The following is a 288358-nucleotide window of genomic DNA, read 5'->3' on the forward strand; positions in this document are numbered from 1 at the left end:
CAGTCCATCCTAAAGAAAATCAGTCCTGAATATTCATTTGAAGCAGTGATGTTGAAGCTCCAATACTTTGGCCAGCTGATAGGAAGAACTGACTCATTTGAAAAGACCCTGATGCTGGGAAAGGTTGAAGGCAGGAGGAGGAGAAGGGGATGACAGAGGATGAGATGGTTGGATGGCATCACCAACTCGATGGACATGAGTTTGAGCAAGCTCAGGGAGTTGGTGATGGACAGGAAAGCCTGGAGGCTGCTGTCCATGGGGTCGTAAAGGATCGGAAACGGCTGAGCGACTGAACTGAACGAAGGAAAAAGTATATTCTGCGTTTGCATTGTTTGACTTTATGATTGTTTAAATCTGACATATGAAAATCTAACATATCAAAAGTTCATGTATCTGGAAAGCGTACGAATACTGGCATGATTGAGGATGGATTTTTTTTGTTAAGAACAATTGTGCAAATCCCCAATCGGCTATATAATCCGATGGAGTTGAAGGGAGCTGCTCGCGTAAAACTTTGTGGAGCAGAAAAAGAGGGCGTGGGAACACCCTGGTATTTTCCCCATGAACTTGCGGGTACGCCCAGGTTGCGCATTGGTTCCCGCACACACCGCTCTACACCGGCGTCTGCGTGGTGGAGGCGTGTAGCCACGGGCGCACCGAGCGTGGCTCCGCCCCGGGCGCGCGCGGCTCCAAACTACTGCTCCCAGAAGGCTGTGCGAGTCCGAGAGGGAAGCGGGGGCGGCGGCCGCAGGAAGGGCGAGAGCGCAGTCCTCGTCGGCGGGTGTCTCCTCAGTCGTCGGACCGACAGCCCCCGGACGGAGGACGCGGCCCGAGCTTTCCCCGCAGCCCCGGGAGTTAGTCCGGGCGAGCCGGCACCACCGCCCGCGGGACGGGCGCGGGGCGGGATGTAGGGCTCCGACCGCGGAGGCCGCGGGCGGGCTGGGGGAGCGCGGAGGGCGCGCCGAGGATGGAGAGAGCGATGGAGCAGCTCAATCGCCTGACGCGCTCGCTGCGCCGCGCGCGCACCGTGGAGCTGCCCGATGGTGAGCCGGCCGCGGGGCTGGGGCCGTCGGGGGCTGGGCTCGGGGAGCTGCGGGGGGTGGGGGAGACTAACTGCAAGCTGAACAAACGCCCACATTTACTTTCCTTGGCAGGGAGGGGCCGGTCTGGGACCCCTGGCTACCTCTCGGCCGCACTCCCGCCCCGGGCAGGTGGAGTTTGTGGGAGGGGCCCGGGCCGTGGGTGTCCCGCAGCTGGAAGAAGCAGGACTTGAAGGAAGTCTCTCCGGACTGTCGGTTAGGGGTTTCGGAGAAGGAGCAGAAATATCGCCCGGATGGCGGAGACCCGGATTCAGAAGACAGCATAGTTGTTGGCCTTATTCCATTTGCTGCCTGGAAATGCTGGGGCGGGGGGCGGGGGGCGGGGGGGAGGGTAGGATAGAGAGATCCCCCCCGCCCCAACCCAAGTAGTATCGTTTACTTTAAGCTGCTGAGGGTAATTAAGCGGTCTTTTCTTTTTCAACATGTAGAGCGCCATTTTTTACAATAAGCAGATAAATAAAAGGAGATCAAATGTCAAACGTGTACTTGAAGTGCTTGTTTGTTTACATGTATACACTTTAATATGCATATCCACTTCAGACAGTGTGGGGCTATGGTGCTTCTACAAAGGAGTAAGGCATGATCCTTGTAGTTTAGTAATTTTTAGTTAAGTGTGTAAGAGTTCCTTCAGGATAGGTAACACACAAGTAATAAAAGAGGTGAGAAAGCCATTTTGTTTGCAGCCTCATGAATGGTTTAGTGGTAGTGGGTGAGAGCCGTGCTGCCTCTTAGAGGCTTTTGATTGTGTACACGCAACTGAGAGAAAGGGTGCAGTTATGGCTGGTGATTTGTTTTTCTTTTTAATGCATTGTATTAGTTTATATCCGCCCCCGCCCCCGCCCGGAAACTTTCTTTGAATTGCTGCTGGAGCAGTTTTAAGTTAGGGAAGGAGACCTTGGCACAGAGTCATCAAAGAAATGTGGACTGGAAACCTAGGGATGATTTTCCTGAAAAGATTTTCCCTTGTTTCCACCTATGATTGAGAACAGCATAATTTGAGTTGACTGTTTCTGAAAAGTACGTTTGTACTTGGTACTTTGCTAGTATAAAGTAACAGACTGAAAATAATCCTGCTGTTAGGAACAAGACTTTTGCCTTCAGCTTACTCTTTCTCTGTTTTGTTTCCACGTTGAGTTCATTTTTTAAGTGCTTACTCATTTCTCACAGATTTTCTGGTGTATGCTGCTGCGTGTGTAGTTTCATTGACAGCAATTTGTATTGCTCAGCTTAAATCTCAATTATTATTATTATTTTTAACATAAATGTGACTTAGAATACTTGGATAATATTTCCTGATTTTAAAGGTAGTATGTTTTCATTGTAGAAAATCTTGAAAGAAAAAAAAAATCTATTATTTCTCACCCAGTAATAAACAATGCCTAGTATTTTCTTGAGTTCTTTCTATTATTATTTCTTTCTCTACCAAATTAAGATCATACTGCATATAGTCTTTTGTTCTGCTTTTGGAAAGCACAATGCTTTTTATATCTTTAAACATGCTTAATGATTTTTCAGGCTTTCATATGATATGTAACAAACATTGAATCTAATTTTTTATAATAGATTTTATGAGGAACGTCTTTGATTTTTAAATCTTAGTCTGCCTTTATAATTATTTCTTTAGGATTATTACATAGAAGAATATAGATCTAATTATATCAAGATTTTAAAGACTAAGTATCAGCCTCTCAAGTTACTCTCTGGAACAGAAAGTTCCACTGACAGTCTGAGAGTCCCTGGACACTAGAGTAATGAAAAATCAAACTTTTCTGCAAGTTGCTTACATTTTTCTTTGATTATAATGAGTTTCCTCATCTTGTTGTAATTTATCCCCAAATTCTGATGACTCTTTTTGAATTCTTTGAAATCAGCTCTTTCAAGTACGCTCGCGCATGCGTGTGTGTGTGTGTGTGTGTGTTACATTCCAGTTACAAAAATCCAGATTGTTTTGCTTACATTTTAAGGGCTGAACAGAATTTATGAGACTAAATTCTAGCTAAATTTAGGAAATAATCAAATATTTACCTTGCTTTGTTAGAATTCGGTTATTAATCATTTGATTGGAATAAATTATTAAGGTTGGCGTTTTTAATCAGACTTCACTCTAAAGTTAACTTTGTTACATAGGATTAAACTGCAGATATTTACTGAATTGGATACTGGGAGGACATATTTATGTTCCCTTGAGATGATGAAAACCTGAGTGTTCCCACTAAATAATGGAGTGCTGATTATTAGGACTAACAGGAATCTTGTAAGGGAAAACAATGATTTTAGGGATATAGATTCTCAGTGCACTTTAAAAAGTTGGCTTATATTGTTTGTTTAATGTGGGAAAAAAATCTTAAACTACTGCATTTACATTGAATGTAATTTGTTTAATAAAATAATAGAACTTGAGCCCATTGGAATATATGCTTGAATGATGATTAGGATAATTCAGTTCAGTTCAGTTCAGTTCAGTCGCTCAGTCGTGTCTGACTCTTTGCGACCCCACGAATTGCAGCACGCCAGGCCTCCCTGTCCTTCACCAACTCCTGGAGTTCACTCAAACCCATGTCCATTGAGTCAGTGATGCCATCCAGCCGTCTCATACTCTCCCCTTCTCCTCCTGCCCCCAATCCCTCCCAGCATCAGAGTCTTTTCCAGTGAGTCAACTCTTTGCATGAGGTGGCCAAAGTACTGGAGTTTCAGCTTTAGCATCATTCCTTCCAAAGAAATCCCAGGGCTGATCTCCTTCAGAATGGACTGGTTGGATCTCCTTGCAGTCCAAGGGACTCTCAAGAGTCTTCTCCAGCACCACAGTTCAAAAGCATCAATTTTTCAGCACTCAGCTTTCTTCACAGTCCAACTCTCACATCCATACATGACCACTGGAAAAACCATAGCCTTGACTAGCAGACCTTTGTTGGCAAAGTAATGTCTCTGCTTTTGAATATGCTATCTAGGTTGGTCATAACTTTCCTTCCAAGGAGTAAGCGTCGTCTAATATCATGGCTGCAGTCACCATCTACAGTGATTTTGGAGCCCCCAAAAATAAAGTCTGACACTATTTCCACTGTTTCCCCATCTATTTCCCATGAAGTGATGGGACCAGATGCCATGATCTTAGTTTTCTGAATGTTGAGCTTTAAGCCAATTTTTTCACTCTCCACTTTCACTTTCATCGAGAGGCTTTTTAGTTCCTCTTCACTTTCTGCCATAAGGGTGGTGTCATCTGCATATCCGAGGTAATTGATATTTCTCCCGGCAATCTTGATTCCAGCTTGTGCTTCTTCCAACCCAGCGTTTTTCATGATGTACCCTGCATATAAGTTAAATAAGCAGGGTGACAATATGCAGCCTTGACGTACTCCTTTTCCTATTTGGAACCAGTCTGTTGTTCCATGTCCAGTTCTAACTGTTGCTTCCTGACCTGCATATGGGTTTCTCGAGGCAGGTCAGGTGGTCTGGTATTCCCATCTCTTTCAGAATTTTCCACAGTTGATTGTGATCCACACAGTCAAAGGCTTTGGCATAGTCAATAAAGCAGAGATAGATGTTTTTCTGGAACTCTCTTGCTTTTTCCATGATCCAGCGGATGTTGGCAATTTGATCTCTGGTTCTTTCTCTCTTTTCTAAAACCAGCTTGAACATCTGGAAGTTCACGGTTCACGTATTGCAGAAGCCTGGCTTGGAGAATTTTGAGCATTACTTTACTAGTGTGTGAGATGAGTGCAATTACCAATTAAAAAAATCCTCCATTTTATGGTTTGAGGAGAAATTGAATAATACATAATGAATCTGAGCTTTCTGGTCTTTGAGGTTTTCCTTTAAACAGTTTTCTGAAACCATTAATAAAAATGGCCAGTGTATCTAATAAAGTGAGAGAAAGTTTAGTCTTACCACTCTTAAGTGAGAGAAAGTTTAATCTTATCACTCTGAACTTTCATTATATACCTAATTCTCAAGATTTCTTCATGAGTGTGGAGAAGGAAGCACCTGACAGCAAATTTTATTCAGTATTTTCTTAGTATTTGCTGGAGAGTCTCCTCCTAGCATCAGAGTTGTGGTTATATTTGTGTCTTCATACCTTTTAGTGTATGTAAGCTATATTTTTTTGACTTAAAAATAAGATCTATCTATAAATTTTATCTGAATAAACACTGTAAATAAACCCATGTGAACTTATGATGTTCACTTAAAATTGTGTACTATCTTGTTATATAAGTTTAAATTCACAAATAACGGTATTTCCTGTTTATGACTTTATCATGGAGTGGCTTAATTGAAATTGTCTTGAATTTTGGGGGCAAGTGTTTTATAAGAGAGAAAGAGTGTTGCCATGCTGAGGGAGGCTTAGTCCAGTGTTTTTTCAACTCCTGTTGGTGATTCCCTGATAGGTAATGAGAATGATTTAGTGATTGCAGATAACATTTTGAAAAAATCGAAATAGAAGAGAATAAAACAGACTGTGTTGTACATGTCGAGAATAAGTACTGTATTGTAGACCTTTTGGTTATTTACATGTAGTGTATACTGTGTGCACTGTAAAATTTTTATAATGGGGGCTTTGGAATCAGCCAGCTTTGAATTCCAGTTTAGCCACTTAACGTCACCGTCACATACTTATTGCTTAACTAGTGCTTCAATTTTCTAATTTGCAAAATGGGGATAATACTAGTACCTACTTCATAAGGTGCCCATGAGGATAAGAGATATGATGTATTTGTATGTGAAGTGTTTATAACAGTACCTTGAAGATAATGGTTTAAAACATGTTGGCTGTTAGTTATTAATAGGATTCCTTGGTTATTAACTTTATTTTTATAGTGAAAGAACTGTTGCATTTGCACACTGGACTTGTGAAGTTTCCTGGGACTAAATTCTTCTTCATGTCCATACTCAAAAATAGTTAAAATAATGAATAAAAATGTACAGAAATGGTTAGTTCTGTTCTATAAATACTTCAAGATATATTTCTAAATATTTTTTCAAGCATAATCACAATACCATTATTAGAGCCAACACAACAGTAATTTTTAATTCTCATCAGATACCTAGTTCATCATATTCAGTTTTCTCCTCTCAAAAATACCATCTTACAGTTGGTTTGTTTGAGTCAGCATCCAGTCATAGTCCACAGCTTAATTACATTTGGTTGACTCATCTCTTAGGAATCTTTTAGTAACTTTTCCTTCTCCTTTTTTTTTTTTAACTTTCCATTTTTAAGTAATTTTAGACTTAAAGAAAAGTTGCATAAATACTGCTCAGTTCTTGTATACCCTTCAGCCAGTTTCCCCTCATGTTTACATCTTATACAACCAAAGTACAAGTATCAAAACTAAGGAGTTAATATTGGTGTATTGCTATTAGCGTTTAAGACATTTATTAGAGACATTACAGATGTTTATTAGAATGTCAGGAGTTTTCCTGCTAATACTTTTTTTCTATTTTGGGATCCAATCCAGGGTACGACATTGCATTTAGTTGTCATGTTTCCTTAGCCTCCCTTGAACTGTGATAATTCTAATTTTTCCTCGTCTTTCATGGTCTTGAGACTTTTTTAAGAGGACTAATCACGTATTTTGTGGAATTCTCCTTAATTTGGATTTGTCTTATTTTTCCCATGAGTAAATTAAAGATTTTTGGCAAGAATACTGTGAAAGTGGTATGCTTTTCTCAGTGGAAACTCAAGCGCTGTGAAATATTGATATGTATTATTTCTGGTGATGTTACCCTTTTTGAGTTGATTAAGGTGATATCTGCTGTGTTCTCCACTGTAAATTCACTATTTTTCCTTTGTAGTTAGCATTTGGGGGAGATGTTTTGATATGCAAATACTCTTTTTCTCAAACTTTAACTCATTAATTTTAGCACCACTATTAACTTTTTAAGGACTAAATGGGATGTATTGCTGCTGCTGCTAAGTCGCTTCAGTCGTGTCCGACCCTGTGCGACCCCAGAGACGGAAGCCCACCAGGCTCCCCCGTCCCTGGGATTCTCCAGGCAAGAACACTGGAGTGGGTTGCTATTTCCTTCTCCAATGCATGGAAGGGAAAAGTGAAAGTGAAGTCGCTCAGTCGTGTCCGACTCTTAGCAACCCCATGGACTGCAGCCTACCAGGCTCCTCCGTCCTTGGGATTTTCCAAGCAGGAGTACTGGAGTGGGGTGCCATTGCCTTCTCCGATGGGATGTATTAGAGTATTCATTTTAAATAACTTATTAAAAAACATGAAGCTCTAAAATGCATTGAATTGAGGAATGACCACTAGTAATATATAAAAGTAAATGCAAACACTGGCTGAAATTTACATAAATATCACATGAGATCATAGGTATTACTGACTTTTAACTTCTTTTGAATCATTTCTGTGAATTCTATAAAAAATGAAAACGTAAATTAAGTAATAAATAAAAGTAAGACTTTAATGCTGTTTTATAAAAACTTCTAAAAATTTCTTTTGTTACAGTATTGACATGAAGCAACCGTTATGTATATTTAATGTTTTAAATTTAATTTAGCGTGTATATCTTTGATATTCATATATACTTAAAATTCCTCCAAAATACTAGTAGGTATGATGAAACATTCTACATTTTTGCAAATAGTATGTGTAATACTTCTGGTGTTTGGCACTGTTCATAATTATCTTCCACCCCTTCTCCTAGGGTTTTATTTAGAGTTAAGAAAACTTTAAAAAAGTCGTTAAGTTTCACCCTTTGGAAAAAACAGGAGATAAATTAATTCCTTTTTCTGTTTTTTTTTTAATACTTAGATAATGAAACTGCTGTTTATACATTAATGCCAATGGTTATGGCTGATCAACACAGGTGAGTGCATATTTCAGAAATTTATATTTTTTAAGAATATGAATTTACCTAGAGGTTGTGTATATAAACATGGACACAAAGTTTGGACATAATGACCTGGGGCAAGTTATTTAACTCTGTTATAATTTTCTGTCTGTGAAATAAGAAACAGGATTTTCCAAGTTCTTTATCAACTATAATAATCTATGGTTAGAGATTTTCTTTAATTTTTTAAAAAATTTACATATTTTTTGAAGTATAGTTGATTTACAGTGTTGTGAAGAGATTTTCTAAATGAATAGTCAGAAATTAAAATAACTTGCTTGATTACTTATAGTGAAAAAAATATGGTTTCTGTTAGAGGTTACTGACCTTTGTAGCAGAAAGTTAGGCCTGATGGACAACTTATTCTTTAATATTCTACTATTTGGAAGTTCTTTTCTTTAAATATTCTTTTTATTAATATAGCATTGACACTTTTCTCTTATAGGGCTTGTGCGAGATACAGTTGTCTGGCTGTGTGATGAGGTGTAACTTGTAACAGACAACTCTGCTATGGTTAGCCATTAGGTAGTTTGGTATTATGAGGAGAAAGAGACACTGTATTTTGAAACAAGTTTAAAATATAAATGATTTTTTTTTTTGCTTTGAAATTCCTGTCTGATATAATTAAAATATGTTTGTCTGATTTTTCTTATTTGGCCAAAATTAATACAGATAGGCTCAACTTTGTGCAAAGGGAGCAGCCAGCCCTACTGTCTTTGTTTCTCAAGAATCTAGTGGGAGCTGAAGCCAACTTAGGTGTCCTCAGACAGGTGACATAGTCAGAGCTGCAGATGAGGAACCCTTCAGCACCAGTTTATAGGTGAGGGCAGTTGAATTTTGGATGATGCTGCAGTGGCTGCTGTGCTCTGCGTAGAGAGTAGTGCCTTGTTTTTTGGCTGATGTGAGACATAACCTTTTGAGTAATTGGTAAGGGTAACACTAAAGAGCTATTAACTTGAGTTATTATGTTTTTAAACACTTTTTTAAAAAAATATTCTTTTTGCATAGGTCCGTTTCTGAACTACTATCAAATTCAAAGTTTGATGTCAATTATGCATTTGGACGTGTGAAAAGAAGCTTGCTTCACATTGCAGCAAAGTAAGACTAAATATTTTGGATTAAGCTCTGGTCTAAAGTGATGATCAGTAAGCTTTGAAGCAATGTGATTCCATAGTAGTTATGGAGACAGATGAGAACAGGTAGCTGAGTGGTTCTTTGTCTTATTGAGGCCATAGTGTGCCACCCTTGCATCATTTCTCTAGATGGTTTTTTAATTTTGGGATTGGACTCAAGTCATATCTTATGTTTTTGCTTGTCCTAGATCAGATTAGAGGAGGTTAGGTATGGGGTTTATCTTTCCTGGATATATTTAAGAGGGTACATTAATCAAAATTTTACTTTTATACCACCAATGTAAGATTTTATATGCTAATTGAATGTGAAGCTGTTGGCTTTATACTTTTTTCTTAGGTGTGAGAATGATTTTTATTCATAATGTTCCAGTGTGTAATTAATCAGTTTATTGATATCACCTTTTAAGATTTAGGTAGTGCTAACTCTCCCTAAATAAAATTGATTTTTCAATATAAATTTGGCTTCTGGAAGGCCAAAAGTTCAGAGTATTACATGTTTTCTTTTATGTGCTAAAGCCAAATTTTGTTTCATATGAATTTCTCAAATACTATAGAGATTTTGTAGTAGAATGTACCATCTTGAAAATAGAGGTTATTTACTCTTTGTGATAGGAGTTAAATTGTTGGTCAATATGGACCCCCTAAATAATGTGTTTAATAGAGTTTTTCATTTTTTAATTAAGCTTTGTCTCTGTGGCTGTATGTTAAATGCATCTGAACTGTTTTTAATGTTGTTTTAGTTGTGGATCAGTGGAATGCTTGGTTCTGCTTTTAAAGAAAGGAGCAAATCCTAACTATCAAGATATTTCGGGCTGTACACCTCTTCACTTGGCAGCTAGAAATGGGTAAATATTTTTTCTTGAGTAGCTTAAGTTGGATTATCAGTTATGACATAGGAAAGCACTCTGCCTTCATTTAGTAATTTTTCCCCCCCAATATTTGCCTTGGGAAGAGGGTCTTGGATTATTATGTTATCCTTTTAAATAACTATAATAATATAAATAATTTATTAAGTAGTTCACTAATATTTTTCTTCTTAAATATATGTTTGTCTGAGAGTTTACTTATAATGACATTTTTTGAAAAGCACAGTTTTCACCTCTTTGTTTCAGTGTCCTTTTTCCTGCTAGTCTTTTGCCACATCTAACTCCATGACTTATTTTCCAAATTTTTTGGTTAATTTTATTAATGCAATTAAAGACAGAGTAAATATATTTTATTTAGTTTATAATTATTTGTGAATGAGTGTACTAACTCATTGTGTGCTGTTTTAAACCGTATTGTACTTTTTATGGATTTCTCCTTTTTTGTTGAGAATTTCACAGTCACATCTGTATCTGCCTCTACAATATTTTTCACTTCTTAAAATTCTCTTGGACTGAGAAACCAGACCAAAATGGTTGGAATTATGTTTATAATTAAAATAAGTAGTTTTTGATTCAGGGCTTGAGGAACTTTAAGAAAACTTCTCTTTGAAAAATATTTCTACGTGTTTATTCTTTTGATTACTCTGGAAAGTATTTTTGTTGCCTGTTTTGAACTGAAATTCTGCATAGTTAAGGTGGCTGCCTAAGTGAGATAGATATGGGGCTAAAATTGTCAACTTCATCAATGTGAGACCAAATTTTTTCAGATAAGGGTTAAAGTGGAACCAGTAAAATAAGAATGATAGTGATATCTAGGTTGGACGTGGGAGAGGCATAGTCTTTGACCCTGTCAGGTTTAGATCCATTATCCCATGTATTGGTAGGTTAGCGACAAAGCTCTTTTTAGAAGTTACATATAAAAAATTGTCTCAACAACTGTAAATGGAAGGACAGGTTGGTGCACAGCAGGGATAAAACGCCTACTCCTGCTGTAGTAGGGGACTTTGTCATTTAGGAGACCATTGCTTCCCCCACTCCCGCAGGCTTTGTTGAAGTATAATTGGCAAGTAAAATTATAAATATAGTTATACTGTACATCATGATTTTATCTATACATTGTGAAGGGATTTCTCTCATCCATCACCTCAAATATTTATCTTTTTTTTTTTTTGGTGAGACATTCAATTTGGAGACCATTACATTTTAAAGATGAAAACATATGACATATTATTTCATAATTCATATGGCAAATCAGTCAAGAGAAAAGGAATAAGAAGAGTCCAGAACCCTTACATAGCATCTAACTTGGATGCATTTCATTCCTATAAAGATTACTTTTGATATTCAGTACATAACTATTTTGTTTTTTATTTACTAAATGGGTGCCTTATACAGCTTAGGGACAGCTTGTTCAACTTAAAGCTACTTGTTCCTGTAGCTTTTGATGGTTTCAGAAAATGTTTTTTGGTGTGATTTCTCTACAAGTTCAAATTTGTCTAGACTGAAGCAGCAGTCATAGGTGAATTCTGCCCCTTTGGCTGGTCCATCTGATTTGTGGGATTTTTTGTTTTGTTCCCTCGTCTGTTATTGTCAGAAAGGTAGACTATTTCTCTTGGCCAGCTTTAGAGTTTTTATCTTCAGCCATCAGTGCTGTGTATGTTAGTACTAAATTGCCTTCCTTTCTAGTGGAAGACCCCTTAGGTTGCCTCAGAGCACTTGGATGACTGGTCCCTCTGTCCTTTGGGTTACCATACACTTATAATTGTTGCAGTATCAAGCCAGGAAAGTTGTTGCTTCCTGTACAAAAGGATCCAGCATTGCTCATGATTATATGAGAATTTTAAAAGAGAAGACTTAAAAATTATTGTGTTATCTTTAGGTTGCATATTGGTCAGATTTGAAACATTTTTTCACTATTTTTTTTGAGCTAGACTGTGAGCTCATAAAGGGTAGAGCTCATGTATTAGTTAATATTTTAGCTCCATTCTAAGCAAAAGAGGTGAGCACTTAATGGGTCTTTTTGATTTACTCAAGGTTATGGAAAATAGCAGTGATGATTGTTAAGTAAGAAAAAGGATATAATTCTCTCATAGTGCCCTGTACCTTTTGCAGTTCATTTTTGGGAGGGGGAGCATTATGTTTTGCGGCTTCTCTTCAACAAACCTCTGCCCTAAACACTTCTTTGGAACCCTTTCCCTGGCACAGTCCTACCTAAGTGTTTATTTTGACAATAGGCCAATGGTCCACATCAGGCTTCTGAATAGGATTTTAGAAGTCCCACATTATGGGTGCCATCACACACACACAGAGGCATAATTTAAACAATGTAATATTAATTTTAATAGGATTTTGTAGTCTGTTTCCTCACAGTAATGAAGATTTATTTCCTAAGGTTTTCATAACTGTATTCGATGAAGAAACTTTGTAAATGTTTGAACTTTTAAGTTTACTCAGAGCTTTATTTTCTTCAATTTCTTTGATTAAAATGCTGATTTTAGTTGAATTTAACTTCATTTTAGAAAGAAAGAGTCATAGCAAGAAAAGTAATTTGTTTTCTTTTAAAAGGTTTATTCAGTTAATAACAATTATAACTATTATATATACAGAGGATGAGATGGTTGAATGACATCTCTGGCTCGATGGACATGAGTTTGATCAAGCTCCAGGAGTTGGTGATGGACAGGGAAGCCTGGCGTTGCTGCAGTCCATGGGGTTACAGATCGGACACGACTGATCGACTGAACCGATAGCTATTATTAGATTGAATAATTAGTAATTAGTTAGCTATGCTTAGTACTGAGTTGATTAAAGAAATGTGATAGGGTATGAAGAAATTTATTATCAGAGTAAATAGTTATTATATTACATGTATTATGTATATTCTCTGTATACCATATATTATATATGTGTAGCTTATTTGCAAAGGGTTCCTGGACCCAATTCCAGTGTGTGTATGTGTGTGTGTACGTTGGCGGGGCAGTTGTAGGCTTCGTCAAACCAACAAGCAAGTCTCAAATGACAGCAGTTTCCTAAAAGTCAGATCAATTCTGACACTATGATGTACCTTCAGTTAGAAGCAGATTCTGTTGGTCAAGGCTCAGTCCTATAGACCACCCTTCACTTCAGATGCCAGTTGCCAGGTCAGTTTCAAGTAGTTTTCTGACTGACTGGCTACAGATTGGAGGTTCTGCCATCCCCTTCCAACTCAGGATTCCTGTCAAGAGTCCCGGTTGTAACTAGTACTTTTGACTAACTGGCTAGAAATCAGTTTGCCGTGATCCCTTTCTTGGGCTTGATTAATTTGCTAGAAGGGCTCACTGAACTCAGGAAAATGTGTTTGTTTACTCACTAGAGTACCATTTTTTTTTTTTTATAAGAGAGTATTAAAGGATATGAGTCAGTAACCAGATGAAGAGATAGATACACTGGGTGAGGTCCTGAACAAAGAGATTTGGGCATGGTCGCAGGTAGAAGCATTTTGGTTCCCCTCCATGGAAGCTCTTCCTGAAAGGGACAAAAAATTGTCCTTTTGGGTCTATGTAGACATCATTACCGGAGAAGGCGATGGCACCCCACTCCAGTACTCTTGCCTGGAAAATCCCATGGATGGAGGAGCCTCATAGGCTGCAGTCCATGGGGTCGCTAAGAGTCGGGCACAACTGAGCGACTTCACTTTCACTTTTCACTTTCATGCATTGGAGAAGGAAATGGCAACCCACTCCAGTGTTCTTGCCTGGAGAATCCCAGGGACGGGGGAGCCTGGTGGGCTGCCGTCTATGGGGTCGCACAGAGTCAGACACAACTGAAGCGACTTAGCAGCAGCAGCAGCAGACATCATTACATAGTTATTATTGACTTAAATCATTGGCTGTTAGCAGCTGATTCAACCTCTGGTTGCTATCCCCTCCCTGGAAATAGGAGTGGGACTGAAAGTGCCCTCTAATATGTGGTTGATTCTCCTGGCAACTAGCCCCCACCGTTGGGTGGAACCCAAAAGTCACCTTCACCTCTTTTCAGGAAAAGAGGCCCATTGCTTTTAATTGTTCAGGGTTTAGAACTGTGAGCCAAGAAGTGTGGATTAAGACCAAATATATAAAAATACATTCTTACTGTAAATCACAGTATCTCAGTATTCACATTAATACGATATATACTATGTTGTATAACATTATACATAATATGCTATTATGTATACCCCATTTTATATTTTTTAATGTATGTATATAATCATTTACTTAACTAGATCATTAACTTTTTCGTGCCACAGATTAAATCATATTTTCTTAATTCATTACTGAGCATAGTTAAGCATATACATAAATTGTATATTTTATATATATATATACACACACATATACATATGTGTGTATACATATAGGTGTGTGTGTATCACTTTGTTTCCAAAGCATGAGTTTTCATTTAATTATTAATGAAGGAGAAATTGAGATAAACACTGAAGAGTGAGGAAGAATGGATCAGGCTAGGAGCAAGCATTGTGAGCAAAATGACATGGGTAGGCAGTTCAAAAGACAGCAACATGCTTTTGTAGATATGTCTCCAAGTAAGATATACAGATGTCCAGATCAAGAAAAGATGCTTAATATCCCTAATCAGGGAAATGCCAGTTAAAACTACCATGAGATACCAACTAAGATTCATTAGTATGGCTATCAAAAAAAACATGACAAGTGTTGATGAGGGTGTGGAGAAATTGGACCCCTTGTGCTCTGTTGGTGGGAAAGGGAAATGGTACAGATGCTCTGGAAACTAGTTCATTGCTTCCTCAAAAATAAAAATAGAATTATATTATGATCCAGCAGTTCCACTTCTGGGTATATACCCCCCACAATTTCATGCAGAGTCTTGCAGAAATATTTGTATACTTGAATTCATAGCAGTATTATTCACAATAGCTAAAATAAAGGAATCTAAGCATCCATTTGCACATGAATGGATAAACTAAATGTGGTATATACATACAGTGGAATATTATTCAGCCTATGTGAGTGCTAAGTTGCTTCAGCTGAGTTCAACTCTGAGCGACCCTGTGGATTGTAGCCTACCAGGCCCCTCTATCCATCAGATTCTCCAGGCAAGAATACTGGAGTGGGTTGCCATGCCCTTCTCCAGGGGATCTTCCCAACCCAAGGATTGAACCCTCGTTTCTTTTTTTTTTTTTTTGAACCCTCGTTTCTTACGTCTCCTGCATTGGCAGGCAGGTTCTTTATTGCTAGCACCACCTGGGAAGCCCCTTAAAAGGTAGGAAATTCTGTATCCATGTTGTATGCTGCAACATGGATGAGCCTTGAGGAGATTATACTAAGTGAAATAAGCCAGTCACAAAAAGACAAACTGTATGATTCTACTTCTGTGAGACATTTCAGTTCAGTTCAGTTCAGTCGCTCAGTCATGTCCGACTCTTTGCGACCCCATGAATTGCAGCACGTCAGGCCTCCCTGTCCATCACAAACTCCTGGAGTTTACTCAGACTCACATCCATCGAGACAGTGATGGTATCCAGCCATCTCATCCTCTGTCGTCCCCTTCTCCTCCTGCCCCCAATCCCTCCCACCATCAGAGTCTTTTCCAATGAGTCAACTCTTCGCATAAGGTGGCCAAAGTACTGGAGTTTCAGCTTCAGCATCTTTCCCTCCAAAGAAATCCCAGGGCTGATCTCCTTCAGAATGGACTGGTTGGATCTCCTTGCAGTCCAAGGGACTCTCAAGAGTCTTCTCCAACACCACAGTTCAAAAGCATCAATTCTTCGGCACTCAGTCTTCTTCACAGTCCAACTCTCACATCCATACATGACCACAGGAAAAACCATAGCCTTGACTAGACGGACCTTTGTTGGCAAAGTAATGTCTCTGCTTTTGAATATGCTATCTAGGTTGGACTGTGAAGAAGGCTGAGCGCCAAAGAATTGATGGTTTTGAACTGTGGTGTTGGAGAAGACTCTAGAGAGTCCCTTGGACTGCAAGGAGATCCAACCAGTCCATTCTGAAGATCAGCCCTGGGATTTCTTTGGAAGGAATGATGCTAAAGCTGAAACTCCAGTACTTTGGCCACCTCATGCTAAGGACTGACTCATTGGAAAAGACTGTGATGCTGGGAGGGATTAGGGGCAGGAGGAGAAGGGGATGACAGGATGAGATGGCTGGATGGCATCACTGACTCGATGGACGTGAGTCTGAGTGAACTTCGGGAGTTGGTGATGGACAGGGAGGCCTGGCGTGCTGCAATTAATGGGGTCGCAAAGAGTCGGACAGGACTGAAAGACTGATCTGATCTGATCTGATCTAGGTTGGTCATAACTTTCCTTCCAAGGAGTAAGCGTCTTTTAATTTCATGGCTGCAGTCACCATCTGCAGTGATTTTGGAGCCCCAAAAATAAAGTCTGACACTGTTTCCACTGTTTCCCCATCTATTTCCCATGAAGTGATGGGACCGGATGCCATGATCTTAGTTTTCTGAATGTTGAGCTTTAAGCCAACTTTTTCACTCCCCACTTTCACTTTCATCAAGAGGCTTTTTAGTTCCTCTTCACTTTCTGCCATAAGGGTGGTGTCATCTGCATATCTGAGGTTATTGATTTAGATAAGGGCAAATTGTAGAGATAAAATGTAGAATAGTGGTTGGCCAGGGACTAGCAGGAGAGGGAATGGGGAGTTCTGTTTAATGGATGCAGAGTTTCAGAAAGCTGAAAAGTGTTCTTGAGATGGATGGTGATGGTGGTTGCACAACAATATGAATATACTTAATATTGGTGGTCAAGTGATCAAATGTTAGTCGCTCAGTCGTATCTGACTCTTTGCGACCCCATGGACCGTAGCCTGCCAGGCTTCTCTGTCCATGGAATTCTCCAGGCAAGAATACTGGAGTGGGTGGTCATTCCTTTCTCCAGGGGATCTTCCTGACCCAGGGATTGAACCCAGGCCTCCTGCATTGCAGGCAGATTCTTTACTGTCTGAGCCACCAGGGAACCCTGAGATTACTGCACTGTACACTTAAAAACGGTTAAGATGATAAATTTATGTTATGTGTATTTTACTACAGTAAAAAAGCTGAAAAAAAATTAAGTGGGTAAGGGTATGAATAGATGGCCATTTTATTAATTTATTTTTTACAACTCATCTTAGTATTTTAAATACTATACAATCAAGAATATAGGATACAGCGTTCATTGAGATGTCATTTTACTCTATCCATTCCTCTTCCATTAGACTTATGAATGTCTTATATTTTTAATGAAGATTACTATTTCACATATTCTGTCAACACTAGAAATTTCATAGCATTTTCAGTGATGAATTTGTCCCAATGGCATTAAAACCTCATTGTGCCTTTTTAAAATCCTATTATCTTTGAGTCATAGAAACAATTCTGTTTCATATGCTACGTTTATTTATTGAAGTATTTATTTAAATATTGCAGATACAGGTTATTTGCTATCAGTCAATATTGAGTGTAGTTAATATTTCAGTAAAATAATTTTCATTTGTTTATTTTCCTAGTAACAGTTGTCTTTACTGTCTCTTTTTCTTTTCAGGCAAAAGAAATGCATGAGTAAATTATTAGAATACAGTGCTGATGTCAACATTTGTAATAATGAAGGTCTTACTGCAGTAAGTGCTGAGTTTTTGTCTGAGATTTTAGAAATACTTTTAAAAAATAATATCAAAAGTAATAGTAATGCAAAGTGTAGTACAAATATTTCTGCAGTTATTTCTTTGTAGTAATTGGGAAGATACAGAATGATTTCAGGTACACTTCTCAGCTAATGTATACATATTGATGTTAAGGGTGAAATATTTAGACTTGATTTGTTCTGAACTCAGCAGAATTATAAAAGTGAGGCAATAAAAATGATGTGATGTTTGTTTTGTTATGATGCCTATACTGTCTCCCGACTACTGTCAGAATTCATTGCCTCTAAGAGTCCTATGAGAAAAAAGCAGAAGAGTATCAGTAAGAAAAACTGAAGGCAGTGGATGAGTTTCTTCATCCAGGTGGCAGAGTCAGAGTGAGACATGTATCTTCTGTATCCATCTCAGGAAATGGGAGTGCTAATGGGTACAGGGCTTCTTTGGGGGAAATGAAAATGTTCTAAAATTGACTATAGTGATGATTGCACAACTCTGAATATACTAAAACCCAGTAAGCCGTATGCTTTAAATAGATGAATTGTAAGACTGTGAATTGTATGGCATTTTATGTCAAATAAATATACATCTACTTTATGACACTCTTAGCCTGAAAAAAAATAAACATTCTCTTTTTTTTTTTCTTTTGAACTTTTTATTTTGTATTGGGGTGTAGCCAATTAACAGGGCTTCCCAGGTGGCACAGTGGTAAAGAATCCACCTGCCAGTGCAAGTGATGCAAGAGATGCGGGTTTAGTCCCTGGGTCAGGAAGCTCCCCTAGAGTAGGAAATGGTAACCCACTCCAGTATGCCTGAAAGATTCTATGGACAGAGGAGCCTGGTAGACTACAGTCCATGGGGCTGCAAAAAGTTGAACATGACTGAGCAACTGAGCATACATACACACATAGATGGTTAACAAAGCTGTGATAGTTTCAGGTGAACAGCAGAGGGACTCAGCTATATATATATACATGCACCCTTTCTTCCCTAAACCTCCCTCCCACTCATGCTGCCACATAACATTGATCAGAGTTCCAAGTGCTATATGGTAAGCCCTTGTTGGTTATCCATTTAAATATAGCATGTATATATGACCATCTCAGACTCCCTAAGTGTCCCTTCCCCTGGCAACCATAAGTTCATTTTGTAAGTCTGAGTCTCGTTCTGTTTTGTAAATAAGTTCATTTGTATCATTTCTTTCTTAAGTTTCATATATAAGGGATGTCATATGACATTTCTTTATCTGACTTACTTCACTCAGTATGACAGTCTCTAGGCCCATCCATGTTGCTATAAGTGGCATTATTTCATTCATTTTAATGGCTGAGTAATATTCCATTATATATATTTACCACATCTTCTTTATCCATTCCTCTGTCAGTGGACATTTAGGTTGCTTCCTCTCTTAGCTGTTGTAAACAGCGCTGCAGTGAACATTGGGGTGCATGTATCCTTTCAAATCATGCTTTTCTCTGGATATATGCCCAGGAGTGGGATTGCAGGGTCATATGGTAGCTCTATTTTTAGTTTTTAAAGGAACCTCCATACTCTTCTCCATAGTGGCTGTACCAATTTATATTCCCTCTAACAGTGTAGGTGGGTTCCTTTCTCTCCATACCCTCTCCAGCATTTATTGTTTGTGATTTTTTTGATGATAGTTGTAGTTTTGATTTGCAATTCTCTAATAATTAGCGGTGTTGAACATCTTTTCATGTGATTATTGGCCATCTGTATGTCTTTGTTGGAGAAATGTCTATTTAGGTCTTCTGTGTATTTTTTGAGTGGGTTGTTTTGATGCTGTTAAATGTCATAAGCTGTTTGTAAATTTTGGAGACTAATCCCTTATCAGTCACAAATATTTGCAAATATTTTCTCCCAATTTGTTGGCTGTCTTTTCATTTGTATTTTTTGTTTCCTTTGCTGTGCAAAAGCTTTTGAGTTTAAGTAGGCACCATTTATTTATTTTTTATTTCCATTATTCTGGGAGGTAGATCAAAAAGATGTTGCTGTGATTTATATCAGAGAGTGTTCTGCCTTTGTTTTCCTCTAGGAGTTTTATAGTGTCTGGTTTCACATCTAGGTCTTTAGTAACATTCTTTTGACCTTCCTCCTCAGCTTCCAAATTTCTCACTCCACAGTCAACTTTTCTCAATTATTTTAATAGATTTAAAAATTTTGTTTCCCTAATTCTAAATAACAGGCTAGTATAACTGCTTTTTAACTTTTCAATTTTAGGCATCACCTATTGACTTGCTGGAATATAAAGTTAAGTGTTTCTTTTTTAGCCTCACCTCCTCTTATCCCATCATGTACAAGCACATTTCCCTCACACCCATCCAGTAGAATTGTAATTTTTGTTAGGTCATTTTTCACTGTTTTAATTTTTTGGCTAAATAAAAACTGTTCATAGTTAAGCCAAAAAATTTACTACAGTTGCTTTTTGGGGGTGGGGAGAACGCTGTGTTTTGTGGCATGTGGGTTCTTAGTCCTATGACCAGGCATCATACCCATGTCCCCTGCCCTTGGAGTGCAGAGTCTTAACCACTGGACTGCCAGGGAAGTCCCTATAGTTGCTTTTCTTTCTCTTACAGCATTTTGTTTTTCATGTGATTAATAATTGTATTTTCAAAAATGAGATATTTGTAGATTCATATGCACTTGTAAGAAATAATACAAAGAAATCCTATGTATATTTTGCACAGTTTTCCTCAATGGTAGCATTTTATAAAACCATAGTATAATGTTATGACCAGGATATTGACAATGATATAGTTTATGTTATTCAGATTTCTCCAGTTTAATTTCTCTCCACTTTTACCTGTTTATGTATGTTAAGTTTTAGACAGATTGACTACCTTTATAGGTCTATGTGTCCACTAACCACAGTCAATATTAGTATTTCCAACTCCAAAAAGATGTTTTTTATTTTCTTTTATAATCACACCTTTCCTTTCCTTCATCCCATGCCTAACCCTGGCAATCAGTAATCAGTACTTCATTTCTAAAATTTTGTCGTTTCAAGAGTATAATATAAATGGAATCATACTAGGAATGGGCTTTTGTGTGCTGATCATATTCTATGGGGATGGATCTTGGTTGTGTGTATTAATGATTCATTCCTCTACATTGCTGACAAGTATTTCTTGGTGTAGATGTACCACTGATTGTTTAACCATTCATCTGTTGAAAGACATCTGGGTTGTTTCCCGTTTGGGCCTATTGTGAATAAAACTGCCATGAACATAGTGTACAGGTTTTTGTGTGAACATAAAGGTTTCACGTTTTAGGGAATATAATGCCCAGGAATACAGTTGCTAGGTTGTATGGTAGTTTCATGTTTAGTTTTAAGGTGCACTGGAAAGCTTTTCCAGGCTCACTGTATCATTTTATACTCCCACCTGCAACATATGAATGATCTAGTTTTCATTCTCGCCAGCATTTGGTGTTGTAACTGTATTTTATTTTAGTCATCTTGTTAGGTATGTATGTAGTGATATCTCATTGTGGTTTTAATTTGCATTTACTTAATTGCCAGTGTTGAACAGCTTTTCGTGTGTTTTATTTGCCATCTATATATCCTATTTTGTGAAATGAGTTCAAGTCATTTGCCCATTTTCTGTTTTTTTTTTTTTTTTTTTAATTGAGTTGTTAGAATTCTTTGTATTTTGGAGATACCAAACCTTTGTCAGGTATGTGACTTACAAATATTTTCTCCTCATCTTTACTTTGCCTTTTAAAACTCTAAACTGGGTCTTTTGTACTGTGAAAGTTTTAAATTTTGATGAAGTTCAGTATATCAGTTTTTACATTTATGGATTGTGTTTTTGGTATCTAGTTTAGGAACTGTTTACCTTGCCGTGGAGCCTGAAGATTTTCTCTTAGCTTTTTCAAAAAGTTCTTTAATTTTACATTTTATATCTAAGCCTATGATCTGTTTTGAGCTAATATTTGTCTGTGATGCTCAAGTCAAGGCTTATTTTTTTACCTATGGATTCCACTTACTCTCACACTATTTGTTGTAAAGACTATATACTTCCTGTGTGAAATTAGCTTTGTATCTCTCTCAAAAATGTTTTAGGCATACCTGTATGGGGTTATTTCGGGGTCCTCAGTTCTGTTCCAGTATCTGTGTGCATTTGCCATTATCACACTGTCTTGATTATTCTAGCTATATAGTAAGCCTTAATATCAGGTAGAGTAATTCCTCCCACTTCATTTTTGTCAAGATTGTGTTAGCTACTTCGGTTCTTTCACGCATCCATATAAATTTTAGAATAAACTTGTCTATGATGAAAAACCCTGCTGAGATTATTTTAATTGGAATTGCATTAAGCCTATAGATCAATTTGGGGAGAATTGATATCTTTACTATGTTGAGTCTTCCAATCTGTAAACACAGTATGTCTTTCCATTTATTTAAGTCTTTGATTTCTTTCATTAGAATTTTATGTTGCTCAGCATACAGATCTTGTGCAAGGTTTAAGTGTATAGCTAGATATTTTATTTTCTTTGTAGCAATTGTAAGTAACATTATTTTTAATTTTGATTTCTGCATGTTCATTGATAGTACATAGAGATACAATTGCTTTTTATGTGTTGATCACATATCTTGTGACCTTGCTGAACTCACTTGATTAATTCAGGAGTTTCAGGTAGACTCCTTAGGATTTTCCACATAGATAATTATATCATCTGCAAATTAAGATATTTATAGCTTTTCCTTTTCAATCCATATGTCTTTTCTGTTTCTCTCTTCATTGCAGCTCAGAATTTTGTTTTCTAAATGTGTATTGCCAATTCTTTGCTAGAGTTTCCCTGAACTTTGTAAATATCCTCATAACATATGTTCACTACCTTTCATCTTGAATAGTTTTGAGGGAGTCTGTTATGGAGACTGCTGATTGATTTCTTGGCTTGGTGTACAGTGTTATTTGGAATATCTCTTCACCATCATCCTGGAGATGCCTTTGCCTTTCTCTTGTTTTGGGTTTTTATTTATATACATACCTCGGAGATACTGCAGGTTCTGTTTCTGACCATGTTAATAAAATGAATACTGAAGTAAAGCGAGTCACACAGATCTTTTGGTTTCTTAGTTCATATAAAAGTTATATGTAACCAAGAAACACTGTAGGGTGCTTACTACCTATTCTTGAGCTTTTGGGGAGTTATGTGATCTCAATTTTCCTTCTTAGAGTTCTCTTTTACTGGCTTAGGGGTCATCTTTCTGTTCTGACAAAATAGACAAAAGCTTCCAAAATGTGTTGTTATTGTGTTGTCTCCTGTTCTTTATCTTAATGTGCATATTCAGTTGCTCAGTAGTGTCCGACTCTTTGCAACCCTTTGGACTGTTGTCTGGGAGGCTGCTCTGTCCAAGGGATTTTCCCAGCCAGAATACTGGAGTGGGTTGCCATTTCCTCCTCCATTATCTTAATAGATCTGTTGTTTAAGAAAAAGTACCCTTTATTGTCATTTCAGTGGTTTGGGAAGAAGTAGGAGCTGGTTCTTGGGTTCAAAGCTACCATTTTAAAACAAGTTGCATGATATATTTTTTTTAATGGAAAAAAGGCAGATGAAAAATGCATGGACAGCATAGACCAAAGTTACAGCATTATCTTTGAGTTGTAGACTTCTAGACGTTTTATATTTTTTATCCTCCCCATGTGTGTTATTTATGTATGTTTTATGCATTACATGTAAAATATAGGAAATAAAGACTATGACCCCTACTGTGTTGATTACTTTTTAACTTATGTTTGTTTCTGGGGAAGGGAAAATGTTCAGTACCTCTTCTCGAGAGATAAGCTATACATACAGTCCATGGTCATCTAAGAAGCAGAGTATTAGTGATCCTCAGTTTAGGATTTTTAATTACTTTGAACATTGAAAAGCTTGATTTTGAAGCACGTGACTGTGTAACCTATATCCTGATACATATTTTCCCCCATTTAAAATATAGGAAAAAATTATATTGGTTTAAATTTTAATTTTAATCTTTGGTATGCATGTAGTGCTCACAGTTGAGAAATAATTGCATTATTTATTTGCTGTTTTTATATGAAATACTCCTGCATAAATGTTAAGTAACTAAATGGCTGTACAGATACACTGGCTGGCTGTGAATGGGCGGACAGAACTACTCCATGACCTTGTACAACACGTCAGTGACGTCGATGTTGAGGATGCGATGGGGCAGACAGCGCTGCATGTGGCCTGCCAGAATGGTCACAAGACGGTAAATTAAGCCTCAAGGACTTTAAGTTGCATGTTTTTTTTTTTTTTTTTTTTTGTAAACTTTGAATTGATGAAAAACTTTTCACTGTGCATAATTGGAAACATAAAGCAAAATCATAAAACATTTTCTTGCATCATGTGCACTTCTGATTAGTATATTCTATGTGGATAAAAGGAACAGAAAATAGTGCTTTAAATATGTTTAATGTAATTTGGATTTCAATTTTATTTTTGATTCATAAATTTATTAGCTGTATGTTTTAAATTTTAAATATTAACAAATAATTTAAGTTTATAATGTTTATTCTGTTGTCAGTTTTATCAAACAACTATTTTATTTTATTTTTTTTACCATTTTCATATTTTTACCATTAAGTCTCAAGTTTTGGAATTAGACCATGAAGAGAGTAAACTCCGACTTTGCTTAAATAGTTCAACTTGGGTTATCATATTTTTCTACTCCCTTGGCATATAAGTACTATATATAAGTACTAGAATCACAGCTGTTTTCTTTCTTACTTTTGATTTCTAAAATTATGCATTTGTTTTATGGCAGTACTTTATTGTTATCCCTATGTATAAACATTTGGCTTTTAAAATTGCTAATAGTTTTCTTTCTCATTAGGAGACTGCTACCTTATTTAAAGATTGTTAGCTTAAGATTTTAGATTGACTTTCTGCCTTTTATAATTTCATATCCTGGTTACTTTCAGTTTTTTCCCACATTTAACATTATGGATAATAGAATATTATTTATTTGCTAACTAAAATAAAAAACCAACTGAAAACAAAAAAACACTGCCGGCATCTACAAAGATAAAAAGTTTATGTTTATTATTTTGTACACATTCTGAGTCTAATATTTTTGTTGGGAAAATTCTTAGTGGAATCTGGATTTCTGTTTTTGCAAACACTTTTTTTGTAACCTGGGTTCAGGATGTTGGCTCCTACATACTTAGATGCTTTATGTATGACCTCAATTCACAAAATATTGCACTTCTTTAAGGTAGTGAGCTCAAAGTTTACATTGTCATATGTTTAATAAGAGTTGGATAAAAGAGATATATGAATATTTTTTTCTTTCCTGGCATTTCTTCTGAACACCAGTGTTCATTATTATTCTTTTGTCTTTTATCATCTGACAACTAATTCAGTGTTTTTAGAATTATTCCTTTTCATTACTTTTTACTTTCTGCAAGTCAGTATTACTAAATTTAAGAAGTATTCTGGGTGGGGGGAAAATCATCTAAAATCTTCTAATCTTGACAGATCCCAGTAAGCAACTGTTGCCTGTTAGAGTCCTGCTGGTAGCTCTTACTCAACAGAAAAGCACCTGCTTTAATATTAAACACTCTGCTGGAACAAATGAGTGGCATATCATTTACTAAGATTGCAAACTGTATCTGTTGCCCAGTAATGTGTGTAGTAAAAAACTAAATTCAGATTAGGAATTATCTACAAAAGCTAATTTTAGGTGCCTTGAGCCAGTGAAGAAGCAAAAATTACTCAGAAAACCTTGGTTCAAAACATGTGCATTACAGGGTGCATTGAAAATTTAGAATTGCCTACTGAAGTTATTGAAGAGTAGTTAGTATAATACACTCCATATGGTTTACAACCTAAAGCAGGTGTGGTAAAGTAAGGGAGAATTGCTCATAGTCAGATGGCCTTTGAAGAACTGTATTTTTCAGATTTATAGGTGGCCTGACTTCATGGTGGTGATGGGTTTCACAGGGTGAGATTTTGCAGATATAGTACAGGAGGACGAGTGTAAAAAGCCACGTTGACTTGTGGTTGATTGTATTAGTAAGGTTCCTTTATATTTGGTCCATTATAGTTACCTGCGAGGATCATACACAAAGGTAATGCTTAGCACTATTTTCCAATTCATTGTATATATTTTTAGTCCTTCGATTAGGGCAAGAAGGAATCTTGAAAAATTAGTCCATTTCATAGCCTCCAGACGGCATTCCGCCTCTAAAAATCTGTGTTGATAGTTGTGTTAATTGTCATAATGTACTTCTGGGACCTGTTCAAATCTTAGTGGATGAGCATATTCTTTTATCTTAAGTTGAATTTGATTTAAGGGCTCTGAGATGTAAGTTACTACAGAGTGTAGGGATTATTAATTTTGCTTTTAACTGTATATCTTTCCATAAGTTGAACAAAGTCTAAAATGCTTTGTCAGGTATCAGCAAATGAAAATGGCCTTTGTGTTGTCTCCAAGTAGTTAACTTTTGGTAAACTCATTAAAAGGTCTTCAAAACTTATGTCCATGTAGACATATACCAATCCACATAGGTTTTAAGATTCTATTTTTAAGTTTAGAATCAATACTATATATCGATTATGTATTTTATGGGGCTTCCCAGGAGGCTCAGTGGTAGAGAATCCACCTGCCAGTGCAGGAGACACAGGAGATGTGGGTTGGATCCCTGGGTTGGTAAGATCCCCTGGAGTAGCAAATGGCAACTCACTCCAGTATTCCTGCTTGGAAAATTCCATGGACAGAGGAGCCTGGTGGACTGCAGTGCATGAGTCGCAGAGTCGGACAGGACTGAGCATGCACACATATTTTATAGGATAAAATGTAAAACTTTAGAGAGGGAAAGAAGCTCCATTAAAAATATTTTTAAAAGCATATCAGCTCTTTTCAAATTAAAGAGGATTGATATGATAAAGAAATGCTCTGAAATTTACCTTTTAATCTCATTTTAGGGAAAATCTCAAGAGTGCATGAAAAGATTTTGAACTGGCTAAGAGCTCTAAAGCTTTGTAGAATTTATAATTGAATACTTTATTCTCGCTTTGATGACACATAAATTATATATTTACATTACTTTTTTTACAGATAAAAGATTTGGAGGAAAGATTGATTTTGTCATAATTAAGAAATCAAGTAATTTTTGACATGATTTCATATAGATACATCTATTTTGTTAGAGGTAAATCAAGATAAGGATGTTTTCATCCTCTTGCTGGAAGGAAGTGGTTTGGTCAGTTGAAGAGTACAGTATGATCATTTTTGTCTTTGTGACAATAGCATTATGATTTTAAACTACTTCAGTTCTGACTCTTGCGACCCCCTGGAGTGCACCAGGCTTCCCAGTTGTTCACTATCTGCTGGAGTTTGCTCAAATTCATGTCCATTGAATCAATGATGCCATCTAACCATCTCATCCTCTGCTACCCTCTTTTCCTTTTGCCTTCAGTCTTACCCAGCATCAGGATCTTTTCCAATGAGTTGGCTTTTCTCATCAGGTGATCAAAGTATTAGAATATCAGCTCTAGCATCAATCCTTCCAGTGAATGTTCGGGATTGATTTCCTTTAGGACTGACTGATTTCATCTCCTTGCATTCCAAGGAACTCTCAATATTCTCCAGCACTGCAATTCAAAAGCATCAAGTCTTGGGCACTCAGCCTTCTTTATGGTCCAACTCTCACATCCATACATGACCACTGAAAAAACCATAGCTTTGACTATATGGACCTTTGTTGTCAAAGTGACATCTCTGCTTTTTAATATGTTGTCTAGGTTTGTCATGGTTTTTCTTCCAGGGAGCAAGTGTCTTTTAATTTCATGGCTGCAGTCAACATCTGCAGTGATTTTGGAGCCCAAGAAAAGAAAATCTATCATTGCTTCCACTTTTCCCCCTTCTGTTTGCCATGAAGTGATGGGACCAGATGCCATGATCTTAGTTTTCTGAATGTTGACTTTAAGCCAGCTTTTTTCTCTCCTCTTTCACCCTCATCAAAAATCTCTCTAGTTCCTCTTTACTTTCTGCCGTTAGAATGGTATCATCTGCATATCTGAGATTGTTGATATTTTTCCCTGCAATCTTGATTCCAGCCTGTGATTCATTCAGCTCAACATATCGAATAATGTACTCTGCATAGATGTTAAATAAGCAGGGTGACAGTATACAGCCTTGTCTTACGCCTTTCTCAATTTTGAACCAGTCTGTTGTTCCATGTCTGGTTCTGTTGCTTCTTTACCTGCATACAGGTTTCTCAGGAGACAGGTAGGGTGGTTTGATATTCCCATCTTTTTAAGAATTTTCCACAGTGTGATCCACAATGTCAAAGGCTTTAGCGTAGTCAATGAAGCAGAAATAGATGTTTTTCTGGAATTACCTTGCTTTCTCTATGATCCAACAGATGTTGGCAATTTGATTTCTGGTTCCTCTACCTTTTCTAAATCCAGCCTATACATCTGGAAGTTCTCAGTTCATATACTGCTGAAGCCTAGCTTAAAAGATTTTGAACGTTACCTTACTAGCATGCGAAACAAATGCAATTGTACAGTAGTTTGAACATTCTTTGGCATTGCAATGAAAACTGACATTTTCCAGTCCTGTGACCACTGCTGAGTTTTCCAAATTTGCTGACACACTGAGTACAGCACTTTAACAGCATCATCTTTTAGGATTTGAAATAGCTTATCTGGAATTCCATCACCTCCACTAGCTTTGTTTATAATAATGCTTCCTAAGGCCCATTTGTCTTTACACTCCAGGATGTCTGCCTCTAGATGAGTGACCACAGCATTGTGGTTACCCAGATCATTAAGACCTTTTTTGTGCAGTTCTTCTGTGTATTCTTGCCACCTCTTCATCTCTCCTGATTCTGTTAGGTCTTTACTGTTTCTGTCCTTTATCCTGCCCATTCTTCATTCTTGCATGAAATGTTCCCTTTCCCCAATTTTTTGAAGAGATCTCAAGTCTTATCCATTCTATTGTTTTCCTCTATTTCTCAGCATTGTTCATTTAAGGCCTTCTTACCTCTCCTTGCTATACTCTGGAACTCTGCATTCAGTTTGGTATACCTTTCCCTTTCTTCCTAGCTTTTCACTTCTCTTCTTTCCTCAGCTATTGGCAGCCTCCTCAGACAATCATTTTGCCTTAAATTTCTTTTTCTTTGGGATGATTTTGATTACTGCCTCCTGTACATTGTTCCAGTCTTCTGTCCATAGTTCTTCAGGCACTCTGTCTGCCGGATGTAATCCCTTGAATCTATTTGTCATCTCCACTGTATAGTCATAAGGGAGATGATTATATCTGAATGGCCTAGTGGTTTTCCCTACTTTCTTCAATTTTAGCCTGAATTTTGCAATAAGGTGCTGATAATCTGAGCCACAGTCAGCTCCAGATCTTGTTTTTACTGAGTTTATAGAGCTTTTCCATCTTTGGCTGCAAAGAATATAGTCAGTCTGATTTTAATATTGACCATTTGGTGATGTCCATGTGTAGAGTTGTCTCTTGTGTTGTTGGAAAAGGGTGGTTCCTGTGACCAGTGTATTCTCTTGACCAAACTCTCTTAATATTTGCCCTGCTTCATTTTGTACTCTAAGACCAAACTTGCCAGGTATCTCTTGACTTTCTGCCTTTTCATTCCAATCCCCTCTGATGAAAAGCACATCTTTTTGTGGTGTTAGTTCTAGAAGGTCTTGTAGATTTTAATAGAACCAGTCTATTTCAACTTCTTTGGCATCAGTGGTTGAGGCATAGACTTGAAGTACTGTGATGTTGAATTGTTTGCCTTAGAAATGAACGGAGACCATTCTGTCATTTTTTAGATTGCACCCAAGTACTGTATTTTGGACTCTTTTGTTGACTATAAGGGCTACTCCATTTCTTCTAAGGGATTCTTGCCCACAGTAGTAGATATAATGGTCATCTGAATTAAATTTGTCCATTCCTGTCCATTTTAGTTCACTGATTCCTAAGATGTAGATGTCCACTCTTGTCATCTCCTGCTTGACCACATCTAATTTATTCAGTTGCTAATTCATGTCTGACTCTTTGCAACCCCATGAACTGCAGCATGCTAGGCTTCCCTGTTCTTCACTATCTCCCTGAGTTTGCTCAAACTGATGTTCATTGAGTCAGTGATGCCATCAACCATCTCGTCCTCTGGTGTCCCCTTCTCCTTCTGCCGTCAATCTTTCCCAGCATCAGGGTCTTTTCCAATGTGTCAGCTCTTTGCCTTGATTCATAAACCTATCATTCTGTGTTCCTATGCAATAGTCTTCTTTACAGTATGAGACTTCACTTTCAACACATCTACAACTGAGCATCATTTCCACCTTGGCCCAACTACTTCATTCTTTCTGGAGCTATTAGTAATTGCCCTCTACTTTTCCCTAGTAGCATATTAGACACCTCTTGACCTGGGTAACTCATCTTCTGGTGTCGTATCTTTTTGCCTTTTCATACTGTTCATGTGGTTCTTGAGGCTAAAATACTGGAATGGTTTGCCATTCCCTGCTCCAGTAGAACACATTTTGTCAGAACTCTTCACTATGACCCGTCTGTCTGGTGGCCCTGCATGGCATAGTTCTTCACTTTATTAAGTTACACCAGCCCCTTCATCAAGACAGGCTGTGATCCATGAAGGGGAGCTATACAATACCAGAATTATTGTATTGTCTGTGGATATTGATTTCAAATAGAAAATTGTTTGAGAATTTGATTATTCATCTGGCTTACTATATAGTCTGGCAACTTTTTTCTTCTTCTATCCTTATCTATCTCCTAAGGTATATTCTGTCTACTGATTACATAATTAAAGAAAGTGTTGTGAACACTTTGGAAGACACTTAAGAGTAATGATACTATTGGTACTATTATTGCCATTATTAATATTGATGATATGAATCTGTAAAAACAGTACAGGGATCACTACCTGAACTCTTTAATTCATTTACTCTTGTGCAGTAAGCAAGGCCCAGTGTGTTGTTTGATTTTTAATCTCATTTTTAGAAGTATAGTAAAAAAAAACTTATATTGTTGTGAAGGTGTAGTTGCTGAGTCGTGTCTTACTCTGTGACCCCATGGACTGTAGCCCGCCAGGCTCCTCTGTCCATGGGCAAGATACATGTATAATTGACTCCAATTTTTTTGACAATGAGTTGAACTTAACTTTTTGATAACTTTTTTCATTGTCTTTAGGTCTTTAAGATTTATTGACGCGTTTAATTACCACAAATGGTTGACTACTGTTTTCCTGGAATAACTTGGATTTAGAAACTCGGGAGAACTGTCAGTTGGTTCAGTCTCAATTTTATGTAAGTCAGAGTATATAGCAGTATTAGTTTTTGGACTAATTTCAGTTCACTTAAAAAAGAAATTTTATTTTTATCAGAATAAACTTTATAGTGCTAAATTTATACAGTGATATGAAGGTTCACAAGCAATATGAAATGATAGTTGAACTATGCTTAGAGTAGATGATCTTTGATAGAACTGACTGCATTTTTTTCCCCTAAAATTGTAGGCTTGTTAAGGAACAGTTCACTTATGTTCAGTCAGCTCTCTCGAAATTTTTAGCCAGCTTCCAGGCTTTTCATCCAGAGAATTATAGGACAGCCATGCAAACTTAATTGAAAGCTTTTGCAAAAACATTAACTGAATTCAGCCTTGAGGCACAATGGTAGATGTACTTAACATTTCAGAGTGTGTTTTTAGGTTCAGAGTAATTTTATTTATTCTGATGTTAGAATTTTCCTTTCATCACTTCTGAGAAATGTGAGCATATAATAGAAAGTTCTGTTACTGTGGTGTTTTTCTAACACAACTGGATAATATTGATTTTTGCTTGATATTACATATGGATTCAGTCTCAATAGGCTTAGGTGGACAGGTTTCTAGAGAAGACCTGTGTAAACCAGTCACTGATTAGTGAGTTGGCCATTTTATTTAGTATATAAGTTGTTTGTGCTTTGCTGTCCTGTCATCAGAATTACTTTTAATAAGAGATGAAAGATGCTTTTTTTGTTTTTTGATTATGCTTTCTTTAGTAATGATAATACAGCAACTCAGATTTTTACTTATGGTTTAATATTGAATATCTGTTCCTTTTTACTTTGATCATTGTTGTTCAGAGAGTTGACATTGATAAAGTAGAGCTGCCTTGGATTTCTTGCTTTGTAATTTATCAGCTTATTGGGCACAGGTGGTCTTGGTTAGTCGCTGCCTTCAATTAAATGACTTTTGAGATTGACCCAAACATTAGGTTTGCACATTAGTTTTCCACTCAGGATGTTGTTTTATCACTTGAAAGGTCATGAAGTCTGTTGAAAGTGTAGTTTCTTTTTATGGATTTCTTGAAGGCCATATGCAAATCCCCTTTCAATGCTTTTCTTTCAGGATTCCTTCCCAGCAGTTTCTTACTCTGTAAGGAGGAAGACTCCCATTGTAGATTACCTAGGAATAGGAGAATAGTGTGATGTTGTTGTTTTAAAGGGAAGCGGGCTGGACAGGGAATTTGAAGTTCTGAATTATTTAAAAAGCATGTTTTCCTGACCGATATTAGATACATAAAATAATTTCAGTTCAGTGTAGTTCTTAAAATTGTTATGTTAACTTGAAAGATATAGGTAATCAGCTGTCAGTCACATATTTATGTTACTATACCTTTACATGTTTACCTTTACTAAATTGTAAGCTGCTAAACTTAATTTTTGCAAGTAAATGAGAAGCCATGAAATTTTGAAAACGGGACTTATGACAATTGTAACTTACAATGATTTCTTTTTTTTTTTTTGGACTTAACGGCTTGTAGTCTTTTAAACACATTCAGTGCAGTTTTCACAGAAGTATTTGTGTGTAGGGGCTTAGGGGTGAGAAATTTGCTAAAACAAATTGAATCCAGATCTGCCATAGAGAATCCTATCAGTTTTTCTGATAGCACTAAATCATGGTCTAGCACACTACATATTTTATTTCTTTTATCCCTTTGTTTTCCTTTTCCATGAGAATGTAAACTTTATGAAGGCAGATGTTTGTCCATTTTTGTTCAGTGCTGGGACTCTTGGCATCTAAAGTGGTCCCCCCCTACTGGCACATACAAACTTTGAAATTTTTGATATAAGGGATAATGGACTATTCAAATGCAAAATCTTTCCAACCAGTATTCTTCTGCCATTTCCTTTCCATTTCTGAATGTTTGTATTTTTTTTTCTTTTATAACTTTAAGAGAAGTGTATGTTGATAGTGCTCATTCTTATAAAGGATTGTATCTGATTTGTTTGTCTGTTCCTGAAAACTTCTTGGGGATTTTAGTAGCTGAATCCAGAATTCTCTTCAATTATGTTTTGCCTTGTGCTTCTATATAATTTAAAATCCTTAGGTAGTATTGTTTGTTCAAGACCTTTTATATTTTTAATTTAATAAATACTCAAGAGTTTCCTCCAACTGAATTTTCCTTGTTTCAGAGTTATTATACATATGGGTAGTTGAACATAGACTGGAAATTTAAAAAAAAAACCAAACTTTTAAGTTATGTGACTTTCTTGCTCATTTTATTATGTAATTTAATCAATAATTGAACTCTGCACTATCCTTTCTCCTTCTGTTACAGAGCTTTTACAAAAAGAAATCTGCGAACTTTTTTTTTTTAAATCACGAAGATTGATGACTTTTCACTCATTTCAGTGCTGCAAGGCAATTTTTTTTCCTTTACCTTCAAATCCCTTTATGTATTTTTTTATTCTTACATTGAGAGAAGTGGGTTTTTCTCCTTGTTTGTCTTCAGGCAACATTTCATCTGCATGGGATCTATTGAAGCTTTTAGAAAATATTTTTTTCTTTTAATGGTTGTATATTTTGAGGCTCTTAATTGGGATAATTTTGTTAGAAAAGCAGAAAGATTTATGAATATAAAAGAAAATGCTGGATGAGTTTTTTCTTCTTTCTTAATCAAGTGTTTTCCTTTCTTAAGAACAGAATTTTGAATGTATTTGTAGAATATTTACTATGTACAAGGATACGATAGAAACGTATTACAATTCATCTTGTGCATCTTACTTTCTTGCTATGATTTGCCTGAAGTTTGTCTTACTACTTTGTAGAGGAATATGTTAGTTTAATGGCTAGTTTATTTTACTGTGAACTCTACAGTATAAATTTTAAAAATGCAGAAATAATGTGAAAACTATGTGGATTTAGAAATGGCATTATTTAAAAGCTAAACACAAATAACTTATGTTGGTCCTTGAGCTTGACTCTTAAGTAGGTATTTATAGGGAACTATTAGATCATCTACAATTGTGTAATTTAAGAAGATATTCCAGATTAACCATAATTCTATTTACTATTCTGAATTTATAAAAATTAGAATTTTTGTTTTTTTGGTAAATTGTCTGGTGGTTATGACCATGGACTTAGGTTTTAATCCCTGCTCCCCTGTTTATTTGTGTATTGGGGTGCATATTACTTGACCCCTTTGAGACCGAGTTTCCTACTTGTAAAACTGGAGAGAAGAATATTAACTTCCCCATAGGATGCAATAAATGAAATGATAAATGCTTATTAGCACAGTGTCCAAGCACATGCTAAGGTTATTTGTATTATTATATCATTATATACTTTTAGTTGTTATATAATTTTTATGAATGCATAATATGTTTTGTTAATTACTTTATTTCAACTCCTCTCTGGTTGCTGTATCTCAATTGAATATTAATATGTGTTTTTGATGTAATTGACTTCATCTCTTCTGTGCCTTTTGAGAGATGGCTTATTGTCTATGTACTTTCTGTAACAGTCAGTGAACATTATTGCTGCTATCCGTCTCACTTCGGATTTGGATCACACAAACACAGCTTCTAGGTCAGAGGTCAAAAAGGCAAAAACCATGATCAAAAGGTTCAAGTGGGCCTTGCCTTATAAAATAATAACCTGAGTGCTTATTTTCTTATATTTGGGAGTTGTTCTTGACCACTCCTCCTGAATTTCACAATTGTATAGCTGATAATAAAGTTTAATATAATTATGTTGCTATTATGTAGATTTTTGAATTCCTCCTGAAATAGAAGTAAATTCAAATAGCAATAATATATGAATAACTCATCTCTTAAAATATTTTTTATCAAAATCTTTGTAATAAAAAATTATACTCCCTTAAATACCCTTCTTTCTCAGTTCATGATCATTAGGTGACAATTTTCGATTCTTTTAGCTTCTCTTCTTGTATCTATTTCCACATAATATTCTTCTATTGTTCTTTCTTAATTTATGACTTTTAGATATCACTGAATCATTTCTTGTTATAGTGAGTGAGGATTTAACTAATTTAAATCCTCTTCCCATGCAGTATCTTCCTGTTTCTAAAATTAATTATATCACATTTTTGTGAGACAATATTCAGTTCAGTCGCTCAGTTGTGTCCGACTCTTTGCAACCCCATGAACTGCAGCACACCAGGCCTCCCTGTCCATCACCAACTCCTGGAGTCCACCCAAACCCATGTCCATTAAGTCGGTGATGCCATCTGGACCATCTCATCCTCTGTCGTCCCCATCTTTCCCAGCATCAGAGTCTTTTCAAATGAGTCAGCTCTTTGCATCAGGTGGCCAAAGTATTGGAGTTTCAGCTTCAACATTAGTCCTTCCAATGAACACCCAGGGCTGATCTCCTTTGTTGTATATAGTTCAGTAAATATTGTTTACTGCTGAGTCAAGTAGTATAATACAAGAACATTTTCTCTAGGATAACTATTAACTTTGCTCATTTTTGTTTTTGTTTTTGGTGTGTGAATCAGTTGTTGTTTAGTCACTAAGTCATGTCCAACTCTTTGCTACCCTGTGGACTGCAACATGCCAGGCTTCTTTGTCCTTCACCATCTCCTGGAGTTTGCTCAAACTCATGTCCTTTGAGTCGGTGATACCATCTAACCATCTCATCCTATGTTGCCCCCTTCTCCTCCTGCTTTCAATCTTTCTCAGCATCAGTGTTTTCCAGTGAGTTGGCTCTTTGCATCAGGTGGTCAAAGTATTGGAGCTTTAGCATTAGTCCTCCCAATGAATACTCAGGATTGATTTCCTTTAGAATTGACTGATTTGATCTTACTGTCCAGGGGACTCTCAAGAGTCTTCTCCAGCACCGCAGTTCAAAAGCATTGATTCTTCAGTGCTCAGCCTTCTTTATGGTTCAGTTCTAGCATCTCTATGTGACTACTGGAAAATCCATTGCTTTGACTATATGGACCTTTGTTGGCAAAGTGTTGTCTCTGCTATTTAATACACTGTCTAGGTTTGTCATAGCTTTTCTTCCAAGGAGCAAATGTCTTTTAATTTTGTGGCCGTGGTCACTGTTTGCAGTGGTTTTGGAGCCCAGGAAAATAGTCTGCCATTGTTTGTACTTTTTCCCCATCTATTTGACGTGAAGTGATGGGAACAGATGTCATGATCTTAGTTTTCTGAATGTTGAGTTTTAAGCCAATGTTTTTATCTTTAGTTCCTCTTCCCTTTCTTCCATTAGAGTGGTATCAATGCATATATGAGGTTGTTAATATTTTCCCCTGCAATTTTGATTCTAGCCTGTGATTCATCAAGCCCAGCATTTCACATGATGTACTGTGCATATACATTAAATAAGCAAAGTGACAATGTACAGCCTTGACGTACTCCTTTCCCAGTTTTGAGCCAGTCCATTGTTCTGTGTCCGGTTCTAACTGTTGCTTCTTGACCTGCACACAGGTTTCTCAGGAGACAGGTAAGGTGGCCTGGTTATTCCTGTCTCTTTAATAATTTTCCACAGTTTATTGTGATCCACACAGTCAAAGGCTTTAGAGTAGTCAATGAAGCAATTCAGTTCAGTTCAGTTGCTCAGTCGTGTCCGACTCTTTGCGACCCCATGAATCACAGCACGCCAGGCCTCCCTGTCCATCACCAACACCCAGAGTTCACTCAGACTACGTCAATCGAGTCAGTGATGCCATTCAGCCATCTCATCCTCTGTTGTCCCCTTCTCCTCCTGCCCCCAATCCCTCTCAGCATCAAAGTCTTTTCCAGTGAGTCTACTCTTCACATGAGGTGGCCAAAGTACTGGAGTTTCAGCTTTAGCATCATTCCTTCCAAAGAAATCCCAGGGCCGATCTCCTTTAGAATGGACTGGTTGGATCTCCTTGCAGTCCAAGGGACTCTCAAGAGTCTTCTCCAACACCACAGTTCAAAAGCATCAATTCTTCAGCGCTCAGCTTTCTTCACAGTCCAATTCTCACATCCATACATGACCACAAGAAAAGCCATAGCCTTGACTAGATGGACCTTTGTTGGCAAAGTAATGTCTCTGCTTTTGAATATGCTATCTAGGTTGGTCATAACTTTTCTTCCAAGGAGTAAGTGTCTTCTAATTTCATGGCTGCAGTCACCATCTGCAGTGATTTTGCAGCCCAACAATAAAGTCTGACACTGTTTCCACTGTTTCCCCATGTATTTCCCATGAAGTGATGGGACCAGATGCCATGATCTTCATTTTCTGAATGTTGAGCTTTAAGCCAACTCTTTCTCTTTCATCAAGAGGCTTTTTAGTTCCTCTTCACTTTCTGCCATAAGGGTGGTGTCATCTGCATATCTGAGGTTATTGATATTTCTCCCGGCAGTCTTGATTCCAGCTTGTGCTTCTTCCAGCCCAGCATTTCTCATGATGTACTCTGCGTAGAAGTTAAATAAGTGACAATATACAGCCTTGACATACTCCTTTTCCTATTTGGAACCAGTCTGTTGTTCCAGTCCATTTCTAACTGTTGCTTCCTGACCTGCATATAGGTTTCTCAAGAGGCAGGTCAGGTGGTCTGGTATTCCCATCTCTTTCAGAATTTTCCACAGTTTATTGTGATCCACACAGTCAAAGGCTTTGGCATAGTCAATAAAGAAGAGACAGATGTTTTTCTGGAACTCTCTTGCTTTCTCTATGATCCAGCAGATGTTGGCAATTTGATCTCTGATTCCTCTGCCTTTTCTAAAACCAGCTTGAACATCTGGAAGTTCACGGTTCACGTATTGCTGAAGCCTGGCTTGGAGAATTTTGAGCATTACTTTACTAGCGTGTGAGATGAGTGCAATTGTGCGGTAGGTTGAGCATTTTTGGCATTTCCTTTCTTTGGGATTGTAATGCAAACTGAGCTTTTCCAGTCCTGTGGCCACTGCTGAGTTTTCCAAATTTGCTGGCATATTGAGTGCAGCACTTTCACAACATCATCTTTCAGATGTTTTTTTGGGATTTTCCTTGCTTTTTCTATGATCCAATAGATGTAAATCAGTAATTCTTCCTATAAGCTGCCACAAAATCTTTCTCAGTACTGGTTTCTTCGAAGACAAAATCATTAGATAATGTCCATTGTTTTTCTCTAAACCTGAGTATTTCTTAATCTCATCTATGTTTGATCTTCAGTATTCTCGATTCCGCATCTTCTATTTTGATATATTGTATTCCCTTATTTTGGAGGAGAGTATCCTTCAGTAGCTTCTTGAGAACAGATATGTTGAAGTTAAATTTTTTGATATCTTACATAGCTAAGCATGTTTTTTTATTTAAAGGCTTATATTTGAATGATAGTGTGGCTGGCTGTGGAATTTTACATTGAAAGTCATTCAGTTAACACTTTTGGGGATGTTTCATCGTTTACGTTTCCATGTTGCTCTTGAAAAGTTTAATGGCAATCTGAATTCTGTTTATCTCTGGAATCTTAGTATCCCCAGTATTATGAAATTTTACTTTGATATGCCTTGTTGTAGGTCTTTTAATGTATTAAGCTGTGCACTGGTGAGCCTTTTCAATCTAGTAACTTATGTTCTTCCGTTCTTGGAGATTTTTTGGGTATTATTTCTTAATTACTTCCTTTTGGTCTCTTGTCTCCTTTATTTCCCTTATTCTCAGTTTCTATAACATGCCTCCTTGGATTGATTGGCTAGTTTTCTCTATATGTTTTTCTACTAGTTTTCCTGTTTTCTTTGTCTTTTTGATTCTTGTAGAATTTTTCAACACTGTATTTCTAAACTTCTATTGAATTTTTGAGCTTCTCAGGTGGTGCTAGTGGTACAGAACCCACATGCCACTGCAGGAGACACAGGAGACCCAAGTTCCGTCTCTGGGTTGGGAAGATCCTCTGGAGAAGGAAATGGCAACCCACTTCAGTATTCGTGCCTAGAGAACCCCATGGACAGAGGAACCTGGTGGGCTATTTATAGTGAGTGCATGGGGTCTCAGAGTCAGACAGGACTGAAGTGGCTTCGCATGCATATATACATTGAATTTTTACTCTTCCATCAAATTTTTAATGTCTTATTCTCTGAATATTTTCCCCCCAGAATCTTGTTTGTGTCCCATGGATAGTATCTAGTCTGTCTTAAGAGTATTAGTTACTTTTTAAATTTTTTTTGCTATTATCTTTGGTTCCCTTTATTTCTTTATTTTTCTTCCTTTTTCTGTTTGTTTTTCAGGTTAGAGGCCTGCTTCAGTTCTGTCTTAAATGTTATCTGTCCATTCATGTTTATTTATCCTAAGACATGTGATAACGTGTACGCTAGTACACCTCAGATGATTGCAGAAGTGGAGCTTAGGGGACAAGATTGTATGTGAACGACTATCAGAGAAACTGAGTTGGCATTGGCTCCTGTGAACAGTAAAGGACTTCTTAGCTTTTTAGTATTTTGTATTTTAATTATTATGCTCTTTGAATTTTGAGAAGGTTAGAGCTCTGCTATCTACTATTTATTTTCAGAGGCAAAAAATTCAGATATCTAGAGCAGCACTGTCCAGTTTACTAGCCGTATGTGGCTATTTAAACTTAATTATAATAAAATAAAATTTAAAATTCCATTCCTCAGTTGTACTGGCCACATTTCAAGTCTTTGGTACCTACTTCATGTGTCAGTGATTTTCTGGAACCTTCCCAGGTTAACACAATTTACATTACATTGATAATTCCACAAATACTGTGCAGTGCCTGAGGCTTGGAGCTTACCAAAAAGTGTAATTTATTCAACCTCATAATTGTCATGTTGCTACTCTTCTTTAAAGCTTCAGGTTGTGGTAAGAACTTTCCTTATTAAATGGATTAAAATTGTTGTAATTGTCTTTGTTTGACTTCTCTGGCTTTAGTTTTGTTTCTTTTCTTCCCAGACAGTGCAGTGCTTGCTGGACAGTGGTGCTGATATTAACAGACCGAATGTATCAGGAGCCACTCCACTGTACTTTGCTTGCAGGTATGATATTTTATATTGCCTGATGCTCTCATTAAAGAAAGTTGCATCTGCTGTATTTCCAAACACAAACATAGTTTTATATTTTCTAAAACTCTTGTTTTCCCAGAAATACTGTGCTCCCTTTTAAGATGACATATATAGCATTATGTTTCTTTTATGTAACTGCATGATGAAAACTGTTTTATACTGCTAGTGTTTTCATATGTTGTAAGTGGAAGCTTTTGATTTACTTGATTGCTTAAATTTTAGGCTAATTACTTGGTAAGTAATAAGAAAGGTATATCAATAATCCAGTAATTTCCATCATTTTCTTTTTCAAGTACCAACTTAGTTTCAATAGGATAAGCTATTAAAGTATGTCTTAGTTCAGAGCCGTGTCTTTGCTTTTTCTGGATTTGTAACTTAAAAAAAATTCTTTAATCATTCTTATTAAATATTAAGTTATGCATTAAGTTGTTTTTACACTTTTGTCTTAGTTCATTTTCTTTAAGCATACTTTTTATTCATTGATTCATTCATGTAATAAGCAAACATTTATTTAGCACTCACTGTGTAAAGTGATAAAAGTGATAAAATAAAGCCCAGTCCTTTAAGGAGCTGACAGTGTAATAATTATACACATACCTCCCCCCAACCCCATACAATATGTTCAATTAGTTGCAGTTAGGAGCAGTTCATAGTACACTTGATTTTTCTTTTTGGTTTAGATTTTAAGAATTGTAGTATTTATTTAGGCTCCCTATTTTAGCTATAATGCTCTCCAGAAAGCTCTTTTCTTTTTCATGTCATTTTACCGGAGGTTTAAAAAATTTTTTTTGTTGCACTATGTTGCTTGCAGGATCTTATTTCCTTCACCAGGGATTGAACCTGAGACCTGGCAGTAAAAGAGCTGAGTCCTAACCACTGGACCCCCCAGGAATTCCCTGGAGATTTGTTTTAGATGAAACATCTGCTTTTCTCCCTGTTTAACTTCTCTTTTAGGGTCTCTAATGTTGCTTTGATCTGACTAATTCAAATCATTAAGCTTTCAATTAGAACACAAAGACTTCTGAATCTCTAGACCTCTAGATCTTCCCTGAATCCAGGTTTTTTCTCATGTTATACTTAAAATTTGATTGCTTGGCTAGAACATCTGTTCCTTTTTTAGTGTCCTGAATTTATGAATAATATCATTGATTTCCTGAAATCATATCCTATCTTGAGGGCTTATCTCTAGATCAGACCTTTCTTTGAAACTTCAGATTTGAATGTCCAGTTCTTGATTTACATCATCCCTTGGAAGTCTCAGAGAATCTCAACTGTTGACATATCCAAAATATTGCTTCTGATTTCCTTTTCAAGCCTTTTCTCCAGTTTTTCTCATCTTAGTCATTGGAACCCGTATCTTCTCAGTTGTGTAAGCCAGAAACTAGTCATTATTTTTTATTTCTCTTTATCTCTCTCTCTGACCCTCAACTTGGAGTATATTAGTAAGTAATTTCCACTTTGAGAATACATTCTGAATCTCATCACTTCTCTCCACCTTGCTAAACCACTTTAGTTAAAGTTGTAACCTCTTGTTTAGAATACTGCAATAGCCTGTTAACTGGTCTTCCTGATTCCTCTGTTGTTTCCCTACCTTCTGTTCTTTCCTCAGAAGCCATGGTGACCTTCTAAAAAATGATTTGGCTGTTATCTTTTTGTTTAAACCTTGTATTTAAACTTTTCAGTGCCTCTTTATTGAATTTCCATTAAAATCCAAACCCTGCCTTCTTTCCTGGAGGAGAAATTGGCAACCCACTCTAGTACTCTTGCCTGAAAAATCCCATGAACAGAGGAGCCTGGCAGGGTACATTTCATGGGGTCACAAAGAGTTGGACATGAGCAACTGAGCAACTGAGCATGCATGTATGCCTTCTTTCATGAGACCTGCGTGGTCTGACCCTGCTTAGCTCACTGTGGTTCAGCCACATTGGTTCTCTTTGAGTTCCTCAAATGCAGTGGATTCTTTCCAGCAGGCTTTTTCTACATGGTTTTTGTTTTGCCTGAAATGTTCTTCCGTAGACTTTCTATGTGGCTGACTCCATGTGCTTCATTGTTAATTTTTAGGAAGGAATTCCTGACCAATCTAAGTAGGCCTCTCTGCATATTTCCTGTCACAGCATCATGATCATTTCCTTCATAGCACTTTGTATTTTATAGTGTTTATTTACTGGTTTATAATGTGTCTCCCCTGTTGGACTGAAAGCCCGATGAAAGAAAGAATTTTGTCTTATTCATCACTTTATATTCCTTGTGTGGTACAGTGCTTTGTGTTTAGATGCTTTGGAAAGGTTTTTGAATGAGTGAATCACTGTAATTACATTTTTGAAAACTATCTTATGTAAAACAATGCCATGTGTACTGGTAAAATATAGGTATATTAGTGTTGTACTTAACTGTCATATTCGTATAGTTAGTCTGAGCATAGGGATGTGTAAAAGAACTTTTTAGAAGTGCTTTCTGCTAGTTTTATATACCCGTCATTAAGTTTTAACTAGGCAAACATATCTCATTGAACAAAGATGGTTAAGCAAATGCAATTAAAATTGAAACTAGAAAATAAATTCTTTTTGTAGCAGGATGATAAATATGGAACATGGAAGATGATTCATTTTGTAGGTGGACTACTGATTGTATTCATGATATCTAAAGGTATACATTAAAAATTATAAATTATTCCCAATGTATTGTTTCTCAAAAAAGGGAAAGGAAAGTGAGAAATAGAACAAGTTGATCTTATAGACAGGTTACAGGGCTCTAAGATAAAAAAGCTGAACTTAATGTAAGTTTTTATTGTTGAGAGATGTTAGTAGGTATATCACCACGTGTCTCATTCAAGGATCAGCTGAAACAAGTGTTTTTTGTTTTTTTTTAATTAAATTGAGAAGGTATTGAACTGTATAGGAGGTGGGGTTCAAATCACAGCCCCCAAACTGTGTAACTTCTTGACCTCTGAAGCTTTGTTTCCTTGTGAAATGGAAATACTGATATATACCTTGTGGAACCATAGTGCTAATTAAATGAGATGGCTTATTTAAAGCATCCTGCAGAGGATTTTACACTTAGTAGTTGGTAGATGCTCATTAACCCCTAGCACACTTTTCCACACTTAGTGAGCACAGAGTTGTTTTGTCCTCATTCAGTTTCATTGCTCTGCAGGTTTTTCTAACAAATTTGACTCTTATCCCATAGTACAGGCAAGCCTTTTCTTTCTTCCTTTGTATTCTATTCTAATTCTGAACACTATTTAATAAAATAATAGTTCTGTGAGTGAGTCATTTCAGATTGCTTTTGAACTAAAACTATGACAGGAAGTATCTCCTGGCTGCTTTTCTTCTCTAGGTAGTTTGTATGAGAATTAGGATAATTCACTAGATTTTTTTCATGTGAACTATAAGCACACACTGATTTTCTCCTTCTGCCCAAATCTTCAGGTGCCTTTGTTTTCAAGACGTTTATATGGTATCTGCAAATGCTTCAGATCCTTAAATGATTAGGTTGGTTTTGCATTCAGTCATAATACTTCCCATTCCCTTAACTTGGTTCTTTTAATAAAGGTTTGGATGTGTAGTGATTTTCGAATAGTTTCTGTAACTGCAGATAACTTTTATTCTGTTAAGGAAAGCAAGGTTTAGCTGGGGTTATATAAATTCAGTAAATTAGATTTTTATGGCATTTTGGAGTTCTGTAATAAAAGTGAGAGAGGTAAGATTCTGAACCTGGTTTACAGCTACTACCAGGCAACTCCTTTCAGTTAGGAAGTCCACTACAAAGTAGCTATGTAAAACAGTCCATAGACTCAAAATTGCAAACTTTTAGAATAGGAAAGAACCATTATTAGAAAATATAGAAAATACAGCCTCTTTATTTCATCAGCAGTTCCAAAAAATGTTGTGATATGTGTACTATATGCACATTAGCCAAGTTTTCAAATTGTATCACTTCAAGAGCCTAAAGTTAGAGACCTGAAAGTTCTTGAGAAATCAATTTTAAGTGCTTTAGAAATACTACAGGTTTCTTATTAGTTAAATCTTTGCCAACTTCCTGCTGCTGCTATTAAGTCACTTCAGGCGTGTCCGACTCTGTGCGACCCCATAGATGGCAGCCCACCAGGCTCCCCCGTCCCTGGGATTCTCCAGGCAAGAACACTGGAGTGGGTTGCCATTTCCTTCTCCATTGCATGCAAGTGAAAAGTGAAAGTGAAGTCGCTCAGTCGTGTCCGACTCTTAGCGACCTCATGGACTGCAGCCTACCAGGCTCCTCCGTCCATGGGATTTTCCAGGCAATAGTACTGGAGTGGGTTGCCATTGCCTTCTCCTGCCAGCTTCCTAGTTTCCATAAAATACATTGGCACTTCCTTGAAGGGAGTTATCTCAATCAGTATAAAAAAATAAGTTGAATTGTAAAGAATAGTTATTGAGCACATGTTTGTAGTTATTTGAACTGAAAAATCTTTCATGCAGCATTTTGAGAAGTCTGTAACAGGATAATCTTCTTTGCAATTTTTCACATGAGTCACTTGTGACCCTAATGAGGTTATGCAGATTTTATGTATTATAGCAATTGTTTCTTTTAACTTAACTTTTGAAATGAAATGCCACCTGGTTACAGATGAGATTTTAATGTAGTTTTGGAAATTACTCCAGCTTCATAAGAATGTCATAGTGATATTTTTTCCTTGATATTAATTATTTTTGTTGCTATATGTGGTAAGAAATTAATCCTAAATAAATTATTATTCAAGGTTTTTTGTTGTTATTTTTGGTAGCTCAGTACCTTATTTAATGCTCACTTGTCAAATGAATGGTAATCTAAAATTAGAGCCCGTCATATAACTCAACAGATACATTGAGTACATGTTATAAGCCAATTGCCCTGCTTGGTGCTATGGAACAAATTATTGTCAAGAATTTTACACTTTAGTTGGGAAGATTGGTCATCTGACCCAGGTAGTGAATAATTGTAAAAGAAATGTCACTAAAGTCGAACAGAACAGCTTTGTAAATCTGGGGTTTTCATACCCTTAGTATTGGTACTAGTGCTAAGTGACTTCATTCCTGTCTGACTCTTAAGAAAATCATTGTTTCCTTAAGTTAAGTAAGCTCCAGTTAGTTTCTTTTCTCATAGTCCTTATTTTTAGGTATTATACAGAATAGGACAGTGTTATTTGTAAAATAATTACTGTTAACTATATAATACATAATGTGTTGGCCAGCACTTCCACCTGAAATGATGCTTGATGAAGACTTTTCTTAATGTAGACTAGTAAAATTAGTTTCTGTTGCTTTTGGAGGGATTGCTGATTTACTTGGTTTCTTGATTTTTCTGCTTTTTTAGAGTAAATTAGATACTATTCTTAAGTTATTTTTCATCTGCTGATATTTGTTTTAAGGAAGGTAATCAGTATTATAAAGTTTCAAGAGAGTGATACACCTAATATCTGCCACCAGGTTAATACTAGGATGCTGTTTTTGAAATTAATCTCAGTTATACTTTATGCAGTGTCATTTTGTGGAAAAGAATGAGTAGGTTGTTTTTATCTATTTAAGTTTCTAATAATCTGTATAGTCTTTATCTCTGTGAAATAACATACCTTTTTAGATAACGGTACTGTGGGAAGAGTATCGGTATAGAAAACCAGAGATATGAGTTCCAGTTTCACTTGTGCTTGAGTAGTAGTTTGTTTCATCCACAAAATAAAATTCTTTGATCAGATACTCTTTGAAACTGTATCACTTCCTTGGGCATTTTGTAAAAGTAGCTTTAAATAAAGAAACCTAGAGGCTTTGCTGGTGGCTCAGTGTTAAAGAATCTACCTTCCAGTGCAGGAAGCATGGGTTTAATCCCTGGATTGGGAAGATCCCTTGGAGAAGGGAATAGCTACCCACTCTGCTATGTTTGCCTGGAGAATTCCATGGACAGAGGAGCCTGGTGGGCTATGATCCATGGGGTCACAAAGAGTCAGACACAACTGAGTGACGAACACTTCCACTTTCAGGGGTTTCCCTGGTGGGTCAGTGGTAAAGAATCTGCCTGCCAGTGCAGGAGACATGGGTTCGATCCCTGGTCCAGGAAGATCCCGCATGCCTTGGAGCAACTAAGTCCGTGTGCCACAGCTACTGAGCCTGTGCTCTAAAGCCAGGGGGCTGCAATTATTGAGCCCATGTGCAGCAAACTGTTGAAGCCCAAGTGCTCTAGAACCTATGCTCCACAACAGGGGAAGCCACTGCAAGGAGAAGCCCATGCACCACAACTAGAGAAAAGCCCAAGCAGCAACTAAGACCTAGCACAGCCAAAAACATTAAATTAAAAAAAAAAAGTTTAAAAAATCTTATTAAAAAATAATGAAATCTAGAGTCTAGTGGTTGTAACTCCCCAAACAACTTCTTTCTGGCTTAGAGTGGTTGCTACACCTACTTGAAAGAGCAAATAGAGTGAATAGGGCATGTGGGTAAGAATTTTTCATTGTAGGTCAGATTGAATAGCTGTCAGCAGAAACCAGAGTGAGTGGGCTGATAAAATGAAGGTTGGAAATTAGATAGTATTTTTGGCTAACTAATCTCCCCCCATTTATTTATTTTGATTTTTGTCTGTTCTCCTTCTTTTGTTTTTTTTTTTTTTTTCCACCAAGTATTGAAGTGTCATAAAATGTACACTTGTTTTTTGTATTGAGATTCTTTTGGACTAAGAAATCTGGAGACTTGGACCTTTGTGGTGGAAAGCAGGTCAGGCTAGAATTGAGAAGAAAGTGATTGAAAGAAAAAAACAGCATAAGCCCGAGTAACAGCAACTTATCTCAAAATGTTATGTGTTATTGTAGTAATATGTCCCAAGTTCAATTCTAAGATTCACTAGGTCAGTTTCTTATCTACATTATTAAAGTATGACTTAATATTGGTAAGTTTTTCTAACTGTTGAGGTTGTAGTTCAAATCTTCCTTTCAGTGTGTCAAAATTGTCATCCTGTGTTGATTGATACTAATTGTCCATAATTTATTGCGAAAGACATTTTTATGTCTTATTAAAAAGATTATATGTTAACTTGGTTCTGTTTCTATACAGTCATGGTCAGAGAGACACAGCACAGATTCTTCTATTACGAGGCGCCAAGTATCTGTCAGATAAAAATGGAGTAACCCCTCTGGATTTATGTGTACAGGTATGTTGTTAGTGTATATTCCTACTGTAGGCTACCCATTCCAGTATTCTTGGACTTCCCTGGTGGCTCAGTTGGTAAAGAATCTGCCTGCAATGCGGGAGACCTGAATTCGACCCCTGGGTTGGGAAGTCCCCCTGGAGAAGAAAATGGCTACCCACTCCAGTATTCTGGCCTGGAGAATTCCATGGACTGCATAGTCCGTGGGGTCACAAAGAGTTGGCCACGACTGAGCGACTTTCACTTCACTTCACTTTGTAATAGAAACTGAGACAGGTAAGATCGTTTTTTTTTTTTTTTCCCTCAAGTGAGAGGATGGGTGCAAAGATTCTTATTCTGTTGAGAATATGATCTTTAAAAGAAACTGTGATAGTATAAGAAATATATATTTGCCTATATCCCAGTTACTAACACAAGAGGTTCTAAGACCCTTGGAATCTCCAGAGTAATAAGAATGTCTTCTTGTGTATTAATGAGATGACTGGTGACTGAAAGACCCTTGGTAGCTTCAGGAAAGGGACTGGTTGACAGATGAGCCATCCATGTTGTTAGAGGCAGCCTCCTCTCCCATTCCTGGGGAGGGAGTTGAGCTAGAGACTGAGTTTAGTTACTGCTGCTGCTGCTGCTAAGTTGCTCCAGTCATGTCCAACTCTCACGACCCCATAGATGGCAGCCCACCAGGCTCCACCGTCCCTGGGATTCTCCAGGCAGGAACACTGGAGTGGGTTGCCATTTCCTTCTCCAATGCATGAAAGTGAAAAGTGAAAGTGAAGTCTCTCAGTCGTGTCTGACTCTTAGCGACCCCATGGATTGCAGCTCACCAGGCTCCTGCGTCAATGGGATTTTCCAGGCAAGAGTACTGGAGTGGGGTGCCATTGCCTTCTCCGGGGTTTAGTTACTAGTGACTGATAATTTAATCATTCATGCCTCTGTAATGGAACTTTCATAAAAACCCTAAACAGTGTGGTTCTCCGAGAGCTTCTAGGTTGGTGAACACATCAAATTGCTGAGAGGGTGGGTCACCCAGAGAGGGCACAGAAGCTCTGTGCCCCTTCCTTCATACTTTGCCCTATGCATCTCTTCTATTTGCCTGTTCCTGAGTTGTAGCCTTTATAGTAAACACATAAGTAAAGTGTTTCCCTGAGTTCTATGAACAGTTCTTGCAAATTATTAAACCCGAGGAGTAGGTCTTGGGAGCACCTTACTTACAGTCAGTCAAAAGAATGGGTGATGTGGACTTGTGATTGGTTTTTGAATTGGGGGCACTCTTGCAGGACTGACTCCCTACTGTGTAGTATGCCCTAACTCCAGGCAGTTAGCATCATAACTGAATTAAACGGTGGGACACCCAGTCAGTGTCCACAGAGAACTGGACAGTTGCTTGGTGTGGAAGACTCACATATTTGGTACCAAACTTATATGTAGAAGAAACAGGTTTTCCTTTAGGAATTTTGTATTTAAACTTAGATAATCTTAACTCTTGTTTTTAGGGTGGATATGGAGAGACCTGTGAAGTATTAATTCAGTATCACCCTAGGCTTTTCCAGACAATTATTCAAATGACACAGAATGAAGATCTCCGAGAAAACATGGTAATATAATTGTGCTAATAGCATGTAAATGAACAAGCTTTGTTCATATGTGGGGCATGTGGCATTTTACAAATGTGTTTAGTAATTTTATTATGTAAATATTTAAATAATTTGAATTGGCTTATCTGCTTATAGGGTGAGTATGAATTGCATAATAATTAATAAACTTTGTGCTATTATTTGGCCCTGTGAGTCTTCTGTCCTCTGCACCTTTGATCTCTTAAGATAATATTTCCCATAGGTAGAGAAAAAGAACCTAAGAAGGAATATCATGTTATGATTAGTAATCACCAGTTTACTGAGCTCTGTATTTGTAATACTCTACTCTTTGAATAATTATAGAGTTTAAGTTTTTTTTACATTTTAGAAGTTTGGCATTAATTTCCATAAAAAAACTTGGTGACTTCTGTTCTATCTATTTATACTTTTTCACTGGGTGAGTTTGAATAAAAATTTTATGTCATCTTATCTCTGTATAAGCTTTTGATTTTATACAAGGCCAGATAATTGTAAAGGACTCGATTCAGCTGATTGAGCTTTGGGATACTTACCAAGCTAATAAGTACTTCATTTCTTGACAAAGTTTATTGGATTATTATATAATTATATTTTTTTATTTGTAAAAAATTTAGTTACGGCAAGTTCTGGAGCATTTGTCTCAGCAAAGTGAAAGCCAGTATTTAAAGATTCTAACAAGCCTTGCTGAAGTTGCCACAACAAATGGTCATAAATTGCTTAGGTAAGTGTTTAAAAATACACACAAATCAATAGGGAGCAATATCTGTCAGCTTTGTCTCTTTTTAGGCTTTCCTGGGAATAGTTTATTTTGTTGATGCCTTTTGTCAGTGTTAAGATGTTCTAAAATTTTTCTGAGTTATTGTTTGTTTTGTTTTAAAGGACTAGGGCAATTAACTGAGGAGACTTTAATCTGTCTAAGGAGACTAAAATAGAGACTGACTTAAGTGGATTTGGGGTTATGTGTCTAGAATTTTATAAAATGATTGCTTAGACTAGTCATATGTGTAAAGTGTTCATAAAAAAGTGTCAAGAATGTAGTTTAGGAAGCTTTAATTTACAAAACTGAGTATAGACTACTTTTCAACCGGGCAGTATGAAAAATCAACTTTATAAAGAATCAACCCTCATGATTCTTTATAAAGTTTTCTCCCTGAACTGTCCCCCTCAGTTCAGTTCTTTGTTCTTTCCAATTCTGTGGTTTTAGTGGCTCATAACTAAGTCCATGAAGTTAATGCCTTTATAATATTTTTCTGCACCTCCACTTATTTGTATATGGTTGGCCACCCCAGTTAGGACTAAACAGCCATTTAAAAATAGTTAATGTGTTATTTCTTAGCTTACAGATTTGGCCCACTTCTAGTTTGGATACTTTCTTCCTTTGTAGCTTTCTTTTTACTTCAACTTTTAATACATTGATGGTCTTAGAATAGATAATGATCTTCTCTCACCTCTGTGTGCAACTGGGTTTTGTTCCTCCCAGCTTGATGCTGCTTCTGTAAATCAGCTACATTGTCAAATCCATTATGTCAGCCCTTTATTCCTGTCTTCCTTCGTACTTTTCATTCAGACCAGAATCATACTCTGTACTATTTGCTTAAAGCGTTCCTTACATTCATGGTCCAAGATTGCTTTCTTGGATTTATTTATTATCTGTTAAGTATTTCGTATACAGTCCTACTCGGTATACCATTTGCTGATTTTCCTATTATTCTCTTTTACCTTTGATACTACTTTAGATGCTGTCTTTAAGATTCATTGAATTCCAGCTTAACGTAATGCTCTCCTTTTATTAGTCATTTCTGTTAATCCATTTATATGATGAGTCCCTTCTAAGACATGCTAAGTATAAGTGTGGGCTCTGGAGTTAGCTGGACTCAGGTTTAAATTCAGACATCACCATTGACTGTGTGTCTCCAGCAGGTAACTTTTTGGAGTTTCTCTTCATCATCCGTCCATCTGGCCAATACATATTTTTGAGTGCCTGCTATCCACTAGGCCATCTGCTACAAAATGATGATTCAGTTCAGTTCAGTTGCTCAGTCGTGTCTGACTCTTTGCAACTCCATGAACCACAGCACCCAAGGCCTCCCTGTCCATCACCAATTCCCGGAGTCCACCCAAACCCATGTCCTTTGAGTCGGTGATACCATCCAACCATCTCATCCTCTGTCGTCCCCTTCTCCTCCTGCCTTCAATCTTTCCCAGCATCAGGGTCTTTTCAAATGAGTCAGCTCTTCACATTAAGTGGCCAAAGTACTGGAGCTTCAGCTTCAACATCAATCCTTCCAATGAACACCCAGGACTGATCTCCCTTAGGATAGACTGGTTGGATCTCCTTGCAGTCCAAGGGACTCTCAAGAGTCTTCTCCAACACCACAGTTCAAAAGCATCAATTCTTTGGCACTCAGCTTTCTTTATAGTCCAGCTCTCACATCCATACATGACCACTGAAAAAACCATAGCCTTGGCTAGATGACCTTTGTTGGCAAAGTAATGTCTCTGCTTTTTAATATGCTGTCTAGGTTGGTCATAACTTTCCTTCCAAGGAGTAAGCTTCTTTTAATTTCATGGCTGCAGTCACCATCTGCAGTGATTTTGGAGCCCAAAACAATGAAGTCTGACACTGTTTCCACTGTTTCCCCATCTATTTCCCGTGAAGGGATGGGACCGGATGCCATGATCTTAGTTTTCTGAATGTTGAGCTTTAAGCCAACTTTTTCACTCTCCTCTTTCACTTTCATCAAGAGGCTCTTTAGTTCTTCACTTTCTGCCATAAGGGTGGTGTCATCTGCATATCTGAGGTTATTGATATTTCTCCCGGCAATCTTGATTCCATCTTGTGCTTCTTCCCGCCCAGCGTTCCTCATGATTAACACAGACAAAATCTCATCCTGTGTTTAATTTATAGTCTAGTCAACTTTTAATTTCCTTGTTGAAGAATGATAGTAAATATCTTAATGAATTGTTGTGAGAATGAAATGTTAAGATGTTGTAAGCATGCTACCAACCATTGTGTCTGGCACATAGTAGAGATGATGATGGTGATAATGATAGTTCTTTTTAAAATTCCTCATAATATCTTTATCCTGTTTTCCTACATTAGAAAGCTTATTTGTTTTTTCTGCTTAAATATTTGCCCTATTTTCCACTCTTCGTAGTAATCAGAAGCTTTTATATTTTTATGTTTCTCTGTTTTTGTTTTATGTTCACCTTTAATACATATCTAAGAAACTTCTAATAAGCTATGAAATATTCAAATACATTATTTCCCTTAAACCTCACAGTAGCTTTGCAATGTAGGTATTATTTCCATATTATATATAAGAAAATTGAAGTTCAGTGATTTGCTAGCTAAAAGAACCAGGACTTATATCCTTACTAATTAATGAAGAGCAGATCCTGGGCTCCAATTTAGCTCTTAAAAATGATAGGGTTATTAGTGGAACAGGGGAAACAGGGTAAGAAAAAGGGTTCCATGGCCAGAACAAGTTCTAAAACTGCTTTGCTGAACTGTACTGCCTCACCACTTACAAAGATACCTTTCAGATATCTTATGGAATCCATTATTTTGGCCAGTTTGGTCTGTAAACATCTCTGTTAGAATTGATTAGTACTATGTTAGAATTTGTTGTATTGGTGCTGTCTTGGCAAAACTAGTCCTCCTCCTGTGTTTCTCCTTTACTTTGACAGACTACCACTTTTCACAACATTTCAGAAACCAAGTGTATGAATTTTTATTTCTGACACCAAGCAATTCTATGGTAGGACACTTAGGACACCACCTGGTGTCCTACAGTTTAACTCAATTCTGACACTGTCTATCTGGAGAAAGCATCAGATCCCATAGGTTAAAGACTCAGTCCTAGGAGACTGCCCCCCCACCTCAGATATCAGTTGCAAATAGTAGATCCCCAGACTACCCACAACTTCTGTTACCTGACTACACACATCAGAGGTTTTTATGATCACCTGCCACTTGGATTTCTAGAACAGCTCACAGAATTTAGGGAAACACTTACTTTTTTTTAAACTAGTTCCCTTGTGGCTCAGCTCATAAGGAATCCGCCTGTGATGCAGGAGACTTGGGTTGGGAAGATCCCCTGGAGAAGGGAATGGCTACCCACTCCAGTATTCTGGCCTGGAGAATTCCATGGATAGTACAGTCCATGGGGTTGCAAAGAGTCGGACATGGCTGAGCAACTTTCACTTTTTTCATTTTATTAAAGGATGCTGTGACCATCTCCAGGGGATCTTCCCAACCCAGAGATCAAATCCATGTCTCCTGCGTTGGCAGGAAGGTTCTTTATCACTAGCGCCACCTGGGAAGCCCATAATAAAGGACACAGATGAACAACTGGATGAATAGATACATAGAATGAAGTCTGAAAGGGTCCAGAGTACAGGAGTTGCCATAGAGTTGGGGTGCATCACCCTTATATTACGTGTATGTGTGTGCATGCTTGGAAGCTTGCTGAACCCCCCATATTTTTGTTTTTTATATGGAAGTTTCATCACATAGATGTGTTAATCATTAATTCCATTTGCAGCCCCTACCCTCCTCTGGAGAATAGAGATTGAAGCTGAAAATTCCAAGCTTCTAATCATTACTTGGTGGTTCTAGTGACCAGCCCCCATCCCAAAACCCAGTAATAGTTGCCTAATTACAGCAAAAGATACTGGTTTCACCCAAGAAGTTCCATGGGATTTAGGAACTCTGTTTCAGGAACTGGGGTCAAAGACCCAATGTGAGAATGAAAGATGCTCCTAGTGTACTAATCAGTTTGGAAATTGTAAGGGTTTTAGGAGCTTCATACCAGGAAAGTTGGGAGAGGGGCAGAAGACAATACTTATTTTTTTCTACTATTTCAACAGCTACCAGGTTAGTTTCTTAAGAAGACCTCAAATACAAATCATCCCTCTCTGCCAGTTTAGTTTAATGGTACTTTTTGCAGATTGTCTTTATTTTGTTCATTTATTTGTGAATCATTTTATGTTTCTTAACTCACAATGTGATATAATTTTGGCCATTTAAAATGAAATTTTATTTAAAATAATTCAAATATGTAGTATTAATTAGCAATGATTGAGATGTTCTTTAGCATAATTTGGGAAAAATGGATAGCCTTTTGTCTAACCGATATTAGGAATATTTGTTAAAGATAAATATTTAATGAGGGCCCTTTTGCACATAGTGTTGTATTTCACTAAATAAGTGAGTTATCTTGCTTCCTATATATTTATGATTGAAGGTGAAGATAGTTATCAGTGTGCTATCTTTGTAAAAGAGAAATGTAAAAGAGAAATCACAGCTATTTGCTAAATAAGACATTGACTTAAAGTGTACTCTTATATTAACCAAAAGTAAGTAAGTTGACAGGGCTTTGAATTAGGAAGTTTACAATATAAAAGTTAAATTAACTTTTTAAAAAATAAAGTAAACTTTTTAACTCATATTGAGAACTGGTGGCTTGTGAAGGAATTATTTTATGATGAGCTGGAGCAGTTTGTGATGAAGTTTGGATTCTATGATCTTTCTGTATAATATGAAGGATATTTCACAGGTTGGAAAGTGAAAAATGACATTGTTTAGATCAGTGACTTAACTTGGAAGAAGTTTAAACTGGGTAAAGTAATACTCATATAGTCTAATAATCTTAGAGTGTTTCTTGTCGTTGTTCAGTCACTAAGTCATGTCCGACTCTTTGTAACCCCATGAATTACAGCATGCCAGGCGTCCTTGTCTTTCGCTATCTCCCTTAGTTTGCTCAGACTCATGTCCATTGAGTCAGTGATGCCATCCAAACATCTCATCCTCTGTCACCTACTTCTCTTGCCCTCACTCTTCCCAGCAAGTCTTTCCCAAGCAAGGTCTTTTCCAGTAAGTCAGCTCTTCCCATCATGAGGCCACTGTATTGGAGATTCAGCTTCAGAACCAGCCCTTCCAGTGAATATTCTTGCTTTATTTCCTTTAGGATTGACTGGTTGGATCTCCTTGCTTTCCAAGGGACTTCCAAGAGTCTTCTTCAGCACCACAGTTCGAAAGCATCAATTCTTTGGTGCCCAGCCTTCTTTACGGTCCAACTCTCACATCTATACATTACTTATGGAAAAACCATAGCTTTGACTATATGGACCTTTGTCAGCAAAGTGATATCTCTGCCTTTTAATACACTGTCTAGATTTGTCATAGTTATTCTTCCAAGGAGCAAGTGTCTTTTAATTTTGTGGCTGCAGTCACCATCTGCATTGATTTTGGAGCCCAAGAGAATGAAATCTGACAGTTTCCACATTTTCCCCGTCTATTTGCCATGAAGTGATGGGACCAGATGCCATAATCTGCATCTTTTGAATATTGAGTTTTAAGCCAGCTTTTTCATTCTTCTCTTTCACCTTCATCAAGAGGCTCTTTAGTTCCTCTTCACTTTCTGCCATTAAAGTGGTATCATCTGCATATTTGAGGTTGTTGGTATTTCTCCCAGCAATCTTGATTCCAACTTGTGATTCATCCAGCCTGACATTTTTCATGATGTACTCTGCATGTAAGTTAAATAAACAGGGTGACAATGTACAGCCTTGGTGTACTCCTTTCCCAATTTAGAATCAGTCTTTTGTTCCATATCCAGTTTTAACAGTTCCTTCTTGTCCTTCATATAGGTTTCTCAGGAAGCAGGTAATATGGTCTCATATTCCCATCTCATTAAGAATATTCCTGCGATCCACACAGTCAAAGGCTTTAGCATAGTCAGTGAAGCAGAAGTAGAAGTAGTTTTTTTGGAATTCCCTTGCGTTTTCTATGATCCAGTGGATGTTGGCAATTTGATCTCTGGTTCCTCTGCCTTTTTAAAATCCAGCTTGTACATCTGGAAATGCTTGGTTCACATACCGCTGAAGCCCAGCTTGAAGGATTTTGAGCATTACCTTCCTAGCATGTGAAATGAGTGTAATTGTATGGTAATTTAAACATTCTTTTGCATTGCCTTTCTTTGGGATTAAAATAAAACTGACCTTTTCCAGTCCTGTGGCTACTACTGAGTTTTACTCCAAGGCGAAAGTTGCCTGGTATTCTGCTAAGTCACTTCAGTCGTGTCCGACTCTGTGCGACCCCATAGACGGCAGCCCACCAGGCTCCCCCGTCCCTGGGATTCTCCAGGCAAGAACGCTGGAGTGGGTTGCCACTTCCTTCTCCAGTGCATGAAAGTGAAAAGTAAAAGTGAAGTCGCTCAGTTGTGTCCGACTCTTAGCGACCCCATGGACTGCAGCCCACCAGGCTCCTCCATCCATGGGATTTTCCAGGCAAGAGTACTGGAGTGAGTGCCATTACCTTCTCCAGCCTGTTATTCTAGGTATCTCTTAACTTCCTACTTTTGCTTTCCAGTTCCCTATGATGTGAAGGACATCTTTGGGTGTTCTAGAAAATCTTGTAGGTCTTCATAGAATATTTCAGCTTTATCTTCTTTAGCTTCTTCTTCAGTGGTTGGGGCATAGACTTCGGTTACTGTGAGGTTGAATAATTTGCCTTGGAAATGAACCGAGATAATTCTGTCATTTTTGAGAGTGCAACCAAGTACTGCATTTCAGACTCTTTTGTTGACTATGAGGACTACTCCATTTTTATAAGGGATTCTTGCTCACAGTAGTAGATATAATGGTTATTTGAATAAAATCTGCCCATTCTCATCCATTTTAGTTCACTGATTCATAAGATGTCAGTGTTTGCTCCTGCTATCTCCTGTTTGACCACATCCAATTTACCTTGATTCATGGACCTAATGTTCCAGGTTCCTTTGCAGTATTGTTCTTTATGGCATTGGACTTTACTTTCACTACCAGATAGAACCACAGTTGGGTGTCATTTCCGCTGTAGCTCAGCTTCCTCATTCTTTCTGTAGCTACTTCTCTTCTCTTCCCCGTAGTATATTGGATACCTACTGACCTGGGGAGTTCATCTTTCAGTGTCACATCTTTTTGCCTTTTCATATTGTTGATGAGTTTCTCAAGGCAAGAATACTGACATGGTTTGCCATTGTCTTCTCCAGTGGACTACGTTTTGTCAGGCCCTAACTAGCAGGGATGTGCCTTTAGTCACTCAGTGTAGCTGGATGGCATGCCCAGTACCCTAGTTGTCCCACTGCTGGTCCTCACTGTGTGTATAATGACTATTATTGAACTACGTTAATAATTGATGATATTCATACTCCATTGTTTAAGAAAATACTTACCTTAAAATTAACTCATGAAGTTCTCTAGATCAAGTACTTAAAGCGAATATTTATATATATGGTAATTTCACTGAGGAAAATTAAATTCAGATCTTTCTCATAGAAAAATTTGAGAGTCATTGGAGCTCACGTTGCAATAGCTGCAACACAATAGAAGAAAGAAATATTAGTTTAAACCAAATTCCTTTTTTCTTTTTTCAGTCTCAAGAGCCTTACGTTGTAAAATTAAAAGCAACTTTGTAAAGGCAAATATGTAAAAATCCATGCAAGTTAAACTAACGATTCTATGCACATTAGATCCACAGTTACTAAAACAAAAAGTTTTGCTAATGTATTGTAGCTATCCTAGTCAAATACAGTATGGATGGCAATAGCTGTTATATTTTACTAACACTTGTAACTGATAGTTAATTTTTATTTATTATTTTTAATAATTTTTAGAATGAGGAAACAGCGTGAATGTTGAAATTAAAATGTCGTGAAATTTTGGTTCAGTTGTCATTAGAATAGAGAATAGCTTCTGATTTTTCACTTATCAAATCATAATACTTAGAATAGGGATTTACTATTTCTTCATTCCACGGTTTCTCCATCTGTTTCCCATGAAGTGGTGGGACTGGATGCCATGATCTTCGTTTTCTGAATGTTGAGCTTTAAGCCAACTTTTTCACCCTCCACTTTCACTTTCATCAACAGGCTTTTTACTTCCTCTTCACTTTCTGCCATAAGGGTGGTGTCATCTGCATATCTGAGGTTATTGATATTTCTCCCGGCAATCTTGATTCCAGTTTGTGTTTCTTCCAGCCCAGCGTTTCTCATGATGTACTCTGCATATAAGTTAAATAAACAGGGTGACAATATACAGCCTTGACGAACTCCTTTTCCTATTTGGAACCAATCTGTTGTTCCATGTCCAGTTCTAACTGGTGCTTCCTGACCTGCATATGGGTTTCTCAAGAGGCAGGTCAGGTGGTCTGGTATTCCCATCTCTTTCAGAATTTTCCACAGTTTCTTGTGATCCACACAGTCAAAGGCTTTGGCATAGTCAATAAAGCAGAAATAGATGTTTTTCTGGAACTCGCTTGCTTTTTCCATGATCCAGCGGATGTTGGCAATTTGATCTCTGGTTCCTCTGCCTTTTCTAAAACCAGCTTGAACATCAGGAAGTTCACAGTTCACATATTGTTGAAGCCTGGCTTGGAGAATTTTGAGCATTACTTTACTAGCTTGTGAGATGAGTGCAATTGTGTGGTAGTTTGAGCATTCTTTGGCATTGCGTTTCTTTGGGATTGGAATGAAAACTGACCCTTTCCAGCCCTGTGGCCACTGCTGAGTTTTCCAAATTTGCTGGCATATTGAGTGCAGCACTTTCACAGCATCATCTTTCAGGATTTGGAATAGCTCAACTGGAATTCCACCACCTCCACTAGCTTTGTTCATAGTGATGCTTTCTAAGGCCCACTTGACTTCACATTCCAGGATGTCTGGCTCTAGGTCAGTGATCACACCATCGTGATTATCTGGGTCGTGAAGATCTTTTTTGTACAGTTCTTCTGTGTATTCTTGCCACTTCTTCTTAATATCTTCTGCTTCTGTTAGGTCCATACCATTTCTGTCTTTTATCGAGCTCATCTTTGCATGAAATGTTCCTTTGGTATCTCTGATTTTCTTGAAGAGATCTCTAATCTTTCCCATTCTGTTGTTTTCCTCTATTTCTTTGCATTGATCACGGAAGAAGGCTTTCTTATCTCTTCTTGCTATTCTTTGAAACTCTGCATTCAGATGCTTATATCTTTCCTTTTCTCCTTTACTTTTCACTTCTCTTCTTTTCACAGCTATTTGTAAGGCCTCCCCAGACAGCCATTTTACTTTTTTGCATTTCTTTTCCATGGGGATGGTCTTGATCCCTGTCTCCTGTACAATGTCACGAACCTCATTCCATAGTTCATCAGGCACTCTATCAGATCTAGGCCCTTAAATCTATTTCTCACTTCCACTGTATAATCATAAGGAATTTGATTTAGGTCATACCTGTATGGTCTAATGGTTTTCCCTACTTTCTTCAATTTAAGTCTGAATTTGGCAATAAGGAGTTCATGATCTGAGCCACAGTCAGCTCCTGGTCTTGTTTTTGCTGACTGTATAGAGCTTCTCCATCTTTGGCTGCAAAGAATATAATCAATCTGATTTTGGTGTTGACCATCTGGTGATGTCCATGTGTAGAGTCTTCTCTTGTGTTGTTGGAAGAGGGTGTTTGTTATGACCAGTGCATTTTCTTGGCAAAACTCTATTAGTCTTTGCCAAGATCATGGCATCCGGTCCCACCACTTCATGGGAAATAGATGGAGAAACAGTGGAAACAGTGTCAGACTTTATTTTTCTGGGCTCCAAAATCACTGCAGATGGTGACTGCAGCCATGAAATTAAAAGACGCTTACTCCTTGGAAGGAAAGTTATGACCAACCTAGGTGGCATATTCAAAAGCAGAGACATTACTTTGCCAACAAAGGTCCGTCTAGTCAAGGCTATGGTTTTTCCAGTGGTCATGTATGGATGTGAGAGTTGGACTGTGAAGAAGGCTGAGTGCCGAAGAATTGATGCTTTTGAACTGTGGTGTTGGAGAAGACTCTTGAGAGTCCCTTGGACTGCAAGGAGATCCAACCAGTCCATTCTGAAGGAGATCAGCCCTGGGATTTCCTTGGAAGGAATGATGCTAAAGCTGAAACTCCAGTACTTTGGCCACCTCATGCGAAGAGTTGACTTATTGGAAAAGACTCTGATGCTGGGAGGGATTGGGGGCAGGAGGAGAAGGGGACGACAGGGGATGAGATGGCTGGATGGCATCACTGACTCGATGGACATGAGTCTGAGTGAACTCCGGGAGTTGGTGATGGACAGGGAGGCCTGGCGTGCTGCGATTCATGGGGTCGCAAAGAGTCGGACAGGATTGAGCAACTGATGTGATCTGATCTGATCTGCTTTCTTCATTACTAATCATTATTGTTTTCAGTGTTAGAGGATACCCAAAAATATCATAACGGAAGATTTTAATGAACTGAGGAAGGTAGCGTAAGCTTTGATGATTAAATTTATACAAAGGCAGTCATACCATTCTGCCCAAATTTTTATGCAGCTTTTTATTGTGCTTTTGTGTACCATTATAATACAAGATAACTTATGTTGAAGGTTTCAAAATAAAACCACCCCCTGAACAACAATGACAACTTTTTTTTTTTAAGATCAGTTGTTAGATTCCATACACTTTTAGTCGAACTTCCTCATTTTATCAGTGGAAGAGTAATGATTGATATCCCTAATGATGATGAATAATTTCCAGGCACTATGGAATTTTAGAGGGCTTTTTGATTTGTCAAAGAAAAGTTACATTATACTTAATATGGTTTAGAATTGCTTTTATCAGCCTTTTTCATAGTAGGATATATTTCTTTTATGTATAGTCATTAGACAACCCATTATATAGAGAACCACCCTGACACAGATAGTAAGTTTAAGATTATTTAATTTGTATATGTTCTGTTTGTGAACATTTGGTTTCTATTCTGGGATGAGCTAGGGAAAATGGGGTTATGGATAGAATAACAAAGTTCAACCTCTACCATTGACTTGTAGGTTGGCCTAATATTATAATCAACATTTCTACTATTGGTTCTCACTGAAATGTTCCTAAGAGTTCTAAAGAATCAGCTTAATTTATAAATTAAGTGGTGATTTTCTTCATATTTTATACTTTGATCATTGGTATAGTCTAGTTGCTAAAAGCTAATAACTCATTCATATACAATCCAAATAATGTGTATTTGCTAACTTTCAGGTAAACAAAACATTCCATCCCATATCATGATAGGAAAGAAATTTTACTTATTAAATTATCAAACGGATGGTAAGCGTAGTAAAAATGTTTTAAAATAAGTATTTTTAAGATGAATTTGTTTTACTCCACCTAATCTGTTCATATTTTAATTTTTATTTTCAGCATATCTAGTAATTACGATGCTCAAATGAAGAGCCTTTTAAGGATTGTGAGGATATTTTGTCATGTCTTTCGAATTGGTCCATCCTCTCCCAGTAATGGAATTGATATGGGCTACAATGGGAATAAAACTCCAAGGAGCCAGGTGTTCAAGGTCAGAAAAGTATATGATGTTGTTAGGAAGATAGATGTAAAAGAGATGAATTTGACAAAGCGAACATTCATTAATCAGAAACCTCTTGAACAGGATGTAACTTTGGTTTATACCTGTGACTGACACTTTGTAAACTAAGACCTTTCTCCTTTCTTCTGTCTAATCAGCAGCAAGTCAGTTGGTGAGCTCTCTATGTTTCTCTTACAAGTGAAATTTTAATTCCACTGGTCTTTTATTCTAAGAGTAATGATATTTAATGTTTAAATCTAATTAAATCTACTTAAAAAAAACTCCGGGAGTTGGTGATGGACAGGGAGGCCTGGCATGCTGCAATTCATGGGGTCGCAAAGAGTCGGACATGACTGAGCGACTGAACTGAACTGAACTGAAAAAAATCGGATTATAGGTCTTAACTGTAGCCATCACAATTTTTAAAAAAATATTTCTTATTCAGGAAGAGAGAAAACATCCAGTTTTTATTTAGGTTTTATTATCTTGTGTGTTGTGTGTGTGTGTATGTTTTTTAAAGTAAGTTTACTTTAATTTATTGGGTTTACTAGCAATTCCTGGGATAACTTCAAGTTAAGAAACATTGAGATATTTTCTTAATGTATTTTGTATTGCGTCAGCTCTGTCTGTGTCTTTTTCCCCTTCCTTTTTTTCCCTCATTGTGCCATCTCCTGGAAGAAGGAAGTTGTGCATCTTGTAATTCAGATTTTAGCTTTTCAGTGTACCACTTTCTTTAATACTGGTTAGAAGTGATAATTTCCTGTCTTTGTAAAATTTGAATCTGAATTATTGATCTGTTTTGTTAGTGCTGTTTTAAGTGAGTTTTACTGCTCAGACATTCACATTACAAGAAGTTGTTCTTAATGTGTTTCTAATATGACTCATGCTGTTAGTTACTGAATCTACCCCTGATTGATTTTTCTACTTGTTCTTCTATTCATCTGTAATGATGGGTAAACAATCAAACCAAATATAGATACAGTCACTTTAGACAAACTGAGTATAGATTATATTTATTATTGTCTTTGTTTTGTTATGATTTCAATTTGCCACCTTTTGCTCATGATATCGGAAAATAATTGTGTGCTAATAAGTAACCTCTTTATAGGCATTTAGTACTTGATTTAAATATTATTTTTCTACCCAGCCAGTCAGTACGGATAAAACATAGTAGAAAAAGATATCATTGTTTATTTTAGCGTTTCTCTTTTGGAATCCAGACTCTTTGTTTTCATTGTTATATATCAATGAAGTATATAATATATTAGTTTGGTGCAAAAGTAATTGTGGTTTTAAATGGTTGCATTTTGCCATATGGTACTGGAATAGTTTCTTAAATAAATGTGGTTATGTTATAGATGATTTTAATGCACATTTCTCGCTTTATTTTTTTTGCTAATGACATTACTTGCTGTTTATTTTAGACTATAGAAATTATGTTAAACAAAAAGTAAATTCAAGCAATTTTTAAAATTTGAGTTCAAAATGGGTTACAAAGCAGCAGAGACAACTTGTAACATCAATCATACATTTAGCCCAGGAACTGCTAATGAATGTACAGTGCAGTGGTGGTTCAAGAAGTTTTGCAAAGGAAATGAGAGTCTTGAAGATGAGGAGTGTAGTGATTGGTCATCAGAAGTTGACAATGACCAACTGAGAGCAGTCATCAAAGCTGATCCACTTAAAACTACACAAAGAATTGCCAAAGGACTCAATGTCAGCCATTCTATAGTCATTCGGCATTTGAAGCAAATTGTAAAGATGAAAGAGCTCAATAAGTGGGTGCCTTATGAGCTGACCAAAAATCCAAAAAATCGTCATTTTGAAGTGTTGTCTTCTTTTATTCTATGCAATAGCAATGAACCATTTCTTGATCTAATTATGACATGTGATGAAAAATGGATTTTATATGGCAACTCACGATGATCAGCTCAGTGGTTGGACCGAGAAGAAGCTCCAAAGTACTTCCCGAGAGAAATTTGCACCAAAAAAAAGTCATGGTCACTGTTTGGTAGTCTGCTGCTGGTCTGATCCACTACAGCTTTATGAATACTGGTGAAACCATTACATCTGAGAAATATGCTCAGCAAATCGACGAGATCCACCAAAAGCTGCAATGCCTGCAACCGGTATTGGTCAATAGAATGGTTCCAGTTCTCTCCATGACAGTGCCGGACCACACATTGCACAGCCAACACTTTTGGGCTATGAAGTTTTACCTCATCTGCTGTGTTCACCTGACCTCTCGCCAGCCAACTGCCACTTGAAGCATCTCAACAACTTTTTAGGGAAAACACTTCCACAACCAGCTGGAGACAGAAAATACTTTTCAAGAGTTCATCCAAACCTGAAGCATGGGTTTTTACACTACAGGAATAAAAAAACTTATTTCTCGTTGGCAAAAATGTGCTGATTGTAGTGGTTCATATTTTGATGAATAAAGATGTGTTTGAGCCTAGTAGGAAAAGGAGTTCATCAAGGCTGTATATTGTCACCCTGTTTATTTAACTTATGTGCAGAGTACATCATGAGAAACGCTGAACTGGAAGAAACACAAGCTGGAATCAAGATTGCCTGGAGAAATATCAATAACCTCAGATATGCAGATGACACCACCCTTACGGCAGAAAGTGAAGAGGAACTCAAAAGCCTCTTGATGAAAGTGAAAGTGGAGAGTGAAAAAGTTGGCTTAAAGCTCAACATTCAGAAAACGATCATGGCATCCGGTCCCACCACTTCATGGGAAATAGATGGAGAAACAGCGGAAACAGTGTCAGACTTTATTTTTCTGGGCTCCAAAATCACTGCAGATGGTGACTGCAGCCATGAAATTAAAAGACGCTTACTCCTTGGAAGGAAAGTTATGACCAACCTAGATGGCATATTCAAAAGCAGAGACATTACTTTGCCAACAAAGGTCCGTCTAGTCAAGGCTATGGTTTTTCCAGTGGTCATGTATGGATGTGAGAGTTGGACTGTGAAGAAGGCTGAGCGCTGAAGAATTGATGCTTTTGAACTGTGGTGTTGGAGAAGACTCTTAAGAGTCTCTTGGACTGCAAGGAGATCCAACCAGTCCATTCTGAAGGAGATCAGCCCTGGGATTTCCTTGGAAGGAATGATGCTAAAGCTGGAAACTCCAGTACTTTGGCCACCTCATGCGAAGAGTTGACTCATTGGAAAAGACTCTGATGCTGGGAGGGATTGGGGGCAGGAGGAGAAGGGGACGACAGAGGATGAGATGGCTGGATGGCATCACTGACTCGATGGACATGAGTCTGAGTGAACTCCGGGAGTTGGTGATGGACAGGGAGGCCTGGCGTGCTGCAATTCATGGGGTCGCAAAGAGTCGGACACAACTGAGCGACTGATCTGATCTAATCTGATCTGATAATGATTTAAAATTCATGGTCCAAAATCACAATTACATTTTCATCAACCTAATATAAAGTTCTTTACTTATATTTTATTTCATTTGTTAGTGTCTTTATTTCTCTTCTTGAGGAATTTTTTTTCTGTGTCATTGACAATTGCTTTTCTTTCTGACCACTTATTTTCTCTTAAATTTTGACCTTTCACTTTGGTAAAACATTTTTGTTACAAAACTCAGTTTTTTTTTTTAAACATTAGCAAGTGTTGCTCTTAAGGAATTAATTTCTTTCTATCTAATTATATGAATTAATTGTGTGGAGTCTTTGGAGGATGGCAAAATGATCTTCCCTCCCACTTATAAAGATAAAAAATAAAAACTACATTGTGATCCATGTATTTAATGTCTTCGGTTAGTTGTGGGGTGATTGAAGTTATAAAAATCTGAACCATCTGCTGAGTTGCTACAATGTAAGATTGGAAATACCATTTTAATTTTTACCACATTTTGTCTAAGGTAGCAGTTGCTCCCTATTTTCTGTTTCATTAACTAGGTACTCTAACATGTCACTTTATTGCTGGGATTAGCTAATGGGTTTTCCATTAAGAATGAGTGGGTTTATAGGCCATGTGTTTTTAGTAGGTGAAATTGCTTAACATCCTGTTACTAGTTTTCTGATTTATCTTAGAAGTACTTTAAGTTAATCTTAACACTTAGCCATTCTTTCAGTGTTAAGAGATTTTTATCTAGAGCCTTGCAAACTTTGAATCATCTGAAGGAGAAGGTAGTTCTGGTTATCGAAGCAGAGTGAGCATGAGGAAGACAGTTTAGGCTTCTTGAATCCTGAAACGGTCTTTTTTTGTGAGTAGTGAACTGTGACTATTAATGATTTCATAGAATTATAATTGGAGAAATTTGGAAGCCAAGAAAGATTGAGAAACTTGTAAGATCTTACCTTTCGGATTATGGCATTTGACATTATGAAGTGAGAATAGACTAATTAACAGAATTTCAAAATACTGTTGATGAATTTAAGTTAATAATGCTTCCCTGTCAAACTTGTATCTAATTTGGCACATGGATAGTGAACATTTTTAAATTGTCCAACAAGTTTGGGATTTTTATGTTACAGCTTTGACTTGTTAATTTGAAGTGTTTTGAAAATCATGTATGATTGTCAAATTATTGATGTTATAGGTAGAATATAGTTCTGTGGTGAAAATCAACTCAGTAATAAGAAATGAAGTATTATTTTCATAGTGCCAAGAAGCCTAATATTTTCCATAGCCATTACTCATTTTTCTGTAACATTGGATATGTATGGTTCTATGTATCTAGTGTTTTTATCAGTATTATTTATGAATAGATATGGTTTGCAATTATTTATTTTTAATTTTTAAAATTTATTTTAATCTTTTTTGTCTGTGACTGCTACTCCAGTTTTAAAGTTATTTTCGCAGCATTCTTTTTGTTACTGAGGAATGAATCTTCTGAAGAAGTTTTCAAAGGGACAACTCCCTAGGTAAAAATGCTTTAAGGTTGAGTTTTCTTTTTAGTGTACATATGAAGGAGGAAATATACAGTGAGAAAAAGAGAAAATAAAGAAAGACCTAAGATAACTGACTACTTCTCTGCTTTTTTTCCTCATTCTCTTTTAATTCTTAGCTGTGCTACTTTATTGAAAACTCTTTCTAGCTTTTCTCAGTATCGTTCTTGTCACTGTCATTTTTACACAGATCAGCTTTTTTGGATATTATTTCTGGAATTATTCAGACTTCACCTTTAATTTTTGCAGGTTGTCAGCTTTTGGGAATAGGATGGTTGCAGTTCAGGCTCAGTGCTCTCATCTGCATGTGAGCAGTAGGTACTGCTTCCTGCCTTAGCCTTCATCTCCATCCAATGTGGGGATTTTCTGAATTTTGTCAACTCTCACTTAGAGACCATTTATTCCTTTTGTTTGAAGCAATTTTTCATCACCACCTGTTCTTTCTTTGGAGGGCGTTTATTTTTTTGATGTAAAGCTAAAATAGTTTTGCTGACATAAAAAATTCTTTTTCATGTTTTATAGCAGGGCTAACGTTTTTCTCATAAAGAGAAACTATAGACCCAAACCTGGATCATGATTAAAATTAAGACATTTTCATGAAGGTATCGTGTCAGTGTTGATGACTGCTGGTGCTTCTTGTCCTTCTTTTAAGCAGTTCAGCCATCCTTTAAGAAGTTAGGCACCCAACTCCTGTGCCTAACCTTGGAAAAGCCTTGTTTGTGGGAGAGAAGCGAGCTCATTTCAACTTCAGAAAATGTTTCTCAGAAATTAGCTTCTCACTTTGTGAACCTGTTTACCTAGGCTGTATTAGTTAAATATATGTTGAATGAGTGAACTGTTTTTTTGTTGATGGTGGAAGGGTTTTTTCCTTCTTACTTTTTGGTTTAATATTTAAGTGAAAACTTAGGGGTCATTTAAGTGTTTGCAGATTCAATAAGTAGAATAGTCTCAAAAAGAGAATGTTCTGGAAATCTGAAGATAGGCTGAAGGTAATAGTAGTGGGATTTATTAGATAATAACTAGAAAGAATTTCTTGGCAGAATAGAACTTTAGAAAGTTCGAAATATGGCTGTGTAACCTCTTTACAATACTGGCCTTTAAAAAATAAGAATCTTTTACTTGAAATAGTTAAGGGTGGGTCTTTCAGAAGCAGATGTCTAGTTTGTAGCATTCTGTGATCATATAAGAATCAAAAAGTAAGATTAATTTTTATATTCATTTGTAGAAAGACAGTTTATCACTCTCATTAGGAATATTGAGAATCGTGTGGGAATGGAAGACCAACTGCTATCTCCTCTGCCCTCTTGTGCCTTCACTGTTCATTTTTATTTGGGTATTAAAGTGTTCTAGCAGGTCTTTTTTTCCTCTGAGCTTTATTGAGCTATAATTGTTATATAAAATGTTGAGCAACTTCAAGGTACAGTGTGATGATATGATACAAGTATGTATTGCAAAATCTTTACTCCAGTAAGGTTAGTTAACACATCCTTCACCTCACATAATGTTGTGCTGAGAACATTAAAGCTTTACTCTCATAGCAACTTTTAATTGTACAATACAGTGTTGATAACTATAGTGACCATGCCGTACATTAGATCCCTAGTAGCATGTCTTTTAATAGTAGTTGGGCATTTATATTTCTCCTTCTGTTAAAAACAACTGTTTACTGGAGATGATATATGTATTTCATCTTCTCCAGTCCTTAGTCCTGTTGTAGCATTTGTGATCACGTGGTATTTTAAAGATAAATTTTCATTTGCTGTTAATTTACAAAAAACATTTCATTATTCTCAAAAGGAATATTTTATATAGTGTAGAAATAATAAACTGTTTATTCCCATTTTCTTTTTTATTAAGCTGTTAATCTTTACTTTGAATTATGGATTTGCTAGCCAATATTTGATAATTACTAATATTAGAGATGAGTTGTGTGTGATTGGGTATGCCCCTGTGTGTATGTGTACCTGTAAATGCCGTGATATCTAAAATTTCTTGTCATAAATTTTCAAAATCTCAGAGATTACGTGTAAAGAAAAAGGCAGTAAACCAAGTTGTTTATTAAGTTCTTTATGAATACTTATTTTTTAAATTGAAAAGCAGCATAATTAAAAACAGTCAACACATTAATACAGTAAAGATTTTAGGGAATTGTACTCATAAAAGTAATTATGGTTTTGAAACTAAATAATAGAAAATTTTTAAAAGAAGGAAGATTGCTTATAAATTTTTTTGCTAGAGTTTAGTTTTCTTTTTTTTTATTCCAAGGAATAAATAAATGCAAAATAAGCTTTTGCCATAAATGATGTAATTATATGACATTTATATTTTTGTTACTTATCTTTAGGCATTGCAGTCACATAAACTTGAGAAAATAGAAGTATCTAGAGTAAATATTCTCTCTTATAATATTTGTCTGAGTGGGTTTCTTTTTTTTCCTGCAGTTTAAGAATGATGATTTAAAAAAAAAAATACTTTTCTTTTTTTCTTAGCCTCTTGAATTGCTTTGGCACTCATTAGATGAATGGCTAGTTTTAATAGCTACAGAATTGATGAAAAACAAAAAGGACTCAACGGATATCACTTCTATTTTGCTGAAACAAAAAGGCCAAGATCAAGATGGTACTTCCATTCCTCCATTTGAACCTCCAGGACCTGGGAGCTATGAAAATCTGTCCACTGGCACAGGGGAATCTAAACCAGATGCTCTTGGAGGGAAACAGGAAGCCAGTGCAGACTGTCAGGATGTTATTTCTATGACAGCTAACCGGCTAAGTGCTGTCATTCAAGCTTTTTACATGTGCTGTTCTTGTCAGATGCCTCCAGGGTAAGAAAGTTTCTGCTTATTTTGTGTGCAGATCTCTGCCTGTCAGTAACCAGTGTTGTGGCTGGAGCAGCCCTTGTGGTTCTTATTATGATTGCAAGACACCCTTCAGCAATAACTATCAGGAAACTTTGGGGAAAAAAAAAAAAAAAAAAGGTTTATTACTTACAGGACCTGGAAATTACATGACACACCTGGGGCCACACAGCAAGGTTGCCAGTAGAAAAAAAGCTTGAGGGCTTGGGGTTCTGTTTTTATTGGAGTTTAAGATAGAGGCCTGGGGTTTCAAAAGCTCACTCTTTATTGCTGAATTTGAAACATTGAGAGTGGGAATTTAAAGCATGAGAAAACACAAGTGGCTCAAACCGTCAGTTATCAAAATCAATCAAGATCTCTGAAACAAAGGAGCTTGGAGATGAGAGGTGGCTTTATCTAGTTGTGGATCTGGCATTGTGTTTATTGGAGATAGTCATCTATGAAGTGGACAAAGTGGAGGCCATCTGATAGATTTTCCTGGTTTGTAGTTTGAATGTGTCTGGTGGTTTTTCTGAGTGGCCCATCTAGCAATAGGCATGAAGTTTATCCATATATGAGCTGTTGTGGTTATTTCTCTGAATTTTACATCAAGTTGTCCTAATCTGTCTTATATGAATTTGGAAAAGGAGCAGTTTTAGTTCTCAGTGATTCTAAGTAAGAAGGGTGGGAGAAAAATTGGAAACATTAATTTGGAGAATTTTAGCTAGATGTTGGAGGAAATGAAAATTCAGTATCCAGTCCAGTTTACAGGTAGGGAAAAAACCTCAAAGACAGTTAAGAGGACTAGAATCTGATATCTACAAGGGTGTACTGTAATTTTCCATTGAAATGTAATTTTTCTCTTTACTGTTGCCCTCATTCCTATCAGAGGTAATCAAAGTAAGACTAGTATGTTTGCACAGTAAATCGAGTTTTGTTAAACTTGACCTGGTTATTTATATAGTGGAGGAAGAATAGTGATTGGTCATTTAGGCTCCTTTTTGTCTGTTTTGCCAGAACTTTTCATAAGGAATCTCAGATTGAACGTTTAAAAGCCTCTAGAGGCTAAGAAGCCAAGCCAAGGACTCACAATCACATTTTGCCTGCAGTGCCTATAGATTTGGGTGAATTCCTCTCTTCTTGAGGTCCCCAAAATATCTTGAAGTTTCTGGGCCTGCCAGGAAGTGACCTTCCTTACTTACCTGGTAACTCGGCCAGGAACCCTGTAAGCAAGGTACCAGGTTGATTTTTCCACAGTTTTATTGGCTTCATAAAATTAACACCCTTAGTTCCCTAAAGTTGTCTGGTCATATCAGAGTCTATACATTCTTCTGTCAAAGGGAGACATTCCAGTCAAAGCTTTGGCAGTATAACTGGTGTTTTCGATTGTGTCGTGTTACAAGGAGAACAGATTTTTACTGAACTTATGCAAGTAACTATATTGCCGTGAAAATAAGGATACCCAGAGAGTTTCCAAAATCTGGAGCGATCAGGTTAGGAGAAAAAGTAGTTGTTTCATGTTTGTTCACAGAGGTATGCTTTACCAAATTGTTGAGTTATTGCTAGTGTAGAAGGAGAACTTTCTGTAAGTCTGAAAAGCAAAATATTGAAGAAGTAGCAGTGTTTCAAACAAAAATTCATAAAAATTGTGATCATCCTTCATGAATTCATTAAGTCTTACATAATTCTTGATATTGATCTTAGGTTAACAGTGTTATGAATCTGTTTTTCCCTTAGAGTTCTATAAATGCTTACCCTGTTCAGTGGTAGGATGTGAAAATTATCAGAAACTTGTATTTGTCAGAGTCCTTTCCATGAATCTCCTTATAGATGAAGCACCTTTGCAAAAGCATCAGAGTAAAATAATAACTGGCTGTAATTGGGAAAAGACTTGAAAAATGCCAGTGGTTGAAGATATGATGAGAGTTCATTGTAATGCAGTTGACAGGGGAATTTGGTTATTTCTGTGACACACAACATTTTAAGATGATAGCTGGAATTATGATGAATAATATTACATATCAGAGTTTTAGGAAATTTCGTATTATTTCTGGAAACCTTAGATTAATAATACATATCCAAATAAGGATATTGATAAAGAAGGTTTAGCATTATTTCTTATCTGACAGTCCTAATTAGTTTAATGTCTCTCTTTTTATAAGGAGAGAAAACATATCTTTTGAGATGTTCCAGGGGCCTTTTGAAAAATCCAAAAGTTACTTCTAGGTCAAAAAGACTTTGTTTAGAATTTGATTTGGGGAAGTTTGTTTAAAAATATTAAAAATATTTTAGACACTTGACTAAATAGGATCACAGATCATTATGAAATAATACTTAATTATCTACCTAACCAAAGTGACAGATGATTTTAAAGGCAAATGCATATACTTACGTTGTTGTGAGCAAATCTTAACTCTTCCTATTGAGAAGACTCATTTTTCTTAAGTAATCAAGTACCTGATTAAGATAGCATGGGACTTCCCTGGTGACTCAGATGGTAGAGTCCACCTGCACTGCAGGAGACCTGGGTTCAAACCCTGGGTCAGAAAGATCCCCTGGAGAAGGAAGTAGCACCCATTCCAGTATTCTTGCCTGGAGAATTCCATGGACAGAGGGGCCTGTGGGCTACAGTCGATGGGGTCACAAAGAGTTGGATATGACTGAGCGAGTTTCACTTAATCACTTAAAGACAGCATGAAATACAGGAAATTATTTTGATAAAATACAAAATCTTTGCTTTTCTAGCCAGATTACTTAGAGGGTAAAGGAAAACTTTTTACAGTTTCTTTGTCTATCAGCAGCAGACAAACACTGCAGGAAAACTGTCCTTTTAGCAGATGAAAAAAATTGCATAAACATATCATTGATAATAAAGCTTGTTGGGGAAAAAAGACCCTTAGGATAACAGTTGAATTTTAGCCAGCCTGCCAGTACAGGTAAAATCCTCTCATTCTGTATCTTTCCACCTTGCTGTCTTTCCTATATCATTTGTTCTTTATTTCCTTCTTTCCTCTTCCGAAATAACCAGCTTTACTTTAGGACAAAATTACTTAAAATTTTCTTAACAAGGGGGTGACAGGATGAGATGGTTGGATGACATCACCGACTCAATGGACATGAGTTTGAGCAAACTTCCCTTCCCTGTGAAGGACAGGGAAACATGGCATGCTGCATTCCATGGGGTTGCAAAGAGTTGGACAGGACTTAGCGACTGAATATCAACACCTTTCTTATTCCAAAACATGTCCTACTTTCCTTGCATTCAGAGACAGTTCCTCTGTTATTTTCACTAGTTTAAATTGAATATATTAATCAGAATTCTTAACCCTTAGAAACTTAACTTTCTAGTGAAAACTGAGAAGCAAGCAACTGTAAACTGCCTGCTATATCAGAATTCTTTGTATTGACAAATTTATGAATAAGTTTATAATTTCTAGAAGCACATGCTTCCTTATAGTATAATTTTTCAGTGTGGTACAAGACATGTTTACCAAGGAGAACCAAATTTATCATTAGCCCCTCTGTAATGAAAAGCTCAAAGTGGATAAACTGATATTCAGTATTAGTGTTTTACCTTATTTGGAAATGACCCAGATAGTCAGTAAATTTTCCATCATTTGACTTAGCAGAACTCTGAAGTTTCAAGTCACCAAAGAGATTTGGGAAACTATTTTTAAGAAGACATTCCATAAAATACATATGGGTGTGAGAGTTGGACCATAAAGAAGGCTGAGTGCTGAAGAATTGATGCTTTTGATCTGTAGTGTTGGAAAAGACTCTTGAGAGTCCCTTGGACTGCAAGGAGATCAAACCAGTCAACTGTAAAAGAACTCAATCCTGAATATTCATTGGAAGGACTGATGCTGAAGCTCCAATACTTTGACCACCTGATGTGAAGAATGGAATCATTGGAAAAGACCCTGATGCTGGGAAAGATTGAAGGCAGGAGGAGAAGGGGACCACAGAGGATGAGATGGTTGGATGGCATCACCGGCTTGATGGACATGAGTTTGAGCAGGCTCCGGAAGATGGTGAAGGACAGGGAGGCCTGGTGTGCTGCAGTCCATGGGGTTGCAAAGAGGTGGACATGACTGAGCAACTGAACAACAACAACAACAACAAAACTATTGCTGAAAATTCACCTAAACTCTTATTCTACTTACATCTCTTTAAATCACTTGTTCTTAACAATTATGTTTCGATTACTCATGAAAGTCTCAAGAGACATTAGGCAAAATTGGTCATCATCCCAAGTAATTTTTCTTACAAATTTTGTAACCTAGATAACATGAACTTATTTGAATAGTAGACCCAAGTAGAATAAAAGCTGCATGTCTGTATTATATCTGATACTGATAAATTTGAGACATGACTTTTAATTGAACTAACAAACTTAAACTACCTTTTATTTGTAGAAGATTATCCCAGATCACATGGAATTGAAAAATGTTGGATTCGTTCATGTATTTCTGAGTTTCAGGATACTTAATTCATAGTATTTATTTTTAAGCCAATTAAATACGGCTTTTTTTTTTACAAATTAATTTTGTCAATACTATCCAGAGATAGAGAAAAAAAGTCACTTGCATGTAATGTATATCCATAGGCATACAGAAACATGCAGCCAGACAGAACCACCCTATAGTTTCCATTCCAAAATTTTCCCTGTAAATCAGGTGCAACAGTATACAACTTACTATTTTATAGTTTACCTTTGAGTCCAGATTGTGTCTGGCAGATGAAACAAGTTAAGTTTACCTGCTCCTGTGACTAGAGCTTTTTACTAGGATTTGTGGAGACTTCTAAGATTTGTATTTGTCTTTGGCAAGTTATCTTCAGGAGGATGTGGACTAGATTTTCAGTAAGAGAGATTTTACAACAGTTTATATTTTAAAAAGGCCTCTTTCCCTCCCACTTTTTCCTTCAGTCTCTGGTGATTGTGGGCAGAGTTTTAGTTACCTTCTTGGATATTTATGTTTCAAAGACATGATGAGACTTACATCTTCAGGGACAGAGGAAGAATGTAAGTTTCCTCCTAGGATTTTTAGTGCCTTTTGGATGGTTTTTGTATCCCAACAAAAGGTAGTAGGGCTACCTTTTACTTAGGGTGAGTGTCCTGTAAAAATAATTCTCTGGACTCAGGGTCAAATGGGGCTCTTCCAGGGTTAAAAATGAAGAGGCAATTTGGTCACTTTGGTCATGGACATGATGAATCCATTGGATCATGCCAATTTTGTGCAGCAGGGGATGGACCTCATCTTAATATTTTCCATTCACAGTGAGCCTTAGCAGTGATCACTATGATGGAAAAGTTGGCATGGGGTCAGGCATTAAATACCCAAGTGAGGGGAGGCAGTGCCCTGGTAATGAATATTGGTGGGTCCAGGGGCCTTCTGCCTTCTCATGTCCCTTTCTTTCCTCACTCACAGCCTTGATAACCCTATCAGCTTTTGATTTGGCAGCAGGGAAGCCTCATGAGGCATGTTTCCTAGTTCTGCCTTGTGCAGGAGAAAGTGGAAAGTGGGTTAGGATCTGTATTAGACTATTGTTGTTCTTGTTCAGTCACTCAGTCTTGTCCAGCTCTTTGCCACCGCATGGACTGCAACATGCCAGGCTTCCCTGTCCTTCACTATTTCCCAGACTTTGCTCAGACTCATGTCTGTTGTGTCAATGATGCCATCCAACCATCTTATCTTATGTCAGTTAAGGAGTAGTTTTTGATCTCCGTTTCTACTTCTTGTTTTTTTTTTTTCTTTTACCTTAATCTTATGTGTTGTTACTGGAAAATTTTAGATGACAACACTGTGAGCCCCTTTGTAGGTGGCTGCTTTCCTTTCCAGGGTGTCCCAAGGGAGCATTCTAGAATGGTGGTCTGCCTATATTAGCATCATATGCTCAGGCTCTTGGGAAAAGCTCCCAGGCATCTGAAATGTAATATACAATTTTAGCATATTAGCATGCATGACATTGAATAATGCCCAGGAAGCAGCCAGGAGGTTTTGTGTTTATCAAAGAGCTAGTGTACCTCCTCAGGGTTCCTAGGAGGCACTGGCACCAGAGGTTTAGAAGTTTTTTATGTGTCCATTCATTTTTTCGAAGAAAGCAATGGCAACCCACTCCAGTGTTCTTGCCTGGAGAATCCCAGGGACGGGGGAGTCTGGTGGGCTGCCGTCTGTGGGGTCGCAGAGTCGGACACGACTGAAGCAACTTAGCAGCAGCAGCAGCACACACATTAATAGTCAATTAAGGTCTTTATCATTAGTGGTCTCATCATCTCATTAGACCATATGGCCTTGATCACACTTCTCTGAGATTGTTGGATTATGGCATCCATGACCTTTTGGGTTGGATGCCTTAGGCAACACATGATAGGCACTATGTAAAAGCACATCGCAGCAAGTCAGACCCTCAGCAAGTGGTACTCTTTTCCCAGATGGTGTTACTCACCTGAGTTAAGTGGTAGTAAACAGGCTGCAGCTAACAGGCATTCCCCTTGATTTACTGCAATGGTAATCATGCAGTCCTGCTGATTATGCCAACTGTTTTATGTGCCAGTCTCCACCTATCAATAATCAGTGTTGTGGCTGGACTAATCCTTGATTCTTACTATGATTACAGATGTCCTTCAGCAATCCATTGGAAACCTTTGAGGGGAGAAAAATTTATTACTTCTAGGACCTGGAAATTACATGGCACACGTGGGGTCACACAGCGAGGTTATTGTAGAGGGAGCGAGAAAATATGCATATAACCCTGGGGTTGAGGGTGGAGGGGCACTCGGGTTTTGAAAAGTGAAAGTCACTCAGTCATGTCCGACTCTTTGTGACCCCATGGATTATATAGTTTTCTTCAGGCCAGAAGACTGGGGTGGGTAGCCATTCCCTTCTCCAGGGGATCTTCCCAACCCAGGGATTGAACTTGGGTCTCCCATATTGCAGGTGGATTCTTTACCAGCTGAGCCACCAGAATACTGGAATGGGTAGCCTATCCCTTCTCCAGTGGATCTTCCCAACCTAGGAATCAAGCCATGGTCTCCTGCATTGCATGCGGATTCTTTACCAGCTGAGCTATCAGGCCCTATCATGACATGAATGAATTACATCCCAAGACACTCTGTTTCTCTTTAATTATATGGTCATCATGTAATATTCTGATTATTTTTTATTTTTCAAATCTTTGTCCAGGGAATCCCAAGAATAATGGAGTGGGTTGCCATGCCCTTCTCCAGGGGATCTTCCAACCCAGGGATCAAACCCACGTCTCTTCTATCTCCTGCATTGGCAGGCGGGTTCTTTACCACTACCACCACCTGGGAAAGGTTTTGAGGACTCACTTTTTATTGATGAATTTAAAACATAAGAGTGGGAATATAAAGTACAAGAAGAGTAAAAGTCAGGTGATCCAAATGGTCAGTTATCAAAGTTAACCAAAATCTCTAAACACAGGAGCCTCAGTGGGAGGCATTCTGGCTCTTTATCTAGTTGTGGGGCTGGCATTGTGTTTATTCAAGATAGCCGTCTTTGAAGTGGATGCCTCACCAACCAAGCCTTAAGTCAGGCACTTGCATTACAAAGTAGAGAAAACCCAGTTTCTGGTGAAGAAAAGCTATAATTTTTTTGTAATTGCAGAAATAAATAATACATTGCTGTTTTGGTTCTATTCTAATCTTCAAGGTACTCATTGAAGTGATCTGGAATTAATACAGAATATTTGAGTTTTAAACATCCATATGTGTTATTAACATGTAGGATGGTGAATGTTACTTTGTATAGGATCATTTAATTATATGTTGGAAACAGAGATACTTAAAACTTCAAGGTTTTTAAAAAGTCACTTTATATCATCTGTTAATGAAAAATTATTTTATTATCTATATGAGTGTGTGTGTATAGTTATATATTTCACATTTTATATTGACTAGGCATGCCTCAGAGTCTATAAAGAAAATCCAAACCCCATTTTCTTTTTTGATTAGAAGCCAGTCGAATTCAATACATAGTCAAATTTACCATATCACCAACTTTTGTCTATGTGTTCTGATTGTTTTTTACCCTTCACAGAATGACTTCGCCCCGTTTCATTGAATTTGTCTGCAAACATGATGAAGTTTTAAAATGCTTTGTTAACAGGTAAAACTTTCTTGGTTTAATGGACTGCTTTTGTAACTTTTTCTTTCTTACAGTTTTTATCTCAACAGAAAAAATATTACTTCTATTATTATCTAAAAAATGTTCATTGACAAGTATGAGTATAGTAGGTGTGGGTTAATATGTATTTTTATTCTATTTCAATATCTGTGTATCTAAATTTATATGTCACTTAATGCTACTCATCCTTCCCATTTATACAAGCAGTGCATGTTTTTCTTTTAGGAATCCCAAGATTATATTTGACCACTTTCACTTCCTTCTTGAATGTCCTGAATTGATGTCAAGATTCATGCATATCATAAAGGCACAGGTAGTGCTTTTTAAAATCTCTCTTTAGCCTGTTTAAGGAAAATTAAGTTTTTAATTTGAATACTATTCAGTAGAGTAATTACTAGAGACTACCTACTGTAAGTGAAGTGATATTACCTTATTCTTTAGTATATGGCATTACCCTAGTGTGTTACTTTTGTATGAGGTGTAAATTTAAGAAATGTGTATTGAGTGCCTACTGTGTGCAAAGATAGCACCTTGTCACATTCCTGAAATGGAACACTAATCCTGTAAGGCCAGTGGTTCTTGGGGATTTTATCCCCCAATACATTTGGGAAATATAACAAATGCCTTGTTGGGGATTTATAAAGCATATCAGCAGTTTACTAAAGGCTTTGGAAGCCCTTTGGTAAATACAGTGGTTTAACTTTGTTAATCCTCCAAACTTATTTGACCTGAGAGCTTTCCTTCCCAAGGGTTCATTCCGTATATCTCATTTTTTATGAGACATGCTTGGGAAAAGCTCATTTTGCTACTTACCAGCTATGTGACTTTGGGCATCTTTCTAATATTCTTGAGCCTTGAGATCTTCATTTACAAAAACAGAGATAATGATTCTTTAACTTCATAAAACTGCTGTTGTGAAGAATATGTTTTAAATAGTGACTGGTATATATATTCAATAAGTGGTAATTGTTTTGGAGATCAAAAGCATATGTTCTATCTCCAAAGGGATCTTAATTCAGCCTAGCAGGGGAGATAATAAATGTACCTGTAAAATACTGTAGTTGTAGTTTCACAGTTTTACCTAGTTCTTCAGGAGTTTGAGGGAGGGAGGGCTTATGTTTGGCTGCTGTAGTCAAGGGAGATTTTAAAGAGGAGGTGGATTTTAATCTAGACTTTGAAAAACATGAAAATTTTTGATAGGAATAAAAGGGGAAGATGAACATTCTAGCCAAGATATGGGTCAGGGCATGTAGATGGAAAAGTTGGTTAAAGCAGGAATTTTGTGTAGGTGAGGAATGAGATATAATTCTGGGAAGGTAGATTAGGGTTATACTACATGGAATCGTGATTGCCAGATTGAAGAATTTTCATTTGCTAGACTGTCAGGAGCCACTCGGAGAAGGCAATGGCACCCCGCTCCAGTACTCTTGTCTGGAAAATCCCATGGATGGAGGAGCCTGGTAGGCTGCAGTCCATGGGGTCGCTAAGAGTCGGACACGACTGAACGACTTCACTTTCACGCGTTAGAGAAGGAAATGGCAACCCACTCCAGTGTTCTTGCCTGGCAAATCCCAGGGACTGGGGAGCCTGGTGGGCTGCCGTCTATGGGGTCACCCAGAGTTGGACACGACTGAAGTGACTTAGCAGCAGCAGCAGGAGCCACTGATAACTTTATTTCAGGAGAATAACATGATCCTGCCAAAGTTTTAGGAAATAATTTGTCTGAAATGTAGGCTAGACTGGAGGCAAAGGTTTGGTTATTAGTCATAAGGTAAATGCTATAGGTGTTTTAAAATGTCTTCAGGGACAGTGATCCTTTCAATAATTAAAAAAAAAGGCTAAGAACTAAGCCTTATAAAATTATACACATGTATATAGGTCTTTGGCATCTGTTTAATAATGATGATATAAAAGAGAAAGTAGTGGTAATAACTTATATTTATTGAATGCTAACTTTAGGTCAGGTTCCATACATTTGTTTTATATAGATTATTTTATTTTCATACCAATCATATGATATAGCTACTTATTTACTGAAGAGGTTAAATAACTTGTTTAAGTCATTCAGCTGCTTAGTGGGGGAACTAGAATCTAAAAAATTTTCTCTGGTTCTTAAATTCATTTTCTTAATCTACACTATTATCCATTCTAGGGTAAATGCGATTATAGGTAAAAGAAACTTACAGTTTTTGAAAGAGGTAGTTTGTTATTTTTAATACTGTCTCTGTTTTTCACTTCCTTTTCCCTCTTCCCTTCCTGAGTGATTCATTCAAAAACCATCTGGATTAGCTATCCACCTTCTTGACTCACAGAAGGGGTTTTGTCACCTAACCAATACAGGTGTCCACATGGCATGGTGGTGGCCCAGTGAGAGGTTTTGGAACTTGGATTTGCTAAAGGAGTGTGTATGTGTGGAAGAGGAGCTCAACATAGAGTGTGTGAGTTGGAGCAGTATATGGAGGATGTCCATTGTGCAAGCTGGTGATAGTTGCTCAGAGTAGTTTGACAGAACTTGAGTGGAGTAACAGCTTGAGTGGGGTATAGGGTGTCTATGCAATGTATGGTCCACATCAGTGACAGAAGATTGATTATGTATGAGGTAGGGCAGTTGACTGAATTAGTAAAGATAATGGAAGCCTAGTGTCTTACTGTTGGAGAAAGGAGTTAAAAGATGGAGGAAGACAATGAATCATGTACTGTTGAATTAGAATTGGAGATACCAGTGTGAACTTAAGAGTTTCCAATGTCGGTAGATAGATATAGCAAATCTGGGACCCACTTCTTGGCCTCTGAATACCATTCTCAGTAGACTAGGGCCTGTTGGAGAAATGGCTAATTTAGGGAAAGTGTGAGATGAACCTGCATCATCTTATCGTGCAAGAAAGTTGTTCAAAGAATGATGAGATTGTGTCAAAATGATTCAGAAGCAGCTTGAATAGGCTCTAGTGGCCAAATTTGGAATAATTTGAACATCAAAATAAATACTGATGGCAAAATACTGCAAATAAAATTGAAGCTTGTAAGTCTATAGTGAAAGAATTAATGAATAAATGGAAACTATGATGAAGGGTGGTATATTTTTATAATCTCAAAGTATCTCCTTTTAGAATACTAATTATAAAGATTAAAAAGGAACTTTACAGTGGAAAAGTTTGGCAATGGTCCCAGCAGACATACCAGTGTGCCAGGACTGAGAATATGGCATCACTTCTTAGATAGGACTGAGAATATGGCATCACTTCTTAGATACTGTTGACAAAGATAGACACCCTGAATTTAATCATGGGAAATCATGGTTGTTGTTATTCTGTCACTAAATTGTGTCCCATTCTCTGTGACACCATAATAATCAGACTAACTCTAATTGAGAGACATTCTACAATATAACTTACAATATAAGCAGTCTTTAAAAGTAGGTCCTGAAAATTAAGAAAGCACAGAACAACTGTGCCAAATGAAAGAGACAGATACTAATAAATACAGTTCATGAGTCATTATGCTATACAGGATATTATTTGGAACCTGGCAAAACTTGAAATGGGGGTCTGAAGATGAGATATATCAGTGTTAATTTCCTGATTTTGATGATTGTGAACTGCTTATGTAGATGAATTCTCTTGTTTGTAGGATATATACATTAAAGTATTTTCTAGGACTGTCTGGACATCATGTTAGCAACTTAGTCACATTAGGGGGAAGAAGACACCATTGTACTGTACTAAGAAACTGGAGGCTATGACAGAAAAAAGTAAAAACAACTACCTCTGCTAAGATTGACTTCTTCTTCTGTTGGTGGTTTTCAGGTGGCCTGGTAGTTAAAGGGAGAGACATTTTGTATTGCTGTACAAATACTGTTAAGAGGAGCCTCTGTTATCAGTCCTGTTTTGTGAATTATTTTATGGAAATACAGGTACTCAGAAAGTTTACATACAGAAATGTGTCCTTTGGTTTTGTAGGCATATGTACATATATGCGTTGGGGAGATATTTTGATCTTAACAGGTAACTTACTAGCTTTTTGTACCTTTTAATGTTACATTTGAATTACTTTTTTTAAAAAGTTGCCATATGTGTTTTTTTTTAAAACTGGTTCTCATTTTCTAGATAAAGGATAGAGTTTAATATTTAATCTCTTATAATGGCAAATAGGTTTATTGTCATTTAAAATACTTATTTGCAGTCATTTTAACATTGGTGTGAGTGATAAGAGCAGTATCTGTTAGCATCCTCAGTTCAGTTCAGTTGCTCAGTCGTGTTCGACTTTTCGACCCCATGGTCTGCAGCACACCAGGCTTCCCTGTCTGTCACCAACTCCCAGAGCCTGCTCAAGTTCACATTCATTGAGTTGGTGACGCCATCCAACCATCTGGTCCCCTGTTGTCCCCTTCTCCTCCTACCTTCAGTCTTTCCCAGCATCAGGGTCTTTTCCAATGAGTCAGTTCTTCATATCAGGTGGCCAAAGTTAGGATTCTGGGAGTTGAATATGTGCACAAATTACCTAACCTCTTGGTTCTACATTTTTCCCTTCTGTAAAATGGGGATAATAATAATGAGTATTATTATTAATAATAATAATGAGTTTCTCAGAGTGTTGTAAAGGTTATATGTGAAAATGCATGTTAAATGCTTAAAATAGTACCTGGCTTATAGGTGCTTTAATAAACGTTAGCTAATTTATGATTATAATAATAACTGTCTTTATTTAATCCTCAGAATTAGCCCTTCCAAGTAGGTATGATTTCCCCCACTTTACAGGTAGGAAGACTGAGAGGATTACATGTAGGAAGTTCTGAGAGGATTGGTAATCCCCTTCAGGTCACAAACCTAGTAGTGATAGATCTGGGATTTCAAAACATTGTTCATCAAAATTCAAAGCCTGTATTTAAATACATTACTTCTGTGTAATGTTTTCTCCTCGTTTACCTAGATTTTAGGAATAATCAGCATTAAAATGTCAAGCACTTACATTCTGGTCTGTGTACTAAAAATGAAATATACCCAGTAATGAATATAACAATAGCAACATTTTATTCAAGATGTGGAAAACTTCTAGAAGTATGGATAAAATTATACATTTAGTTTTGGAAAGGGAACATTTTTTCTTATTGGAAGAACAGATATTAAAAGGCAAAAATTAATCTTGCACAAGTTATTTTCATAAAAATATTTTATTAAGAATTGGTTGAAAGTGGTATTTAAGTCTTTTGAAGCAAAACTAATATTTAGCTCAGATAAAGAAATTTACTGGTGTCCTAAAAATTGCATGAGAGAGAACCTCTTTGTGGTGTTGGATATTGATCATATTTATCTCTTTAAACTGTTGGCTTTTCTGGTTTTGCAGCACCCTGATTCTCCTTTAACTTTCCTAGCTGTGTGTATCATTTGGTAATAAGCAAATTCTCAGTATTGACCTGTGATCATAAACTTCTCCATTCTTGGTGTATGTCCCTGTATCTTTAATATCTTGAACATGAGATATTACCTTGTCTCCTATATTATCTTCATTCATGACTCTTGCCAGTGTCTCACCTGCAGAACATTCTAGTATTTATTTCCAAGCTCTTAGTAGTTATATCCCTATTAACCTTAAATTCATAATTTATAAGATCTCATTTGTTATCTTCACCAGTACCTTCTAGGAATTGGGGTAGATAGTGGTGGGGCAGGGGATTCCCCCTCTAAGCTATTTCTGATGTAAATTTCTGTCCTTAGAGTCCTTCTCTTAAAGGAGTAATGTCTTTCAGATTTTCTTTATTGTTCTTTCCTACCATGACCAGGACCATATCACTCAATTACTAGCATTTCAGCTGCTATGTAGATGGCCTCCATTTATCTTGGTACTACTCTCATTTTAATTACTGCATTTACCATGCTATTTCTCTGACCAGGTACCTTCAGTGGCCATTGTGTCTTGACTCAAAGGATCCATAATTATGTCCTTGATTTACTTACAAAAACTTATTTCCTTCAATGTATATAGGGTTATGCTGGCACCTTCACTGCATCTTCCAGGGGATGTGGTTTCTTTTGTGCCTTTTTTCTTGTCTCCCTTAGCCTGGTGTGCTTTCTTTCCTCCTGCTTGAGCAGATCCTACCCACCTATAAGTCCTGGTTCAGACCAGGATCCATGAAGCCTTTGTACTCCACTCATCTGCACAGTCTCAAAATTCTTGGTGCACTGTGATCTGTACATTACTGTTTAGAACTTGGTATCATTATATGTGTTGTATTGTTTCAGTGTTAGTCTCATCTCTTTATACTGAACAGTTTCTAGCAGTGAAATTTTTACAGCTCTTATGTTACCTGGAGTATCCGCACATTCTAGGTACTTGGTAATACTTTCAGATTAATAAAATTACAAATCACTTACAGTTTGCATATCTGGCAAATGAACGAAAGGTAGAGATTATCTTAACTGTTCACAAGATCTTATTTTTCAGTTTTTAGGGTAGAGGAAGGAAAGAAAAACAGTTTAACAAATTCCATTTTAGTTGCTGCATATGTTCGAAGGATAGAAGTTAGAATTAGGTGTAAAGATTGTTTTCATGGAAAATTAAATGGAATATGCAACATAATTTTTCTGGATATGGAAATTCATTTTTACAAACCTTTTGGGGTTTAAAAGAAATTGAGTGTTCAATTGTGTGTCTGATATTAAATTCTTCTTATTTATCAAGTCTTCTCTGTAGATAATGCAGGGAATTAAAAGAAATACACTATCTAGGTAGCAAAGTATTTCAACTTAGATTGGCCTTTTTGTGAATAGTAAATAAAATGTCGGAACATTATTTAGAACTAATTATAAATGTATAAGAATGATTATTTGTAGAAAGGACATTTAGAATGCTAGTTAAGTAAATCTGATAGTTAAGTGACTGCAATCCTGCTAACATATTTCACTGTTATTTGTTGGGGTAGCCATTTAAAGATCGCTGTGAATGGTTCTATGAACATTTGCATTCAGGACAGCCAGATTCAGACATGGTGCACAGGCCAGTGAATGAAAATGATATCCTGCTGGTTCATAGAGGTATGTTTAGAAATGATGTGTGTATAAGACACAAAATCCTAGTTTTTGTAAATTTTAGTATGTAAAATTAACCACTGCTACATATTTAGATTCTATTTTTAGGAGTAGCTGTGAAGTTGTGTCAAAAGCAAATTGTGCAAAGCTAAAGCAAGGAATTGCTGTACGGTTCCATGGAGAAGAAGGCATGGTGGGTATACAAATAAGTGTTGTTAAGATCACTGTCTATAAAAGATTGAAAAGCCTTTGCATAAAGTTTAATATTTAATTGATAATGGAAGAAATTTAATGTTATTATAATTTAGAAAAAATTTCACCATTATATTTCTATTGATACTTAATCTTATTTTCTTGAACTCAGGGTCAAGGTGTTGTCCGTGAGTGGTTTGATATTCTGTCTAATGAGATAGTCAATCCTGATTATGCATTGTTTACCCAGTCAGCTGATGGTAAGTTGTACAGTTGAGATGACTTTTTCTGTGATTTGTCACATTTTCAGACTGCACTACTTCAGTGCCTTTTATCCTTTGATTTCTACAGTAGCCTGTGAGCTAGGGTGACTGTTCCCTTTTCATAGATGAGGAAATTGAAATTCAGAGTTTTTGTCTATGGTAGCCATTCACAAGTGGTAGGATCATGAATAGAACCTGACTCAGCATAGCATTCTTTCCTCTATAAGCAGTTGGTTCTCAAATGCTTATCTCACGTACTGTTGCTGGCCTCAAGGAAGTTTTCATCAGTTATTTGTAAAATAAAGCTAAATTTATTCAATTTAAGGCTTGCCCTTTAGTCTACTTTTCTTGAATTAAAATTTCCTTTTATAAAATGGTACTAGTAGATGAACTTTTAAAAAATATAAGTCCTTGTTTGGAAAAATTAAAATTTGCTAACCCTATATGAGTTTCCAACTCTTGGAAGTTTTTTGATCATTAAAAGCAAGTCTAGAAGTCATGGTATTAAATCTTAACTTATAGTATGTTTACATTATTATAGTAACTTTGTTTTCAGTCCTTTTAAAAGATTGACGTGGTAACTAAAAAGCTTTTATTTAATCATGTAATACAGATAAAAGACTCTTCCTTATTAAATGTTGTTTGCTGCCTACAGACTTACAATTTGATATTGTAGGCTAAAGGGCTTCCCTGGTGGCTCAGACGGTATAGAAATCTGCCTGCATTGTGGGAGACCTGGGTTCAATTCCTGGGTGGGGAAGATCCCCTGGAGAAGGGAATGGCAACCCACTCCAGTATTCTTGCCTGAGGGATTTCATGGACAGAGGAAACTGCTGAACTGCATCTATGGATTCCTAAGAGTCGGACACAACTAAGTGACTAACACACATACATTGTAGACTAAATGGAAGTGGTTACCACCTCATGTGTATAAGATATACCTGAGAGTTTTCTAACTTAAGAAGACTTACATCCAAGTGAAGGTGGGATTTCAGTTTTTAAATGCTTTGTACAGTTGCTTTTGTTTTCTGAAAAATTTTTTTTCTCAGTGTTTAAATTTTTCTGTAAGAAGAGAGTGTCTCATTAATTATAGTTTCTGATTTCATTCAACCAAGCCACCAGAAATCTCCACTGAATAAGAAGGATGACTATAAGAGAAGCAAGTGGGGCTGGGCTTCATGATGCTAGGCAAATGCAGGAATTCACCTGTTTGATGGGCTCCTCAAATACACTTGGTCTATTTGAAATTATTTAGGAATGTGGGACTTGCTGCTTTAATTCTGTAACCTTTTGATTATTTTTCTCTGAGATAAATTGGCATCTTTGTGATTTTTATGACAAATTTGATGAAGCCCTGGTTTAGCTATTTAGACCTAATCTCTGAAGCAGGATTTAGCATTCAGTTCAGTTCAGTCGCTCAGTTGTGTCCAACTCTTTGCGACCCCATGAATCCCAGCACGCCAGGCCTCTGTGTCCATCACCAACTCCCGGAGTTCACTCAAACTCACGTCCATCGAGTCGGTGATGTCATCCAGTCATCTCATCCTCTGTCGTTCCCTTCTCCTCCTGCCCCCAGTCCCTCCCAGCATCATGATCTTTTCCAATGAGTCAACTCTTTGCATGAGGTGGCCAAAGTATTGGAGTTTCAGCTTCAGCATCAGTCCTTCCAATGAACACCCAGGACTGATCTCTCTTAGGATAGACTGGTTGGACCTCCTTGCAGTCCAAGGGACTCTCAAGAGTCTTCTCCAACACCACAGTTCAAAAGCATCAATTCTTTGGCACTCAGCTTTCTTCACAGTCCAACTCTCACATCCATACATGACCACTGGAACAACCATAGCCTTGACTAGATGGACCTTTTTTGGCAAAGTTATATCTCTGCTTTTTAATATTAAGACATTGTATTTTAGATTTATGTCTTTTCTTTATAGTCCCTTATTCTGAGCTGTCTCTTTAGTTTCATATCTGAGAAATATATTTGGTGTGAAATCATTAGATTTCACAACAGATGTACTTACTCATTCCTGCTGGCTCAGTTGCTAAAGAATCCGCCTGTAATGCAGAAGACAGCCTGCAGTGCAGAATATCTGGGTTTGATCCCTGGGTCAGGAAGATCGCCTGGAGAAGGAATGGCACCCTACTCCAGTATTCTTGCCTGGGAAATTTCAGGGACAGAGGAGCCTGGCAGGCTACAGTCCATGGGGTTGCAAGAGTTAGACACAGCTTAGATATTAAACCATCACCACCACTTACTCTACAGATTTATAGCAGATAATATGTTGAAGCATATAGACCATAAAGTTTGTGACTCGTCCTTTTCATAAGCCATATAAGTTTTCTCTTTGGGGTTATATTATTAATAAATTAAAAAGTAGATGAAAACATTTTCTTGTTCTAGAAAGTTACATTTAGGATTCCCAAATATGGGAGATGCTTGGGTAGACCTAATGTATACAGTAATTTCTTTAAAACGTGCTTTCTAATTAAATTAAGATGCTTATTATAGAGCAGTAGTCATGGAGGGGAGGGACCAGTGCCTTTGGTGTGTTCTACTGAATGTCAGTCCTTGTGCTGTCCTTTTTGCTGTGATCTTGGGCTTATAAATACAATATTTCTGCAGCTCAATTCCCTTATTTGAAAATGGCGAGTACCTGTGGTTTGTAATATAGAGGGAAATCAGCTGATGTCTAAAAATGCTTAGTCCAATGCCTGGCACATAGAAATCAGAAATAAATATTAGGGGGCTATTATTACTCTTCTGTGAAAATGATATTTTCTTTTTGAATATGTTTTTTCTGAGATGATGAAATGTCACAGCTTACGGATTTGAACTTAAAGCATGACATAAACTTTATATTCTGTCTTAATTCATTTTCAAGTTAAAAACTTATGCATTTCCTGAAGACTTTTCCCCTTATTTCCTTTTTGTTCTTTTGATTTCTCTATATCTATTCTTTTTGATAATTCACATTTCCTGGTAAGTACTTAAAGAAGTTATGTACAGACTTATGAGGGGAAATAGGTAAAATTGTGATTATTCTCAGAATGTTGTTATTTTTGAAATTATATTTTTTTGTCTTTGAAGTGTTTCTTCATCTCACAAAACTTTGCTTTGACTTTTAATACCCAGTCTTACATTGTGACTGGGAATGATTCTCAAAAGATACTTTACAGGGGCCCTTTTAAGTCATTCAGCTGTAAGTATCCATATATGTACCTTACATTTAAGTAAACTTACTGGTTATGGTGATTTAGTCCAGTGCCAGCACTGATAAAGACCAGCGAAGCACAAAGAGTTTATGGATGCTCCTGTTGAATAGTTTCTTGTGTATCTGTCATGTCATCCAGCAAGTGAGACAGAGACTGCCCTTGTCTTGGTCGCTTTCATGTCTTTAGTTCCCAGCACTGTGCAGGGGTTAGAGGTGATGCTCATCGATGGGTATTGAATAAATTTGGCCAACAAACAAAATATGCTCAATAACCAAACATTTTACTTTCCAATACTTTGCTTTTCCTTTACTTATTTTTTGATGTTATTTCATTAGATTTATCAGTTCTTCTTTCTTTTTGCCCAAGTTGCCTAGAAGAGAAATATATAGGATGATCTTAATAAATATTTGTTGAGTGAATGAGAGAATTTGTAATTTGAGGTAGTGATCACATGAAAAGATAAGAAAAGAGAATTGAAATCTTGCTGTTCAGGTTTTTCCATTGCACTGTTTTTTTTTGAGACTGTTTCATTGTGGTAAAATATACATAACATAAAATTTACCATTTTAACCATTTAGAAGTGTATACTTCACTGGCCTTAAGTATATTCATCACTATCTGTTTCCAGGTTTTTTTTTCCCCACATAAATGGAATTGCACTCCATTGCACTAGAGTTTGGCAGTAGTAACTATTACTGATACTGTTTTAACTTTTATACCTCAGTGGTACCTATTCAAACTTGTTTATTTGTTACGATGAAAACAGTTGTACATTTAGAAATTTTAGTTATTCTCTTACAGTGCTCTATTCTCTGAGGAACAAAATGAGGTGAATACCTGCTACACTGGGCACGTATAGATGAATGAGACAATGTCTGCCCTAATTCACAGCCTAAATAGTTATTTCCACATTGCTTGGGAAAATGTGAACATGTGTGCACGTGTGTTTGTTTATGTGTTTCTAGGATCTCTCTGACACATCTTCCAGCTACCTTCAGTGAAAAGTATTCTAAAATTTTCTCTCTGCACAGGCTTCCTTTAATAAGTATATGAAAATTAATGATTATCTTTAGTATTTTCAATTCCACTGTTAAATATCCCACACAGAACCTTCTTACAGAAGTTTATGCACAATGTAACCTTAGCTTTGCTGAAGTTGTCTGTGAACTAATAATTTACCTGCATTGAAATGATCTCTCTTATACATAATCTTAAAAATAAATTATTTTATCTTGATTTTAATAGGAACAACTTTTCAACCCAATAGCAACTCCTCTGTAAATCCTGATCACTTGAATTATTTCCGGTTTGCTGGACAGATCTTGGGATTAGCTCTGAACCATAGGCAACTGGTGAACATTTACTTCACGAGATCATTCTATAAGCACATTCTTGGTATGGCTCTATTGTTATTTCCATAGACATAAATTTAAAGTGTTTTTTAATAGTCAGGGAAAGCTAAGTAAGCCGTAGCAGTTGAGTGAATAATTTTTATTTTGATTGGAGATTTATTTGATTAATGTTATTTTGCTCTGCTATTTTGCTGTCTGCATATGTAAGGCATTTGAGGGCCTGACAGAGAGGAAAAAATAATCTACATTTTTGATAAAAATTTTTTCCCATTTTAGTGTATATATGTTTATGCTAAAAATGCGTTTTAATATGAATATACTTAAGAGAATTGGCACTTTTAAAAGTTTATAATAATTTCCTGAAGAGCTGTTTCAAAGAAAGGCTAATTGTAGAAATGTGGCAGTAACATAAGCTTAAATTTACAGACTTCCAAATTTAGGAATTAGCGTTCATTTAAATCATGCTCTGAATTGGATTGTAATATTTTGCAGTTTTACAGAGTATCTGTAGAGGGCAGTGTTTCACCATTAAACAGATAAGGAAAGGCAGAAACATTTAGAATATAACTGCTGTACGTTTGCATTTTTAGGTATTCCTGTGAATTACCAAGATGTGGCATCCATTGATCCAGAATATGCCAAAAACTTGCAATGGATTTTAGATAATGATATTAGTGATTTGGGTCTAGAATTAACTTTTTCTGTTGAAACTGATGTGTTTGGAGCAATGGAAGAGGTGCCCTTGAAACCCGGGGGTGGAAGTATTCTTGTAACACAAAATAACAAAGTAAGTATTCAAATTTTTACCTTAGCCATTGTTTGCAACTTAGCCCTGATATTTTGCTAATTGCTCTAAAGTCTTGGCACTAGCTAGAAAAACTTTTACTGTTAGAGTTTTGTAACATTTATAGCAGATAAAATATTTAAACTGAGTAAACCATCAAATAAACTTCAAATTGTAAAGGATCATTTCCATGCTGTGTTAGATATCCTGAGGCAGTTTCTTAAGCAGCCTAGAGCACAGTTCAGTTGATTGTGTAAGTTGGGCATGTGCATATCAAACATGCGATTAGAAATACAAACTCAAATCAATATCATATTTGCACTAAATCAGTGTTTCATCTTTTAAAAGTAAAATATTGAGTTCTAACACAGAAAAAATTCCAGTGTTTAAACTTTGTACACACTTTTGGGATCCACTATATTCTGTTAGACCTGTGAATTTGATTTTTTTTTAACTTTATAACTTGATTATTTTTATTTATTATTATATCTCCTGTTTGTATATATATTTTTAAAAACTTGGTGCATGTTTTAAATTACACTGTTAAAAGTTATATTACTTTAATATATAATATGGGCTTCCCTTGTGGCTCAACTGGTAAAGAATCCGCCTGCAATGTGGAAAGCCTGGGTTCAGTCTCTGAGTTGGGAAGACCCCCTGGAGAAGGGAAAGGCTACTTACTCCAATATTCTGGCCTGGAGAATTCCATGGACTGTATAGTCCATGGGATCACAAAGAGTCAGACACGACTGAGTGACTTTCACTTCTTTTTTTCAATATATGTTTTATGTTTTGATAAATTAGGAAATTGAGAGTCAGAAAATCTGATTTTGGAATTCCAGTTTGGTTACTTAGCAGCAGCAGCAGCACTTACCAGCAGCAACTTATGGTAAAACAGAACTAAAACCTTTTTCCTTTCTTTTCATTGGATTTTAGTTCCAAGACTGCTTCAGGATCAGCTAACTATAAAAGTAATAATCATTGAATCATTTTGTAGATTAAGACTTAATGTAATTTTTGTTTGTTTGTTTTTTTAAAGGCCAAAAGACTTGGCCATATTTTAACCTCTTTGAGCTTCAGTTTTCTATTCTGTATAACTGGAATAATAACACCTTCCATGCAGAATTGGTACCAGCATTTTGTAAACTGAAAAACACAACTCAAACATTAGTTGTTATTGAATAGTTTTCTATAAAAATAGATTATTGGGTTTCACATATCTATAGGAATGAAGACCTAAGTTAAGCTATGTAATTTTACTTTTTGAAACTTAGATACTATACATATTAAAAAAAATACATGAAATTTAGTTTTGGAAAATAAAATTAGGAGCTGAGTTTTTGCACATTTATACTTACTAATTTGGTCTACCCTCTCAATTTACACATGAAGACTCTGAAGTCTGAAGAGTTAATGGTAAAGCTGGAGCCAAAACCCAGGTCTCCTAGTTTCAAGTCTAATGTTCTTCATCCTGTTAGCAAAATTAATCACATTGAGGAAGATTTTTAATATATTTTTAATATAATGAATATGTTTAGCTCTAGAAGATTAAAATGCTTTTAAAATAGCAAAATTAGATTGATGAATTTGTCAGTGAATGGAAGTATTTTAAAAAATCTAATTATTAGATTGTCTGTCTCATAGTACTTTCCAAGTGGCACTAGTGCTAAAGAACCCACATGCCAGTGCAGGCGAAATAAGAGATGTAGGTTTGATCCCTGAGTTGGGGAGATAACCCTGGAGGAGGGCATGGCAACCCACTCCAGTGTTCTTGCCTGGAAAAAGCCCATGGACAGAGGAACCTGGTGGGCTGCAGTCCATTGGGTTGCAAAGAGTCAGACATGACTGAAGCAACTCAGCACGCACACACTAATAGTGCATTTATTATTTTATTTTACACTGGATACTTCCTCTCAGTTAGGGGTATAAAGTCATAGAATAGAATCTTCATTATAACCAAGAGATTGCTTTTCATGAGAGACCCTCATACATGACTCCTGTCTGTGAATATACTGTTTGGTAGGTGGATCTGTCATTCCTCTCAGATACATTTTATATGAGGAAGTATAAAGGCTTATTAGCAATTGCATTGGTAAGTAGCTATATTTATACTCGTATCTCCTAACAGCGTCCCTCCCACTTTGATGTGATTTTTGTTTAGATTTTAAAAATATGTTTTTTTATTAATTCTTTTGCTTTGTATCTTTCTGTTGAAATATAGAACAAAGGAACATTTTTAATAATAACAAATACAAATACACTTATATTAGGTTTATACTCTTGATCATGGTCTAGCCTGACGCTAGAATAATCCTGTAACATTAAAAAGCTTGGAAGTTTTGTTTCTAAGTTTAACGCTATACTATTGACATTGTTTTGTTAATGACAGGCTAACTGCTTTTTTGTTTTTAATTGGAGAATAATTGGTTTACAATGTTGTATTGGTTTCTGCCATACAACAGGGTGAATCAGTCATAACTACATGTATATCCCCTTCCTCTTGAGCCTTCCTCTCACCCTGCCCACCCCTGTAGGTCATCACAGAATGCCAGGCTGGGCTCCCTGTCTTATATAGCAGCTTCCCACTAGCTGTCTGATTTACACGTGGTGGTGTATATATGTCAGTGTTACTTTCTCATGATGAGCTTCTGTAACAGAGGATCTCAATCACTAATATGTTAGTTCTCAGCTTTTGTATTTCTAATATAAACAATTGCCACAATAAATTGAGCCTTTTCATTTTCTAATATTACCAGTAAGCAATAAGCAAGCTGATTTTTTAAATTAAAAATCTTTGGAAATATCTTAAATTGATCACTTGATTTAGAATTCAGTTTACAAATAAAATTTTCAAATTGTCTTCTTTAGACATGTTATTTTTAACATATACTTCTGTCATGAATTTTTGTTATTCTAGGGCCAGCCTTTTACTTATTTATAGATGAAAAGTTATAATTGTCACGTTTGGAGTCAACTTCAGAATTTGTAAGCATATTGAATCTTAAATGACTTGCCAAGCTTGTTAGTAAGAAAAGTCTATGTAAGCTGATCTCCACATGGGGGAGTCATTTATTCCTGTTTTATTGAAAGGCTTTGGTAATTATAGACTGAAACCAAACAGGCAAAATACATTTGTTTAAAAAAAGTACATGAATAAATACAGGTAATATAGGGAGAACAATATATATCAGTTCCACATTTGAAATAAAATGCTCTTCTAAATTTAACTTTGTATCTGTGATTTGTTTTAAAATCTAGAAGAAAAAAGCCCCCTTTCGTTTCACTTTAGAAAATGACTGAATTACCAGGGGATGAACATTTACATTTAAATGGTATTTTCAGCTTTTTAAAGAAGAGCTTTTTTCTTTCACTTTTCATTTTCAGTTTTAAATTCTTGACCAAATGGTGTTAGGAATGAAATATTTTTGTTAGACCTTGAGTTATAGTTCTTAGAACTGAAGAGTAAGCTTTGTGGCTTTTAAGCGTTAATACCTTTACCCTACTGATCATAAAGTTCATTCAGGCTAGGAGGGGAAATAAGTGAGGTGAGATGGGACAGGATATCAGGGAGTGTAAGAAATAGCATGGAAGTTGAGTTGCAGAGGAAAAGCATTAAGTGATCAGATAGGAGTAATGAAAGGGAGAAAGAAACGTTCTGGGCATATAGGAAAGCACAGAGATGATAGAGCATGATGTTTCGGTAAGCACGGGTAGGTCAGAGTTGTAGATGTTAGCTTAGACTGCACAGTAAGTGAATAGGAGAAGATGAGGTGAAGGAAGTAGACAGGGGCCAAATCCTGAAAGACATTGCATCCACCATTAGAAATCTGAAAGTTACTCTGAGGGCTAGGGGATGATTGCAGATGCTATAGAGGGCAATATGATTGAATTTCTGTTTTTAAAAACTTTTTTTTTTTTTTTTTTAAAGAAAAACAGCACCAGTCTCAGCTTGGATTGTGAAGAATGAGTTGAAATGGGGCAATGTTGGAGTTGGGACAGCTGATAGGTGATGGTGGAATTGGTGTTGGGGAGCATGCATAAGGGATTTTATAAGACAGTGGGAACAAGGATAGAGAAAATGAGATAGCTTTTTAGGATGTAGAATTTATGGAACATGGTATCCATACTAGCTGTTTGGGAAGGTGAAAAAGAAGAACTGGAGGATGAGCTGCTTAGGTGGATGGGCTCCAGAATGACAAGTGGTATCATTATCCTCCTAGCCATTAACCTCATCATAGCATTTGTATTTTCTAGTGATAGTAATAACCACTGCCTATTGAATACTTTGTGTATATTTTATGTATTTGAGTTGTGTTCTTTGTGCGTTTCTCATTTACTGTAACAACCTTTTGAGGTAATTATTTCTATTCCTTCAGTGTGGAAACAGCTTTAATAATAAAAGCATGTGATATTTATTATGTGCTTATAATGTGCTAGGCACTGGTAAAGGTGTTTTATTTGTATTAACTTAAACAATCATATGAGGTCTAGATACCCATTTCTGCAGGTGAGGAAATAAGCATGGTGAGGTTATAAATTGCTTTCCTCCAAATCGCAGGGTAGTAAATGGTGGATGTGAATCCAGACAGTTTATAAATTTCAAGCCAGAGCTTGTAACTATGACACTGTATTTCTTTAGAAATTAAATAACTGTCTAAGGGCTTAAAATTGGTAACTGGTAGACCCTCAGTTTAAATTGAGTTCTGTATGGTTGTGTAACTGCTGGGTCTTTTATCTACTAAGGCAGTGAATATGAACAAGGTAACAAATACAAATTTAGTATGCTTTCCAAATTTATGGTTAGCAAAGGGTAAGGGTGGGGAAGGAAGGAGGGATAAATTAGGAGTCTGGGATTAGCAGTTACATACTACTATATATAAAACAGATAAACAACAAGGACCTACCCATGGAGCACAGGGAACTATACTCAATATACTGTAGTAACCTATGATGGAAAATAATACAAAAAAGAATACACACACATACACGTATGTAACTGAATCATTTTGCTGCACATCTGAAACTAACACCATTTTGTACTTCAATTTGAAAAACTTGGTATAGTTTCCTCCATTTCATTTTTATTTGGTTGTTCTCAGTGTGTATGTTAACTGTGCTGTGCTCAGTCGCATCTGACTTTTTGTGACCCCATGGACTGTAGTCTGCCTTTTTGTGACCCCATGGACTGTAGTCTGCCAGGCTCCTCTGTCCATGGGGATTCTCCAGGCAGAGATAGCAGAGTGGGTTGCCATGCCTTCCTCCAGGGGATCTTCCCAACCCAGGAATCGAACCCAGCTCTCCCACATTGCAGGCGGATTCTTTACTCTCTGAGTCATCGGAGAAGCCCAGTGTGTGTGTACTTATTATTATATTTTATTGCCGGTTTCATTTAATTTATTTCATATACAGACACATATGATGCCTGTACTAGTAAAAAATTGAAACCTCTCTATATAGATTATTGACTTAAAGTGGATTGCTTATGTGTGTTTTCAGAAAAGTATACTATGAAAGATCTTTTAGTACTCTGAAAACTTAAAACAGTTTAGGTCTAAGGTTCTCAATGTTGAGTGTATTTTTCGATTTGGGTTTTAAATTATCTTTAGTATCTTTTTGTCAACAATGGAGAATATATTTTTCTTTGCATTTTAGTTCATATATTCTAAAAGTTCACTTCAAAGATCACCAAATCTATATAATGGTAATCTGAAGAATCACTGTTTTCAATGACTGAATTTGTTCCAAGGAAACTGAAGTAATAGGATATTTATCATACTATCAATCTTTATAGCTTAATTTGTGACCTTAAAAATAATATACTGGTAAAGGATAAATTATTGTAAAAGGTTACATTGTTTAAATGTGCCTCTCTTTTCTTATACCTACTTATTCATGCAGAAGAAACCTGGTGTCCTTTGAGTTTTCCCTGAAGAAATTTTCAGTAAGAATTCTTACATATGATAGCAATAGTAATCAAGTGGATAAGCCCAGGAAAGAAGCTTTTATTGTTAAAGGATTTATATTCAAACAGTGAATTGCATTGTGCCAGTTATAATGCCATTTAAACTGTTCATTTAAAACTAAAAATAATTATTTCAAACAATTTTACGGATGTGTCCAAGATTATCAGTTTACTTCGAGGGGGATAAGAACATCTTGCTTTCACTATTAAAAGTTAACTATTGGTTAAGTAAGTATATCTTTTAAGAAATAGTGAAAAAAATTTTAAAGAGGAAAAATAGCTTTAAAAAAAGGTGTCAGTTTTCAGCATTACCACTACTCCTCATAAAAGACATAATTTAGACTCAAAGCCTGAAAATAAGTTAAAATTTTAAGGAAGATTTCAAGGTATGATATTGTTCATTCCATAGATTTAAAAGACTAGGAGATTTTAAAACAAAATGTTTCTGTAACTACCTATGTAATTTAACTAGAATATTATATCTGAAAACTGAATCTCAATCTTACTGTTTTTATTTTTTCCCCTTTGCAGTTATTTTTTGCTTACCTATCTTATATGAGGCTCGGGGTTGAGCTTGAAAGAATTTGCTAAGGCTCTTTTTTATTTTTATGATAGCTTATGGTGAACGATGTCAGATTCGTGATCTCTGAAGATTTAGCTTCGGGACCAGGGACCAGGCTTGATCATTCAAGAGCTTTTGCATAGCAGAGTTTTATTAAAGTATGAAAAGGGACAGAGAAGGCATCTGACATAAACATCAGAAGGGGGACGGAAGAGTGCCCTACTGGCTAGTCTTAGAAAAGGGAGTTACATACTTTTAAAATTGCTTATTACAATAAATCAAACGAATGTCTCAAGGTTGTAAAGATCTTACTAGACCCACTCCCGTAATTTACATTTTAAGATAACAGGATTAGCCAGAAGGTTTTCAGGAAGGAGAAACTGTCCTCAAGGAGGATACATTGTTGTTATATAATCCTTAGCACAGAGTTTAAGCTGAGTTGTTTGTTGTCTCATCATCAGTTCCAGGCTTAAAGAAAAAAACATTTTATGTGACTAAGACTAAGAATGTAGAGAAAAGATGTTTGTCCTTTCTTCCTCCTTGAGAATCCCAGACCCCATCTCCACTTCAAGAGCCCCAGACCCCTTTCTCCTCTTTGAGGACCTCGGACTTGTTATCAACCTGCCTAGGAATTGACTCAGGTGCCTGTGCTGAGACTTTCTAAGTTGAAAACTTTGTATAATCACAACTATTTCACCAGAGCAGGTACTCACTCAGATTCTTTAGTGTAGTTAATTCTCCAGTTTAATTCTGTGATATCTGGTATTATTTTATGCCCTCAAAGGATTAACAAAACTCAGGTAGGAGCAAATATGACTCCTAGGATGTGCTATCTGTTGGCGATAAAATATCCTTCACCCCTGAGTTATGTCATCTCTTTAAATACCTTAGAATTAAGTGAGATTTTAGGTTTCACTTATATTTCATGTTTATTTGAGCAACTCTTTATGCCAGTGTTTTGTGGACTGATGGTCATCTACATGTTGACTGTTTCCTTAGAGCATTTAAGATATTTGATGTAGTTACTCAGAAGCATGAAATGTAGGGGTGAGTCACTTGGCCTTTGTAGGGACTGTAGCCAGTGTAGTATTTCTGCACAGTATGAATAGTAAAAATATTAGTGTATAATGATAGTTGATGTTCATACTAATAATTGTATTATCAAGAACATGTTAATATGTGTTACTGTCTTTGAGGATGTGTTCTGTAAGGAAGCAGGGAAACATTTTAGAAACAGTTGGATTAGATTTTTTTCTATTAAACACATTTATCTTTCAGCTGTCTGAAAACTTACTTTACTAAACAACTCAGAAGAATTTGTGCTGGCTAGGATTTTATTATTTTACTGCGAAATAACTTAGACCAAGATTTTTCCATATTTAAATTAATATGGAGACTGGTATTTGAAGGAACTGATTTTTCACAAATTGATATCCAATAACTATGGACCAGAGCTACAAAAATAAGTGTGGGAAATAGTATATTTGTGAAAATTAATTTTTTAAAACGGAATGTATGTGGAAATAATAGGAGTTAATTGATAGAAAAGTGTGTACTATTCAGATAAATATGGGATGCAGTGGCAAATTAAAATAGATAAAACTATACTTGAGCAGTTCATGCTTCATAATTTGAGGTGTTGATTAATGACTCAAGTGAATAGTACCTTAAGATAATAAAAGCAAGATCTCTTGAGAGAAATATATAATTAATGAATGGAGCAGAAAAAATTTTAGTATTTTCATGAAGCAGTTTAGTTTGAGCAGACATCAATTAAAAGATAATCATGTGTTAGTGCAAAAATCATTGGTAGCTATTATGTGTATATTTTATTTCTTAGATTGGATCCTGAAGATTCAGTTTGTGTTTCTGTTTGATTGGCACACGTTTCTGTGTCCCCCTCTCTCTAAATAACTGGATGTAACTTGTAGAATCTGATTAATTCCTATTCAGTGGAGAAAAACCTTTGGGTGGTTGGGAGTGGGATTTGGAGTGAGAGTAGATTGAATAGCATGGTGATAGATGGTAATAGATGGTAGCTTTCCTCATGCCAGATTGCAGAAAGAGCCATGCAGGGTTGGGGAAAGCTGTGAGCAATCCACTGTGACATTTCTGTAGCTCTGAGATGTATGGAGAATTCATAGCTGGAGTCATGTACAACGTGTTGGCTCAGTGCCTGTGGGTATTTTTTAGGGGTTGAGGGGAACAGTGTCAGATTAATAACCCCCCAAAAAAAGATGAAAAGAAGGAACCTAAAATAGGCTTTCTCTCTCTGCGCTTAGAGCATTCATTCCTGGGAGGTGAGAACTATATACAGATTGCTTTTAATTCTTGAAGTTTCACTTAGATGGGTAATTTAAAACGTAAGAATAATAATGGGAATTGGCAACCCCCTCCAGTATTCTTGCCTGGAGAATCCTGTGGACAGAGGAGCCTGGTGGGCTGCAGTCCATGGAGTCACAAAGAGTCGGACATGACTGAGCGACTAACACACACACACACACACACACACACACACACACGAATAATAACAATGATAGGGTTTATATACAGAAAGATATGGTCATTCACTTTGATTTGAGCCAAAATACATTTTTTTACTGCTGGTTAAATTTTAAGTGGCACTATTCTTGATGATGTAGATTTTAAATGTGTCAAGATAGCTTACCATAACTCAGAATGTTGTTGTTTAACGAAGAATAGGCTGCACTTAATTGAGTCATTTGATCAAGTTCAAAGTATGTTTTAAATGAATTTATTGAATGTATACTCATCAAGTTATTTGTTGAACAGAAAGCAGCAGCCACATTTTTAAGAGGATCAGTTCAGTTCAGTTGCTAAGTCCTGTCTGACTGTTTGCGACCCCATGGACTGCAGCACACCAGGCCTCCCTTGTCCATCACCAACTCCTGGAGTTTATTCAAACTCATGTCCATTGAGTCAGTGATTCCATCCAACCATCTCATCCTCTGTCATCCCCTTATCCTCCTGCCTTCAGTCTTTCCCAGCATCAGATCTTTTCAAATGAGTCAGCTCTTCACATCAGGTGGCCAAAGTATTGGAGTTTCAGCTTCCACATCAGTCCTTCAAATGAATATCCAGGAGTGATTTCCTTTAGGATGGACTGGTTGGATCTCCTTGCAGTCCAAGGAACTCTCAAGAGTCTTCAACACCACAGTTCAAAAGCATCAATTCTTTGGCACTTAGCTTTCTTTAAGGTCTAACTCTCACATCCATACATGACTACTGGAAAAACCATAGCCTTGACTAGATGGACCTTTGTTGGCAAAGTAATGTCTCTGCTTTTTAATATACTGTCTAAGTTCATCATAACTTTCCTTCCAAGGAGTAAGCAGCTTTTAATTTCATGGCTGCAGTCACCATCTGCAGTGATTTTGGAGCCCCCAGAAATCAAGTCAACCACTATTTCCACTGGTTCCCCATCTCTTTGCCATGAAGTGATGGGACCGGATGCCATGATCTTCATTTTCTGAATACTGAGCTTTAAGCCAACTTTTTCACTCTCCTCTTTCACTTTCGTCAAGAGGCTCTTTAGTTCTTTTCTGTTTTCTGCCATAAGGGTGGTGTCATCTGCATATCTGAGGTTATTGATATTTCTCCCGTCAGTCTTGATTCCAGCCTGTGCTTTATCCAGCCCAGTGTTTCTCATGATGTACTCCGCATATAAGTTAAATAAGAAGGGTGACAATATACAGCCTTGACATACTCCTTTTCCTATTTGGAACCAGTCTGTTGTTCCATGTCCAGTTCTAACTGTTGCTTCCTGACCTGCATATGGGTTTCTCAAGAGGCAGGTCAGGTGGTCTGGTATTCCCATCCCTTTCAGAATTTCCCACAGTTTATTGTGATCCACACAGTCAAAGGCTTTGGTTTAGTCAATAAAGCAGAAATAGATGTTTTCTGGAACTCTCTTTTTTTTCAATGATCCAGCAGATGTTGGCAATTTGATCTCTGGTGCCTCTGCCTTTTCTAAAACCAGCTTGAACATCTGGAAGTTCATGGTTCACGTATTGCTGAAGCCTGGCTTGGAGAATTTTGAGCATTACTTTGCTAATGTGTGAGATGAGTGTAATTGTGTGGTAGTTTGAGCATTCTTTGGCATTGCCTTTCTTTGAGATTGGAATGCAAACTGAGCTTTTCCAGTCCTGTGGCCACTGCTGAGTTTTCCAAATGTGCTGGCATATTGAGTGCAGCACTTTCACAGCATCATCTTTTAGGATTTGAAATAGCTCAACTGGGATTCCATCACGTCTACTAGCTTTGTTTGTAGTGATGCTTCCTAAGGCCCACTTGACGTCACATTCCAGAATGTCTGGCTCTCGGTGAGTGATCATACCATCGTGATTATCTGGGTCATGAAGATCTTTTTTGTACAATTCTTCTTTGTATTCTTGCCACCTCTTCTTAATATCTTCTGCTTCTGTTAGGTCCATACCATTTCTGTCTTTTATTGTGTCCATCTTTACATGAAATGTTCCCTTGGTATCCCTTTTCTTGAAGAGATCTCTAGTCTTTTCCATTCTATTGTTTTCCTCTATTTCTTTACATTGATCACTGAGGAAGAGCTGAGGATATATACTGGTAAACAAACAGAACCTCTTCTTGCAGAGAGATTGCAGTCTAATGAGACATTTAAGAGAGAAAAAAAAAGCAGTAAGTATACAGACGATGAGACCTGAACAAGCTGTGTTTGGGGGATAGAGTGAGGGAACAAAGGGGAAAGTGGGAGGAAATGAGATGAGAGGGTAAGGCAGAGGTTGGGTCGTTTGGGGCCTTATGGACTAGGGAAGGAATTTGGACTTTACTCCAAGTGTCATGGGAAGTCATTGTAGGGTTTTTGAAAGGAGGGTTATGTGATCTGAATTATATATAAAATATATATATATACACACACAGTTTAAAAAGTTGCCCTAATGTGGAGAAGAAGAAATACAGAGGCAAACATGGCAGCAGTGACACCAGATAGTCTAATATCCAGATGAGAGATGGTGATGGCTTGAACCAAGGTGCCACTGGTGGAGGTGATGCCACAAGATCTGACTGAAAATATTTTTGAAGATAGAGTTGATAGTACTCGCTGATAGAAGGTGTGAGAGAAACCTGGATGATTGACTCCTAGGATTTGGCCTAAACAGCTTAGTGAATGATAGATTACTCTTTTGCTGAGATGTGTGAACATTGGTGCCAAATTAATTCTAAACCTTTATTTCTAAAATGAGAAATGGTCAGTAGTATCTTAAGTATGTGAATTAAAAAAAATAATCACAGAAACTTTTTTTTTAATAGGCGGAGTACGTCCAGCTTGTCACTGAACTGCGAATGACAAGAGCCATTCAGCCTCAGATCAATGCTTTTTTACAGGGCTTTCATATGTTCATTCCACCATCCCTCATACAACTTTTTGATGAATACGAATTGGTAAGGAAAAGCATCAGTTCTTTTGCTGTTAAAACACAACACAAAACTCCATATGATGTAATTTAGAAACAATTTTAGTATACAATAATGAATGGAATAATGTAGAAAATATGGTAAACCATTAAAATGTTCATGTTTAGGGAGTTGTAAGATTTGTGATTGTGCTTCTGTAAGGGTTAATAACTAGGTTAGCAGTTCTTTTTTTTTTTTTTTTTTTTCTCTTTTTTTTTTTTAAATTTTATTTTATTTTTAAACTTTACATAATTGTATTAGTTTTGCCAAATATCAAAATGAATCCACCACAGGTATACATGTGTTCCCCATCCTGAAACCTCCTCCCTCCTCCCTCCCCATTCCATCCCTCCGGGTCGTCCCAGTGCACCAGCCCCAAGCATCCAGTATCGTGCATCGAACCTGGACTGGCAACTCGTTTCATACATGATATTTTACATGTTTCAATGCCATTCTCCCAAATCTTCCCACCTTCTCCCTCTCTCACCGAGTCCATAAGACTGTTCTATACATCAGTGTCTCTTTTGCTGTCTCGTACACAGGTTTATTGTTACCATCTTTCTAAATTCCATATATATGCGTTAGTATACTGTATTGGTGTTTTTCTTTCTGGCTTACTTCACTCTGTATAATAGGCTCCAGTTTCATCCACCTCATTAGAACTGATTCAAATGTATTCTTTTTAATGGCTGAGTAGTACTCCATTGCGTATATGTACCACCGCTTTCTTATCCATTCATCTGCTGATGGGCATCTAGGTTGCTTCCATGTCCTGGCTATTATAAACAGTGCTGCGATGAACATTGGGGTACACGTGTCTCTTTCCCTTCTGGTTTCCTCAGTGTGTATGCCCAGCAGTGGGATTGCTGGATCATAAGGCAGTTCTATTTCCATTTTTTTAAGGAATCGCCACACTGTTCTCCATAGTGGCTGTACTAGTTTGCATTCCCACCAACAGTGTAAGAGGGTTCCCTTTTCTCCACACCCTCTCCAGCATTTATTACTTGTAGACTTTTGGATCGCAGCCATTCTGACTGGTGTGAAATGGTACCTCATTGTGGTTTTGATTTGCATTTCTCTGATAATGAGTGATGTTGAGCATCTTTTCATGTGTTTGTTAGCCATCTGTATGTCTTCTTTGGCGAAATGTCTATTTAGTTCTTTGGCCCATTTTTTGATTGGGTCATTTATTTTTCTGGAGTTGAGCTGTAGGAGTTGCTTGTATATTCTCGAGATTAGTTGTTTGTCAGTTGCTTCATTTGCTATTATCTTCTCCCATTCTGAAGGCTGTCTTTTCACCTTGCTAATAGTTTCCTTTGATGTGCAGAAGCTTTTAAGGTTAATTAGGTCCCATTTGTTTATTTTTGCTTTTATTTCCAATATTCTGGGAGGTGGGTCCTAGAGGATCCTGCTGTGATGAATGTCAGAGAGTGTTTTGCCTATGTTCTTCTCTAGGAGTTTTATAGTTTCTGGTCTTACGTTTAGATCTTTAATCCATTTTGAGTTTATTTTTGTGTATGGTGTTAGAAAGTGTTCTAGTTTCATTCTTTTATAAGTGGTTGACCAGATTTCCCAGCACCACTTGTTAAAGAGATTGTCTTTAATCCATTGTATATTCTTGCCTCCTTTGTCAAAGATAAGGTGTCCATATGTGCGTGGATTTATCTCTGGGCTTTCTATTTTGTTCCATTGATCTATATTTCTGTCTTTGTGCCAGTACCATACTGTCTTGATAACTGTGGCTTTGTAGTAGAGCCTGAAGTCAGGTAGGTTGATTCCTCCAGTTCCATTCTTCTTTCTCAAGATTGCTTTGGCTATTTGAGGTTTTTTGTATTTCCATACAAATTGTGAAATTATTTGTTCTAGCTCTGTGAAGAATGCTGTTGGTAGCTTGATAGGGATTGCATTGAATCTATAGATTGCTTTGGGTAGTATACTCATTTTCACTATATTGATTCTTCCAATCCATGAACATGGTATATTTCTCCATCTGTTAGTGTCCTCTTTGATTTCTTTCACCAGTGTTTTATAGTTTGCTATATATAGGTCTTTAGTTTCTTTAGGTAGATACATTCCTAAGTATTTTATTCTTTCCGTTGCAATGGTGAATGGAATTGTTTCCTTAATTTCTCTTTCTGTTTTCTCATTATTAGTGTATAGGAATGCAAGTGATTTCTGTGTGTTGATTTTATATCCTGCAACTTTACTATAGTCATTGATTAGTTCTAGTAATTTTCTGGTGGAGTCTTTAGGGTTTTCTATGTAGAGGATCATGTCATCTGCAAACACTGAGAGCTTTACTTCTTCTTTTCCAATTTGGATTCCTTTGATTTCTTTTTCTGCTCTGATTGCTGTGGCCAAAACTTCCAAAACTATGTTGAATAGTAATGGTGAAAGTGGGCACCCTTGTCTTGTTCCTGACTTTAGAGGAAATGCTTTTAATTTTTCACCATTGAGGATAATGTTTGCTGTGGGTTTGTCATATATAGCTTTGATTATGTTGAGGTATGTTCCTTCTATTCCTGCTTTCTGGAGAGTTTTTATCATAAATGGATGTTGAATTTTGTCAAAGGCTTTCTCTGCATCTATTGAGATAATCATATGGTTTTTATTTTTCAATTTGTTAATGTGGTGTATTACATTGATTGATTTGCGGATATTGAAGAATCCTTGCATCCCTGGGATGAAGCCCACTTGGTCATGGTGTATGATCTTTTTAATGTGTTGTTGGATTCTGATTGCTAGAATTTTGTTAAGGATTTTTGCATCTATGTTCATCAGTGAATTGGCCTGTAGTTTTCTTTTTTTGTGGCATCTTTGTCAAGTTTTGGTATTAGGGTGATGGTGGCCTCATAGAATGAGTTTGGAAGTTTACCATCCTCTGCAATTTTCTGGAAGAGTTTGAGCAGGATAGGTGTTAGCTCTTCTCTAAATTTTTGGTAGAATTCAGCTGTGAAGCCGTCTGGACCTGGGCTTTTGTTTGCTGGAAGATTTTTGATTACAGTTTCAATTTCCGTGCTTGTGATGGGTCTGTTAAGATTTTCTATTTCTTCCTGGTCGAGTTGTGGAAAGTTGTACTTTTCTAGGAATTTGTCCATTTCTTCCATGTTGTCCATTTTATTGGCATATAATTGTTGATAGTACTCTCTTATGATCCTTTGTATTTCTGTGTTGTCTGTTGTGATCTCTCCATTTTCATTTCTAATTTTATTGATTTGATTTTTCTCCCTTTGTTTCTTGATGAGTCTGGCTAATGGTTTGTCAATTTTATTTATCCTTTCAAAAAACCAGCTTTTGGTTTTGTTGATTTTTGCTATGATCTCTTTTGTTTCTTTTGCATTTACTTCTGCTCTAAGTTTTAAGATTTCTTTCCTTCTACTAACCCTGGGGTTCTTCATTTCTTCCTTTTCTAGTTGCTTTAGGTGTAGAGTTAGGTTATTTATTTGACTTTTTTCTTGTTTCTTGAGGTGTGCCTGTATTGCTATGAACTTTCCCCTTAGGACTGCTTTTACCGTGTCCCACAGGTTTTGGGTTGTTGTGTTTTCATTTTCATTCGTTTCTATGCAAATTTTGATTTCTTTTTTGATTTCTTCTGTGATTTGTTGGTTATTCAGCAGCGTGTTGTTCAGCCTCCATATGTTGGAATTTTTAATAGTTTTTCTCTTGTAATTGAGATCTAATCTTACTGCATTGTGGTCAGAAAAGATGCTTGGAATGATTTCTATTTTTTTGAATTTACCAAGGCTAGCTTTATGGCCCAGGATGTGATCTATCCTGGAGAAGGTTCCATGTGCGCTTGAGAAAAAGGTGAAATTCATTGTTTTGGGATGAAATGTCCTATAGATATCAATTAGGTCTAACTGGTCTATTGTATCGTTTAAAGTTTGTGTTTCCTTGTTAATTTTCTGTTTAGTTGATCTATCCATAGGTGTGAGTGGGGTATTAAAGTCTCCCACTATTATTGTGTTATTGTTAATTTCTCCTTTCATACTTGTCAGCATTTGTCTTACATACTGCGGTGCTCCCGTGTTGGGTGCATATACATTTATAATTGTTATATCTTCTTCTTGGATTGATCCTTTGATCATTATGTAGTGACCATCTTTGTCTCTTTTCACAGCCTTTGTTTTAAAGTCTATTTTATCTGATATGAGTATTGCTACTCCTGCTTTCTTTTGGTCCCTATTTGCATGGAAAATCTTTTTCCAGCCCTTCACTTTCAGTCTGTATGTGTCCCCTGTTTTGAGGTGGGTCTCTTGTAGACAACATATGTAGGGCTCTAGGTTGTTCCGCCGGGAACAATCAGAGGCCGGCCCTGGGCTGAGCTCCCAGGTCCAAGCCACTCAGGTTCAGGCACTCGGGTAGTCCTCAGAGGTGCAGACTCGGTTGGGCCTGCGTTTTGTGCTCTTCCCAGATCCGAGCAGCTCAGGTGATGTGTTTGGCGGGCGCCAATGCTGCGACCTATCCCCTCCCCGCCACTGGGTTATCTGGGTGTAAAACCAGCGCACCTTCTCAGGCAGATGTTGACCGTCCAGACCCCCAAGAAGTTTTAGTTAGCAAAGAAGCCGGCTTACAGTTTTATAGATGGTGTCTCTCTTGGGCTGCGATTGCCCCCTTACAGCTCTGGCTGCCTGTCACCGGAGGGGGAAGGTCTGCAACCGGCTATCTCTGTTCAGTCCTTTGTTCCGTGCGCGGGCCTGGCAGTGTCTTAGGTTAGGGCTGGCTTTTCGCGTGGTAGATATCCCACAGTCTGGTTTGCTAGCCCAAATTATTTCGCTCAGATAGCGCTCAGGACATTCCGGCCGATTCTTACTCTAAGGGACACAGCCCGCGCCGTGCTTCCCTGCCCAGCCCCCGCTTGCTAATGCCGTGTGCAGGCGTCTGCGCTGCTTCTCCGCTGGGGGAGTTACCGTAGGGCTCACAATCTGCGATTTTTAATTGTTTATTTTTTTTTCCTCCCTTTTATGTTGCCCTCTGTGCTTCCAAAGCTCAGCACAGATTCGGCAGTGAGAAGGTTTCCTGGTGTTTGGAAACTTCTCTCTTTTTAAGACTCCCTTCCTCCCTCTTTTGTCTCTTTTTTTGTCTTTTATATTTTTTCCTACCTCCTTTCGAAGAGTTGGGTTGCTTTTCTGGGTGCCTGATGTCCTCTGCCGGCATTCAGAAGTTGTTTTGTGGAATTTACTTGACGTTTAAATGCTCTTTTGATGAATTTGTGGGGGAGAAAGTGTTCTCCCCGTCCTACTCCTCCGCCATCTTGGCTCCTCCCCCCTAGGTTAGCAGTTCTTAATGAGAAGTAGAGTATAGGTGGTGATTAACAAAAATGGAATGTATTTCCAAAGTGTTCCACATGGGAGATGATGAAGGCCAATCTTCCGAAAGGCATTATTTACATTATTTCTGAATTTTTTTATTTGGTAAAGGAAACTTCTTGTACTTCCAAAAGGAAAAATTGATAGAAGAATTTTCTTGTTATATTTATGTCATCTTCTCTAGCTTATTTCATCATATATTTGTTACTAATTTTCCATCTTGAGCCTGTATGGAGTCCACTGTCTTTGCTTGCCTCTAGTCTCTCATGAATGTTTGTTTTGCTTCTTTAATTTGCCTGCTTTTTACTGTGATCTAATAGTTTCTGTTTTTATGTGATTTATGTTTGCATTTTCCCCCATTTCTTTTCCTCTCTTTTATTTTTGGTATTAAATTATTTTCAAACTCTTGGGTTGTCTAACGTCATAATGAAACCATACAGTGTTTTAAATAGAGTATAGCTGTTTTCTTAGTTTAAGATGTATAATTTGGAATAATAAATTTTTGGTCGTTGGAAAAGAATTCATTGGTTTTTATTCTGTCTCATGAGTTAGTTTCACCCTGGGCCTTTCATTTTAATACATGAATAAATACATTGGTGTATTTACATATAGCAGTATTTTCAATATATCACTCATAGTATATCATAATACAGTAGTGGAGAAAATTTAATAAGTAATGTGGAAGGCCAGGCCATGGTGACATTAGTTTCACTAAATGTCAGCTTTGAGTTTTTTGTCCCTGTTTTTAGATTTAAGATGAATGGTTTTCTTTAGCATAGGAGCATATAGTTTTTGCATATCCATAAGAGTTACTATTTTTAGCATTCAAAAATGGAGGTGTACTTAAGAGTTATTAAACGGAAAATTATATTCTTTTTCTGGACCAGTGTATAAAAAACAAATAGCAATAATACAGATAATTGACAAAACTTTTGCCTCATAATTTGTTGATGCTGATAAGTTTTATGAAACTTCTTATTGAGTTACAGTATACATGAGAAAAGTATAACCTAATCCTAACATGCATCATAAATGTATAGCTTGATGAATTTTCACACTGTGTACACCCATGAAACAATGTTTAGAACATCTGATCAGATTAGAAATCCTAATACCCTAGATCCTTGTCATGTTCCCTCCCAGTCACTTTCCCCTCATGGGTATCCACTCTCCTGATTGTAATGATATAGGTTAGGTTACCTGTTTTTGAACTTAATGTAAATGGAATAGTCACCTAGAATATGTCTGACTTCTTTAGCACTTCTTTGGTTTGTGAGAATCATTTGTATTGTTGCATGCAGTTGTAATGTGTTCATTTTCATTGCTCTATAGTACTTCATTGTGTCAGTCTACTTTTTTTTTTTTTTTCTGTCCTTTCTACTCTTGGTGAACATTTGTTGGGCACTTTTCAGTTTCAGGCTGTTCAAACTGGTGCTGCTACAAACACTAGTACATGTCTTTAGGAGAACATACATATGCGTTCTGTAGATTATATGTCTTGGAGTGGAATTGCTGGGATTTCGGCTATGCATTTATTCCATTAGAGTAGATACTAGCAAGTAGTTTTCCAAAGTAATGTGTCAGTTTACACTCCCACCAACAGGTATGAGAGTTCTGGGTATTCTGTATCCTAGCCAGCTTTTGTTATTTTTCTGTCTTTTTTATTTTTACTATTCTGGTGTAGAGTATTGGTATTTCCTTATGATTTTAATTTTCATTTCCCTGATGATCAGTGAGATTGAGTGTATTTTATATGTTTATTGGCTATTTGTATACTCTGTTTTTGAAGTGTTAATTGAAGTAATTTGTTTTTCTATTGCATTCTTTGTTTTTTTTTTAACACTGATTTGTAGAAGTCTTTAGGAGAAGGAAATGGCAACCCACTCCAGTATTCTTCCCTAGAGAATCCGGTGGGCAGAGGAGCTTGGTGGGCTGCTGTCCATGGCATCACACAGAGTCAGTCACAACTGAAGTGACTTAGCATGCCTGCATTGCATTGGAGAAGGAAATGGCAACCTACTCTAGTATTCTTGCTTGGAGAATCCCATGGACAGAGGAGCCTGCTGGGCTGCCGTCTACAGGGTTGCACAGAGTCAGACACGACTGAAAGGACTTAGAAGCAGCAGCAGTAGTAGTCTTTATATAATACCTTACAGGAGTCTTTGTTAGATATATGTATTGTGAATATCTTCTTTTCTGGTGTCTTACAGTTTTTAGATTTAACACAATTCAGTTTATTACTTGTTCTATCTTTTTTTGTTTTAAATGAATGGAACTTTTGTGTCCTATTTAAGAAATTGTTTCTTATTCCAAGGTCATGAAAGTATTTTCCTTTGTTTCCTTCTGAATATTTAATTCCTTTGTCTTTCACTTTTGAGTCTGTTACTGGTAAGTTTTTAATTGTGGTTCATATATTAGAAGGTAGGTCAGGATTCCTAGTCTGTCTTAGACTCCGGCTATACTAAGTGAGCTGATTCAGATGGTGGGATTGTTTGGGAAGAGCACTGTTGTTGGCATGACACTGACTTATGCAGTAATGATTATTGTTATTAAACACTTAGTATTTGCCAGGTACTTCATGTGTATTAACTTTTAAAACCTTCACATCATGTGTTATTCTCATTTTATAGATGAGGAAAACTAGGCCAAAGAAGGTATGGGACTTGCCCACATTCACAGAGTATGTGTTACAGCCAGACTGTGAACCATGTTCTCTGACCCATAGCCCAGCCTCTCCATCAGTATTGCCTCTTAGTGGTGTGAGTTATAAATGGGACTTGGATTTGGAACCTTTTTTGTGACTTGTGTGTCTTTCACAGGAAAGGGCTCTGCTACACTGGGATAGGAAACTTTTTTTAAAAAGTTGGCTTAAATATCTAAGTTCATTTCATCTAAGTTCATGGCATAAACATGTTCATCAGAGTTAAAGATACAGATTAGATTCTAGAGTGTTCATGAAAAGAAAGTATCTAGTAGCATCAGTGTCCTTGCAGTCTCAAGTTAAGAGATGATCATCAGGTTCAAAAATGGTGACAACATTGTTGTGATTACTATATCTATAGTATTATTTCAGTTGAAGGGTTCCTCAGATGTCTGAGGGACTGTCCTGCCATACTGTGCTGCTTATGAGTTTATCCATGGTGGTACCAGGATATTAACACACTGAGCCATGTGAATGCTAGGTAAGCTAACAGCTGTGAACACTTGCATGACTCAGTTTCTGACTGTTTTGGGGATATATATTTTGTATCCAATTCCAAAAGATCAATTATTTTGTCATATTTTAAAAAATAATAAATTGTTGATTTGGACTAAAATCTTTTACTATATGTATTGATATTTTTTATTGTATACTTCCAGTTTCATCTTCTTTTAGTCAACTTAATAACTTTTCCCTCCAAGTGTTAAATGAGCTAATAAGGATATTTTGTTCCCATCACAAAATCATAACATATGATGTTCATGAAATACTTCAGATTCCTTGAGAGAATATAGTCTCATTTTTATTCACAATTATTAACAATGAAAGCATACTCAATATTATTAAAAGCTTATCTTCAGCCTAGAAGGGAAGAGGATTAAACTCATGGATTGTGAGAAATATGTAACAATCATCCATATTCCTTTTTTGGCAGATCTGTATCTAGTGCCAGGGAACAGAATTTCCCTAGATGGTTCAAATAAAGAAACTTTAATGAAGGAACTTACAGAAGCATGGGTAGGTTAAGAATAAACAAGATATGGTTGAGGCAGCCAGAGAATAGCAACAGGAGAAAGCCTTTATCATCCCTAAAATTGAAGACACGTGGAGGAATTATTGTGAGGCGCCCCATGAGAGTCTGAATCACCAGGTGGTAGCTACAGTTGAGGAGGCATAGCTACTGAAAAGATGTACTGGAGGATGGAAGGAGCAGAATATACTCTTGCCTTCAGACTCCTGCCTGTTTCCCAGTGATGGAACCCAATCTGAGGCCAACAGGCAAGAGAGCCAGTCTGCAAGGATCAGCCACTCGGGGCACAGAATGTGCAAAGGAAGATGGGAAATGTATTTGGGGGTGGTAAATGGACCCTACCAGAATGCCTTCATCAGTTAAAGTATTTTATAATACTATGGTCAGTCGGTTCAGTTGCTCAGTTGTGTCCAACTCTTTGTGACTCCATGGACTGCAACACGCCAGGCTTCCTTGTCCATTACCAACTCCTGGAGCTTGCTCAAACTCATGTCCATCGGGTCGGTGATGCCATCCAAACATCTCGTCCTGTGTTGTCCCCTTCTCCTCCTGCCTTCAATCTTTTCCAGCATCAGGCTCTTTTTCTAATGGGTCAGTTCTTCGCATCAGGTGGCTAAAGTATTGACCATAGCCAAATACTTAGTAAGGAGGACTAAAAGACACCCTAGACAGGAATTATTAAATTATTTGGTCTTAAGACCCTTTACAAGAAAAGAGTTTATGTTGGTTATAGTAGTTGATACTCACTGTATTTTAAATTTGAACAGAAATGTGAAATATTTTATCAGCTCATATAAGAATAGCAATTCATTACATATTAACATAAATAAGATTTAAAAAATTAAATCTAAAGATAAAGAAATTAATAAATAAAATTATTTATTTTCCAGAATAAAACAAAAATAGTGGGAAAGTATTATTGTTTTATATCTTTCCAAATTTAATGTCTGGCTTCATAGAAGAAACTGGGTTCTCATATCTGTTTCTGCTTATAATCTGTTGTGATATGTTGTTTGACTGAAATATATAGAGAAAATTCAGCCTCAGTTGGAAAAGGGAGAACCTTGCAGACTTCTTGAATAGATCTCAAACACCCAAGATTTCTCAGACACCACCTTATATTGATCTTTGTTAATCTTTTCCAGAGCACACTCTATACTATATATACCTTATATATTTTTGAGGAGTTGCTGTAGGAGAAGTGACTTTGAACCACATTGTATCTTTCTCTGCAATAACAAAATCTGCTGTTCTGACTTGTCAGTTTTGAGCATAGACTAGTTATTGCCTTGCTTTACTGAGTAAACACATCCAACTGTGAGATATGGTCTGATTCAGAGATGTGGACAAGCTTTTTTCATGTTCTGTTTTCACTTGAGGAATACTGTGGTAAAATACTCTTGCCATTCTTAATTTCATTCTTAGTTATTTGATTGATATTTTGTTTGTTTGATCATCTTCCTGAAAAAATGGATACCAAAAGTCATTAGTAGGAAAATTGCGTTTTTTTTCACCTTATGGAAATTTGACTTTAAAGGATTGGAATTATTTCAGAATAGAGTTCTTCTAAGGCCTAAATCTGTTTTGATTTTTAAAAATAACTTTTTATTATAACTTCTTTTTTCTAGTGATTAGAGTTTCTTGATCTTTTCTCTGCTTAACTCAGATTTATTTAGGTCTCTGTTGTTATTTCTATATTGAGAGTATAGTATCTTTATAAAATTTAACAAATTCATAAAATATATATAAACCAAGGAGAATAATGTTCATAAAATTATTGCACATATAAACTTGTGGTATATGTGTTTCTATATAAACATGAAGGATTATCGCTTATGTTTTAATTAAATTGTATTAGTGTAGCAACATCTCCACATCTCACAGTATTTGTGATTATCAGTATCAAGGGTTCTCTACCATGTAGTACTTGTTATTGATAACATGCAGACACTGTCACAGAAATAAATCAGTTTTACATGGGATTAGTTTCTAATTAAGACAAATTTGCTATTTAAATGTAATCTCTTTTTTCCCCCAAAGAAGATTAATGAAATATTTTTCTTCTTTCCCAAAGGAGCTACTGCTTTCTGGCATGCCAGAAATTGATGTGAGTGATTGGATAAAAAATACAGAATACACAAGTGGCTATGAAAGAGAAGATCCAGTTATTCAGGTAAAATCGCTCTAGAGCTTAGAATGAAGTTAAGTTTTGCCATTTAATCTTGTAAGCTTTTCAGCACTATTGAATGAAAACCTATGTTAATTAACAAAGTAAAGTTTTTCTCTAAATTCTTCTCATGGGAATTCCATATGAAAGCTTTGTATGAAACCTTGTTTGATAAGTGAGTTTCATAGAATAAAATATGCTTTATGAATATTGCACATTGCTCTGGTACTAAGAAGCCTACAATTGCTCTGAAATGTGAGTTTAGTTTTTTATTGTTGTTTTTAGTGGTTCTGGGAAGTTGTGGAAGATATTACTCCAGAGGAGAGAGTTCTTCTCTTGCAGTTTGTTACTGGCAGGTAAGAAGTGTTTTTATGATAATGTAGAAAGAATTTAATATATTCCATTTCTAATTGATTAGAGATAAGCAACTCAAAGTGAATTATTACTCTGAATTGTCTGTTTCTCACCTCCTTTTCTATATTTTTAGACATTAAACAAAGGTTTATTTAGGCATTAATGTTAAAATATATAGTAGTACCCAAAATATGTTTATTTAAGGTATAAAAAATTGTTCCTGTCAGAACTGTCAACATATATATTATTTTGTAACTTGGTAGTCTTTTCAATCTGTAGGTCAATAATAGTAGCCAATAGTTGTTGCTGCGACAACACACACACACACAAAATACATATAATACCCATACACAGCATTTTTTATTCAATTTTTGTCAGATTTTAATGTTTTAAGATTTGTGGCCTAAAAACTAATTTGTGATACCATACATTGAAAAGTGTACATTTGGAAACAAACATTATCAGTGTTAGAAAACTAAATGATTTAAATCTCTCTTAACTTATAGTTCTGAAAGATGTAAAAGAAAGGTGTGATTTTCATTCTTGATAACTTAGAATTTCATCTGTATCCTTCTATTTATCAAAATATAGTTCAGTTGTTTCATTATAAATTTGCATGTTTCTTCTAAGAAAATTGGAACATAGAAAACCAAAAGAAATAAGAAAAACCATCACTTGCCATCAATAACCATTATAAATAATTTTATATATTTATTTTTTACTACCTGTTTTAAAAACATAGTGTGAATGTATATCTATATTACATATATGTAACTTAAAGTCCATTGTTTTATTTTTTTAATTTTATTTATTTGTCTGCACTGCATTTTGGTTTTGGCATGCAGGCTGTTTGATTTTTGTTACAGCATGTGGGATCTAGTTCCCCAACCAGGAATCGAACCCAGGCCCCCTGATTGAGAGCACAGAGTCTTTGCCATTGGACCACCAGTGAAGTTCCCACTGTTTTATTTTTAAAGTAGTTTGTAACCATTGTAGAAACTTTGGAAAATGGAGAAAATAGATAGGAGAAAATGAAAATCCCATTAAGTAATTACACTGTTCATAGATAACACTATTAATATTTTGCTGTATTTTTTAGTTTTTTAAGTATATAGTTAGAAAAATGGAGTTACAATGTATACCTAATTTTAAAGAATAAATAAAACATGAATTAGTCACAGATTATAGACTAAAAATATGAAATAAAATCTTGTCAGTTTTTTGTTTACTTCTCAGTGCCAAGAAATACCTAGAGATTTCAGTAATTTAATAAAAAGAGTTTAAAATTATTTTTTATATATAGGAAGATTAGACTAAAATTTTATAAAATCATGTCTCATCTCAGTCTCTGAATGTAATCTATTTTGGTTATTCTTCCAGAGTTTTTCTGACATATACAAATTTTTATTTTTTAAAAACATTGTTCCTCTTTTATAACTTTTGAATTTAACAATATATTGTTTAAAATGGATTCATTTATAGATCTAATTTTTTAAATGGCTATCTATTCTTAAATCTCTTGACCTGTCAGCCATGAAGAGATACCTCATGTCCAAGGTAAGAGAAACCCAAGTAAGACGGTAGGCGCTAAGAGAGGGCATCAGAGGGCAGACAGACTAAAATCACAATCACAGAAAACTAGCCACTCTGATCACATGGACCACAGCCTTGTCTAACTCAATGTGAGACATGCCATGTGGGGCCACCCAAGATGGACGGGTCATGGTGAAAAGGTCTGACAGAATGTGGTCCGCTGGAGAAGGGAATGGCAAACCATTTCAGTATTCTTGCCTAGAGAACCCCATGAATAGTATGAAAAGGCAAAATGATAGGATACTGAAAGATGAACTCCCCAGGTTGGTAGGTACCCGATATGCTACCAGAGATCAATGGAGAAATAACTCCAGAAAGATTGAAGGGATGGAGCCAAAGCAAAAACAACACCCAGCTGTGGATGTGACTGGTGATAGAAGCAAGGTCCAGTGCTGTAAAGAGCAACATTGCATAGGAACCTGGAATGTTAGGTCCATGAATCAAGGCAAATTGGAAGTGGTCAAACAGGAGATGGAAAGAGTGAACATTTTAGGGATCAGTGAACTAAAATGGACTGGAATGGGTGAATTTAACTCAGATGGCCGTTATATCTACTACTGTGGGCAGGAATCCCTAAGAAGAAATGGAGTAGCCATCAAGTCACAAAGAGTCCGAAATGCAGTACTTGGATGCAATCTCCAAAATGATAGAATGATCTCTTATTTGTTTCCAAGGCAAACCATTCAATATCATGGTAATCCAAGTCTATACTTCGATGAGTAACACTGGAGAAGCTGAAGTTGAACGGTTCTATGAAGACCTACAAGACCTTTTAGAACTAACATGGAAAAAAGATATCCTTTTCATCATAGGGAACTGGAATGCAAAAGTAGGAAGTCAAGAAACACCTGGAGTAACAGGCAGTTTGTCCTTGGAGTACAGAATGAAGCAGGGCAAAGGCAAATAGAGTTTTGCCAAGAGAATGCACTGGTCATAGCAAACGCCCTCTTCCAACAACACAAGAGAAGACTCTTCCAACAACACAAGAGAAGACATCACCAGATGGTCAACACCGAAATCAGATTGATATTCTTTGCAGCCAAAGATGGAGAAGCTCTATACAGTCAGCAAAAACAAGACCAGGAGCTGACTGTGGCTCTGATCATGAACTCCTTATTGCCAAATTCAGACTTAAATGGAAGAAAGTGGGGAAAACCACTGGACCATTCAGGTATGACCTAAATCAAATCCCTTATTATACAGTAGAAGTGAGAAATAGATTTAAGGGACTAGATCTGATAGACAGAGTGCCTGATGAACTATGGACGGAGGTTTGTGACATTGTACAGGAAACAGGGATCAAGACCATCCCCAAGAAAAAGAAATGCAAAAAAGCAAAATGGCTGTCTGGGGAGGCCTTACAAATAGCTGTAATAAGAAGAGATGTGAAAAGCAAAGGAGAAAAGGAAAGATATACCCATTTGAATGCAGAGTTCCAAAGAATAGCAAGGAGAGATAAGAAAGCCTTCCTCAGGGATCAATGCAAAGAAATAGAGGAAAACAATAGAATGGGAAAGAGTAGAGATCTCTTCAAGAAAATTAGAGATACCAGGGGAACATTTCATGCAAAGATGGGCTTGATAAAGGATAGAAATGGTATGGACCTAACAGAAGCAGAAGATATTAAGAAGAGGTTGCAAGAATACACAGGTTCAGTTCAGTTGCTCAGTCATGTCTGACTCTTTGCGACCCCATGAATCGCAGCACGCCAGGCCTCCCTGTCCATCACCAACTCCCGGAGTTCACTCAGACTCATGTCCATCGAGTCAGTGATGCCATCCAGCCATCACATCCTCTGAGAACTATACAAAAAAGAGCTTCACGATGCAGATAATAATGATGGTGTGATCACTCATCTAGAGCCAGACATCCTGGAATGTGAAGTCAGGTGGGCCTTAGGAAGTACCACTACGAACAAAGCTAGTGGAGGTGATGGAATTCCAGTTGAGCTATTTAAAATACTGAAAGATGATGCTGTGAAAGTGCTGCACTCAATATGCCAGCAAATTTGGAAAATGCAGCAGTGGCCACAGGACTGGAAAAGGTCAGTTTTCATTCCAGTCCCAAAGAAAGGCAATGACAAAGAATACTCAAACTACTGCACAACCAACCTAGACAGCATATTAAAAAGCAGAGACATTACTTTGCCAACAAAGATCCATCTAGTCAAGGCTATGGTTTTTCCAGTAGTCATGTATGGATGTGAGAGTTGGACTGTAAAGAAAGCTGAGCACTGAAGAATTGATGCTTTTGAACTGTGGTGTTGGAAAAGACTCTTGAGAGTCCCTTGGATTGCAAGAAGATCCTACCAGTCCATCCTAAAGGACATCAGTCCTGGATATTCATTGGAAGGATTGATGTTGTAGCGGAAAGTCCAATACTTTAGCCACCTGATGTAAAGAGCTGACTCATTTGAAAAGACCCTTGATGCTGGGAAAGATTGAGGGCAGGAGGAGAAAGGGATGAGAGAGGATGAGATGGTTGGATGGAATCACCGACTCAATGGACATGAGTTTGGGTAAACTCCCGGAGCTGGTGATTGACAGGGAGGCCTGGCTTGCTGTGCTTCATGGGGTCACAAAGAGTTGGACAGGACTGAGCGACTAAACTGAACTGAATGGATAATGTCCTTTATTGCTAAATTTTCCTGTTTATGAATAATGCTGAACAAATAAGGAATTTGTATGCTTTTTATACTGGCAGATAAGTTTGATTATTATTTTTTTCAGTTCTTGCCTGGAGAATCCCAGGGACGGTGGATGGGCTGCCATCTTTGGGGTCGCACAGAGTTGGACATGACTGAAGCGACTTAGCAGCAGCAGCAGCAGCAGTTTGATTATTTATAAATGTAGGATAAATAGGATAAGCATATAGGGAAAATTCTTAAAAGGGAAAATTTTGCATGCACATTATATACATTTTTATAACTTTGAGACATTGCTCACTTAAACTTCAGAAAGATACCATTATTGACATCAGCAGGGAATGAGAGGCCCTGTTTCTTTCATTCTGTCAATGTAAGATATAATCATTTTTATTTCCATGGTTTCTTATATGTTTACTTTGTGTTGGAATAGATTTCCTGTCTTTATTTTTGAACATTATTCTGCTGCTGCTGCTGCTGCTAAGTCACGTCAGTCGTGTCCGACTCTGTGCGACCCCATAGATGGCAGCCCACCAGGCTCCCCCGTCCCTGGGATTCTCCAGGCAAGAACACTGGAGTCGGTTGCCATTTCCTTCTCCAATGCATGAAAGTGAAAAGTGAAAGTGAAGTCACTCAGTCGTGTCCAACTCTTAGCAACCCCATGGACTGCAGCCCACCAGGCTCCTCCATCCATGCGATTTTCCAGGCAAGAGTACTGGAGTGGGGTGCCATTGCCTTCTCTGGTACATTATTTTACCATCATTTAAAAAAATTTGTTTTTTAATGTCCCTAGATATTACAGATAGGGACATTTATAACTCTGCAAATATTTTTCCCAGGTTATCATTTGCCTTTTAATTTTATTAAGTTAGACATATAGATTTCCATATAGATTATAAATTTAATTTATAAAAATTCTATAATGAAGATTCTAAATTAGGTTTGCAAGTTGATTATTGCTTTCCTACAGTTTTTTTTTTTTTAAATATATTCTTCCCTACTCCCAAGATTTTGTATACTTACATGTTTTTCTACATTTTGGGGTAACATTTTTGTTTCTGTTTTTACATACCAGTTTTTAAGCCATCTGGACATTATTTTGGTTTATGTTATAAGCCAGGGCTCTTTAGTTTTTTTCTAAGTGGTTTATATTTAAACACAATTTAATAAATTGCTATATTTTCCTTCATGATTTGGTGGGTATGAGCCTTTAAAATTCAGGAAATAATTATTCAAGTTCTTTAGTACTAAAATTGTTAGTGTGCTACTTTTATAGAATAAAAAACAGTTGGATTAGTGATACACAATATGTCTCCTGGTTCTATAGTCATAGTTAGCAATGCTGAAAAGAACTGCACGGTTTGCTATTTAACTGATAGAGAAGTATAGTGGCAAATCCATTTAAACTGAGGTGAAGGATTTGGGTAAAGAGTAGAAGCCAAGGAGGCTGAGGGGAAACTACATGGACCTAAGCTTTACCTTCAAGTTGAAAAGTCCACTTTTCAGCACTTGGTCAAAATGGAGTCCTTGCTTTGAATTTAAACAGAGTAAATCTTAAGGTTTTTTTAAACCATAACTTTCCTTTTACACTAGACCCAGTTATCAATAGGTACAGTGTTTGCCCTTCTAGACAAAAACTATGTACTTTGCTTTTTTGCACTTCCTGGAAAATTCTGTTTATCCTTTATATTTAGATTGCAAAATGTCTTCCTCCATATCCATTATTAATCTAGAACAATCTTACTAAAGAGTTGTAGGAGACTAGAGTTGTGTTCTAGTTGTAGGAGCAAGAATCTGTATCATCAGTAACTTTAAAGTATTTTTATGGTGATGACAGTATTTTGTTTATCTACAAGACAGTCTTAAATTTCTAACTTTTGTTTCATTACCTGTTAGTAATGAATCTCAGACTATATGACTACTTTGTATAAAATAGAAATATGTCATTTTTATTAACTGTAATTTTACATTGTATAATTCAGGTGTCATAATACTCAACCAAAGACAATTTCATTTATTTTTCTCATATATGCTTAAGCTTGATGAGCCATAATCTTAGCTTAAGATCCATTGGTTATTCAGGTAGGGGGCCCAGTCATTGTTTATAGTTTAAAAGAGGAGTAAGATTTCAGGTATTGTTTGTGAATATCAGTTTACAGAATATTTTCAGTTTAGATATTAAAATTGGAGGCTCAACTAATTTTTCAAAATTTATTTATATGAATTGTGATATTGAAATTCTGTGTTATAATTTGTGTAAGAATCTGTGTCAAGGCTCATTTTCTCACCTGTCCTGATGAAGTGGTATATTTGTATTTAAAATCTGCCTCTAATATCTTTCATCCCTTTTTATTTTTGGTCACCTTTGTTAATTTTTTAGGCAAAGGTTAATATGCATAGATAAACTAATCTTGAATTTTATTTCACTTTATAGACATATATATTCAGGTCTTTAGATATTCTCTTGCCCTAAGTAGGAATTCCTCATATGTTAGGGTTTTGTTAGGAAGATTCAGGCATCCTTTTAGCATTCACTTGAATTTCTAAGGTAAGTTTAGGCATTTCATCAATAAAGTTTTTAATAGTAACCAAACTACTTCCTAGCCAGAAAAGAAAACTGCTAGTTTTAGAGATCTATTTCTATTGGATTGTTTTTTTTCTCTGTGAATATGTGCATATCATCTGTGATTTAAATATTAATAGAAAATCTTGGTGCTTTATTCTACAGTTTTTTTAGTGTATGTGGTAAGACATATATAATGTTTAACATTTTAATCATTTTTAAATGTACAGTTCTGTGTACATTCACATTGTCATACAGCCATCACTTCCATTCATCTCCTGAGCTTTTTTATTTTCCTCAGTTGAAATTGTACCCATTAAACACTTAACTTTCCATTTCCCATACCCCCAGTCTCTGGCAACCACCATTCTACTTTCTGTCTAAATGAGTTTGATTACTTTAGGTCCGTTGCAGGTAGAATCATATGGTGCCTTTTTGTGACAGGCTTATTTCACTTTGCACAATGTCCTCAAGATTCATCCATAGTATAGCGTATGTCAGAACTCCCTTCCTTTTTAAGGATGAATAGTATTCTGTTGTATGTGTTTACCACATTGTGCTTATCCTTCCATCCGTGGATGGTTACTTATGTTGCATCCACAATTTGGCTATTGCGAGTAATGCTGTTATGAACATGGCATGTACAAATATCTCTAAGTCTCTACTTTCTGTTCTATTGGATATATACTATAATTCTATGATTAATTTTTTTAGAAACTGTCATAATGTTTTCCATACTTGGCTGCACCATTTTATATTACCTTCAGCAGTTGCATAAGGGTTTCAATTTCTGCATGACCTTTCCAAAACTGTATTTTTTCTGATGCCTTTTAAAAAAAATAACTGTCATCTTAATATCTCTGAGGTAGTTATCTCAGTGTAGGTTATTTTTTTAACATTTTTAAAAAATTGCGTATTTTGGCTGTGCTGAGTCTTTATTGCTGCACCGGCTTTTCTCTGGTTGCAGGGATCAGGGGTTACTTGCTAGTTGTGGTGTGCAGGCTTCTCATTGCCGTGGCTTGTCTTGTGGTGGAGCACGAGGTCTCAGGCATGCAGGCTTCAGCAGTTGTGGTGCCTGTGCTCAGCAGTTGCAGGTCACAGGCTCTAGAGGACAGACTCAGTAATTGTAGCACACAGTCTTAGTTTAAGCTCCTCAGCATGTGGGATCTTCCTGGACCAGGGATCGAACCCATTGGAAGGTGGACTCTTTACCATTGAACCACCAGGGAAGCCCTCAGCCCTCACTGTGGTTTTGATTTGCATTTCCCTAATGACAAGTGATTTTGATTGAACATCTTTTGAATGCTTATAAGCCATTTGTGTATTTTCTTTGGAAAAATGTCTGTTTGAACCCTGTCCCTATTTTTTATTTTTTATTTATTTATTTTTTTTCGTTTTCTGAATGTTGAGCTTTATTTTTTTATTTATTTTTTTTTTAATTTTATTTTATTTTTAAACTTAACATAACTGTATTAGATTTGCCAAATATCAAAATGAATCCGCCACAGGTATACATGTGTTCCCCATCCTGAACCCTCCTCCCTCCTCCCTCCCCATTCCATCCCTCTGGGTCGTTGTTAAGTTGTAGGAACTCTATATATTGGGTTGGGCAAAAAGTTCATTTGGGTTTTCCCGTAAGATGTTGCAGAAGAAACCGAACGTATGTTTTGGCCAATGTGGTATTTTCTCAATATTGATTCCTTGTCATATTTATGATTTAAAAATATTTTCTCCTGTGGCTCACATTTTCATTCAGTTCATGGTATCCTTTGGCACCCAAGTTTTAATCTTATGTCCAATTTATCTATTTTTCTTTTGTTGCCTGTGTTTTTGGTATCCTAGAAATCATTACCAAATCCAGTGTCATAAAGCTTTTCCCCTGGATTTTCTTCTAAGAATTTTATAGGTTTACCTCTTCATTTAGTTCTCTGATTCACTTTGAGTTAACTGTATATGGTGTTAGGTTAAGGTCTAACTTCATTTTTTTGTAGTGAATATTCAGTTTTCTCAGCACAGTTTGTTGAAAGGACTGTCCTTTCCAGGAGTGTTCCTAACACTCCTGTCAAAAAATCATTTGGCTGTATATTTGAGGGTTTATTTTGAGGTTCTTCATTCTATTTCTATCTGTCTTTATGTCGGTACACACTGTTTTGATTACTGTAGTTTTGTAGTTTAAATTTCAAAATTAGAAACTGTGAGACTTCTGACTTTGTTCACCTTTCTGTAGTCTCATTATACTCAGTTCAGTTCAGTCAGTCATGTCCGATTCTTTGTGACCCCATAGACTGCAGCACACCAGGCTTCCCTGTGCATCAACAACTCCAGGAGCTTACTGCAACCCATGTCCATAGAGTTGGTGATGCCATTCAACTATCTCATCCTCTCTTGTCCCCTTCTCCTCCCTTTTTCCCAGCATCAGGATCTTTTCAAATGAGTCAGCTCTTCACATCAGGTGGCCAAAGTATTGGAGCTTCAGCTCCAGCATCAGTTCTTCCAGTGAATATTCAGGACTGATTTCCTTTAGGATGGACTGGTTGGATCTCCTTGCAGTCCAAGGGACTCTCAAGAGTCTTCTCCAACACCACAGTTCAAAAGCATCAATTCTTCAGTGCTCAGCTTTCTTTATAGTCCAACTCTCATATCCATATATGACTCCTGGAAAACCATAGCTTTGACTAGATGGATCTTTGTTGGCCAAGTCATGTCTCTGCTTTTTAATATGCTGTCTAGGTTGGTCATAACTTTCCTTCCAAGGAGTAAGCCTCTTTTAATTTCATGGCTGCATGCTCCATCTGCACTGATTTTGGAGCCCAAGAAAATAAAGTCTGATACTGTTTCCCCATCTATTTCCCATGAAGTGATGGGACCAGATGCCATGATCTTAGTTTTCTGAATGTTGAGCTTTAAGCCAACTTTTTCACTCTCCTCTTTCACTTTCATCAAGAGGCTCTTTAGTTCTTCACTTTCTGCCATAAGGGTGGTGTCATCTGCATATCTGAGGTTATTGATATTTCTCCCAGCAATCGTGATTCCAGCTTGTGCTTCATCCAGCCCAGCATTTCTCATAATGTACTCTGCATATAAGTTAAATAAGCAGGGTGACGGTATACAGCCTTGACATACTCCTTTCCTGATTTGGAACCAGTCTGTTGTTCCATGTCCAGTTCTAACTGTTGCTTCTTGACCTGCATACAGGTTTCTCAAGAGGCAGGTCAGGTGGTCTGGTATTCCCACCTCTTTCGGAATTTTCCACAGTTTGTTGTGATCCACACAGTCAAAGGCTTTGGCATAGTCAGTAAAGCAGAAGTAGATGTTTTTCTGGAACTCGCTTGCTTTTTCAATGATCCAGCAGATGTTGGGAATTTGATCTCTGGTTCCTCTGCCTTTTCTAAAACCAGCTTGAACATATGGAAGTTCACAGTTCACATATTGTTGAAGCCTGGCTTGGAGAATTTTGAGCATTACTTTGCTAATGTATGAGATAAGTGTAATTTTGTGGTAGGTTGAGCATTCTTTGGCATTGCCTTTCTTTGGGATTGGAATAAAAACTGAGCTTTTCTAGTCCTGTGGCCATTGCTGAGTTTTCCAAATTTGCTGGCATATTGAGCGCAGCACTTTCACAGCATCATCTTTTAGGATTTGAAATAGTTCAACTGGAATTCCATCACCTCCACTAGTTTTGTCTGTAGTAATGCTTCCTAAGGCCCACTTGATTTCACGTTCCACGACATCTGGCTCCAAGTAAGTGATCACACCATCGTGGTTATCTGGGTCATGAAGATCTTTTTTTGTGTAGTTCTCCTGTGTATTCTTGCCACCTCTTCTTAATATGTTCTGCTTCTGTTAGGTCCATACCATTTCTGTCCTTTATCGAGCCCATCTTTGCATGAAATGTTCCCTTGGTATCTCTAATTTTCTTGAAGAGATCTCTACTCTTTCCCATTCTATTGTTTTCCTCTATTTCTTTGCACTGATCACTGAGGAAGGCTTTCTTATCTCTCCTTGCTATTCTTTGGAACTCTGCATTCAAATGCATTTTCATTATGTCAGGTAACATTTTAAAAAAATGCATCCAATGTAAATCTCTGGAAAGATAAGTGTAAAGAATTTTCTAGTTTCCCACTGTGTAAAAGAATACAAAACAAAAACCTTTGAGCCTAGATATTTTTCACAGACAGGGAGATCATTTTGGATTACATATAAAAGCCTCTGTTGCTTGAATTAATCAAGTAAACCATTTATTTATTCAGCAAATATTTAATGAATGTCTGCTAGATACTATTCATTTTTATAATTCAAATTATATCTATTTCAAAGATTTTTATTGCATGGGTACAACTTACTAGATATGAACTCTTAGTTCCAGGGTCCCACATGGTGGATTTGCTAATATCATGGGTGGAAGTGGATTGCAAAACTTCACGATTGCTGCTGTGCCATATACTCCAAATCTTCTACCTACTTCAAGCACATGGTATGTTAAATTGGTTTATTTAAATGCACTGTGAATTTCTGATTAATTTAAATGATCAAAGGTCTGACTGCTTATTGCTTCATTGAGAGGAAAATCTCAGCAGTGATCTCTGTTCATTTTGTAATCACTGATAAATAAAGAACTATATAGTAATAGTTTCTTGCCTTCCGCTTTGTAGGTAGGAAAATGTTTGAGGAAACTACCTACTTATATTCTGTGTGTGCATGAGTGCTAAGTTGCTTCAGTTGTGTCTGACTCTTCGCGACCATGTGGACTGTAGCCTGCCAGGCTTCTTTGTCCATAGATTCTCCAGGCAAGAATACTGGAGTCAGTTGGCTTGCTCTCCTCCAGGGGATCTTCCCAACCCAGGGACCAAACCCATGTCTCTTATGTCGCCTGCATTGGCAGGTGGGTTCTTTACCACTAGCGTGACCTGGGAAGCCCCACCTATACTCTAATTGAATACGTATAGTTCAGATATCACTAAAGTTACACTGTCATAATTATCACTGAGTTACACTATCATTTCAAACTTAATTGCCCTATTGCTTATTTATTTTAGACTAGAGGGAACTTATTTTGGTCTGGTAATTTGCATACTAAAGGAAACTGCAGTGCAGCAGGGTTTGGTGGTTTTTTTTTCCTTTTTAAATACTACTTCAGGGTTTTCCAATTTGAATGCAAATTTGAGAGGGTGGTTTTATGTTAATTTTGAGTAGTGTTTTTACTTCTAGACAAAACAATAAAATATTTCAGAGCTTTCCTATTTAATAGTGGTATATTTTTCTTTTAAAGCATCAACATGCTCAAGTTACCTGAATACCCAAGCAAAGAAATACTCAAGGACAGGCTTCTTGTGGCACTACACTGTGGCAGCTATGGTTACACAATGGCATAATGAAGTCTGGAAAATTCATCTGACTGCTGATGAGCAATTCAGAGTGGCAGAAGTAATTTAGGAAACTGTCAACAGAAAAGCAGCCCAAATGCAGCCCATAGGCGGGGCTGATGTTTAAAATTCATAAAGGATCAGGTTTTCTTTTTTTCTCTCTCACTTTCCCTTTTATATTTTCTCAGTTTATGATACAATTAGAAAATATAAAATCACAGTAGTCTTCATTTCAAAAATGGTAATTGAAAATAATATAAACTGTCCTTTTTCGCATTTCTTTAATCTTATCCAAGAGTGTGTTAAGGCAGTATCCTATTCTACATTCCACATCTCCTATGTAACTATGTTAAAAAGGTGTTGTCTCTTTATTTTTCTATATAATAAATTGTATTAGGATATCCAGCCTGGTATGTCCTATTGCATGTAAAGTGCCGTTTATATATTGGAAAACTACTGTATAGAATGGGTTAATTTACATTGTATATAAAGCCACAAATATGTATTTTCCCATATTGAATCTATATTGCAATGATGTTTTTTTAGCTTTTCAGTATTTTAATATGTAAAGTTTAGACTGATGTGATAATAAACAGCTGATGAAATGACATCTGATTTATATATTAAAGCTTTTTCTGTATTGTATGAATTATTGTCGCAAAGTTATTCTTATGTTTTAATTATATTTAGATAAAACATGATATTTTACCCTGTTTCTTTTCATTACTATGGTTTTATCTGTGAACTCTAATGTCACATTTGAAAACATAATCCAGTGTGCAGATTACAATTTAAGTACATAATTCTTCCTTAAATTTGCTTTTTATGATTAAAATGTTGAATTCAAGTGATATATACCTAATATAGAGCATTGGATTTTTAAATTTTAGGGTGGGCTAATCAGTTTTCTTTTGAAAAGACACATTTGAATCGTTACAGCATACCTTTTAGGGGGGAAGCAGGCACACTCCAACATTCAAAAATATTAATGGAGGAATTTGTAATGTTTGGGGGCAGGAGGAGAAGGGGACGACAGAGGATGAGATGGCTGGATGGCATCACCGACTCGATGGACGTGAGTTTGAGTGGACTCTGGGAGTTGGTGATGGACAGGGAGGCCTGGCGTGCTGCAATTCATGGGGTCGCAAAGAGTCGGACACAACTGAGCGACTGAACTGAACTGAACTGATGGCCTTGCCTCTGGAAACTAAAAATAGACTATCCGGTGGCATCATTATTGGTAAAATGACTCTTATATGCATATTTTCTCATATATATGCAAATACAGCAGCCACTGTAGTTGTCAGTGACAAATATAGACAATGTATATATCAATATAGACAAAATGTATATATGTGTATATAGGCTTATATGTTGAAAGCTTTGCTTTGCTAAGTTATAAAACTTCTTTAATACATGTTTTTGGTCCTCTTCCATTATTGTTGGTTTTTTTAATGTTAAGAAAACATCTTTCAACAGATTACATTAGAAACAAGGAAATCTCTTAAAATTACTAGTAGCTGTAAAATTAGGATTCAGATGCTTTATTTACAGTAAATGAAGCTAGTAGTTTTTAAAACGTTGGGTTTTGAAAATTTTGTACAAGAGGTCATTGCCTTCTAACTTCAAATAGGTTATTTAATATTATGTTGCTTATATTTTTAGTATTTATAAGCATTTATTTCTATTTTTTATAGTCATACATTGGCTTTGTCAGGCTGGTCCTTTTTATGGAGAGGAGATAATAGAACATTTAAAATCTCATGGTTTTATATCCATGAATTTGAATATTTTTATATAGAGCTAGCAATTTTAGGGTTTGTTCTTTAACATTATCTTTAGTTTCTAAACTTTAAGAATTTAGTTAATACAAAAAGGTTTTATATGGATTAAAATTCCTATTTAAACTAGAGGCAGCAGGTCTCTATTCTGTTCCCACAATTTCTTCTGTAAGTAGATGAATATGTTGAATGCAAGTATAAAAAAGTGATTAGAGATTTTCTTCCCCTTTGGGTAAAAGATTACACTAATAGGAAAATAACTCTTACAACATGTGGGAGTTTCATATAAGGAAGAAAACAGAGAAATACAGCATTTTACAGAAATGAAACTAGAAGGCAAAGGAGCATATTGTAGGAAACTGACTAATGAAAATATCTGGGTAAGATTAATATTATTGATATTACTATAATCATTATATCTATAATATTAACTTAAAATAAGTCTAATTAAAGTTATTTGAGAGGATAGTGACCACATAGTTAATAAAAACCATCTTCTAATTCATCTAAAAACAAAAGGTAATATAATCTAATGAAATCTATGCTAAGCACAGCCAGTTGTGGTGATGTCTTTGTTGGCTTTGGTGGCAGAATGATAGCTTTAAACATAGGTTATGTGTTGGAGGCTCACAGATAATTCCCACTCACACATGTGTTTTGTTTGTCAAAATAAATATTGAATTAGTTGTCAACATTTTAAAGAATCAGGAGATTTCACTTAGAAGTCAATATTTTTGACTTTTGAGAAATTAGATAATTTAACGTTGGGCAGAGATTCCCTAGAAGGTGTAGATAATTTAACGTTGGGCAGAGATTCCCTAGAAGGTGTTAGTAGTAGGCTGGAATTGAGTAAAAGTCACTTCTTGGAATGCTGAACATGGTCTCCAGTTTGCCATTTTCTTACCCTAACCTGCTTCACTATTTTCCTGGACATTGATGGCATTGGAGTTTGCTTTAAAAAAAAAAAAAAAAATTGTGTTGATTAGAAATGTTCTCTTGGAGTATAAAGTGAAACAAATTCTTTGGAAGGCAATTTGGCAGTATCAGACTTTTAAAATGTACACAAGTCTGACTCAACAATTCTACATCTAAGACTTAATCTGTGGAGATACTTGTACACATATATAACATATTTGTACAAGAATGTTCACTGAAGACTTGTTCATTATAGAGAAAAATGGAAATCAATATCAGTAAGGGGTTGCTAATTGTGTTATATCTATACCAATAGAATATTAATTCACATTTACAAAGATTGAAATGGATGTGTACATCTGATACGTAAATGTTTCTTAAGTTCATTAAATGAAATAAGATGTATCAAAGTGCTGTTAATATTAGTATGTAAATACTGTATATATATATATAGGGTTATAGGCAAGAAAAGTTTCTGGGCCAGAGACATGCTATATCTGGTAAAGCATAAGATGGGATGAAGACTTTTTCACTATATAAATTTTTTATCCTGTTTGTCTAAATCACAGTTCAGTTCAGCTGCTCAGTTGTGTCTGACTCTGCGACCCCATGGACTATAGCACACCAGGCCTCCCTGTCCATCACCGACTCCTGGAGCTTACTCAACTCATGTTCATAGAGTCGATGCCATCCAACCATCTCATCCTCTGTTGTCCGCTTCTCCTCCTGCCTTCAGTCTTTGCCAGCATCAGGGTCTTTTCAAATGAGTCAGTTCTTTGCATCAGGTGGCCAAAGTATTGGAGTTTCAGCTTCAGCATTAGTCCTTCCAATGAATATTCAGGACTGATTTCCTTTAGGATGGACTGGTTGGATCTTGCAGTCCAAGGGACTCTTAAGAGACCTCCAACACCACAGTTCAAAAGTGTCAATTCTTCGGTGCTCAGCTTTCTTTATAGTCCAACTCTCACATCCATACATGACTATTGGAAAAACCATAGCTTTGACTAAATGGACCTTTGTTGGTAAAATAATGTCTCTGCTTTTTAATATGCTGTCTAGGTTGGTCATAGCTTTTCTTCCAAGGAGCAAGCATCTAAATCACAAGCCTGTGTTATTTTCTATATGATAACATGTATTACATGTTCAGTATCCTAAATCAAGAGAAATCTCAGTAGTAGGTTTTATTGAATTTATAAAATGCCACAGCAGTAGTGATAAGTACTATTTTAATAATCACAAAACATTTTATAAAAGATTAAAATATCCTAATTAAATTCTTTTCCTAACAAAGTCTAAGAAAGGAATGCCTCCTTGCCCACAAAGCTCTGTTTCCATGTTGCCTGATAAAAGCACTATTTATAGCTCTCTTAAATTCTATTAATTAAAAATGAATTTACACCTCCCCACCCCAATTTTTGTTTTTTTTTTAAATAACAGAAGTGGTACTTATTTATTATGGTAAAATATAGAAAGTATGGATTCTTGTAGACAGGAAAAAACACTAAATTATACTGCCCAATAATTTGTATTTTCTTCTAATCTTTCTCAATGCATTTTTCCCATAGTTGAGTTCATAAAGGACATAGCATTTAGTATCTTTTTTATTTATTCATCATTTATATTAAGTTTTTCCTATGTTATTGCAGCTTATTTGTAAACTTTTTAAAAATGATGGCACAATGTTCTGTCATATAGATGTTTCATAATTTACTTGGCCAGATCTGTAAAAAAATTAACACTTAGATTTCTAATATTTTTTGCTTTTATAAATAAATAATAGGTGGCTTCTTTTAGCAGTAGTTATATTCCAGGAGTAAGTAACATTTTCTGGGTTATTTGTTGAAATGTTTAAGTAGAAATGTTCATCAGTTGCTCCGTAGTTGTGGAATTTCTGTTGGAAGGCTCAGGAAGGGGCTTTTGGAACAGAGAATCCTTAAGTAGGACTGATAGGATTGTCCTAAAAGCACAATTAGGGCTGTGTACCCTCCCAGAGTGTGAAAGGGTTAGAAAGAGCTAGAAGGCTGTGACAAAGGTAAATTAGTTTTAATAATTGCTTCCTTCCGGTCTTCTCCCCAAGAATAGGGAAGGAAATTCATCTTGTATGTGACACAAGACCCAGTCTCAGGATCTGAAACTTAAGCATTTAATGTTATATAGTTCAGCTACATCAAGGGTCACTTACGTGCTTATGTGTTAAACTAGAAACCTAGCTTCCATTTATAAGACTTCCCAGACATGGACTCATGGTTTTTTTGGAGTGCAACCCTTTGGTCAATTGGAGAATGTGTCATAGCTGTCTTTGTGAGTGGGCATTTGCTAATATCAAAATTTTGGTTATTTTCAACACAAAATTTAGGCATATCCATCACTGCAGATGGTGACTGCAGCCATGAAATTAAAAGATGCTTACTCCTTGGAAGGAAAGTTATGACCAACCTAGATAGAATATTCAAAAGCAGAGACATTACTTTGCCAACAAAGGTTTGTCTAGTCAAGGCTATGGTTTTTCCTGTGGTCATGTATGGATGTGAGAGTTGGACTGTGAAGAAGGCTGAACGCCAAAGAATTGATGCTTTTGAACTGTGGTGTTGGAGAAGACTCTTGAGAGTCCCTTGGACTGCAAGGAGATCCAACCAGTCCATTCTGAAGGAGATCAGTCCTGGGCTTTCTTTGGAAGGAATGATGCTAAAGCTGAAACTCCAGTACTTTGGCCAACTCATGCGAAGAGTTGACTCATTGGAAAAGACTCTGATGGTGGGAGGGATTGGGGGCAGGAGGAGAAGGGGACGACAGAGGATGAGATGGCTGGATGGCATCACTGACTCGATGGACGTGAGTCTGAGTGAACTCCGGGAGTTGGTGATGGACAGGGAGGTCTGGTGTGCTGCGATTCATGGGGCCACAGAGTTGGACACGACTGAGCAACTGAACTGAACTAAACTGATGTGTACTTATAGTCACAATTGCTTTTTCATGTGAAACATGCTCTGTTTCCTATATACTTCCACACTTGTTAGGCAATAAAACATACTTTTAAGGTTAACACTAGTAAAATAAATCCCAACTTTGCAGTTTGATTTAAGATAGTTTAATGTGAACAAGATTTCTGTTAGAATGTCTGTTGTGAAATTCTTAGGTCTTGGGTTATGGTTACCTGACTATTGGTCTGGTGTAAATTGGCATCTATTTGTTTATTTAATTTATAAACAGTCCTTTCATTTTGGAGAAGGCAATGGCACCCCACTCCAGTGCTCTTGCCTGGAAAATCCTATGGATGGAGGAGCCTGGAAAGCTGCAGTCCGTGGGGTCACTAAGAGTCGGACACGACTGAGCGACTTCACTTTCACTTTTCACTTTCATGCATTGGAGAAGGAAATGGCAACCCACTCCAGTGTTCTTGCCTGGAGAATCCCAGGGACGGGGGATCCTGGTGGGCTGCCGTCTATGGGGTCGCACAGAGTCAGACACGACTGAAGAGACTCAGCAGCAGCAGCAGTCCTTTCATTATACAGATGAGAAAATTAGAGACTGGAGAGGTGATGACTTCCTTAAGCCTTCATGGCTACTTAATCAAGCTAGAATTTAGAACTTAGATTTTCTGATTTTTAGTCCAGTAGGTTTTCTTTTACTCCATGCTGTCTCTTTATGACAGAACTGCATTATAAAAAGACTCTTAGAAAAACACCTGCAGCCTACTAATAGTCATGTAAGACAAGCCTGTTGGGAAACTATAACTTAATAAGCTGATACTTAAGAGTGATTAATTGGACTATATTTCTTCTCTCCTACTGTGCCACAATAAGCGAGGGTGGATATTTTACCATCTCAAGATGAAAAAGAACAGATGTATTGTCAGATCGTAGATCATGGGTAGTCATTAACTTTTATTATCTTTATAAAAGTGTTCAATTTCAAGCATACTTGGTGCTTGGAAAGACATTGTGCATCTAATGTTGCAAAACCATTAAAACCATAAACTGAGAATATAATGACTATAATGGTATATTCGTGTGAGTGAATCGAGTCTAGCTGAGTGAAATGGAGGGGAAGAAGTCCTAGGTGGGTGCTGGTTATATGGTTAGTGGAGAAAACTTTTCAAAACAATTCAACAAATTCCCTTAAATGCCTTCTATGTATTCAGTACTGGTTTAGGGACAGTGACCAGGTCACTCCCCTCAAAGAAAATAAAATGAAGTTGGGTAGATGGAAGGCCTACTTGGCGAGGGGTTTTAAAACTGTGGCATGTGGCATATGATAAGGGTGAAAACCAGTTACAGAAAGTATTAGGAGAAGAAGAGATTCATATAGACTTGAGTGTCCAAGACAGCTTTAAGCATCCAGTCTAATTGAATTGTCAAATTGCCCTCTAGATTTGGAGACAAATGATTAGCCTGTTGATTGAGCAAATAGGTGAAAATGTTAAACATGATAAACTTAGAGTGAAATAAAACTAATGTGTGCTAGTCAGTGAGTTTAATTTCTAAAGTTTTTCATTACTGTATTATTGGCTTGCTCAGTTCTGTGTTCTGATTATTCATTGAGAATTCTGATCTGGTGGCTTCATGATTTGAAGGCTATTGTGTCTGACTGTCTATGTTTTTCTGAGAAGAATGGCAATATCTGACTTTTTGAAAAGCTTATTGTAAAAGTGGGAAAGAGTTCTTAAAGTGGTGTATTTGGCTGTATATGTATTGGCTGTATATGGCCATACATATATTGGCTGTGTATGTATATGTATTGGCTGTATATGGCCATATTTGGCTGTATTGGTGTATATGGCTATAGAGTATTCAAGTAAAATTAATATTGTCATTCAAATTCCAAATTTCTAAAACAGTATGGAGGTTCCTCAGAAAATTAAACATAGAGTTACCATATGATCCACCAGTTCCAGTTCTGAATAGTTATCTGAAGGAAATGAAAATACTTGAAATCTGCACCTCCATGTTCTTCTGCAGCATTATTTACAATAGCCATGATATGGTTGCATACGTGTCATAGATGGATAAATAGATAAGGAAAATATGGTACATGTATGAATGGAATATTCTTCAGCCATAAAAAGGAAATCTTGCCATTTGTGACAACATGGATGGACCTTGAAGGTGCTGTGCTAAGTGAAGTAAGTCAGAAAGATGAACACCATATGATCTCAATTACGTGTGGAATCTTGAGAAACAAAAAGAACAAGTTCTCAGAACAGATTGGTGGTTGCAAGAGGTAGGAGGGTAGAGGGTGGATGAAATGGGTAAAAAGAGTCAAGAAGTATAAACCTAAAGTAAATAAATTATGGAAATGTAAGCCATTATATTTATCACATTTAAGTATTAAGTATTACATTAATCACAACTTGGTGATTACAGTTCATAATTACTGCATATTTGAAAGTTGCTAAAAGAATCAATCTTAAGAAAAGTTTTTGTAGTTATGTTACAAAAATATGACAGATGTTGACTTGCTGTGGTGATCATTTTGCAATATATACAAATATTGAATCAATATGTTTTACACCTGAAACTAATATGTCAATTACATCTCAGTTTTTAAAAAGATAGCTATGGACTAGAAAAATGGGAATTAATAACATGAAACAGTTAAATATAAAATTTCATATCTTGCTTTAAAAAAAAAAAGTTGAAAATATAGGGAACATGTGGCTTGAAAGTAATTAATGAGGGGGAAACTACCCTGAGAATTTTCGGTGACTACTAGCTAGCTTCATAGAAGCCAATACTGTAACATGAATGAATGAATACATAGTAAGGTATTACTGCATTACTGCTACTGCTGCTAAGTCTCTTCAGTTGTGTTTGACTCTCTGAGACCCCATAGACGGCAGCCTACCAGGCTCCCCGATCCCTAGGATTCTCCAGGCAAGAACACTGGGGTGGGTTGCCATTTCCTTCTCCAATGCAGGAAAGTGAAAGTGAAGTCGCTCAGTCGTGTCGGACTGTTAGCGACCCCATGGACTTCAGCCTACCAGGCTCCTCTGCCCATGGGATTTTCCAGGCAAGAGTACTGGAGTGGGGTGCCACTGCCTTCTCTGATCAATGCATCAATAACCATATTTATTTCTTGCCAAAGAGAGGTAGTAGGCATATTGTTTTCAGGCCATATATGGAGTGTATGTCTAGGGTTTCTCAACCTTGATACTACTGATATTGTGTATACTTCTTGTTGTAGGGGGCTGTCTTGTGCACTGTAGGATGTTTAGCAGCATTCCCGGCCTCTACCTGTGGGCTTCCCTGATGGCTCAGTGGTAAAGAGTCAGCCTGCAATGTGGGAGACACAGGTTCAATCCTTGGATCAGGAAGATACCCTGGAGAAGGAAATAGCAACCCACTCCAGTATTCTTTCCTGGAAAATCCTATGGACAGAGGAGACTGGCAGGCCACAGTCCATGGGGTGGCAAAAGAGTCAGACATGATATAGCAACTAAACAAAACTGGCCTCTACCCACTTTGTTGTGGTTCAGTCGCTCAGTTGTGTCTGACTCTTTGCAATCCCTTGGACTCAGCATGCCAGGTTTCCCTGTCTCTCATCATCGCCAGGAGTTTGCTCAAACTCATGTCCATTGAGTTGGTGATGCCATCCAACCATCGCTTCCTCTGTTGTCCCCTTCTCCTCCTGCCTTCAGTCTTTCCCAGCATCAGGGTCTTTTCTAGTGAGTCGACTCTTTGCATCAGATGGTCAAAGTATTGGAGCTTCAGCTTCAGCATCAGTCCTTTGCATGAATATTCAGGGTTGATTTCCTTTAGGACAGATCATACATTAGGTAGTCCAAGGGACTCTAAAGAGTCTTCTCCAACACCACAGTTTGAAAGCATCAATTCTTTTTTATTTCTTTCACTCAGCTTTCTTTATGGTCCAACTCTCACATCCACACATGACTACTGGAAAAACCATAGCTTTGACTATACAGACCTTTGTTGGCAAACTAATGTCTCTGGCTTTTTAATATGCTGTCTAGGTTTGTCATAGCTTTTCTTCCAAGGAACAAGCATCTCTACCCACTAGATGTCAGTAGTATCTGTCCCTGGGTCATGACATTCAAAAATGCCTGCAGATGTTGCCAATTGTCCCATGAGAGGCAAAATTGCCTCTAGTTGAGAACCACTGAGCTGGAGATGCCTCTGCAGACAGCTACTTTCACTTTCAAGGGGCACTTGGATGTGGTGACATCTGACTCTAAGGTTGGCTCCTTTAGGGTGGGACTGCTTTGATTCTGCTAGGCATCTGGGTGCACCATCAACCCAGGATCATTCTAAACCCTAGTCCTACCTTGGGTGATTTCTTCACCCTACTCAGGAATAGGACCCTCAACACTGCTATCCCCCCTTAACCCAGCTAGTCTAGACTGACACTAGAACCAAAGCTCCAGTAACAAGATTTCCAGCATTGGGAAGACCTCAGAACTCGAGGTCGTCAGATCTAGGTTTGAGTTTCAGCCCTGGGAGTTTACTAATGATGTAAATGATGCTGCCATCTCTGCCGACCTCTCAGTGCTGTGATAATTAAACAAGAAAAAGTACTTAAAGATCTTGATAACTGTAAAGCCCTAAATTGGTACGAGCATTATTAAGAGTTTGGGAACCCTTTTTTAAAAGATAGGGAGTCATTAAAAGCACCAATGCAAACATCTTGAGGAATGGAGCACACCGTTGGTAGGTGCTTGTGAGGAGAGTGGGTTATATGACATGAAGCCTGGTGGATGTTACATCATTAAGCATGAATTGACATCACCACACACAGGAGTGTACTCCTCCACCAGACCCAAAGCAGTGATCATTAACCTATGCACAAGAAGCTAGAGTTTGTGTGTCAACACAGAGTTCTGCTGTATGTGCTTATTCCTCTAAGTACTTGTGACATACTATGTCAAGGGTTCAGCAGCTGAGTTTCACATAGGGCAGTGTGATTCATCGAGATTATCAGGATCCTCCAGGAATAACTTCCCTGAGTTGATTGCCTTTGACAGATCAGTTTGCTTAGATTAAAAAGCAATTGCTGCTGTCTAGTCAAATTTAAACACTTTGGCTAGACGTAGCTGAACTCTAACTGTGTCCAGTCTATAGAAACACCTTGATGTGAAAATTGCATCCACTGTAGTGAAGAGAAAACTGAGTTAGCAAATACTCTGGGGTCTGGTTTTGTAATAATGTGAAGGAGTGTAAATGCCAAACAAAAGTGACCCTAGGCATATGCAAGGGAGGGAAGGGTACATTGCTTTTAATAGCAACTTTATCCGTGCCCAATGTACTGTGAAGGTGGTGACAGATGTGTGAGGTACTACTCTGATCACATTTGCACAACACTGACCACTGTTAGAACTGGAGGAGGAAGGACTCACGTTCTGGCTGAACAACGGAAAGTATTTTGAGATATACACAGGTGTCTCACAATTCCCCCTTTCTGAACATACCCCAGAATTTAATAGAAGAAACAATACTATCAAGAAGAAGAAACAGTAGTATGCTAAGATTTACATCATCTTTTAAAAAGTGAGTGGAATATCTGACTTGTGAAATTTAAGCCTGATGTCTGAAATTACATCCCCAGCCTGCCTTAGCTGTAGATAAAACAAGAGGTTGAGATGACATTAAGCTGACATCCACTCTATCTCTGGTGAATCAGCAAAACAGTCCTGAAACAAGTGTGAGTAAGAGGAAAGTTTCATACACACCATCCCTTTTATCACAGCTCTCTTATATTTGGGCTCCTTGATCTCTTTGAATATGGAAGGTGATGGAGAGGAGGAGGAGATGAGAAACCAGTGGATGGGCTCCTGTCTACTCTCTCAGCAGTTGAAGTCCCCTGAGAGTATAATCCTCACTTGGACCTAGGCTACAGAAAGCCTTGGTTGTACAGTTTTAATTTTAGTGCATTTGTAGTGAATTTTTGTCAACAAATAGCATCATTACCATGTTCATCTATTAGTATCTTTTGTCGACTTGCCTGACCATCATGATGACCTGAGTTTAGATCATTTTCATCATCCCAAAGAAACCCAAGTATCAGGAATCAATGACTCCACCTGCATGGAGGATAGGAAAGATCATCACAGTGCCAGTCACCAGGAAGATAAATCTAAACACTCTGCCCACTGCATCTTGGTATCCCAGTTACCAAGGGAAATACAACACAGTCAAGTACTGGATGGAGCAACAATGTCACTCACACAGAGAAGAGAGGGAGCAAAATGAGCTCTTACTGGTCACTTCTGGCTAGTGCTTCCCCAGCGGAACCTGACACCCGGTAATCGGCCTACACACAGCCATCTCCAGCCACATCAGAACCTCAATCCTTCCCCTGTGGGATCTGAAATACTTAAAACTGGGGGTGCACTGAGTAGAACAAAGGACATTCACTGAGTCTGGGGAGGAGGTGGCCACGTGTTGGACGACAAGGACCAAGTAACAGAGCAGTTCTGGACACACTGGTCCGCCTGCAGCAGCGGCAGGCCCAGCCCTGTGCGTCCAGTCCGTCTGCCACCTGTACTCCTCCAGCTCCGGATACGCAGGCGCCCTGCGGGGAGGAGCCCAGGGAGGCCTAGTAAGTCCTGGTGTTAGCGTGGGGCCGAAGGCTTCTGGCAGCCGCGGAAAGCCCAGGGGTGGGCGACCCTCTCCTCACTGCTACTGCTGGTGCTGCAGGGCTGTAGCAGGTGCTCGGGGGGCTGCTCAGCAGCTCCTTTGCCCCCGGTCCTCTGTGCGCTGTGCTCGGGGCATCACGGGCGTCCAAGGGGCCGTGAGCTTCATTCCTTCACAACCGGCCAGGTGCACCTCTTACTCTGAGGGGCTCCCGCGAGAGGGCGCTGCGCAGCTCCACGGCCGGCGGTCACATGCAGGTGGGCGGCCAGTCTGCCAGCGCTGGCCCCGCACCCCAGCTGCTTGCCTAGTGCTCGGCACTCGCTGCGTCGTCAGGTGCCAGTGGCCCGCCACCTTGTGCTCTTGTACCGTCGCCGCCTCCACCTCCTGGCTCTGGCCGGCTCCGCACCTTATGGGCCATGGCTACCCATGCCTGGTAGTCCCTCTGGAGGGTGCTCTGTGCCCATGGCCTGGGCTTCTCGGCCTGGGCTTTTCTCCTCTGGACTCGAAGAGGAAGCAGGTCCAGGAATGGATGACTGTGGCTTTTTATGGTCCAGTCAGAGCCGCCACCGCTATCTCTGTGGCAGGGAGGAGACCTCCAGACTGTTGGGCCCTGGCTCCCGGACCCTCAGTCTCTGGAGGGGGCCACGGCCAGCCTGGCCCTCCTTGGCACAGGTGTGCTCCATCATGGGCAAGTTCCGGAACTGGAAGGTGTAGACCGCGATGAATACCGGTGTCATGTAGGCTCCTCCAGTTCCCAGAACGCTTTGAGCAGCTTTCACCACAGGTGTGTAGTAGATCTGGAAGAGCGAGAGGCAGAGCCTTGCTGTGACTTTCTGTGACCAAATGGCTGCGAGCCGCTCCCCCTAGGCTCTGGAGAATCATCTATGACTTCGTAGGCTCTCTGTCTGCTGCGATGACCTCAGCCGCTGCATTGACAGCCTTCACCTTCTTCAGCAGCTGTTCTTGGACTAAACCAGCACAGCAGGAGCTAGAAGGTCAGAGTATGCAGCCTCGGTGCCTAGGTCCAGGCAGAGGCAGTGGGTGAGCTCCAGCCCCGCCCTAGTTGCACAGGCTGAGGGGCTGAGGGGTGGGGAGGTGGGGCGGAGGGTGGGGCAGGTACATGGCCCAGTAGCACAAGCCCATAAAACAGGCTGAAGGGGAAGCAGAATATGCCTGTTGATAGGAACTGCAGCCCTATCTGGATGCGGCAGGCCCAGAGCAGCAGCACAAAGGTCACCCAGCCCTGGTGGGTGAAGCTCCACACCATCATGGCGATAAGGGCACACATATGCCACATGAGCAGACTCAGGTGGTGCAGTGGAGGTGTCTCTCTAGGTTCAGCCAGCCTGGGGCTGCTGGATGGGATGTGGCCAGACTGGTCATGCACAGTGCAGTGTGGTCCTCTGTATCAGGTCCCATAGGAATGGGCATCCTGTTCTGGGTGGCCTTCTCCTCTTTGGCAGCATCAGTCCTGGCCTGGTCCATTTCCATCACCTCCTCTTTCCCCTCCTCACCACTGGCCATGAATTTCCTCTAGTCCAAGGAGCTTCAGGAAGAGGTTCAGAAGCTCAACTGTAAGACCTACTGGGCCCTGAAAGAGATCTTCAAGAGACTACAGTTCAAGGTCATGGGTCTGGAGTAGATGAGCCTGGATGAAGATGATGCCTCAGCTCTCTTAGACATGATCAAGTAACTAGGACTGAATTCCCACCACACAACATCTCTTTCAACAAGCGCATAGGTGCCGGGGCCAGCAGGCTGCTCAGGACTGGGGCAGTAGACCTTTTAAATAGTACGCAGATATCCTAAGGTGAGCTTGGCATGCGTGCATGTTCAGTCGCTTCAGTTGAGTCCAACTCTTTGCAACCCTATGGACTGGAGCCAGCTAGGCTCTTCTGGGAGGACCAAAACCTTCTGTAGGGAAGACAGACAAAACCTCCCTTGATCTTGATATTCCATATGAATACAGACCATGAAAGTGGAGCCTCGTGATCCTGCTGACCTTTTGTATTTTAAGTAGGAGATGTCAGAAGAGTTAACAGAGGCATAACTGACTTGTGGCAGCCAAGTATTCATAGCGATGCTGCTCTTCCATCCTTCGATTTTGGCTCTTCTTATCATTGTGAAGCACAATTCATCAACGGTCAGATTTTTCACCCTAATAGAGAATGTGAGCTGGAATTTCACTGTGGAAAGACAGGTTAGTTTCACCCTACCGTTGATATGTTGTTGCCATGGTAATGCTGATTAGTTTAAGAGGAACCACCCAGTTATTTTAAATAAACAATTCTGGAATTCATTTTAAGTTCAAAGATGTGTACTGAGTTTCACACTTTTAAATTCTATTTTGCTAATGCAATCTGAATGGAAAAATTTAATAAAATTTCTGCAGTCATATTTTAGACACTCAGAATTTTGTTCCTGGAAAGGTTTTGGAGATTATCTGGCCCAAGAATTACACAGCAGCCACTTAATGCCAGTCAGTGCCAGTCAATTATCACTAGACTGGATTGAGGGCCTAGTGATGCTGGATCTTCCAATTAAAAAAAATAACGGAAATCTGGAAATTTATGGGAAATCTTCAAATTTTTAAATAGCAGCAATGAATTAAAAACTCTTAAAACCCTGCTGTTTTAGTTTATTTGTATCCTGCTTTGTCCTCAGCTTGCTATGAATTGGTGATGGATGTAGCTAAAGACTATAATCGAAGGAGTTCTAGAAGATGGTCTTGCTAGACCTTAACACTGACACACACAAGAAAAATATTATCAGCTGTAGCCTTTTAGTATAAATTTTGGCTATTTGGAGCCAGATAGATATTAAGGAGCTATGTCAGTGAACTTTCTTCCCTCTTTAAGCTTTCACACTCGATGAGCCAGTTGCTTATGAAGTTGGATCTTCAAAGACACTTTATGTTAGCCCTGGGAATTGTCCCCTTTACTCAGCTAAAACTTGACAAAATGCTTAAAATCAAGCATCTCTTCTCCTACTCAGTTCAAGTTTTAAGGATTGGCATCTTCTGGAAGAGAAGCTCTCATAAAGAAGCGTCCTGGGCACTTTGACATTCAAGGTACATGGCCTAGGACACATGACCATAGAAAATCCAGAACCGTTATGCAAAGCAGTACATTTAAAACTCTCAATATATTTAATGCTATATTTGCAAGTGACTAAAGATGCACTTTAAAAACTGAGAATGGGTGCTTTTTTTTTGGAGCTGGAGATAGAATATCCCTTGTGATCTTTTTCTTCTTGCTGATAATGGGATTTGATTTTTTTGTTCAGAAAAAGAGCTGGCTTGAGCATTTTGTGCTCAAAAGTGTTTTGAGCTCTTTACAGATGAATGCCATAGTCCTTGGTTTCCCGATTCCTTTCTTACTTGAGATTTCCTTCCTGGGGACTTTGTCTCACAGCAGAAGAATGAAGCCTCTGGCCACATCTTGTCGTTCTGGTATGTGGTCAGCCTTTTACAAATTTCAGGGAAAGGCAAGGTGAAGTAGGCTCCTAACTTTTCTCTTTTCTACCTATAAACATTTAGAACTAGAAGCCTTTGAACCAACATGACTGGGTGTCTAAATATGTTTTGCCAAATAAGGCAAAACATATTTTGCCTTTTATTTTTTTTTAATTAAATAATTTATTTTAATTGTAATATAATTACAATCTTGTGGTGGTTTTTGCCATACATTGACATGAATCAGCCATGGGTGCACATGTTTCCCCCTATCCTGAACCCTCCTCCCACCTCCCTCCCCACCCCATCCCTCTGGGTTGTCCCAGAGCACCGGCCTTGAGTGCCCTACTTCATGCATCGAACTTGCACTGGTTATCTATTTTACATATGGCAATATATATGTTTCAGTGCTGCTAAGTCGCTTCGGTCGTGTCTGACTCTGTGCGACCCCATAGACAGAAGCCCACCAGGCTCCCCCGTCCCTGGGATTCTCCCCAGGCAAGAACACTGGAGTGGGTTGCCATTTCCTTCTCCAATGCATGAAAGTGAAAAGTGAAAGTGAAGTCGCTCAGTCGTGTCCGACTCTTTGCGACCCCATGGACTGCAGCCTACCAGGCTCCTCTGTCCATGGGATTTTCCAGGCAAGAATACTGGAGTGGGGTGCTATTCTTTCAAATAATCCCACCCTCACTTTCTCCCAAAGAGTTCAAAAGTCTGTTCTTTACATATGTGTCTCTTTTGCTGCCTTGCATATAGAATCATGGAACCATTTAATGGTGAAAATGAAAATCTTAAACAGTCAGCCCAGGAGCATGCTTGATGCTAGAAAATTTCAAAAAATGTGATGAGACCCTCTTACTGAAAGACTGAAGTGCTTTTTCTCCCTTGTGTGTGTTGTACTCCGTTTAGGCACTATTGATTTTCCCCCTTAATGACTAAGCAATTGAAGTATACATTTTAAGTGCCATTGGGTGACTATGAAATGCTTCTGAAAATTAGTCACTAGCAAGTACACTTCATGTGTGAAGCAACCTTTTTGTGGCAGCTGGACTTAGCTTAAAATTGAGAATGTCCTAAACTGGCTTTCAGGATCATAAATTAATTCCATGTGGAACCCCCCACCAAACCTTTTGGCATTAAATGGAGCATGATATTAATGTTTGAAATGTATATCACACTTGATGAGATGGCTGGCCTTTCTGATAAAAAGTGAGTCCAGAGGCTAGACATCTGGTGTTGTTGTTTATGCAAAATATATTGTCAAATTTCAGCATATAAAAAAGTAATGATTGTTGTTCTCTTTTGTTGCCATTCCTCCCAGGAGCATGTTATTGTCTGCTTGCTGTTCAAAATTATGTTAAATGACAATAATAATAATAATAGTAGATAAGCTTCACAGGGTTTCAGACTTACCATTACCAGTTGGCTGTTCTTAGGGAATGTGACTTATGATCTCTGCTTTGTGATGCTGGAATTTCTTTTTCACACATATAAGTGAGAGCCACTCAAAGGATAAAGGAGGAGGATGTATGTTTTTCAAATGCTGGCTTCCCCTTTACCACCTGCTTTTATTTAAGTAAAAAAAGAACACATTTTATTTCTTTTTCTTCTGAAAGTAATTTATTCCATTTCAGTTAGCTTTCCAGTTCTAGTTAATACTTATTTTGAAGGTATGCTTTATAATTTTCATCAGATTCTTAGTTTTACTTTTGTAAAATTTAAGACCTGTAACTTCAAATTATTATTATTTCTTTACCCATTAGAAGTCACCTTTATGTGTTTAATCTAAAGGAGCTTCAAAATACTTAAGGTGATGAAGATAGTATGTGTTTCAGTGGTTTAAGTCTACCTTGACAATTGTTTGAGATATTCTGAATTTGAATATAAAGAATGTAGATGTGATTTTATCTGAATATCTTATCTATTTCCCACACTTCAGAGTAGGAAAGAGGTGTTGGTATCCATTCATTTTGGTATAGGTAGCATTCATTATTTGTTCCACAAGCTCCTTACACTGATGCCCAAGGAAAACCTTCTTTCATGCAAGTGAAAGGTGAGAGTGTCAGTTGCTCAGTCATGTCGACTCTTTGCGACCCTGTGGACTGTAGCCCGCCAGGCTCCTCTGTCCATGGGATTCTCCAGGCAAGAGTACTAGAGTGGGTAGCTATTCCCTTTTCCAAGGGATCAAACCCGGGTTTCCTGCTTTGCAGGCAGATTCTTTACCATCTAAACCATGAAGGAAGCCCCTCTTTCGTGCAGTGTTCCTTTAAATATGGGAAGTTTTAAATGGGCCACCTTGGGACTATCCTTTCAATAGCATCTTGAAGAGACTTTCCTCATATTGTTACTGTCAAGGAGAACCTAGACCTGTGTTAAAGCAAGCAATACAAAGTAATTTATATTGATTAAAAAAAAATCTAAACTATAGTGGAATCACTGTATTGTTCACCAACAAAAAATGAGACTGTAATTTTGAAGACCTTTTCCAGTGACTGAACTGCCATTTGACTGAATTGTCCTGGCCTCCTGTGAGTGGATCCCAACTAATAAAATGAAATCTCTTTGTTGCTTGAGGTTATAAGTTTTTGTTCTTTGATAATAAAGTTAGTCCAGAGATATTTCTTTACTGTAAATTTGTCTCCACTGAAGTGCTCATAAACAGTATCTGCTTCCATTATGGGTGGAAGAACCAAGTTCTAGCATCTTGTAGAGTAAGCATATGCACTAAGAATCAATATGTGTTTTATTAGCACTGAGAGACTCATTGGATTGATTTTTTTTTCTTCTTTTTACCTTTATGGGCAATTGCTATAAAAAGGTAAATTAAAAAGTTAACCATCTACTACCTCACTTTTCATTTAAAATCTTTTATTTGATTACTCTTTCCAGGTAATCAATGCTTTCTATTTTGCTATTATGCCGGTTAGTGAATGAAGGTGGTTTTAATTTATAGCTTTTATTTGTCTAACAGTATTGTCAGAGTCACAATCTTTATGCATCCTATTAGTAGTCTGGAAAATATTTCTTACTACATCGAAACAGAGCAAAATTCAATTTAGAAATATAATTTCCTGCCATGGAGACACTTGATAACAGGGTGGAGATTAATGGAGCCCAGTGACAGAAACTTGATTTAAAGCAGGAGATTAATACTGCTTTATCAGCCTACACTGCAAGTGAATTGGCTCTGAAAGAAAAAAAATCTGTTTGAAGTTGCTGAGTTGTCGGCTTGGTTGGTTGGGAAAAGGTCTCTGGACATTTATTTTGTTATTGCTGAGTATTTGCGTGCTTGTCTATTTGACAACATAGGAAGAAACCTGCATACAATGCCAGCCTTGCTTATTTTACAGTAGTAACATGTTTCTTATTATTCCTTTTGATCCCACAGGAAGTTTGAATGCTGTGGAGGTCAGCTTCTGACTTAAGGGGATTATACTCAGTAAATCATGTCAAAATTAACAAATAGAATTGCGCTGACACTCTAGTTTGGTTGGATTTAAGTAAAATGTTTAAATGGTATTTTTAATTGCAAAGCTCCTGCCCCTAAATCCCATTATAAATACTTTCCCCCCCAATCCTTTATAAAAGTCATTAATTTCCTTTCCCAACTATAAAAGTATGAATCTTCCAAAAGAATTAAGTCAAATCTGAAGATTACCCAAGGGGGTGGAATGCCCACTAGAATTGTTTTGAAACAAAATTTGGAGCTTTGTGAACTGAGTACTAAAGGACTTGGGTCCAAATTTTGATTTTTTTAAAAATGTTCTTCCCAGGAAATTTTAAGTATTTGTATTGCTGGGATTAAATCTTTTGAATTTATGCTTGAGCTATATGAATTTTTAAACTTGGTATTTGTCTAACAAATCCCTCCTGAAAAATAGAAAAGAAATAGAGTAAGTTCCTTTCCCAGTAGCTTCACAGAAATGGCTGCATGTTTTTCAAAAGCTTGACTCTTTACATAATTACTTAGAGATGAATTACTTAGTTACTTTATTACTGAGGGAGAGAGATATGTTTAACAACTTTTGTTTTAACTGACTGAAAACTTGAAGAAATGAACTCATAAAAATTTTTCATTAATTTTTATTAAGCTCTCTAATAGAGCATTTTGCTAGAGGTCAGAATATCTAGGCTGTAGTTTAAGGTCATTTAACAACATTGTGTTCTAATGGACATTTTAAAACCACTTTTCTTAACAAGAGAGGTGAGTAGTGATAATATCAGCTTTAGTATATCACAGGTTATTGAGAATATCAAATGCGATGATTTATGCAAAATGTTTAGATATTAAAGGACTATAGGAATATAAGCAGTTTTACTTAAAATAGTATTCGTATATGTAGACTGCTTTAAATATATTGCATTTAGGATTTTGGTGGAGAAAAATGCTTTTTCTCATAGAGTCTACCTTAGTATTATGTTGATGTAACTAAAGCTATCAGTATTTTTTGGAATTGACCTACTGAAGGTGGTTTAGATATTTGTAAATATGTGGAGAGTAATTGCCTATAGTTTGCTTCTCTTTGGAACTAAACACTTGAAATAAATGAGGTAAAAGAAATTTAAGGCCATTTAGATTTGCTCATGGTGGGCTCTCAATACAAGTTAAAAAATATGGTAATGAATGAAGGATAGTGAAGATGGTCAGTTTAGTGAATGTGAGTTCTGAGGATGAGCTTGGTGCTTTGAGTCGTGGTCTGTCTGATGTCACCCCTTGTGGCCTTTTAGATCTTATTAGCTTGTGGACCCTGTTTGTTTGGTGCTTGACAAAATTGCATATGTCCAAAGGGAGTAGTAGACCCTGTTAAAACTTTTCCTGGCTGAAGGCACGTATGAAACTCCCAGGCTAAGCATCTTAAAGTGGCTACACATTCACTCAGAGGGGAAGGAGTTTCAGGAAGGAATTTAAACCATTTTCAAGCCATAAGAATTTAACAGAGAGGACAACCTAAAAGGGTCTTTAACTTCAGGGAACATGCCTGTGCTTTTATTCCATCTTGTTTCACTGATCCGGAGAGACCTTCAGTGAATATGCCCCTTTGACCTTTACCTAGTCATCAAATTACCCTCATCCTGCTTTTTCTCTTTTTCACTTCCTTTTCCAAATGGCCTTTCTTTGGTGATGCAGTTTAAATTGTGCAGTGCCTCCTTCAGACATTGCCACTTGGATTAATTTTTATCCCCTCCATTCTGGTCTTGCTGGGACATGACCATCAAGTGTGCTGACTCCTTGGGAGCCAGTTGGGGTTCTGCCTGGGATTCACAGCAACCCCAGATATATACAAACATTTTATTTTCCATAGTATTGAAGATTTTGCTTCTCTTTTGTTTTTCCTTTTACATCGCCTCTTCTCTGTGTTTAGAGTGATATTTGGGAACAGGAGAGCAGGTATGAAGGTTATTGACTATGACAACTGTGTGGCCCTTGAGTCTGAGTTGGCAAATAAGATTCTGGAGACAGAGACAGGCTTTAATCTAACACTGCTCTTACTGAGCTTTCTGGAAGGGAAGATGACAAGAGACCCAACAAGGAAATACAGCATCATCAACTCATGGGGAGGCCTGGCAGGTACCCTAGTAGCAGCCTTTTTTTTTTTGCCCCCCCTCACCCATGCAAGGCCAAAGTGTGAGAGCCAAGGTGTGTGGGGTCACCTTGTTACAAAGAGTCCACGGTCTCCTTCCCCCATCAGTCTTGTATATGGTTTTCATCAAGCCTGAGATCTGCATGCCAGCTCGCAGATCCCCAACCCAGGTTTTTGTTTCACACAGTACAGAGGGAGAGACAACTGTTCTCTATTTATCTTAACTCTACTGTTTCCAAGGAAACAGGGCCTTGGAGACCGAGGTCATTCTCAGGCAGGCCTGCCTCAGCCAGGCCTGGTGTTAACCCTTTGCTCGCACTATACATGCTGCTATAGAAATGATAGCATCACTAGAAGCAAATGCTAATGCCAAGCTTCAGTGTGCCAATAGAGTGTCTTTAGTACAAACATTTACCATTGTATAGTTTCCGGGGCACTAAATTAGATACTCCACACTCACTGAGTGTACACTGCATGTCTCACCTGATTTTAGGTACTGGGGATGCAAAAATGGACAGGACAGAGACTTGGCCTCTTAACACTTCAGAATCCGGAGGGTAGTTCTCTATGCATTTGAGTTACTACAAACCTCCAAATTCCACGTGGAACTGAGTGCTCTTTATGGGAGTGTGAAGAAAGCAATGTACTCTTCTGCCATTATTTTGTGTCTTATAGACCTTATTCATTATTCAGCCTTTCCTTACAAGCATGATCATATAGAAGAGTAACTGATGTTCATCATGATGATTCTGGGATGTTTTAAGGTCATAAAATACCCTCTGAATCACTGAAAATAGAGTTTGAAATTATCTGTAATTTATTATATTCTAGACCACAAATATTCACATTGTCTTTGTATTTCTCCCTCTATATGAAGACAGTATTGTGTGTCTAAGAAGCAAGGGAGAAAGACTTGTTAAATTAAGTCTAGATAATATCACTAGGAGCATTTCACGATATTTAAGACATTAAGTTATAGAAAAATAAACAAGAGTACTCCAAATCCAAACTTATGGAGCTTATGCCTTCCAAGACTTCATATGTGCTGAAAAAGCAGAATTATTGAAAACACATTAGATAAGTCCATTAGCTGTAGTTCCATAATGGATTATTGACATGGAGAGTGTTAAGGGATGTTATATCCCTACTCTTGAAACAGATGTCAAGGTACATGGGTGTGGATATCACCAGCAGATGCAGTTATAAGTAGGAGAAGCCAGGGATCTAACCCAGTCATTCTGGTTTCTTTACCTAGGATACTATATTCATTTATTTTCCTTATTATCTGAGTAGAAAATTAATTCATGAGTCTTTTGCCAGTGAGAATCCAGGCTTAATGTTAGCTAAGGACATGTTCAATATTCAGATTTTGTCTCAACAAACAGTTTCTGAGTTTCTACTGAATGCCAGGCACTTCCACATGAATTATCTAATTTGATTCTTACTAGAAATAAACCTTTTATAATGTTTCATTTTTCAACTGAGGACATTAAGTTAGAAAAGTTGAATAACTTGAGTCACACAACTGGAAAATGGGAGAGCTGAAATTTGAACCCCTGTCTTTTGAGTCAAAAGATGTCCTATTTATTATGCCACCACCAACTGTAAATTGGGAGGAAAAAACAAGAAAAGCTTTATGGGACTATTTAGAGGTCACTAGGTAAGAAGTGCCAGACTTTATTTTTGGGGCTCCAAAATCAATGCAGATGGTGACTGCAGCCATGAAATTAAAAGACGCTTACTCCTTGGAAGGAAAGTTAAGACCAACCTAGATAGCATATTCAAAAGCAGAGACATTACTTTGCCAACAAAGATCCGTCTAGTCAAGGCTATGGTTTTTCCAGTGGTCATGTATGGATGTGAGAGTTGGACTGTGAAGAAAGCTGAGCGCCAAAGAATTGATACTTTTGAACTGTGGTGTTGGAGAAGACTCTTGAGAGTCCCTTGGACTGTAAGGAGATCTAACCAGTCCATTCTAAAGGAGATCAGCCCTGGGTGTTTTTTGGAAGGAATGATACTAAAGCTGAAACTCCAGTACTTTGGCCACCTGATGCCAAGAGTTGACTCATTGGAAAAGACTCTGATGCTGGGAGGAATTGGAGGCAGGAGGAAAAGGGGACGACAGAGGATGAGATGGCTGGATGGCATCACCGACTTGATGGACGTGAGTTTGAGCGAACTCCGGGAGTTGGTGATGGACAGGGAGGCCTGGTGTGCTGCGATTCATGGGGTCGCAGAGAGTCGGACACGACTGAGTGACTGAATTGAACTGACCTGAACTGAGGTAAGAAGTTGTAAAGAAACCATTAAAACATAGTATCTTTTTATCTCCTCAAACAAAGCAAATTTAGCACATGTTCCTTGCTTTGGTAACTTCTAGGTTTTTTGCAAGTCTCAACTCAAATGTGACCACTTCAGAGACCTTCTCTTTGTTTTCTGTCTCAGTGTAATGTTTGTTTTCTTTATTGTATATTTCTTAATTTTTACTTCATGCTTACCTTCTAAAAATCTACTTATCTGTTTTTGCCTTGGGCTATGAGGTTGATAAAGGCATTGTCTTTCCAGTGTTTAGCACGATGACTGCCATATGGCAGACCCTTAATTGGTGTTTGTGGAAATAATTAATGACTATATGAAATATGACCAATGAACAGGCCCAAAATAGATGTCTGTCACCTTTCATCCTGATTAAAAATTAAAATTGGTAAAATCAGAATTGTTCAAAATTGGCTGATTGAGCACACATATTTAACCACCATTCTCTCCCATAATCCCACTAAAATACGAGTAAAAAGTTTTATTAAACAAGGAATACATCTTCAAGGAAAAGGAGATCAGGAGACGACAACAGCCATGAAATTTCGGATGCTGTAGAACAGATGGATTCTTTGCAAATGCTGAAGCAGATTCAAGAAGTCTGAACCCTGGCCCAAAGTTGGGAAAGTTAAAAAAGCATCCTGAGTAGCACTGCAAAACTCTGATGAAGCCCCCCATTGGTGTCAAATGTTCTAGAGGGAGACGTGGAGGTGGGCCAAGGACAGGGGCACTGATTGAAAAATATGTCTGGTAAGTGTTAAAGCTTCTGTCCCCAGATCCAGTCTTCCTTGCTTCCTTTTGGAACAAAACCCCCTCATCACCGAGTTTTAGGTGAGAATGTGCTGCCCAGAAAGCAACGGCATTTCTTGGACTGATTTTGCAGGGAGAGATGGCTACATGAATCAGTTTTAGCTAATGGGATGTGATGGGTCAGGCTTTTGGAAAAGAAATTAATTGCCCTTCAGTTTCTCTCTCCTCTCTTCCTGTGGGCTGGAATGTAGATATCATGCTGAGTTAACCTTTACCATGCCCATACTGATGAAGAGGACCTCCTAGGAGAAGGTGGAGCAACAGTTAGAACGCACCTGGATTTTTCTTTTTCTATTTTTTTTATTTTTTTCTCCTCATGAAGCATAGCCCACCCACCCATCACCATCTGTCAACTTCTGAACTAATTTTTGAGATAAAAATTAAGTATCTTCCTAATTAACAAAAAAACAGATCTTAGGACCTTCTCTCTAACTGCACAGCCAGGTGATTATTTCTTGCCTATGTGGCAGAATACTGGAGGTTTATTTATCCAGGACCATACCCAGGTGGTATAGTAGTAAAAAATCCACCTGCCAATGCAGGAGATGCAAAAGATGCAGATTTGATCCCTGAGTCAGGAAGATCCCTTAAATGGCAACCTACTCTAGTACTCTTGTCTGGAAAATTCCATGGCCAGAAGAGCCAGGCAGGCTTCAGTACATGGGGATTGCAGAGTTGGACACGACTGAGCGACTGAGCATGTCCACATGCATACTAAAAATAGACAGATTAAGTGAATGTTTACATACTGGTAGTGTGGTTTCAATTCCCCTTTCACATCTCCTGTCAGTTCCCAGGTTAGAGAGTCAGGCTTTACCTATATGCAGGAAACTTGAAAGAGTCTGAAAAATCTGATCAACCCAAGAGAAAGACCTTCATCTTCTGACATTGAGTGAATGGACCTTGGCAGGTGACTATACAGAAAAACAAAGTTGCCAAACCTCATCCAAGTATGTAGAGCTTCAATAAACTTATTAGTGAAAGATTTCTAAAGAGAGGTGGACAACCAGAGATCTTCATGCCTTTTAGGAAAATGTCCATTAAGACAAACAGAGATGAAAACAACCTAAAAAAAAGCATCTTGGAGGGAATAAGCACTAGGAAAGCAATAGAAGAAGAAAATAGAACCAGAAGAAATTACTAATATAATCAGGGATGGAAGAACACACTGCAGCCATGGACCAAAAAAAATAGTGGCTATAAAAATGACATTCAGAAAACAATAAGTGATCCCAAAAGTTTAAACTATGAGAGAAGAAATGAAAAGTCAGTGGAAGGGCATGAAGGTAAAGTTGAAGAAATAAGCCAGAAGATAGACCAAAAAAAAATATTTAAAACATTGCAGTACTGAAGGACAAGAGTTTCCAGAATCAAAGAGCCCATGGACTGGTGGGAATATCAGTGTATCACACCACTTTGGTTTTACATGTGGAGGGGAAAGTAGGCATAAGGTGAGAGATGGTGTTTTATAAGAAGACTGTTTGTCCCATTTGACCATTTAAAATATTAACATGTGTAACTTGGTTAAAAGTAACATTTTAAAGAAAGCTATTATGTTAAATTCTTTTCATAACTATAATAGCTACTGTTTACTGAGGACATTCTGTTAGTCATGAAAGTAAGTTTTTTGAGACATTTTTCCTTTTTTTAAAGTTTTTTTTTGACTGGACCACTTTTTTAGTCTTTATTGAGTTTGTTACAATATTGCTTTCATTTTCTGTTTTGTTTGTTTTTATTTTAGCCAGGAGGCATGTGGATCTTAGCTCCCTGACAAGGGATCTAACCCATATCCCCTGCATTGAAAGGCAGAGTCTTAACCACTGGACCACCAGGGAAGTCCCAGAGACTTTATTTCTAGTTTTTATATGAACCCTGAATTAGCGTCACCATGTATAGAGAAGAAAACTACCCCTCAAGAGCAGTTAAATGACTTTTTAACACCACATCTGTGGCCCCAAAGCCCACCCTCTGCCCTCTAGACCTGCCTTTACTTACCTGCAGTAGTTCCCCAGGACTTGCCTGGAGATAACTGTATTCCTGGCTTTATGGGAGTCCTGGGACTCAGCCTCATGTGGCTTTTCTGTGTAACATACATTCATGATGGTGGCAGAAGAACAGGAAGTGCTGAATTTGATCACAAGAAGTGACAACTTTGTTCTCTTCTAGCTATGGAGGCTTTTAGAAGGCTTTTCTGCTGGCCACTGCTGAGGGAGAGAGAGCCACTGGATGCCAGAGGCCTTTCTGGTAGCATTATGTTGAGTAGAAGCGGGAGGGTGGATGACAAATGCCAATATGTGAATGAAATCTGGCTTTTGATTCTCTTATTTTGTGAGCTGGTTTTAGACTGTTAAGTTCTGTCGAGGTAACTTCCGTGTAAACTAGAACTGACAGATAATAAACATATAGCTAGGGCTGTAGCAACAGAAATCGATGTACTTCAAGTTCCACATAGGAGAAAACAGCCAAGATGTCTCAAGTCTTTTTAGAGTGATAAATGCAATTTACACAATAAGTAAGAAGCAATGATTGGGAATAGATGGTGTAAGATCCCGTCTAGGAGATGGCCAAGAGGTGTCTGATGGGGGTGATGTTGCTAACCTTAGAAACTGTCAACAAATTGGCTCTGAAAGTTATAAAACACTTGTAAATATAAACCAAAAAGACAGAAAAAACTTAGGTTCTGTGTGGCTCCCCATCACCCACATAATGGTGACAAGGCCCGGCCTGGATGGTATAGCCAGTTGTTGTTGTAAGCAGTACTGCCTTGCTGGTCTGAGAGAAGTGGAACCAAACAACAGCTGTGTATGAACATAGAAAACATTTCAGGCCAAATACAGGCAAGAGGAGCCTGTATTTCCAGAGCACTTTCCCCAGGCTAAATTGAGTACTATACCATTTGCCATACATAATCTGAAGCAAGATGCACTCACTGAAGTTTTATGGTGATATCTGTTATAAAATAGGCCTTGTGAATCTCCCAATCTGTAAAGATTGTGTATTTCAGTAGTCTCATTACAGGACCTTGGGAGTGGGGACATATCCCCATTCCTTCTCCAAAGATTATACTGTTTATGCTGATCCCTCTTTCTGAATAGGGAGTCTTGCTAGGAGGCAGGGAGATGTCTCATGGGCTGAGTCTGGTCTGTGGGACCAGTTACCAGAGCAGAGAGGCCCTGAGCAAGGTTTCAAACTGCTTTCTAAAGGCCACCCTTGACTCTGACCAAGTTTCCTAACCTCTCTGGAACTGGGTATCTTCTGTTGGAAACAGGGATGATGCTAGTCCCTACTTTAGAGCACAGCTGTGAGCAGTCAGTGGGATAATGCACATGGAGGAGGCAGCAGGGCGTGCATGCCGTCAGCACTCAAGAGACATGAGTTTTCAACTCTAAGCTCTGTTTCCTAAATCCTTGACTGGGGATGATAAAACCCTCTCCATGGAGTTTGTGGAATTAGAGCTGGTGTAGGTGGAGAGTCTGACTCATGCTGAATCCTTGAAGATTGGTCACTGTTCTCCCTGAGCCCTGCAAACCCCATCAGAGGTTGGAGTTGTAGAAGGATTCAGCAGTATGATAGTTGATGCCATGAGACACACAAACCTCTTGGAGATTAGTTAGGTTAATGAGATATGGTCTCTTTTTACTCTCTTTACCTCATTCAGTTAGGCTCATGGAGTTGATACACCCCTGGCTTCTGAGGTTCCGGGTCAAGGCACCAACCCAGACAGTGACTGGATGGATGTGCCTTGTTTCCTGCATCCCCGGCCCAGTTGTTCCCCTAGACTGTCTCCCTTTCTTGTTTAATGCCTAGTAGCTAGAGAAAGGAGAAGGGAATGGCACCCCACTCCAGTACTCTTGCCTGAAGAATCCCATGGACAGAGGAGCCTGGTAGGCTGCAGCCCATGGGGTTGCGAAGAGTCGGACACAACTGAGCAATTTCACTTTCACTTTTTACTTTCATGCATTGGAGAAGGAAATGGCAACCCACTCCAGTGTTCTTGCCTGGAGAATCCCAGGGATGGGGAACCTGGTGGGCTGCCGTCTATGGGGCTGCACAGAGTTGGACACGACTGAAGTGACTTAGCAGCAGCAGCAGCTAGAGAAAAGGCTTCCCTGGTGGCTCTGATGGTAAAGAATATGCCTGCAATGCAGGAGACCTGGTTTTGATCCTTGGGTTGGGAAGATCCCCTGGAGAAAGGAATGGCAAACCTGTCCAGTATTCTTGCCTGGAAAATCCCATCGCCAGAGGAGCTTGGCAGGTCTACAGCCCATGGGGTCACAAAGAGTCAGACACGATTGAGAGACTTTCACTCACTCACTGACTCAGAGAAAAGGTCTAAAGAAAGTGTTTCTACTCTTTCTTACCTGCTCCTCTCTTCTTTGCTGCATACAAAAAGATTAAGAAGGTATGATTTAAGAAAGTAAATCTAGTCTGGCATATTCCAGTGTTCCAGTTAACTTTTTTTTTTTTTAATAGCCTAAATCATAAAGACTTAGAACATCAACAACCATTTATCATCTCTGACAATTTCCAGTAAGGAATTTGGGGAGGGCTCAGCTGGACAGTTCTGACTCTGGGTCTCTCATGTGTTTACATCAGACAGTGGCTGGAAATGGAACTAAGGGGCCTTGAGTAGCTGGGTGCTACCTGGCACTGTTCTCTTCATGTATTCTCAGCACTCGCATTCCCCTTGGTTGGGATAGTTTGGTTCCTCATAGCATAGTGACCTCAGGGTAATTCAGACTGCTTATGTGGTAGCTTAGGGCTCAGGCATGTATGTTTTAGAATACCAAGTGAAAGCTGTATTGCCTTTATGACCCAAATTCAGAAGCAGGACTGGCTCTATAATTTGTGGGGCTTGGTGCAAAAGGAGAATGTGGGTCCTTTGTTCAAAAATTGCTAAGAATCTCAAGATTGTAATAGCAGAACATTAAACCAAGTGAGGGGCTTCCCAGGTGGCATTAGTGGTAAAGAAGCCACCTGCCAGTCCAGGAGACATGAGAGACATGGGTTCAATTCCTGGGTCAGGAAGTTTCCCTGGAGAAGGGCATGGCAACACACTCCAGTACTCTTTCCTGGAGAATGTCACAGACTGAGGAGCCTGTTGGGCTATAGTCCATAGGGTTGCAAAAAGAGTCAGACTTGACTGAAACGACTTATTATGCTCATGCAAACCAAGAGAGGGGCACGCTGCCCTCTATGATGTCGTATGTCCCACAACTGTAAGTCACATAGTGTCCCTATCATCATATACTCTTGGTGGACCCATCATTAAGGTCAACCCATATTCAAGGGCATGAAACTTGGAAACCCATCTTGAGATGACAAGAGTGTCAGAGAATTTGCAGACATGAATTTTAATGCTGCCTCTGCCTTTTTAGGACTTCTCTGTGTTCTGCTGATCATTCCCTTTATTCTTGTTGCATGTGTATTACTCTTTCCTTAGATGAGGGTCCTTTAGTACTATTTGTAGAATTTTTTTCAGTTTTAATTTGAGGTTAGTCAAATATAAATTTTAAATAATATGTCTCTAACAGTTGTATGGAATTATGATGTTCAAATTTACTTCATGAAATGCTTCTCCCCTGCTGGAGATGGCTTGTCAGAATTTCCTGCTTGTCACTGAGCTCTGGACTGGATGGCAAGTTGCCTCTGGTGTATGTCCATTTGTGCTCATTTGTGCTCAACACCTGCCAGGGCAGAGGAAGCAGTTAAATTCATTGAATTTCTTCAAGAGGAAGAAAAACTTCTGGAGTGGGGATCAAGCTGAAATGAAAAAAAAAAAAAAAATTATGTCCCCTCTTCCCAGTACACACATAAACACACACAGACACACACAAACCAAATGGCCACTCTTTGGACAAATATATGAACAGCAGCCTCTACTTGGGCCCATTGAACATCTTGGTCTGTAGCTACAGAGGGTTTTTCTATTTAATCCTCACTGTTGTGTAACTGGGCTTTCCAGGTGGTGCTAGTGATAAAGAACCGGTCTACCAATGCAGGAGACCTGAGTTTGATCTCTGAGTAGGGAAGATCCCCTGGAGGAAGGCGTGACAACCCACTTCAGTATCCTTGCCTGTAGAATCTCCATGGACAGAGGAGCCTGGTGGGCTACAGTCCACAGTCAAGACTTTCCAGATTATTGTCTTATAGTCAGGCCACTGAGTTTCTTAATTAAATGAAACTTACATATTAACCATCTTGTTTATGTTACTTAAAGTTCGTGTGCTGTGTGTGTGCTCGGTCGCTTTAGTCATGTCCAATGCTTTGTGACCCAGTGGACTCTAGTCTCCCAGTCTCCGAAATCCATGGGGTTTTCCAGGCAAGAATATAGGAGTGGGTGGCCATGCTCTCCTCCAGAGGCTCTTCCTGACTGAGGGGTCAAATCCGCATCTTCTGCATTGCAGGCAGATTCTTTACCGCTTAGCCACCAGGGAAGCCCTTTGGCAATAAACTCTTAGATATTGTTAACAGAGCAAGACTAAGTATAGCCCTCAGCACATAGCTATTGTTGCTGTGCACCCGTTATGCCACACCCCATTACGAGGCAGTGATTACCACAGGACCGGCCATGGTTCTGCTCAGCCATTGGTCAGTGTCACAGTGGGCCCCGCCCACAAGCAACCAACGGTCAAAGAGTGACCGTTAGCGGGGCATTCAGTCAACTGTCAGTGGAATGGTGGTCGTTGGGTGAAGAATGAGGTAAGAGGCAGATTCCGGCCTTCCCCTACCCCGCCCCCGCACTCCAGCCCACCGGATCTTGGGCCAGTGGGTGAGTTGGGGGGCTCAAGGAACAAACTGGGGGCTGTCTCCTGCATGGCTCCAGAGTCCTCTCCAGGGCCACCCACTGGCTGGATTGAGGCCTTGAGACGGTGGCGAACCTCTCCCCCATCCCTGTCCCTGTGACTTGGTAGAAACGCCAGTCTGCCTGGGTTGCAGTCTGTGGGACCTACCTACCCCCTTCCCACTCACCTACCCTGCCACCTTGGCTGGCCTAAGAAGCCTGAGGGGCCAGTTGGGTCCTGGGCACCTGGCTCCCTCAGCTATGACAGCTGGACAGTGTCTGGGGACCTGTCCTTGAGGGAGCTGCCAACTGAGATTTGCCTCCTCTTCTCCAGGACTGGGAACTCAGAGAGGGAAAGTTGTGCCTTGGGGCCTTGCTCTTTCTTGTCAGAGAATAACGTTTGTTTGGGAGAGATTTATAGGAACATGGTTACCTGACCATGACCTGACCTCAAGAATAAAGGCTCTGACACCAAGAAGTTTGCAACAACTAACCACGTTCCTCCCTCACCCTTCTTAGTAAAGGGCTTTCCTGAAAGTTTTTGGAATTTGGGGTTTTTAAGGTCACCTGTCTCCTTGCATGTCCCTCAGTAAACCTTCCTTTCTCACCAACCAGTTACCACTTTTTCAAGCATCTTGACAATTTTTTGTAGGGAAGATGCTTTCACAACCAGCAGGAGGAAGAAAATGCTTTCTAAGAGTTTGCTGAATTCTGAAACATGGATTTTTATGTTACAGGAATAAATAAGCATTTCTTGTTGGCAAAAATAAATTGATTTTAATGGTTCTATTTTGATTAATAAAGATGTGTTTGAGCCTAGTTATAATGATTTAAAATTCAAGGTCCAAAACTGCAATTACTTTTGTACCAACCTAAATATTACCCAGTTGGAAGCTCTCAAGAAAACCCTACAGTATTTGTCCTTCCTGATAGTTGAGAAAACTGGGATTCAAATGTGAGTGCTTTTTTGAGGATCACTTAGCTTTTAAGACATGGAGCTGAAGACTGAACTCAGATCTTCTAACTCCAAATACTTGTGCATTCACACTGCATCATGCTTTTTCCCACTGAATTTCAGACTTCACTAAATTTAGTGCTTGATGAACAGTGAGAGATAATATACAGTCAGTTGTTCATTATCTATGTCAACAACAAGACTCAGTGGTAAAGCACAGATTATTGCCTAATGTCTCAAGACCTTGCTTGAATGTTTTTTCTTAATATTTTGAATAGATAATATATGAACATGACTGAAAAATTCAAAAGATTTCCTCCATCCTTGATCCTACAATTGTATACATGTAACTGTACACATATATCCCTTAAACACACAAATGTGGTAGCATGCCACATGTTCTGTTCTGCACCTTGATTTACTTCTTAATAATAATATTATTATACCCTTAGATATATCTTACACCTTTTATCAATTGCAGAATATTTTGTTGTATGTGTGTACTAGCACTTATTTAACCAGTTCTCCACTGAAGGGCATTTGATTTTTACCTGCTTGTTTTCTATTACCAAAAATGTTACAGTTTAATTTACATTTACATACTTATTTGTACACATGTGAAAGTATTTTTATATGATACATTAGGGTCAGAATAAGTGTAAAATTTTCATAGACTCTTTTTTTATGTTTCAGCTGATTTTTTTAATATAAATTTATTTATTTTAATTGGAGGTTAATTACAATATTGTATTGGTTTTGCCATACATCAACATGAATCTGCTACAGGTATACATGTGTTCCCCATCCTGAACCCCTCCCTCCTCCCTCCCCGTACCATCCCTCTTTGGTCGTCCCAGTGCACCAGCCCCAAGCATCCTGTATCATGCATCGAACCTGGACTGGTGATTAGTTTCATATATGATATTATACATATTTCAATGCCATTCTCCCAAATCATCCCACCCTCTCCCTCTCCCACAGAGTCCAAAAGACTGTTCTATACATCTGTGTCTCTTGTTGTCTCACATACAAGGTTATTGTTACCATCTTTCTAAATTCCATATATATGCGTTAGTATACTGTATTGGTGTTTTTCTTTCTGGCTTACTTCACTCTGTATAATAGGCTCCAGTTTCATCCACCTCATTAGAACTGATTCAAATGAATTCTTTTTAATGGCTGAGTATTACTCCATTGTGTTTATGTACCACAGCTTTCTTATCCATTCATCTGCTGATGGACATCTAGGTTGCTTCCATGTCCTGGCCATAGACTCTTAATTTTAATGTAAGTGGAACTTATATGTCAAAATTTGTGCATTTAACTGATGAGCCTATTTGTAGGGCAGCAATAGAGCTTCAGGGCTTCCCAGGTGGCAGTAGTGGTAAAGAACTCGCTTACCGATGCTGGAGACATAGGAGACCCAGTTTTGATCCCTGGGTTGGGAAGATTCCCTGGAGGACAGCATGGCATCCCATTCCAGTATTCTTGCCTGGGAAATCCCATGGACAGAGGAGCCTGGCAGGCTAGAATCTATAGGGTTGCAAAGAGTCAGACACTTTTGAAGTGACTTAGCATGAACACAGTAGAGATGCAGACATAGAGAACAGACTTGTGAACACAGGAGGGGAAGGAGAAGGTGGGATGAATTGAGAGCATAATATTGATACATATACATTACTGTGTGTAAAATTGATAGCCAGTGGGAGTTTGCTGTATAACACAGGGAGCTCAACCTGGTGCTCTGGGACAACCTAGAAGGGTGGGATGAGATGGCAGTGGGAAGGAGTTTCATGAGAGAGGGAACATATGTATACCTATGGCTGATTCATGTTGATGTATCGCAGAAACCAACACAACATTGTAAAGCAATTATCCTCCAATTAAAAATAAATAAATTTTAAAAATTTGTGTATTTATATTTTTGATAAATATTCCCAAGTATCACTGTAAAGTGTTGTTGGAGGAAGTTATTGAGAGGATGTGACTGCTGGTTTTCCTGTAAGCTGGACCTTGGTAATAGCAGGTTCCTATACCCTCCCCTGCTCATGGAATGTGCATTCTGCCCAGAGTTCCCATAGATGGAGCTGTTTCAATGACACAGCCTTGAGAATAATGTGGTGTTGAGACATCTGGACAGAATGTGTGACTGAATGCAGTTAAGACCTTCTGTGTAAACTTTTAAGGTTCTGGTGGGTGAGTGTGAAGATCTTCTCATCTTGCAGCTGCCCAAGACAAGCCTTGTAAGTAAGTTCACTTGCTTATTAAACCTCCACCTACCAATCTGGAGGTTCTGCCTGCCTCTTCAGCTTCTCTTTGCTCACTCTGTATAGGGACCAATTTCTGATTTCACCTGGGAACTCCTGAGGTTATGAACCAACAGTTGTTTTACTTATATCCCACCAACATTACGGAAGAGTATTTGTTTCACCTTTTCAATCTAATATACAGTTAAATTTTTGTTTTTCTCCAGTCTGATAGTTAAAAAATGGAATCATAAGTGAGTTTCACTTATTTTGAGTAAGGTAGATTATCTTCTCATATGTTGGGAAGTCATTTATTTGTATTTAATTTTCTGTGACTCACTGTTTTTGTCTATTTTTTCCATTTGAGATGTTGATATTTTCATATTGATTTGTTAGAGTGTTTATATGTATTGCAAATACATTCTCCTGTGTTATTTGCAAGTGGGAGAAAGCATTTTCAGACAGAGAGAATAGCAAGTGAAAATATCCTGAGGCAAGCAGGAAGACTAGAAAGAACAGTGAGTTCTCCACTCAGTTCTCCACTTTGTGATTTCTTTTCAAGTAGAAATTAAAAATTGTTGTGTAGTCAGTTCATCATTTTTGTATTATAGTTTTAAGACCATCATAATCTGAGATAGTAAAAATTTCTCCCATGTTTTCTTTTAGCAATTATAATGGTTTCATTTGGTATGTTGAAATCTATCCATCCATAATTTACTTTTGTGAAAGGTAAAAAAGCAGAAATTATTTTCTGCCAGATGTCTACTCAATTCTGACAACATTTATTGGACAATTTATCTTTTACCTGTTGATTTGGAAGGACACTTTTATCCTATCTTGAAAGTCTGTATAAAAAAAAAAAAAAAGAAAGTCTGTATGTATTTGAGTCCATTTCAGAACTCTATGTTCTGCTTTCCTGTCCTAAACTTTCAAGTGTAATACCATACTGCTTTAATTAGTATAGTTTTATAGTGTCTTTCCTTCTGTGATTGGGCTTACCTTCTCATTACTGACCTTTCTCAGAATATTCTTGACTATTTTGTGAGTTTATTTTTTATTAACTTTAGAATCAGATTGTTTCATTCAAAATATTCCTGTTAGTGTCTTTATTGGGATAGCATTAAATGGACATCTTTAATTTTTAGTCTTACAAGCTATTCATCTGAATTTCAAGGTGAGTTTTTTTGAACTTAACAAATGTATGAGGACAAGTATGAATAAAATTCTCATTTTATAGAGGAGAATTTAGAGAAGAATGTTTTGAGAGGTCCCAAACATCCTTATTTTTCAAAATCACAAAAATGACAAGTCTTGAAAAGGGCCTAGGACCAGATTTTCTCCCTTACATTGTTGATCTCTTTCTATCACAGTGCACTGTCTACACATCCAACCAGTCTCGTCTATCCCCTCGTGACAGGGAGAGACAGGTACTGGAGTACACCTGTTGTGGCATACAACCATGGTTAGAAATCTGCTGTAGTAAAAATAGCTTTATGGTGGGAAATACTTCAGTTCCTCCATGACTTTGCTGTTTCCTCCCTTGCCCCTGGAATGTGCTTTCTGTACATAGAGAAAAAAATTAAAGCTAATTGTCTTAAAAACTAAAACTTTTGAAAATATGTTTCTTTATTGGAATAACATCAACAAAATTCCAACTATAAACTTAGAGTGAACAAGGAATTCATCAAGCTTGATTCATTTTTGGTAAAATAGATTTTCTTCTAAGACAACTGTATGATCATATATATATATATATATAATATCATTTATTTCACATTTTGCATCATAAAAAATTTGAGGGCTTTATCAGTTTTCCAAGGATTCTCTATTAATCTGGTGGTATTTAAATATTTTTTTCTTTGCTATACTCAGCTGTTATTATCCCTGCTTATTTTGTATTTTTTTTTCAAAAGTTCTCTCTCTGATGAATTATGATTCATCAATAGCTTTGCTCATAATTCCAGCAGTTCTCAACCATAACTTTTGTTGACTTTATGAATTCATTCATCTTTTGCAAGTCTGGCAATTTACTTTGTCTTGCATTGAATTTGTACTGAGTTTTTATATAGCTTGTGATATCTAATAGTGTGAATAACCCCTTCCTCCCCACCCCCCACCAAGGATGTCTACATTCTAATGTGTAGAACTTGTGAATGTTAAGTTCACAAGTTTGAACTTTTTGCCCTTATATGGCAAAAGGGACTTTGCAGATATGATTAAGTTAAGGCTCTTAAGATTGTCAGAATCTTATCCTGGATTATTGGCGTGGGTCTGATTCAATCACAGAGGTCATTATAAGAGGAAGGCAGGAGATCAGAGTGAGTTGTAAATGGGATGATGGAAGCAAGAGTTAGCACAGGCAGTTACTGAGCCAAGGATAGCTCACCTCCTTGAGAAGTTAAAAGAGGCAAGGAACAGATTCCCCCCAGGAACTTCCAGAAGGAGGAAGCCCAGCTAACACTTTGATATTAGCCCCTCAAGAATCATTTCAGACTTCTGATCTCCAGAATTGTAAAAGGAAAAGTGAATGTTGTTTTAAGGGACTTAGTTTGTAGTAATAAGAATCTAATACAGCCAGATACTAATCAAAATGCTGACCTCAGAGAGGACAATAGTGATAGATGAGGTTGTGAGAATTGTGGGATAAACAGAAACCATACGTTGGTAAATATTTTAATGACTTTAGCTTCTGTAGATAGCCTGTAACTGTGTATATGAGTATCTCCGCATATGTACAGTAAAAAATGAATATTCAAAAGGCAACCCTTTCCTCCTCCTGTCTTGTCAAGAAACAAGATTCTTCCTTGAACTACTGGATATAGTTGGGGAAATGTTTGTAGATAAAAACTGAAGGAGCTACAGAAGATTGATGACTGAACACAATAAAGAGCCTGAAACTATCTGAGTAATAAAGGAAAAGATGCTGACAAATTAATGAGAAATAGAGCTTATTGATGCTGGAATATTTTAAGAGAGAATAAGAACAAGGGCAGCTCTGCCAAGAAACAGAATTTGGGGGACAGAGATGAGTTAGTTAGTTAGTTCAGTTGCTCAGTCATGTCTGGCTCTGTGACCCCATGAACCGCAGCACTCCAGGCCTCCCTGTCCATCATCAACTCCCGGAGTTCACTCAAACTCACGTCCATCGAGTCAGTGATGCCATCCAGCCATCTCATCCTCTGTCGTCCCCTTCTCCTGCTGCCCCCAATCCCTCCCGGCATCAGGGTCTTTTCCAATGAGTCAACTCTTCGCATGAGGTGGCCAAAGTACTGGAGTTTCAGCTTTAGCATCAGTCCTTCCAATGAACACCCAGGACTGATCTCCGTTAGGATGATAGGAGGATTTTTAGAAAGTGTTCTTGTGTGTTGTTCACAGTATCGTAATTTAGACCTCTGTTGCTCCTCAACCAGCTCCTCTTAATGAAAATCTTCAGCAACAATACAGAGTTAGGCTTTTGTTTATTTTTTTAAAACAGCTCTGTAGTGAGGCTGGTTGTAAAGCAGGAGGAGGCACATCTTTCTTTGGATGGCATGTTATCAAAATAAACTGTGACCGTTTTGATAATTTTACAAAAAGCTTCCAAGCTAGGTCTCTCTGATCTGTGATGTTCTAGTCTGGGACCAAGATGCCTCAGCTCTCTGATCTTTACCATTCTGGGTAAAGCCTTCTTGTTGATTATCTTCTTAGAGGGGTCTTTGTGGCAATTTGTGCTTCCTGAGTTGTGAGCAAGATATTCAGGAGAGAAAACTTTATAACCTCAGCTTTAGGCTTCTGTTTCTCATTTTCTTTGCTTTTCTGAACTTATAACAGCCAAACGTCTGTCATGTTGGAATTTCTTCCTCTGGCTGCAGTTTCCTTGGCCTCTCTTGTAACTGACTGTTTGGATGAATGTTCCTCTTTGGGGCAGCTCCTATGCTGTTTTGATGAGCATAGTGTGGGAATTTGAGAGTAAAGCCAACAAACTGTACAATTGCACACAAAAACCCATATCCTTATACTACTTCATACACCATTGACCAAAGTCTAATAATTCTGACCAGTAACAATCATGATTACAACCATATTCAGGGTTTGTGGCCCAAAGGAAATGCAGGCTACATAGCCGTTTTCCACATCATGCTTTGTGAATTTCAGCCTGAAGCACTTGGAGGCTTCTGGGCAGTTTCAATTAGGTGTCTCCTTTCCTTTGTTCTCTGTCCTACCCCCAGAGAGAATCAAGGGCAGTTTTCAACACTGAAATGCCCTCTCCATGTTATTGAGCTCCTGGGCACTGCATGAAATTATCCTACGATGTGCTATGAGATTTGAAAGTTTTAGTTTTATTATTGCTATTTGTTCTCTCAGTTTAAGTGTAGCTGAATGAGTCACAGTTGGTCAGATCATTCAGGGGGTCCAGCTTACTGGAAATGCCCCTGCAGAGTCACATGTTCACAATTCCCATTCTCAGCAACAACTCCCTCAGCAACAATTTCCCCAATGGGAAAGAGGGGTACCGTCCAGGTATTTATGATCTGAACTGATACATTCAGAGAGAACATAATAGGATTTATTTTCCTTTAGGCCCGGAAGTCCTGTGTTGTAGTACCCATATGGACTATCTTGTCTTGCCAGTGCTTCATGAAACGTGGCCAAGTCCATAGAGCCAAGGCCTCCAACTGGCCTGTGTAACTGAGAGGTAGGCATGTGGTTGTGGCTAGTAGATGCATCTTTTCTGGCTCCGAGGGTATAATTAAGTCCTGAGTGATTATTGAAGAGAACTAATAGCTCTGGATGTGCAAAATGAGGAACGGAGTTCTTAATATTATACAAATGAGAAGCAAGGATTTGTGTCGGCAAATTTTTGACAAAGGTGGAATAAATGGACAAACCTGAGTTATCTCTTTTTAAAATGTGAATTTGGTAAGCAGAAAGAATCTGCTGAAGACAGGATCATTTACAAAACAAAGATGAAAATCTTATATAAAAATCTATGTTTTGCCTGGTGGCTGGCATGCTAGGATTATTTTGACAGAAAGTAAATAGCAAGGCGATATTGAGATGTGAGAGAAAAAAAATTTGGATCAATCCATGTGTTGTTCCATGAAAGGATCCAATCAATTCTGCTCCCATTGCCAGAGGAAGAAGTTACATAGCTGTGTTGAGTAAGGTTCACAAATTGCTCTCCAATCAAGAAGTAAATAATATCTAAACCCTGCAAATTGAATTTTTATTAAGAAATTTATCTCTTGTTACCCTGGGGTTTATGAAATCTTTTAGTGCTTGTGGAGGAAGGCAATATATCTCAATGTACAAAACCAGACTGATTGGGGTGAGGAATTTTAATTTTTAGGGTCAGGGACATACCTCACCTTTTAGAACAGGTTTAATGAGAAGGGAGCAGACAAATGTTGCTTTAAAAGCCATTCTAATTCTTCATGCATTGTCCTTTATATTACCATGTCCTTTATATTACCATTATCATGTACTTTACAAATTGGAATTTATGGATTTTTTGCATAAGAATTTCAAGGTCACAATTTCCTAAATTGAGTAAATAAATAAATCCCTCTCTGTCATCGACTTGCTGAGTACTTAACATCTATATATTCATTGTTTTCTGCATTCATAATATGCCAGTTCTGCTATTAATAAAATTTGTATTTCCTGTACAGGGCTTGTTTAACTAGAAAATGTAAGTGGTAGTTCTTAACCTAACATTTTTCAAAGAATAACAAGTGGAAATGTTCTGCTCTTGCACTGCCCATTTTCATATTCTCTTCTATATAAACAAGTGATAATGATAACAGCAATTATTAATCCATGTTGAAAATTTACTATGTGAAAGGTATATTACTATGTTTACTCATTTAAGAAAGGTGTAATTTTCCTCATAAATTATGCTGGAAGAAACAGGCTCAGAGAGTTTAAGAACTTGTTTGTATAGTCAAGGATAATAAGTGTTAGAGCCAGGTTTTGAACCTGGCCTGTCAGGATAGGCTGGATTAAGCTGTATTAGGCCAAAATCTCAGTGGTTTAAAACAGCAAAGATTTATTGTTTATAACCCTTGGCATCACATGTCCATTTCTTCTCTAAGGGGTTTCTGATTCATGGTTTGCTCACTCAGAGTCCAGGTAGATAACTGGACACAGTGACTGTGTAAGTGGATGGGCCACTTGGGCATTGGTTCTTTTTTTTTTAATTTTATTTTATTTTTAAACTTTACAAAATTGTATTAGTTTTGCCAAATATCAAAATGAATCCGGCACAGGTATATATGTGTTCCCTATCCTGAACCCTCCTCCCTCCTCCCTCCCCATACCATCCCTCTGGGTCGTCCCAGTGCGCTAGCCCCAAGCATCCAGTATCGTGCATTGAACCTGGACTGGCAACTCGTTTCATACATGATATTTTACTTGTTTCAATGCCATTCTCCCAAATCTTCCCACCCTCTCCCTTTCCCACAGAGTCCATAAGACTGTTCTATACATCAGTGTCTCTTTTGCTGTCTCGTACACAGGGTTATTGTTACCATCTTTCTAAATTCCATATATATGCGTTAGTATACTGTATTGGTGTTTTTCTTTCTGGCTTACTTCACACTGTATAATAGGCTCCAGTTTCATCCACCTCATTAGAACTGATTCAAATGTATTCTTTTTAATGGCTGAGTAATACTCCATTGTGTATATGTACCACCGCTTTCTTATCCATTCATCTGCTGATGGACATCTAGGTTGCTTCCATGTCCTGGCTATTATAAACAGTGCTGCGATGAACATTGGGGTACACGTGTCTCTTTCCCTTCTGGTTTCCTCAGTGTGTATGCCCAGCAGTGGGATTGCTGGATCATAAGGCAGTTCTATTTCCAGTTTTTTAAGGAATCGCCACACTGTTCTCCATAGTGGCTGTACTAGTTTGCATTCCCACCAACAGTGTAAGAGGGTTCCCTTTTCTCCACACCCTCTCCAGCATTTATTGCTTGTAGACTTTTGGATTGCAGCCATTATGACTGGTGTGAAATGGTACCTCATTGTGGTTTTGATTTGCATTTCTCTGATAATGAGTGATGTTGAGCATCTTTTCATGTGTTTGTTAGCCATCTGTATGTCTTCTTTGGAGAAATGTCTATTTAGTTCTTTGGCCCATTTTTTGATTGGGTCATTTATTTTTCTGGAGTTGAGCTGTAGGAGTTGCTTGTATATTCTCGAGATTAGTTGTTTGTCAGTTGCTTCATTTGCTATTATTTTCTCCCATTCTGAAGGCTGTCTTTTCACCTTGCTAATAGTTTCCTTTGATGTGCAGAAGCTTTTAAGGTTAATTAGGTCCCATTTGTTTATTTTTGCTTTTATTTCCAATATTCTGGGAGGTGGGTCCTAGAGGATCCTGCTGTGATGTATGTCAGAGAGTGTTTTGCCTATGTTCTCCTCTAGGAGTTTTATAGTTTCTAGTCTTACATTTAGATCTTTAATCCATTTTGAGTTTATTTTTGTGTATGGTGTTAGAAAGTGTTCTAGTTTCATTCTTTTACAAGTGGTTGACCAGATTTCCCAGCACCACTTGTTAAAGAGATTGTCTTTAATCCATTGTGTATTCTTGCTTCCTTTGTCAAAGATAAGGTGTCCATATGTGTGTGGATTTATCTCTGGGCTTTCTATTTTGTTCCATTGATCTGTCTTTGTGCCAGTACCATACTGTCTTGATAACTGTGGCTTTGTAATAGAGCCTGAAGTCAGGTAGGTTGATTCCTCCAGTTCCATTCTTCTTTCTCAAGATTGCTTTGGCTATTCGAGGTTTTTTGTATTTCCATACAAATTGTGAAATTATTTGTTCTAGCTCTGTGAAGAATACCGTTGGTAGCTTGATAGGGATTGCATTAAATCTATAAATTGCTTTGGGTAGTATACTCATTTTCACTATATTGATTCTTCCAATCCATGAACATGGTATATTTCTCCATCTATTAGTGTCCTCTTTGATTTCTTTCACCAGTGTTTTATAGTTTTCTATATACAGGTCTTTAGTTTCTTTAGGTAGATATATTCCTAAGTATTTTATTCTTTCCATTGCAATGGTGAATGGAATTGTTTCCTTAATTTCTCTTTCTGTTTTCTCATTATTAGTGTATAGGAATGCAAGGGATTTCTGTGTGTTGATTTTATATCCTGCAACTTTACTATAATCATTGATTAGTTCTAGTAATTTTCTGGTGGAGTCTTTAGGGTTTTCTATGTAGAGGATCATGTCATCTGCAAATAGTGAGAGTTTTACTTCTTCTTTTCCAATTTGGATTCCTTTTATTTCTTTTTCTGCTCTGATTGCTGTGGCCAAAACTTCCAAAACTATGTTGAATAGTAATGGTGAAAGTGGGCACCCTTGTGTGGGTCTCTGAGAAGAAGTCTGATTTGCCTTGATGTGGAGGGGAGCTGGGGAGGATGGAGATGGATGTGACAACCAGGATATGTTTAGTCCTGTGCAGGTTCTGGCCTGGAATGCAGGGAGTTAGGGCAGCTCTCAGGGTAGTCACTTCCAGGCAGGGGAGGCCTGCCGGGCTTGGAGGGCCTTCTGTACCACGTCTTCCCACTGGGCATCTGATATCTCGCGAGCCCAGGCAGGAACCCCTGGCGCAGGCAGGCTTATGCCAGCCATTGTCCTTTTCACCAGCTCTACATGTTCTGGGTCCATGGGAATAGAGCTGTGGTTGTTCAATGCTATAGCTCCCTGCTCATCTTCGTCCTCACTTTCTAGTGGTGGGTCCGGCAAATGAAGCCCCAGGGCCTGGATCCGATCCTGGATATCAGCAACTACATCTTCTCCATCCCCCACTGGTGCCAGTTCCACCTCCTCTTGTTCAGGATCTTGGTTCAGAGGCTGGTAGGAGTAGCCAGCTGGTCCTGCCCCTGTTTCCTCTTGTTCGTCCTCTGGTTCCTCACTGCTCCAATCCCCAGTGCCTTCCGTGGGGCCCTGATGTGGCCCCACTTCCTCAGTCTGATTGGGGAAGATACGTTCAGGACCCATGGTGTCGCCCCCTAGAACTACTGCTGCCATCGGGCAGGGGCCGCTCAGAGCCCGTGACCCAACCCCTGGGCATTGGTTCTTGTAGCCTTCTGCCTAGAAGTGATGCATGCTTGTCCTTTCATTGGCCAAAGCAGTTCAGTTGGCCCTGCCTTTTCACTGGGGCAGGGAAATGTGTCATCACCATGTGTACAGAAGGCAGGCAAAAGGCAGTGTCAGTGGATAGCTTAATACCACATACATTCAAAAGAAACCTATGTTGGTCTTAAGTATATGTTAGCTTAAAAAAATTCCAATATATGTTAGCTACAACTTAAAAAGGACCCTAGATCTGTTAAGGTTCAGAAAAGATGTGATTGCTCCGGAAATTGGTCAAATTCAGTTAACTGAATTAATGACTTCCTGTAGAAGAATTCAATGGTTTTATATTTTGTTTCCCCCAAATGGCAGTTTTTATAATGATTTGTTTGTTAGCTACATTTTGAGGAAGAGACAGATTTAAAAGTAACCAGCACAGATATGTTGAGAAAATAATTTAAAGGACAGAAAACATTTGCTAGCTTCTATGAGGGTTCCCATTTATATAATCCATAGCAGAGCCCGAAAATTAGAATTTAGACTTTTAATCCAAATAGGATAGATCATCTGGTACTTTCTTCTGGGATTGTTTTTGTAAAATAGGAAGGTGTAAATTAACTCTCCAGTGTCAATTTGAGTAAGCCCTTGAGGCAAATGACAGGAAGATTGGTTAGATAAATTTCTCTAGCAGAAGAGAGGACAGTGTTGGTTGTGCTTGGAAGCAAGAGAAATCTTAGCTATCCTAAAATAAAAATTCTCTGCAGTGATGGCAATTAATAAATAGCCTGTCACACAAAAATATAATGAAATCATCTGGAATTCTGTCTTGTAGTTTGGTCCAGAATTTGTGATTTTAACTTTGGCATTTAAATTTTGTGCTTCTTTCAACATTAGCTGAGCATGGCAACTCTGCAAAGGCATAATAGAACCACTGGAGCTCTACGCTTCTGCCTTGCCATGCTGGCCAGGGCTCTTTGTGCTTGGTGAAAGATGCAATCACACAATCAAAGTAATATTTTCCCTGAGGTTCCCTGGGGCAGATTGGTTCTGCAATTTTCCAGTAATTGTTTGGAAAAGACAGCCTTAGATTTAGTCTTTCTCTTTAATCTTCCCCGCCTCCTCCCCCCAACTCAATTCTCTGCACTGAGGCTCCTGGATTCTCTTTTGCCAGCCTTGCTTAAGTACCTGGGATTGGGGTGGTGTGGTCTGTGTTAATTATGGAGTGGGATTTAAGTGACTCCCTGAATGGGCTCCTACTCCAGAAACCCCCTCTATTTCTGCAGGCCAGTGCGTGGAATCTCTCTCCACAATTGTTATAAAGGCTAAAGGATTCTCAAGCATTGGGCTTGTGGAAGGAAGAGCTGAGTTGACCTTTTGAGATGAACATACTTCTTTTATTTTGAGTTTACAACCTGGGAGATAACTAATGTTTGTACATATAGATTTTTTACTTTTACTTATGAACCACAGGTGATGCTATTGATTGCTTTTAAATATTTTCCCCCTCCATTTCACTGGTAAGAATACAGAGGCTCCGGGTTGTTGGCCAAGTCAAACAGAAAATGCTAGAATCTGGCTTTTTAGACTTCAGATCCAGTGGTCTTCTCTTATGCTGACATTTTCTTGTTAGCATCCAGCCATGAGGAGTAATAAAATGGAAGTAATTAATAATATTCCAATGTACTCCCATTTGAAACCCCAGTAGTTCAGCAGACCTGAACTTCCTACAGGAAGCACTGCTTGAGGATGGAGTCCCTCTTGTGACATGGTCTGCCGCCCTCTGCTGTTCGTGTAGCCCACCTTTATTGTTGCTTGATCTCTTCTGGATTTGATCTTGATCTTCCTAGTGCAACGTCTCTCAGCTGAGTGTGCAGCTGTTATTTGAAGGTGAGAAACCATTTTGGTTGGCACCTCACATAAGGAAAATATCAGAGAAAATCAAAGAAGGTAGGACTTGATATTTCTCCCGCAATATACTCCTGTGTGTGAATGTTCCCCTTTTTCCTGCCACATAATGACAGCACTTTCACTATCTAATTCCCAGAATGGCCCTGGCCTTGCCTTGGCTCTGGCATTCTCCCAATTCCCTTTAAAAGAGAATAAACATTCTTCTCCAAATTATGCCTAGCAAGGCAGCTAAGGGGACTAATGCCAGAAATTTATGACCCATCTAGAAGCCTGGGAACCCTGGGAGGAATTGGGCCAGAACTCCTCAGGTCCTCAGGGAGAAAGATGGAGAAGATCCATGACTAGGGCTCAGAAAGCCAGGTTGGATTCTGCAGGGTGGCAGTGGCAGCATGGGTCTGTGGTAGGAAGGGGCAGGTCTTCATGGAGTGGGTCCAAGTCCAACAGATTAGCTAAGACTACAAGGCAGGCAATTGGAAATTGAGTGAAAGTGCGCAGGGCAGGGACAAATGAGTGGTTTGGCTATTTAAGAGTTGATAAATAAAAGGCAAGATTCTGACATGCTAACTTGAGATTTTTGTTGCATGATTTTCTCTGGGACAATGGAAAAGTAATTATAGGGTTGGCCAAAAAGTTTGTTCAGGTTTTTCTGTAACGTCTTAACCTGAATGAACTTTTTGGCCAAACCAGTGTATATGGTAGCCTTGACCACTATCAAAAGGAGTTGTAAATTTGCATAGTCTGTAATATACATACCATCTAAGGTTTGTTAATTATGATTCCCACTCTAATGAGTCCTGTAACAATTTATATAAATTACAACACCTGTCATACATTATCTGGTGCAAATACCAGAACAAAGGTGGCAAATTCTCTTATATCAATGGTTCTTAGAGTGTTGTCCCTGGGCTAGCAGTAACAGCATCACCTGGAAATTTATTAGAAATGCAAATTCTTGGGCCCCATCCCAGACTCAATGCATCAGAAACTGGGGGCAGGGCCCAGGAATCTGTCTTTTAACAAGCCCTACAGATGATTGTTATGCATACTCAAGTCTGAGCAGCACTGCCCTAGATTATAAGTATAAATGATGAAGCTCAGATTGCTTCCACTAGGGAAGGACTATAAATGATTTGTTGGATGAAGAGGGAAAGGATGCAGAAAGACAAGGCAAAGATTTGAAAGACACATGTCTGCTGTGTTCTGAATGACTACGATGCTTGAAGTTTGACCACTGGATAAATTGGGGCAATAACAATACCATACTGCTTAAAAGTGGATTGCCAAGGTCACAAAAGGGCAAGATGTAGAGTCAAAGAAATGATGACAGCCAGGATTGATCAGGCACGCTCTATGATTGTTTTGGGATGTGATCGTGAACCCATTGCCCTGGGATCTGATTCTGTGACCTTCTTTGGTTTAGATATAGTAAAATAATATCTTCCTGAAAAGGGCAAGACAAAAATTATTTCAAAGAAATTAATTCAGATAAAAAGGAGTTGAAAATGTCCTCTGAAAATTTTATCTAAAAATATTTATTCAATTTTGGGGAATAATAAATGATAAAAGCATCAGAAAGCTTCTTCTTTAATCCTTTATTAAAAGTATGATTCAGAAGTCTTCAATTAAAAAAGCACAAAAGGGCCATAAGCATCATCCTAGTCTTCACTGTCTTGTTATTTCTTTCTTGAAAGACCAGAATTTTAAAAACCATGGTGTTATATAATAAATTGCTTCTGGAGAAGTTAGTCCTTATGGCTGGAGTTCCTGAAACTGCAAAATAAGTCAGCTTGTGCCAGGGAGATGAAGGGAAACCTGTTCTCAATTACCGGGCAGCTGGTATGTTTTAATTGTTTGCTTTTTATAAGCAGTAAAATAAAAGGAATAGTCCTTAAGTATCCTTATACACCGTTAATGCAGTGCTTCCCACACTTGTCATGTACCACAATCCCCAGGGAACTTGTTAAAAATGCAGATTGCCCACCCCTTGAGGTTATGATTTAGTAGGGATATGATTTTTAACAAGCATCCAATGATTTTGGTGCAGGTGGTTTGAAGACCACACTTTTTGAAACTCTGCCCAGGGCCTACCCATAATTTATGTGCTCATTATTTGAGCATTTCTAAAAGTGACTGACGATTCACAAAAAAACAGTTTAGTGTAGGTAAAGGCTTACTGTGAGCAACACATGCTTACTCTAATAGAGCTTCATTATTTGGCATTTGGGGAAAATGAGTGTTACACACACACACACACACAATTTAAAAAATTAACAGACTTTATATTTTAAAGCAGTTTAGGTTTACAGACACTGGAGCGTGTAGTACAGAGTTCCCTCTCTCCCCTGTTGAGAGTGCCCCCTCTTGTTAACATCTTGCATTAGTGTGGTATATTTGTTACAACTGAACCAATATTGGTATATTATTATGAACTAAAGTCTATAGTTTACATTAGGGTTCATTTTTGTGTCATAAAGTTCTATGGGTTTTGATAAATGCATAGTCTTGTGTCCATTATTTTAACATCCAGAAGAATAGTTCCACTGATGTAAAAAAATCCTCTATGGTCCACCTATTCATCCCATTCCCACTCTCGGCAATTGATCTTTTTATTGTCACTATAGTTTAGCTTTTCCAGTGTGTCATATAATTGTAATCATGTAGTGTGTAGACTTTTCAGACTTGTTCTTTTGACTAAGAAATATACATTTAAGATTCTGTTATGCCTTTTAATGGCTTGATAGCTTATTTCTTCTTATTGCTGAATAAAATTCCATTTTATGGATGTCCCACTGTTTGCTTATCCATTCACTTTTTGGAGGCTATCTTGTTTGCTTCCAGTTTGGGGCAATTGTGATTAAAGCTTCTATAAACATTTGTTGGCTGGTTTTTGTGTGGATGTAACTTTTAGCTCATTTGACTAAATACTTAAGAGTGTGATTGCTGGATTGTATGATAAACTATATTTAATTTTGTAAGGAACTGCCAAACTTTTTAAAAGTGGCTGTAAAATTTTGCATTCCTGTCAGCAATGAATGAGAATTCTTGTTGTTCCACATCCATGCCAGCATTTGCTACTGTTCATTAAAAAAAATTTTTTTGTGCTACTTTAATAGGTATGTCGTGGTATCCAAGTGATGTTTTAATTGCAATTCTCTAATGATATATGATGTTTTACATCTTTTTATATGCTATTTGTTATCTGTTTATCTTCTTTAGTGAGATATCTGGTTAGATCTTTTACCTGTTTTGTGATTGGGTTGTTTTCTTATTATTGCATTTTAAGAATTCTTTGAAGGACTTTGTATATAAGTCCTTCATCAGATATGTTTTATAAATATTTTATATCAGTCTTTGGCTTGTCTTTTTATTTTCTTAGCAGTCTCTTTTGTATAACAGAAGTTTTTGATTTTCTTGAAGTCCAGCTAGCCAATTTTTTCCTTCATAGATTGTGCATATATAGGTAGTCTATATAAAAACTCATCTCCAAACCCAAAGTCACCTGGATTTTTTTCCAATGTTATCTTCTAGAAGTTTTATAGTTTTGCAATTTACATTTAGGCCTATGATCCATTTTGAGTCTTTTTGCAAAATGTGTAAGGCCAGTGTCTAGATTCTTCTTCTTCTTTTTTTTTTTTGCTTGTGGATATCCAGTTATTACAATACCATTTGTTGAAAAGTCTATCATTTCTCCACTGAATTGTTCTTGTTTCTTTGTCAAAGATCAGTTGACTGTATTTGTGTGTCTATTTTGGGGATCTCTATTCTTTTCCATTGATCTGTTTTTTCACCAATACCACACTGTCTTGATCATTATTGTAGCTTTGTAGTATGTCTTGAAGTCACATAGTGTCAATCCTCAGACTTTATTCATCTTCAATATTGTATTGGTTATTCTGGGTCTTTTGTCTTTGCATAGAAGGTTTAGTATTTATTTTTGTTGGCACACAAAAAACTTGCTAGGATTTTGATTTGGATTGTATTGATTATAGGTTAAGTTCAATTCAATTCAGTTCAGTTGCTCATTAATGTCTGACTCTTTGCGACCCCATGGACTGCAGCACACCAGGTCTCCCTGTCCATCACCAACCCCTGGAACCTATTCAAACTCATGTCCATCGCGTTGGTGATGCCATCCAACCATATTATCCTCTGTCGTCCCCTTCTCCTCCAGCCTTCCATCTTTCCCAGCATCGGGGTCTTTTCCAATGAGTCGGTTCTTCCCATCAGATGGCCAAAGTACTGGAGTTTCAGCTTCAGTATCAGTCCTTCCAATGACTATTCAGGACTGATTTCCTTTAGGATTGACTGGTTGGATCTCCTTGCAGTCCAAGGGACTCTCAAGAGTCTTCTCCAACACCACAGCTCAAAAGCATCAACTCTTCGGTGCTTGGCTTTCTTTATAGTCCAACTCTCACATCTATACATGACTACTGGAAAAACCATAGCTTTGACTAGATGGACCTTTGTCAGCAAAGTAATGTCTCTGCTTTTTAATGTGCCCTCTAGGTTGGTCATAACTTTTCTTCTGAGGAGCAAGCATCTTTTAATTTCATGGCTGCCGTCACCATCTGCAGTGATTTTGGAGTTAAGTTGGTGAGAATTAATAAATTAAGAATATTGACTTTTCCTAACCAGGGAAATAAATTTTTTAACATGTAAAATATTTCTCTGTAAACTTTCAAACTTTGCATAATACAACACTTTCACAATAATATTAATAAAATGTAATGTTAACTTCCCTAACTTTCTAAATGTATGTGAAATAAAATTTGACATTTCCCTTATGGCTTAGGATAGTCATTATGAGTCTCATTGTGCACTGGTTGCTAATACAGTTGTATCTACTGTTTCATATTCTTTCTCTGTATTAGGTATCTTGTTATCCTTTATGGCTAATTGTTTGCATGTCTTTGTTACCAGCTGGATTGTAGGCTTCCTCAGGGCCAAAATCATGTTGTGGCCATTGCTGTCTCCCAAGTGTGAGAGACTCTTTATAAATGTTTGTCAAGTGGACCATGACTGTCTCTAATATCCATTTCTCTCTTTTAACTTTTACTTCTACTCTATTGTACTAAAGAAAAACAGACAAATCAACTTTATTAAGAACTGTCTGCTTAAAAAGAATCACTAAGGCTCTAAACAAAGTCCTTAGTACGTTTTTTTGTGGGAGCTATTATGGCTTTTGGTGAAGCACAGTGCTACTGTGCATTTTTTTTTTCTTTTTTATTGGCTACTCCATGTGGCTTGCAGGATCTTATTATTAGTTCCTTTAGCAGGGTTCAAACCTGTGCCCTCGGTAGTAAAATTGCAGAACCCTAACTACTGGACCACCAGGGAATTCCTGACTACTGTATATTTTTAAACATACAGAAAGTTTGAATTCCTATGTGCTCTCACCTAAATAAAATAATTGTTAACATTTTTCTATAATTTCTTTTTCTCACCCTCAGTGTAGTAACACATACACACATATTAACACATGCAAACACATATGCTGTACTTTTTGAAAATTAGTAAAAGTTCCAAAATTTTATAAATATTTCAACATGTATCATCAAACAGTAAAGACAATGGAAATAGTTTATTATACTTAAGGAAGTTAACAGTAATCATAAACATTAGTAGTCATTCCATATTTAAATTTCTCTAGTTGTTACAAGAATGTCATATATATAAGCCAGTTTAGGTTCCTACACTGCAATTGGCTGATGTGTTCTGTTTTTGGATGTGATATGTTAGGTCGTACTCTGTGGCTTTGGGTAAGTTCCTTTATATCCCTGTTCAGTACAGGATGATCTGTAATATTGTTGTGAGCTCCGAGAGTGTCTGAGTCTATGATTGTAGCCATTTTAGGTCAACAGTTTTGTCTTTTATCAATTTATTTTGTTGCACTGCCCAGCGTATGGGATCTTAGTTCTCTGACTACAGGTCGAACTTTTGTCCTCTGCATTAGAAGCATAGATTCCTAACCACTGGACCACCAGGAAAATCCCTGTTTTATTTTTAAGTACTGATAAAAATAGGAATGTTATGAAATAATTTAACAGGAACTGATAAGCCACCAAATCAAAAAGCAGTGTATTTAAGTCAGATTTTAAATACCAACTAAACCAGTTTTATTGAAAAATAATTAACATATATTACATGGAACTATTAAATTATTTCTTCTATGTTGAACTCATCTGTGTGAAAATCTACCGATGGAGATTGATATCTTTAAATACCACTGAGAACCGAGATAGGAATTGAGGTTGTAGACCACTTGTTGAAACTTTTTCTGACATAGTAATATTCTTTATTATTATGACTCTGGTCAGAAAATAAAACATTTTAGACAGCTGAATTAATTCCTCATGCCAAAATAGTAATGATTTTAACATTTAAAAACTTTTCATTTTATAATAATTTTAGACTTTTCAAAAAATTAGCAAAATAAGAACTGTACATATTCTCCACTCAGATCCTCTAGATGTTTATATCTTGCCTAGTTGAAGTACAGTTCTCAAAATTCCTTCAAACTTTCCTTAAGGAATTTTTTTTTTACTTAAGGAATATCTTCAGATTCTGTTTTGGATGAGACTGTCCACTATTCTTGGACTTTAAAACTCCCATACCCACTTTACAGACTGGAGAAGATAATTCTTTACCACATCCTCATATTTACTTTTAAAAATTCTAACCTCATCTCCAGTTGGAGAAGGAAATGGCAACCCATTCCAGTGTTCTTGCTTGGAGAATCCCAGGGACAGAGGAGCCTGGTGGGCTGCCATCTATAGGGTTGCACAGAGGCAGACATGACTGAAGTGGCTTAGCAGCAGCAGCATCTCCGGTATTTTTCCTTATAAGGAGCTAGAGAAACACTAAAGATATGGTAGGCTGGGTTCTGAATAATTTGTCTTTGATATAAACTTAAGGCTTTGTTCTAGAGAATTCCTCTTAGAATAGAACACAGAAATGGAAAAAAAAAAAAATAGTAAAGCACTTTGTGTGACAAGGTTGGCTGCAAAATCCAAAAAATGAATGTTGGTATTTTAGCTTTCCCCAGGTTACAATTTTAAAAAATTGTTATTGCCCAGAAGTGCTTAAGAGATTACAGCCGTTACATTTTTTTTTAAGGTTAAAAGTCTTGAGAATAATTTTACAGTCAAACTGCTTATTTTTGTTATTTTGGAGATGAATATGTAATGTTTAAATAGTGCCAGATAGGGCTTCCTCCCTCATGCCTTGAAGCTGTATAACACTGTAAATCTTTTACATATAAGCATTTCATTTTAAAACTATATTCCAGATGAAATAAGCTTAGCATCCTCAAGCAAAATATTTAAAATCTAATTGTAATTAACTTGACTTGTGTTATATTTTATTAGCATGGGCCTTTCAATTGCTTTGGTTGATTTTATGAATTTTGATACTCGTCTTGATAAGCTCACGTAGAGAGACATTTGGAAGTGGTATTGGTGAAAAGATGGCTTAAAATTCAGGAATTTGGGCAGGCAGTGATATAAATTCAATGTAGATTCATATTTTATTTTTATGTGTACAATTTAATAATTGCAAATTTAATAGAGTGTTTCTTATATGAAGTTCACCATTATGTTCATCTTTCTTAGAGGATTAGTGAGATTAAGGGAATAGTATTAACTCAAAGCTAAGAAATTAAACTGTGAAAGCCAAAGAGTCAGGCTTAGAGTGCTATAACAAAAGTCTATCCAAAAAGAAATAAATTGGGGTAAGAATAATACTTCCGCATATAACTCAGGTTTTTATTTTCTGTCCTTTTTAATTGGGAAAAGAGTCCTTGGTCAAAATGGACATGTTAGGCTATCAAAAGGCCTAGTGCTATTCCTATGACCTTAGGAATATTATTAGTACCCCAAGAGTGTCATAACCAGATATCATTGATAAGATTAAGTTTCTTAAACTAGATTGCCAAAGTAAAGTATAAAACATGAGGATAAATTTAAATTTATCACTGAAGAAAGCTAAAATCTACCTGTGTAAAAATGTTGATACCAATTGAATTATGTTAAGGATGGCAGGTGGGTGGAGGAAGAAATGGATAACAGAACTCATCTATGTGGATAAGTTTGGATGTGTTTATCTGCTGACAGAAAATCCTGACTCAAAATGGTTTACCCAATAAGGAATATTTATTATCTCACATAGCAGTAAGTCCAAATGTGAACAGCTCCAGATTTGTTGATTAAACTACTCAACAAGAGCAGGAATATAAGTTCCCTGCCTCTTTCTGTTCTGCCCTCTTGGACCTGTTGACTTAGTTCCCCACATGGTTGCCAGATGGCTGCCATAGCTCCAGGAATCATTACCAACACAGTGACATTGGGCACAAGGGGTGGTTATCCCCAACGATCTTTTTCGTTAATAAGGAGAGCCTTTCCAAAATGTCCCACACATCACAGTATCCAGAATTATACCTCATGTGCATATCCAAACTAATCCTTGACAATAAGAACAGGAGACCAGGCAGTGTGGAGTAGGTCTTCCTTCCTTTCCTGAGCATCACAATGTACAGAGGGGAGGAGATACCCAAACAATGTAGGCGTCTTTTTAGCAAAAGGGAGAGAGAGGACTGGATTTTGGTTTCTTCTACTATAAGTAGCATCATTTTCCATCTCTAATCAAGCTTCAATATTTAGTATGAAGGGTTTGGGATTCTTTACCAACTGAGCTATCAGGGAAGCCTGAAGGGATTGGGAGGAGCTATCAAATGAATTTACCATATATGGGCCAATGTGTTAATAAACCAATGTGTCAGAAAGACATTGAGGGAAAGAAGTGGTAACTATCTTAGTCAATGAGTAAAAGTTCAGCTGTGCTCTGAGGGCTGAAGTGCATCAGTGCTGTGACCCACAAAAGAGCAGTTAACCTTCTTCATCTAAAATCTTTTTCAGCTATCTATAGAAGAGAATTTCTATTTTAAGATGAAGAGACTTCTGCAGAATATCTGGCTGTGGAATTTATGGGAAGGATTCTGAAAAAAGGATGCATTTTGTGTTATCTTAATAATATGATCTATCCTGAGGCTTGCTTGAAGTTAGCAAATAGAAGCATGTAGTTCCCGAAGAGATTTTTGTGTCTATGCCTATACAAGAAATGTGGAAATTTTAAACATGTTTGAAATGTAAAAATATAGTTTATAGCTTATCAAAGTATATGGTAGATAAGAAATGTGACTGATTATTCTAATCCTTTACTTTGAAACTATGTTGCATGGCTTGGTCCATAACTTCTCATTCTTCCACTTACTGTAACAATAAAATCATATAAATAATAATAAAAAAGCTCAGAACCCTTTACTTCATCACCCATGTATATGAATATATATGAATATAATTGTGGTTAATTGTGGTTAATTGCTTGTCTGTCCCCACAAGACTCTAAGTTCTCATAATGGTTTTTGAATTTTCATGTAGGATGGCCTTGGGGCTGCAATCTCTCTGAAGTGGGGGAATGTATGGAGGACTTGAAGTTTTATTTGCCCAGTACTAAAATCATTGTGAAAAATGAGAAGAATGTTAGTGAGAGTAAGCATGGGGATGCTGGTTGAGATGATGGAGTTTCAAGCACCCCCTCCAACCACAATTTGTTTTATGATGAGCAACTCAAAACTGGGTCTATAGTTCACTGTCATATCCCCAGCACCAAGACATGTGATTCCAAACACCTGTTGAATGACAGGATAACCAGAATCTGTTCCCGTTTGTCAAAAGTAGAAACTAACTAACTTGTCACATGAAGTAATGAGTGGTGACTTTTTATTTGTTTTCCTAATTGTAAAGCCTGTAGGAAGTGGAATGACAGATTAAAAAAAAACAATTAAACTCAAGTAGTCTAATTTTGCAAATGTGTAGTCCGCCTCTAGCATAAATCTTCAGGTGATTTTTTTTTTTTTTTTTGTGAAAAGATACAAAAGAAATGAATGTTCTCAGTCCTGTTTATATCTGAAAATATCTCTATCTCACTCTTACATTTGACGGGATACTTCGGTGCTGAATTTTAGTCAAAATTATCTGCTCTTAGAATTTGTGGCCTTTTCTTTTCTACCTTCTAGCCTTTACTGCAACTGGTATATAAAGTGTTGGTCTTGAAATTTGTCTTCAAAGTACCCTGGAATTCAAGTAAAGAACTGTCAGAACTGATACAGTTGATAGAGACAATGGAGTCTGTAAGCTGCAAGTTCAAAATCATAGGATAAATGCAGGCAGCAGGATTTAATGGTTATAAGCATGAACTTTGAGGTCAGACAGTCCTGAGTCTAAGCCATAGCTACCCTTGGTTTTTATTTGATGTGTTACTATGGGAAATTACTTAATCTCTAAGACTAGTTTCCTTGTGCAGGAGATAACGGTGTTTATAATAGGACTGTTGTGATGAATCAATGGGAGTGCTCACATAACCTATAGTACATAAAAAGTTCTCAGTAAAATATATTTTTACTCATAATTATTATTATAATTTGTCATAATACTTATATAAATGTCTTGATTAGAGTTTATGAGGCAGCTCAATTATACAAGACGTACATTATAAAAAATTATGAAAAAGCTAAGAACATTGAAGTGAAAATTCAAACAGCATAAATATGAATAAAACAAAAATGAAAAGACTTTAGGCTGTCCTACAGCCTAACCTTACTTCCCAGAGGAAGCCACTGAAAAATATTAAAAAATTAATTTTTATGTAAAATGTCTCCAGAATACTCATTAAGATGATTTATCAACTTTAAATAGTGTCAATCAACCCTATGCCATAAATATTGCTGAAGTAAGGCTGCTTGCATGTTTTATTTTTACCTTCACCACACTAGCTTCATTTGAGTTAATCATATTTTAGTTTTTCTATTGATTACTTTTGTAACTTTAAATTATATACCTAACCCCTATTTCTTGATATGATTTAGACAGTCTTGGTCCCTGTGATTGACATGATCAAATTAGCATTCCTATCCTTTCCAATTCCTCTTCCCATATGACCAACTCGCAACTACATCACATATATTACTTGTACATTGTCAAGATATACCATATTTGTATTGTGTTTGGATACACATGTTGGTCTGTAGGTTGATTCTGAAAATAGAAAATCAATGGAAAGTTTTTGTTTTATTTTTTAAAATATTCTTTTTTAAAAATAGGCACATTTGGTTTATTTATTTATTTATTTTTTGGCCATATGGCACATGGGATCTTAGTTCCCTAACCAAGGATTGAACCCAGGCCCCCTGCAGTGGAAGCACAGAGTCTTAACCACTGGACCACCAGGGAAGTCCCAATAGAGTTTTTATAATATATAAATAATTTCTTTGCCAAACCAAATAGTATTATTGGACTTACGGAGAAGGTATAATTTTAATGTCACAAAATTAGGGTTGCTCATAAAAGAATGTTATAAGCACAAAGCTCAGATGGACTTTTTGTTTTAACACTCTGTCATTTTTCAAGATCATGCCACTGTTTATCTGGACCTCATTCTTTTTCATATTTGTTTCTCCTGACACTTTATCTTTTATGTAAGAAAGACAGCCTAGCCTAAGATTGTCAGCTGTTTAACCATAGTTTTTCTTGAATACAGATTAACCATATTAGTGTACAAGGGAAATACATTTTCTCAGGCTTTTACTTCTTGAACTATATCTGTCTTACCCTCATGTTGATAGGATTCTTAGGTATTGAATTTCGGATTCAGTACTATTTCCTCTGAATTTGAGGCCATTGTTTGCCTGTCTTCTAGCACTTAGTGTGACTGATATTAAATCTAGTGGCCTTATGTTTCTCATTCCAATGCATGAAATCTGTCTTTGTTTCATGTGGTTTGTTTCATCCTCGGGAAGGTCTTCAGATCATCAGCTCCTTATTGCAAAATTCAGGGTCAAATTGAAGAAAGTAGGGAAAACCACTAGGCCATTCAGGTATGACCTAAATCAAATCCCTTATGATTATACAGTGGAGGTGACAAATAGATTCAAGGGATTAGATCTAGTAGACAGAGTCCCTGAAGAACTATGGATGGAGGTTTGTAACATTGTACAGGAAGCGGTGACCAAAACCATCCTCAAGAAAAAGAAATTCAAAAAGGCAAAGTGGTTGTCTGAGCAGGCCTTACAAATAGCTGAGAAAAGAAGAGAAGTGAAAAGGCAAAGGAGAAAAGGAAAAATATATCCAACTGAATGCAGAGTTCCAGAGAATAGCAAAGAGAGATAAGAAAGCTTTCTTAAGTGAACAATGCACAGAAATAGAGGAAAACAATAAAATGGGAAAGACTAGAGATCTCTTTGAGAAAACTAGACATACCAAGGGAACATTTTATGCAAAGATAGGCACAATAAAGGACAAAAATGGCAAGGACAAAAAACAGAAGCAGAAAAGATTAATAAAAGATGGCAAGAAATACACAGAAGAACTGTACAATAAAGCTCTTAATGACCCAAATAACCACTATGGTGTGCTCACTCACTTAGAGCCAGAAACCTTGGAGTGTGAAGTCAGTTGGGCCTTAGGAAGCATTACTACAAACAAAGCTAGTGGAGATGATGGAATTCCCAGCTGGCTATTTCAAATCCTAAAAGATGATGCTGGTAAAGTGCTGTACTCATTATGCCAGCAAATTTGGAAAACTCAGCAGTGGCCATAGGATTGGAAAAGGTCAGTTTTCATTCCAATCCCAAAGAAAAGTAGTGCCAAAGAATGTTCAAATTACCGTACAATTGTACTCATTTTACATTCCAGCAAGATTATCAAAATCCTTCATGCTAGCTTTAGCAGTACATGAACTAAGAACTTCCAGATGTACAAGCTGGATTTAGAAAAGGCAGAGAAACCAGAGATCAAATTGCCAACATATGCTGGATCATAGAACAAGCAAGGGAATTCCAAAAAAAAATCTGCTTCATTGACTATGCTAAAACCTTTGACTGTGTGGATTACAACAAACTGTGGAATATTCTTAATGAGATGGGAATACCAGATACAGTACCTGCCTCCTGAGAAACCTGTATGCAGGACAATAAGCAAAAGTTAGAACTAAACATGGAACAATGGACTGGTTCCAAATTGGGAAAGGAGTACATCATGGCTGTATATTGTCACCCTCATCACCCTCACTTATTTAATTAACTTCTCTGCAGAAGTACATCATGTGAAATTCCAGACTGAATGAATCACTAACTGGAATCAAGATTGCCTGGAGAGATATCAACAACTTCAGATATGCAGATGATACCACTTTAATGGCAGAAAGTGAAGAGGAACTAAAGAGCTTCTTGATGAGGTGAAAGAAATGAATGAAAAAGCTGGCTTAGAACGCAACATTCAAAAAATGAAGATTATGGCATCTGGTTCTATCACTTTGTGACAAATAGATGGGGAAAATGTGGAGACAGTGTCAGATTTCATTTTCTTGGTCTCCAAAATCAATGTGGGTGGTGACTGTAGCCACAAAATTAAAAGATGCTTGCTTTTTGAAAGAATAGCTATGAGAAACCTAGACAGCATATTAAAAAGCAGAGACATCACTTTGCTGACAAAAGTCCGAATAATCAAAGCTATGGTTTTTCCAGTAGTCATGTATGGTTGTGAGAGTTGGACCATAAAGAAGGCTTAGTGCTGAAGAACTGATGCTTCAAACTGTGGTGCTGGAGAAGACTCTTGAGAGTCCCTTGGACTGCAAGGAGATCAGACTAGTCAATCCTAAAGGAAATCAACCCTGAATATTCATTGGAAGGACTGATGTTGAAGCTGAAGCTTCAACAGTACTTTGGCCACCTGATGCAAAGAGCCAACTCACTGGAAAACACCCTGATACTAGGAAAGACTGAGGGCAAAAGGAAAAGGGGGCAACTTAGGATGAGATGGTTGGATGGCATCACTGACTCAATGGACATGAGTTTGAGAAAACTCAGGGAGATAGTGAAGGACAGGGAAACCTGGCATGCTGCAGTTATGGGGTTGCAATGAGTCAGATACAACTTAGTGACTGAACAAAAGCAACAACTTTATCCTTGGGGCTCTTGAAATTCACTGGGATTTGTTCAAGTCTTCTGCTTGGCTGTCACTGGCACTCTCATATGAATACTCATGTTGTTCTTCAGCTCTGGGAAATTTTCTTCAGTAATTTTTAATTTTATATCATCATCTTCTCTCTATTTCTTTTTTCTTACTTTTTATGAGATACATATGTGTTCTTGAGGATTTATCCTCTATGCATCAACTTTTCTTTCATATTTTCTCTTTTTCTTTTGATTGTATAATGTGTATGACCCTTTTATATTTGTCAATCATATTTTTAGTTTCCAAGAACAATTTGTTTTCTATTTGCTTTTTTTTTGGGAAGGAAGTGCTTATAATATCATCTTAAATATCTCTGGGAATACTAAGTGGCTTTCTTTTGTATCAGGTCAGTTGTTTTCTTCGCTTGTCTTGGTCCTTTTCTCTTGGATTCTTGCTGTTCCTTAGATACCATTAATGCTTGATTTTCTGCTCAGATTCATAATTAAAGAACAAAGTTCATAGGTAAAGGTGGCTGCTGTGGGTTTTCTTTGTGTCATTGTGGAAAGGCACTGATTTTTGAAAGATCTTTTTTTAATTGAAAAATTAATGCATACTGATACTAAAAAATTAAAAGCAAAAAAAAAAAAAAAAAGGAAATGAAAAGAGGTATATACTGAAAATCATGAACCTCTCAGAAACCCTCTCAACTGTTAACCAGTTTTACTTAGACTGCTTCTTTAGTCTCCTTCTAGGAAATTTATACAGGAATGTTTATATCTATATATAGTCCCTATTTTTACAATAATGGTAGTAAGTTATACATGTTGTTCTTTGCTTTAAAAATGATGTGTTTTGCATGTGGATATATTATTCTTTTTCATGGCTACAGAGTTTTACATTGAGTGAAAGTGTTTCCCTATTGATGGGAAGAAGTTAGATTCCACCTAATCTTTCCTATTACAAATGTTACTGCGCCAAATATCCTTGTATAAACTTCTTGGGGCTTGAAAGTGAAAGTTTACTCACTCAGTTGTGTCTGACTCTTTGTGACTCCATGGACAGAAGAGCCTCCTCTGTCCATGGAATTCTCCAGGCAAGCATATTGGAGTGTGTAGCCATTCCCTTCTCAAGGGGATCTTCCCAACCCAGGGATCAAACCAAGGTCACCTGCATTGCAGGCAAATTCTTAACCAGTAAATATTTTTAAAGGAGATATTTCTGGGTTACAGGGTATGTGTATTTGAAGCATGGATTAAACATTTTTGTTAAATTAGTTAATTTCTTATATGGATTATAGGTGTTCATTGGAGAAAAGTCCAAAGGTACAAAAAGATATAGTAAAAATTAAATCTTTTCCAACCCTTCCTTGTCTTCCTTTGATACCCTTCTCAATCTCAACCAAGACTTTTATCACATATGGGGTTTGTTAGTGTGTTTGTGTGTATTGACACTTTTGTCACATATGGATATATGCGTCTGTGTGTGTTTCTTCCCAGGTAAATTCCTAGAAGTAAGATAGCTGAGTCAAAGATATGGGAAGCATTTCTTTTTAAAAGTGAGTAAATATTTTTTTCTGTGAAAAATATTCATATTTAATATTTTTAAATGGATCCATTTGAGCCCTCCTGTATGTGCCATGAGTCAGGCTCTGAGAGTTACATCTTATGCTCCTTCACTCACTTCTGCTTTTCCCAAATCCACATTCCATATGGATGCCAAGGGTTTTTCCAGGGATGAATGTTTATCTTCACCTGTATCAGAACAGAGTAGATTCTTGCAGTTTCATATACTCTCCATTCCTTCCTTCTAACATTAGAATCCATGGCAGATGACAAATAAAAAAAATAGCATTTGGTTCATTTAGTCTCTCGTCAGCACTGTCGAAGGTAAATGGTGCAATTAGATGTTTGCCTAACAACATAAAGAGGCCAATATTTGATGCTGGGCAACTTTCTGTGCAGAACAGTGTAATTGCTGAAATGCTGTTTGTCTTCCTACCTTTTCATTACTATCATTTTCGTTCATTTCTAGTGCCTTTTACAAGCTTTCATTTCTCCATCTGTGGACAGTCTTGGTTGAGCGTATGAGGTTTCTAGTGGCACTGATCTGCAGAGAGGCATATACCTCTTATTACAGCACTAAAAGAATCAGAACAGTGTCAAGAAAGCATAGTTTTTGCATTGAAATTTGCAAAGATGAGTAGCTTGTTTTATTAATTTTCATTGCTAATCAGTTTAGGTGAACATTGTGGAGATTTACATTGATAAATAAAGCAAGACTGGATGGTAGAATGTTAATGGAATTTTAAAATCAGCATATGTGCGATTGGAAACCATCTGTGCCTCCCAGAAACTGTGTGACCTTGGCAAAATGAAAGTAATACCTCTGTGTCTCTACTTTCTTATCTGTAAATATTCATGGGATTGTTGTGGGGATTAAAGAGATAATGTAAGCAAAGGACCTTTTCAAGTGCTATCAGTGTTATGTAAAATTATAATGTTAACATGAGACATAGAACTTACTAAAATCAACAAGATTAATTTTCATTATAATTTCCAACATTGCATATTATGCTAGGTTATTAGTTTCAGATATATTGTGTTTTCATAGTTTAATGGAAAATATGGAAGGTCATAGGTTTTTGGATGGGGTATCTCATGATTCACATATATCTTGGCCTTAATGAATGTTGCCAGAGTCCCAGTAGGACCAGAGCCCAGGTGTAGTGGGAGCCAAGGTCAGGACTGGTGATGATAGACTGGAAAAGGCATGGCATGCCAGCCCCAAGGAGAGTGGATCTTACTTGTTGAATATTGGAAATCTGTGGGGCTGTCACTTTGGAAGCATGATATGGAATATAGAAAGATACCAATAGACACAATAAGAGGGTGAAAAATTCTTCAATGGCAAAGGATCCCCAGAAACATCCTCACTTGGAATAACTACATAAGGCAGAAGTCTATTTGGCATGGTCCCACGTGGTAGCATAGGTCTCCCAAATTTCCGTAGAGGGCACTACTGCTGCTGACTCTATTTCTGTTGGTGGCGAGTTGGCCAGGAGTGAGAGGTTCACCTTTACATTCTTGGTGGGTTTTATAGCCTCCTGCCACCTGTCAATGGCACCCCACTCCAGTACTCTTGCCTGGAAAATCCCATGGACAAAGGAGACTTTTGGGCTGCCGTCTATGGGGTCGCACAGAGTCGGACACGACTGAGCGACTTCACTTTCACTTTTCACTTTCATGCATTGGAGAAGGCAACGGTGGCCCACTCCAGTGTTCCTGCCTGGAGAATCCCAGGGACGGGGGAGCCTGGTGGGCTGCTGTCTATGGGGTCGCACAGAGTCGGACACGACTGAAGTGACTTAGCAGCAGCAGCCACCTGTCTGACTGTGTTGTAGACACTGGCTTGGGTCTGCTTACTTACCAGGTGCAAGAAACTATTCCAGAAGAAGCTCAGCCCATCTCTGAGTCTTTACTCAAGAGACTGGGTGGTGGAATTGACACAGCAAGCAGATCTAGGCTGTAGGCCTGTCTTAGTTTATTCCTGCAGGGTGCAACAAGGGCTAGTAAGAATTAGTATAAACAGTTGCAGAGCACAATGGATTGATTAAGGAAGAGGCTGAGAGCAGGGAGAGCACTGAGGACCATTGCCATAGGTGAGGAATGAAGTAGCCATGTCTTAAGTTGGAAGGTGTCGTGGGAAGGGAGATGGCAGAGACAGTGTGAGAGAAGAATCAATATTAGAGGAGTTAGAAGAATAAATATTAGAAAGGAGAAGCTAGAGATAGGAGACCAGGATTATGTCAAGGCTTCACACTCAGGTGGGAGGGAAGAGGAGGAGGAGAAGATGTGGATAACGGGGAGAAGAGACGTGACAGTGTCTACCAGGAGGCTGGAAATGAAACAGGAGGTGATAGAGCAGGGCACAACCTTTAAAAGACTGACATGGCCATAGGGCATGACAAAAACTGGTTAGAACCAATAACTAGGTCCAAGATGGTGGAAGATTTGATTTCCAGTAGAGCTTGAGCCTCATTATACACTCATTGTAATACATTAGCATGCTAAATTACACACCCACCAGCATCATGACCATTCTGAGGCCAACCATAAAGGTTAAAAAGTGGGCAGTGGCCCAATTCCTGGAAATCCCCACCCTCTTCCCCAAAATAATTGAAATAGTCTTCCCACTCACTGGGCTGTGAAATTACCCAGCCCATAAAAACTAACCATGCCATGTTTTAAGGCCCTCTCATTTCAATTGTGTGCTCTCTTTCATCTTTTGAGATGGCCTACACCCTATGGAGTATGTTTCTGTCCAAATAAATACATTTCTTAGCTATCATTTCATCCCTGAATTCTTTTGCGAGCAAGAAAGGACCTTAAATTCACTGACAGCAGAAAGGCAAAAGTTAAAAGAGCATTCAGAATTAGAGAGGCAGAGAATAAATTTGGAAGGTTTCATTTATAAGCCAAAGGGAAAAAACTTGGTATAATAGAAGGTTCTACAAACTGTATTCCAGTGAAACAATTTGCTTTCACAGAAGAGTTTAATTCAGATCATACATGATCTAATTTGAGAGAGGATGCTCAGCACCCGTGCTGGCTCCACCTTCTGTTGCCTTCCTTTAGGTCTGTGGTGCAGAAATCTTGGCACTCAGAAATCTTGGTTGAATGACTATGTGGAGCTGCAATATCTGGCGGACCCTGAAAGCAGCATTATGCACAAGGTGAGACCCACCAATTTTGAGTCATTACCCACTTACGTAGACATGTATACGAGTGGTGTTCAACTTGGCCGTGCATAAGAATCACTTGGGGAACTTTAAAAAAATCCTTAAGCCAGGGTACTATACAGACCAGATGCATTCCCCTGCTCTGAGGATTTTAATGTTTATTCAAGGATCAGAAACACATCAAATATCCCCTCTGAGTGAAAAGCATTGTTGCTGCTCGAACAATATTGTCCTCTTGAACTGTCCTTGTGGAGTTGGTGGTGCAGGCATTCTTTCTGTATGAACCTGCCCATGCTGTACTACAAGCCAGTATAGAAAGATGTGGGAAGTGTGGAGGAGGTTGGGGGACTGGGGAAGAAGAAGTCAAAGAGGTAAGTGGAACCAGGGAGACACCATGGCAAGGTCACGAATAGAGGGGCCTTCAGAAGTGTGAGTTGGTCATCAGCATCTGTCACTGTCAGATGCCATGGTGATTTAGGCATGGTGAGGAGCTAGAAGAAGCCAGAGGGTTGCATTGAGTTTTGGTGTATGGTGTTTGGAAGACAGTGTGAAACAAGTAAGGAGTAAAAGCCTGAAAGCATGGAATTAGTGAGTATAGACAGAGGTAATAAACTGGTGGCACATGTGGCTCACAAATGTGCTTTGAATGACCTTCAAAGCATTCAAATGTTACAAAAATAGTTTTCAATGTTTATAAATTGGAAAGTTTCATATAAAACACAATTTTTTATTTCTCTTGAAAAAACTGGGAGATCTGACACTGTTTACTTCCTGTTGGCAATAATTGGTCATCTACCTTAGAAATAACTGCTTTCTTGGTTCACCACACAGTCCTCTCCCTGTGGTTATCCTTTCCACTCAGCTCATTTCTCTCATGTGCATGACCTCCCTGGGCTCTGTAGGGAAGAGAATTTGAGACTTGGACTTGATGCAAATATCTGTTAGGTGGTTTGAAAGGGAGAGGAGGAGCCCTGGGCTCCATTCATAGGTGTTAAAGAGAAAACCAAAAGCCCTGAATGGCATTCCTTGTGTTAAAGCCCATACCAAACTTAGATTTAGCACCTGACTTAGTGGCAGTTAGGACTTTCCTGGTGGCTCAGATGGTAAAGTGTCTGCCTACAATGTAGGAAAACTGGGTTCGATCCCTGAGTCAGGAAGATCCTCTGGAGAAGGAAATTGCACCCCACTCCAGTACTCTTGCCTGGAAAATCCCATGGACGGAGGAGCCTGGTAGGCTGCAGTCCATGGGGTCGCTGAGGGTTGGACACGACTGAGCGACTTCACTTTCACTTTTCACTTTCATGCATTGGAGAAGGACATGGCAACCCACTCCAGTGTTCTTGCCTGGAGAATCCTAGGGACGGGGGAGCCTGGCGGGCTGCTGTCTATGGGGTCGCACAGAGTCGGACACGACTGAAGTGACTTAGCAGCAGCCAGTACTCTTGCCTGGAAAATCCCATGGATGGAGGAGCATGGTAGGCTACAGTTCATGGGGTCACTAAGAGTCAGACATGACTGAGCCACTTCACTTTTTACTTTCACTTTTAGTGGTAGTTTCAACCTTCCCCAGGAACAGAACCTTAGTCAGCCCACCTGGAATATTCTGATCAGCATCAAGGAGGTAATCTGTCCCGTGGGCCCTCTTTATTGCTCATCCCTGCCCGCCAAAGGAAGAAGATATAATCTGCATTATAGACCTCTACTCTTCCCTCAAAAGAAGATGACCTGGCTTGAAACAGTCCTTTCTTTTCTTTTGCTAATAGCTTCTTGCCCCACCCTCCTGCCTGTAAGAACCTCTGGTTTTTGTATAGCCTTTCACTTGTTGTTGAGTTGCTCAGTTCTGTCCAACTCTTTGCGATCCCATGGACTGCCGCATGCCAGGCTTCCCTGTCCTGCACCGAATTCTGGAGCTTGCTCGAACTCATGTCCCTTGAGTCGGTGATACCATCCAACCATCTTGTCCTCTGTCATCCCTTCTCCTCCTGCCTTCAATCTTTTCCAGCATCATGGTCTTTTCTAATGAGTTGGTTCTTTACATCAAGTGGCCAAAGTGTTGGAACTTTAGCTTCAGCATCAGTCCTTCCAATGAATATTCAGGGTTGATTTTCCTTTAGGATGGACTGGTTGCATCTTCTTGCAGTCCAAGGGATTCTCAAGAGTCTTATCCAACACCACTGTTCAAAATCATCAATTCTTTGGCACTCAGCCTTCTTTATGGTCCAACTCTCACATCCATACATGACTACTGGAAAAACCATAGCTTTGACTATACGTATCTTTGTTGACAAAGTGATGTCTCTGTTTTTAATATGTTGTCTAGGTTTGTCATAGCTTTTCTTCCAAGGTGCACTAATGCTAAAGAAGCTGAAGTTGAATGGTTCTATGAGGACCTACAAGACCTTTTAAAACTAACACCAAAAAGAGATGTCCTTTTCATCATAGGGGACTGGAATGCAAAAGTAGGAAGTCAAGAGATACCTGGAGTAACAGGCAAGTTTGACCTTGGAGTACAAAATGAAACAGGGCAAACAAAGGCTAACAGTTTTGCCAAGAGAATGCACTCATCATAAGAAACACCCTCTTCCAACAGCACAAGATATGACTCTACACATGGACATCATTAGATGGTCAATACTGAAATTAGATTGATTATATTCTTTGCAGCCAAAGATGGAGAAGCTCTATAAAGTTAGCAAAACAAGATGGGGAGCTGAATGTGGCTCAGATCATGAACACCTTATTGCAAAATTCAGACTTAAGTTGCAGTAGGTAGGGAAAATCACTAGGCCATTCAGGTATGACCTAAATCAAATCCTTTATGGTTATCCAATGGAAGTGACAAATAGATTCAAGAGATTAGATCTAATAGAATGCCTGAAGAACTATGGATGGAGATTTGTAACATTGTACAGGTGACCAAAACCATCCCCAGGAAAAAGAAATTTAAAAAGGCAAAGTGGTTGTCTGAGGAGGCCTTACAAATAGCTGAGAAAAGAAGAGAAGCAAAAGGCAAAGGAGAAAGGGAAAGATATACCCAACTGAATGCAGAGTTCCAGAGAATAGCAATGAGAGATAAGAAAGCCTTCTTATGTGAACAGTGTGAAGAAATAGAGGAAAATAATAGAATGGGAAATAATAGAGAACTCTTTAAGAAAACTGGACATACCAAGGGAATTTTTCATGCAAAGATGGGTACAGTAAGGGACAGAAACGGTATATATCTGACAGAAGCAGAAGATATTAAGAAGGGGTGGCAAGAATACACAGAAGAACTATACAAACATCTTAATGGCTCAGATAACCATGATGGTGTGATCATTCACCTAGAGCCAGACATCCTGGAGTGCAAAGTGAAGTGGGTCTTAAGAAGCATCACTACAAACAAAGCTAGTGGAAGTGATGGAATTCCCAGCTGAGCTATTTCAAATCCTAAATGATGATGCTATGAAAGTGCTGCCTGCAAATTTGGAAAACTCAGCAGGGTCCACAGGACTGGAAAAGGTCAGTTTTCAAGCCAATCCCAAAGAAAGGCAGTGCCAAAGAATGTTCAGACTACTGCATAATTGCACTCATTTCACAGCCTTTCAGAGTGCCCTTCTGTTTACTAGATGGGATGCTTCCCAATTCATGAATGGCTGAATAAAGCCAATTAGATCTTCAAATTTACTTGATTGAATTTTTTTTTTTAGCAGAGGTGAAGGGGGAGAAGTTCATATTGAGGCTGCAGTGAGAGGTGGATAGCAGGGAATTGAAACAGGTAGAGGGGAAGGTGGAATAAGGGAAGAGCTTCTGGGGGTTAGTCTGGAATAAGAACACAGAAGTGGGAAGGAAAAAGGATGTTTGAAGATAGAAAATTTTGGGAGGAGAGGAAAGAATATGAGAGCCTATAAGTCTCAGTATCACAAGTTCCTCACCACTAGTTAGGTAGAGGACAGAGCAGTGTGTTTGAGCAATATAGAGAAGATTTGGAGCAATCATAATAGGAATAAAGGAAAGTAATTTAAACTCAGGATGAGGAGTGGGAAACTGGCCCTGAAAAGTACTCAGTACATAAGGATTTCTGATGACTTATTTAGAAACAGCTTTTCCTTATTGAATTGAGACAATAGTTTTAAAATAGAAAATTATTTTTTGTAGCTTTTGGAGTCATGTTATTTTAAAACTCATTTTAAAATATAAAATTTCAGGGGCATTAGGGATAAGTTCCATATAAACCATTAGCATAATAAAGCTTATTTACATTTTATGGTAACTCAATTATATGCTGCAAAGTTTTCTGTTCCATTGTTTTTCCAATGGTAGCACCATTTTATTAAATCATGTAAGGAAGTGGTTTAAAAGCAGTTCTGCCAAAATATTCAAATGTTGTGATTCAAGCCAATATTTCTGTTTGACTGAACCCTTTCAGATAATATAAAAGCCATTTATATTTATTGAATGGAACAAATGTTTGTTTCTTAGGGAAATTTTTTTTCTTTTTTTGTTGTTCAGGTCTGTTTATTTTCAGAGATGGAAGGCATTATATAAGCTGAAATGGTATTGCATCAAAATTATCCTTCATCAGTTTGTTTTATACCACTTATTTTTAATTGATGCTGGCATCTTCTAGGTTGCTCACTGGTAAATTTGTTTTGCTGACTTAAGTATTGGAGATTGTTTCATGAAGTCTGGAAAGCATTACAAATCCTGAACTTGTATTTTAGGAGGTTATGGCTTATAGAAAAGTGGGAAGGTAAAGAATAGCATTGTTTTATTGAAGACTTTATAAGTTAGGCAGAAAATAAATTTTCATATTAAGAATGTACATATATGTGTTTTGTATACTCCTTAGAATTATGTTACATGACTTTTTGTACCATTTAATTTTCTTCACAAGAAGGGAAAATTTTCTGTGCTTAGAAGACAGTCTTATAAATTGGTTAACTGAATTATATAATGTGAGGGATGCTGAGTGTTGGGATTTGAAGGGGTCAATCAGTTCATTACAGCTGAGTTTTGAATCAACTGGGAAACAGACACAGGAAATGGACACTGAGGAAAAAAAAGTGCAAAACAGGACTAGACTTAGATGTGGGGCCAAAATGGGCTTCCTATTCCCCTTTGTTCCAAGTGTAGCTGCTGAGACCTTTGTGGATAGATTGTGCCTACAGAGTGCTATTTTCCTGCTATCTTCTTGAAAGACAGTGGCCCAATGCAGCCTTGCATTGCTGATCTACCCAGCAGTAAAGAGGGGGCAAAGGACATCAGGCTCTCAGCACAAATCACAGAAAATTTGCTCCTTCTCCTCCTGAAAGCCAGTGGGTAGGATCCATATAGCTACAGTTTCTACAGCTAGAGCAGAAGTTCTTATTCTGTGAGCCTGCAAGAATGTGAGGACATAAAAGGAAGGTTCCACTTTTACTAGGGAACTCAGTTCCTGCATACCTCTAAGTGCCACACTGCACAAAGTTTTACAGTTAGGAATCATTTATCTGGGTTATTTCTTTTTTTAGTCCTCTGATTTATTGAAAATGGATTTGATAGAAAGAGAAGGACAGTTATACATAAAGTCATGAGAAGCACCATATTATGTATCAGCTAGCTTTTAACATGTTGAGAGAGGATAATGTAGCATGAGACAAGAAACTGCTTTATGTCTTTTCCCCTTCTTTCCTCCTCTTCTTTTCTACTTCCCTTTCTCACTGCCACTGATGAGGCAGGTAGCAAATCCATGAACCTCTGTGCCTTGGGCCTAAGCCCAAAGTTAATTTCTAGACTTGAGAAACTGGGCCATGGGGTAATAGTTGCCCATAAAAAAGGACAAAGATGCTTTGTTTTTTAACTTGTGAAAAAATGTCACTTAATGAATTTGTTGCCCAAATTTTAGTTGACAAAACATGATCTGGTGACTACACCAAGCACTGACAAATTATGCTCAGTTGAACTCAGACTTTTCTCCTATCTGATCTCCTGGCTCCAGATTGTTGTTGTTGTTTAGTCGCTAAGTCATCTCTGACTCTTTGTGACCCCACGGACTGTAGCTCACCCGGCTTCTCTGTCCATGGGATTCACAGGCAAGAATACTAGAGTGGGTTGCCATTTCCTTCTCCAGGGGATTTTCTCAACCCAGGAATTAAAATCTGCATTGGCAGGTGGATTCTTTACCTCTGTGCCACCAGGGAGGCCTGGCTTCCAGATTAGCCTCCTCCAATTCCTCTTCTACAGTTCACCAGGGAAAGCTACTAAATTATATGGAAAAGCAAGAGAAGGCTAATTACAAAGTTCAGATGGATACCTTGGGTTGGGTGTGTGGGAGTGGTCGGGGTGGAGATCGGGAGGTCTTATGGTGCTTCAAAGGCACTGGTAGAAATTTTTAAATTGGGTGTTATGTATAAGCTCATTCATTTATATTAATATTTTTCTACTTTTCACCAGTATTATTTATACCTTTTTATAAATATTTCATCATTTGAAGTTATAAAACTAATTTAAATTATGAATATGAATCTTACCATTTATATTGTGCAATGCCAGTTTTCAATGCATTTAACTCAAAATGGAAGCTCCAAAATAGCATAATTTTATTTCATATGTGTATATGTATTTTGTTTTTAGTAGATCAGCAGAAATGTTGTATAAAATGAACTCAATTGTTTTCATTTCACTTCTTGATACTGTTACATTCTACCAATGCTCTTCAGCTTACTGATGAGTAAGGAAGACCTGAAAGGAAAGGGAATTATGAGTTTTTTTCCTTCTGTGTCATCATTTTCAGTGAGTTTGTCTAATAGAGGGAAGTAACTCATGTATGAAAGAATATGATGAAGTTCTTCAATCTTGTTTTGTAAAATGCTGCTGCTTTCCTTTTGCATTGAAAGTAAGCTCTGGCTAATATGGAAAACATGGCCTCTTGGGGTTGTCATTTATTCTGTTTTAAATATAACATACTTACTTTGTACTCACTTTGAATCTCATAGAATTATCACACATTTTAGGTCCACTGGAATGCTATGCTGATGGGCATCATAAATGCTATACAGAAAATGAAGTTTGTATTTCTTCTGCTCATGTGTATGGTCATTGTCCCATTGGGCTTCTCTTACAAAACACAAACTCAAAGATAAAATTATTAAGAATTTCAAAATGGCAAGTACAGAACATTAAACCAAACCTGTTTAAATCTGTTGAGCACAGGCCCTTTGTGACTGAACAGGTTACACACCTGAAGAGGTATCTGCTCATAGCCCTGATGAGGATTCTGATTGGCCCAGGCTGGGTCAGACATGGATTCCTGGACATATCCCTTAGTCCAGTGTATGCAGCACTCTGGCCAGGCTTGGCTCACCTGTCCACAAATGGAGCAAAAAACAAGGTATTGTCAGCTTTCCCAGCTAGCAGTAATAGGGGACTGCTTCCTCAAAAAATCTAACAACAGGCAAACAACAGATGTTAACTGTTGCTCTACATCTATCTGCTTCACTTTCATCTCCTGCCTGTTTTAATCCCACGCTGTTGCCTCAGGGACCTTTTTTTCTTTCCTAAGATATCCCAGGTTCTGGCATGACTTTGCTTTTGCACACATTCTTCTTCTGGAAACATGTTTCCTCTTCTAGAAAACTTTTACTAATTCCTTAACACTCAGTTCAAATTCACTTCCTCTGTGGAGTCTTCTCTGACTTCCTCTGGCAGAATAATTTCTCAGACTTTAAACATTTACAGTTCTTTATTTGTTTTTGAGTCACAGCACCATCGCTTCTGTTCCAAAGCATCTGTATTCTTGTCTACTTCTTTTCCTAGACTCTGCACTCCTTGGGAACAGGGACTGTCTTATCCTCTTTTTCAGTGTTCAGTGTAAAGCAAATGCCTGTTACATAGTATGTCTTGGATAAGTGGTGAATAAAACACAATGAAAACCTGATGTCATAAAATAATATTTTCAATCTGCCTTCTCTAATATTAAACTGGTACCCCCAAAGGATAAATGAATCTTGTGTTTGGGATATCATTGGGAGCATAAGAGAATTTTCAGTTTCTTTTTTCTCAAGTACCGGGCTGTTTTTTGAAAACTCTTAGAAGAGACCGGTTAAATGCAAAACTCAGAGAAGTAACATTTTTAAATTCAGATAAATTTCCAAGAGTCTTTTCCTAAGATCAAGCATGCTGTCTGGGGGTCAGTCCTTGATTACTATCTGCTGATAGGCAGTAGACACCATTTTCCTCCTTGCTCACTGCGCAGATCAGCCTGGGATTTTGGGAACTCAAGAGCTACATGTGTCGTGAATATGAGACTGGTCATGCATCACCTCTTATCATGATATTCGTCCTCACATAATTATGCTCTATTGTAGTAGCACTAGCTAGAGGTGCAGGAAACAAATGATATGACCCTGTTCTCACCTTGAGATCCCCTTTCCGGTTCCATGTATTTAGAAACTCCATTCCATTACATGTCAAGATGAAGGAGCTGCTGCTCAAAATTCTGCCTTTGGAAAATTTGCTCCAGGGAAGGAGCAGCCATTGGAAAAATGTAGACAATTTCCTGATGTTAGAAACAGGCTAAGCTGAAAGTGTAGAAAGCCTTCTGGAACTTAATACATGTAATTCTTAGACTCCAACAAGAAGGATAAAATATGGAACTAAAATACACAAGATGAAATTGGCAACAATTAAAATTATATCAAAATAAATTAAAAAATTAATTATAAGAAAATGGTGTGAATTAGTATAAAGAATAAAACAATAAAAAGAAATATGATCATGCAGAATTGTGAGAAGAAACCTCTATTGTCTCAATATCTCTGTTTTCTTAGCAAAATCTTGATCTATTTCTGCCCACTATACTTTAGGTTTAATCTTTAAATCTTGACTGTTCTCCAAGGAAATGAAATATATACAGATAATTTTTATGCAGTTGTACTTAAAATATTGTTTTCTCTGGATAAATCACCCTACTAGCTATTACTTTCATTTTGACATTGTATTAAAGTTTTGAACTTGTTTTCTATGGCTCCATATTGTTGAAAACAAGCTGATAAAAGAAAACCTTAAATATAAACTGAAATGCAGAATATAATTGAGAGATTGCTGGAATTTTAAAAACATATAAAAATTGAGCAAGTCATGTGTGGGCTCCCATATTTCTAGTCTTGAATACTTTTTTGCCAATTTATTGATTCATAAAATGTTCACCATCCATCATACCTATTAGAAAACTGTAAACTATGATTAATGCTCCTTGTAAGCATTATATTTGGTCAGGGTACTGTATCATCATAGAAAAATTAATCACTTAAATCAATATTGAATTGAGATATATGGTTAGGATATCTAAAAACACTCTGTCTCTAATCATTATTTGGTGGTTTTTCTAATCCTGCAAGAAGATGAATGTCGTATTAACTAATGACATCTGATTCAGGGCATCTTGTAACTAACAGCTCCCAAGGAGAGAAAGTCCACTAATGGAAGTTGTTATAAAGGGTAAAGGAAAGAATATGACAGAAAAAATTAAAGGTGCCAGAAAAAATAGGCTTTAAATTGAGAGTAATGAATGTGAAGTTTTGCTCTTGCATGGCAACAATAATCTGTCACCTCCCACACCCTTCTTGGATGAAAAAAACTAATTGGCCTCAGAGATAACATCTGCTAAATGTAGTGTCAGAATAACAGGTAGTTAGAAATGTGTTAAAAAAGCATCTTAATTAAACTGATACTCATGAATTCTCAAAACTTTAAAACTTCCTATTAAATGATCACATACATTTGAAGAAATGTGTGGCTGTTTTGTAAACTGGAGATTATTCAAATACATTAAAAATCTGTCATTGACTTAAATTGAGAATAAAAAACTCATTTTTTAGTCTTTTGGTAATTTACAACTCAAAAAAGAATCCATAACCAGAGACTTCTTTGGGGGTAAACGTTGAGATGAACAACTAAATGCTCATGGGCTTTGTATATCCATGTGTATGTGGAGTGTGTGCTTGTGTGCTCAGTCACTTCAGTCATTTCAGACTCTTTGTGATCCTATGAACTGTAGCCTTCCAGGTTCCTCTGTCCATGGGATTCACCAGGCAAGAATACTGGAGTGGGTTGCCATGCCCTCTCCAAAGTGATCTTCCTAACCCAGGAATCGAAGTTGGGTCTCTTGCATTGCAGGTGAAGTCTTTACCACTGAGCCACTGGGAAAGCCTGTATGTGGAGTACATACAATTAAATGTTCAACATTGTTCTACCATTATTAAATTTAACATATATATGAACACCAGAAATACAATAATGGATTTCTACTTTCAAGTCTGGCCTCATTTAGCCTGGCCTTTTTCTTCTGGGATTCTATAATTCAAGTCATTCCTTTATTTATACAACCAAATATGAGTACTAGCTTTTCTATAAGTGTGTTCTGTTTCAGAAAATATGTTTAGAAGGAAGGTTGAATATCTGAATTCCACTTGGTTCTGAATGCAGAATACTGATCCACAGGAAAAAGGCTTCTGTGCTCTACTGATTTTGCAGAAATACCTGACAAAACAAAGTTAAACACGTCTCTTCACATTCTTAGAGCCCGTGATAGGACTAAACTGTATTGTCACTTTCTGAGAAGAGGATATAGTACTTAGCATTGACCTTCACTTTTTGACCATGAAAACCTGGACAGAAGAATCCTTGACCATAGGATGGAAGAATGTGTTGCCAAAGTCAATTTCTGTGTTTGTGATGGTCATTTTATACCTCAGAGGAGGGTTACACCTGAATTGGGAGTGAAGACAGTGACACCTGCCTAGTAAGTAGGTCCTGGGATCCCTACCCAGGAAACCAAAGTGTTTTCCCTACCACACAGGGTGGGCTTTGGAAGGAATGGATGACCGAGACAGGCATCCTGAACAGCACAAAGTCAGGAATCAAAGAGGCTGGGTGAGCTGCAGGGGGACCCTTCCTCCATGCCACATTTTGAGCTGTTATTTCAGTGTCATAGAACTTATTCTGTGTATCTACTTTCACTATGCTTTTAAAATATTAATCAATCAATGAATGATTTATACATTAGTAAATGGGTGGTGAGGCAAACCTGGGCCTGATCCTAACAGGGAAATTGAAGGCCAGTTCCTGTGGTCTGAGGAGGCTGAAGAGCTGCCCTTAGAATAGTCTTTCATTTAGTTTGTGTAACTTTCATGTGCAATATACTCAGAGCTCTCTCATTAAACACATCACTCAAGATACGCTTTGAACTGCTTTTCGTTCAGTGTTACCCATTTGTATATCCTTTACTAATATCTCAGATGTTTTTACAGTGATCCTTGAATATTATTGCTACCCTTGGTGATGATATTTGCGGCAGGGATTTGCGTCATTGGGTTTTCTCAAAGTGTACCTCCTTACTCTGTGTGTGTGCATGCTAAGTCACTTCAGTTGTGTCCGATGGACTGCAGCCTGCCAGGCTCCACTGTCCATGGGATTCTCCAGGCAAGAATACTGGAGTGGGTTGCTACGCCCTCCTCCATGGGATCTTCCCAACCCAAGGATCAAACCTGTGTCTCTTCTGTCTACGTGCATTGGCAGGGGGATTCTTTACCACTAGTGCCACCTGGGAAGCCATCTTGGACGGCAAAGGGTGGTGGTGGTGGGAGCCAGCTGCCTCAGGTGCAGTCAGTGGGGGGAAAGAACATTATCAGTAGAGAATTTAAAAACAATAATAAAACTAGGTCGGTCTGCTTTGTATTGTTATCATGCTCCGGTGATTTTAAACAGTGCAATGTAATAAAAATACTCCTACCTGCAGGGGCAGGTGCCACCCCTAACCAATGCTAGTAAAAACTTGTGTTGGAGAAACTAAACGTACTTTATTTTTATATGTTATGCTTTCCCTTCCTAATCTGTCATAAGGACAATTTAATCTCTCTTAATTGGTAAAATGGAATTATTTAAAATTAGCAATCTTATCCACAAAAATTTAAAATCAGTTTCTCATTAAGTTGCTTCTTCTTGATTACTGAAAGAAAAATGCCTATATAAGAAAAAGTGCTAGGTTTAAAACATATTAAATCCTAGGCTTTTTGTTTGTTTGTTTTAAGAGAGGAAGCATTGTATTGTTGGCTTTACTGTTTTTTAAAAAAATTATTTATTTATTTTGATTGGAGGATAATTACAATATTGTGATGGTTTTTGCCATACATCAATATGAATTGGCCATAGGTATACGTGTGTCCTGTCCATTTTGAACCCCCTGCCACCTCCCTTCCCACTCCATCCCTCCAGGCTGTCACAGAGCACCAGCTTTGGGTGCCCTGCATCATACATCAAACTCGCACTGGTTATTTTATATATGGTAATGTGTATGTTCCAATGCTATTCTCTCAAATCATCCTACCCTCTCCTTCTCCCACCATGTCCAAAAGTCTGTTCTTATCATCTATGTCTGCTTTGCTTCTCTGCATGTAGGATTGTTGGTACCATCTTTCTAGATTCCATATATATGCATTAATATATGGTATTTGTCTTTCTCTTTCTGACTTCACTCTGTATAACTGCTTTACTCTTGATGCAAAGCCCTTGGTTGTCATGGTGACTTTGAAACTGTGTAACCATTGAAACTTTGGACACAGAGTCAACTCTCCAGGCCTCCAGGCCTCTTTTTTTAAAGTCAGGCTGATGCTCCTAAAAGTCATGAATGAAGGAACTAGTCAGGTAATTCAACAACATGGTCATTTCAACTAACTATGCCAAATTAGGATAATTTTCAAAAATCTATACTAAAGGAATAATAATTGATTATATAACTATGTTAGCTTTGCTCATTTTTAGAAAAATAGATATGTGAGGTCTACTAACTCTCAAATAATAGTGCTGGATGTTTAAAGATAGTCTCTCAAACTTCTAGAACTCTTAAAGGGGAAGAAAAGAAATTCCTTTATGATCCAGAAATTCTGTTGCAGATGTTAGGAGGTGAAAAAACCCAGAAATGCATGTCTACAGATGGTAGACACTTCATAATCAGGTTGAAATTAGCCCACAATGAGGATTTTGCTACTCTTGCTGCCTTGTTGCCTTGTCTCATTGTTTTCTTTGAGGTTTCTTCCAGGCTTCTTTCCTATCTTGAAACCCTCAAGCGTATACAAAAGCATTCAGTATTCATGATGGACATATTTGAATTTTTTCGGTCTTTACCTGGGAAATGAGTATTTTAGACATGGGTCCCAAAGATCTGTGAATGTCAGCTACTTTTTTCAGTGATCAAAAAGACTGGTTTTTATTCATTTGTTTAAAAAAAAAAAGGATTGCTTGCCTAGTCTGTGCTAACACCATTGTAGGGGCTGAGACTGAGCAGAGTGGGTTCTCTGCCTTCCAGGAACTTGTCTTCTCTTTATGGGAAGGGGATTGGAGAAAACAGATGGAGTCAAGATGTGCAGATGTAGTTTTTTTGATTCATTTAGAGTCCTTGCATAGTAAACCTTTTATTCTAAACAATGAGCCCAGCAATGTGAGAGTAATGTACTTTTTGGGGTCAAAAGTTCCTACAAATATTTCCAGATGTCAAGACCTCATAGGTTTGACTGAAATTGAGCAGTCTGCCTGTCTTTCAGGGAAGCTAAACTCTCTCTAGGCCTGGCCCTGGTCACTTTTCCTAAGCCAGTGCAGTCAGAACTTTCATTTCATCTTGTGGTAGCAGCTCTTCCCAAACCTGGCTGTGCTTCAGAATCACATAGGAAATCACTTAAGATACTAGTTAAAAAAAAAAAAATCCATTCTCAGTTATAGTCTATATTTCTAGGAATGAGGGCATGCAGGACCTGGGATCTGTGGTATTCATAAAGTGCCCCAGAAGATTCTAATTAAACCAGCTGGCACCACTTCTCAAGCCAGATTTTAGAAACTACTATCAGATTAGTTTTTCTAATGCAGAGACTTCTTCAACCTTTTCCTCTGAAAGCTCAGAACTTTACAGTGTAAAGTATAAGGTATTTGAGGAGTCAGTCAAACCCACCTTTCTCCTTGATGCCATCAGGACTCCTGCTTACACTTCTTTTTCCTCACAGCCTCACAGTCCAATTCACTCTTCTACTCAAGGTCATATTCCCTACTCCCTTTCCCCTTCTTTTCTATTCTTTCAAAGCCCGGCTCAAGCCCCACCTCTAATATGACAATGTCCCCACCTTGCTGTCTTGAGTGGCCTCTATTTTGGACTCTTTTAGTCTTTATCATTTGGATCACTCATTTGTCAACTCTTGAAAAGTTTTCTAAGTGACTGGGACACATGGCATGCCATTTTTGCAATTCATTAATGACAAGCAAGTAAACAGCATTCACTAACACTCTTTAGAAATTAGTGCTGCTTGCTTGTATTTCAGAAGACATTTTGTAAATTCAGTGAAGATGTAAGCCTGTCTTTTTCACTAAAGCCATGCTCAATGCCTGGCACGTAAAAGTCTATAATTATTTGTTGAGCAAAGTTAGGAAAAATCCTATGTTATTGTCTCAAATCGTTTGGTATAACTTTTTGATAACTGTCTGGTGCCTGCTGTAATGAGGGTTTGGAGCTTTGCTTTTCACTCCTGTGTTCTCATTATTTCCTTTTTAGCACACAGCGGGAGTTTAAGCTGTCCACTTGACACCATGCCTGTCCCAGAATGAAGCTGTTTTTCATGACTTCAGAAGGCAAGTAGAGTAACCTGAATTACACTGTTTGTAATGTATAAACCTAGATGTTCCTCCACGGTGAACATTCTATCAGCTCAAAATGCTCACTCTGCTCCATAAAAGTGATCATGTTGGCTGCCTGAGCTTGTTTATTGTTGTGGGGTTTAGGGCAACTTTGAGTCTCTGACCCTACTTTACTAGAGAACTTCCATATTTCTGATTTTAATTGTGTTCATGTTTCATAATATACTTCATCTTCATTGCATATGATCTTTCTGATAGCTATAAGAAATAGCCCTTGTCATGTCTGAAAGTAGAGATTCCATTAATTTTCATAGTAAATTTTCAAGAGAAAAAAAACAAAACAAAACACTTGATAAAGCAGTTGCCTGTCCACATCTGGATTTAGAAAGCATCTTTTGCTACCAATTCTGCAGTTGTAAATAATCTTTGGTAATACAAAAATTTGTGTGAATGGCAGCCAAACATTGCTTATTTTGGCATAGATATTTACTAGAAGCTGAATGGTTCCTTGACATATTTTTACTAAATTATACAGTGAGTTGAGTACAGTTGATTCTAAACGGGCCCTTGAGATTCAGGCTGTTTTACCCTAAACTGAAAGGAGGAAACTGGGTGTTTCTACAGCACCAAGTGAAGGCTTCCTTCATCCATTTCTTCAGTAATTATTCAGTGAGCATCTTGTACAGGTCAGATACCACAGGACACCTGAGCTACAAAGGTGAGTAAGACAAGTGTACCTTATTCCACTGAAATCATAGTTTATTCAGATGGACAGACATTAAGTGGAGGCTGGATAGCATCACCGACTCGATTGCCATGTGTCTGAGTGAACTCTGGGAGTTGGTGATGGACAGGGGGTGTACTGCAATTCATGGGGTCGCAAAGAGTCGGACACGACTGAGCGACTGCACTGAACTGAACTAACTAGTAATGGTTTAGTTACTGTAGGGATAGTGGTATAAAGTAAAAAGGAAGAACCTTAGTGTATAATGAAAAGACATAATTAGAGCTCCCAACCTCATCTGAGGTGGTGAGTTGAGAGGAGGAATGGGAGTTCAGAAAATGGGTGCTACTTGTATATAAAATCTTAAAAAAGTGGGAATTATCAAGGCAGAGAGAAGAGTTACCAACTCCACAAATATAAAAATAATGAATGCTTATACAAATGACATTCTTATGATAAAATCTGTTGTACACATCTAATCCTTTTTCATATTTGTCCTGTCACTGATACTAGGTAAGAAGGACTTATGATCTGTAAAACCAGTTAAAATAACTATATTATGAGGAATAGAATGCTATTAAGGAAACTTTGAAGGTCAGGAGATGAAAAAGATTGTAAATGTTTTTGAAGAGAAAATGCCTGTTTGAAGTATCACATGAGAGTTCTAACCCATTCTACTAAACATTCATACTTTGATATATTTCTTGACATATATGAATTATAATATATTTTAACCTTCTAGATAAAATTGTGCCTGATTGACTATCCAGTTATAAGAAAATACTTAGTATTTTGGGTGTTTAATAAAGTAGCTAATGAATTCCCCATTTGTCAAAAATAATATAAGGAAAAAAATAAGAAAAAACAGACAGGCAGAAGATAGGATAAGCAAGAGAGTGAAAGTATTAGTTGCTCAGTTGTGTCCAACTTTTTGTGACCCCATGGGCTGTAGCCTGCCAGGTTCCTCTGTCCATGGATTCTCCAGGCAAGAACGCTGGGGTGGATTGCCATTTCCTTTTCTATGGGATATTCCTAATCCAGGGATCAAACCCGGGTCTCCTGCATTGCAGGTGGATTCTTTACCACCTGAGCTACCAGGGAAGCCCCAAGATAAGCAAGATGGGTAAATTTAACACATTATCTTATGAAAAATATGTTTAAAATTAAGTAAATTAATTTTTCATTCTTCTTCAGAGAGTTAAATATTCATTTAAGAACTGGAATCATTCTATATTGACAAGAATGATAAGCATGTTGATGGGAAAATAGTCTTGACTTTTCTCTATACCTTACTTTTGGAGTCCCTGGTATTTTAGGTGAATCTAAAATGAAGTTCTCATGTGAAATTCACTTGTGTTTCCTTCCAGTATTGGATGCTGACTAGGTTTAAGGGCTGAGAGAGGAAAGACACTAGCAGTGCAGTTTTAGGCAGACGTGAGCTGGGGCTGCAGTCACCTGAGCTAGCCCCTTGACTGTTGCTATTGAATTAATCCTAACAGCAACTTTTTTACATGTGGGAAAGCTGAGGCTCAGAGAGCTTAACTAATTTGCTGAAGTATTTGAACCAGGATTCAAATGTAGTCCAAAGCCCATTTTATTTCTTCTCAATTAAAGAAAAAATGTTTTTCCCCCCAAGAGAAAGAATGTTTATTATTCTGGATTAGTGGTTGTCTATAAAATGCTGAGAGGTCTCATAAAGGTAAACTTACATCTGGTGACTGGTTCAAAGAGAATTTTCTTAACTAGATGGTAAAATGTTCCTTAAAAGGGCTAAGTGTAGAAACAGAACTTGGATTGCTAATGACTTTCTTGTTCATATTTACTTTAAAGTTTTACTTTCTTTTCTTACAAACATAGAGATGTGCAATCTTAAGAGATAGAAATACATAAGAGCATAAAGAAAAAAAAAATCCCAACATGCCACCAAAGACAACTGTTTTATTAACATTACTGTTTTCTGCTAGCTTATTTCCTGTGAAAGTGTATTCCCAGCCATGTATTCATACTAAATATAAAATTTTGTGTCATTTTTCACTTAAAACTATAGTATAAGACTCTTTAATCTCTTAATAAAAACTGTTTGTAAAGCTGCTTTTAATAGATGCATATTATTCCATTGCATAACTTAGAAACAAGCAAGTGCAGGATTCATGTTACAAATGGATTATTATGATTCATGTTTAGGACTACTGAGGGAAATGTAAGGTGCAATAAAATTTCATATTTTCTTTCCGTGAAAGTCTTCTAAAAACCAATTAGTTTCCTTCAGATTAAGATATTTGCCAAATGGGACAAATTCACAGTAAATTTTATAGGTCAGGGTGTACATCTTTTGTCTAGACTTTCGGAGAAAATTTTGATCAATTCTTTAAACTTTATGGTAATTTGGGCCAAGGTGTTTGCTCATCTTTCCTGTGTCTGAAGATGTATTTGGTAGGAAGGCTTTTTGTCCTTTGTATTTTGGTTGGATAAAGTGAATATTTCAGCAAGTATAAAAAATAAGCCTATACCTCTTCTTGATTTTTATTCCATAAATATTTATATCCCATAAAACCTGAAGCATCAAGATTTACTTTATGTACATAGTCCTACCTATAGTCTGATGTTTCCTGGCTACTGAGTTAAGAGCATAGATTCTTAAATTATATAGCCTGAAGTCGAATTCCGAGTCAACTACTTAGGAATTGTGTGGTTTGGAGCAAGTTGCTCAACCTCTGACCTCATTTTTCTCATCTATAATGTGAACATAATAAACATTACCTACTTCAGAAGGTTCCTTGAGGATTAAGTGGATCAATACATGTAAAGCATTTAAAATTGTGCCTGGTGCACTGCAAGTGGTAAATAAATGTTCGCTATTGGACAGGAAGGCCTGGCGTGTTGCAGTCCATGGGGTCGCAAAGAGTCAGACACACCTGGGTGACTGAACAACAACAACAATTATTATTGGTATTATTATGTGCTCATCTCTCATTTGGTAACAAAGATTAGGTTAACTAGATCTTTGGTTAGCATGCCATTTTCACAGTAAAGCTTAGAGGTGAGATGAATTGGGAGAGTGGAATTGACATATATACACTATTAATGAGAACCTACTATATAGCTCAGGGAACTCTACCCAGTGCTAGTGGTGACCTAAATAAGAAGGAAATCCAAAAAAGAGGGGATACATATACATGCATGCTAAGTCACTTCAGTCATGTCCGATTCCTTGTGACCTGATGGACTGTAGCCCACCAGGCTCCTCTATCCATAGGATTCTGCAGACAAGAATACGGGGGTGGGTTGCCATGCCCTCCACTGGGGGATCTTCCTGACTCAGGGATTGAACCCACGTCCCTTATGTCTCCTGCATTGGCAGGTGGGTTCTTAACCACCAGCGCCACCTGGGAAGCTGATATATTTGATGTACAGCAGAAACTAACACAACACAGTAAAGCAACTACACTCCAATAAAAATTAATTAAAAAGAAAGCCTGATCCATTCTGAAATGCCTTTGAAGGCATAGCATCTGGATCCCTCAGGAAGGCTACCTGTTGTTTTAGCTCATTACCTCGCATCGGGTGTCTATTCCTAGATGTTTATTTCTGAGATTACTCTTTCTTCAGTTGCTAATTTGATTATTGATAATATGATTTGGGACTTTGGAACTCACTGCATGGTGCTGGAAACATCCTTCACATAATGGAGCCAATTCTGCAGCTACCTCCAGCAGAATTTCTGCCTGCTCCAATCTCCACTGGGAGGGAAAGAGGAAAGAACGAACTGAGAACAGTGACTGTGCTCATCTGGTTGGAGTGAAGGCTTTGTTATGGGGAAGGTGGGATACAATTCATTGAATGTAGGTTGGCACTTAGAATGCTTGGATTCTATTCTGTATGCTATGGGGAGGGATAGATTGAAGGAAGGACAATCTTTCCCAAGAACCCAAAGTATGAATCTCCCATCCATTTGTACCATAAATCACCCAATTCATGTGTTCTTAAATTTAATTCATTTCTTAGCTATAGAATGTCAGGGGACATTACTTTTGCATTCCCACCAATAACCCACTTGATGCAAAGAGCTGACTCATCAGAAAAGACCCTGATGCTGGGAAAGATTGAGGGAAAGAAGAGAAGTGGGTGACAGAGGATGAGATGGTTGGGTGGTATCACTGACTCAGTGGACATGAGTTTGAGCAAACTCAGAGAGATAGTGAAGGACAGGGAAGCCTAGTGTGCTGCAGTATATGGGGTCATAAAGAGTTAGATGTGACTTAGCGGCTGAACAATGACAAAATAACCAAGTACCGTAATCACTGAGGAAGATATTTTTTGGGTTGATAGTTTTTCCGTAGTCCTCAAGACATCATATTCACATGGCTTCTGCTTCCATTCCTGTAGATCTGGCCCTGGACCCCAAAGATTTTGTGTGACATTTCTATTCTTTGGGAACTAGAAAAATTGAGATTCAGATATTTTATAAGCATGATTATGAGGATTGTTGTTCTTTAAATCCTTAACTATAATAAAATCTCACTCTTATGAGTAGTTATTTGCTAGGCTATATACATACTCATACAAAATCAATGTTCTGAATTTCCTAAGCAATCAAAATTCCTGAGTGTTTTGCCCAGAAGTAAATGGCTGCCTTAGTCTAAAAGGTTAATTCTTTTATCAATTAAAGAAGTTCTCAAGCATCTTCCAGAACACGATTGTCTATGTAACAAAGTCACTGGATAATGAGGGGAAACATTTCTATTAATAATATAGTGCAGGAACTATGAGGCAATTGCAGTGAGGTTAAAGGATAAGAACAAAATGCCAGAAGGAAGCTGTTAATTGAAAGGCTAATTTTTATTGTGTTTTGTAACAAATTCTGTGGAGATTTTATGTACCACCCCAGACTGCAATTAATTGTACTTAGCTCTAGATTTCCACAGTTTATTCATGCCCTTATTTTAGCACTTACATATCCTGTTGTAGGCTTCCGTGGTGGCTCAGATGGTAAAGAATCTGCCTGCAATACAGGAGGTCTGGGTTCAATCCCTGGATCAGGAATATCCCCTGGAGAAGGGAATGGCTACCTATTCCAGTATTCTTGTTTGGGAAATCCCATGATCAGAGGAGCCTGGCAGTCTACAGTCCATGGGGTCACAAAGTGTCAGACATGACTGAACGACTTAACACTTTCATATCCAGTTGTAATTAACTGGTTTATATCTGTCATTTCCATTAATCTGCTGATCCTTGATACTGGGGCTGGGCTACTTATTCACTGGTCCCCTGCAGCTGACATAGGCATGGTATATAGTACGTGCTCAATAAACATTTGATCTTTGTTGAGGGAGGACCTGTGTTTATGAAAGTCAGGATTAAGTAACAGACAATTGCCACCAGTCAACAGCAGAGTAAAAGAAAACAAACCTCATTACAGAGTCAGGCTTAGAAATGGTATTCTATGGCTACAAGTCAGCATCTACAGAAACTAAAAGAGACACTTGATCTATTCTCTGTAACCGAGAAGAAGATCTACCAGATCCTGTTCATGAGTTATGATATGAAGCTTTTTTTTCGGCAAAAAGTAGGTATAATTAACATCAAACATTGATAGATGACTTTTCAGTTCATCTGTGACTTAGACTTCAGAGTGGATCTTAGATAGATCGGGGCTGATTTCTTTTTGTTGCTTTTGTTCAGTCACTTAGTCTTGTCTGACTTTTTGTGAACCCAGGGAATGTAGCATGCCAAGCTTCCCTGTCTCTTCACCATCTCCCAGAGCTTGCTCAAACTCATGTCCATCGAGGTGGTGATGCATCCAACCATCTCATCCTCTGTAATCCCCTTCTCCTCCTGCCTTCAATCTTCCCCAGCATCATGGTCTTTTCCAATGAATCAGGCTCTTTGTGTCAGATGGCCAAAGTATTGGAGCTTCAGCTTCAGCATCTGTTCTCCAATGAATATTCAGGGTTGATTTGTTTTAGGATTGACTAGTTTGATCTCCTTGCAGTCCAAGGGACTCTCAAGAGTCTTCTCCAACACCACAGTTCTAAAGCATCAATTCTTTGGTGCTCAGCCTTCTTCATGGTCCAGCTCTCACATCCATTCATGACTACTGGAAAAACCATAGCTTTGACTAGACAGACCTTTGTTGGCAAAGTGTTGTCTCTGCTTTTTAATATGCTGTCTAGATTTGTCATATCTTTTCTTCCAAGGAGCAAGCTTCTTTTAATTTCATGGCTGCAGTTGCCATCTGCACTGATTTTGGAGCCCAAGAAAATAAAGTTGCCAGGTAGCAAAGGGCTTCCCAGGTGGTGCTAGTGGTAAAGAACCCACCTGCCAATACAAGATACATAAGAGACGTGAGTGAGTTTGATCCTTGGGAAGATCCCCTGGAGGAGGAAAAGGCAACCTACTGCAGTATTCTTGCCTGGAGACTCCCATGGACATGTGGGTTACAGTCCATAGGGTCGCAAAGAGTTGGACATGACTGAAGTGACTTTGCAAAGAGGCAGCAGTCAGGAGCTGAACAGCTTCAGCATTCTAGAGTCCCCTGTGTCTGCAGGATTCCTGAGTGACAGGGTAGCTCTCTGCTCTACCTGGGCTGGGGTTGGTCTGGGGAGTTCACGTGAAAACTCACCCTCAGAAGCGCTTGCTGCAGCTTACTTTGGTCATCTACTCTTTTTTTCTGACCCAGATCATCCTTAGGTCACATCCCACCCTACAGGTGATCATACATGTCTGTCTGTATCTGTGTCTTTGTTTTAGGTACAGGAAAACCATGCCAAGCAATGATAGGCAAAACAAAGGGTGCTGACTGCCACCATGCATACTCTCAGACCCCAGACTAAATTCAGTAAATGTTCCCATTTATTCCATCTCCATCACCAGCTCTAGAGTCATTTGCCACAGCTTCCTAACTGGTCTCCCAAATATGTGCATGTGTGCTAAGTTGCTTCAGTCATGTCCAACTCTTTGTGACCCTATGGACCCTATAGCCCGCCAGGCTCCTGTGTCCATGGGATTCTCCAGGCAAGAATACTGGAGTGGGTTGCCATGCTGTCTTCCAGGGGATCTCTTCCCGACCCAGGGATCAAACCCAAGTCTCTTTTGTCTCTTGCATTGGCAGGTGGATTCTTTACCTGGGAATCTGGGAAACTAGCCCCTCCCAAATATACTTATGCCTATATCCAAATCATATCAGTCATCAAGATGCAAATCTTGCAAACCTAAGGTGCAAATCTGATCATGTCACTACCCCTTGCCTTCCAATGCTTAAATTCCTGAAGTTTCCTTATCTCTTAGGATAAAATCCTAAATCCTCAGCCTGGTCCCCAAGCCCTGCATGGTGTGGCACCAGGCCTCAGCTTCTACTCTGCTCTGTCTTCCTGCATTCTGTAGTCATTTTCTCTAGCGTAGCATTCTTTCTCACCACAAAACCTCTGTATATACAACTCCTTTTCCCTCATCCATCTCCCCAGTCCTCTTTGCCTGATTAATGCCTCGTCCTTCAGCTTTCAGCTCGAATGCCTCTTCTCCAGTGAGGATTCCCCTGTTTAATTATGCTTTCATAAAACTTCCCATGCTTCTAAGCACATATCTCAGTTCGTAAGTAAACATGGATCTGTGTGATTATTGGATTAGTGTTTATCTCCTCTTTAGACTCTTAAATTTCATGGGTGCAGGGATCATGTCTGTGTTTTGTGTCCTCAGTGACTAACATATACACAGTAGTTGCTCCATAAAATATCTCATTACTAAAAAAAAAAAAAGGCAGCTATCATAACTCATATTTGCTGCCTTCCAGACACATTTCTGGAAGTTATTTATAAATCATCCAGTCGTCACCACACCTGTATTAGGCACATTCGCTTTTATTATGCCCATTTTACAGTTAAGGAAACTAAGTCATAGAGAGATAAAGAATTCTCAGGTTACACAGTGGTTGGCAGCCTTAGCATTTGTACTCAGTTTCCATTCTTTATATCTGTCTGCTATACTGTATCTTGGGTGGGGAGATTTATTATCTAATCCTGACACCAAGCCTATGAAATAAGTATTATCTTCTCCATTGCATGGGTAAGTAAACTGAATCTCAGTGAGTTATGGTAACTTAACCAAAGTCATGTTCCTATTAAATCATGAAGCCAAAATCTGAATGCAAGTCCCCTAAAAATCATTGCAATTTTCTTTGCTGCAGTCTTTCTCTGGGTGTGCTATAGCATATTGAATGAGAAATTACGGCTTAGAGAAAATAACTAGAAAAGTCACTAATTATGATGATACCAAGAATGACACATGATTTAACAAGCACTTGCTATGTGTGCAGTGCTCTGTGATGCTCTTTAGGGGGATTCCTGCCTTGAATCCTGACAAGGATCCTGTGAAGGAGAAATACCCCGGTACTTTTAAGAGCTTGGTAAAATTGTGAAAGTCCAGGGAACACATATTCCTTCCCCTCCAAATCAGAAGATAGAAAGCTGCAATGGTCTGCTATTCGTGTGGCCGGATGCTGATGGCTGGATTCGCTTTTGAAGCTCACTTGAGATTACAGAGAACGAAATACCAGTAAGGGATGTTTAAGCTGGAGAAATGCTCATGATTTATGTGTTTTCCTCTTTTCATTTAAACAGTGCAGACACTGATCAAGATGGAAACCTCACAGGGAAACCCTGGTCTGAAATGCCATTTCACTCCAGTTTCTTTAGTGTTATGCAGTGTGGTTGCAAGATGTGCTGAAATGGAAATTTAGTGCTGCTGTATTCTGAGATGTATTTACATGGTGTTTTTGTAGTCTGTGCATGTTCCTTCTGTTTATTACTAAATAAGCTCTGGTTTCATCGTTGTTGATTTAATCGAAGACTGACATACTGACACTGAAAAGATGATGTAAGATTGTATCTCAGAGTAAAACATACAGCCTAGAAACTGGAAATCAGAAGTAAATACCAGTATCTGTGAATAAAGAAGCAATTTTCAGAATTTTCTATACATGGCTCTTAAGGAGCCTATCACATTAATATCTATGTACATTTTTTCTCACTACAAAACTAGTGAATGCTCATTTAATACTTTCAGATAGGAGTGAGGTTTTACTGAGAGCTTGATTCTTCCAGAAAAGCCAACAATGACAAGAAAAAACCCCAAGTATAACAAATTATTTCCTGCATTGATTACAATGCCTTTTTCTTCCCAAAGAAGGTTTTTGGTTGATGCAATCCTAGTATTAAAGGAGTGATTTTCTCAGAACTGTCATTTGTGGTATTTGGCTCCAAATTATGGGCTAAAGATACGTCAGGGCATGAATAGAAGTGTCTCTTTTTGAGGAATGTTCATTCATGTTCCTTCTGTATGTGCTGTGAGACATGCCTATCGTCCTACAGATCCTTTCTTTTCTTCCACTAACCTCTTCCCTTGGTTTCAGAATAATCTACAGAAAAATGAAATGCAACTATATTTTATATTAAAATGGTGGGAATTTTTCTTTTACTGAGTTGAAAGACTTTTCTCAGACACAAAGATTTGCTGCTCCCTGTATCTCTGGGCTTTACCTAGCTGATAAACAGCCCATGGATTTCACAAACATAACTGCATTTCCATTACCTTTCACTGACAAATTACAGCCTGCCAATGGAACTGCCATAGCAGAGAGCAGGCATTTGGTTTTAAACTGTCTTCTTTTTCTTAAATCCTTAAAACAAGGCCATGATTCTTCATATTTAGTTGAAATGGAAAATGCTCAGGCTCAGTGCACACAAGGAAATTGCAATCTTGCTCTCTCCCGCTCCCCCTTTCCTATCTCCTTTCATTTACTGTAACTCCTTACTTCACTGCAGTCCTGCAAAAGCTCTCAGGGAGCCGGAACCATGGGCTGGGGGTGAAACTACGTGCCCAGCACGGCCGCCTCTTTTAGAGCCAAACCACAGAACCTTGCTTGAGGTCATCTTTTACATTGTATTTCGATTTTATAGAGCTGCTTTTGATAGACAGAAGACAGCCACATTGCTGAGATGTGTGCAGCACGATGGCTTTATAAGAAGAAAAGAAAACCCCAAAGGTTATTCAGTTACCTACTGGGCTCATCCAGTGCTCCAGTTTTGGAGGAGATGGTAGGAGAAAGAAAAGTTCTTGTTTCAATATATGATGGTAGATACAGGAAGCTGTCTTGGCCAGATTAATTTTCCATGAAGAAAATATTTAATAAAAGAGATAGAAGGTGCTCACTGCTCTGCTCTCTAAGCTTTTTATCTCAAAATGAAATTATATTGTATTTTGAAATAATTTGACTTGATCTCTCTTTGACAAAGTATATTTGTAAGAGATGCTTCTGTTTTGTTTGGGTTTCTAGGACCATGGGGTGGGATATTTTCCTGTCTGGATCCCAGAAGCAAGAGATGCCTACTTTTACACCTACCAGGTTATCAAAGGAAGGATGTCCTGGTTCTGGGGATGTTTCCTGGAAATGGCCTTGGTGCATCCCTGTTGTCCAAGTGGCCCAGGAAATTCCTCTCACTGTGTTGGGAGGGTGTATGATCCCTACTGGGTTCAATGCAGTGGAGACCATCCACAGAGGGTTAATCACCTAGGTGGTAGCACCTTCAGTTCAGCTCAGTTCAGTTGCTCAGTCGTGTCCGACTCTTTGCGACCCCATGAATTGCAGCATGCCAGGCCTCCCTGTCCATCACCAACTTCTGGAGTTCACTCAGACTCACGTCCATCGAGTCAGTGATGCCATCCAGCCATCTCATCCTCTGTCGTCCCCTTCTCCTCCTGCCCCCAATCCCTCCCAGCATCAGAGTCTTTTCCAATGAGTCAACTCTTCACAGGAGGTGGCCAAAGTACTGGAGTTTAAGGAAGTCCTTTTACACTCTAAGCCTCAGTTTCCTTTGAATAATTGAGACAATAAAACTTACCTTCCCCTTCCCCTACAGGGCTGAGAAAATTAAATGGGGTCTTTGTGAGATACTTTCTAACACAGAATGAGCTCATCAAATAGAACCTGTTTTCAGTTTCATATCATTGTTGTTAAGGGGATGGATGTTCCTGTCCTTACTTGCCCAATCTCCCTAACTGTATTTGAACCTTCTGTCTGGCTTGAAAAATTACTTCTCAAATTCTTCTTCCTAGCCACTATCAGAACAGTAAATAAAATATCTGGTTTGTTGTCTGCTTTTCATTCAGTTCAGTTCAGTTTAGTCGCTCAGTTGTGTCCAACTCTTTGCGACCCCATGAATAGCACACCAGGCCTCCTTGTCCATCACCAACTCCTGGAGTTTACCCAAACTCATGTCCATTGAGTTGTTGATGCCATCCAGCCATCTCATCCTCTGTCATCCCCTTCTCCTCCTGCCCCCAATCCCTCCCAGCATCAGGGTCTTTTCCAATGAGTCAACTCTTCCCATGAGGTGGCCAAAGTATTGGAGTTTCAGCTTCAGCATCAGTCCTTCCAATGAACACCCAGGACTGATCTCCTTTAGGATGGACTGGTTGGATCTCCTTGCAGTCCAAGGGACTCTCAAGAGTCTTCTCCAACACCACAGTTCAAAAGCATCAGTTCTTCGGTGCTCAGCCTTCTTCACAGTCCAACTCTCACATCCATACATGACCACTGGAAAAACCATAGCCTTGACTAGATGGACCTTTGTTGGCAAAGTAATGTCTCTGCTTTTTAATATGCTGTCTAGGTTGTTCATAACTTTCCTTCCAAGGAGTAAGCGTCTTTTAATTTCATGGCTGCAGTCACCATCTGCAGTGATTTTGGAGCCCCCAAAAATAAAGTCTGATACTGTTTCTACTGTTTCCCCATCTATTTCCCATGAAGTGATGGGACCAGATGCTATGATCTTAGTTTTCTGAATGTTGAGCTTTAAGCCAACTTTTTCACTCTCCTCTTTCACTTTCATCAAGAGGCTTTTGAGTTCCTCTTCACTTTCTGCCGTAAGGGTGGTGTCATCTGCATATCTGAGGTTATTGATATTTCTCCCGGCAGTCTTGATTCCAGCTTGTGCTTCTTCCAGCCCAGCGTTTCTCATGATGTACTCTGCATATAAGTTAAATAAGAAGGGTGACAATATACAGCCTCGAAGTACTCCTTTTCCTATTTGGAACCAGTCTGTTGTTCCATATCCAGTTCTAACTGTTGCTTCCTGACCTGCATACAGGTTTCTCAAGTTTCATACTAGGTGTCAATGCTAGGAGGAAGGTATTTCAATACTATATTGTTTGGTTCATGTCTATTTCCTTGTAGTCTAGTGACAAGTGCTCAGAAAGTTCATGGATCTACTGTTTGGACCTCTTTTGTTCTTCCGCTTCCGCCTTCTGGTAGCGTCTTCCCTCTTGGGGACTATGAAGATATGCAAATATTTTGGGCAAGTGTGAGTTTTAATCTGGAAGAGTCTAATGATTTTACTTCTCACTAAAATATCCCCCAGTTTCGTTATGGTTTGATTTTCTGAGCACCTACACTTCTTTTAGGAAAGTAGGCCAAATGCCCTTACTAAATCATTAGGTTTTAAAAAAAATGCTTCAAGAAATTAAAGAATGAGTGTTTTTATACTTGTTCATTGAAACCAGACCTCTAGCTAAAAAATGCTTTCTTGTTTCATTGCTGGCCTCTCATTTGAATTTAGTTCAAGTGAAACCTAGATTGTTTTTAGATGCTTACAATTAAACTCAAGTCATTAAAGCAAGAAGAAAGTGATATGAGTGTTCATTTTATTTCATTGCATGCTCAGAACTTCTAGGGACCTGTGAAATGGACTATAGTCTATAATATAGTACATTTATGATTTAATATATTTAAAAATAATCTTTAATAATATTTTATGTTGAAATCTTAATAAAGTATACAACTTTTATGAACTGTGGAATTACTGAAAGTTGTTCTTTATTCTCTTTCACTGATTCAGTGTGATACTGCAGAGGGCTTTGTGATTTTTATATTGAGTAATTAAACCTAAGATAAGATGCAGTACACTTTAGTTGCCTCTTTGAAGGACTGCAGAGCCAAAATAAAATATTTTCAGAAAAATGACTTGGAAGAGCAAATGTGAAAGCTAATATATATGTTTTGTGTGTGCATATATTTATACATATGTGTGTGTGTGCTCAATTGCTCAGTTGTGTCTGACTCTTTGTGATCCCATGGACTATAGCCTGTCAGACTCTTCTGTCCATGGAATTTTCCAGGTAAGATTACTGGAGTGGGTTGCCCTTTCTTCAGCCACGGGATCTTATTGAATCCCCATCTCCTGCTTTTCCTGCATCAGCAGTATGTTCTTTACCATTGCACCACCTGGGAAGCCCATAGAAATATACATACAAATGTAAATATGTATACAAATGACATTTCAGAACTTTCAATAGAGTCCTTTTTCTTTTTAATTATGAAATATTTATATAAAATAACATCTTTAATATATATCTGATGTCACTAAGTATAATATTGGATAAACAATCCTCAATATGAATAAATCTCAAAAAGCTCTTTAAAAATGAAAACTCTTATGCTCCTGTGAACTCCTGTGAGCATGGTGACGATCGCTACTTCATGTTAAAAGTAAAACATGGTGAAATGAGTAACATTTGGTTTGTAGCACCCAGAAACAAGGCTTGGTAGAGTAGCTTTCTATATCGAAGGGTGAGTGGCAGGTCATCCGATTTACTTGCCTGCCCACCTCGTGCCTCCAGGCACAGAGTGGACACGCCAGCAGTGTGGTCCCTTTGTCCAGTGATCAGGCAGGATTATGAAAGCCTGGAGAGCTTCCTTAACTCAGGTTTAAGACAATAAAGGTACTGACACTGATAGAACACTTACTGTGGAATGTGAGTTGCATTCACTTACCTAGTATGGGTTTAAGTGCAAGTGTATTAAACAAAAATATCAAATGCTATACCAGGACACGATATACTGGGGCACTCAGTGATTCATTTCTGGCTCCTCGTGCTAGGAATTGACGACCCTTAGCTGACACTTAATTCGTATCTCTCACCACTATGGGAACTGTTTCTGTTCTGGTCGGTTCCCATTTTTTCCCGTTTGTTAGTTGTTCAGTTTCTGCATGCCCTCTTCTCTCTGAGCTCTTCTGTCTTGACCCATTATCCATTTGTGCTGGGATCAGAACCCTCCTGTTATCAGAACTCTTTTTACTAATTGCAGAGAATTTTCATTGTATTTGCAGTTACTCAAAGTGAAGATTTCATCTCTTATGCCTCCATCATCTGTGTTGCATCTGTATTGTGGGTTGCTTTTTTTGTGAGTTGCTGTAAAATGTTTGTATTTGTTATTATTTGAATATAATTTTTTTTGCCATTTTCTCATTTATGCATTTTTCCATTCCATCAGGGCAGGGTCATTTTCTTGTTTACCTCTGTGCTAACATGGAGAGGAGGGATATGGTTCCTTTGTTCTTCTTTGCTAGGAAGTGTGATTTCCACATTGGGTTTGAGCTGACAGTGGATTTCTTCACTGGGCAGACACATAGACTCCCTTACACTTTGGTCTAATGAGATTTCACTATTAGTATGGGATTACATAACATGTCTGATGGTCACAAAGTCTTCAAAATTCTCATGAGTCAAGATAGATATTAGTTTTGAATGTAAAATTTTCATGTAAATAATGGACATAGACAGGTAAGTTCAATATTCTGCTCTGTTCCATGAATAATTTTCATAATATGTGCATTAAAAAGTGCTTTACTGGTTTGGATAATTTCATTCTGGAAATAAGTGCTTATCTTACTTTCCTGTGATTGAAAATAGATGTTAATTTACAGAGACTTTGAAAGGTTGTGGTCTGAATGAGAATACAAATATGCTGTGCTCATGTTGGAGTCGTAACCCCTTTGCCTTAGTGTGGTCTCTAGAACTATAAAATAGGCTTAATGTCAGAAGTCAATTGAGAACACATGTTCTTTGTTAATTGCATGTTTATGATTAGGTTCCAAATAAAATCTTAGAAGTTTTTCTTCTCCAATTGCCAATCTTACATTGAAATACAAAGCATGATTTTCTTAAAAGACTTTTATTTTTAAGTAATTTTAAGTCTGCAGAAGACTTGAAAAGATAGCACAGAGAATTTCTGTATACCCTTCACCCTGCTTCCCCTTGTGGTGACATCTTACATCACCACGGTACATTTGTCAAACCAAGAAATTAGCATCAGTACAGTACTATTAAACTACAGAATTTTTTTGGATTTCATAAGTTCTTTGTTCTATGGAGGACAGATTTTAAAATCATTTTTATTTATAGACTATAGGGTTATTTTATAAAAGCTGATACAATTATATCTTTAAGGGATTGGACTGTCTGATGTATAATAGATATATTTTAGGGAGCTTCTCAGGAAAAGTTAGTGAAGAATGTTAAATAATTTTATAAGATGAAAACATTAAAGCATTCAGCATCTTAATTTTGGTACACCAAAATCACAATTGATTATTTTGATCAATATGTTCATTATTCTGTATAACATGAATATAGTATTATTTATATGGATATTTCTTTCAAAGGAATGTAATTTTGCTTTACTTAAAAGTCAGTAATGTGGATATAAGTAAATTTCTAAAACAGTCTCTCCTTTCATTCTGTAGTCTTTGAATTCAGTGATTTTATCACAAGCTTTTCCTTGTAAACATAAAGAATTTTGCACATTATGGAGAATACTGCCAGTTTTGATGAAAGCTGGAATAATTTTTATTTTCAAGGAGTGTATAAAAAGCAACCAATGATCTGATGAATAAAAAGATAAATACTACAAAGGTATGTAGGCAAATAGTATAGTTCCATCTACTCTCCTATTTTTCATTTTATTTGATAGCTTAGCAAATATTAAGCTAAATACGTAGAAGATAGAATTTTAGCTTAGCAACTTTAATACATTTGAGAAGACCATTGTGTCTTTGCTTCACTTTGCCCTTCTGTTCTTCTTGTGCTTGGTAAAGGCATGATACCTTGGATCTCTGACTTTTCAAGCATTTTCTTTTCATAAATACCTGGGCACTAGGCTCAGTGGAGAGCTTCCCCGGTGGCTCTGATGGACAAGAATCCACCTGCAGTGCAGGAGACCTGGGTTCGATCCCTGGGTCAGGAAGACTCCCTGGAGAAGGGAACGGCTACCCATTCCAGTATTCTTGCCTGAAGAATTCCATGAATGGAGGAGCCTGGCAAGCTAAAGTCCATGGGGTAGCAAAGAGTCAGACACGACTGATTAACTAACACTTTCTTATTTACAGGCTTAGTAGAACACAAAGCAACTATGTGCAGCATTCAAACAAAAAAAGAAAAATGAATTCTAACTTAAAAAAAAAAAACTTATGACTCAATATACTAGAGAGTTGGAGAAGGGCTGGGGCTTCTGATAAAATCTGAGGTTTTGCTCTTATCTTTTTTTCAACAAACCAAATAATATCTATCAGCTGATATTAAAATGAAATATAAGTGTGTGTGTGTGTGTATGTGCTTCCTAAACTTTAACCCAGGAGATACTTTGTGATTATCAATAAAAAGTGGATTTAAAATATAAGTGTTGAAAAGAATTCTCAGCAGTTGAGAGTGAGGGTTATCAGTATAAATGTAAGGGGCGTAGATTAAAAAGTATTTGCCTGAACTTCCTTTGAATCTGGTAAAGGAAATCTTAAAATTGAAATTAGATTTCTTCAACCATAAATGAGGTATATAAAGGAGAGGTTTACAAGAAAAGCATTTTCCCATTGCTTCGCACTGCTGCTGCTAAGTCGCTTCAGTCGTGTCAGACTCTGTGCGACCCCAGAGACGGCAGCCCGCCAGGCTCCCCCGTTCCTGGGATTCTCCAGGCGAGAACACTGGGGTGGGTTGCCATTTCCTCCTCCTTTCGCACTAGGTTCTATTTATAAAGGTAAATTTTAAATGGAGTGGAGGAGGATCAGTGTTGTTAGGGCCAATTCTAATTTAGGTATTCCTACTTGGCACTTAGTGGTGCTCCGGCAGAGTTGGACTTAGATCTATAACTATTACCAGAATGGAAGCCTATTAAAGAGAACTGTTTGAGTTGAAAGGCTGGCACATGTATTGATTTTTATGTAGGCCAATGTTGTGGAAAGATTAAAGTTAATGTTGTGGAAGTAGGGGAGTTCTCTTAGACTTTCCTCCTTTGAATTTCCCCTGTTGAACTGGTTCCCTCCATGGGAAGGCCATGGGGCAAGGGAGAAATCTTTCCAAGGTCTTTTAAATGTTTTTGTTTTGATCTATATGTTGGAAATTCTCCGTAGTCCGAAACTGTCTCTTTGAATTTGTGATGTCTGATATCAGTGTGCTTGCTGTGGTCAAGAAGACCTACTATGTAGCACCTTGTAGCTAATGGTCAGTGGCAGTGCCATATAAGGGCTGTCTCTTTTCATCAGTATTGTATTTACTTGGGGATTGTAGGAACAACCTGTGCAGTGGTAGAGAAATTCCTTAGTTTCTGAAAGATAAGCAAAGAGAGTGTTATTCATTTAGATAAAATAAGAGCTCCTCTTTGGTCCATCCAAATAAAGTTGGGTTTATATTAGAGAAATGATGGTATTTAATCTAAAAGTAATTCAATTCAAATTACAAACTCTTAATAATCTTTATTGATTTAATTTTCTTTCTTGGTGCTAGTTGGGAGTTTATCCCTTTTTATTTGTCTCTGTATGTGGCAGAGTCAAGCTGGGAACTTCACGGGGGTGGGGGGCGGGGGCGAGCAGGGGGCTGCTAACAGGAAAGAGCTGCTAAAGGAGATTGGCTGTAATACCCCCAAGCAGTGGGGGAGGAGAGAGAGCTGTGGATGTGTTTCTGTTTAAATGAGAGAATGTCATATCCCTTGGTTACCTGAGCTTAAGGATGTCCAAACTAACCCCAGGAAAGAAAATCATCAAGTTCCAACTAGTTGAACAAATAATTAAAATTATAGTCAACAGATCTTTGCTAGGGTTTGTTAATATCCCATGTGATGTTACAGGATTATATGAAGAATGACATGGAATTTAATGACCAACTTGTCCTTTAACTTGCTACCTTTGCATGCAGCTTCACCACAGTCCTAATGCTCAACAAGGGATGGGGAAGATAGAATTTTACTGTATAAGTAGGGTTGGATGAAATTAGAAAATGTCAAAGGGAGACAGAACACAATCTGAGAATGCTTTCATGGTTTACATATTAGTTATCTACTGCTGTGTAACACATTACAAAACTTAGCAGCATAATGCAATCAACATCTATTATGTCTTGGTTTCTGTTTACAGGAATCCTTACATGGCTTAGCTGCAAGCCTCCACCACAGCTTCTCTTACAAGACTGCAATTAAAGTGTGGGCTGGGAATGCAATCTTGTCTGAAGACTCAACAGGGAGTTGTTGTTCAGCTGATCAGTCATGTCTGACTCTTTGCAACCACATGGACTGCAGCACACCAGGCCTCCCTGTCCTTCACCATCTCCCAGTTTGCTCAAACTCATGTCCATTGATTCGGTGATGCCATCCAACCATCTTGTCCTCTGCTGTCTCCTTCTACTCCTGGCCTTCAATCTTTCCCAGCATCAGGTCCTTTTCTAATGAGTTGGCTCCTTGCATCAGGCTCTTTGCATCTCCAATATGTGCCTAGTACTGGAGCTTCCCCTTCAGCATCAGTCCTTCCAACGAATATTCAGGGTTGATTTCCTTTAGGAAGGACTGGTTGGATCTCCTTGCAGTCCAAGGGACTCTCAGGAGTTTTCTCCAACACCACAGTTCAAAAGCATCAATTCTTCGGTGTTCAGCCTTCTTTATGATCCAGCTCTCACATCCATACATGACTACTGGAAAGACCATAGCTTTGACTATACAGACTTTTGTCAGCAAAGTAATGTCTCTGCTTTTTAATACACTGTCTAGGTTTGTGTGGTTATTGGCAGGACTCAGTCCTCCCCCAGTTTCTTACCCCAGAGGCCTCTTCATAAGGCTTCTCACAGCATGGTGTCTGACTTCAGGCAGAGCCAGTAAGAGAGGGCATGTACTATAGAAGCCAGGGTCTCTTTGCAACTTAATCTTGGAGGTAACATCTTAGCATTTCTTCTGCATCCTATTTACAGAAGTGAGTGTGTAGTTTCAACCTATATTCAGGAGAAGGGAGTGCATAAAGTCATGAATATCAGAAGGTTGGGGTCAATGAGGGTCATCTTAAAGGCTGTGCCTCACAGTTTACTATGGTTTTCCCATTTCAAAGGAAAATTGAACCACTGTTAGTTTATATAAATTATCTGTGTATTGATAGAAGTTACTGATTAGTTGAAGAAAATGCCATTTCTGAACTAAGATTATTATTATGTTGGAGCATGCTCTGATAATTGCTTGAAATCTATCTTTTGAGTTTTCTGTCCCTTTCAGTAAATATTGTCCTTTGTTTTATCCTTTACCAAGGTTGACAACCTGCTCGTTAGCCTGAATCCTGTGTCCCTAAACCTTTACATCATTCTCCTGTATTAAATATAATCTATTCTTGTTTTTTTTTAAAGCACAGTTTTAAAAGATGAAAAATTAAAAATATGGATAAATAATTAAAAATTCTGACAAATTAATTCAGAATGAGGTTTTGGCAAATAATAACTTTTTAATGCCTTTACTTCTTTGAGTCATAACTGTATTTTGTTATGGAATTTCCCTATAGGCTCCTCATTCTTCAAGTTCTCAAGTCCTTAGATGTCACCTTCTCAAAATGGTCTTTCTTGACCATCCTCCTTAAATAGTCCCCACACCCCATCTGTTTTTTCTTCCCCTCACATCATCCAGTTTATAACTTCCTAACACTTCCCATTACTTAAGAGTATCCACCTCATTTCCATGTTTGATTATTATCTCTCTCCTCTCACTAGAATTTAAGCTCAATGAAGACATTGTCTTTTAAAAAAAATTAATTAATTTATTTTAATTGGAGGATAATTACTTTACAATATTGTGATGGTTTTTGCCATACATCAACATGAGTTAGCCACAGGTGCACATGTGTCCCCCCCATCCTGAACCCCTTCCCATCTCCCTCCCCACCTCATCCCTCTGAGTTGTCCTAGAGCACCAGCTTTGAGTGCCCTGCTTCATGCATCAAACTTGCACTGGTTATCTGTTTTACATATGGTAATATACATGTTTCAGTGCTATTCTTTCAAATAATCCCACCCTCGCCTTCTCCCACAGAGTCCAAAAGTCTGTTCTTTACATCTGTGTCTCTTTTGCTGCCTTGCATTTAAGATCATTGTTACTGTCTTTCTAAATTCCATATATATGCGTTAATATACAGTATTGGTGTTTCTCTTTGTGACTTACTTCACTCTGTATAAAAGGCTCCAGTTTCATCCACCTTATTAGAACTGACTCAAATTTATGTTCCTTTTCATAGCTGAGTATTATTCCACTGTGTATCTGTACCACAACTTCCTTATCCATTCGTCTGTGGGTGGAAATCTAGGTTTGCTTCTATGTCCTGGCTATTGTGAACAGTGCTGCAGTGAGTATTGGGGTACGTGTGTCTCTTTCAGTTCTGGTTTCCTTAGCATGTATGCCCAGCAGTGGGATTGCTGGGTCTTATGGCAATTCTATTCCCAGTTTTTTAAGGAATCTTCACACTGTTCTCCATAGTGGCTATACCAGTTTGAATTCCCACAAACAGTGTAATAGGGTTCCCTTTTCTCCACACCCTCTCCAGCATTTATGGCTTGTAGACTTTTTGATGGCAGCCATTCTGACTGGAATGACATGATACCTCATTGTGGTTCTGATTTGCATTTCTCTAATAATGAGTGGTGTCTAGCACCTTTTCATGTGTTTATTAGCTATCTGTTTGTCTTCTTTGGAGAAATGTCTGTTTAGTTCTTTTGCCCAATTTTTGATTGGGTTGTTCATTTTTCTGGTATTGAACTACATGAGCTGTTTGTATATTTTGGAGATTAATTCTTTGTCAGTTGTTTCATTTGCTATTATTTTCTCCCATTCTGAAGGCTGCCTTTTCATTCTGCTTATTGTTTCCTTCATTGTGCAAAAGCTTTTTAGTTAGGTCCCATTTCTTTATTTTTGTTTTTATTTCCATTACTCTGGGAGGTGGATCATGGAGGAACTTGCTCTGATTTATGTCAGAGAGTGTTCTGCCTATATTTTCCTCTAAGAGTTTTATAGTTTCTGGTCTTACATTTAGATCTTTAGTCCATTTTGAGTTTATTTTTAACATGGCCTCTTTGTTTACTGTTATATCATCAATGTGTGTGCTAAGTCACTTGAGTCGTGTATGACTCTTTGTGACCCTATGGACTATAGCCCACCAGCTCCTCTGTCCAGGGATTCTCCAGGCAAGAATACTGGAATGGGTTGCCATGCCCTCCTCCAGGGGATCTTCCTGACTTAGGGATTGAAATTGCATCTTCTACGGCTCTTGCATTGCAGGCAGATTCTTTACCACTGAGCTACCAGGGAAGCTCTATGTCATCAATACTTAGTTCTTATCTCATAGGAGGAACTCAAGAAATATTTGTTGAATGAATAAATATGGGATTTTAGGAACTGGAGCAGGAACAGGAACAGGGAGAACTGTTTTTACCCAGGCAAGCCTTTAGGTATTCTTTCCATCACATCTATAGCCTTCAACCTTGTGTTGAGTTTGTTTGACTCAAATAATTCTAGAATGGGCTGTAATGTGTTCAGTTGACAGGACTGGACCTATGAGTCTGAGAAGTTCAGCTGTAATGTGGTGTTAATAATAGCTGTTATGGTTAGGAGGCTCATAAAGGTGTACTTAGAATGCCTTCTAGCCTTAAAAGCTATGAATCTATGATTCTTGTTTTGACCAAATAATTAAAAAAAAAGGAAAGAAAATGTAAAGCTTTGGCAGAAGGAGCCACTCAACTTGGTAATCCAAGTGTCTTCTGATTTTTACAGTGATGGTTCCTGCTATTAGGTATGATGACCATATTCTGGAGACCTTTGAATTATTGTGGAACAGTATAGAAAATGACAGAGAATATAAGCAAAGCTCAGGCTTCCCAGGTGGTGCTAGTAGTAAAGAACCTGCCAGCCAGTGCAGGACATATAAGAGATGTGGGTTCAGTCCCTGGGTTGGGAAGATCCCATGGAGGAGGGCATGGCAACCCACTCCAGTATTCTTGCCTGGAAAATCCCCATGGACAGAGAGGAGCCTGGCAGGCTACAGTCCATAAGGTTGCAAAGAGTTGGCCATGACTGAAGTGACTTAGTATGCATGTACAAGCAAACCACAGGGAACCACATTCCAATAAATCTGTAGAGGAAAATTACTTCCAGTTGAGGTTTAAAAAAACCTGTCGAGAATGGTCCTGCCCTGAATAGAGCATTTTAAATTAAAAAAAAAAAAAAATCTTATGCTTTCCTTACTTTGGTTTCATTTTCACCCAATGTGGAGTGTGACTTGATAGTCCTGTATTGTGTTTTAATATAGCTCATCACCGTGTTTCTTTTCCATTGCAGCAAAGTGAGTTGAAAGCTTGAAGGATTTCTCCTGCAATAATTCCCTAGATCTCATTCCTGGTCAGCACCGTGCAGCTCATTTCCATTAAGCAGATAGTCCTCCTTTTTCTTCTTTGCTTCCAGACTCATAATTCTGTGCTTATCTGCACTGAACTTCATTTGCATTTATTAGCTGGGTAGGTACTTGAAATGTCTAAAACCCTTTTATCTGCCTGCTTTGTTTCTCATTATTTGCTGTCTCTTCCAATTTAGTATTAACTACAAACTTGAAATGTTTCTTCTGAAACTGTTGTTCAAATTCTTTGCATACCAATGTAGGGCCTGAAACTGATGTCTGCTGGGATCCCAGTCAGTAACCTGGTTCTGCTTTGAAAAAATTTAACTTCTCACTTTTTACTTTTCTTGCTTGACTGACTGAGGTATGACCTGTTAATGTATGTTTGTTCATATGGTGTTTTGTTGGACATTTGAACCATTGAGCCTCTCCACTATGGTAGATGGAGGTCTGAGGAGCAACACATGACCAGGCAGGGGCTGCCTGCCCTCATGAAGCGCGCAGATTGTTTTGAGCAGAGATGTCTATGTTGTCCATAACATTTTTCCCTCTACTCAATCCCAACAATGTTCCTGAACTTCAGTTTTTTTAGGATTTGGGCCTTCATTCAATAATTAATACAAGATGACATTCTAAAACTCAGAATTATTTTAAAAAGCCATTGTTTACTCTATTTTTTCCTTTACAAAGGCCCATGGGAGAACTTACTTTCAGATTTCAGCATCAGGAATAATTCTCCTGAACCACTGATTTGTTTTTAATCATACATTGTGATTGGAGAATATCTTCTACCCACCTTTCTGTGTTGTCTGCCAAGTAACTTGCAGGCACATTTGTATTTCACTCCCAGAAAATGCACCAGATGTTACTGCAGACCTTTAAATATTACTCTTACTAGGGATTTTAGCCTGTCTCTTCTCGGCTTTCATACAATAGCCTCATAATCTCTGTCATCCACCATCTAGAATTCCTTCATTGGCTGTAAGAAAACTGAAGTCTTATTCCTTTTATGTATTTTTCCAAATTGTCCAAGATCTTTCTCAGAACATGACAAATTAGAAGTAAATAAATTATTTATATGAGGTTGGGGGCCTGTGTGAGGCATGAGTTTGGATCACTTAACTCTCCCAAACTGGTGTTCTGAGATGAGCCTGAACAATACGAATAGCTGTGGGAACTTGAATAAGTCACATGCATGTGTGTACATGCTCAGTAACTCAGTTGTGTCCAACTCTTTGTGACCCCATGAAGTGTAGCCTGCCAGGCTCCTCTGTCCATGAAATTTTCCAGGCAAGAATACTGGAGCAAGTTGCCATGCCCTCCTCTAGGGGATCTTCCCCACCCCGGGATCGAACCCAAGTCTTCTGTGTCTCCTGCATTAGCAACAGATTCTTAACCACTGAGCCTCCTGGGAAGCCTCTTAAGAAGTGAGACCGGGCAGCAAACCAGCTGTGAGCATCCTCTGTGAAAGGGCTAAGGGAGAGGCAAAGGCAGGCTGTTAGGGCCACCCAGAGGAAGATGCCAAACAAACTTTGGGAGCAGTTGAAGAGGTGGAAGAAGGGCATTCGAGTGGCATTTAGAAGAGCAGGAAGGAGTTAGTCAGGAGGGCACTTTTTTTTTTTTTTGGCCTGGAAACTGCATTTGCCAACATACTAATACATGAAAGACTAGTGCCTGTTCAGGGGAGCAGTAGTATTTTTATCTCTTTGGGTTATGGAGTGGGTGGAAAGTGAGACAGGAGGGTCCCCAGAGACTGCATATTGAAGAGTTGTGTGTGCTCTGATGAGACATTTGGACCTCATTCCACAGATCACAGTGATCCACTGAGGGAGTTTAAATAATGTGAGCAAAAGTGAACAGATTTGAAATTTAGAAAGAGAGCCCTCTTATATTAGCATGGTTGATATATTCTAGAGGTTAGATAAAAAATCAGGGCAGTTTTTCATTTCACCCCTAGAAGCATGTAGGAGTTACCTAGACTTCTGATGTGAATGAACTGGTGAAGAGTGGCAGTGCCATTCACTATGAAAGAGAATGCAGGGTAGGGGCAGCTTGTAAGAGAAAATGAAGTCTCTGTTGTCAACAGATTGAGTCTGACTATTAGGGCTATTAGGATACTTATGTTGGGATGATCCAGACTGTTTGAAATAATAGCCAATACTTACTGAATATGTAAGTAAAGCGCCAGTTGTTTTAACTGCATTACCTCATCTAACGCTTGGGATCAGCTCTATTATCCTATTTCTAGATAAAAAAATGAAGCCTGGAAAGATTAAGTACCTTGTTTAATACCATAGAGCTGGGAAGGGGCTGAATTCCAAATCCCACTTTTAACTACAATTATGTTCTGATTGGAGCTTATGAGAGAGGTTGAGATGAACATGTACAGTTGGCAAGTTATATTCACAATGACATGGCTGAAGATGGAAGCCTGGGAAATACCAATATATTGGGGTCCAGCAGCAGAAGAGTGGCTTGTTAAGGATGCAAAAAGCAGAGGAAACAGGGGAAGGAAAAACATGGAGAGACAGTATTATATCAGGAACACTGGCACCACCAGACTCTGGCAGTGTCATTGTAGGCAATCTATACATTATCTCTGAGCCTTTGCTGATTTTCTCTGTGAAATGGAGATAATGTTACTATGAACGCTTCTCTTGTGTATTCATCAAGATGCATTTATCAAGCATTTGATCTGCTGTGTGGCACATAGTAAGTGTTCAGTAAATGGTGGTGGTTTCATTGCTAAGTCACGTCCAACTCTTTTGACCCCCTGGACTGTATGTAGCCTGCCAGGCTCCTCTGTCCATGGGATTCTCCAGGCAAGAGTACTGGAGTGGGTTGCTATTTCCTTCTTCATCGTGTGGCACATAGTAAGTGCTCAGTAAATGGCAGCTACTGCTATTACAATGAAAAAAATTTAAGCAATGGAAGAGTTTTAAGAAAGAGTAGCCATTACTTTTAAATGCTGCAGGCAATCACATTAGTAAGGGAGACAGTGTAACTTGTGGGACAGAAACACAGAGAGCAGAATCCAAGAGTTTTGGTAACTACGAAAACAGCAAGAAAAAATTTCCCTCAGTTATGCATCTGCTATTAATTTTACATTACAGAGAACAAATACCTTGGTATCAGTTTTCTTCAAAATCAATTGCAGTGAATTCTGTGAATTATGAATGCCAATACAAATGAAATGAAACGTTGATCATTTATAATTACTTGAAAATAACACTGCATTGAAAAAGTGTTAAAGCAGTCTCACTACGCAGAGTATTAAAACTTGCTATACATGTATTAATCAAGAAGAGGATTTGGCAAAGGACAAAGGCCAGTATAGTTTAGGATTTAAATTTTCCTTTGTTATAGGATTCTCTTCTGACTCCTTCTTTATGGTATCATTTTACAAAAGTAAGGAGGTTCAGAACCCCCCCCAAATCAAAAGAGGCATTCATATTTGAGTGACCATTTTACTCCTGATAGAGTCCTTGACATTGGACACTTTGCTTTAACTCCTCATCACACATTTTCTCATCTGTGAAAACCAAAGGATACATTTTAGATTTGTATATAAAATTTCTCAATTGGCAGATCATAGCAGCTAGTTAACAAAAATACACTGTAGGCCAAACAAGTCATATTTGTGGACAGAATTTCGTTCCCAGACCACCGATTTGAAAACATGGCTTACGCAAATTCTGAGATTTTAGTTAGAAAGGATTTAGAGAGCCTCTGTGTGCTTAGCCTGCAAAATGATGCCAGACTTGGCATAGATAAAGGAGTGGCTCTTTATATCTCCCACTGCCACAACCATGTCTGTGCATCTGCAATGGATGGTCATGCAGAACTGCTACAGCTTCTTGATCAAGACAAACAAGCAGACATACAGCACAGAAACCCAATAATCTGAAGGCCCACAACTCTTTCAGCTACAATGGGCTCATTCACTACAAGAAGGTGGTAGTGGAGCCGGTGACAGACAGCAAAGCGGTCATGGTGGTGTAGCGGAGATCCAGCCAGAGCAGACTGGCCACTTCTTGAGGTGGACCACCATCAACAAGAATGCCAGGGCCACACTTAGCAGCATCTGGCATAAGAACAAGTACCGCACAGATTTGTGCATGGCCGCCATCTTCAGAGTCAGGGCTATCCAGTGCAACTAGAAGCCTGTAATGGTGAAGAAGTGGACACTGGACACCGCTACCCCCCACCCCCGGCCTCGAACCACCACAAGAGCTCCTGAGTGAATTTTTATTTTCTTCCCCAAAGAAATAAAGCTGACAGCAGACTTTCCTCAACCAAAAAAAAAAAAAAAAAAAAAAGATAAAGGGGTGTACTGAAGATGTTTCAGGCAAAGCTTTTTGCCTCAAGGGAGCTATAACCTTCTTGGAAAGACAAGATTTACCAATGGGAAACTTAGAATACAGAGTTCTGAAAGAAGGGCTTTCCTTATATACTTAAGAGACCTGAATCTTAGAAAGACCTAGTGAGTAGCAGAGTTGGTTCTTGAACCAGTCTTTCTGAGCCCTCCCCAAGGTATATTCCATAGATGGTGTGTTTTCTGGTGATAGTGATGCTGTTGCTGTTGGGAGTTCAGAGGGAGAGAGGGGTTTGGGACTGAGATCTTCATCAAGGACATAAGGGTAGAGTACGGGAGGGTGAGAGGCTTAAGGGGGAAACATGGAATAAAAGCAAAAGTAATACCAAATCAAGAGTGAAGAGTAAATATGGTGTATTAAGGTGTATCAACTGGAATCAGTCAGGTAACAGGAACCACACCACTGTTTGGCAGGGAGAATGTGCTATCAAGTGTTACTGGCCAGGTATTGCTAAGTCACTTCAGTAGTGCCCAACTCTGTGCAACCCCATAGATGGCAGCCCACCAGGTTCCCGTCCCTGGGATTCTCCAGGCAAGAACACTGGAGTGGGTTGCCATTTCCTTCTCCAGTGCATGAAAGTGAAAAGTGAAAGTGAAGTCGCTCAGTCATGTCCGACTCTTTGTGCCCCCATGGACTGAGGCCTACCAGGCTCCTCCATGGGATTTTCCAGGCAAGAGTACTGGAGTGGGGTGCCATTGCCTTCTCCTAGAGAACTAAAAGGGCATAAGAGGATAAAGAAGTATCCTAGAGGCAGTAAGCACAGGAAGCAGCAATTGCCTCCGGGATTGTGGAACAAACAGAAGTTGGTATTATTAGAGTTTAGAAGTTTAGAGGAGTGGCCCCAGGAAGGCAGGACTCAAACCTCAGAAGAGCTACTGCTGCTTGTATCTCTGAGGGAGAATGATAAGTTGGCTCTGGGAGTCTAAAAAAAAAAAGCAAACTGGAACTGCTATTGCAACTGAAACCAACTAGTTGCTCCTTCCAGGTTAAAGAAGTCTTCGAGATGTTGACAGAAGTAGAGAGAAATAGGAAAGAACAAGATTCTTTTCCTTTCCCAGTCCTTTTCCCTAATGCCTGTTATTGTCAGAGCCCTGCTAGGAAGACAGAAATATGATTTCTGTTCTAGTTCCAGCACCAAGTTGAGAAGGATGAGTGAGAGGCCGAGAGATGAATGCTTCTGCATAAACAGCATATGCAGCACAATGGGGCAGCAGCAAGAAACTTGATGGAGGGAGATGCTCTTGTTGGGTGTGGGAGGAGATAAGGCTGAGGGATTGACAGGGACTGGTAATGGACAGCCCCGAATGTTGAGAAGCGATATTCAGATTTGAATTTCATGAGATACTTACAGACTAGGAGGAAAGACAGGATTCTGAATCATGATTGCATTATAGTCATTCACTTGCATTCTCTTAACAAAGGCATTCTTCTGTTAGGTGAAGAGATAGCTAGATGAATGTTGGTTTTAAGGGGATAGGCTCTTTCTCAGGAGCCGCTGGAAGAAAGTTGTCACAAGTTAAGTGCTGAGGCATGGGAGGGAGTCTTTGGTTAGCTGAGAGACATTGCTGTAATTCACAAGGTAGAATTTAATGTCATGCTCCCCTTATTCTGCACATTAGCATGTACAGTTTTCCGTACTAGCCTGTTGGCTTCCAAATAGAGAAATTGCATCACATTCACATTCACATTTCTGTATCCTGGGCACAGAAGATTGCCTGAAACATAGTAAGTCCTGAATAAATTTTAAGTAGCTCTACCTTTGTTTTGTAAATGATAAAGTTTCTATGTCAGAGTCCAGACTGTGTATCCAGGTAAGAATCAGCAAATGTGTATTTGTCATTGGTAACATAAATGGATTGGATACAATGCCATAGGCTATCAAAATGTGGCAAGTTTTGCAAACATATCTTGTATGTCAGCTTACTAGTGCTTTTTTTCTATGTAACAATTCTCAAATCTCAGTAGTTTATGAAAGAAATAAGGTTTTATTTTTCCTTATTTTACAGGTCAGTGGCTGTGGGTTAATGATGGTGGCTTTGCTTCATGTTTCAGCTCTGATCCAGGTTGGGGTTTAAATTTTGGTTTGCTCTACAGACTGTCTTAACTCTGGGATCAAAAATAAAAGAGATAGTTTTCTATGGAACAAACCCATTCTCATAACGATGGGGAAGAGCCAGACTGAGCTGAATCAAACCACAAAATCACACTGAAATATGCATCACAAAATGTGCTGTTTGCCAAAGCAAGTCATGCAGTCAATTCATAGAGTAGAAAAGTATATTTGCTAGGATGTGGCTAGGATGGGAAGGAATTAATGTTCGTAACAAAGAATATGACCTTGTATTAATGTTTGTAACAAAGAATAACCTTGTGGTGGTTAATTTGATATGCCAACTTGGCTAGGCAATGCTACTTGTGTGTTTGGTCAAACACTGATCTAGATGTTTCTATGATGGTACTTGTAGGTGTGGTTTATGTTTACAATCAGTTAACTATATTTTTTAGGAAGTCAAATTTTTATTTTGTATTGGAGTATAGTTGATTTACAACATTGTGTTAGTTTTGGGTGTGGGCTTCCCTGGTGGCTCAGTGGTAAAGAATCTGCCACCAATGCAGGAGCCACAGAAGACACAGGGTGAATATTTGGGTCAGGAAGATCCCTTGGAGGAATAAATGGCATAGAGGAGCTTGGTAGGCTACGGTCCAGAGGGTCAAATAGAGTCAGACACGACTGAGTACACAAGCATGTTAGTTTCTGGGGTACAGCAAAGTGACTCAGTTAACTTTAAGTTAAGGAGAGTCCTCTTGTTCCCTCCATAATATGAGAGGGCTGCATTCAAGCATCCAATCAGTTGAAGGCCTTAAGAACAAAAATTGCAGTTTTCTCAGAGAGAGGGAATTTTGTCTCAGGACTACAATGTAGAAATCCTGCCTAAGCTTCCAACCCTCCAGTCAGCCCTATGAATTTTGGACTTGCCAGACCCCACAGTTGAGGGCTCAACTGACCTCATAAAACAAATGAGCCAATTCCTTTAAAGATGTCTCTCTGTCCATCTATGTATGTATGTATATGTAAATAGGTATGTCAGGCTCTGGTAAGCCTGAAGTCATAGAACAGGTCATCTAAACGCTTCAGGACCCCAGCCTGGAATCCCCTGGGAAATAAATCAGGAGATGTTCCACTGTGGGAAAGGAGGGGAGAAACTGCATCTCAGGCCTCTCCTACCAATCCAGTCTTTTTCTTGAAGAAGCCAGAATGAGCTAGTCTGTCCACCTACATGCTGTGACATGGGAGTGGTCACTAGATGTTTGCAAGATGATTGTACTCTCCAGTGTCTAAATCCTGATTGTTTCACAGCCAAATGACAAAATGAAACATGTTTTCCATATATATATATATATATAAGATATATATAAAGGGAAAGGAAGCTATATCTATTGGTGGCATTTCTCTGACGATCCCTGACTGACACAGTTCTGTTGTTCTTATTGTGCTGTTTTTCATTGTTGTTGTTTGTTACTTTGCCTGGTATTAAGCGGAAGTGAAGTGTACAAGAATATATTCCTTGTACTAGGAGGCCTTGGGCTTCCCTGGTGGCTCAGTAGTAAAGAATCCACCTGAGGTGCAGAAGCAACAGATTTGATCCCTAGGTTGGGAAGATCCCCTGGAGGAGGGCATGGCAACCCACTCCAGTATTCTTGCCTGGAGAATCCCCATGGACAGAGAAGGCTGGCGGGCTATAGTCTGTAGGGTCACAAAGAATCGGACACGACTGAAGCAACTTAGCACGCACACACGCACTAGAAGGCCTTACTTTTGGAGAGTGAAATTCTGGTTATTAATAGAGTCAAAGGTGGAAGAAACAGACCAGAACCTTAAGTGCTGAATTGTGGTTGTGATAATTGCTGAGAGGAGAGGGTGCTGTGACCCCCTCCCCACCACCAGGGAAGTAATGGTGAGCTGAGCTCTAAAGCTCAGGGGCTGGGGAAGCAGGAGGGATGCTTCAGACAGAGAGAATATATGTGAAGCACTTGGGGCAACAATAAAATGGACTTATTTTGAGGACCTGTGAAAAGGCAGGTGAAGCTAGAGGTTTAAGAGTCAAAATGGAGGGGTGAGGGATGAGACTGAGGGGTGGGCACGATCTTTGTCATGCTCTGTGGGCCCAGTGGAGACTGTGTCTGTATCCTATGGCAACTGGACAGCCACTGCAGGGTAAGCAAAGGTGGGACGTGCTTGTTGAAGGAATGAAGGGTCATTTGAGTTACGGATATGATACAGGGAGCCTGGAGTTTTTGATGATTCTATACAACTGTCTTAATTTGAGAGGCTTATTTATTTCCTGGTAGAACACACACACACACACACACACACACACACATATACTTATATGTATTATATAACTATTTGCTGTTTTTTGCCCATTTACTATAAATAGAAAGTCTTAGGTGAGCAAAAATAGAGATCAAATTTATGATTTATAAGAAATGAAAAACAGTACCACTAATCACAAGTAAGTATGAAATGTATTTATTATTAAATTTGTTAAAGAAGTAATTTTAAATCATTAGTAAAGTATAAGTAAAAGAAGTTTTTCCAAAGTAATGACACAGATTTTATTATTGAAAGTTAATAATACATGTAAGGATTCCTAAAAAACTTATTCAAAGATGCACATTATTATAAATATTACAAACCATCAAAATATCTGCCCATTGTTCATAATGGATGGTTGAATCATATATAGTTATAGCTAATCAAAAACCATTACAAATGTATTTACTGTCTTCAAACACTTCCATATTTCATTACAAATGGCCGATTGAGCACTTCCACGTCCATTACAGTATTATATTTCCATTCAATTTACTGGTAAGATTTCTTGAACAGCTACAGTTTAATAGTAGCTATTGTGCATTATAAATATTTCATCACCTCTCTTTGGTAATCCATTTCTCATTTGCTTGCCAAAACTTATGAAGTGCTTATTAAACATTGATAAATAATATTCTAGCACATGGTATGAAATATTGTTGTCTTGCAAATCAGAATCAGCTTATTGGTAAACCTTGAAGTTGGTGATGATTTAATCTGCATTATGCCGTCTTTGTACTTCATTATAAGCTATGAATGTTGCTGTATCATTGGATTGGGGAAACATGAATCATTTTCAGAGAAATCTTCACCAGTTTAAACAATTTTCCTGTTCTATGGAGTCAATTATGTGTTTGCCTGTTAGTCTGTGAGGGAGAGCAGATAGGGTAAACAGGGATCTTTTCCACCCAGAAACTTCTCAGACTTGCAGGGAGTCTTCAGATGTACTGTGCCCTCATTTCCTTATGTATTTTCTTTATTTTGAGTCTCCTTCTTGTCAAGCTGGGTGTCATTCTGTTTAATATTTCCAAATTTAGTGACTTGTATTGTTCTGCTATGAACTGAGATGTACATTTAATTGTTTGTGACAAGTAGAAATTCTGGACAAGAAAAAAATATTCTCTTTTACAGAATCACAGAATGTTAGACTTGAAAGAAAATTTTAGGAACCATTTGATCTGGTAATGGTAATTTCGTGCTCCACCTACCCTCACCTCACCCTTCCATGGCAGACATTACTGACTGGACACGACAGTCCTGCTGAGCCTGGATTCAGTCTGTCTTCCAGGCTGCTACTATTTGTTGACTATTTATGGGACTTCAGGTGAAATCTATTTGCTGTCCCTAATCATGTCTGGCATTTCATTTTACAGGCAAGGAAATGAAAGCTCTTAGAAGTGAAATGATTTGGCCAGTCACTCATCTGGTTACGGTCAGAGCAGGGGTTCAAGCCTAGGTCTTCTGAATCTAGTACTAACTAGCATTTGTTTCATCATCCCCCATACAACTTTCTTGCCCTTACCTTTACCTCCAGAGGCCCTTCCAAATGGCAGTCTTTATTTCCTCATCCAATTTCAGTGTAGGATATTCTTAGTGCTCTGAATTAATTATTTGAATTGTGCAATCATTTTTTTTATTCCTAGGTTTGATGCTTTTCAGAGGAGGCTATAGATGAAGTATGGATATTCAGCAATATATATGGTAGAAAATATATTTTTGATATTAATGCATGTATCTCTAATATAAAATTATATCAATTTTATGTTGACTGCCTTTCACACTGGAGCCACTTATCTTAGTTCCAAATTGAAATTCATTTTCTAATGAGCAAGTGAAAGAAAGGTTTTTTTTTTAATTAGTGAAAAATTTTCAGGAAAGACAAGCATGATTGTCCTGTTTAGTAACAAGAAAAAGGATGACTGTCTTATATAATTTCTTAAAAAACTCGAGACTATAGGGAGAAGAATGTTACTTTTTCTTTGGAGGAGGATAATAAAGGAACTAGTCTGATTATATCTGAATAGATGTCCAGTGTGGTACCAACTTTATGGTCCTGAGAATTGTAATGGGCCTCCTATTAAATATCACATTAACCCTCTATTGATTCTAATGACTTGTGTCTTTGGGGAGTTGGATTTCTTTCTTTATCCCATATGGGACTTATTATCCAAAGGGAAAGTTAATAAGATCTCTTCCAGACCTATTTTGCTGTGAAGCCTTGTTAAATTCCAAGGCTAATAGGAAATGAATTGAGCTAATAAAAAGATACCTTAACAGTTAAAAAATCTTGGGGGAAATTTTTGAAAAGGCAATTGGCAATAGCTTTAAAGAGCAACCTTAAACATTAGCTACAGAACTCATAATGACCTGTTTTTTTCTTTTTATAATTTGCTTGTCCTGATGATGTATGCACACTTCCATCTTATCTGTATTAGCTTCATGATTAACTATTTGGGATAGCATTCGTGGAGTTAAGAAGTTATTTGTCAGTTAGCACAAAGTGCTGGTAATTAACTTCCTAAGACACCTCTACTGTTGGGCAAAAAATAGACTCTATAAATTTATACCATGTCATACCACATGACAGAAGCTCATCCATCCTCTGATTTCAAACAAGGTATTAGAAACAGGTTGAGTTTCTTGACAAATATAACCCAGAATTGACATTTATATAAGACCAATTCATTTTATAACAGTGATGACTCACATTGAGAAGTATGCATAGCAGGTATTTTGAGCTGACTTGGAGTGCAGATTCTTGTAATTTGACATTGTTTCCAGGAACTCTTGGAAAAGTGAAGGCTAAGTCACAGGAAGCCTAGGGACTTTTAGTCACTGTTTATGGATGCCTGGGGAACTCAGATGAGGCAGGAATGTCATTTCTACAATTTGTAATGGGTTGGTTGGCACAAACAGTATGATAGGAATCTGAGGAAAATGAGAAAAAAAGTTTCCCGTTCTTTGAACTAAAAAGTATGATGCTGCAGTTTTTTTTTTTTTTTTTTTTAAGGGAAAGTTAACAAAAGTAAACAGCAAAATTCCACCCATATCTCTTCTCAGAAGGATTTATTCCTTAAACTCAAACAATTAAGTTAAGGTTAATGTTCTTTAAAAAGTAATCTTTACTGGTCCATATCTGTGGCTACTGAGACTTGAACCACTTTGAATAGGGTATTTTTCTCTAAATAGAGATGGCTGGAGTTTTAATTGTCCAGCACCAACATGAAAATGTGAGGGACACTGACCTGGAATTAGAGGATCTTGATTCAAGCCTCAAATCTTCTATTTAGTAGTTATATATCTTTGGACGTGTCACATGTCACATAACCTTCACTATCCTTAATTGTTCTTGTTTTTAAAAATGGAGTCAGTAATACCTGTCTTACTTATCCCATGGGGCTTCCCTGATGGCTCAGTTGGTAAAATATCTGCCTGCAATGAGGAAGACCTGGGTTCAGTCCCTGGGTCGGGAAGATCCCCTGGAGAAGGGAAAGGCTACCCACTCTAGTATTCTTTTTTTTTTTTTTTTAAATTTTATTTTATTTTTAAACTTTACATAACTGTATTAGTTTTGCCAAATATCAAAATGAATCCGCCACAGGTATACATGTGTTCCCCATCCTGAACCCTCCTCCCTCCTCCCTCCCCATTCCATCCCTCTGGGTCGTCCCAGTGCACCAGCCCCAAGCATCCAATATCGTGCATCGAACCTGGACTGGCAACTCATTTCATACATGATATTACATGTTTTAATGCCATTCTCCCAAATCTTCCCACCCTCTCCCTCTCTCACAGAGTCCATAAGACTGTTCTATACATCAGTGTCTCTTTTGCTGTCTCGTACACAGGGTTATTGTTACCATCTTTCTAAATTCCATATATATGCGTTAGTATACTGTATTGGTGTTTTTCTTTCTGGCTTACTTCACTCTGTATAATAGGCTCCAGTTTCATCCACCTCATTAGAACTGATTCAAATGTATTCTTTTTAATGGCTGAATAATACTCCATTGTGTAAATGTACCACAGCTTTCTTATCCATTCATCTGCTGATGGACATCTAGGTTGCTTCCATGTCCTGGCTATTATAAACAGTGCTGCGATGAACATTGGGGTACACGTGTCTCTTTCCCTTCTGGTTTCCTCAGTCTGTATGCCCAGCAGTGGGATTGCTGGATCATAAGGCAGGTCTATTTCCAGTTTTTTAAGGAATCTCCACACTGTTCTCCATAGTGGCTGTACTAGTTTGCATTCCCACCAGCAGTGTAAGAGGGTTCCCTTTTCTCCACACCCTCTCCTTACCTGGAGAACTCCATAGACTGTATAGTCCATAGGGTCGCAAAGAGTTGGATGCGACTGAGTGACTTCAGTTTCACTACTTATCCATAGGGCAGCTGCCTCAGGATCTATCAAAGATGTTGGTGATCAGTAAAGAACTAGACAGTTTTAACCAGAGAGGGAGTTCCAGCTGAACTTTATTTTTATTTGAGGAAGTGCAGTGAATTTCTCTCTGTATTTCTTTTCTTCTTAACCACACTTGTAAGACCCACCAAACTTAAAATGCTGCCATGGAGAGGACTTAGAGATCATGACACCTTAGAAGCTAAAGTGACCTTGCTATTCTAGGTCTATTCTAGATGTGATCTCATGCATTCCTGCATGGTTCTTTATATCTCATTATAAACTGTATTTTGGATGGATCTACAAACCTAGAGGAATCCATAGTTCGGTATCTTTGGTGAAATGGATAAATTGATAGAACTCTTGAGGCAATGAAAAAGTTATATAGTAGGTATATTCTATTTTTGAGGCCAATTATGTATTACAAGCTTGTAGTCATTACCAGTAACACAAGTCACAAGGAAAAGAAAACCCAAATCCCAACATTCTCAAATGCAATCTTTGTGACACCAGACTTATTATGATAGAGGTAAGGGACTCAGCTGATTGTTCCACCTCTCCCTTTACTTATTGTTGAGCATGTATTGATGGTAGAGTAGCAATAGCCAGCAGCCCCTGCAGCAATGCCACATGCTCTTTGTTGAAGGTGTCTTAGGCAACAGGCAGGACACTGGATGTTTACATGCATTTCACATTTTCTCCTCCTAATAGCCCTGTCACATACTCCTGACAGATCCCCTGTTTTACAGGTGATGGAGTGAGCTTAAAGAAGTTAAATAACTCACCAAAAGACACATGGCTGGCAAGTAGAGATGGCAGGATATGAAACCTGGTGGATCTGACTCCAGAGTCCACACAGTTCAGATCTCTAGACTGCACTTTCAACCCCCCAAATTGTGAATATCTTTCATTTATGCTCCAAGATACTAACTTCTGGTAGGATTCACTGGAATCTGAATCATCGGGTTCTTTCATATTAATTTACTTTTTTTTTTCTTTATTGGAATAACAGAAGGGAAATAAGGGAAAGAAGGAAGGAAGGAAAGACGAAAAGGAGAGTGAAAGAGAAAGAAAGACAACCTCACCTAGGTTAAATCAGTTTTTGAGGATTTTAGTTCTTATTTCTCAACTATATGGTATACTTCTGTTTTAAAAAATTATCTGTTCTCCTTCTGTAACCAATTTGTTAATCATGTTTTGGTGACTGACTTTTGGGCACATTTCCCAGAAACTTTAAGGTAACCCTTAATAAACACTAATAAGTCTGCATGCAGAAGCAGCCTATTATTATTCATGGACAGTATTACATAGAATTAAACTTTTGGAAACTGCACCAAACACATTCAGCTAGACATGAAAGTAAGCTGAATTTCCATTTGGTTTGCTTCTTGCTGAGCCTTCAAATTATAAAGTGAAGCAAAGCCAAAAGATTAATACAATGAAAACAAAGATTGGGAAATTAAATGACACGATGCAATTTTCTGCCTCATCGGGCTGGCACCAATAATATGCAAAGGAAAGTCTGCTTAGTGTTGGTTAGCTGCTGTGTAAATGCGGGACAATCAGTCTCCTTCTCGAGGGAGACTATTTTCTTGAATCATATAGCCATTGACTCTTCCAATTACTAGAGCCCCCATGCACAGTTCAGCTTTATCTATTGTCTTTTAACTTTCTACTCTGCCGTGGTATTATTAGTATTAGCGTTTACACAGGTACATGATTTTACATTATCTGAAATATTTTAGTGATAGCTTCTGGACATGTATAAAAGCCTGGAGCCTACTGCCACCCTTATAATTAAATAATAATAATACTTTATAAAATGGGCCTTTATGGGTAGTTGAAGGCCATAATAGTCTATCTTGAAATCACACCTATCAGAGAAACATTAGCTCATGGTTGATGGGTCACATCTGGGCTTCTATTGGCATGCCACCCATAATGTATCATTGCTGATCATTGTCAAGATTTGTTCTAAAGTGATTTGGGTGATAAGAAATGGCTCTAAGCTATCCCTAATGCTATTTGAAATTACTTTTGTCACAGTTGTATTCAAAGGGTGTTATATCTACACTACCACAATTCTCCAGATGATTCAGACATCCTCTGGAGAAATAAATTGTTCATTAACTCTCAAATTTTCCTCTACCTCTGACAGACAGTATAAACCAGTCAACAGTAATCAATCTCCTGCAAAGGGCAAAGCACATACTTGATCAGAAGAAGGTAAAATAAAGAACAGACTGCTGCAGGCCTCCAGCACCTTGGAGAGAGATTATTCTCTCAGTGTCATTCCTGGGTCAACTGGAGACACCAAACAGAAGTCGAGAGAGTGGTCACCTACCTACTTTCTCTAGGACCCAAGGCCTTCATTAGGATTCTTGTTCTTTTCTGCCAATTGCCAATTCTTACAAAGGGAGAAAGTGTGCAAACATGTTCGTACATATTTGTTTTCATTAAGGCAAAATGTTCAAAGAAAATAATATCTACTACAGAAGATAATCGAGTCTCTACCTGTTTGATGAACTTAAGTTACTTTTTCAACTCTAGAGTTTCCTATAAACATTCATTTTTAGAAGTCTATTCTAGACTTTTTTTCCCCTTCAGATTTCTCAAGAGTCCCTGGAGATACTGATTTTGAGCTTTCCATTTAAACAATCAAAATGCTTAAAAGATGTGCAAAGTTCTTTCAAATATGGCATATGGAAATCAAAGCTGCTAGATGGTTAAGCATCCAGAAATGGGAGGAGGAAGGTTGGGATAAATCAGATAGAGGAGAGTGAAATGGTGAGAAAGGATTCTTATTGTTGCCAAATTTTATTTTCTGTTTCCTTTTTGCTGTTTTTTGAAGGTAGACATTTGAATTTTAAAATGATTAGCTTGGGATTCACTCAATTTTTGCATAAGTACATGCATTGTTTTTCTTTTTGGTTGCTTTCTAATTTGTATCTTACTTCCTCCCAAATACGATTGGTATGGAGATACTCAAAACCTGCTTTGGGGCCATCTGCTTTGAGACTTTCTGATGTGGTAATTTTGAAACATGATACTAAGCCCTGAAAATAATGAAGCTGAAAGATTGAAGAGCTCATCTTGGGTCTTTGTTAAGATGTTTTTGTTTTCTTAACAGAAATAAGCCACCTTTACCCTATAAAAAGAATCTTTGTAATTTGTACAAAATTCTGTAATGAACTTAGGATCCACATTATTTTACTTGACAGAAATGTGCTGAAATGTGTAATATCACCTTAGGACCTTGATAGAATGCACAGAGACTGAAAAATTTATTTTTGGTTTAAGTATTAAAATGAAAGTCTCGGGTTTTCTTTACTGCCTTTCTGGAGACAGTGTGGCATGAATAAGTGCATTGGTTCTGGAGTAGGACTGCCTTGATTTGCATCTGGTCTCTACCACTTATCATTGTTAATCTTAGGTGAATTACTTCACCTCTTTGTGCCTTGGTTTCTTTAGCTGTAGGATAATGATAATAATAGGACCTTTCTCATAAAGTTGTTGTGAGTACAAATTGAGTTAATACATGTAAAGTGCTTAGGACAGCCTCTATATCTCATCCCAGATATTTTTTCCTTGTCTAAAATATAATGAAGAAATTCAAGAAAAATAAAGGTCAAGAAAAAGATGGTGGAAAGCCCTTAATGATTAGTAACAGTTTTCCAGCTGTGAATACTGCTTTTGATTTTCTTTATCCAATATTACAGACTCTTGATGCTTTCATTGCCTGGTAGGAAGAAAAAGAAGAAATGAAATGCAAAAGCACAATGAGCAGATTTTAATAGCATGTCTTCCCAGATGAAGGAGCATTACAAGTGCTTCAGTCTTCAACATAATCGATGGTTGCTGAACTTAATAATAAATGTGTTTTGGCTTTATCCAGCTTTTTGGCTCAGTTAAAGAGAAACATGATCCTTAGTGCACTGTCAAGGAAAAAAAAGCTTTATGAAATTTCAAGGGACCTGTACATTTCCACAGTGGTACAAATTTCTCATAAAAAATATTGTATCCTGAAAAGATAAATAAAGAAAGATTTGGGGAAGTTTAACTTTCTAGAGCGTATCTAACTATGCTGTTTGGCTATCTCTAAAAAGCTTTTGTATGAGACCGATGGTGGAAATTGCTACGATTTCCTTGACTTCAGCTGAATTTTTGCAAAATCATTTATCTCCAATGGTCTATAAATTGATGTGGATGTCCCTATTCTCAGCTCTGCATGCTTCATTCCTATTGAAACATCTTCCTGTAATGCGTTGATTTTTCCATTTCTATGACAATGATGGAGTTTGGAAGTTTTTTTTTTTTTAACCCCAAATATGTAAAACGACAGGCAGAGCATAAAAGTCTATAGGATTCATTTTTATTTAAATTAAATATATTTTGATAATGACTCTGTAAATGACACTCTGTAAAATCAACACTTGTTGTTGTCATATGGAAACATAATTTGAAGTAGAGTTTCGAGATGCCAGTGGTGGTTCAATGATTCATACTTCATTGAGTTAGAGAAACAGGAGTTAGCTCTGCCACAGCCGTAATTCTCAAGTAAATCACACCAGAAATCACAAAGTCTGACCACCCTAAGGTTATTTAGTATAGTCCATAAACTTTAGACTTTTACTTCACTTGGTCCATCTGACACTGAAGGGTTAAAGATGAGCTTGGGAAAATAATGGGAGTTTGGAGGCCATGTCCTCAAGCTTTTAGCATTCGTGGCAGTTTGAGTCACACCACTTTTTATTAAATGATGCATAATTCAGTGATAAATTGGTTTAGCTCTGCCTGTTACAAGTCAGGCCTGAGGTTTTACAGGGGTCAGTCTAGAGGCACCATGGCAGTTTCATGTCATTAGTTTTCATTCAGTTGCAATGTGTAACCACTCTAGCACATGTCTTTCATTAGTGGGTACAATGCATGCTTTGTGTGTGAACATCCTTAGATGGTAAAAGCCAATTTAGAGCTTTCTCACCTTCCTTTTATGTCAGTGGATTCCATTAGACCCACATGTGTGTGGAAGTAAAGGTTTTTGTGGTGGGGTCAGACTCATTTCCCATTTGCATTGCATCCTGCCCTGCTGATCCAGGCTAGAAGCTTTCTCTGAAGTTAATGGGTGTTGAGCTCTGAATAAGACCATGGTGTCAACTTGCCAAACTTCCTCCTCTCTGGAGTTCAGAAAGCTCTTGTAATCCCACTTCCTTTATAAAGCTTTCTTTTGCTAAGTGGAAGACCGTGAGTTATTTTTTTCCATTAACTCAGATATAAAACCCAGACTTTTTTTTTTTTTCTTTCTACACATTCACCCTTTGCCCGCCCCCTACTGGTTCAAATATAGCTAGCAGTGTGAGTAGCTTTTGATAAGATTGGTGTTTGTAAAATAGCTAATTACCCGCATGTTGATTAGTCCCTCCTAGTCATATACATCAGGCATTACTATAAAGCTAGAAATTTAAACATCGTACAGATTATCTACAGTAACAGTAAACACATGGCATTATAAAATGAATAATCGTGATTTCTGTCTCGTTCAATCTCTCCACTCCTTTTTTAGAATTGTCTTTTCAGTTGAGATTAGATTTGTTTGGGGGAGAGTAATGCAGGTGCAGTAAGACAGGCTCTCTGAGCCGGTCAGTTAGTTACTCTGTGTGCTCAATGCCTGTTCCTGAATCTGGTCCAGTTGAAGGAATGTGACTTTGAATTTGGACCAACAGGGAGTCACATCTGGGCTCTATTACTTCTTGCGTATATTATATATGATAATGTGATTATCTGAGCCTCTGTTTTCTTAGTTGAAAAGTGGATATCATAATGCTTCTCTCTGGAATTGCTGTAATGTTAAATGAGATAATATATGTAAGTATGCCCAGAGAGGTAGCTGGCATACAGCCAGCACTCATTCATTCATTCAACGAGTATTCTGAGAATGTGTTTATGTACCAGGCACTGTTTGAAGTGTAGAAGATTCAGTAGTAAATGAAAGAGAGAGACACACAAAATGTTTATAGTGAGATAAGAAGGATAACACACAGTAAATAGTGTATTATAGTGGGTGTTAGATAGAGTTAAATGCCATGGAGAAAAACAAAGTAAGGTATGGAGTATAGCTGCTGCTGCTGCTAAGTCGCTTCAGTTGTGTCCGACTCTGTGCGACCCCATAGACGGCAGCCCACCAGGCTCCGCTGTCCCTGGGATTTTCCAGGCAAGAGTACTAAAGTGGGTTGCCATTGCCTTCTCCATTGGAGTATAGCATTGCCGGGCAATTCCAGTACTGTAGGATGGTCAGGAAAGTCTTCTCTGGGAAAATGGCATTTGAGCCAGGACTTGGAATAGGTGAGTGAGTAATTCATGTGAATATGTTCAGGGGAAGCCGTCCAGAAAGAGAAGTGGAAGGAGTGCTTGGCCAGTGTAGTGGAGTCAGGAGTAGTAAGGGATGAGGCAAGAGGGTCCATTTCCCTTAGTACTTGTAGGTCATTGTGAGAACATTGTGCATATGTGTGTGTTAAGTCACTTCAGTTGGGTCCGACTCTTCATGACGCTATGGACTGTAGCCTGCCAGGCTCTTCTATCCAGGGGATTCTCTAGGCAAGAACACTGGAGTGGGTTGCCATGCCCTCTGCCAGGGGATCTTCCCAACACAGGGATTGAACCTGTGGTTCTTACATCTCCTGCATTGGCAGGCGAGTTCTTTAGCACTAGCGCCACCTGGGAAGCCCTGTGAGGACATTGCTTTTATATAAAAAGGGAGAATAATTGAAGGGTTTTGATCAGAGGAGTGATGTAATCTGATTTAGTATCATAAGGTGAGTTCTTCTGGCAACAGTCTCTGAGTTGTATGATTGTAAGCAGTAGATTTATTTTGGAAATGTTCCCAGAAACAAAATATTTGAGGAAGCTATGGAGCAGGACTGGGCTGAGGAAGAAGCTGAAATATAGTATAATTGAGATGGAGGCCTTAGATGATCCACAGGGTGTCCTGGAGCTGGCATAGCCCCCTAGTGTCATCCACAGTTAAGGAAAAGGAGTGGGGCTTTTTTATTCCCACGTTAATTAGTCCTTTCTACCTTAAGAAAAGGCATAAACTTCACTGAGGCAACTCCTGTTGGATGAGGACAGTTCCAAGAGGGAAGACAGTTGGCATCTGATGTTCCCAGCTGCTGGGATAGAGAGTTCCTCAGTCCTGAAGGTGGAATCTGGGTTGTGCCCTGCAGCCCTCATTGCACTTAGATTTCATCAAGTCCCTGCTGGCTGCTCTGTGCAGCATATGCCATAGGGAGAATGGGTGAAAGGAGGATGACCAGTTAGTAGGCTATTGCAAAAACCCAAGAAGGGGATGCTGGTGGCTTAGATCAGGGTGAGAGCAGTGGAGGAGATGAGAAGATACAGGCTCCTGGATACAGTTTTAATGGAATGCTGACAGGATTGGCAGATGGATTGGATGTAGGCTGTGAAAGTAAGAAAGGAGTCAAGGATAAGTCCAAGGTTTCTGGTTGGAACAACTGGAAGGAGAGATTTGCTAATAAAGGGGGGTGGTGGGGAAAATTGTGAGAGAAGCGGCATGGGTAAGGGGGAGTCAGGAGCTCAATTTTAGATGTGTTGAGTCAGAGGTGCCTACTAGACAGCCAAGTGGGTGTGCTGAGGAGGCAGTTGGATACAAAATTTAATCAGGAGAGGTATTTTTGGAGTCCTCTGCTTGTGCATGGTATTTAATACTATGAAACTGGATGAGATCAGCAAATGTGGTGCATATATAAGGGACGTACTGAGGCTGATCCCTGAGGTCTAACTCTTTGGCCACCATTGTGGTAGTATAATAAGTTAGTCACCTTGGAAAAAGAAGATCCTGGGCTCTTCTCCTTCCCCAGCAACCAGTAATGGTTGTTCACTGAGAGTCTGTGGGAAGCAGAATAATGGCTCCCCAATGAAGTCCACATCCTAATCCCTAGACTCTATGAATATGGCAAAAGGAGCTTTGTGCATGTGATTAAGTAAAAGATTTTGAGATTGGAAGATTACCCCAGATTATCTAGGTGGGCCTAAATGTAATCATAAGAGTTCTTATAAAAAGAAGGCAAGGCAGTCAGAGTTAGAGAAGGAGATGTGATCATGGAAGCAGAGGTTAATTAAGGTGGTGCTCTCTGAAGATGGAGGAAGGGGCCACAGACCAGGGATGCAGGCAGCCTCTCTCAGCTGCAAAGGCAAGGAAACAGGTTTTCCCTGAAAGCTTCCAGAAGGAATGCAGTTCTGCCAACAACTCGAATTTATCCATAAAAACCCATTTGGGACGACTGATCTCCAGAAATGTAAGATAATAAATTTATGCTGTTGTGGTAATTTGTTACAGCAATAAAACTATTAAGGATCTAAAATACTTATATTTTCTTATAAGTGAAAATTATCTTCAATTGTTCTTCTGCCTATCTATCTGTCTGCCTGCCTATCTATCTATCTGTCCATCCATCCATCCATTTTATATCTGGTAAATAAAAATAGGCTGTATAATTGTTAAAAATTGTCCACTTCTCTAAGGTAATCTTACCACATTCTGAACATGAAACTTATACCATGTTGGTTGAAGATCTTCACTCACTTTTAAATAAATTATTTCATTCCATAATTGGGATGCGGGTAGATAAATATATTTACAAACAGGGAGAAATGTCAATGGTTTATTTTATGTTTCCATTAGATAGGCTTTGTGGCATTTTTATACTATCTGTATATGTGTGGGGAACTGCTTTGATAGATACCTGATCAACTCATGCTTGCCAACATTAATGATGTTAAAATTATAAAGTAAAATTCACAAAAATTATTTTGTTTTGCATTTCAGCTTAAACTAGTGAGATTTAGTCTATGGATTGATTTTTTTGCTTTTTTGCTACTGAATGATTTTAAAACATGGAATTAAATGCCTCCTGTTTTTCTTTTATCTATCTATCTATCTATCTTATGCCTCTGTATTGGCAATTGCAATTCCTTGCCTTCTAAGAAAATTGTAAATTTTATATTCTAAGACATTTTGAATATCAGACTCAGTAGAACAAAGTAGGTAAGAGTATAGGTTTTGGAATCAAGCAGTACTAATTCTGATTCTTTATTTTGGCCATGTACTAATTTGGGCAAGTTACTGCTCTTCTCTAAGACTCAGTTCCCTTGTCTATAAAATGAGAATAATAATGGCTTCCTTACAGGATTATTCATTATAGATTAAGTAAAGAAATATAGATGTATTAATCATGGTTTTATGGAAAAACAGAACAAGCAGGAAATATCTAAGAAGGGATTTATTATAATGAATTGGCTCATGTAATCACAGAGGCCTGAAAGTTCCCACCATCTGCCATCTGCAAGCTGGAGACCCCAGAAACCAGTGGCATTATTTAGTCCAAGTGCAAAGACCTGAGAATCAGGATTCTCCACGCTGGAGATCATGTTCCAGCTCAACCAATCAGCTAAATTCCAGCTCATCTAAATTCTTCCTTCTCCTGCCTTTGTTTTCTGTTCAGGGCCTCAATGGTTTGAATGATGCCCACCCATGTTGGTGAGGCCTGATCACTTTACTGAACCCAGTTATTCAAATGCTACTTTTACCTTGAAACACACTCACAGACATATCCAGAAATAATGTTTAGTGAAATATCTGGGCACCCAGTTAATTACACATATAATTAACCATTGTAGTGTGTACACCCAGTTCTTGGAACGTAGTAAGTAGTCAAGAAATGGTGAATGTGATGATAGTTATCCTCATCTGTCCTAACAGTGGAGTTAGACAAAAGAAGCCTCAACACTTATCTGAGAATCTTTCTCATTTATCCCCTTTGTCCTCCTTTACTTTAATAATCTATCAAGCCATCAGTATTCTGCCCCCAAAAGAATTTACAAGCCAGTTAGCCCAGGTAGCTGGACACTTCCAGCAGCATAACATTGTCCTGCATGTCACTGTCAGTGCAGGAAAGAAGAGTGCATGGCCTCCGGAGGCATATTATTCATCAGCAACTTTGCCATAAATGTGCTATGTCTGTGAAGCATCCCTTGGTTATATTTTTATTTTACAGCACCCTGCATTGACCATTTTGCAAAATAATGATGCTCTCCTTATCAGCTCATCTGCTGCCAGTCAGTAATTTATCTGAACAGATTCTTTCAGCATCAATGTACAGTTAAAGTTCAGGTGAGGCAATGGCTGTAATAACAGTGGGCTGTGGTGCTGCAGACTGGATTTATATAGCCATTGCTTACACTGGCAAAATGGGTACTAAGCAGAGTTTACTATTTTCTGGAAGGGGAAACATCTGGAACTATGTACAAATTGCTTCTAGAAGAAAATGCATTTCTGAATTTGTGTAGAGATCTGAATTTTCATTTGGAAGTCTGGCTCATCTGCATATTTAAACCTATGCTTTTGTATTGTTTATGTCTTAGGAATGATGCTTCATAGAAAGGAAGCCTGGTATGTATAATCAGGTGTGCTTACTAGTTTTGGAGGAAAAAAAGTTCCATCCTAGATTATGTCTCTTCTACTTCCATTTTGTTTTCATACTGAGAGCAGTGATTGCTTTTAAGACTTTCTGCAGGAAAGGTTTAATTTTTATCCCTTGACCTTGGTCCTGTTTCCAATTTAAAATTATGTTTGAAGTCCTTTAGGAAGATACTGAACACTTAAAGATCATCCTTTGCCCACTGTCCAAGAGTAAGTGCAAACCAAGTATTTCTTTAAATTTGTTAGAAAGCTGTAGTGTCTGCTGTTCTTGGGGTGGGAGGGCAGTGGAAAAGGTAGAGGAAAAAAGGAAACATTTTGTTGGTGGGGGCACATTGTAACTTCCCCAGATTCCTGCCTCTTCCTTCTTCAAAGGACAGTGTTAAAACCTCTGTTGCAGATATGAACTGAACTTTATTTGTTGCCTCTATTTTCCCTTCCTTGTCCTGTATATTTTATGTCAGGTAACTGCTAGTTTTGAAAATTTGAATGAGATTTTTCTACCTCAGCTTAAATATTTAAAACATTGTCAGCTGTGATTTTGTGAGAGGCCATGCTGGTCATTGTCACTGCTAATAGAAGCCAAATATTTCCACATAGGAAATGTTTAGTGTCGTTCTATGTATAATGTTGAAATTATCCTTAAACCAATTCCAATAATTAATTTTATCCAAGTTTAATAGATCATAAAGCATAGGTCTTTGGAATTAGATAATTCATGATTGATTGTGAGATAGAATGGTCTGCTACTGTGAGGCAGAGCACAGTGAGTTAAAGCACTTGCCTGTGTCTTGTTATGAATTACACAGCAACACACGTACACTGGGAGGCTGCAGTGCGGCTGCAGTGAGCGATGAAACTGGGATCCCCAAGAGACCATGTATCATGGTTGTATTTAACATCTGAATGCATGGAGTTTTCTGTATTCCAAGGAGACTCTGACATACTTCTGAAGCCATATATGCATGATCTTGTGGTGAAAAGAAATTTTCTAGAAATGGGAGTCTAGGGAAATAATAATTATTTCTTTATGCTGCCTAGACTTGAATGGATATTCTTCAGCAATCTTAGTTTAAATGCATAACTTGTGAGAAAAAGTTTTAAGGCAGCTTTTGTTCAGTTGTGATTATAATTATGTATCTGACTAGTAACTGAGGTATAAATAATTCACTTTTGAACATTTTGTAATTATCTGAGACATAAATACTGGGAAAGGGTTCTACTAAGAGTTTCTGTTGGCTTTCATGCTTCTTATTATTTTTTTCCTCTGATATAATTAACACTCAGCATATGTGCATGTGTAAACACAAATGCTTACATGGATGGTAGTGTCTTGTGCTATGTCCAGCCTCAGAAAAGGCTAAAACATTAATGAAAGAGTAACCCTGTCATGAATCCTAACTGTTTTCTGATGAGATAAACAATGACTCTTAATTAGAAGCGAAAATTTTTAATTAAGATGATTCTGCAGTAATTATCTCAGTTGTCTGCTTCACTGGATTTTAATAAAAAAGATTGATTAGGTATAAAACTAATAGCATAACTGAACATTCAGGGTTGTACTGTCCACTGAGGTGAAAGTAATATGATAAAAGCCTGACGTATGTTCCTTAACAAAGTATTTTGGACAGTCATGTCTGGTACAATGTCAGTAGCTTCATTTTTAGGAATAGTGTCAACATCTTAAGGTAATAACAGGTTCAGCCACAGCTGGTTCATTTACACAAAAATATTTATTGAGTATCTACTATGTGTCATCATGGTACAGTGGCATAAAGCACAGTCTTTGGAATTAGATATACCTACTCAAAGTCTAAGATCTTTTATTTAGCACACTTGAGATATTTGGAAAGCTTTATATCTTATCATCACATCAGTTGTTCTGTCTGTAAAAGTAGATAAATAATACTTCTTTAGTTTGAGTTTGTAAATGTCAACACATATTTAGCTCCCATCACAGTGCTAGATAATGAGTACATATTTTATGAGTAGGAGCTATTGTTACTATAGTTTCTTTTGGAAAATGTTCTGAAATTTTCTTTGAATCAGTAAGTAAAGGCAGTGTATAGACTCCCTCCAATTTACAAAAAACTTAAGCAAAGAAAAAAAATGGTGTGGATAGGCAATATTGAGGACTTAAAAGTGTGGTGATGTTAACCATCTTTGCAGTAGTAATGCACTGATGTAAGAAGTCCAATAGGTAAATATTTTCAAAATCTGGAAGAAATTTTCTCTCTCCCTCTTTTGCTTGGTAAGGCACTCTTAGAAGAGCAGAGTAATTGGCTTCTAGAATTGCTTCAGGTTCTTATTTGCTTTAGAATGCGTGACTCAGTGAATGAATTTCTGGATCTGTCAGGATCAATTCACATTATCTCAACCAGTCTCTGTTGGCCAAGGATACATTGTTTGCTAGGAAGTTGGTGTGAGTTAAGAAAGTGTGTGAAGTGTTGGATGAATTAATACAACCTAGCTTCATAGACAAGTCTAACCTTTTACTCCTGCTCTCCTTGGCACTGTGCTGTAACCCTCTGAGTTAACCACTTACACAGACAAGAGCCAATGTAGTGCTGACCAGGGATGAGTGAAGAAAAAGTTCAGAATGATTCAGGTATATTAAGGTTAATAGCCAAGTACTTCATGGAGTGTGGAATGAGTTGCAGGCAATTTGGTCCATGAGGTTGCTGAATTTCTGTGGCAATGAGATGCTAAGGCATCCTTAAATATTAACATTATGAGGATTGCATTTGAAGCCAGAGGGACCTAGATTTGAAATATAGATCCTTGATTTACTAATGGTATAATTATGTGGAAGATGCCTTTTCTATTTTCTTATCTGTATAACAGGGATTTTGAAATCTGTATATTTAATTTCATGGGACTAAAGTATTAATCAAATGTAACAGTGGGTTTGGAAATGACAGATCATTCTTGTTATTCATTTGTCAATTTATGGAACAACTGATATACCCAAATACTGTGCTAGGCAGTGGCATTCAAACATGAATAAGATACACTCAGACCTTTAAGGAGTTTTCAGTCTAAGTGGGGCGATACATAAATCAAGAGAGACTTACCATTTAGCGTGATAAATGTTTGTCTAAAAGTATGCCTGGAATGTTTTGAAAGCCTAGAGAAGCATCTAATCCAGATTGAAGAGTTAGGGCATGCTTTCTGGAGAGACTGACACTTGACCTGAATGCTGAAGGGTAAAGACACTATTAGGTCAGGGAATCAAGATAGCAAGGCCATCTAAGGCAGAAGAGACTGATTGAGTGAAGGCTTGGAGGTAGGTCTGAGAGAGTGTGGTATGTGGGGAAATGCTTTGGTAGGGATGGAGCATAATGAGATTTCCCCCAGGGCAAGAAGACAGAGACAGGACTAGTGGTAGATATGAACACCTGATTGTTATTCTGAATGCTTTCAGGTATCATAAAGGGGTTTTCATCAGATGCATGAGTGATCAGGTTTATGTTTTAGGAAGATTATTGTGGTAGCATTGGAGAAGCTAGAGTAGAAAGATGAGACTGGTAAGCGGGAGAAAAGCTGAGAGATGCATTCATTCTACCAACATTTTTGATTAATATGTGTCTAACAGTTTATAACATGCAGCTAGAAAAAGTCATATAAGACTCAATGCCTACCTCCAGGGAACTTATAAAATACTGTTCAGTTCAGTAGCTCAGTTGTGTCCAACTCTTTGCGACCCCATGAATCACAGCACGCCAGGCCTCCCTGTCCATCACCAACTCCCGGAGTTCACTCAGACTCACGTCCATCAAGTCAGTGATGCCATCCAGCCATCTCATCCTCTGTCGTTCCCTTCTCCTCCTGCCCCCAACCCCTCCCAACATCAGAGTCTTTTCCAATGAGTCAACTCTTTGCATGAGGTAGCCAAAGTATTGGAGTTTCAGCTTTAGCATCATTCCTTCCAATGAACACCCAGGACTGATCTCCTTTAGAATGGACTGATTGGAAATAAAAGCAAAAATAAACAAATGGGACCTAATTAACCTTAAAAGCTTCTGCACATCAAAGGAAACTATTAGCAAGGTGAAAAGACAGCCTTCAGAATGGGAGAAGATAATAGCAAATGAAGCAACTGACAAACAACTAATCTCGAGAATATACAAGCAACTCCTACAGCTCAACTCCAGAAAAATAAATGACCCAATCAAAAAATGGGCCAAAGAACTAAATAGACATTTCTCCAAAGAAGACATACAGATGGCTAACAAACACATGAAAAGATGCTCAACATCACTCATTATCAGAGAAATGCAAATCAAAACCACAATGAGGTACCATTTCACACCAGTCAGAATGGCTGCGATCCAAAAGTCTACAAGCAATAAATGCTGGAGAGGGTGTGGAGAAAAGGGAACCCTCTTACACTTCCCACATTGGTGGGAATGCAAACTAGTACAGCCACTATGGAGAACAGTGTGGAGATTCCTTAAAAAGCTGGAAATAGACCTGCCTTATGATCCAGCAATCCCACTGCTGGGCATACAGACTGAGGAAACCAGAAGGGAAAGAGACACGTGTACCCCAATGTTCATCGCAGCACTGTTTATAATAGCCAGGACATGGAAGCAACCTAGATGTCCATCAGCAGATGAATGGATAAGAAAGCTATGGTACATATACACAATGGAGTATTATTCAGCCATTAAAAAGAATACATTTGAATCAGTTCTAATGAGGTGGATGAAACTGGAGCCTATTATACAGAGTGAAGTAAGCCAGAAAGAAAAACACCAATACAGTATACTAACACATATATATGGAATTTAGAAAGATGGTAACAATAACCCTGTGTACGAGACAGCAAAAGAGACACTGATGTATAGAACAGTCTTATGGACTCTGTGGGAGAGGGAGAGGGTGGGAAGATTTGGGAGAATGGCATTAAAACATGTAAAATATCATGTATGAAACGAGTTGCCAGTCCAGGTTCGATGCACGATACTGGATGCTTGGGGCTGGTGCACTAGGACGACCCAGAGGGATGGTATGGGGAGGGATGAGGGAGGAGGGTTCAGGATGGGGAACACATATATACCTGTGGCAGATTCATTTTGATATTTGGCAAAACTAATACAGTTATGTAAAGTTTAAAAATAAAATAAAAAAAAAAAAAAAAAAAAGAATGGACTGATTGGATCTCCTTGCAGTCCAAGGGACTCTCAAGAGTCTTCTCCAACACCACAGTTCAAAAGCATCAATTCTTCGGCGCTCAGCTTTCTTCACAGTCTGATTCTCACATCCATACATGACCACTGGAAAAACCATAGCCTTGGCTAGATGGACCTTTGTTGGCAAAGTAACGTCTCTGCTTTTGAATATGCTATCTATGTTGGTCATAACTTCCCTTCCAAGGAGTAAGCCACCATCTGCAGTCACCATCTGCAGTGATTTTGGAGCCCCCCCCCCAAAAATGCCCAGGTAACTACCTCTGGTTCAAGTTTAGTGGGATCATTATAAAATTTTGCCACAGTTGACAATGTGCACCATGAGTTGGCTGGTCCTGGATGCCCAAGAGGAGAAGTTTCCCATCCTCTGGTCTAGATTCATACAACTAATTAATCACTTGTCTGCATAGAAGTCCTGCCAGTGTTACCTCTTAATTCTCTTTCAAACCAAAAATAAAGTCTGACATTGATTTTGGAGCCCCCCAAAATAAAGTCTGACTTGGTTTCCACTGTTTCCCCATCTATTTCCTATGAAGTGATGGGACCAGTTGCCATGATCTTAGTTTTCATAAAATGTCACTCACAGGGCTGTCTGATAAGGGCATGGTCAAGGCTGTCATGAATAACCCTGGGGAGAAGTGGTGAAGAGCTGAACTAGAGCTATAGCATTGGAGGGGCCAGAGGGCATTGGTTTGAAAGAGAATGAAGAGGTAACATTGGCAGGACTTGTGTGCAGACAAGTGATTAATTAGTTGTATGAATCTAGACCAGAGGATGGGAAACTTCTCCTCTTGGGCATCCAGGACCAGCCAACTCATGGTGCACATTATCAACTGTGGCAAAATTTTATAATGATCCCACTAAACTTGAACCTGGGCATCTGTGGGCTTCTTATGCTATTATGGAACTGCATGGAGACAAGGACTGTGTTGTTGGCCAGTTTATTTAATCTTGCCAAGGAGAAACAATGCTTCCTGTTTTTTGCCAAAAACAAACAAAAAATACTGCAGTCTTAAATGAGCCACTGAGTGCTCAGTTCCATTGAGAAGGAAAGTTGGCTTATCCCACAAACCCAGGTCTGGTGAGACACTGGCAGAAGGTGGGAGGAACATAGAGCTGATTGCAGAAGAGGAAAATCTAAGTTCTCGCCCCCACCTCATGTTCAGTTGGAGTGATGAAAGAGATAGCTTCCTTTACCCTTGGCATCTTTTCCTTTTTCATTGCATGGGTATTTGGAAATTAAACAATTATCACACCCCACTCCTGCCCATTCTGCCTCTTTCCTTTCCTTTCCTTTCCCCCTTTTTAATAAAAGATTCAGTGGCCAGCTCATTAGTATTCTTTCACAATTGTGTATTCATTGTGGTGATGGTGGTTTTGTTGTTTTTCAGTCACCAAGTCATGCTCAACTCTTTGCAACCCCATGGACTGCAGCATGCTATCCCTGTCCCTCACCATCTCCCAGAGTTTGTCCATGATCATGTCCATTGAATTGGTCATGCCATCCATTCTTCTTATCCTCTGTTGCCCCCTTCTCCTTCTGCCTTAAATCTTTCCCAGCATCAGGGTCTTTTCTAACGAGTCGGTTCTTTTTATCAGGTGGCCAACGTATTGGAGCTTCAGCTTCAGCATCAGTCTTTCCAAAGAATGTTCAGGTTGATTTCCTTTCAGATTGACTCATTTGATTTCCTTGCTGTCCATGGGACTCTCAATAGTCTTCTCCAGTACCACAGTTTGAAAGCATCAAGTTTTCAGCACTTTGCCTACTTTATGTCCAGTTCTCACATCTGTACATGATGACTGGAAAGACCATAGCCTTGACTATAAGTGATGTCTTTGATTTTTAACACCCTGTTTAGGTTTGTCATAGCTTTCCTGCCAAGAAGCAATTGCTTTCTAATTTCATGGCTGCAGTCACTATCCACAGTAATTTTAGAGCTCAGGAAGAGGAAATCTGTCACTTTTTCCACCTTTCCCCCTTCTACTTGCCATGAAGTGATGGGACTGGACGCCATGATCTTAGTTTTTTTTTTAATATTTAGTTTTAAATTGAAAAAGCTGGCTTTTTCACTCTTATCCTTCACCCGCATCTGGAAGCTCTTTAGTTTCTCTTTACTTTCTGCCATTAGAGTGGTATCATCTGCATATCTTAGGTTGTTGATATTTCTTCTAGCCATCTTGATTCCAGTTTGTAACTCATCCAGCCTGGCATTTTGCATGATGTGCTCGGCGTATAAGTTGAATAAACAGAAAGACAATAGACAGCCTTGTACCACCTTGTGATTGTGGTTAGGTGATCATTTAGTCTATAATTTACAGAATGAGAGCAACTAGGTGTGGATTATTCCACAAGAGAGCTAGAGGGTAAAGGCTATCACCTAGAGACTGAGGTTTCTAATATTGGTGGGTGGTTTTTAAGTGACCTAATGGCAACCCACTCCAGTGTTCTTGCCTGGAGAATCCCAGGGACGGAGGAGCCTGATGGGCTGCCGTCTATGGGGTCGCACAGAGTCAGACACGACTGAAGTGACTTAGCAGCAGCAGCAGCAAATATATCTTAGGATGTCGTTGCTAAACTTGACATTAGCAAGAGAGAAACATGTTTCTCTCTTGTTGAGAAATATTTGAGATTATGCATCTGGTGGTTGGATTATACTAGAGAGGAGGACTCTTAAACTTTAGATGTAAGATGAAGGTTCCTTGTGCTAGGCATATTTTGTATGCAACACAAAGAAAATCAAGCCATTTTCAATGAACTAGAGAGTCCATGAGGGAATTTGGCTATAATGAGGACAGAAACAGCCATGCTGCAAGTTTTGTCCCATCTTTTGCTTGCATGGAAGTGGGCATCTGATGATGCTGCCTATTCCATTTTCCATTCTTGTCATTGGTATAGACTTCTTTTGAGGGAAGACCATGGTACACATCCATTCTACTTATGAAGTTGTCAGCTAATGTTTTGCCTGCATAAGAGGATCATGGTAGTCATTAATATTACTATCCTACTTGAACTTCTTTGGAGTGGGTGATGATTCAGTATTTAAAATTTTCAAATATGGGAGACATAATTTAGGAGACCTGCTTGGAATGGGGCGATATCAGACCCAGAAGATTTTCTATATTTTATTAGTTATGAAGCCAGTAAATTATATTAATGTGGAATAAACAAAGGCTCATAATTTGTTCATTTCTTCTCACTAAATTTTTATAAGCATTTCATAACACTTATTTGACAAACAGTATTTATGTTGTGGCACTTAAGTTAGTTGTACTCTTCCTATGAAGGTGTGTTTGTGGCACTCAACAGTTAATTGTAGTCTTCTAGTATACATCGGCAGAGAAGGCAATGGCAACCCACTCCAGTACTCTTGCCTGGAAAATCCCATGGACAGAGGAACCTGGTGGGCTGCAGTCCTTGCGGTCACAAAGAGTTGGACACGACTGAGCGACTTCACTTTCATTTCCACTTTTGTGCATTGGAGAAGGAAATGGCAACCCACTCCAGTGTTCTTGCCTGGAGAATCCCAGGGATGGCGGAGCCTGGTGGGCTGCCGTCTATGGGGTCACACAGAGCCGGACACGACTGAAGTGACTTAGCAGCAGCAGGAGCAGCGGTACACATTGGTAAATGGGATGGCAGGTTTTACATTAATGTCTAATTGGATTGGAGGTTTTTGTTTATTAACATAAATTCTCGTTTGTTTGTAATTATAAATTATGGAAGCACTCACAACTTTTAGTGTGCAGAATTAAGAATTTATTCATAAAATGTAAGTATCATTGGAATTTATCTTTGTTTTGCATTACTCTGTGAATTCTTTGAGGCAAAAAATAGTGCCTTTTTCACTATACACATAGTAGGCATTCATTATTTGTGTAGAAACAAATTACTTTAAGTGATAATAATAATGTGTTTATCATCATAGAATCACACTTAGAAATCTAAGAATTGATATTTAAATTATTTCCTTGGTTTCTAGTCAATCTATTATTACCTAGGTAGTTGGGTAATAATATGAGATACGAATTCATGCTTTTTTCATATCTAACTCTTCCTTTTTTACACCCTTCAACATTTAAACATTAGCTATACTTTAATCAGTGATATACTTTAGTTCAATATACATTATTTCTTACAGTCTTCAGATCTAAATTTATAACTTCTGATTTTGAATGCTTCATGGATGCAACAAACATTCATGTTGTCATTATAAGTTTTTAACATGATTTTATTAAAAATATGAACTTTACTGACTCCCTGAGTGCAATTGCATAAAATCAAAAAGTGAAAGTGATGGTCACTCAGTCGTGTCCGACTCTACAACCCAAAGGACTGTAGCCTGCCAGGCTCCTCTGTCCGTGGGGTTCTCCAGGCAAGAATACTGAAGTAGGTAGCCATTCCCTTCTCCAGGGGATCTTCCCAACCCAGGAATGAAACCTGGGTCTCCTGCATTAAAGGCATATTCTTTACCATCTCAGTAACTCCCTGAGTGCAACTGCATAAAGGAGCATCTTTTAAGAGGAATTAATAAAAATATATTTACCTTCTTTCTCTGATCATATTTTTCTCTCATCAATCTAATCTGTAGCTAATCAGTATAGACCATGACTAGATTTTATTATGAAAATATGTAACTAGAAAAAACCCATCAGTGAGAAATTGGAACCACAGAATATATATACCTATATTAAAGTATAAGAACATAAATTATATACTAAGCTAGTTTCTACATGGAAGGAAATATGTACAGTAAAGATGAATGTAATATTTGGAAGAAATAATTTCTATGAACTTTCTATGTAGAAATATGATAGATTTAGGAAAATAATCAAATGCCTCAGAGACAAAAAATTATATTTTCCCCATTGTATAAAGAAAAGCAGAAACAGGTTGATTTTTTTTCCCAGTGTTTTCTTAGAAGCATATAGACTTTGGGGCTTGCTAATTGTGTTTCAGTGAGTATTCTAAAGGATTTTTTAAAAATTTAAATTATGACGTCTTTACCAAAGAAACATATTTGATAAAAATTAAGCTTTTTTTCCAATAAAAAACAATGTTAGCATAAATATTGGATAAAAATAATACTAAAACTGACAGAAAGCAAAAACAGAACAAAAACAACTTTTCTATGAGGAGAAGGGGTCAACAGAGGATGAGATGGTTAGATGGCATCATTGACTCAATGGACATGAGTTTGAGCAAACTCGAAGATAAGTGAAGAACAGTGAAGACTGGCGTGCTGCAGTCCACAGGGTTGGGAAGAGTCAGACACGACTGAACAACAACAAATGAGTAAAAAGGAAACATCTATATGTTTATTTGTCATAAATACCAGAGGTCTTATAAACAAAACAATAGAGGCAAATAAAATTAGATTATTTTGTAAACATCAAGAAACAGTGTCGCATGTTTTAACAAAGGATTTCAATAAGATCCTCAATAAGCCAGAGAGATACAATGAAATAATATGCTTCCTCCCAGGGACGGGGGAGCCTGGTGGGCTGCCATCTATGGGGTCGCACCGAGTCGGACACGACTGAAGCGACTTAGCAGCAGCAGCAGCAGCAGCTACTTGCAGCAGGCTTAAATGATTCTATTAATAGGATTGTCAGGTTGTATTGACAGGAAGTATGCTGGAGGCACTTCCATTTTGACAGCCCAGTAATGACTTGGAGCTAATTTTAGTTAGTTTCTGTTCAGAAGTAAGTGAAAAGATCTTTGTAGAATGAAACCCCTCATCTTTGGGTTCCAAAGAGGGAATCGTAATGACTAGGATCAGGTTTAATCTATAATCTTCATAGTAGTTACATCAATGAACAACATGCAGAGTAGAAGGTATTATCCTCTTCTCCTGCCAGGTTCCATAGCTCCTGCCCCAACAGGTCAATCCAGTGTGAAACTAACTCAGAAAGAAAAAGTAATGATTAAACTGGAAGCCAAGTGCTTACTAAATTACTATTCAGAGGCAAGCATCTACCATCTACGAAAGTCCTAATCGCATCGAGTTCCAAAATTAACCCATGGGTCTTGAGAAAATGGCACAATGGCAATACCATCAGACATGTTACACAGTGATTCAAACATTTAATTCAGCAGTTATTTAATAAGTATTACTTTCTGGCATTGTTTTTGATGTTGAGTTATATAACAGTGATCCTTATGGCCAGGGTCCTTGTCCTTACAGAGTATATAGTTTTCTGGGGGAGAAATCAAGAGTGAATAGCATTGACATATACACACTGCTATATTTAAAATGGATAGCCAACAAGGATCTACCGTACAGCACAGGGAACTTTGCTCAATATTATGTAACAACCTAAGTGGGAAAAGAATTGGAAATAGAATAGATATATGTGTGTGTGTATATATATATAACTGAATTATTTTGCTATTAATCTGAAACTATCACAATGTTAAACAACATTACCCCGATATAAAATATAGAGTTAAAAAAGAGTAAATAGCAATTGTATTATAGAATCCAAGAGGAAGAGCATTGAAGTGGCACCTAATCTAGCTTTGGATCTCACAAAAGGTGTTCTGAAGGAAGTAAACTATGTATTAGCATCACATCACTGTCATTGGAAGGACTAGCTCTATATGGCTGGGAGTACGCTATTGCAGTTAAATCTGTTAGGCATTCAGAAACATGGAAGGAAGAAAGGGAAGTAAAATAAAAATGATCTTCTACTAGAAATTAGACAATGAACCAAAATACCCAAAATCATGAAAAAAAAAATGTAAGAAAGAGAGCCTAAATAAAAATGAGCAGGAAACAAATGAACAGAGTATAAACTCATGTTCTGATTAATTTTAGAAAAGCTTGAAAAAGACTTTGAAATGATTATTAACAGAAAAGTGTGAGACAAAACTAGAGTGCAATAAAATAATGTCCTGGTAGATCCAATCAAATGTCTTGGAAATAAAAATATCAGTCAGTTCAGTTCAGTCGCTCAGTCGTGTCCGATTCTTTGCGACCCCATGAATCACAGCATGACAGGCCTCCCTGTCCATCACCAATTGCTGGAGTTCACTCAGACTCATGTCCATCAAGTCAGTGATGCCATCCAGCCATCTCATCCTCTGTCATCCCCTTCTCCTGCCGCCAATCCCTCCCAGCATCAGAGTCTTTTCCAATGAGTCAACTCTTCGCATGAGGTAGCCAAAGTATTGGAGTTTCAGCTTTAGCATCAGTCCTTCCAAAGAACACCCAGGACTGATCTCCTTTAGAATGGACTGGTTGGATCTCCTTGCAGTCCATGGGACTCTCAAGAGTCTTCTCCAACACCACAGTTCAAAAGCATCAATTCTTTGGTGCTCAGCTTTCTTCACAGTCCAACTCTCACATCCATACATGACCACTGGAAAAACCATAGCCTTGACTAGACGGACCTCTGTTGGCAAAGTAATGTCTTTGCTTTTGAATATGCTATCTAGGTTGGTCATAACTTTCCTTCCAAGGGGTAAGTGTCTTTTAATTTCATGGCTGCAGTCACCATCTGCAGTGATTTTGGAGCCCCCCAAGATAAAGTCTGACACTGTTTCCACTGTTTCCCCATCTATTTCCCATGAAGTGATGGGACCAGATGCCATGATCTTCGTTTTCTGAATGTTGAGCTTTAAGCCAACTTTTTCACTCTCCTCTTTCACTTTCACCAAGAGGCTTTGTAGTTCCTCTTCACTTTCTGCCATAAGGGTGGTGTCCTCTGCATATATGAGGTTATTGATATTTCTCCTGCAATCTTGATTCCAGCTTGTGCTTCTTCCAGCCCAGCGTTTTTCATGATGTACTATGCATATAAGTTAAATAAGCAGGGTGACAATATACAGCCTTGACGTACTCCTTTTCCTATTTGGAACCAGTCTGTTGTTCCATGTCCAGTTCTAACTGTTGCTTCCTGACCTGCATATGGGTTTCTCAAGAGGCAGGTCAGGTGGTCTGGTATTCCCATCTCTTGAAGAATTTTCCACAGTTTATTGTGATCCACACAGTCAAAGGCTTTGACATAGTCAATAAAGCAGAAATAGATGTTTTTCTGGAACTCTATTGCTTTTTCAGTGATCCAGCGGATGTTGGCAATTTGATCTCTGGTTCCTCTGCCTTTTCTAAATACAGCTTGAACATTTGGAAGTTCATGAGTTCATGAAATAAAAATGCAATATATTGGACAGACTCTAGAAGGGACACAAAGACAGAATAGTAAATTTAAAGGTAGAACTGCAGTGCTGATCCATCATTCAGTACACAGAACGAATATGGAAGAGCAGTTAAGAAATGTGAATGATTAATTGAGAAGCTCTAATATTTATCTGAGTTACAAGAAAAAAAAAGAGAGAGAATGAAGGAAATATTAAAGAATAAATATGTGAAAGATAATTGTTAATAAAATTTCTAGAATTTAAGATTATCACTCACACACTCCAAGTATAAAATGTATGAATCAAGATAAATTCACTTTTAGACATATAATGGAACTAAGTCATTAAGAATAAAGGAAAATCTTTAAAGTTATTAGAGCAAATAAATTAACTTCAGATTAACAACAATGACAGACAGCAACATTTTGCTCTGCAACAATTTATGCCAGAGAGAATGGATTTTGCCTGCAAAATGCTGAGAAATCTAAGTAAATTTAGGATTGTATACACAAAAATCAATCAGAAGTGATGGAAAATAAAGAGCATTTGAGACACAGAAAGAAAGAGAATTTCTTATTCACATCCACTGAATGTTTTCTTTGGCAAGAAAAAGTGAACATGGAGAAAAGATGTGGAGCATGGAAAATGAGAATGAACATTGAAATTAATGAAAAATGTCAGCAAATTTAATTAATTATTAATTACAAAAAATTCTGCCTTTGCTTAAAAAAGATAAAAGTGAAGCTCTATATAAAAATAATAAGATGTGGAGCTGTTCAAGTGTTCCTAGGGTGCTGTACTCATTGTTTTAACTATGAGTTGGAGAGAAATGCTACATAATTCAAGATCTTGTTAGAAAATTTTTAGTTGTTTGAATCTCAATATTCTAAAGTGAATCACCAAAATAATAGCAATGCAATCTACAGCTTTTAACTGAACAGAAGGAAAAAACACACGTATAAAAATTTAACAGGAAGCAAGTCAGTGAAGAAACAACCAGGAAACAATACAATGAAAAGAAAATAAAAAAGAAAAGAAAATCAGATCATGGAAGTAAATCCAATACACCAGTAATGCCATAATCACAAAACATGTTCATTGATTAAACTCATCTGTTTAGAAGTTGGATTATCAGGTTGGTTATGAAATGCAATCAGCTTTACCCTGCAAGAGAAATAGCAAAAGCAAAATAAAACCAAAAGGGTGAAATTGCAGGGATGTCAAAAAGATCTAATGTGCAAATATAAATTAAAATAAGCTGAGGTCCTCAAATGAGGTACAGTTTAAAGTAAGAAAAAAAATATATGTATATATGTAAAGAGAAATACTATCAAATAATCTTAAAAAGAAATAATTTACCATTACAAAAATCAATGTATATGTTTGTATATGAGAAAGCACTCTCAAATTATAAAGCAAGAACTAAAGGAAATAACCAATAAATCCTCAATCATAGTGAAGCTGATAGAACAAGAATATAAAGATATAAAAACAAGGTTATGGAAGCAATGAAAAGTAAAATTAATAATCTCACTATATATATCTCTAACTCTCTATATGTATTGTATATACCTCTATATATCTATATATCCACCATTTCCAGTAATGAACTTATATAACTTTAGGGTTAAAAAAGAAGAAAATAATATACAAGTTGCATAAGAATAAAACTGCGATATATAAAAATGTGTGGGATGCAGCTAAAAAGCAGTCTTTACAGATAAATTTATTAAAAAGAAGAAATTCTGAAAATGTATGATTCATGTTCCATCCCAGAAATTAGAAAAATAAAAATACAGTAAATGAACATAAAAACTATACAAAGAAATAATAAAGATTGAGAGAAAAATAAGTGAAGTAAAAAAACTCCAAACACAGAGAAGATTGACATAATTCAAAACTAGTAATTTGAAATAATTCTATAACAAACTCCTAGAAAGACTGATCAATAATAAAGAAAAAAGAAGCAAAGAAACATTTGGGATTTTTTTAGATAGAATATAGAAGAAACATATATCAATAGATGATATATGGATATAGTAAAGAGACTATATATGCACAAATAGTATGGATTTAAAAATCATAAATGAATACTATGAATGGCTTTATGTATATATGTTTGAAGAATTAAAGGAAATAGTTCATTTTTGAGAAGAAAATTGACAAAATCAACATAAGGAGAATTAAATGGATAACTACCAAAGTAGTGTAATTAATAATCCAATTTCTTTTCCCCTGAAGACAGGAAGTCCAGATGGTTTTCTGAGCTAATTTTAATTCTAATCTTCAAGTAATGGAAACTTTTTTGGATGTACTTATTCAGTGACTATAGGAAGAGAAAAATTTACCTAACTCTTTTTTTTTTTTTCCAATTCCCCCCACACATTGTGTCAGAATTGATCTCTGTAACCAACTGGATATTGTAAGGGTGATGATTGGTCACTTCTGAGATTAGGTTATTAGATACCAAATTTTGTCTCAATTGCTCTCACGCTTTCTTGGTCTCTGTAATCATTTGCTCTGGGGGAAGCACCTAACTCATTTTTATAAGACTAGTATGTCTTTGATGGAGCTCCCTGGTGGCCCAGTGGTAAAGAATCCACCTGCCAACACAGAAGATGAGATTGGATCCCTGGGTTGGGAAAATACTCTGGAGAAGGGAATGGCAGCCCACTCTAATATTCTTGCCTGAGAAATTCCATGGATAAAAGAGCCTGTCAGGCTGAAGTCCATGGGATCGCAAAAGAGTCAGACATGACTTAGTGACTAAACAACAACAACTTATCTTTGAAGCCAAAACTGAACAAAGACAATAAAAGAAATATAAATTATAGATACAATTGTTTTTTAATCATAGATGAAACACACACACAAAATTAAAAAAATCACTAATCCAGAAGTGTATAATAATTGTACCATGATAAAGTAGGATTTATCCAAGGAAGGTGAAGTTTTTCAACTCTAAAAAATGAATTGCTATAATTATGCACCATATTTTAAAAATTGCTAGAACACAATCCTCCTGTTTCTGTGCATCTTGCAAACAGACAATGACTGACTTTTGTTTGGGACTTTTAAACATGTTAGTAAAGTGAACAATCTTGGAGAATAGAGACAATGTTTCTTTCTGAAGCAAAAAGCAGGCATACTTATTTTCCAGTATGATGGCGATAATGTCTCCCTTCAGAGCAGAGAGCAAGCCTCTTAAGATTTGGGTTACCTGAGCTCAGGGTTCCTTCCTTGGAAGGCAACCTACTGCCTGTACAGGTATCTAATTGGACCCATTTGTGGTTTTCCCAACAACAGATCTGGAGGTCTGGAGCTAAGAGAACCTGACACAAATATGCTGATATTCATGCTGCTGCTGTGCCATGGGTAAAACGGTCTTTTGACCCTGACCTGAGTCCCATGTCTTCTGCCAGCATCTGTGAAATTGTGGCAGGCTAACTTGTTAATCTACAACTAAGGCTCTCAGGTGGCATAATGATAAAGAATCCTCCTGCCAATCCAGGAGATGCCAGAGACGTGGGTTTAATCCCTGGGTTGGGAAGAATCCCCTATAGAAGGAAATGGCAACCTGATCCTGAATTCTTGCCTAGAAAATTCCATGGACAGAGGAGCCTGGTGGGCTACAGTCCATAGAGTCGCAAAGAGTTGGAAACGACTGAGCGACAGAACACAAGAAAGTGAAATCTCACACTCTTCACAGTTCTTGACAATAGCTGCAGAAATAGCAGTTGGCAAAATTTAAAATTCATCTATGGAAAAAATTTTTGGCTAACTAGGAATCAGAAGGAACTACCTTAACCTGCTAAAGCTTATATATCAAATACCTACAGTATGTTTACTTAATGGCGAATTTTAGAATGAGTTCTGTTTAGGTTGAGGTCAAGACAAAGAATTCTACTATTGTTACTTCTATTTAACTTATACTGAAGATCTTAGACAATGAAGTAAGACAAAATAAAACAGTCAGAGGTATAAAGATTAAAAAGAAAAATAGATTAAAGAGAAGAAATTTAATGTACTCTATAGATAGACAAATGAAATTAATAAGAATGTTTAGCAAGTGACCCATTTGAGCAGACTTAGGTTAATATGTCTGTATATCCTGCTAAACTCAGGAAAAGAATCAGATCTTGCTCATTTGAGCACACATAGCACCTAGTACAGTATCTTGTATATAATAGATGCTTATCAAATTGTTAAATAAATTAAATTATTGGATACATACTGTATATGAAGCTATATATTCTGATATTTTCAATTTATAGATGAGGTGACTGAGACTTTGATAGACTATGTTCAACTTTACATAGTCTGTTATTATTAGAGGAGATTCAGATATTTTGAATCCAAGTCCATCCTTTCCATATATCTATTGACTACCTTTGATGCTAACATGATAGCTTACTTGTAAATTACAGAGGTTAATAAATATTTCATATAATCACAGCACTGATCTGACTTAAAACAAAATAAGAAATTTGCTTAGGGAACAACCTTCGTGGGCTTTCTCCTTTTCTTTTACATCCTCTTTTGACAACATATTTTAGTAGGCTAAAGTATTTTCCTTTTCATTTAATGTTGATGAGTGTCACTAACTAGGTATGTTGCCTCGTGTATCCATGGAGGATACTTAATATGTTGAGTGAATACTGGTATCAACATATTCTTGCCCAGATCATCCCAAGTAATTGGTTTCATGGAATATTGCCTCCTTGGCATATTCTTACCCCATCTCCTCATTCCTGGCACTTCCAGGAATGCTTGTCACACAGATAGGTACAGTTAGGATAAGATAACATTAATAGTTGATATATTCAATTAACAAACTTTGCTACATCCATGCCTCTGCATTTCTGATCTTGGGAATATCTGTCAGTCAACATGATGGCTAAAGATAATAAAAGTGATTCCATTCAGACTTCCTGACCTGCGTGGACTTGTGCTTGCCTGCTTCTGGTTAGGTTTGGCCAGTGTCCCCACTACTTCCACCCCTCCCTGAGCAGTCAAGGCAGTTTATACTCCAGCCCTGTGCTGTTCAGTACAAAAGTCACTAACCACCTATGGTTATTAAGAACTTGAAATGTGGAAGTCCAAATGTGGTGGATGTAAAATACGTACAGGACTTTGAAGACTTCTGAATATAAGAATGTAAAATATCACATTAATAATATCTTTATTGATTAAATGTTGAAATGACATATTGGATTAAATAAAACATATTAATATTATTGAAATTTATTTTACTTTTCTAATTTTTAAGAATGTGGCTATTAGAAAAAAAATTGAATTATATTGTTGTGTCTTTTCTCTTTCTTTTTTTCCATGTCCTAAAAGAAGTATGCATTCCAATGGAATAGAAACAAATAAAAACAAAATTAAAAAATCAAATTCAGATTATGCTAGATAGCTTGGGTAGAACAATAGTATCATGATCTATCTTAACAGAGATCCAGAGGCAACAATGGAGCAGAGGTACTATTCAAAATGATGATGGCTGAAAAAAATTCCAGAAAGATTAAGAGATGCAAAAAGGCTCAACAAACCCTAAAAAGATTAACCTGTTTAGTCACTTCCACATCCTTGTCTGCTGAAGCCAATAGTTAGATTATCTGCAAATTTGCTTCCATTATCTATTTTTTGTCTTGATTTTCTATTTTTAATATAAATTTATTTATTTTAATTGGAGGCTAATTATTTTACAATATTGTAGTGGTATTGCCATACACTGTCTGATTTTCAAATACATTTCTTTGCCTCTTCATGCAGAGGCACAGACTTACTGAACAGATGTTCAGATACCAAGGGGGAAACAGAGGGGTGGAATTGATTGAGAGATTGGGATTGACATATATACACTACAGGGAATCCCTGATGGATGAAGAATTAGCCTTCATTGCAGGAGACACAGAAGACGTGGTTTCAATCCCTGGGTCAGGAAGATCCCTTGGAGAAAGAAACCACTCCAGTATTCTTGCTTGGGAAATCCCATGGACAGAAGAGCCTGGCAGGCTACAGTCCACAAAGAGTTGCAAGGAGCTGGACATGACTGAGTGACTAATTGTGCACCTATATACATAACTATGAAAGAAAAGAAAGTATTACTTGCTCAGTCATGTCCTACTCTTTGCGACCCCATGGACCCCTTTGGACCTGCCAAGCTCTTCTCTCCATGGAATTCTCCAGGCAAGAATACTGAAGTGGGTTATTATTTCTTTCTCCAGGGGATCTTCCTGACCCAGGGGTCAAACCAAGGTCTTCCGCATTGCAGGCAGATTATTTACTAAGACACCAGGGAAGCCTCTTTTCACTTTTGCTTTTTTCTTTTCATGTATAAAATAGCTAACGAATGAAAATGGACTGTATAGCACAGGAAACTACTCAATGCTCTGTGGTGACCTAAATGGGAAAAATGTCCACAGCAGAGGAGATATATGTATATCTACTAGTGGAGGTGATGGAATTCCAGTTGAGCTATTTCAAGTCCTAAAAGATGATGCTGGGAAAGTGCTGCACTCAATATGCCAGCAAATTTGGAAAACTCAACCACAGGACAGGAAAAGGTCAGTTTTCATTCCAATCCCAAAGAAAGGCAATGTCAAAAACGTTCAAATTACTGCACAATTGCACTCATCTTGCATGCTAGCAACGGAGAAGGCAATGGCAACCCATTCCAGTACTCTTGCCTGAAGAATACCATGGACAGAGGAGCCTGGTAGGCTGTAGTCCATGGGGTCATAAAGAGTTGGATACGACTGAGTGACTTCACTTTCACTTTTCACTTTCATGCATTGGAGAAGGAAATGGCAACCCACTCCAGTGTTCTTTCCTAGAGAATCCCAGGGACAGTGGAGCCTGGTGGGCTGCCGTCTACGGGTCGCACAGAGTTGGACACGACTGAAGCGACTTAGCAGCAGCAGCAGCAGCAGCAGCAGCAGCAGCACATGATAGCAAAGTAATGCTCAAAATTCTCCAAGCCAGGCTTCAACAGTTTGTGAACCAAGAACTTCTAGATGTTCAAGCTGTATTTAGAAAAGGCAGAGGAACCAGAGATCAAATTACCAACATCCATTGGATCATAGAAAAAGCAAGAGAGTTCCAGAAAAACATTACTTCTGCTTCATTGACTATGCCAAAGCCTTTGACTGTGTGGATCAGAAGAAACTGTGAAAAGTTTTTAAAGTGATGGGAATACCAGACCACCTGACCTGCTTCCTGAGAAATCTGTATGCAGGTCAAGAAGCAACAGTTAGAACTGGACATGAAACAGCAGACTGGTTCCAAATTGGGAAAGGAGTACGTCAAGGCTGCAACTTATCACCCTGCTTATTTACCTTATATGCAGAGTACATCCTAAGAAATGCCAGGCTGGATGAAGCACAAGCTAGAATCAGGAATTCTGGGAGAAATATCAATAACCTCAGATATACAGATGACACCACTCTTATGGCAGAAAGCAAAGAGGAACTGAAGAACCTCTTAATGAAAGTGAAAGAGGAAAGTGAAAAAGCTGGCTTAAAACTGAACATTTGAAAAACAAAAATCCTGGCACCCAGTTCAATCAGTTCATGGCAAATAGATGGGAAAACAATGGAAACAGTGACAGACTTTATTTTCTTGGGCTCCAAAATCACTGCACATGGTGACTACAGCCATGAAATTAAAAGACGCTTACTCCTTGGAAGAAAAGCTATGACCAACCTAGACAGCATATTAAAAAGCAGAGACATTATTTTGCTGACAGATGTTTGTCTAGACAAAGCTATGCTTTTTCCAGTAGTCATGTATGTATGTGAGATTTGGACCATAAAGAAAGCTGAGCACTGAAGAATTGATGCTTTTGAACTGTGGTGTTGGAGAAGACTCTTGAGAGTCCCTTGGACTGCAAGGAGATCCAACCAGTCCATCCTGAAGGAGATCAGTCCTGGGTGTTCATTGGAAGGACTGATGCTGAAGCTGAAACTCCAATCCTTTGGCCAACTGATTCGAAGAACTGACTCATTGGAAAAGACCCTGATGCTGGAAAAGATTGAAGGCAGGAGGAGAAGGGGATGAAAGTTGATGAGATGGTTGGATGGCATCATCAACTCGATGGACATGAGTTTGGGCAACGTCCTGGAGTTGGTGATGGACAGGGAGGCCTGGCGTGCTGCAGTTCATGGGGTTGCAGAGAGTTGGACATGACTGAGCGACTGAACTGAAATGAACTGATTCACTTTGCTGTACAGCAGAAATGAACACAACATTGTAATGCAACTATACTCCAATAAAAACAACAACAACAACAACAACAACAAATTCTCTTTCTGTTAACAGCACTGTCCTGGGCAATTCTTCCTCTTCCTGGGTGCTTGCAATCTCATTTTTCCCTAATCTCTTCAGGCCCAGGTGTAGTGACAACTCTTCTGCTGTTCTGGGTTTCTGTGTTATCTCTGGTGGTTCTCTCATATCCTACCCACTATACAAATTTTAATATTAATATTTTTATAAATAATCTTCCTGATTTTTTTCCAAACATTCCATTTCCTGTTGCGTCCCTGACTCAGTCAGTGGCTATCTGACACAGACTGTTAGATGATCAAGTTAACTATGACTTCCACCTTTGACTATAGATGTTGTTGGTATCAGAACATTGTTGATTTACTCTCATCTGACTTAAAGTGACTACAAGTAATTATAACATGAAAGAACTTTTATTATTAACAGTGTTTTATATATATATATATATATATATATATATATATGTATATATAGGAAAAGACCCTGATGATGTTAACGGTTGAGGGCAAAAAGAAAAAGATATGGCAGAGGATGAGATGGTTAGATAGCATCACTGATTCAATGGACATGAATTTGAGCAAAGTCCAGGACATAGTGGAGGAAAGAGGAGACTGGTGTGCTGCAGTCTATGCGGTCACAAAAAGTTGGACGTGACTTAGTGACTGAACAACAATATATATATGTGTGTGTGTGTGTAGTATGTGTATATATACACACACACACACACACACACAAATATGTATATATATTTGTGTTCCAATAAAATTTATTTATAAAAACTGGTGGTGGGATCCTTTAGACTTCTAATTATATATGCTGACCCTTGTTTTACTTCTTTGTAGGTGAGAAAGCTTTTCTCTTCTTTGATAAGAGGGGCAAAATGGAAGAAAATTGACACTGGCTGAGTTCATACTATAAACTAGGCAGTGTAGTCATGGCATTTGTGCTCATTGTATGATTTACTTCCTACATTTTATTTTATTTTTTTTACTTTATTTTTTTTAACTTTACAATATTGTTTTGGTTTTGCCATATATCAACATGAATCTGCCACAGGTATACACATGTTCCCCATCCTGAACCCTCCTCCCTCCTCCCTCCCCGTACCATCCCTCTGAGTCATCCCAGTGCACCAACCCCAAGCATCCAGTATTGTGCATCGAACCTGGACTGGCAACTCATTTCATATATGCCATTATACATGTTTCAATACCATTCTCCCAAATCATCCCACCCTCTCCCTCTCCCACTACTCCCTACATTTTAATCCCTATGCTACAGATCAGAAAATGGAGTTACAGAAAGCTGAAATAGATTTTCCACAATTACATGTCTGGTGGGAAGCAGAATCCTCTGACTCCAAAGTGCTTTTTCTTCCTCATCATCACAGCTTTCCTTCTTTCTCATCTGCATGCCTTTTATGGAGTCTCTGGTCAAATTGCTTCTAATTCTACAACAACAATACAAATAGCAGCTAAACTTCTTTTAGAGAGATGTGGTCTGTCTCTTATTCTTCTTTTTAATTGAAGTATAGTTGATTTATAATATTTTGTGATTCATTTATTTTTGCAGATTGTATTCCATTACAGGTTATTAGAAGATAGTGAATATAATTCCCTGTACCAAACAGTAAATCCTTGTTGCATATCTGTTTTATGTACGGTAGTTTGTATCTGTTAATCTTATACTCCTGATTTGTCCTCCCCCCACTCCGTTTCTCTTTTGAAAAGTGAAAGTGAAAGTCACTCAACTGTGTCAGAATCTTTGCAACCCCATGGACTATTCAGTCCACGGAATTCTCCAGGTCAGAATACTAGAGTGGGTAGCTGTTCCCTTCTCCAGGGGATCTTCCCAACCCAGGGATCGAACCCAGGTCTCCTGCATTGCAGGTGGATTCTTTACCAGCTGAGCCACCAGAGAACGGTAAGTTTATTTTCTATGTCTGTGAGCCTGTTTTGTATATAGATTCATTTGTATTGTTTTATATTCCTGTATAAGTGATATCATATAGTATTTATCTTTCTCTGTCTGACTTATTTTGCTAAGCATGATATTTTCTAGGTCCATCTGTGTAGCAAATGGCAATATTTCATTCTTTTTTATAGCTGAGTAATACTCCATTGTATACATATACCACATCTTCCTAAGCCCAACATCTGTTAATGATTACCTGGGTTGTTTCCATGTCTTGGCTCTCATAGATAATACTGCTGTGAACATTGAGGTGCATGTATCTTTTTGAATTAATAGTTTTGTCTTTTCCAGATATATACCCAGGGATGGGATTGCTAGATCAAGTGGTAGCTCTACTTTTGGTTTTTCAAGGAACCTTCATTCTGTTCTCCATTGTTGCTGTACCAATTTACATTCCCACCAACAGTATAGGAGGGGTTCCCTTTTCTCTATACCCTCTACAGCATTATTATTTGTAGACTTTTTGATGATGCTCATTTTGACTGGTGTGAGGTGATACCTCATTGTGGTTTTGATTTTTTCTCTAATATTTAGTGATTTAGTGATGTTGAGCATTTTTCATGTTCACATATTGGCCACCTATATGCCTTCTTTGGAGAAATGTCTAGGTCTTCTATCCACTTTTGGATTGAGTTGTTATGTTTTATATTAAGGAGTTGTATAAACTGTTTGCATATTTTGGAGATTAACTCCTTATTGGTGGCATCATTTGCAAATATTTTATCTAATCCATAGGTTGTCTTTTCATTTTGTTTATGGTCCCTTTGCCACACAAAAGTTTTTAAGTTTGATTACATTCTGCAACATTGTTGTATTTGTCTCCCTACCCAGCCCTCATTTTGATTAGATTTATACCTTCAATAGGAATAGAAAGATTTGAAATTAACACTTTTTTGTACTGAAAACCAACATCTTAAATACCTTTAAATATTTAAAGACTCCTTTATTATCTACTCAATTATATCCAAAACATTCATAAGGACAAGAAAATAGTTTTGGAGGTTAATATAATAATAATATAATACATTCAATAATAGTATAATAATAATATATAATAATATACATTATATATTATTATATACATCATATATTATATAATGTATATTATTAATATAATTATTAATATAATACATATCAACCATATATTATAATATATAATATATTTAACAATATACTTAATATTTAATAATTAAATAATATTTAATATTTATATAACATTTAATACATTTAATTATTAATGATATTTAATAATATATTGATTGCTGCTGCTAAGTCGCTTCAGTCATGTCCGACTCTGTGCGACCCTGTAGATGAAATACTATTAATCCATATATTTGATTAATATATATGGATTGATAGTATTTAATTAATTATATTTAATATAATTAACAATAGTGCTAATAATACAAGCACTTCTTCATATGACTTTTTCCTGCTCATTCTAATTCAGATCATATATGTGTGAGTTACAGGAAATACAAATATAGGAGGAGAAATAGGATAGCAGGTTAGGATGAAATTATTTCTCTATTCTTCTCTTCAGCAGTAATGATGCCACATATTTTATTGTATCTTTTATAGTAGTAAGAGCCATTCATGACTTAGCTCCCAGTAGCAGATTAAACAAATATGATTCCAGTAGCTTCAAAACTTCTTAAAATAATTCTTAATTAATTTTTATTACTGTACAATTTACCAAAGATACTTTTTCTTGTTTGTTTGTTTCAAGAATTACCAAATGTTTTTGTGGGGAAACACTTTTTTTTTGTTTCAAGTTGATACAAGAGGAAAAATTCTTCTCCTCTTCAGTCCAGTAAAACATCCTCTAGGATTTGCTGTGGTAGGAACAGTTTTCTCATTTACCAGTGAGGACATTTAGAGTCAGAATGTTTAAATGAGATTGTCCAAGGTCACAGAAGAACACCAAGTAATTATTGACTGGACCCAGGTCTCGGATCTCCCATTCAGAGTTGTTGGCAGTTCACCACTGAACCTCCACCTGTGGAGTGACCTTGATCAGTGTTAATTGGGCAAGCCATCAGAAATGGAGTCAAGATGAAGTTTCCAAAGGATACCAAAGTGCTTGGTCCAACGCAAACACAAATCAGGTGCTTAATTGCTTATGCTGTAAAGTACTGGATAGTCCATTCATGGTGCCTGCCAGATTAGACCACTCCCTTCCAAAAAGATCTTGCACACTCCAGGACAAACTCCTGATTTGGAGGAGGCATCAGCCACGGACACAATGATAGCTGTTTGGGTTAAAGATAACTCGTGTGGAAGATTCCCTGCTAGATAGGGAATGGCTGATTTCATCAGACCCCTTCTCTATCTTAGAAAGCTTGAAGAAGAAGACATATAGCTACCAGCAGGAAAGTTCACAAAAATAAAGGAGTAAGAAGAAAGCATGGGTGGAGAGAGGAGAGTGCAGCAGCAAGAAGTCAGTCCACTGAGCGGGAGAGTTGAGAGGCTAAGTCAGAGTTTTTGAGTCGCTGGCAATTGTTCCCCCATAGCCCAGAGTGCTCATCTCTCCCCATCTGTGTTCAGTGATGGCGTATTGGTGGCTTGAAATTGACTTTGGAGGGAATATTTACACAAAAGCTTCAGATCAAGGTTCTTCATATTGTTGTTAAAACACTTACCAGGGCACCATTGTGCAACATGCCTAGGTAGCCAGGGACCAATGCCCCTGGGGAAGGAATGACTTCAGGAATTCCTCCTGCTGAGTTGTCAGAGCTACTACTGTGTGCTTAGAGGCCGACTAATTTCTGTGAGCTGTGTCGAAAGAGAACTGCTGGCTACCTGGGCATCATCTTCCTTACTTCAAAGCCCTGATTTCCCATTTGCTGCTGCTGCTGCTAAGTCGCTTCAGTCATGTCCGACTCTGTGCGACCCCATAGACAGCAGCCCACCAGGCTCCCCCGTCCCTGGGATTCTCCAGGCAAGAACACTAGAGTGGGTTGCCATTTCCTTCTCCAATGCATGAATGTGAAAAGTGAAAGGGAAGTCGCTCAGTCGTGTCTGACTCTAGCGACCCCATGGACTGCAGCCTACCAGGCTCCTCCATCCATGGGATTTTCTAGGCAAAAGTACTGGAGTGGGGTGCCATTGCCTTCTCCAGATTTCCCATTTACAGGAGCCCAAATGTCTCCACTTTTACAGCCTGAAATTGCTGAACGGTTTTCATGGTGCCAAGTAACCGATTTAGCTGATATTCACACCTGCGTTGGTTGTTTGGGCATAATTTTTACCTGGGACTCCAACCTTTTGTAAACTTAGTATGGACGTATTTGTATCCTGATTGAGTTAGGAAATTCACACTTTTCTTCCTCAAGTATGAAAGCCAGCAGGGCTTTATTTTTGAACGATTAGTGTTAGCCAAGGTCCTTGTTGTTTTTATTTACAACCTATGAAATAGCCTTCAGCATGTTGGCATGTTCTCTGAGTTTGCTTCTGACAATCATTAAAATAGAAAAGGACAACCAAACCTGTGTTGATAGTGTTGAGGATCTCATTTTTTGTTAAGAAAGCCGTGCCCACTGGTCTCTGTGGGTCATAGGTTTTCTCTGCAAGGGTTCTTCCTTCTCTCTACTGTTCTTGTTCCTCACTTTGTTAATATGCCTGGACTCAAAAGGTCTCTTGTTCCAGGATGCCTTCTCTGATTAAATGCAATAACTTCTTCATGCCTTTCTCTGTCTCTTTAATTCACCTCTATTCATGCTTCTCAATAGATGCATACTTAAGTGATTCTTAGGGATTTTTCATATCTACATGTTATTATTGATTCAGTTAAATGACAGATTTCTGGGTATCTGCTTTTCTTCTACTTCTTTTTAATAATAAGTTTTCTTTTTTTTGGCCAAACCCTGCGGCATGTGGAATATTAGTTCCCTGAACAGGGATCAAATCTGTGCCTCCTGCATTGGAAGCATGGAATCTTAACCACTGGATCACAAGGGAAGTCCCTCTTCTATTTCCTTTGCTACTTCTTATACTTAATGTCCTATCTGAGGTTATTAAGTAATTAAAAGTAAATATTTATTTTTTTCTTTTTTAAAATATAAATTTATTTATTTTAATTGTAGGCTAATTACAATATTGTACTGGTTTTGCCATACATCAATATGAATCCGCCACGGGTGTACATGTATTCCCCATGCTGAACCCCCCTCCCACCTCCCTCCCTGTACCATCCCTCTGGGTCATCACAGTGCATCAGCCCCAAGCATCCTGTATCATGCACTGAACCTGGACTGGCAATTCGTTTCATATATGAAATTATACATGTTTCAATGCCATTCTCCCAAATCATCCCACCCTCTCCCTCTCCCACAGAGTCCAAAAGACTGTTCTATACATCTGTGTCTCTTTTGCTGTCTCGCATACAGGGTTATCATTACCATCTTTCTAAATTCCATATATACACGGTAGTATATTGTTTTTCTTTCTGGCTGGCTTCACTCTGTATAATAGGCACCAGTTTCATCCACCTCATTAGAACTGATTCAAATGTATTCTTTTTAATGGCTGAGTAATACTCCATTGTGTATATGTACCACAGCTTTCTTATCCATTCATCTGCTGATGGACATCTAGGTTGCTTTCATGTCCTGGCTATTATAAACAGTGCGGTGATGAACATGGGGGTACACGTGTCTCTTTCAATTCTGGTTTCCTCGGTGTGTATGCCAAGTAGTGGGATTGCTGGGTCATAAGGCAGTTCTATTTCCAGTTTTTTAAGGAATCTCCACACTGTTCTCCATAGTGGCTGTACTAGTTTGCATTCCCACCAACACTGTAAGAGGGTTCCCTTTTCTCCACACGCTCTCCAGCATTTATTGCTTGTAGACTTTTGGGTCGCAGCCATTCTGACTGGCATGAAATGGTACCTCATTGTGGTTTTGATTTGCATTTCTCTGATAATGAGTGATGTTGAGCATCTTTTCATGTGTTTGTTAGCCATCTGTATGTCTTCTTTGGAGAAATGTCTATTTAGTTCTTTGGCCCATTTTTTGACTGGGTCGTTTATTTTTCTGGAATTGAGCTGCAGGAGTTGCTTGTGTATTTTGGAGATTAGTTGTTTGTCAGTTGCTTCATTTGCTATTATTTTCTCCCATTCTAAAGGCTGTCTTTTCACCTTGCTTATAGTTTCCTTTGTTTTGCAGAAGATTTTAATTTTAATTAGATCCCATTTGTTTATTTTTGCTTTTATTTCCAATATTCTGGGAGGTGGGTCATAGAGGATCCTGCTGTGATTTATGTCAGAGAGTGTTTTGCCTATGTTCTTCTCTAGGAGTTTTATAGTTTCTGGTCTTATGTTTAGATCTTTAATCCATTTTGAGTTTATTTTTGTGTATGGTGTTAGAAAGTGTTTTAGTTTCATTCTTTTACAAGTGGTTGGCCAGTTTTCCCAGCACCACTTGTTAAAGAGATTGTCTTTAATCCATTGTATATTCTTGCCTCCTTTGTCAAAGATAAGGTGTCCATGCCCCTGCTGCTAAGTTGCATCAGTCGTGTCCGACTCTGTGTGACCCCATAGACGGCAGCCCAACAGGCTCCTCTGTCCCTGGGATTCTCCAGGCAAGAACACTGGAGTGGGTTGCCATTTCCTTCTCCAATCATCAAAGTGAAAAGTGAAAGTGAAGTTGCTCAGTCGTGTCCAACTCTTAGCGGCCCCATGGACTGCAGCCCACCAGGCTCCTCCATCCATGGGATTTTCCAGGCGAGAGTACTGGAGTGGGGTGCCATTGCCTTCTCTGAAGGTGTCCATAGGTGTATGGATTTATCTCTGGGCTTTCTATTTTGTTCCATTGATCTATATTTCTGTCTTTGTGCCAGTACCATACTGTCTTGATGACTGTGGCTTTGTAGTAGAGCCTGAAGTCAGGCAGGGTGAGTCCTCCATTTCCATTCTTCTTTCTCAAGATTGCTCAAGTGGGCTTTATCCCAGGGATGCAAGGATTCTTCAATATCCGCAAATCAATCAATGTAATACACAACATTAACAAATTGAAAAATAAAAGCCATATGATTATCTCAATAGATGCAGAAAAAGCCTTTGACAAAATTCAACATCCATTTATGATAAAAACACTCCAGAAAGCAGGAATAGAAGGAACATACCTCAACATAATCAAAGCTATATATGACAAACCCACAGCAAACATTATTCTCAATGGTGAAACATTGAAAGCATTTCCCCTAAAGTCAGGAACAAGACAAGGGTGCCCACTTTCACCACTACTTTTCAACATAGTTTTGGCCATAGCAATCAGAGCAGAAAAAGAAATAAAAGGAATCCAGATTGGAAAAGAAGTAAAACTCTCACTGTTTGCAGATGACATGATCCTCTACATAGAAAACCCTAAAGACTCCACCAGAAAATTACTAGAGCTAATCAATGAATATAGTAAAGTTGCAGGGTATAAAATCAACACACAGAAATCACTTGCATTCCTATACACTGATAATGAGAAAACAGAAAGAGAAATTAAGGAAACAATTCCATTCACCATTGCAACGAAAAGAATAAAATACTTAGGAATATATCTACCTAAAGAAATAAAAGATCTATATATAGAAAACTATAGAACACTGGTGAAAGAAATCAAAGAGGACACTAATAGATGGAGAAATATACCATGTTCATGGATTGGAAGAATCAATATAGTGAAAATGAGTATACTACCCAAAGCAATCTATAGATTCAATGCAATCCCTATCAAGCTACCAATGGTATTTTTCACAGAGCTAGAACAAAAGTAAATATTTATAATAATTTTTTAACATTTACTTAGTGCCTCATATAATCAAGACATGTATCCTATATTAACTTATTAAATCCTTATGCAGTTCTTGGGTACAGATGTTTTAGCCCCATTTTAGAAATGAGGACATTGAAATTCAGCATAGTTAAATAATTGCTTGAAGTTTTGTGGCAGATACAATTGAGTGTGTGTCAGCACTGATCCAACTTTGGGAGAAGTTCCTAGGTTGACTTTCTTCAGTTCCCTTCAAGTAAAAGTGTCAGCCACCATCTCATGTAAAAGGGGTAATTAGGATAGAAGTCTGCAGAGTCTTGGGTCCCAAGTGACCTCATTCCCTGGTCAAACCTCATTTGTTTCTTTTCTTACTCAGACTAGATGACACGTTGCCAGTGTTGCCCTTGGTGTGTGTGGGAAGTTGGGGGAAGTAGAGCTTCTCCTCCAGGATTGACATTGTAAAGATAAATGTTTGAATACATTTGATTAGGCAATAAACAAATACATATGTACCTCTTTTCTACACTTTTTATAAATCTTCATTGATACATCATTATACCTCACATGGGCCTATGAATTTTGTAATGTATTTTTTTAAACAAGACTTTTATATAGGCAGAGGCACCACCAAAAATATTTTCCTGGAGCTCTGTACACTTTAAGCACAGCCTTGCCCTTTAAGGCACAGCAACCTGGCTCTCCAATGGCACCCCACTCCAATACTCTTGCCTGGAAAATCCCATGGACGGAGGAGCCTGGTGGGCTGCAGTCCATGGGGTCACTGAGGGTTGGACACAACTGAGTGACTTCACTTTCACTTTTCACTTTGATGCATTGGAGAAGGAAATGGCAACCCACTCCAGTGTTCTTGCCTGGAGAATCCCAGGGACAGGGGAACCTGGTGGGCTGCCATCTGTGGGGTCGCACAGAGTCGGACATGACTGAAGTGACTTAGCAGCTTAGCAGCAGCAACCTGGCTCTCCACACAGTCTTGATAGAATCTAGTATTCATGGCTTCCTTTGGTCTTAGCGTTTGAATTCTATATACTTGGCTTATGCAAATTAAATGCATATAGTTTCTGAATAGGAGGAGATAGAATTATGAAAAGGAATACTGGGAGTCAAAAATCTTACAGTGAAATGTATCATATTGTCGAATCACAAGGTTCAAACTCTCCTGGGATGGTTACAAAGTCTGTGCTCCTTACATCTCACAACATGGATGCACACTTTATCCAGGGTCTAGGTATAAATACATTGTTAGTCACCACTCATCACAGTTAAACTGAGGACGATGATTGCATGAGAAGAAATTGCCTATGAAGCCTTACTAGTTAGCCAGAGGATTGCTCAGTTTTTCTATCGAGAGTCTGGGGCAGTTAGCATGGACCTGCAGGGCAGTATCACCTCCTGGTTGTATTCAAGGACACAGAATCTAGGCAGTCAACGTTCAGTTGTCTGTCCCACTACTGACTTGTGATATAGCTGAGCAAAATTTTGGAACTTCTCTAAATCTGTTTCCTTACCTGTGGAAGGATGATAAGGATAGAATATTTCTCTCTTGTAGGGTTGAAGTAAGGCCCTATTAAGAGAAAATACTTGTTGAGACAACTCAGCCACTGCTAGAAAGTTAAATTATTTTACCTGGTATTTGTCAAAGGAGGTTTTGGTCAACATGCGGTGTTCTTTGTAAGCATAGGTCTAAATCATGAGCACCTCTTTTTGGTGGCATAGTCATCTTTGCAACTGAGCATTTGTCTCTGGAGTGTATGCAGCAGGTACTAAGTGTTGCTCCATAAATGAATGAACAAGTCCAATGAGAAAGATGAACCATTTCTATGGACAAGTGGGAAAGCAAACACAAAGGGTAGAATTTCTTAGCAGTAAATATGGAGTATATGAAACAATAACAAAGTCCTTTTCAATTACCATTTTGCAAGAAATATAGGGGTCAAGGAACATAAGAAACAATACTGTGGAAAAGCAATCAGCAAGGTCTAAACTATAGAGAATTCTGTGGTTTGCTTAACAAACAAATTCTGAGAAGGAAAAAGAGTGGAAACCTAGATTAAAAGATGTAAGAGACCTGTTGACTTATCTCCGTGTATAGCATTTGGCATGCATGTGTGCTAAATGGTGTCCAACTCTTTGCAACCCCGTGAACTGTAGACCACCAGGCTCCTCTATCTATAGAATTTCCCAGGCAAAAATATGGGTGAGTTTCCATTTCCTACTCTAGGGGATCTTCCCAACCCAGGGGTCGAACCCAAATCTCTAGCATCTCCTGCCTTCTCAGGCAGATTCTTTACCACTGAGTCACCAGGGAAGCGCTGTATAGAATTTACTGAGGTCATATAAGTACCGCGCGCTAACCGATTGCGCCATTTTGATGTTTGGCAAAACTAATACAATTATGTAAAGTTTAAAAATAAAATTAATTAATAAAAACAAGAAAAAAAAAGAATTTACTGAGGTCTTAATTAAAACACATTTAAAAATATGAGTCAATTGGAGAAATTTGAAAAGTAACCAAATGTTTTAGGATATTAAATAATTATTATGAATTTTAAGGTGTAATGATATTGGGTAAAAAATTTTAAAAGTACAGACTGCAAGATTTATAGATAATATGATATTATGTCTGAGATTTCTTATAATAATCTGGAGTTTGAAGCACTGAGTGTGATATAGATAAAATGGCAACCCACTCCAGTGTTCTTGCCTGGAGAATCCCAGGGACGGGGGAGCCTGGTGAGCTGCCATCTATGGGGTCACACAGAGTCGGACATGACTGAGGCGACTTAGCAGCAGCAGCAGCAGCAGCAGCAGGAGTTAATAATTTGGTGCAACAGAATAGTTGATGCCTGCATTCTTTCTTCTTTGGTGTGTGCTTTCCATAAACTTCCCATAATAAAAAGTAAACATAGAAATAACAAGTGAGAAATAAACAAGCAAAAAGATCTATTTAAAAGAATTCAGTGGTCTTTCCATTTAGTGGTAATTATTCCTAAGGACTCTCAACAACACTTTTGACAAAATCTTATGACTATTATATTTCTGGAAAATAACATAATTTCAAATATTAATTTTTGTTTTTACAAAAGTGACACTAAGATATCATTCTTGTACATACTTTTTTCAAATTGAATGAGCTGACAAAATTATATATTTCTTATTTTGATGTCTTCAAGGGCACCAAAAAAAGAAAACTATTGGAACCTTAAACTTACCTCTTATCTTAAATATAACATAAGTAAAGGAAACAAAAAACCCTGGTAAGTTGTACTTCACAGAGGCAGAAGAATGTAAATCTGCTGTTGGGGAGACATTGCTCTGGTTAGGTTTCCCATGTTCTACCCAAGGAGGCAGATGTAAATGCCTTTGGTCAACTGCTTCCAACCTCCCTTCTTCTCTTATTTTTTTTTTTTTTTGGTCTCAACATTTAATTTTTTTAGTTTCTGAAATATAAATCAAAATATATTTTTGTTTCACACCATAGTAATAAGCCTGAAAGTATGACTTAAGATAGGTACTTAATTTCATTTTTAGTACAGTGTGACTTAAGATAGGTACTTTAAAACTTTCTTTTTAAAAACAATACATTTTATTTTGGAGGGAAACAGCTCATTAAAAAAGACATTGGTGCACAAGTAATTATTTTTCATTATTTAGTCTTTATGAGTGCCAAACTTGAACAGCATGCCCTCTGAACTGAAAATAGACCATGAATACCTCTGCTATTATCTTGTGACCACAGTCTTATATGTGGATTTTAGTTATTAATTGTGACTCTGGCTTTCCACTAGGGATTCCTATGGGAGGATTCTGCATAGAGTCCTCATTCATCTTCCTTCTTCTTGTGTATTTCTGTCATTTGCTTTATATCATTTCCATGGCCCCAGTCTTCAGATCATCCCATGGTACCACCTAAGGTTTTCTCAGAGACAGAGTGGAAAAGACTTGGGATTAAGACAAGAAGTTGAGGTCTTGACCCTATCTGAAAACTCTGTAATCTTTTTTTTTTTTTTTTTTTAAAACTCTGTAATCTTGGGTACTTTACCTGGTCTCTGTCTTCAGTTTTCTTATCTTGGGTTTAATAACTACTTCATATGATTGCTGTAGGGCATAATGACACACCTGATATAAAAGCCAAAAAGGGGTAAGATGGAATCTCACACCAAAACATGCTGTATAAAATCCTTACCTGGAAGGTCCATTTACTATTAAAAAAAAATGATAATTTCCTATAGTTTTAAGGAAAATAGGGGCACCCTTAAAGGTTAGTTATCCTGCTGAGTGCAAATAAATTATACATCTCAGAGGTACAAATGGTTTTGCTCAGATCAGAAGACTCTACCTGTTCTCTTAAAAAATAATGTTCTTAAAAATTATGAACCATAATTAGAATTGAATTTTGCCAGAGGGCCCTGGTGGAATTTAGGTCTCTTAGAAATGAATTTCTTCCTGAAATTTTAGGAAAAATAAAGTAGGTGTAAGAGGAGCTAGAAGCTCTAAATATTTAATCAAAAATATTTATGCTTTTTGTTTTCATTAGGATTGTATAAATTTGAAGAAAGTGATTATTTTTATTGAATTTAGTTTATCTGTTTGCGTATTTATATAAGGCAAAATTTTATTCAGTTATACAATTGGCAATTTTTAGCTACTGAATTTCCTTTTAATATCTATCAGATCCTTTATTTCATTTCATGCTGCAGAAAATACAAAACTGTTTACTTTTAGATATTGAGCTTTTTATTATATAAACAGTTGTCCCCCTCTGTCCTCAAGGGGATTAGATCACTGCAGATACCAGAATTTGCTGATGCTTAAGTTCCATAGTTGACCCCCCAAATCCATCAGTTCTGCATCCACGGTTTCAACCAACCAGGGATGATAAATGTTGTACCTGGTCCATGGTTGGTTGAATTGGCAGATGCAGAGCCCATGGAAATATAGAGTTGACTGTAGTAAAAACCTCTTCACACAAAATTTTTTACATAAGATCTATAAAGCTTGTTTGCATTTAAGTTTTTAAAAAAATATGCCTGTTTTATTTGTACTATAGTTAGTATTCCTGAAATAGTTCTCAGTTTTTTTCCACTGAAATACGATACTTTGAGAAAATAAACTGAAATGCATAAGTGGCACCCTTCTCTTAGGTTTTTGTTATCATTTGACAGAGATCAAAGCCAAGGAACAAAGGTAATTATAGAAAGTTCTGAGGACTGTTGATGGTAGGTTCTCCTAAAAGAACCTACCAAATCATCTCGACTGCATGTGTAGCTACTCTTGCCTGGTTTGCAACTCAAAGTTGGTGACAGTGGTCAAGGTCTCACCCATTAACTTTTAGGTTTTAGGCAAGAGAAAAGTGCATCTTGGGTTGAGTGAAGAGCAAAGAAAAAAAAGGAAAAATCACACAGCGTATCCTTCACAGGATTTATGCTGCTACAAAATTCTATAATTGACTATGATGTTACAGCTGGTTAAGATCTTTGGTGAGAAGTCTGAATGTACTATGTGTAAATAAAGTATCTATGATCTGCACATTTTGGATGTTTTTCTTTTAGAATATATCAAGGACCCTAGAGAAATGGTGATTGTCAGAACAATTTTCACAAATGTTTTGAAGCATGTACAGTACTGCCTAAAATGATCCTTTTAGCTCTTTCTGATGATGTTGTGTTTGTCTCTTTCTCTTCACTGGAATATGAATTCTGAGAGAGTAGAGACTTATCTAGTGCTGGATCACCAGTGCCTAAAACAGGGCCTGGCTCAATAAATATTTATTGACAAGCTGCGACTAGGGGTAATTACATAATTGCATATATTGACTTAATGCTAAAATGAGGTAGCCGTTACCCATAACACAGATACAAATAGAGGGTTAACTTAAAACCATCTACTTCCCTCATTTTTTTTTTCTTTTAAATCATGGTGAACTATGGGAGTACATTCAAGAAAGTTTATAGAAAATATTATTTTTCATGAATTATATTTGGAAAAGGAAAGTTTAGAGCTTGGAAATTTTTATAGCAGATGAAAGGTGAGAAGATTCGTAAGGAAGCAGTTTTTGAGATGAATAGATAAAAGGAAAGAATGTAAAGAGGAAAAAATTTCTAGGGAGGGGAAGATAAAGAGGGAAGTGGATGGGGGAAGGCTGAATGTTAGTGGGACCTTACATGTGGGAAACAATGGAAAAGCAATTTCTAGAAACATCATGTTGACCATCTAGACATGAAATTCAATTTTGATTTTGAAGGTAGTACAAAGTCAAAGGAGCATAAAAGTGTTACAGCAGGGGATTACTTTGTAGGTAATATTTGTAGCTGATTTTTAAAAGTGAGAGCAGAGAGTATGATTATCATCATAGAAAGTATGTTTCTTATATGGAGGACCTTAACCTGCATTGCAAAGTTAGTTTATTATTTCAATCCTGGTATACTACCAAAAGCTGAAAAAATTGCCTCCACAACAAATATGAAATAGCTGTGTTGGGGAAACCACAAGTATTAAATCCAGGAAACAGAAATTGGCTATCTTTCAATATTTCTAATGAAAAATATAACTGTTTCTTTGCTATTTTTTCAGGCTTAATAAATCTTTAACTTCACTTTATAGTATTTTTTTTTTCACATATACTTTCCTGTGCAAGTTTTCAATTCATGTATAAGTCCAAAAATATTTGAATTAAGTTCCTCTGGGGGATGATTTAAAGAATCAAATATGTAACTTTTCTTTTTTTGGCAGTGTACTATTTTGCCCTCTAATAGTTCTGTGTTATCTGTGTTTTATGTTGAATTTCTATTTCATCCAAGTAATTGAGTATAAAATCTAAACCCAGAAAGAAAATCTTCGAGTGTGATAGTGTATGTATTATAAATATAGTTATTTACATTGAACCAAGACAATAGGCTTTTGATTACTCAACGTTTTCCAATATCCATCAATGCAATAAGA

At 37.9% G+C, this 288358-nt stretch overlaps 2 protein-coding genes, 1 long non-coding RNA gene and 1 pseudogene across 6 annotated transcripts; 3 read left to right on the forward strand and 1 right to left on the reverse strand.

The window, feature by feature from the left end:
• The first annotated feature begins 717 nt into the window (after nucleotides 1-717).
• Nucleotides 718-126101, forward strand: HACE1 (HECT domain and ankyrin repeat containing E3 ubiquitin protein ligase 1). Of its 4 annotated transcripts, XM_055535347.1 has the most exons (24): nucleotides 718-1043; nucleotides 7859-7913; nucleotides 8946-9035; nucleotides 9811-9915; nucleotides 17486-17561; nucleotides 23686-23817; nucleotides 39724-39806; nucleotides 46889-46985; nucleotides 48473-48574; nucleotides 49207-49313; nucleotides 60806-60956; nucleotides 68368-68702; nucleotides 76775-76843; nucleotides 77087-77174; nucleotides 83778-83889; nucleotides 83979-84076; nucleotides 84248-84335; nucleotides 88797-88946; nucleotides 89494-89690; nucleotides 101519-101650; nucleotides 112777-112875; nucleotides 113155-113225; nucleotides 124384-124497; nucleotides 125293-126101. In XM_055535347.1, exons 1-24 carry the CDS (start codon nucleotides 968-970, stop codon nucleotides 125393-125395), a joined length of 2730 nt encoding a protein of 909 aa, XP_055391322.1. In that variant the 5' UTR covers nucleotides 718-967; the 3' UTR covers nucleotides 125396-126101. The 4 variants fall into 4 exon arrangements, with proteins under 4 accessions (XP_055391322.1, XP_055391323.1, XP_055391324.1 ...); XM_055535348.1 differs by lacking the exon at nucleotides 23686-23817; XM_055535349.1 differs by lacking the exons at nucleotides 60806-60956; nucleotides 68368-68702.
• A 30313-nt stretch (nucleotides 126102-156414) lies between these two features.
• Nucleotides 156415-204177, forward strand: LOC129619887 (uncharacterized). The gene is made up of 3 exons (XR_008698230.1): nucleotides 156415-156533; nucleotides 159757-159813; nucleotides 204093-204177. It is a non-coding gene; the product is annotated as an uncharacterized LOC129619887 (long non-coding RNA).
• On the reverse strand, nucleotides 168180-168888 carry LOC129619886 (male-enhanced antigen 1-like). The gene has a single exon (XM_055535352.1). The coding sequence runs from the start codon at nucleotides 168839-168841 to the stop codon at nucleotides 168317-168319; it is 525 nt and encodes a 174-aa protein (XP_055391327.1). The 5' UTR covers nucleotides 168842-168888; the 3' UTR covers nucleotides 168180-168316.
• A 25753-nt stretch (nucleotides 204178-229930) lies between the features above and the next one.
• Nucleotides 229931-232146, forward strand: LOC129660017 (60S ribosomal protein L28-like; annotated as a pseudogene).
• Nucleotides 232147-288358: the final 56212 nt, after the last annotated feature.

Source organism: Bubalus kerabau, chromosome 9, assembly GCF_029407905.1.
Source record: "Bubalus kerabau isolate K-KA32 ecotype Philippines breed swamp buffalo chromosome 9, PCC_UOA_SB_1v2, whole genome shotgun sequence".
NCBI lineage: Eukaryota > Metazoa > Chordata > Mammalia > Artiodactyla > Bovidae > Bubalus > Bubalus kerabau.

Coding starts and splice junctions, on each gene's coding strand:
- LOC129619886 (XM_055535352.1), bottom strand. CDS start 168,841: ATGGCAGCAGTAGTTCTAGGGGGCGACACCATGGGTCCTGAACGTATC.
- HACE1 (XM_055535347.1), top strand. CDS start 968: ATGGAGAGAGCGATGGAGCAGCTCAATCGCCTGACGCGCTCGCTGCGC. Junction 84,336..88,796: donor GTTTACCCAGTCAGCTGATG/GTAAGTTGTACA, acceptor TGATTTTAATAG/GAACAACTTTTCAACCCAAT. Junction 101,651..112,776: donor TTTTTGATGAATACGAATTG/GTAAGGAAAAGC, acceptor TCTTTCCCAAAG/GAGCTACTGCTTTCTGGCAT.